At 38.8% G+C, this 251,944-nt stretch overlaps 1 protein-coding gene across 1 annotated transcript; it reads right to left on the reverse strand.

Moving 5' to 3' along the window:
- Positions 1-38,843: 38,843 nt before the first annotated feature.
- On the reverse strand, positions 38,844-237,868 carry COMMD10 (COMM domain containing 10). Its single transcript, XM_004759075.3, has 7 exons — positions 237,755-237,868; positions 236,303-236,393; positions 228,039-228,149; positions 225,850-226,005; positions 193,512-193,622; positions 40,085-40,144; positions 38,844-39,147 (listed from the first exon to the last, which is right to left on the reverse strand). The coding sequence occupies exons 1-7, from the start codon at positions 237,793-237,795 to the stop codon at positions 39,109-39,111; spliced, it is 609 nt and encodes a 202-aa protein (XP_004759132.1). The 5' UTR covers positions 237,796-237,868; the 3' UTR covers positions 38,844-39,108.
- Positions 237,869-251,944: the final 14,076 nt, after the last annotated feature.

Consider the following 251,944-nt stretch of genomic DNA (forward strand, 5'->3'; position numbering starts at 1 on the left):
GAGCCAATGCCACAGAACCAAAAAATGTTTGAGAGAAGAGAAAGGAGTCTCGGGAGATCCAGAGCTAGAACATGTCCTAAACTATGTTCTTTGGGAGACGAGGCCATATTTAGATATCTGGGAGGGAGGGAGAAAAAGAAACTATAAGCTAGACAGTGAAACAATATTCTTTACTGCCAGACCATTCTGACATTTTTATATAGTACTATTAATTACAGATCACTATGAGGAAGATAAGAAACGTGGCTTTAATGTTTTTTTAGCTTATTTGATCACAGGACTCTTCTCCTTCTGGAAGACCTACTTTTAATAAGGAAATTTGGGTATGAGTGGATGTATTTGTATTTTTGTCTTCATTCTTATGGATGAGATGTTTTATAGCTCCACATGCTTTATTTGGTAACAGTGCACAGAGCGATTGTGTGCATGTGTAGGGGGGGCGGTTACTGTACAGTAAGATGCAAGGTATTTATGTTTAAGATGTTGTAAAGCATAAAAGATTTTAATTTGTCAAAATGCCCTTTAAGTTGATTTAAAAAATACATGCATACATACATATAAAAAATTTATAAAATATAGGTGATCATCAAGAAGATCCTGAAAATCAGGGTGCCTAGGGGGCTCAGTCAGTTAAGCCTCTGACTCTTGGTCTCAGCTTGGGTCTTGATCCTGGGGTCGTGAGATCGAGCCCCAGGTGGGGCTCCACACTCAGCAGGGAGTCTGCTTGTAGATTTTCTCCCTCTCCTACCCACCACTCATGTGCACATGCTCTCTTGGTTCTCTGAAATAGATAAATAGATAGAGAGATGAAAGAAAGAAAGGAAGAAAGAAGAAAGAAAGAAAGAAAAAAAGAAAGAAAGAAAGTCCTGAAAATCATATGAAGAAGAGACTGCAATTCCAGGATACGGAATTATCCAGAAATAATCCTCTTAACATGGTGTGTATTTGTTCCTGTATTTGTATTTAAGCATGAGAATGTGTGCACATAGCTTTTAAGCAAAATTAGTGTTATAACATATATGATGCTTTACATCTTTTCAATTTACAATATTTTGAAGATGATATTTAAAATTTTTTTTCAAAACTTTATTTTTAAGGGCTATTCCTTCATTTGTAGGGTCGAACCAAATTTATTTCACCCTTTCCATTTCACTGAACATCTAGGCTATGTCTCATCTTTCACCATTCTAGATAACCCCATGTTAGCAGCACCTGGGTAGGTCAGTGGGTTAAAGATCCAAGTCTTGATTTCAGCTCAAGTCATGATCTCAGACTTGTGAGATTGAGCCCCATGGTGGGCTCCGTGCTCAGCGCAGTCTGCTTGAGATGCTCTCTCTTCCCCTCCCTCTGCCCCTCCCACCACTTTGTGCATGTGCCCTCTCTCTCAAAATATAAATAAAATCTTTTTAAAAATAAATAACACCATGATGAACATCTTGTATATAAACCTTTGTTTTCACCTCTGCTTCATTTTTTCAGGATAAATAGCCAAAACTGTAATTGTTATGTTAAAGAAAAAAAAAAAAATCCTTGTTATGTATTACCACAGCACTTTAGAGAAAGATATAGAATACTTATTGGAGGGATCTCATTTCACCTTAGGACATAAAGGATGCTCTCATCTATTTTAATAGCGGCTTGGCATTCCACTGTATGAAATGTACTACAGTTTTTTATTTTTATTTTATTTTTTTATTTTTATTTATTATTATTTTTTAAAGATTTTATTTATTTATTTGACAGAGAGAAATCACAAGTAGATGGAGAGGCAGGCAGAGAGAGAGAGAGGGAAGCAGGCTCTCTGCTGAGCAGAGAGCCCGATGCGGGACTCGATCCCAGGACTCTGAGATCATGACCTGAGCTGAAGGCAGCAGCTTAACCCACTGAGCCACCCAGGCGCCCGGTACTACAGTTTTTTAAATTGATGGACATATGTGCTATTACAAAAGAAAAAAGAAAAGAACATAGCATTTCACATGTGTGCAGAAATATCTAGGCCATGCTCCTAGAAGTTGAACTGTTGCTTTGAAAAGTGAGTGCAATCAATAAATTTGCCCAGATATCAACAAAATTCCACGTACAAGCTCTGTGGCTTTACGTTCAGAACAATGATAGTGTGAGAGGGACTATTTTCCCTGTTTATCTTAAGCGCAGGCCTTGTTAAAAACAGAATGCTCTGGCATTCTGGGTCGGTAAATATTAAAAACTGGCCTTCTGGGAAGAAAAGAAACTTGGGTTTAGCTCTCTCCCCGCTCCTTCCTTCCTTCCATCCATTTTAAAGAAGACTCCACGCTCATCGGGGCTTTAACAGGAGGCTGAAATCAAGCATTGCAGGCCCTACCCCCCCCCTGCATTTTAATGATGTCATTTGACTGTATTCTTCAGAAGTCTGTCACATTTAGCTTTATTTCTCCAGATGTAAAGCATTATTTTTATGCCTTCTAGCCTTCACTTATTCCTTCTCCAATGTTCTTTCTTTCTTTATATAAATTCAAGTTTCTAACCTGTATCATTTTCCTTCTCTCTGAAGAAGTTATTTTAACATTGCTGGCAAAGTGGATCCATGGCCAACCAATTCCCTCAGTTTTTGTTTGTCTGAGAAAGTCTTTATTTCTTCTCTTTTGAAAACACTTTCACAGGACACAGAATTCTAAATTGGTGTGTTGTCTTGTTTTGTTTTCTCTCTCAACACTTGAAATATTTCACTGCACTCTCTTGCTTGTGTGGCTTCTAAGGATAAGGTGGGTGCAGTCCTTATCTTTATTCCTCTTTAGGTAATGTTCCCCCGCCTCAATCGTTCTTTTAAGTTTTTTTTTTTTATTAGTTTTTTAAAAATTCTACAGTTTGAACATTCCATGCATAGGCATAGTTTTTCATTTTTGATGTGTTTTTGTTTTTTATTTTTGCATTTCTCCTGTTGGTGTCCTGTGAGCTTTGGATCTGTGGCTTGCTGTCTGACATTGATTTGGAGGGCATTTGCAATCATTATCGCTTCAAATATTGCTTTTTCCTTTTAATTATATCCCACAGTGCTTGGATACTCTGCTCCATTTTTTTATAGTCTTCATTTTGCCTTGGTTTTTCAGTTTTAAAGTTTCTATCTGCACATCCTGAAGCTCAGAGATTCTTTGTTCAGCTGTGTCCTGTCTACTAATGAGCCCATGAAAGGCATTCTTCGTTTCTGTTACAGTGTTTTTGAATTCCAGCATTTTGATTCTTAGAATTTCTATCTCACCGCTTATACTCCCCATCTGTTCTTGCATGTTATCTATTTCTTCCATTAGAGCCTTTAGCCTATTAATCAGAGTTGTTTTAAATTTCCGGTCTGATAATTGCAACTCCTCCGCCATGTCTCTCAGTCTAGCTCTTTTTTTATTATTAATTTAAATTCAATTAGTCAACATAAAGTAAATCATTAGTTTTTGATGTAGTGTTCAATGACTCATTAGTTACATATAACGCCCAGTGCTCATCACATCATGTGCCTTCTTAATGACCATCATGCAGTTACACCATCTACCCACCCGCCTCCCTTTCCACATCCCTCGGTTTGTTTCCCAGAGTTAGGAATCTCTGATTTTTCTCTCTTTCTGATGACTTCCCATTCAGTTTTCCCTCTTTTCCCCTACGATCCTCTGTGCTGTTATTTATATCCTACATATAAGTGAGACCATATGATAATTGTTCTCCTCTGACTTATTTCACACAGCATAATACCCTCCAGTTCCATCCACATCGATGTAAATGGTAAGTACTCATCCTTTCTGATAGCTGAGTAATTATTCCACTGTGTATATATACCACATCTTCTTTATCCATTCATCTGTTGATGGACATCTGGGCCCTTTCCATAGTTTAGCTATTTTGGACATTGTGGCTATGAACATTGGGGTGAAGATGTGGTAATGAACATTGGGGTGAAGGTGCCTCTTTGGATTACTACATTTGTATCCTGGGGTAACTATCTAGTTGTGCAATTACTGGGTCATAGGGTAGCCCTACTATTAACTTCTGGAGGAACTTCCATACCATTTTCCAGAATGGCTGTACCAGTGTCTATTCCCACCAACAGTGTTAAGAGGGTTCCCATTTCTCACATCTTTGCCAACATTTGTTGTTTCCTGTCGTGTTCATTTTAGCCATTCTGACTGGTGTGAGGTGGTATCTCATTATGGTTTTAATTTGTATTTCCCTGATGCTTAGTGATGTGGAACATTTTCTAATGTGTCTGTTGGCCATGCATATGTCTTCTTTGCTGAAGTCTCTATTCATGTCTTCTGGATCATTTATTTATTTATTTATTTATTTATTTGGGTGTTGAGTTTGAGGAGTTCTTTATAGATCTTGGATATTAGTCCTTTATCTGATATGTCATTTGCAAATAAATATCTTCTCCCATTTTGTAGGTTGCCTTTTAGTTTTGATGACTGTTTCCTTTGCTGTGCAGAAGCTTTTGTCTTGATGAAGTCCCAATAGTTCATTTTTGCTTTTGTCTCCCTTGCCTTTAGAGATAAGTCTAACAAGAAGTTGCTGTGGTCAAGGTCGAAGAGGTTGTTACCTGTGTCCTTCTCTAGGATTTTGATGAATTCTGGTCCCACATTTAGGTCTTTTATCCATTTTGAGTCTATTTTTGTGTGTGGTGTAAGAAGGTGGTCCAGTTTCATTCTTCTACATGTGGCTGTCCAATTTTTCCAGCACCATTTATTAAAGAGATTGTCCTTTTTCCACTGGACATTCTTTCCTGCTTTGTTGAAGATTGGTTGACCATAGAGTTGAGGGTCCATATCTGGGCTCTTTATTCTGTTCCATTGATCTATGTGTCTGTTTTTGTGCCAGTACCATACTGTCTGGATGATTACAACATTGTAATACAGCTTGAAGTCTGGCATTATGACGCCACTAGCTTTTTCTTTTTCAGAATTCCTCTGGCAATTTGGGGTCTCAGTCTGATTCTACTGCTTGCTTTGCCCCTAAACAATGTTTTGCCTTTTCATGCCTTATAACTTTTGGTGAAAGTCTCACCTTCTGTATTGGGTAAAAGAAATGGTAAATAGGCATTTAGTTATATGGTGGTAGAGCATGAGGAAGAGGAAAGCATTCTGTTCTACAATTGGGTTTCAGTCTTTTAGTGAAGCCTGTGACTCTGAACTATGAACTTCACAAGGGCTTCTCATTGTTTTCGCCTCTTAGGTGGGCCATGATGGCTAGAAGGGACTGAAGTTAGGTATTTTCCCTTCCCCAAGTTGGCTAGGCCCCAGGAAAACCCCAACAGATTAGGCTCTGACAACATAGTTTCTTCCTAAGTGCAAGCCTTGTTAAGAACAGAATGCTCTGGCATATTTCTAAAAGGTTAACGTTTCCCCTCCTCATACTATAGAAGCATGAAAGGATTTTTTCTCCAATATTCATCATGAGAACGTCGTAGGGTTCCTAGTGGTAAATCCTAACTGAAGTGTGGAGGGTCCTCTCTGACTAGTCCCCTCTGGAGTTTTTAACTCCTCTACTTGTCTACATTGAGCCTCCAGCAATTTGTCATTTACAGTTCAGGTTTTCTACCTGGTAGTGGTTCCCACAGAACATTTTGCTCATGGATTTCTGCTCCAGTATTTTGTGATTTTGTGAACTTGCCTGCCTCTCCAATGAGGGGGACAGTGGTTTTGCCCTAAGACTTCACGTCTCTGAGACATCTAAGAAAAGTTGTTGATATTTCAATGTGTCCAGCTTCTTACTTGTTAGGATGGATTGATGAGTTCCAAATTCCTTACATACCAACCAGAAGCCTGGGTATTTTTTAAGATCTTCCCTTTGTCACTGGTTTTCAGCAATTTGCTTATGATATGCCTAGGTGTATTTTTTGGTTGTTTCTTCTGTTTGAAGTTCACTGAGTTTCTTGGATCTATGGGTTTTATGTTTTGTCAAAATTTGATAAAACTTAGTGGCTGTTTCTTCAAATACTCTTTTCTGCCTCCTCCTACTTCTTCTGGGATTATAATCACACATATATTTGACTGGTTAATATTGTCACATAGCTCACAGATGTTCTGTTTATATATTTTTTTAATTTTTTGTCTTTGTTTCACTTTTGGATAAACTTTTCTGTATTTGGATTTATATTCTATATTGCCAAGCCCGCTGATCTTCCCTTCAACAGTGTCTGATCTGCTCAAAACTCATTCAGTGAAGTTTTCATTTCAGGTATTGTACTTTTCATCATCTGAAGTTCTATTTGATTCTTTTTTTAAAAAGATTTTTGTTTATTTATTTGACAGACAGAGATCACAAGTAGGCAGAGAGGCAGGTAGAGAGAGAAGGAGGGGAAGTAGACTCCCTGCAGAGCAGAGAGCCCAACGCAGGGCTTGATCCCAGGACCCTGGGATCATGACCCGAGAGGAAGGCAGAGGCTTCAACCCACTGAGCCACCAGGTGCCCCTATTTGATTCTTCTTTATTTCTTCCATTTCCTTCTTCATTATGTCAAGGTTTCTCTTTAATTATTGAATAAACAGATCATATTTATAATAGATATTTTAATATCTTGCAAATTTTTTTTTAAGGTTTTATGTATTTGACACATAGAGAGAGATCACAAGTAGGCAGAGAGGTAGGCAGAGAGAAGGGGGGAAGCAGGCTCCCTGCTAAGCAGAGAGCCCGCCTCGGGGCCTGATCCCAGGACCCTGGGATCATGACCTGAGCCGAAGGCAGAGGCTTAACCTACTGAGTCACCCAAGCGCACCACGTCTTGCTAATTTAATTATCTCTATCATTTTGGGTTTATCTTTATTGATTTTCCTACCAGTTTGGATTGCATTGTCCCAGCTCTTTTTAAGTATAGTAATTTTTATTGGTCGCCCTGACATTGTCAATTTAACACTATTGAGTGTTCAATTTTGTATTCCTTTAAGTAGTGTTCCATATTTTCTGGCAGGTAGTTGAGTTACTTTCACATTAAATTTGACCCCTTTGAAATGTTTTTTAAAATTTCTATATAAAAAGAGCCCTTATTCCCCACTTCTAAGACTTGTCTTTCTGAGATCTTTACTGTGAATGTTCTTCAATTTAAGTGTCTCTTTACTGTGGCTGTGTATTAGTCAAATAGTCCCCAGTCCTGTGCGAGCTCTGGGAACTATTTATTTATAGTATTCCTGTAAGTATTTTACATTGGAAGTTGGTCTTGTCCAACTTTGTGGGGTGTTTTCCACTTTCAGACTCATTATATTCATGTTTCCCTTTAATTCATTGCATATAGAGAGCAGGCTCAGATTGGCAACAACCAAAGACTCAACAGACGCCTAAGAGCACTTCTATAGCAGTTAATCCTTCATGGACAGAAGGAGAAACAGTTTATCTATGTTTATTGGGGATGGAGAGGGAGATGCAGAAATGCTATACCATGTTCTTGTCCTCAAATTCACATTCCCAAAGACTGAAGGGACCAAAAGTTTTTTGATAAATGTTGTCCAAAATATTTATGTCTTAAATATTTAGACCCTATTATTAACAATAAGCCATTTGGGACCATATCTAAGTTACCTTACAGCATCAGCTCTCTGGCCTTTGCTGTACATAAAGCAGGAAATACATGGTGAAGGGTATTAGTACTCGAGTATAATGAATGACCCAACTTTTTAAATATATGTAAAATCTATTGTTCACTCTCTGCCTTTGTGAATACAGCTAAGACTTTAACCTCTATAATGAAGCTGTGTCAATTCCCACCATCCCTTGACACTGAACAAAACAACAATGCCCATTCCCTCTCCTTGACTCCTATCACTTTGAACAGAAATACTCACGGGGGATACAAAATAAAAAATACTCACGGGGGATACAAAGACCTCTGCCCATATCTCCTGGGCTATCAATGTTTCCTGGGCTATCCAACCTTTCTCATGTCAACAACCCAACACCATACTCTTCTCTGACCTGCTCGCAGCTCTGGCTGGAACATATCAGGATTTTGGAAAGAGAATCCACTGCCGGAGAGACCTGAGCAGCAATTCTTAAAGCTGTTTCATCCAATAAATGGCCCAGAGCTATATTCTGATAGTATACCCAGTCCTGATCTCCTTTCTGCTGAAGAGAGAAAAATTGGGAAAATAGTATTTTCTAAGATGAAATAGTGGAAAGGAAATAGATTATACATAATCACTTTAAATGTTGGTATCAGCAAAGCTGGAAAAATCCCCTGGCTAAATCCCATGGTGAAAATCCCCTAATTTTGAGGGGTTTAAATCAACTGAATAATTTTGGATGGGCAGACGATGGAAGTAACCATATTGCCAGTTAAACTACTCCAGGGAAGGAAACTTAATTTTAAGTCTCTGGCAATAATTGCAAGTAGAATTTGGTATTTTTAAAGCTACACAACTGGGACTATTTCTTATGATACAATTTACATTTCTATAATCTCTGCATGCCAGGACGGTTAACATTTTCTTCAAATACAAATTCATAGTTTAACTATTACTGCCTAGAGACCATTAGATAGTAATCTCCCCATTTACCTTATCAAAAAAGGACCCAGGCCTGATTGGATCTGGTTGATAAAATAATCCCTACAAAGATTTTCCTTTCCCATTTTCAACACAGTGGCAGAGCTCCGAGAATGGCATCACTGTGTTTAGCAAAGGATAGTGGACTAGGGGGTCAGATTCAAGCTATGAGAAGCACAAAACTTTCTCATGTCTTTTGCTTACAACTTTCTGCCTGGTTGGCATTAATTGGAGAGATACAAAGTTGGCAGAAGATACAGGCAGGAAGGAGAAACAAAGGGCATCTCATTGAGCACATTACTAAAGCTTGTCCCTTAGCAACTGCTAGCTAGGCCCTCAAACATGCATGAAAAGCGGTGACAAGGCAGTGGGAGCTCCCCCAGGGCAGAGATTCATGCTTCATTTTACCCCTGTTCTCAGTGCCTGATGTACTGCTGGACAGAGCAGAGGCTCAGCACACGTGACGCATCATCAGTGGTGGAACCCTGGGGAGCCCCTCTCTGAGATGAATGTGCCTCTCCCCCTTTCCTTGCTAAAATGGTGGTCAAGAGAAGCAAAATGGACCCAGATAGGGCTCATTCCTCCTTTTCCCAGATGGATTCATCCTTTACCTTTATGACCAAAATATAAAGTCTTATTGTTTTTACCCATCCTTGTATCTTGTTTATGAATTAGGGTCTTTCCAGCAGAGGAAAAGCATGTGCTAATGTGGGGGGGGAGCATGAGACTGTACAGTATGCTTGTGAAACTCTTCCCTCTCTTTTTCTCTTCGTGTTTTCTTTCTTGTTCTGGCTGTTGGGAGTACAGAAGTTAGAGTGAATCATATTCCTTCGTTCATGGAATATTATCATAACTGGTCTGTTCAGATTTCTCTTGTTTTATTTATAGGTCTATTATGTTTTCCTATGACTGGCTTCTGGCTTGTGACATCCTAAGCCTCCCACTGATAACAGCTAAGCCCTGTAACAAAAAGCCACACCATTTTCCTTTTTAGAAATCATTTGTATAAAAACACCTGAGGGGATAACGGGCCAAAATTCTGGAAAGAAACTGAAGAGAACTGAACTGATCCTCTGTGGCTGCTTTTTCTCTGTAGGCATTTGTTGACTTGAGCCAAGAAGCAGAATGAGAGAAGCCAGAAGAATTTCTGAGCCATCTCACAGGGCTGGAAATCTGACTGGACTCAGTACACCTCCAGTTTTTCCCTAAAGATGCTTTACAAATTCTGAAGCTACACTGATTGTAACCCTAAAAAGCTAAGTAGAAAACCTATGAAAAGCAAGATGGACTCTGGGGTAGTCTCACAATGATGAGAAAACAAAGACTGGAGTTTGGGACTTACCAAGATGGGTATAACCAATGACCACATCAGGACAGATATGGAGGACTATACCCTAGAGCAGGGATGAACCAGAGATAGACTGAGACTTACAAAAACTGCAGCTAAGCATTTCTCAGTTCAGTCCCTGACTTAGTTATCAGTACCACACCGTAGGCCTCATAAAGGAGAGGCAGAATCTACTCTGGTGAAAGATAACATAATTTGAAGCCTCTAAAAAGTTTAAAATCCACACTGTCCAGTATACAACAAAATAAAACTAAAGTTAAGAAGCAGAAAAGTGACTAATCATCAAGAGAGAAAGCAGTTAATAAAAGCAGACTGAGAAATGAACCAGACATGTCTGAGGACAAGATCGTCAAAATAAATCAGATTAATAGAAAAAGAAAACAGAAAAATGGAACAGAACTACTGGATGGAAAAGTGAATCATTACAACAAAGAATTTGAATCTGTATTTAAAACGAGTCAAACTGACATCGTGAAACTGCAAAGTAAGTATCTTAGGGGCTCTGCTTTTAGTTTAGAAGGAGTGAGCTCCTAAGAAACCTATAGTCCTTCAAGTAACAGGTATTACCCCCGAAAAACTACAAAACAAGGGGAAAAAATTATCTGAAGGCTCTGGAGATAGAAACACACAGGCTAATTATGGAAGGGAGTTGAAATTTAGAAAGTGGCTGGCATAGAATGAATTTCTTTGTTCAGTCACTTTACCCTGAAGGCAGTCACAGATGTGGGAACACCAGTGCCAGGTCACTGAAACTTCTATAGGAAAATCCACCAACATATGGTCCACAGGAAGCAGAGAAAGAACCATGGCACAACCACAGCCATCTAAGAAGGAATGTTGGAAAAGAGAGAGGCAGAGGAAATCACACCTTAATTCTGTGTGTAAACTTAGTTCAAGTCTAGAACTGATTAAAGCCTCATGCCCTCTGGGGAGAGCTAGAAGGAGCTTGTAGCTAAACCTTTGACAACTAAATTCAAAACCAAGCCACCACCCACCATAGGCATAACGGTATGCAGTTTGAGTTTAATTATTAAGTAGTATGATCCTCCATGTTTCAGCTCTTAAGGTCAGAATGTGCTCAGAATCATGCCTCAAGTGGGGCAGGCTCTCAGGATTATCACAGGGTCTGATCATTAGCAGGTGTCCATTGGCACTTTTTACGGCTTTAGCTGCCAACATTTGTGGAAAGAGGGTTCAGGAATATAGTTTTGGTCATTACTTTATCCATAATTTCTCAAACCCCCAATATGTTTCACAACCACCTCACTCTCTGTACTCAGGAACAAGCTAATCTCTTACCTTAGCAATACATATATGTGCAATAGAGATCTGGCCTGGGCTCCCAGAAAAAAAAAAAAAAATTGCGTTTCAGTTCCTGGACCGTGTGAGGGAAATATCCCACTAAGTCTTGGGGACAGGCACCATGCTTTGTGTCCTGCCAGATCTTCAGTAGCAAACACAGTGTCTGAACCAGATAAGTGCTTGCTTAATAAATGCTTGCTGAGTTGAACTGAATTTATTTGAGACCTTTGGAGAAAAATGCAGTGACTTTACCCCAATTCTCCAAGGATATATTTTTCCTGCTATCTGTCACCTGTAATGGGTAAAACTGCTAATTCTTGTCTGGGAGTCCCTGAGGCTTAGGTATGTATATAGATGGTGGCTATGACCTTCATATACTTTATACGTGTCAAGTAGGAGCTCCAATTTTTTTCAGTCCTTGTGCAAATTCCTGATGGAATCAGCATAGGCTGTGTTCCTGGGCTCAGCCACATCTGCTTTCCAACAAATGGACAACAATATGTTCTGATCAAGAAGTTCCACCTCCTGGGAAGATTCTCCTGCCTTTCCATCTTTCAACATACCTTGAGTGGGGCTGTTATACTGTAGCTGACCTTTCCAATATTTGTAGCTGCCAAACATTTAATGCAAACCCACCTGTAATTAGGCCTGAATTTTAATTTTTCCCCTTCAGGTAGTTGGTCACAAGGAACTTTCCATGAGTCCTGATGGATGTGACAGGCCCTGGTCTCATGAACATCACTTCTGGCCAATAATGAAATACTTCTTAGCCTGTTCATCATTACAGAAAGGGAGAACAGATAGCATTCATGTTGGGGGTTGGTTTGGATCACAGGGTCACTTACGGGCCCATGTCCAAAATTCACCAGAGTCCAGTAAAGAGCCAGGAGTAATGTCTAAAAGGAGAACAGTTACCTGTCCGAAGAGCAAAGACTTTGCTTCAAAATCTTACAAGCCTCACCAGAGACTTGCTGTAATACTCCAAGTTGCTGCAGACACCGCAAGCTACAGATTTTTTGGAAATCTGCTGGGTCACTGGCACCATTGCCTAGACCCACTGGAGTGTCCTTTCTTTCCTTAAGACCTATTCAAGCCTCACAGCTTTTTAAAAAATCACATAGCAATGTGCCTGGGTGGCTCAGCTGGTTAAATGTCTGACTCTCGATTTTGGCTCAGATCATGTTCTCAGGGTTGTGGGATCAGCCCTGTGTTGCTGGACTCCACGCTCCGTGGACAGCCAGCTTGGGATTCTCTCCCCTGTTCCTCTGCCCTCCAATGCTCATCCTCTCTCTCTAAAATAAGTAAACATAAAAAATCTAAAAAAATAAATCACATGGCAAATGAAGGCTAGTTATTTTTTAAGCAGAATAAGTATCTGCTCAGGGGAGAGAGACAAAGAGAGGAAGAGAGGGATACTGATTGATTCACATTCAATAAATCTATTTAGATTTTTGAAATCTAAAAATCTAGAAAGATTTTTAATGTTAGCGAACATATGAATTCTGTCTTTCATAAACTAGAGATTTATTTTGGATTACTTAGGGCAGCAAAATATTTTCAGTATTTAGATAGAAAGATTTTTTTTTTAAAGATGCTATTTATTTATTTGTCAGTGAGAGACAGAGAGAGCATAAGCAGGAGAAGAGGCAGGCAGAGAGAGAGGGAGAAGCAGGCTCCCCCCTGAGCAAGGAGCCCTATTTGCGACTCAATCTCAGGACCCTGAGATTATGGCCTGAGCTGAAGGCAGCCGCCTAACCAACTGAGCCACCCAGGCATCCTGATCATATAAAGATCTTAATCAGGTAATTGCTGAATGGGCAGGGCTGCCACCCCAATGAGAAACAGTCTACTTGTAGAATCCAAATAAGACCATCAAGCATTATATCCTCTCTTTAATGGAACAGGACCTAAGGTTCAGCAACTGCTTGGTAGGTAGGTCCCTGACCACTAACCAGGTCACTGTGTATTTCACTGAGGTGGAAACTCCCTATATTACCATGAGTATAGCTCTTTCCCACTGACACAAACATCTTTTAAACTTTCTAAGCCACAAGTAGCCTAGTTGAGGGTTCAGAACTCTTCTATGATTTACTCCAATGTGCTAGACAAGTATTTTCTGTGCACAGCATCCTGTGAGAAAAAGTTTGAGAGGCACTGAGGTACGTAACCGATGCTAACAGTGATGCCTGGTAAGAAGAATTCTTAACATTTCCCCAGGGCCTATATCAACTTTTGCCCTAGCATGCTCTTCTCGGTGAAAACTACCTATTTCTAAAAACACATCCTGATTCTAGTTTTAAGTTTTCAGAAAATGCTTTATAAGAGCTTACCTAATTATTAAGAAAAGTCTGAGCTTTGAGCCCGTTGTCCACTACAAGTACCAATACTCACCTGGGGATAGTCGTCAGTTCGAAAGCACGCAAATGGCTCATCAGGTTTTGGAAAGCTTGTCCCTGTAACATGAAGGTTTTAACGATAAAGAATGTCACTTAAGTGGGCGCCTGGGTGGCTCAGTGGGTTAAGCCGCTGCCTTCGGCTCAGGTCATGATCTCAGGGTCCTGGGATCGAGTCCCGAATCGGGCTCTCTGCTCAGCAGGGAGCCTGCTTCCCTCTCTCTCTCTCTGCCTGCCTCTCCATCTACTTGTGATTTCTCTCTGTCAAATAAATAAATAAAATCTTAAAAAAAAAAGATTTAAAAAGAATGTCACTTAAGTGGAAAGGAAATCTTAATCATACTCCCTAAAACCTCTAGCCATTCAGCTCTGTGGCTTGGACCCAAAGTCACTTGCCATTTGACCGTGAGAAGTAAGAAGTTAGGGAGGGTCATTTTATCTCAGAACCACTAGGACAGTACCTACAGCCACAATGTTTACAGAATCCTTGCTCCAGTCCTAAGCAGACTTTTGGCCTTTTTGTCCTGGGATTCACAACCAGGTCTCTAAGGAGGTGGCTCAGCTTAGAGCGATCTCATCAGCATCGACACAGTAAAAGGTTTTTTTATTATTATTTTTTTTCTTTGAGCCTTTTCAAATGCAAAGAATTATGGTGTATGTGGGGGCTAAGATCACAATGAGAGTCACAGTAAAGCAAAACAGCCAAATAAGTGGCTGCGGACATTCCTCTTTAAAACTTGACCCCTTGGGTTTGGAGGAAGACAGTCACGAGGGCCTTTCCACCCTTCGGTGTGATTCCCACAATGCAGTGGGGCCTGGTGACCTCATAAAGGTCAGAGAAAGACGACACCAGAGTGCTATCTTCGGTTCCATTTCTTTCTCTGGGTTTCCCTCACTGGAGGGGGCTGGGAAGGTGTTATGATGAGCAATTGCTCCTAAAGTGGTAACTTTTCAAACCCCAGACAGCGTCAAGTGTTAACAGGGAGCTCACTGGTAAATATGCCATGGTCGATGGGGGAGGAATAGAAGAGTCAATAGAATTCATGCCACCTGAAAACAAAGAAAAGGGAATGGAGAAAAAGAAAAAAAAAAGAACCAGAAAACACATCGAGGAGCTGTAGGACACTATCAAATGGACTAATGTGCAAAAGAAGAATTCACTTCTTCAAGTAAATATTTGAAGAAACAGTGGCTGAGATTTTCCCAAAATTAAGACACCAGACACCAAACTCAGATGCAAGAAACTCGGAGAACATCAAGGAGGATTAAAACAAAAACAAAAACAAAGCAAAAACCTAGGTGGACATATCATAGTCCAAGAGCTGAAAACCAAAGACAAGAGAAAATCTTGAAGGCAGCCAGAAAAACAAATAAGCAGACATATTATCAATAAGAGAACACACATAAAAATTAGAGTCAATGGCTTATCAGTAGCCAGCCAAGCAAGAAGACAATGAAGAGAGATCTGAAATGGGCTTGAAGAAAAATCTGTCAACCCAGAACACTAAACGAAATAAAAATATCCTTTAAAAAAATTATTGTGTTATGTTACTCACCATACAGTACTTCATTAATTTTTGATGTAATATCCTTTTAAATGGAGGAGAAATAGATATTTTCTCTGATGGAAAAAACTAGGACATGGGAGAATTCCAATTCACTGCCAGCAGACCTACTCTACAAAAAAACGTTAACTGAAGTTCTTCAGGCAAAATGAAGAGGACATAGGCCAGAGATTTAAATCTATAAAAATAATGAAGAGATTGCAAAAGAAAGAAAATGAAGATAAAGTGAAGTATTTTACCTTTCTTATTTTTAACTGCTCTAAAAGACAACTAATAGTCTAAAGCAAAGTAAGAACAATGTATTATGCATTTATATCTTATCAAGAACTAAAACATGTAGCAACATTAGCACAAATGATGAGTAGAAGGTATTGACAATATCTTGTAAGGTCCTTAAGCTACACATAAATAAGTATATTATATGCATGTAGATTCAGACTACTTTAAAAATGTATATTGTAAACCCACGGAAAGTCACTACAATTATGAAGTATAAATAGAGCAGGTAAAATGGGATAATAAAAAATACTCAAGTAAATACAGAGGAAACAGGAAAAGAGTTAAAAATAAAGAACAAGTGGATTTTAATCCAACAACAATAATGATCACAATAAATCTGAGTTATCTAAAAACATTAGCTAAATGATGGAGAATATCAGATGTGAGGGTGTGGGGAAAAAGTCATCAGCAAGAAACCCACTATAAATGTAAAGACATATATAAGTCAGAAGTAAAGAGTGGACAAAGATATATAATGTATGCTACACAACAACAAAAAAATGGATTTGCTATTTCAATTTCAGATGAAGTAGACTTTGGAGGGGTTTTACATCCAAGATGACACAATAATCCTAAATGTTTATGTGTTTAACCTCAGAGTTTCAAGACAAATAAGGCAAAACCTGAGAGACCTAAAGGGAGAGATATACAAATCCACAATTACAGTTGGAGATTTTAACACTCCTCTCTCAGTAATTGATAGGATAAATAGGCAAGAATATCTGATCTGAACAACACTATCAACCAACTTGACCTACATGAGATTTATAGGACATTCCATCCAATAATGTCAAAATGCACATTCTTCTTAAATGCAATAGAATATTCTCCAAGATAGCCAACTGTGTGGCCCATCAAATTTTTTAATAATTATGAAAGAAAAGAAATCACCCAAAGTATATTGTTAGCCCACCAGAATTCAGCTGATAAAAAATAAAAGCAATTTTGGAAAACCCCCAAATAATGAAAAATTAAACAATATACTCCTGGACAAAATTTAAATTGAATGAAATTCAAAACAAAATGTGTCAAATTTGTGAGATGCAGCTAAGGCAGTGCTTACAGAGAAATATATAATATATTTTTAAAAGATTTTATGTATTTGATAGACAGAAATCACAAGCAGGCAGAGAGGCAGGCAGAGAGAGAGGGGGAAGCAGGCTCTCCGCTGAGCAGAGAGCCCGATGCGGGACCTGATCCCAGGACCCTGAGATCATGACCTGAGCTGAAGGCAGAGGCTTTAGCCCCCTGAGCCACCCAGGTGCCCTGAGAAATATATAATATTAAATGAAGATTAGAATAAGATCTACAAGGATTAATGTAAACTTTTATCTTAAGGAGTAAGAGAAAAAGAAATTAAATCCAAAGAGGCAGAAAAAAGAAAAACACTAATAAAGATTAGTGTAGAAATCAATGAGATTGAAAACAGAGAAACAACAGAGATATCTATTAATCTAAAAGCTAAGTTTTTAAAAAAGATCTATAAAATGATAAGCTTTCATCTGAATTATCAAGAAAAAGAGAAGATGCAAATTACCAATATTAGAAACAAAAGATGAATATCATCACAGACTCTACAGATATTGAAAAGCTGCCAAGGAATCATTATGAATAACATCATGGCCATAACTTTGAGAATTTGGAGGAAACGGATACTTCCTTTCAAGAAACAAATGATCAAAGTTGACTCAAAGATAATTCAAAAATATAAAGAAAATAACTGTGTCACTAAATCATTTGCCACAAATAAAACTCATGAGGCTTTATGGTCTAGCCTATTAACTTAAAAAAAAGTACTAATCCTACACAACACAGTGACAAATTTGGATTGAATCCCAGGAACAGACATGTGGTTGAATATTCAAAAATCAATGTATTTTATCATATTAATAGAATAAAGGAGAAATAAAAACACTTTGCTCTTCTTGTAAGTGCAGCAAAAACACCCGTCGAACTAATTCATGATAAAAATTCTCAGCAGTCTAAGAACTCTCAGTCTCATGAGTGACATACACCAAAAACTTAGAATTAACATGGTTTCAACACTGGCTTTCCAATCCATGGTTACCAGAGGTGGGGTTGGGAGGGGAATGGGTTAAATAGGTGATGGGGATTAGAGAGTGTACTTGTGATGAGCACCAGGTGTTATATGGAAATGCTGAATCACTGTATTGTATGCTACAAACCAATATTATCCTGTATGTTAGCTGACTGGAATTTAAATAAAAAGAAAGAATGAACGAAAGAAAGAAAGGGAAAGACAGACAGACAGACCTACCTTCCTGAGATAGGGAAGGAGGCAACGTTATTTGTTCTCATCCCTGGGGTCAGTGTTGGTGCACTATTTAATATTTAATCTTGTTTTGGGGTCATTGCTAGTGCAATAAGAAAAAATTGCATAAATATCAGAAGATGGGGTGCCTGGATGGCTCAGTTGGTTGGGTGTCTGCCTTCAGCTCAGGTCATGAAGTCCAGGTCCTGGGATCGAGCCCCACATTGGGCTCTCTGCTCAGCAGGGAGCCTGCTTCTCTTCTCCCTCTGCCTACTTGTGCTCACTCTATCAAATAAAGAAATAAAATCTTTAAAAAAATCAGAAAGAAGGGGCGCCTGGGTGGCTCAGTGGGTTAAGCCGCTGCCTTCGGCTCAGGTCATGATCTCAGAGTCCTGGGATCGAGTCCCGCATCGGGCTCTCTGCTCGGCGGAGAGCCTGCTTCCCTCTCTCTCTCTCTCTGGCTGCCTCTCTGTCTACTTGTGATTTCTCTCTGTCAAATTAATAAATAAAATCTTTAAAAAAAAAAAAAAAAATCAGAAAGAAGAAGGAAACTGTTGTTTCCCTCATACTGCATGATCACCTGTGCAGAAAATCCAAAGGAATATTCAAAAAGTTACCAGCACTAAGAAAGGAATGTATCAAGTTCACAGGAAGCAAGATTAAAAAAAGTATCAGTTGTATTTTTAGATCTTAGCAGTGAACAATTAGAAAGCTTAATTTAAAAAAATACCATTTAACATGGCATTAAAAAATGAAACCCTGAGAGATAAATTTAATAAAATGAGTAAAAGACTTGTGCACTGAAAACAAAACATTGCTGAAAGAAATTAAAGAACAAGTGGAAATTCACTACTGTTAAGATCTGAATTCTTTCCAAGTTGATTTATAGATTAAAGGCGGTTTCAGTCAAAATCCCATAGGTTTTTTTTTTTTCCTTTGTAGCAGTTGACAGGTTAATTGTAAAATTTAGAAAGTAACATAAAGGCTCTAGAATATCCTAATCAATCCTGAAAAATTATAATGAAGTTTTTTCATGAGTTACTATAGAGCTACAATTATCAAGTAGTGTGGGTTTGGTATAAGAATATGAGACCATGTAAAGAGTCCAAAAGAGACCCTCATAATCAATGGTCAATAGAGCTTGAAAAAGGTGTCAAGATAATTTGATGGGGAAAATGATACTCTTTTCAATAAATGATACTGGCAAACTGGATATTTATTTAGAAAAAAATGAACCTTGGCCTTTTACCTCATATCATTTATCACAATTACCTTAAAATATATTGTAATTTTAGCTTTTATGTTTAAAAGCAAGTACAGGAGAAAATGTTGTGAATTTGAAGGTGGCAAAGATTTCTTAGGACAGAGAAAGCATGAACATAACAGAAAATAATTGCCAAGAGCAGACTTTTTCAAAAGTAAACACTCTGCTTTTGGAAGGCAAGCCACCGACAAGGAGAAAATACATGTGGTAAATGTAACAGATAGTGGAGATATTTCCAGAAAATATAAAGAACTGTTATAAATCAACATTAAGAAGACAATCATCATGATTTAAAAAAAGCTATATATTTGAAAGGATGATTCTCAAAAGAAAATATATGAATGGCCAAGGAGCAGAAGAGAAATTACTCAATAGCATTAACCATCATGGAAATACAAATTAAAACCACTGCACCTCTAGAAAGGCTAAAGTTAGAAAGACTGATAACACCAAGTGTTGGTGAGGATGTGGATCAGTAAGAACCCAATGAATGGATGACGGGAGTGTAAAGTGGAACAACTGTTCTGGAAAAAATTTTGGCAATTTCTTATAAGTTAAACATTTTCCATACAACTCATTAGTTCTTAGGCATTTCCACAAGGAAAATCAAAACCAAAGACAGACACAAATGTTCATGGTGGCTTTACTCATAAGAAGCCCAAACTGGAAATAATCCAGGGTTCCATATCACGTGGTAAGAAGATAAAGATTTTGTGGCACATGCATTCAATGGAATATTCTTTGGCTATAAAAAGGAACAAACTTTACATACATATCACAACACAGATAAATCTTAAAAATATGCTGAACAAAAGAAGTGAGGTACAAAAGGGACATACTGTATACCTCCCATTGACATAAGATTCTTCTAGGATAGGCACAACTAATCTACAAAGGCAGAAAATAAATTAGTGGTTGCCTGGGGCCATGGGTGGAGGAGAGAGCACAAAGGAGCACAGGAAATCTTTCAGGAGGTGGAATGTTCTATACCTTGACTGTAACGGTGGTCATGGGAATCTATGTAGACATATGTCAAAACTTACTGAACGTATATATCTTGAGTTGCTATACATTATTGCATGTAAATGGAATCTCAACACATTTAAATAAAAATAAAAAATTTGACTTAGATTTGGGATTTTCTTTTTCTTTTTCTTCCTAGTGTCTTTTTTTTAATTAAATTTATTTATTTTCAGCATAACAGTATTCATTATTTTTGCACCACACCCAGTGCTCCATGCAATCTGTGCCCTCTATAATACCAACCACCTGGTACCCCAACCTCCCACCCCCCGCCACTTCAAACCCCTCAGATTGTTTTTCAGAGTCCATAGTCTCTCATGATTCACCTCCCCTTCCAATTTCACCCAACTCCCTTCTCCTCTCTAACTCCCCATGTCCTCCATGCTATTTGTTATGCTCCACAAATAAGTGAAACCATATGATAATTGACTCTCTCTGCTGGGATTTTATTTTTCTTTTAATATTCAGTTGTCAGACAGATAGCTGGATCTCAACATCCAGGGAGATGCATTGCCAGTACAAGGCCTGAGACGTACCCAGCTACTGGACTACAGTCGACTGTTTTCCTTCAAACATAGGAGCAGCCCAGCTCTAGAAGTCCACTATTCTGAACGTCTCTATTTACAGAACCCTCTCCTAGGTGTTAGGAGAGAGTGATGAAGTCTTGGCTATCAAGGAGGTCGGTCCCATCAGGAGCTGTTGTACTCCCAGAGCACAGTGTCTCTCGGATGAAAGAATAAGACAAGGGAAAGAAGCATATTTCCAGGGGAAACCTCAGATCTCTAAAAATAGTACAAATGCAAACATTAAGACCAGAGTGGTTTGAGAGAAAGCAAAGTAGTGACTTCAAAGACAACCAGCAGGCTAGGAAGTGCCCCAGTACTGGCTCTTAGAGCAAGCCTAGCCATGAAGTACACAGCCCAAGCATTTGCCAATCTTGGCAGTGTTCTTCACTGATTTTGCTGGGCCAGGTAAAGAGAACAATCCTCATGAAAGCAGATTCCCCAGTGAGAGGTATTTTATTTCCCATGCACCCACAACTCTCAACAAGATGCCTCTCCAGTCTAGGCCAGCCTGCAAAGTGTAATGCTCCTTTCACTGGGGAGCATCTGGCCCCTCCCAGGCCACTCCCAGGCAGGTCTATTTTCTCTGCACCCACGTGTCTCTTGTTTCCCACCACAGAAGTGTAAGCACATCCCAAATCAATTAATCAGCATGGACTGCTTCCCAGTGACATCCAACAAAGACATTCTAAACATGGCTTGACTTAGTTCACACAGCTCTTGCTGCATCCATACTCCTTGGCTCACGTGTGACCCATCTGTTGGTGCGAAATTAATGATATGCAGGATGTCACATATGCCCATACGTTCATTGTAGGATTCAAGCTAGAAGTCATGCTTTTGAGGAAGCTTCAGAGAAGTGTGTGGAACATGTTCTGTTGGCCCTCCTCCACTATGTAAGACCCAGGCCTTGGCTCCCTGGAAAACATCTGATTGGAAATAGCAAAATATCCTGCTAAGTAAACCAACATGATAAAGGAAAATCATTAGCACAACTGAGCCAGAGATATTATAAAGGAGTGATGGAGAGGCTTTATGTGAAGTATCAAACCACGTCAGAGAAGCCAGTGATACTTTGTGGAGGGTAGGACAGGGAATATTTTGCTTCGCCCCACAAACTTGGGATGCTGGGAGTTAACAGGTGGCTAATTACCTTAATGAGTGACAAACCCTGAATTCAACATATTTGACAGACTGCTAGTCGCTTTCCCAAAGGTAATAATAGCATTGGCAGGGGGATTTCTTGGAATTTCCAAAGAGATTCTTTTGAACTACTTGGTAAGAGATAACCATTTTGGGTATTTATTTTATTTTATTTTATTTTATTTTTTAAAGATTTTATTTATTTATCAGAGGGAGAGAGGGGGAGAGAGCGAGCACAGGCAGACAGAATGGCAGGCAGAGGCAGGGGGAGAAGCAGGCTCCATGCTGAGCAAGGAGCCCGATGTGGGACTCGATCCCAGGGCGCCGGGATCATGACCTGAGCCGAAGGCAGCTGCTTAACCAACTGAGCCACCCAGGCGTCCCCCAATTTGGGTATTTAGATGGCAGTTTCTATCACCGCTTTGCATCCCACTGGAAGAAGCAATACAATGTCACTCATGGTTAAGGATTCAAACTTAAGGATCATGAGAATTGCTTTCTGTTCCAGGAACTGCCCACAAGAGGCCAAACAGCCTTAGATATGTCACTTGTCTTCTCTGAACCTCACAAGTGGTTAGACCATACTTGGTATTTCCCTAGTTCTTTTGGGTCTTTCCATGTTCTTTCCAGAATGTTCCTTTAAATTGTCTTCTAGTAACCACCATTTACTTGGTCTCCCAGTTGAGGGGCCATGCTGCTGCTTCCAATGGCATTTGATCAACTTTACCACAACAAGATGATCTAACTATTGCAAATATTTATGCATCCAACATGGGAGCACCCAAATATATAAAACAATTAATAACAAACATAAAGGAACCCATTGGTAACAATACAATAGTAGAGGACTTTAAGACATCACTTACATCAATGGAAAATCATCTAAACAGAAAATCAACAAAGATAAACTTTTCTGAGCAAATGAATGAACAGAAACACACATAAATTCCTGACTCCATCCTGCATGGTGGCTCTCTGTGGGCTGCGACTGCTTCCAGTCAGATAGGAGTGCTAAAATTAAATTCCATTATGCTTGGTTCATCAGTCCTTATTCAGTGTGTCAGGTAAAAGTAGGCAGATGCTTGCACTGGTCAAAGATACCTGCCCTTAAGGAACTCTACTTCCTTTTCTGTGACGCCACACCAACTGTTAGCGAGTCTACCAGTCAGGGTCCAATCAGGAGACAGAAACTATACAGTGATTTAAATAAGGGCAGTTTCACAAAAAGAATTATTAAGCAATGACAAAACATTAACTGTAAAAGAGAACTCTATAGGGAACCATAGGCTGAGGGAGAGTACTCAAAGAATGACCTTGGAACAGCATCCCCCTCTTCAAGGCTAAGGTTCATCCTGGTGGGAGGAAGTAGAGTTGAAGCCTGTTGTTTAGAAGAGAAGTTTGTTGCCTTTCCCAAGTCAGAGCTGGTCCACAGTCCCTGGGAGAGCAGGAAGCAACCCTCTGGGAAGCAGGTAAGCCTCAGCCAGTGACCAGATGAGTACAGGTGCACAGGGAGTGCCACTGTTTGTAGGAGGCTTGGCACACCTGGTGTCCGTATCAGGAGGGCAAACCTGAAGGGGAAGGGGTACATGAACAGAGGGAATCGTGGTTGGTGCAGGTGAGTTGGCCATAGAGGGGGCTGGAAGGTGTTGCTCTGGGCAGGAACACTAGAGTATGTGGTGTCTGTGTTGGGAGGACCATGGGAAAGTGTTCACCAGACTAGGCCAGGCACGCAAGGTCACCCAAGGAGTGAGTGCTCTGGATCTGTGGCTGAGGCGGAGCATGACCAGGTGTCCTCATACCCACACAAATGACAGACAGGGCAGCTGGCAGAACCCACAGGAGAAACCTCTTCTTCCTATCTTGTTCCTCTAGCGCCTTCCACTGAAAGACGGTAACACGGTGATCACTGTAAAGAAGAGCTTCAGGGGATTCCAATCATGATCTCAGAGTAGGTTCTGAAAGGGACATTTGGAGCCAAGTGGCCAAACCTGATCTCAAAGAGCCCCAAGCTAGGGGTTAGAAATTCCGAGTGCACTTGTGACTTGAACGTCTCAGCCTCAGCTCATTCACTTGGCGCAATGGAAACAGCACCTGTTTAATGCACTGAACAACTCCCACGAGGATCCCATGAGTGTGACAGGGCTTTGTAAAGCGTGAGGTGCTGCACATCTGCAGCGGGTCATTACTGTGTTAGCAGTGCTCAGTGCTACACTTGCTGCCCCCATCAAACTGGGTGACATTCCATCTGGCCTTAAGGCCTCAGAGGTGAGATTCTGTCTTATTTATTGTGAATGGCTGGTACCTAGTGCGTTAGTTAGGTGACAAAGCAGGCTGTCGATAAGTCTGTTACCAGAACTGCGCTATTTTACTCATTCATTAAGAGTCTCATTAACTGAGGAGCTGAAGCTGAACGTAACGCTGAATCTGACCAGTGACGGACCCGCTGTAGCTCACAGGGACACTTCCCTACCTTTCCCTACCACAAGAAAGCTGCTGGAGGCATCCCTGAGGGGAGCCTCTTTACCCCTGGTCAGCCTCTTCCTGGGGACCCCTGGAAATGCCTTTGTTGCAGATCCTGATACCCAAGCAGAACAAGAGAATGAGTAGGACCCCACTTGCTGACCTATTAAATAGTTGGTGGATAAACATATAAAGGAAAGAATGAATAAGCAGAGCAACCGAGCTAACATCCTCCCCAGCATCCTATTTGAGTATGATCATCATAAGGCTACCCACATCAACCACTGCTTAAACACATCCCTTTAAAAAGCACACAAAAGTCTCTGTCAGGGGCGCCTGGGTGGCTCAGTGGGTTAAAGCCTCTACCTTCAGCTCAGGTCATGGTCCCAGGGTCCTGGGATCAAGCCCCGCAGCAGAGAGCCTGCTTTCTCTTCTCTCTCTGCCTGCTTGTGATCTGTCAAATAAATAAAATCTTAAAAAAAAACAAAAAACAAACAAAAAAACCCAAAACTCTGTCAATTCCTTTCTCTCTTACTCTTTCCCCTTTTAAAAAAAATAAGTAAATGAAGAAATACGGGTATTATGCAAAGCAACTGCTGATTTCTTCATTTGCTTTTTGGATTTCTGCAGCACAAAGCCCACAGAATATAGCAGGGTTCTCTCTGGGCATTGTAGGTACTGCTCTCTGAGGTCGGAAGAGTCTCTCTCTGTGTGTGTAAAGGGTCAGTTCCTGGGGGTCTTCTCCTCCCACTCTGCTGGTCCTGACACTATTGCTGATTTAGGTAGGGAGAAACCTGGGAGCCAGCTGTGGCTAGAGGGGGCAAAACTTTGCAGACATGTGGATCAGTCTAGGAGAGAAGCCTCCTGCCATCTGGCCCTCCTCCCCCACCAATGGTAGTCCTGAAGGAGAAGTAGAAAAAGGCTAGCAAGTTTAATTAGTCCCAAACACATCCTGGGACATTTCAGAGGCCCGTGCAGGGAACTGAAGCATCTCATGCTCTTTAAAGCTTAACATCACCAATGCAATGAGAATATTTTTTGTCGTGCCAGTGACACGTTTTGTGGTTTAAGGTGACCGATGAGCACATATAGAGGTATCAGCATGGCCCTGATTAACGGTCAGAGGCAGAAACAACTAGCTGTGGCAGAATCCGTTTGCACTGCTTTTGATACACACAGATATGGGTTAAATAGCTCTGAGGGAAATTAACATATGGAAGAAGTATTTAATTCAATTCATTCATTTCCCTGCCTGAGGCAAATCCTGTGGGTTTCATAGGATGTGAATCAGACCTACTTGCAGATAGCCAAGCAATTAGAAAAGGAGGCACAAAGGTAGTCCTGAAGCGTATTGGTCATCTGTCCCTGTACCACAGAAGGGGAACTTGGTCAGTTGGTGAGTATCTCCTGGGCTTTTTTGCTCAGTTTCCTACTTGGCTGTGTTGCACTGCAAACACTGGGTCTGGAATGAGAGGAGCATGGATTTCGATGGTTCTCGTCCTTCCACAAATTCAGCAAAAGGCCCGAAGACAGAATCATTTCAGGCTATTCCTCCTTAGCTTCCTATGGAAATGGAGGGAGAGGTTGAAGTTCAAGTTCTCAGAAACAGAGGGAGGTGAGGGTGTAGTCAGTTTCTGCCCTGCATGGAACTGGTCTCACTGCTCTGCTGGGGTGGGTGCTCCAACAATGAGCCTTTGAAACGGACTCAGAAATGTCTCCTGTTTTCAGAGAAGGGGGTATTTTGTTTATTTAGAACAGAGGGCTGCAAGTGTCAAGCTGGTCTTTTTCAGTGAGAGTCAGTCATTGATTTTAAAAGGCCTCATCTCTTACTCAGTGTCTACTTGAGAATTGAAAGGTTTAAATGATGCCTTAGATATTTTTTGTCCACAGCCCTCTAACATGCTTACCACCAAAAAATTAAGATCTGCTAAGAAAAGCTGAAAGGGACAGAGAGAAAACTATGATGGCATTCAATGGCACTTGACTAGAGAACCACCACGTACCCAAATCTTGTCCTGTCAATCACTCCTCATCTTTTGACATTCCCGAGAGAGCTGCATACAGAAAAACTGACAGCAAATGGAAAACAAAGTGACATTTTATTACTACCTTCCAGAGCTTGATAAAGCTCGCTTAGAGCACATGGTTCACTCTTAAGGCTTAAGAATGACCCTCCCACCCTCTTCCCTATAAATACCTCTGCTTCAGCCCTGATTTTGGAGTATCACTGGATCCTGCCAACTAGACAGCATGGAACTAAAACAATAACATTTTTATAAGGTGGAGAAAGATGGCTAAACCCAGAAGGATCCCTGGTTCCACTAGCAGCCCATCCCATGGAGTGAAAGCAGGGAATGCAAGAGAGGATGGCTGTGTACAAACACGGTTTTTCCCCCAGTACTCTGTCCATTGGTAAACATAGCCAGCAAGATTGCATTCTATTCATTTTTAGAAAAAAAAACTGACTTGAGTACAGTTGACACGACTTTACATCAGTTTCACACGTACAACATAATGGTTCCACTTCTCTATACATTATGCTGTGCTCACAAGTGTCGCCACCGTCTGTCACCATACAACGCTATTCCCATACCACTGACCGTGTTTTCTGTGCTGTGCCTTTTATCACCACGATTTACTCCTTCCATAACTGCAAGCCTGTATCTCCCACTCTCCTTTGCTCATTCTGCCCATTGCCCACCCACCCAATGTCCTGGCAACCATTAGTTTGCTCTCTGTATTTATAGGTCTGATTTTTTTTGCTTCTTTTTTCTTCTTAGATGCCACATATGAATGGAATCATCTGGTATTTGTCTTTCTCAGTCCAACATATTTAATTAGCACAACACCCTCTAGATCCTTCCATGCTATCACAAATGGCAACATTTCATTCTTTTTAATGCTGAGCAATATTCCATTGTTCCGCATCTTTACCCATTCATCATTGGCTGCTTCCCTATCTTGGCTGTTGTAAAAAATACTGCAATAAACATGGGGGGGGGCCCAGTATGTTTTTCAATTAGTCTTTTCTCACCCCTTTGGGGTAAATACCCAGTAGTGGAATTACTGGATCATATGGTATTTCTAATTTTGGGGGGAACCTCCATACTCTTCCACAGTGGCTGCACCAATTCATATTCTCACAAATAGTGAACAAGTGTTCCTTTTTCTTCAAATCCTCACCAACCCTTGTTATTTCTTGTCTTTTTTATTTTAGCCATTCTGACAGGTGTAAGGTGATATTTCATTGCGGTTTTGTGCATTTAATGTTTGCATTCGCCTGGTGATGAGTGATGTTGAGCATCTTCTCATCTGTCTGTTGGTCATCTGGATGTCTTTGGGAAAATGTCTATCCAGGTCCCCTGCTCATTTTTTTAACCAGACTGTGTTTTTGGTGTTTAGCTGTATAAGTTCTTTATATATTTTAGATAATCCCTTATCAGAAATATCATTTACAAATATCTTCTCCCATTTAGTAGGTTGCCTTTTTGTTTTCTTGATGGTTATCCTTCATATGAAAGCTTTTTATTTTGATGTCGTCTCAGTAGTTTATTTTTGCCTTTGTTTCCCTTGCTTGAGGAGATATTTTAATAACGAGAAATGAAGAAAACAGTTCCATTTACAACTGTACCAAAAATAACAAGATACCTAGGAATAAACATAACCAAAGAGGTGAAAGGCTTGTACTCTGAAAACTGTAAAATATTTATGAAAGAATTGGAGATGACACAAAGAAATGGAAAGACATTGCATGCTCACGGATGAGAACAAATATTGTTAAAATGTCTAGACTACCCAAAGCAGTCCAAACATTTAATGCAATCTGTACCAAATTCCACCTGCATTTTCACACAACCAGAACAAACAACCCTAAAATTTGTATGGAACAACAAAAGACCCCAAATAGCCAAAGGAATCTTGAAAAAGAAAAGAAAAACTGGAAGCATCATAATTCCAGACTTCAAGCTGTATTACAAAGCTGTAGTCATCAAAATACTATGGTGCTGGCACAAAAATGGATACAGATCAATGGAACAGAAAAGAAAACCCAGAAATAACCCCCCAACTCTATGGTCAATTAATACTCAGCACAGCAGGAAAGAATATCCAATGGGAAAAAGACAGTCTCTTCAACAAATGGTGTTGCAAAACCGGACAGCCACATGCAAAAGAATGAAACTGGACCACCTTTGTACACCATATATGAAAAATAAACACAAAATGGATTAAAGATCTAAATATGAAACTTGAGGGCTGCCTGGGTGGCTCAGTGTTGGACTTGGGTTTTAGGTTCAGGTCATCATCACAGTGTCAAGGGACAGAGCTCTGCACTGGGTTCCTTGCTCAGCGGGGAGTCTGCTTAGAGATTCTCTCCCCCACCCTCCCCGGACTCACATATGTGTGTGCCTTCTCTCTAAAATAAATTTATTAACTTTAAACAAAAAATAAGTATGAGACCTGAAGCCATAAGAGTCCTAGAAGAGGGCACAGGCAGTAAGGTCTCTGATATCAGCTGTAGCAGCATTTTTCTAGATAGGTCTCTTGAGGCAAGGGAAACAAAAGCAAAAATAACTATTGAGACTACATTCAAATAAATAGCTTCTGCACAGTAAAGGAAACAACCAATGAAACTAAAAGGCAACTTAGGGAATGGGAGAAGATTTGCAAATGCAATAACTGATAAAGGGTTAGTATCCAAAATCTATAAAGAACATATAAAACTCAACACCCAAAAAGCAAATAATCCAATTAAAAAATGGGCAGGAGACATGAATAGACATATCTCCAAAGAAGACATACAAATGGGTAATAGACATGTGAAAAGATGCTCAACATCAGTCACCATCAGGGAAATGCACATCAAAACCACAATGAGATATCATCTCATACCTGTCAGAATGGCTAAAATAAAAAACACAAGAAACAACAGGTGTTGGCCAGGATGTGGGTGGGAATGCAAATTGGTGCAGTCACTCTGGAAAACAGCATGCAGGTTACTCAGAAAGTTAAAAACAGAACCACCCTACGATCCAGGAATCACACTATTGGGTATTTACCCTCAAAAATACAAAAACTCTAGTTCAAAGGGATACATACATGTCTATGTTTCTGCAGCATTGTTTACAATAGCCAAATTATGGAAGTAGGCTGAGTGTCCATCGTTAGATGAGTGGTAAAGAAGACGTGGCATATATATTCAATGGAGTATTATTCAGCCATAATAAAGAATGACATCTTGCCATTTGTATGTCATGGATGGAGTAAGAGAGTATAATCCTAAACGAAATAAATTGGTTGAAGAAAGACACATATCATATGATTTCACTTATGTGTGGAATTTAAGAAACAAAACAAATGAGCAAAGGAAAAAAAAGAGAGAGACAGAGACAAACCAAGAAACAAACCCTTAACACCAGAGAACAAATGATGGTCACCAGAATGGACATGGGTAGGGGGGATGGAGGCAACCAGTGACGGGGACTAAGGAGGGCACTTGCTGTGATGAGCACTGGGTGATGTATGGATGTATTGAGTTAACTACTGTACACTTGAAATGAGCATTAAGCTCTGTACGGTAACTTTACTGGAACTAAAATAAAAAAAATTAAGTCATATATAAAATTGCATAGAAGGCCGAAGGAGGGCAGAAAAAGGGCTAAAGCGGAATGACATTAGCATTTAAGAATGCTTACACTTTCTGTTTTAACATAAACCCTGTTGAAGATTTTGATCAAAAAAAAAAAAAAAAAGAAAAGAGAAGAAAAGAAAAATGTCTTTCAGATTGTAAATTTAATTGAAAGTAACCTAGAGAAAAGGGATCCAAACGTATAAATGTATTTAAGGGAACAGAATTAACCCAAGGAAAATGGTCCAGGAAACAGAGCTGGGAGGAGTGTTTCCTGGAAGCCAGTAGAGCAGAACCCTAGCGGTGTTAAGATCGGTACATTTGGGCAGATTCCCACAGAGTGGGAATAACCCCTCAGATGGTGGTTACACTCTCCTGGCCTGTTTGCTCAGGGCACCTGTCAACACAATTCATTACACTTGCCTGGAAGAACTGAGCACGATCACAGACCCAAACATACAGGGGAGTTCAACAGTGTACCTAGCAAAGGTGGCCATTCCCAGAGTCCTCCAAGCCTGCGTGGTGAGGTGTGCCTGTGCTGGGACCAGAAAGGAGACACATCCAAACTTGCTGACTTCTGATTACTGCTCTGATCACTCTGGATCACACATACTCTGCAGGAAGGAACACCAGAACACCTTTTCTACCACAAGGGAGAAAAGCTGGATGTTCTCAGTCATCGGTCTGTCAAGAAGAAACTGATCCCTCACATCTGACTCTACATCTAAAGTAGGAAGTTTTGGCCCCACGTTGGCTGGGATCAACGCTAGGGCAAGGGGAGGTGAGGCTTCCTTTGGGAGTGTCCTAGGTCAAAATAAGGAAAAGCGATGGGGTGGAGGAGGGTGTGTCAAGGTTTGACATCAAGGTCAACAGTTGGTTGCCTTGGGAAATTTTTAATTAAGATGTTGCTGCAAGCTTTCTGTGTGGCTCTGGGCATCTCACTTGCGTTCCGTGTGATCTGGATGAACATTTTCGGGTTTTTGCCCAGACTGTGTATTGGTGATGAACAATGTGGGCCACGTAAGGGGAGACCTCTCTAAAACGGTATCAATGAACTGCCCCACTTCAGTGAGGAAAGGATATACATGTCTGAAGTCAAGAAACACTCTTCCGCAGGAGATGAAAATCTGGGTGGTGAGCTCACAAAATCTACACACACTTATCATTGATCTCTAGGTAAGAAGGTTGCTGATATCTCCCCAGAGCACCTCACTGGCCCCCAGTACGTAAATCATCTTTGAATTTGGGAGGAACGTCATCGCTTTCCAGTCTTCAGAGCACTGGCACCAAATGCCATGTCTAGGTCAACTTCATGAGCATCTTCAATCTCACAGCAGTGGGAGAACTGGCTCTCACATTCTGGATGGGAGAGAGCTGGGTCCCTAGCAGGTTCACGGGCTGTTATTCTCTCCATGAACATCTCCTGCTTGGTGACTCTCAGGAGCTTCTCCCCAGAACAGATGTAGCTCTTCCCCTGTGGGAGTCCCCCATGCATTGCTAAATCAGTTTGAAAAGTACTTTTGTAAATCCGAGATTTACGACGGTTCTCTTTGTTTTTAAGAATTCAGACGGTACTGTGCAAATAAGAGAGGCATGGGGAGAAAAACTAGTTAATTCACTCAGCCAATATTTCCTAAGGACCCCGATGCTCACAGAATTACTGACATCGGCATGTAACAGAGCGAGAAGCTGGACTGCCAAGTAGAGCACGTGGCAGGGGATCACTTGGAAAATTACCGTGGTCTGCTGCCAGAGCATAACTACATTTCTGGACAGGAAGGGGTGCGGAAGCTTCCAAGGTGGGAGGGAGACAGCAGCCTGTTTCTGGGGACGGCTTTTTGCTTTGTTCCTAAGGAGTCTGGAAGAAGAATCTGAAATGACCCTGCAGGAAGAACAAGAGATGTGGACTGGAAACAGGGCACAGAGGAAATCTAGCAGGATCAGAGGCAAGGAGGGATGGGGGGAGACCTCGAGACATCACCGAGCTCCACGCCTCGCAGCACATCTACATTTATTACAGATGAGAAGAACCTTATTATCGACTTTTCCTTAAACAATTCAGGTGGGATGTATTGTCTTCTTTAAAACTCAGTTCCAGAAATAAGTACTACTGTTCCATTTGCTATTAACTGCTTTCCCCTTCTGTCCTTTACCTAGATTCCTTTGAAGAAAAGACAGTTTAGAAACCCAAGTCATTTAGAAAATGGGATTCTCGGATTCTCATTAAAAGAAGCTAAAAATGACTGAACTCTGGTTTTTATGAAGGGAACCTTATTATATATTCATGATTTTTCCTGCCAGTTTCCCTAATCCTGTAGCATCCTCTTCCTTACAGATTGTTAGACTGGACCAGCTTCAACGGTCTTGTCTTTGCAGACTATTTCTTTTGAAAAACTAGTTAACTTTTCATTTCAAACACAACAAGCAAAGCGGACTGTGAAAACTGCCATCGCTTGGATTTAAATCGTAGGCCTTCAATAAGCTAGTACAACCTTACACCTCAGAGAAAAGCAAAAGACTATTAAAAGCTTCAAAAGTATGTGTGTGGGGAGGGGGGAGGCAGAGAAGAAATAATAAAATCCTTGAAATTCTCTAGAATTATAAATGCCATTAAGCTTTACTATAAAATCCTTCAAATTAATGTGTTCCTAATTTTAGCATTAAATGAGGCTGGTGTATTGAGTAAAACTATTTGCATAATGATGACAAAAATCAAAGTTTCAGGGAAGCAAAATGGACTCATCTGCAACTTAAATTCTAATTCCTGAGCAGCTTCTGACTAATGAGCCTGAACAAGTCAGAATTGTCCTGGCCCTCTTCCTCAACAGCGGAAAAAGGATTCTGCAAAGACATTGCGGGGAAAATGACGATAAACACCCACCGCTTTTCAAACTTCTTCCAAGGAGCCATGCTGAGGGAGGGGAGAGCCCGAAGTTGCAGGTTGCAAGCAAAAGATTTTTAAACACTTCCCATTTTCTCCTTAACATGTATGTGTATCCTGAACTCCATGCCATAAAACATTCATGTCTCTTTAAAAATATAAATGTTCTAAATAACTGGCTAATTAAAATCATGTTACCCCCATATTAGGCTCTGGGCTAAGCTGTCCGATTAAACAGATCCCAAACAGAGCTGCTCACACAACACACTGAATTCCTCATGTGATGGTCTAGAGACAGCAGCTTGTCAAGTGTCTAACAGCAGCCCTGCTCCACAGGACATTTGGGCACCCAACTTCCTGCCATCTTCTTGCTCCCTACCCCTCACGGCAATATCCTTGTCTGCTTAGTCAAAGCTGACCCAGCTCCAGATCTATGTTTTAGCCCTAGGAAGGGGAAAGAAAACTGAAGAGGAGTGTCCACTCACATTTCACTGGTAAGACCTAGTCACATGGCTGCAGGAGCTGCAGAGGATGGAAAATATAATTTCCGGGGCACCTGGGTGGCTCAGCTGGTTACGCACCTGCCTTTGGCTCAGGTCATGATCCCAGCGTCCTGGGATCGAGTCCCACGTCGGGCTCCCTGCTCAGTGGGGAGCCTGCTTCTCCCTCTCCCTCTGCCACTTCCCTACTTGTGCTCTCTTGCTTTCTCTCTCTCTCTGGCAATAAATAAATAAAATCTTAACAACAACAACAAACCTGAAAGAAAACAGAATTTCCAGTTGATTGCCGTGTGACTGGCAAAAATTAAAGGGCTGCTAAAGAAAGATACACCACTCCTACCTTACAGATTTCTGTATCCCTTGCCAACCACTCTATCCTCTAGGGAGGCCCCAGGGAAGCATGGTCAAAGGCATCTGTCTGCAAATTTTTCCTCTCAAGAGCCACGTGCTCTTTCAGGGTCACATACTCTCTGTGGCAACTACTCATGTCTGCTGTCCTAGTGCAAAAGAGTCACAGACTATATGTAAACAAAAGAGCATGGCTGTTGTTTTAGGCATCCATTACAGTCTAACAAATTACTATGCTATACAGTGTGACAAATTATTACTGTACTATAACAAATCAACATGCATTTATTATCTCACAGTTAGCATGGGTCAGGGGGCTGAGTCCTTCCTGTGGAATCTCACAAGGCTGCAATCATGTTCAGTTGTGACTGTGTTCTCAACTGCAGGCTTGACTGGGGAAGAGTATACTTCCTAACTCGCTTGGGTTGTTTGTAGATTTATTTCCTGTGGCTGTGGGACTGCTGACCTGGGGCCTCAGCTTTGTGCTGGTCATCCTCAGCTCCTAGAGATCACCCACAGTTCCTCATCATGTAGTTCTGCCCACAGCCCCTCTCACAACATGGTCGCTTGCTTCTTCCAAGCCAAGAAGGGAAAAAAATCTCTAGAGTTTGGTAGCACAACAGAATTTTACATAACGCAACAACCAGGGGAGTGACATTCCATTTCCTTTACCATATTTGAGTGCTTAGAAGCATGTAACAGGTGGTGCCCACAGCTGAGGGCAGAGGATTGTACTGAGATGTGAATACCCAAAGGCAGGGATGACTGGGAGCCTTTGTTCCCTAACATAGCTGTATTCCAATAAAAACTTCATAAAAATAAAGGGTGGGAGGCTGGACATAGTTTGCTGACCCCTGGAATAATGAATGAGGTGTAGAAAACATTGTTTAAGGTAAGAGACAGAAATTCATAGACTAGAGAGAGAGAGCAAAGGATTGGTCAGAACCAGGGGAGCTATGTAGAAAGAGAATCCTAGAAAAGCAATTTCAAATTCTGAGCCTATTCTATAATATACAGATTATCTTACCTTATTAATAAAAAATTAAAGGTGAGATAGATTGGCATTACATTTGAATCCAGTGGTCATGGGACAGAGTTGTTATTGGAAATCCAGTAAATTTAAAGGGAATGGGCTTCATAGCAGGGTTTCTGCAATTCTGACTTTAATTCAAACCTACCTGGAACAATTTCAATAGAAACCCTGGTCATTTTCTTAATGATTATGAAAATGACAGCCCACATTTATTATGTGATTATCACAAATTAGGAATTATGCTGTTAACCATGAATTCTCTCATTTAATCTATACAAGCACTCCCATGTTATGTAGATTATTTTTATTCCCATTACAAAGATAAGGAAACTGAGCTTGGATTAAATGGAGCACCACAAAAAGTAGTGGAACTAGGACATGACTCTCTATCCTGAGGGTCCAGACACTTAAATTGTGTTTCTAGGGTAAGAGGACCCCTTTGCAGGGTTCTAAGCAGAGAGATGGTGTAATTACTGTAACTGATGTTTCAGAAACATCAGCCCTGTGTGAAGAGTGGATTGAAGTGGGGTAAAGTGGAGGCAAGAAGTCCAGGGCAAAGACGGTGGAATAGCCTGCGAAAGGCAGTGCCCTGGAGATATGTTTGCAAGCCATTTTGGTAGTAGAAATGACAAGACATGTGACCAGAGTGTTGTGGATCTTCTTTGGTTCCCGAAAGGTGCTAATAAGCCTTTTCCAATCTCTGGGATGCTGGATGGGCCATTCTCTGTGTCCAGAATGCTTTTCACTCTTGTCTTCCATTATTTACTCTCTTCTTCAATTGCTTTGTTCTATCTTCAAGTGGACTCACTTCAAGTATCACTTCCTCAGAGAATCTTTCCTTGATGCCCAATCTAAACTTGGTCGTATCTCTGATTTTTCTTTTAACAGAAGCCAATTGTTTTACATCCCATACTTGTTCACAATTTATTACATTTTCTTGATTTTTAAAAATTGAATGTTTAAAATATTATGTTTTAAGAAGCCAGGCACCATATTTATTTTCTTCAACATTGTTAACACGGTGCTAGCATATGAAGTTCCTAGAATCATAGGCACTCACTGAGTATTTGTTGAGGAAATGAATGTCTGACTTCAGTGTCCTTACACTAAAATACTGTGCTAGTGCCTCTCCCATTTGCTGATTATAGAAGAGATTTCTTTGATTCTTCTAGAGTTATCAGCATGAAAAACCCAAGTAATTAGTGATGTTTCAGTGTCCAATTCTCTCTCACCCAATGCTGTTCCCAAAACCTGGTCCCAGGTTAAGGAGAATGTGGAGAATGAAATGCGCAGTAGGAGAAAAGGGTGATGAAGTTGTCCTGAGGCAGGTGAATTTTCCTTTACCGTTGGAGATGGTATAAATGAATATGGGCTATGAGTTCAAGCCCCATGTTGGGCTCCATGTTGGGTATGGAGCCTACTTAAAAATAAATAAACACATAAATAAATAAAGGCAAGTATAAACATACACAAAAAGGTGTGTGTGCATGTGTATTTGCATAAGACATCTGAAAAGATACAAACCAAAATTTCCAAGTAGTTGGGTGAGCACTTCTGGGAAGTGGAGTGAGACTGGCAAAACAGGAACTTTCTTTTTTTAAACTAAGGGCAACTATGATTTTTATAATAAAATACCATTAAAGATAAAAATGGAAAATAAATCTTCATACTTCTTATATAATCCCACCTCTAGTAATTTGTAGTAATAAAATAATGACAGATGTGGTCTAGGGGTTATAGATATAATGATATGCCACCAGTGAGTTCTGTAGTATGTTAAAAAATGAAAATAGTCTAAATATCCAACAACAGACTGGATAACTACATAAAGTGTAGCTCATGCACATGGTGGGTTATTTAATATATACTGAAATTATGTTTTAGGTAGTAAGGACAGGAAAAAATGCTCATGTATAATGTTACACAAAGCAAAGTATGAATCTGTATTTATGGCATTATTCCAATGTGTTAGGAAAAGAAAAAAGAACGAGAGGGACACCTGGGTGGCTCAGTTGGTTGGGCATCTGCCTTCAGCTCAGGTCATGGTCTTGGGGTCCTGGGATCGAGTCCCACATCAGGCTTTCTTTCTTTTTTTCTTTTTTTTTTTTTTTTTAAAGATTTTATTTATTTATTTGACAGGCAGAGATTACAAGTAGTCAGAGAGGCAGGCAGAGAGAGAGAGGAGGAAACAGGCTCCCTGCCGAGCAGAGAGCCTAATGCGGGGCTCGATCCCAGGACTCTGGGATCGTGACCTGAGCCAAAGGCAGAGGCTTTAACCCACTGAGCCACCCAGGCACCCCCACATCAGGCTTTCTGCTGGGTGGGGGGTCTGCTTCTCCCTCTCCCTCTGCCTGCTGCTCTGCCTACTTGTGCCCTCTGCTCTCTTTTGTGTTTTCTCTCTCTAAATAAATAAAATCTTAAAAAAAGAAAAAAAAAAAAAGAACGAGATATGGGCAGGGAAAAAACCACTTCAGTAAAATCTACCAAAATGTCATTAAATGGCTGTTTTGGATGATAAGAGTGTACTTTAAGGTTACTTCTTTGTGATTTTTGGGTTTTCCTCATTAAAAAGAAGCACAAATTACTACTGGAACATTGCAGGTAATACTTCTAGTAGGGGTAAAATAGTACAATAATTCCTTTCTAGCAAGTAAGTCTATTTGTGTTCAAGCCTCACGCCAGGCACTCAAGTAAGAGTGCTGAGAGAGGAGCTTCTAGCACTTGCCTCCCCAAGTCCCTTATTTCTATGAAAAAGTCACAGGTATTCGGCACTGTTTGGGAATGTTATTTTCTTTGACCTGTGTATCAGAGCAATAGTGGTGCCTTAAGGAATGAAATGATCTGCAATTAAATATATTTCAAGAATAGTTATATCCTTAATTGGAATTAGACCTTCTATTAGGCCTTTTTTCAATGCCTTTGGTCAGACTTTCTTGAACTAGACTCATGGAGAGGAAACTATTTACTACATTTTTGCACAGTTTTAGATAATACTCCTAGAGAGTATAAAACCAGGTCTTTTAGGGAGCATAAAACAAGCTACTAATTGAGAATTTCATTTTGGACTGTCACGTTTAGTTTAGATACCTACATGGGAGTTAAATTGGCCATTAAACCAATGAAAACTTCCACCTATCCATATGGTCACCGTCAGAAGGGTCTAACAAATTTAACTTGAGATGATGTATGTGTTTTTGTATATAAGAAGTCTGAAGGAATAGTTACCAAAATGTTTAAGTAGTCAGGTAGCTCCCTCTGGAACTGGCAGAACAGAGTGTAACAAAATAAGACAGCTCCCATAAGCTACATATGGAAATAAATGCCGCTGTACTATAAACAAGTCTTCCAGATAGCGTATCAATGGACATTAAAGAAACTTTTCAAATTAATCAACTACAGACAGCAACTATAATATTACTTTCTGAAATCATCCAAACTCCCAACTGTTCTCATCAACGGCATAAACCACACATACAAAGAAAGGCACAAATTCCATACAGTGAACATTTACTTGAGGGACCATCAATGCAGATCATCTCACAGAAGGAATGTGATTTAATTTCAGTGGCTGGCTGTTAACCATAGGACATTTCTGAGATCAAATACCTTCATATGAAGTCACGTTTGACTCAAATCAATGTCTACGACTCCCTCAATTTCTCCCCTCCCATCTCCCCACTCCCACCTGCTCTGTCTCTGTGGAAACAACAAAGAAAAAATATTTTATTCATAAAAAATTCAACTGGTAATGTTTTTATAGGCAACCATACTCACGTTTATATACAATTACAGTATAAGATACTGTGTACTTCAGTTCACCTAATTCTAAAACATAAAAATTTTATTGACTTAAATTAATTAATATATTTATAGAAAAAAATATAAAAGGTATCTGTTTTTGGAATTTTAAGGATAACTATTTAGCACTCATGACAATTATTTTTATTTATGATCAGAATCTCTCCCTTACAATGAAGTGAATCATTATTAATTTGCAGTACAAAGGAAAGCACACAGAAACCTGGACTATTATTAGATCATTACACTCAGACCAAAAAAATTAAAGTGCACATAGAAGCTCACATTGGAATTAACTGGTTCACTACCACTAGCTCTATTTCAGATTTTGTTCCTATGTTATTTCCCAAGCAAAACATCATTATATTCAAGGAAAAACGAAGTATCTGATTGCACTTCCTTGCTTTCTTGCTTTAATGAGGTAATGACTTGAGTTTCGTATTCTAAGGTACACAGTATCCCTTGTCTCTGTGGACTCTCCTTGATACATAAAGGTGTCATCTAACATGTAAAAAATGAGCAGGTCAGGCAATAAAGCAAAAACAAGACGGTAATAACAATATGGTATTTACTGTTTCCTTCCAATTGAATGCATTCTTAACAATTGTTTGCCGTTGGCTCACAGGAGGAGAGAATGGGTATTAGAAGCTCTTGAGACAATGATTTCCCTTGACTGTTATTACTCTAAGAAGCGGTAAGCCCTGTTGTTTACAAGAGGAAAGCTACCGAATTCTTCAGAAAACAGAACCTGGCAGCCCATCTTCGGGGCAGAATGATGAGGTGCAGGAGTGTGATGGAGAAGCCAGTCTTCGGGAACAATCACGTGAGGGAATCCAGCTGCGCTTGTATGGTCTCCAGCTATTTAGACAGAGGAAACGAGAGAAAAGTTGCTGAAAGGCGAGAAATGCCTATGAAGGGCTGCTCAGAAACTTGCCGAGGGGAGGGACAGATCGGCAGCAGCAACCACGCATGTTACATCCATTCGCACAGCAACAGATTCACCACGTAGGAAAGTTTTCTTTTCATAAGAAGATATTAGAATTCATGGCTGTGGTCTACGTTTTCCAATGAGTCAAGGAAGATTTCTAAATTTGACTCTTTGAAATACCCCCGGCTGCTTTAATATAAATGTTCACTACAGGGAGCGCCTGGGTGGCTCAGTGGGTTGGGCTGCTGCCTTCAGCTTAGGTCAGGGATCGAGTCTCGCATCGGGCTCTCTGCTCGGCAGGGAGCCTGCTTCTCTCTCTCTCTCTCTCTGTCTGCCTCTCTGCCTACTCGTGATCTCTCTCTGTCAAATAAATAAATAAAATCTTTAAAAATAAAAAAAAAAATAAATGTTCACTACATAAGACTTTTGAAGGGGGAGTTGAGGGGGGAGTGCATCTTCCTGGCTCACAAAGTCAGGATTTGGAAAGAAACAAGGACATTCACTCAAAGATAAAACTTCACAGGCCTGGCACCTCCCTTTCCTTTTGGGCCCGGAAATTAAAATATTTAATGTTAAATATACCTAAAGTGCCAGTGTGGCTAGGTATCACATAGTTCATTACTGAATGCTTTGCTTTAAAGTAACAATCCTATTGCTTTAATTAAAACCATTTCCACTTTCTTCCTGATTTAGTATGTCAGATTCTCTTCGTCTCGGCAATGCTTCCTGCCGTGAAACATACGGTGTTTACAAGGGATGTTTAAAGAACTTCGCTCCGTAATAGGTCATTTAAAAATAAGAATTCATAAAAAGAAGGCAACATTATGTAAAACCCCACATAGCAGAAATTATTTTAAAAATACAGACCTTGTTATAGAAATCAAACAACTCCTTGTGACTGAATTCCACAAGAACTTTCTCCATGCTCTGTATGGAAGAAGAAGAAAGAAGAATGAATTTAGTTGTATCCAATGTTCACTCCAGTTTTTTCTTTCTGGATAGCCCCAGAATATGCCCTATTATTTTGTGAGTAGTTTAAAAAAAAATACTTGCCTGCTTCACTCAACCCCACTGTTCTAGAACTCACAGACGCGCTTAATGACACTCCACTTTAGCAAAAGGTTTCAACTCTACAGGAACATCTGTTCTTTAAGTTGCCTCCACAAAGGTTAATAAAATAGAAGCCAGTAAGAGAACAATTTCATTCTCTATTTTTTTTCAAGATAGAGATAATATCTTTCTCAGCAGTCCATTTGGAATCTAGCAAATATCATTACGCAAAGACACTGGAGGCGGCCTATCTGATTGAACTCATCCAGCCATTAATGCCTCCCGTCAGCACAGCTGCTGCCTCCACGCATTAATCTAGCAGTTATGATCTTAACATGCTGAGATGGTTACCTTTTTTAAGGTACAGACTCAGCAAAAGTTCACAATTAACATGACAGCTTCAAAGCGAAGACTTAACCAAGCTCCTTCTTTCCCTCAGATGTGACAGGGGAACCTTCGTGGGAGCTGTGGGTGCTGAGGGACACTGGGCACATCTGCATGATGGCGCAGCAGCGTGCAATGAGGGTCTGGCCCCTTGCAACCTGCTTTGGAATGACCTTGTAAACTAAGGGAACACTCGAAGTAGCTCCTGAAGATTGGTCAAATGTGTTTGTTTTATTCAAGGTACTTCTGGCAAGTGCAAGTTAATGAGGAGAGAGAATGCCAAGAATGGGCAACACTGTTGTGCTCACAGGACATCAAACGGGCACCATGAACTGAAGAGTGGACAAAGGTTGAAAACAGACATGAATTCATGTACTTCATTGCTTGTGGTCATTTCCAACATTCTCTTAATTCTACTTCTGTTTCTATGGCTACTTTTTTCTTTGCTTTATCTGTTTTAATGGTTTCCATTTCTACTTACAAAGCCAACATTTCCAAAACAAAATATCTCCAGCTAACTGAGGAGAGTCAGTGGGGCTGTGTTTAGATGTGGCACCTCCCTTCTCAAGAAGCCAAGGCATAGAGGATTAAATTCACACTTTTTCTTTGCTCTTGTAACACCTACCTAAGTAGTTAAGCTTTAAAATGAATCAAGAAGCAGATCTGCCTTAAAGCCTGTTCCTTTAGGAAGGAGAAAAAAGTAGCAGGCTAACTGACACACATCGTTGAACCTTCAAAGGTTGAAATCAGCATTATCTAGCAGTGCTATATTTCCTCCCAGCAGTTAAAGGGAAAAGACAGGCCTCAGTTTACCCTGTGGAAAAGCAAGGCAAGTTCATTACTCTCTCACCAATCCAACGGTGGGGTGGGTGGGAGAGAATAAAGAACTGAATCAGTTTGTGAACAACTTGATTTGCTGTACAAACACCCGGGGGTCGTTGCCAAGCTGGGTTCTTGGATCCTGAATTCTGCTTTGTTTCAAGTTAGTATTTTCTAAAAGGCGGCACTGAGGAAAGGGAAGGAAGGTGACTTTGAAAACATACTTCCTAAAATATCAACAGCTGAAATAATGTATGCCAATGTGCACCTGCGTGTGTGTGTGTGTGTGCGTGTGTGTGTGTTTATACGGCAGAGCTATGTATATAAATTCAGTGTCTTGCTTTACTGAAATACTTAGCCCCAAGAAGGGAAAATGTTGATACCCGAGATAAAATATGCAAAGAACTAATGCCAATGTCTGGCAGGTATAATCACTGATAGCTATTATCATGATCTTTTCCCATTCAACCCGCAGTGACTTAGGAAGACCGTGAAAATATGGGAGAATACAGAAATGGCTTTAAGTGTTCCATGTCATGTGTACAGAGATTATTCTTAGAATTTAAGAATCTACGTTTACCCAAGGGGTGGGCAAGGGCAGTTGTTTAAGGAGGGTAACGATGGAACTTAGACAGATATGTAGGACAAAAAGGAAGGGGGGACTGGTTAAGAGCCAAGTCCTTACATTGTCACACTCTGACATGACACCCCAGAGAGCCCAAGAATTCTAAATCCAAATCTCGCCCGCCAGGACATTACTTAAGGTGTATTATCAAGAAAGCAGTATAGGTTGCACTTACTCAGTAGTTTGGTAACTTTATTTATGACTTTACATTTAGATATATGGCCCAAGGCCTCCATATTTACTCCTGTTTTAGGTCCCATAAATATTAGGAATGGGTGTGATCAAAATCCTTCCTTGGACCATGACATTTTTAAGAGGAAAACACACTCTGAGCCTTCTTTGAGAATTTAACTAGAAAGTCACAAATCTGCTTTATCAAACCACAGTCAACTCTCTAGCTTCATTTCTCTTCAGAAAATGTATGGAAGGTTCAGTTCACTAAGGAGGCTTGTTTTCGAAAAACTCTTCAGTTTTATGTCTGGACACAAATCAGTGGCCGTCTAGACCCAACAAGGATGTAAGTGCATTAAGTTTAATAAGAGTCCAATTATTAGTATTTCAGGGGTGCCTGGCCTTGGATTGTCTAGCTCTAACACTCTGGGCCTCTGACTCAACTCATAGTTCATTAGTATCTTTGTTAAGGGAAGAAGAGAAAATAAAACTGATATTCAAACCAGTGACATCTCAACTATCAGTCCCAACTCTAACAACAAGCTTTCAGGAGGAAGATGCAAAAAATCCTGGCTATAGTTTTATAGGCTATATTTGACGATGGGCTTAATTATCCATGTGCTGTCTATCACTGTCAATAGATGATGAGACTTGACTATTTGGTCCTGTTTTTTTTTTTTTTTCCTCCCAAAGAGTCAAAAAGATAAGTCTGGACAATAAACAATAAACTGTAGCCTACTATGTCATACTAAATAAGAAGAGAAATATCTTAGTGACAAAAAATGATAGTTGCAAGTAATCAAAATGCACTGTCATTTTGTCAATCATATGTCAAAAGTATTTTCAACTTGGACTACAGACCTCTAATCACTTGGTGAAAGAAAATAATACATGTATTTTTTTTTTTTTTTATTTTTATTTTTTTTTTAATTTTTTATTTTTTATAAACATATATTTTTATCCCCAGGGGTACAGGTCTGTGAATCACCAGGTTTACACACTTCACAGCACTCACCAAATCACATACCCTCCCCAATGTCCATAATCCCACCCCCTTCTCCCAAACCCCCTCCCCCCGGCAACCCTCAGTTTGTTTTGTGAGATTAAGAGTCACTTATGGTTTATCTCCCTCCCAATCCCATCTTGTTTCATTTATTCTTCTACCCACTTAAGCCTCCATGTTGCATCACCACTTCCTCATATCAGGGAGATCATATGATAGTTGTCTTTCTCTGCTTGACTTATTTCGCTAAGCATGATACGCTCTAGTTCCATCCATGTTGTTGCAAATGGCAAGATTTCATTTCTTTTGATGGCTGCATAGTATTCCATTGTGTATATATACCACATCTTCTTGATCCATTCATCTGTTGATGGACATCTAGGTTCTTTCCATAGTTTGGCTATTGTGGACATTGCTGCTATAAACATTCGGGTGCATGTGTCCCTTTGGATCACTACTATTTTTTTATGTACAGGTATATATAGATATATCTTAGGTAGTACTGTATTTCACTTTTTACAAAGTCAAATGTTTAGGGAAAAAGTTTATGGGAATATTACATCCCCATTCTTCCAGGAATCAGATACAAGCAATATTTTTATACAAGGCAAATTGCATTTTAAGTTGAAAGAATTTTTTTTTTTAAAGGTAATTCTAACAGAGAGTTTATACTGTCTTCCAAGGGAATATAATGACTAGGCAAGTACTAAAAATTATTTCTGGGAGGGCTGTTCACTGCATGTGTGTTTAAAGGAATATCAATGGATACTACTGGCTATTATCCAAAACTCATGGGTAACACTTCATAGATCTGATAAAGAAGGAAGAAAAAGTAAACTCAGACATAAAGGAAGAAAATGAGAGTAATATAATAATAGTAGGGGTTTCAGCACCCCAATGACTTCAATGGATAGATCATTCAGACAGAAAATCAATGAGGAAACAGTAGCCTTAGCTGACACATAGGACCACATGGACTTAACAGACATATACAGAACATTCCATCCAAGAGCAGAATACATATTCTTCTCAAGTGCACATGGAACATGCTGCAGGAAAGGTTACATGTTAGGTCACAAAACAAGTCTTAATAAATTTAAGAAGATGGAAATCATATCAAGCATCGTTTGCTACCCTAGAGGTATGAAAATAAAATCAATCACAAGAAGAAAGCTGGAAAAACTGAAAACATGTGGAGGCTAAACAATATGCTAATAAATAAATAATGGGTCAACAGAAAAAAAAAATACCTCGAGACAAATAAAAATGGGAACACAACAGTTCAAAATCTATGGGATATAGCAAAAATACACCTAAGAGGGAAGTTTATGGCACTACAGAGCCACCTTAAGAAAAAAAAAAAAACCAACTCAGACAACCTAACTTTACACATAAAGGAATGAGAAAAAGAATAAGTAAAACCAAAGTTAGTAGAAGAAAGGAAATAATAAAGGTAAGAGTGGATATAAGTGAAACAGAGACAAAAAAAAATCAATGAAACTAAGAGCTAGTTCTTTGAAAATATAAACAAAAGTGCTAAACCTTTAGCCAGACCTGTCAAGGAAAAAAAAAAAGAAAGAGAGAGGGCCCAAATAAAATCAGAAATGGGAGAAGAGAAATTATAACCAATACTATAGAAATACAAAGGATCATAAGGCAGTACTACAAAAAAAATTACATGCCAACAAATGGGATAACCTAGAAGAAATGAATAAATTCCTATAAACACACAATCTTTCAAGACTGAGTCCAGAAGATACAGAAAATCTGAACACAATGATGACTAGTAATGAAGTTCAATCAGTAATAAAAAAAAAAAAATCCCAACAAACAAATCTTAGACCATCCTCACAGGTATATTCATAAAAGATTTCAACTGGAGTTAATACCTATCCTTCTCAAACTATCCCAAAAGACTGAAGAAGAAGGAATGCTTCCAGACTCATCCTATGAGGCCAGAATTACCCAGATACCAAAAGCAGAGAAAGTGACCATAAAAAAAGAAAACTGCAGGAGAATATCTTCAAGGAAGATTGATGCAAAAATCCTCAACAAAATATGAGCAAACTGAACTCAACCACACATTAAAAGGATTGATCATACACTACAATCAGGTAGAACATATTCCAAAAATGCAAAGACAGTTCAACACCCACAAATTCATCAATGTGATACATCAAACTAACAGAAAGGATTAAAATGATACGATCATCTCAACAGATGCAGAATTTTATCAAATGCAATACACGGTTATGATAAAAACTCTCGACAGCGTGGATATAGAAGGAATGTACCTAAGACAGACCCACAGCTAACATCCTACTCGGTGGTGGAAGGCTGACAGCTTTCTTTTCCTCTAAGGTCAGTACAAAGACAAGGATGCCACTCTCACCACTTTTTATTCAACATAGTTCTGGAAGTCTTAGCCATAGTAACTGCATAAGAGAAAGAAACAAAAGGCACTCAAATTGGAAAGGAAGATGTAAAAGTGTGCAGATGACATGATACTAGATACAGAGAACCTTAAAGACTCCGCCAAAAAACTATTAGAACTAAAAAATTCCATAAAGTTGAAGGATACAAAGTTAAAATACACAAATCTGTGACACTTCTATGCAATTACAACAAATTATCAGAAAGAGAAATTTTAAAAACAATATTACTCACAGTTGCATCAAAAAGAATAAAATATGTAGGAATAAATTTAACCAAGGAGGTAAAAGACCTCTACTCAAAAAACTACAAGACATTGATGAAAGAAACTGAGATGACACAAACAAATGAAAGATATTCTGTGCTCAAGGATTAGAACTAATATTGTTAAAATGCTAGTATCACCCCAAACAGTCACAGATTCAATGCAATCCCCACTGAAAACCAATAGCATCTTTCACAGAAATAGAACAAACAATCCTAAAGTTCGTATAGAATCAAAATAATTTAAAGGAATCTTGAAAAAGAATAACAAAACTGGAGGTATGACAATCCCAGATATCAAGATGTAATACAAAGCTGTTGTCATCAAAACAGTATAGTACTGGTGCATACACACACACACACACACACACGCGCACGCGCGCGAGCACGCGCACACTAGAAATCAACAGAACAGAGAGGCCAGAAATAAACCTATGCTTATATAGTCAATCCATCTTCAAAAAAAGGAGGCAAGAACATACTGTTGGGTCCATGGTCAAAGGAGCGAGACTGATACAAAGCGAAGGTCAAGCAAGGCTTTATTTCGCACTAAGCATTGAGAATCAAACTGTCTGGCCAGGGCCGTCTCTTGCAAAGAGGCAACCTCTCTCTGTCTTACAGACTAGCTTTTAAGGGCAAAGGCCATGTTGTGGGCCTGGCCATGCACAGGTGGCCAATGAGATTTTAACACAGAGAAAGTGCACAGTGCTGCTAGGTCACACATAAGTGACCAATTGAATTACAATTTACCCTTGTAGATACTTGAATTAGCCTATCACCTTGGTCAGAATAGGCACCCAAAGGGTGGTGCCCATACTCCTTGGTAGCTAGGGAGACAGTATGCGCCCCCCCCCACTGACTGAATACCTCCACCCCGCCTGACCCACCCTTGTACTTGGGCTTTGTTACCTGGGACTGGTTTCGGGGACTTGTTCTTAAGTAAGTTCTGTGGGCTGGGCGGGGTGGGGGTGGGTGGGGGTGGTGCAGCAGGGTCAGGATGGAGCTGCTCTGGCTAAATAGGCCCTTACACATACCATGGGAAAAAGTTTCTTCAATAAATGTAGCTGGACAGCTACATGTGAAAGAATAAAACTGGACCACTTTCTTTCACTGTATACAAACATACACTCAAAACCAACTAAAGACTTAAGTTTAAGAACAGAAACCCTGAAACTACTGGAAGAAAACACGGGCAATAAGCTTTCTGATGTCAGTCTGAACAAGACTGTTTTGGATCTGTCTCCCCAGGAAAGGGCAATAAAAGCAGAAGTAAACAAATGAGACTACATCAAATTAAAAAGCTTTCGTATGGTAAAGGAAGCCATCAACAAAACAAAAAAGCAAATTACTGAAGGAAAGAAGATATTTGTAAATGATACAACTGATAGTGAGTTAATTACCAAAATATATAAAAAATTTCACACAACTCAATAGGAAAAAACCCCAAACAACATGAATAGGAAACAAGCAGAGGAACGGAACAGACATTTCTCCAGAGACTTACAGAAGGCCAACAGACAGACATATGAAAAGGTGCCCAACATCACTCATCATCAGGAAAATGCAAAACCAAACCACAGTGACGTATCATCTCACGACTTGTCAGAATGGCTGTTAACAAAAGGACAAGAAATAACAAGTGCTGGCAAGAATGGAGAGAAAAGGGAACTCCCCTGCGCTGTTGGTGGAAATATAAATTGGTGCAGCCATTATGGAAAACAGTAGGAAGGTTCTTCAAAAAATTAAAATAGGACTACCATATGTTTCAGCAATTCGATCTCTGGGTATTTATGAAAACAAAAACAAAACAAAAAACAACCAACAAATCACCAATCTGAAGAGATACATGCGCACCTATGTCCACTGCAGCATTATCTGTAATAGCCAAGATATGGAAGCAACCTAAATGTCCATCAATGGATGAATGGATAGAGAAGATATGGTATATATAAATATAATGGAATATTAATCATAAAAGAGAATGAAACCTTGCTATTCGTGACAACATGGTATATGTAGAGGGTATTATGCTAAGTCAAGTAAGTCAAACAGAGAAAGACAAGTACTGTATATTTTCCCTTATAAGGGGAATACAGAAAACAAATGAACCAACAAAACAAAGCAGAAACAGACTCATAGATAACAGGGAACAATCTGGCGGTGGCCAGAGGGGAAAGGGGTGGGGGGACAAGTGAAACAGGGAAAAAGGATTAAAAGGTATAAACTTCCATTTATAAAATAAGTAAGAAATAGGAATACTATGTACAGCACAGGGAATATAGTTAATAATATTTAACAATTATATATGGTCACAGTTGGTAGCTAGTTTATCACAGTGATCACCTTGTAATGCACATAAATGCACTTGTACATCTGAAGCTAAAGTTGACCCTTGAACAACATGGGACTTAGGGCAGCAGGCCCCCATATAATTGAAAATCCACATGTAACATTTAACTCTGACCAAACTTAACTACTAATAGCCCACTGATGACCAGAAGCCTTACAGATAACATAATTAATACATATTCTGTTGATTAATACATATTGATCAATTGATTAATACATACTGATTGATTAATACATATTCTCTGTAAGTTGATTAATACATATTCTGTAAGTTACATGAATTAGATACTGTTTTTACTTTATATACTGTTTATACTTATCATAAAGTAAGCTACAAAAAAGAAAATATCATTAAGAAAATCATAAGGAAGAGAAAATGCATTTACAGTGCTGTATTAATGGAAAAAAAAAATCCATGTATAAGTGGACCCGTCTGGTTCAAACCCAGACTGTCCAAGGGTTACCTGTAGTATAATATTGCACACCACATATACTTTAAGAAAAAGTAAAGAAAAAGAAAATTCACCCTAGGGCTTTAGCTGTAATGGATAACTCCTAGGAAAACTCTTTTAGATGTGGATCACACAGGTCTCACAAAAATTGTAAGGTTATTTGTGTTTATATCATTCCTTCTTCCTATAAATGTAAACAACATGAAATTCCATAAGTGTGCTTTTATTTATTATATTTTTTTCCCAAAAGATTTTATTTATTTATTTGATAGATAGAGAGAGCAGGAGAGGAGAGAGATCAGTGGGAGAAGCAGACTCCCTGCTGAGCAGGGAGCCTGACAGAGAATTGGATCCTGGAATTCCAGGACTGTGACCTGAGCCGAAAGCAGTGGCTCAACCAACGGAGCCACCCAGGCAACCCCATAACTATGCTTTTAAATAAAAGCATTATAGTTGTTTTTCACACACACACACACAAAATAGGGTCACAAAGTAGGGAAAGAGCCCAAATGTCCACAGACTGATGAATGGGTAAAGAAGTTGCTATATGTATATATATGATGGAATATTACTCAGCCATCAGAAAGAATGAAATCTTGCCATTTGCAAGGACATGGATTATAAGGACCTATTTTAGCCAGAACACTTCCATCCAGGTTAAACAATAACCTTGTTGTTTAACCCTTCAACTGTCCCTGCCCCGCTTTCCCCAGGGGACTTACTCAAAAACAAGTCCCGGAAACCAGCCCCAGGTAACAAAGCCCAAATACAAGAGTGGGTCAGGCCAGGTGGAGACATCCAATCAGATGTGGGGGGCGGCGCATAATGTCTCCCTAGTTACCAAGGAGTATGGGCCCTGCCCTTTGGGAGCCTTTTGGGCACCAATTCTGATGAAGGTGATAGGCTGGTTCAAATATCTACTAGGGTAAATTATAATTCAATTGGTCACTTACGTATGACCTAACATGACTGTGCAGCTTTCTCTGTGTGTTACAATCTCTTGGCCACCTGTGCATGGCCAGGCCCAACCACATGGCCTTTGCCCTTAAAAGCTAGTCTGTGAAGCAGAGAAAGGTCGCCCTCTCTGTAAGAGGCGCGGCCCTGGCTGGTCAGTCTGATTCTTGATGCTTGGCGTGAAATAAAGCTTTGATTCATCTTTGCTTTGTATCAGTCTCGCTCCTTTAATCACGGACCCATTATTGGGGGACCTAACAAGATGAAGCTAGAGGGTATTATCCTAAGCAAAATACATCAGTCAGAGAAAGACAAATACCGCATGATTTCACTCATATGCAAAATTGAAGAAAGAAGACAGTTGAACTATATGTGAAGGGGGAAAAGAAAAGGAGAGAGGGTAACAAGCCGTAAGAGACTCATGACAATAGAGAACAAACTGAGGGGAGATGGAGGGAGCTGGGTGGGGGATGGGCTAGACGGCAGATGGGTAGTAAGAAGGGTACTTGTTCTGATGATCCCTGGGTGTTATATGTAAGTGATGAGTCACTGAATTCTACTCCAGAAACCAATATTGTACTGTATGTTAACTAAAATTTCAATTAAAAAAGAAAGAAAGAAAGAAAGAAAGAAAGAAAGAAAGAATTACTCAATTAGAAAAGTAAAAAATAAAGAATAGGCTCATATGATTTTATGTATTCTGGAAGTCCTGCCACTGGTAATCACTTATATTACCTGACACAGATATCACCTACAAAACCTCAGATTAATTTTAAAACAGTCCAAGGAGGTAGGCATGCCATAAAATATTTGTCTTTAACAGATGAGCACATGGAGGCACACTGTGGTAAGAAAACCACCTAAGGAAAACAACCATGTAACAATGGACAATGAACTAGAAGGGTCAGAGCAGGAAATTAAGGGTTATCCAGAACTGTATGTGAGATAAAGTACGGATAGCTTTCAGTAGGTAAATGTTACTAGAGAAAAAAGGAAGTAATTTAACAATACCCAACCACGTCAAGATACTACTATACACTCTCTTCCAAGTAAATGAAGACTTTCTTAAACATTAAAAGGGAAGTCAGTAAGAAAGATAGTTTTTTGGTGTTATTTTGCTTTGTTGTTATTGTGTGGCTGGGGGTGAGGAGTGTGGGTCATGTGTCCTGAGTCATCCACACTACTGCATGCCCTTTTTGGAGACAAAAGTGCTCGTACCCCAACGTGCTTTGGACACTACTATAAGTGATACCTGCTCATGTGAGAACAGACCAGAATAATATTTTTCTTAGTTTGACACAATCTTCTCTAATCTAACTTAAAAAGTTTTAATTCCCCTAAGACTCTTCCCACCAAAAAACAAAAAAAAACAAAAACAAAAACAAAACCCAAACCTCTCTGTACTCCAACCAAACTGTTGTACTCATTATTTCCCAAATATCCCACACTTTCCTGCCAGTTTTTATTCATCTCCTTCCAGATGGAGTGTAATTCTAAGTGGTAAGATAAAATGAAAAAGCTAAAAGAAAATATACTTGAATTTCTCCATAACCCTGGAGTATATAAAGACTCCCTTAAAATGACAAGAAAATACGCTAACCATATAACCTTTAGTTGGCAAAGAAGCTGCTAGTAAATTAACTATAAAGAAAATGACTGATAAGTGAGAATATATTAAAATCTAGAACTTCCACTCATCAAGTCACATCATCAAAAGACTAAAAGGAAAGCTAGAGACTCATAGCCAGAATACACAAAAATGCCCACAAATCAATAAAAAAGAGCAAAACGGAGATGAAAAAGGGATAAGAACATATACACAGTCATTGCATTGTACACCTAAAACTAATACCATGTTGTGTCAATTACACTTCATGAAAAGACAAAAAGAAAGCCACATGAGTGGTGGTGTTTGGCTGGTGTGAAGGAGCAAACTATCAGGAGACTCACATGATGTTAGATGGGATTGTGAAGAGGGGATCCAGCTAATGTGTTGATCTCCAAGCCTGCCTCTGGTGGAATACAAGTGGGAAAGAACCTAAAAATTATGGACAGCCCTCCTCTTGGTGGATTTCCTAGCAGTTTCCCCAGGAGAGAGGGGGTACTCCAGGTTGATCAGGATCACTCTGGCATGACAGCCTTGCTCTGATTTAGAAAAAGAAAAAGGAAAAAAAAAATAAATAAAGAAGACAAGAGACTTGAATAGTCATTTTACAAAAGATGCCCAACAGCCAAAATGAATTGAAAATATATTAGCAACCATACTGCTGCAAGGCATGAAAACCTGTGTAACTACTCTGAAAACTCGTCTGGTATTATTTACTAAAGCTGAAAACATGAATGCCTTTTGACCCCAAATTCACTCCTAAGTATTAGTATCATGTTCAACTGAAATATACACATTTGGACACCAGGAGACAAGAATATTGAGAACACCAATATTCCAAAAAACCAAAAAATGGAAGTAACCATTCTTTCAGTGGAAGAATACATAAATTATAGTATGGGAATACAATGGATGGTTATACAGACATGAAAATAAGCTATAGCTAAATATGACATAATGCATGACTCCCAAATATCTAAATGTCAGAGAAAGGCACAGAAGACACATATTGATTGGGTTCATTTATATCGGGATTTAAAAAACAACAGTTTTAAAAAGGTTTTAGAGGGGCGCCTGGGTGGTGGTGTTTGGCTGGTGTGAAGGAGGGTTAAAGCCTCTGCCTTCGGCTCAGGTCATGATCCTAGGGTCCTGGGATCGAGCCCCGCATCGGGCTCTCTGCTCAGTGGGGAGCCTGCTTTCTCCCCATCTCTGCCTGCCTCTCTGCCCACTTGTGAGCTCTGTCAAATAAATAAATAAAACCTTAAAAAAAAAAAAAGAAGATGGCACTGCTAGGTGTTAAATTCATTCTTTCATTTTTATTCAATACATACAGATTAAATACCTACAAGTCTTGGTCTAGACAGTAGTCTACATACACTTAAGGAGAGACGGAGACAAAAATGCCCCTCCCTCTAGTTAATAAGAGCGACAACAAACAAGATTTGTAACAATAACACCACCAACAATAACAACCCACATAATACGTGTGGAATGTCTGTTGGTGTTTGGTGTTAGGAAGAAATAATAAAGCAGGGAAAGGGGATGTTTGTCTGGAGGTGGGTAAGTGGAGATTCAGGGGTAGATGGCCAGGAAAGATCTCACAGAGATGGTGATATCTCAGTTAAAATTTACAAGAAGTGAGAGAGGAAAAAGACAACCCATAGGACGGAAGAAAATACTTGCAAATCATTACCTAATAAGCATATAAAACCCGAAGATATAAAGAACTCCTATAATTCAACAACAAAAAGACAAGGCCAATTAAAAAAAAAGAAAGGCAAAGAACAGAACGAAGAAGATACACAAATGGTTAGGTAAGCACATGAAAGGAAAATCAACATCAGTCATTAGGGAAATGCAAATCAAAACTGCAATGAGATAACTCTTCATGCTTAGTAAGAAGGATATAATTGTGGGGGTAAGGACGAGAAAACCCAAGGTGAGGATATTATGAAATTGGATCCATATACATTGCTAGCAGGAATGGAAAATGGTGCAGTGGCTGTGGAAAATAGCATGGAATTCCTAAAAAAGTTAAATAAAGAATTACTGTATGACCTAGCAATTCCACTCCTGAATATATACCCAAAAGAAATGATGACAGGGACTGAAACAGATACCTATAAAAGTGTTTCTAGTATCTTCTCAACAGCTATGTAAGGCAATACGTAGACCTAACAGCAGTTAAGATTTTGACGAAAAGATGATAGCTGATGCAAAACCATAAGGAACATGGAAATGTTACTCAGAGTAGTGCATTTTACACATGTTTACTCCTCCCTCAACCATTAGTTTAGGCCCTGTTGTGGGCTGAGTTGTGTCTCCCCAAAATTCACTTTGAAATCCTAACCCCTGGTATGTCAAAATGTAATTGTATATAGCATTAAGGTCTTAGAGAGGTAATTAAGGTAAAAGAGTCATAGATGGGTCCAAGGCCAACATGACAGGTTTCCTTATAAAAAGAGGAGCTTAGCACCCAGAAGGAAGACCATGGGAAGACACTGGGAAACTATGGCCATCCATAAGCCAAGAAGAGGTCTTAGAAGAAACCAATCCTGTTGACATCTTGATCTCAAACTACAAACCTCCAGACTATGAGTAAGTAATTTTCTGTTACAAATGACCCGGTCTGATGTGCTCTGTTAGGGCAGCCCTAGCAAACTCGATAGGCCCCATCTTTCGGGATGGGCAGAAGAGAAGAGCTTTTTTCTAAGATCTATGGAAAGCCATTGGAGAGTTTTAAGTATAAGGATGATATAATTACATCTGCATATTAACAACTGCCCTTGGCTTTTATTTGTAAATCGAGTTGGCCAAACTGGATGCATTAGTCCGGGCCAGACACTGATCTGACCTAATGTGATGGCCATAGTGATAAAGTAGAAAGATATAAGATATGATTTAGAGGTGGTTAGAGATAGCACTTGGTGACAGACTGGAGTGAGGGTGTGTGTGCAGGAATAGAAGTAGTCAGAATGACTCTCAGCTCTCTGGCAAAAGAAACTGGATGGAGGAAGCAGAGGTAAGGAAATGCTAGAGAAGATCCAAAAAAGGAGCAAAACCAAGGGGGCAGTTTCAGACACAAGGAGCTCGATTATGTGAGATTTCTGAAAATACGTGTCTAAAAAGCCAAACAAGAGAAACATACTTGATATTTTGTTATGATATATTAATATTTAAAACAGTAAGAGTGGGGCACCTGGGTGACTCAGTCATTTAAGCTTCTGGCTCTTGATTTCAGCTCAGGTCATGACCTCAGCGTTGTGGGACCGAGTGCCCCTTTGGGCTCTGCACTCAGTGGGGAGTTGGCTTGAGGATTCTCTCCCTCTGCCCCTTCCCCTGCTCATGCTCCTTCCCTAAAATAAGTAAATATTTATTTATTAAGTAACTTAAATACAAAATTATCTCTGAAATAAATAAATCTCGAGCGCAGAGCTACTTAATATTCTCTCTAGGGCTGCCTGGATGGCGTAGTTGGTTAAGCAGCCAGCTTGATTGTGGCTCAGCTCATGATCTGGGGTCCTGGGATTGAGCCCTATGTGGGGCTCCATGCTCAGCAGAGAGTCTGCCTGAGAATTCTCTCCCTTTGTCCCTCCCCCCGCTTGTGCTCTCTCTCTAAACAGTCTTAAACAAAACAAAACAAAACAAAACAGAAAACTGCAGAGTGGATAGGATTGCCCAGGAAAAGAATGCAGTATGAGAAGAGAGGGAAGCCTGGGGCTGAGCCCCATGAAACTCCAGGATCTAGGGTAGGTGAGTGTTCCCTAAATGACAAGTACCACCAGGTTCACAAATTACGTTCAGAGAAATTAAGTGAAGAGCACCGACAGCTGCATGGTACTTGGAAATGTAGGGTGGGCATTTATTACATGGATCAAAATAATTTAGTGAGTTAGTATACAGGCAATAAAACTAGGCAGCTTATTTTCAAATATGTCTTCAATCTTCCATTTTCCAGTAAAACACATTAAAGTCACTAATATTATTAGGTAAACATATACAGACTAGAAGATTTACTCTCTTTCTTCTGTCTTCTACATATAAGATTACAACCAAGAACCCATTTAGGAAATTCATTACTTACATTGCCTAAGCTGGTCTCCTACACTAAAATCCAACTTAGACTTTCTGCATCCTTTCTGAACACACTGCAAAGTGAAAATGAGAATACGAGATTAAAATTCTACCAACTTCTTAAAAGATAAGAAAGATGTATTTGTTCTGCCATTCCTTTTCATTTTTAATTTGTAGTCCCGTCTACAAGCACCTGGATGGGTATTAGCAAAATTCCCATGGAAATAAAAGCCAGTAAGGCCTTCAGAGAGGTCTAACTTGATGAAAGCTGACAGTAAAAATATCCTCTGCTTTCCCATTAGTTGGGAATTAGGAATACATACACATTTTCCAAGAGAGAAATGCATTAGCCCCTGCACAAATCACCCAAGTAAAAACAGCCTCTAAATAACACAAATATCAACTAGCTAAGAGTTAAACCAAATTTACACTGCTTAGTTGGGCTATCGGAATTAGAAATGATACAATTAGCTTTTCAACTAGGAAATCAGGAGGGAAGGATTCCAGTAAAAGAAAACGACCAATCTCATGTTCTGATTGAATCTAAAAATGCTTTGCTAGATACTCAAAGAGGAAGTTTTCTCCTTTTCAGTTACAGAAACGAAGGGCAAAGATAGTATGTAAATAATATTTCAAGCTCTACTGAATGCTGAATGGGCTTATAATACAAAAATCATTAGGCACCGTTTATTTAATAAATACACCTACAGATTATGTTCCCTCTAAGTATATGCAGGAAAAGGTAATTGTAAATACAGTCCAGTATCTCTATTTACTATTATTGCTCAAAAAAACCCCCCAAAAACAAAAAACAAAAATACTAGGGATGAAATTTAAGCTCTCACCACAGACTGGAAAAAAAAAAAGCCCCATGAAATTCTACTGTTACATACAAGCATTAGCCATTTTTGTCGCCCATAAAATCTCATCAGTCAAGAAACATTACAGACTGCCAATACAATGACAAACAGAGAGGTGTATACCCTTGACCAAAGGTGGTCCTTCTCTAGGTAGGCTGGTTGCCCTTTACAGCTACACCCCCAACGACAGGAAGAAGGTACATGGGACAAAAGGGAGGAAGGGATCCGCTGCCGTCTGTCAGATCAGTGGGATCAATCCTGGCACCCAAAGGGGTGACAGATGTTACAACCAGCTCTGTTCATAGGATGCCAGCTTGGGAAGATGCGAGCACAAGCACCGTAGGTAGAGGGGAAGCAAATTTCCACTTTTCTCTGGAGCAGCTTGACTACATGACCTCCCGAGGTCCTTTTCCATTCAAGGTCTTGAAGATGTGGAAAGGCAAACCCATGCAAGCAGACTACACTGGTGAAGGGAGGTCGTGAAGAGAACCACAAAATGTCAGTAAGAGCGAGCTTTGGCAATAATCTAGTTCGACCCTTTTATTCAAAAGATGAGGCAGCTGGTCCCAGAGAGATGAACCAACAGGAAGTGTATAACGGGGAGACAAATCATTGTTCTTTCCACTGCAGTGTTACTAGGAGCTCTCAAGATAAAACAGTGCTCTCACCTGCAGATCAAGCTGATTTACAGAAAAAGTTCTCTCCATGAACTTGCACATTTACATCCCCTCTCTGAGTCTACACAGAAATACATAAAAGCGATGCTGAGGGTAAATATTTTGAGAAATAAGGCTGAGGAGACACGAACATGTCTTAAGTAATGGAGAAATAATGTGGAGTTAAAGTCTTCAAACCTCAAAATTTTTCCAAAAAAAAAAAAAAAAGCTTATCTGTTTTAATTAAAAAAAAAAAAAAGAGCCACTAGGAGTATTTCACAAAAGTAAACATTGCCATGTTTAAAATTCTAATTCCAAACAAACAAAAATATATCAGCCCAATGAATACAGTGCATCACAGAGACAGAGACAATCACTTGCACCTGACCATGAAGCTTATTTCTTTTTTTTTTCTTCTTCTTTTCTTTTTTTTCAAATATTTTATTTATTTATTTGACAGAGACAGAGATCACAAGTAGGCAGAGAGGCAAGCAGAGAGAGAAGAGGAAGCAGGCTCCCCGCTGAGCAGAGAGCCCGATGCGGGACTCGATCCCAGGACCCTGAGATCATGACTTGAGCCGAAGGCAGAGGCTTAACCCACTGAGCCACCCAGGCACCCCATGAAGCTTATTTCGATCACTCCACCAAACCCAGTGATTCCAAAAGCTCTTTCTGAAAATAACTGCCTGGTCCAGTAGGTCCCAACATCTCCTGGGCATGGAGCGCCCTACTGCTGGAGGAGGGGAGAAGGCAAACTGGAAACCTGAGCTGATACAAGGTGTGACAAAAGCTACAAAAGGACAATGGCAACAAAGAGATGTATAAGCCACAAAAGGCATTTTCCTCCAAATTATACATTTTCTTTTTTAAGTCTTTGAAAAATAGACAAAATGCTTGTCTATTTAAGAATGTAGGCAGTATATACAAAGCAAAACCAAATGTCATGCTTATTAGCAGAGCATTCAAGACTTTTGAAAATCTGGCCCCTGACTCCTCCTATAGCCTTGAATTCTAGCCTCCTGTCCTCTCAATGCACCGTATGCACCAGCAGTACCAGCAAGCACTGCACACTGTCCTTTGGGTCTTTGTTCAAGCTGTTCTGTGTTGTCTTAGCAGCGCTCCCAATGGCTCTACCCATGCCTTCGCGTGTGTATGTGCATTTGGCTAGACCCCTTAATTCTCAACTCAGTTGATGTAACAGCCCCCCATGCATATCTAAATCACTGCCTTTCCTTACTACATGGGATGGAATGACCCATCTTTGTACGATAGATGGTAGGCTCTTCAAGGGCCGGGGGCTCTGCCTTCTTTAGGTAGACCAATAGCTAAGTACAGTACTGATCATAGTACTTAGTGACATACATGTTTATTGAGCTCAATTTTTTAAATTAATCAATCAATCAATTAATTAATTAATTTCTGAGAGACAGCTCCTGCATGTGAGCAGGGGTGGGTGGGGCAGGAGAGGGAGAGAGAGAATCTCAAGCAGGCTGCATGCCTAGGGTAGACCCTGAGATAGGGCTTAATCTTATGACCCTGAGATCATTACCTGAGCTGAAACCAAGAGCTGGATGCTCAATGGACTGAGCCCCCAACATGGGCCTTAACTAAGCTCAGTGTTAAGGTGGTTGCGGGGTACCTGGGTGGCTCAGTGGGTTAAGCCTCTGCCTTCGCCTCAGGTCATGATCCCAGGGTCTTGGGATCGAGCCTCGCATCGGGCTCTCTGCTCAGCAGGAAGCTTTCTTCCTCCTCTCTCTCTGCATGCCGCTCTGCCTACTTGTGATCTCTGTCAAATAAATAAATAAAATCTTAAAAAAAAAAAAAAAAGAGAAGATAGGTGCTAAATTTAAATATGCCTTTTTTCTTTTAGTGAGAGTAATGATAGAGAGTATCAGAGTAATTTGATTTTGTCTAAATGGTAACAATATTTTCCAATCATACTATATAGTATTTGCCCCACTAATGGGGGGGTCTCATAAGTCTTGTTTATTCAGTATATATGCGGATTACAAAGTACAGTTATTTATCTATAGATTTCTACTTAGCTTGAAAATTGGCTTTTCACACTTGAATGTCCCTGTCTAAGCTGGTGAAATCAGAATTTCAGGTTTTGCACATATTTAGCTAAAAACACGAGTTTACACCATCACGAGAACAACAAACCATCTTTAACCAGAAACCTTTACTCAATATAAAAATTGTCAAACTGTGCATGACACAGTGTCACAAAATGCTCCATCAGAGGTATCTACTTCGTCTGCTAGGACATTTAACCCGTTATCTGTATGTGCCCTTTTCATTCTGGCTAAAATATTACTTTGTTCTTGCAGAGACAAAACGGTATGTTTGGCAGGCATACCGTCAACGTACTTTCTGTCTTCTTAAAAATTACAGCGTGCTGTGCATGAGCAGATCACAAACTTGGAGCCAATCAACGTGCACTTCCTACAGTATTCATTAGCTGTAATTTATTATGTGTATGCTGATATGTCATTATGATTTTCAGCTCTGCTACTGAAATATTTAGCTATGGTTGCTGAATATAATCAGCAAGATAAGAGGTTTTGAATATGATTACAAGAAGCTCCTTCAATGTAGTGAGAAATTATGTTAAGAGCACTGACAGCTACAAAATGGAGCAGTTTTTCTGTAATAAATATTATAGGTGACGCTATCTTTTTCTGGAAATTACTCTTTATTCTAATTTTAAGTACTTATCTGATTACTGAAGCATTATCATTACAGATTTTGAATGGCTGTATGACTTTACTTCTCAAAGCATGTGTTAGTATCCCAGCTGAGGGATTCGGGTAAACTAGAGACTAAATAGAATTCCTGTTCCCTGTACATGGTTTTAAAGACTATGAGCTCAATGCCCAAACTAGGATTTCTGTCTTATTTGTAAAATCACTTTATTATATTCAGAGACAGAAATTTGGATGATGTGTGTGGACTTTCCACAGCTACCATGGATTTTGCATCCTAAATTAAATAACCTCATGCAATTTGCAGTGTTAAGAAAAAGGTAATTAAAAACATATGTTGGTTTAATTTTCTTCTTTCTGGTGTTGTCATGTTAGTCTTCAAGGGAAAGAGGATTAACAATTGTACCTAAATGAGTATTAATTTCACAATTTAGTTACAATTTATACTTCTTATTGGCTAATTGGAGGCTCTGTTTCTGGGAAACAAAAATGGGTAAATTCAGCATTTGCTTCCTGCTCTGAAGGGCACTGAATTCATCACGTAAGGGACACCTGAAAACGCACTCTTTGCAAACCTGCAATCATACAATCATAAGACACCCCCACCCCATTCTATTCTCAACACTTAATGGACCCAAAGTCCTAAAGACAGGCAGGGACAATAACTAATCTGATTATGGGATTAATTTAATGCAGTAATTGTCTAGAAGAAATTGTTATCTTGTAATCACGTTGTTCCATTACAAATTTTTAACTTGTAATGGTGACAGATGAAGACTGAGCTCATTTTTCCATCCACATTAGTTCCCTGCTAACCTAATTATCTGATTACAAGTCACACAATCCTCTCAGAATCATGAAATTAACAGTGCATATTCCAAAAATGAAATGGTTCTAACAAGTTGGCACTTTTCCCTAATCCTGAGTGTATATGGAGCTCGTGAATAAGGGTTATATTTTACATTTAAAATATAGTATCTGCTTATACATACTAGTTTTTCAAAAAAGTTCATGCTTTTTGACTCCGTAATAATACTCTTTCAAGAAATCCAGTCTAAGAAATAAAAAAGTTCAAAGAGGATTAATGTCAAAGAAATTCATCACCATTCAATGGAACATTATACAGTCAGTAATAATAGTGTGTTTCAAAGTGATGTACTGGTATGGACAAATGTAGCTACTATAACTAATATATATATATATATATAAATGGTGTATACTACTGTGTCTGGCACATACTACAATGAACTCAACATGGATAAACTTGCAGATAGTTCACTCAGGATTATGGTATTTGAGGAAAGGGTGGAAATGGGTTTTATTTTTAATCTGGGGGAATATAACATTGGAGAAGTTAACACTAACAATTTTTTAAAAAGAATTTATTTATTTATTTGACAGAAAGAGAGTGAGAGAGTACACACATGAGTGAGCCCAAGCTGGGGGGAGAAGCAGAGGGAGAGGGAGAGAATCTCCAGCACATTCCCTGCTGAGGATAGAGGATAGAGTCTGACATGGGCCCAACGTGGGGTTTGCTCTCGTGACCCTGATATCACAACCTAAGTGGAAACAAGAGTCAGATGCTTAACCGAGTCACCCAAATGCCCCATTAGCTCATAATTTTTTAACAGCTTTACGGAGATAATAATACACCACACAACTCACCTATTTAAAGTGCATAATTCAGTGGTTTTTTTAATATATTCAGTTATAAAACTATCACCACAATTAATTTTAAAGCATTTTTATCACCCTCAAAAGAAACCCCATGCCATAGAGATATAATCTAACCACCTTCCTAACCCCAGACCTACGCACCTAGAAAACTATTTTCTGTGCCTATAGATATGCCTATTCTGGAAACAATATAAATTTTAAACAGATCCCTAATGCACACCAATATTTAAAGGATGGTATAAACAAGTAGAACTTTGCAAACACACAAAAAATGAAGAATGCCTTGAGAGGTAGGATAAAAACTGGGAAACCAGAAAAAAAGCAGAAAAGGATTATCATGGACCCAAAGGAAAGAGTTTTAAGAATGAAAGTGTGTTTCAAGTGTCAAAGGCTCCCACGAACCAACTGAGACAAGGACTGGTAAGTTTTATTTCAGATTCCAAGACCAAGAAAGTGTTAGTGACATTGACCCAAGTATTTTCAGTGGCTCAGTGGGGAGAAGCTAATCCCTGCTGATTAGAGGGACGAGTACAGAGTAAGGAAGTCAAATGTAGACCAGGGGTGACTAAACTCTAGTCCAAGGCCAAATCATACTTGCCATCAGTTTCTAGAAATAAGTTTATTGGAACTCAGCTACACTCACTTGTTTAGGTATTGTCTATGGCTGCTTTTGTGTTATGAGAGCAGAGTTATATAGCCTGCAATCTTAAAATATTTACTATTTGGCCATTTGCAGAACAAAGTCTGCCAATCCCTACGGTAGACAAATGTCTCAACTTATTAGTTCTGTTGACCAAAAATGACCCAATCACTATCCATAACCCATGTTATTTTAGGTTCAGAGTTTAAAAGGTCCAGTTGTTTATATGTAAGGAGAGGTAAGTAAAATTAGCTGTCCTGAACACAGTGTAATTATTACTCATCTCAAGATTGAAAACTTCCGGCTGATAGGCCCAGAGGCTATTAGATCCTATCTTCTGATTATGTAGAATAAATACATTACTTATCAGCTTATATTTATATAACTTTGCAAACATTAGTAAAGTCTTATGCACAAGTAAGAGAATACAAGTGTGATTTAAAAATTGGTAATTTTTAAAAAAGCAATTATTGGCTTAAGTTTTCTCTCTTTTCTAAAGTTTATTGCTAATAAATGCTTTTCTGAATGATTAGTTCCAAGGGTTTTATTTTAATGAGTCATATACTCCTATGAAATCCATAAAAAAATTTGTCTGGGTGTCAGTTCTAAAACTCCAGTTTATCTACAAAAGGAAGTAAGAAACCAAAGATTTGGATCAGAAATATTAAAACTAAATTGTTCAGCTTTTGTTTGTCCTATGTGGTCTCTGCCTGGAATGACTCATAACATAATAAAGCTATATAATTTGGTTTAATGCTTTGTATCTGTTGATGATTAGAGAGCCTTAATGCCTCTCTAGTCTAAGTCATTAATATTAATGAGTTTTGTGACCTAGGCCAAGTTAATAAAAATAAAACCTTAAATATCCTATTAAGAAGTTCTCAATAATTTTGAAGTTGAAATTACTTTACAGAATTTTTTTTATAGTGCTAGAAAATAAACAAGGGTTTCAAAGGCATTTCCTATTCTGGATGGGGGAAAATAGTGACAGAATGGTAAAAGCATCTATCAAACACTGCTTTTTGATTCCAGGTCACATAGGGCTGCTTCAAAATCACGGATTAATGGAATAGAGAATTTGGGCGTATATTATTCCAAAGATGACTGGAATACAATATTGGAAGAGGTTAGATCTGTTTCACCCCAAAGTGATTACAGGTAATTTTTACTTTCAAGTCAGATCTGAGTTAACAAATGTAGAGTTGATAAGGTTGGCGGGATTTACCCAAATAACTGTGAAAAAACTACTCACTTCTGTCACAGAATTTGGAAAAAGTCAGTGATTTTTAAAAAAACACAGAGTATTTGTGTGGAGCAATGCTATTTAAGGTGGGGTGAAATAATGGTGCAAGGATTTCTCTTTTAGATGTTTACAAAGAGACTGGCTTCAATAAAAGTTTGCAGAAACTTGCAGAAGCAGCCAAAGACTATGTTGCCATTCAGAGTTCTGCCAACAGACACAGGCTCCATGCAGACGGGCCAGACTAATTAGAAATCTGTATTGTTGGTAACAGAGCTAACTGAGCCATTTCTCAGATGATCTTCCACATGGGTGACCAAATCACAGGTCATAATCTCAGTTTGGTCTTGCTTTGAAAATGTTCACCCAGTTCAGAGACAGAGCTTATGTTCAAGCAGTTAACAACTAGATCTGAGATAGGTACTATACAAAATGCGTTAAGCAGAATTGGTACTACATTCTCACTCTCCTGGAATGCTTACCAAAAGTGATGATATAAAGAAGCAGTATTCCTTCCTCTTCCCTCTCTATTCTCGATGCCAACACCTGGTCAAAGAACTTATTTATCAAAAACCAGAATGCTGAATTTGCTTCAATTCTGTTTCTTCAGTATTGTCATTCTCTAGACCATTCTAAATACAGGGGCCAAATTCAGCTTTGTAAAGCATGGCTTTCATTAGGCTGTCCTCCAGTAAGAGTGGTCAGTATCTCTACCAGGACCCCCCGTTAAAGTTCTACCTCTTCTGCCTTACGGGACAAAACTTTCAATAAACTGATCACAGTCTATCTTTTCCTTTGTAGTTACAAAATATTTAAAATATTAAAATTACAGAGATGAATATGGCAGATATTCATGTATTATTCCAACACCCATATCTATCTCATATTACCATTCTGCCTTTAGAAAGAGTAGATAAAGAATACACTTAAAGTCAGCCACCACTCATCCTACATGCTTCCCTTGAGGAAGATGAAGACTTAGTGGAGATAAAAATGTAAAGCAGGAAATCAGAGACAATGAATAAAAGACTTAAAAATGTAAAACAGAATTATTAACTACATCGAGGTAAGAAGAATTATTTTTTAAATGTTATCCATTTATTAATCTTAGACTGGAAAGCTGAAAATGAGAAGGGAACAATAAAATAGCAATTAATACCTCTTTCACCTTCCTTTCAAACTTGCGCTAGAGATGAGATCAGATCTGGTGTTTGGAGATGCGATTTGAATATGCAGAAACGGGTTAAGAGAATTCATTAACTATCCCACCTCCATCCCTCTTCTTCTACCAAAAAGTAGAAAACTAAGACCGGCAAGGCATAGATCAGAGGAGTAAGGAGACAGTTACTTTCTCTAAAAATCTGTATGTACGCAAACCAAGATGGCCTGCAATCCAAGGAAACAAAATAATTGGCAAAAATTATTTCTCAGCACATAGCCATATTCATGAAAAATATGGGGGATGCTTAAGGGGCTACAGTATCTGAAAAGAGTAAGTGTGGTATTTAAAACATGTTTTTAAAAAAGATGAAGATTAACCCCAAATTAAAAATATATAGTTTATTATATAAAAAAATTACAAAAGTAACATGAAAATGCCTGATAAGACATCAGGCAAAAGTACAGCTCAGACTAATCCAATTTTTTCTAAGATGAGCAGAGTAAGATTTTTTTTTATTTACTGCCTGAAATCCAAAGGTCAGTATACCCTACGAAGTAAGATGTGAAATTCGTAAGGAGGAATCACAGACTGCGTAATGATTTCAGCATAACTTGGTTCATAAACTAGGTTGGGAAATCACAGGTTTGGTAGGTGACTTGCTATTTCTCCAAGTATATCAGCTTTCTGCTGGCAGGCTTGGTAGGAAATCCCCCTCTAGAAACACTGTGTTCCAAGAACACTATTTCAGTACTTGGAAGAAAGGGACTCAGGGCCCTCACATGACAGTAAACATGAAATTTTGTTGTGAGTGCAATTCTCTTTCAGGTTATACTTTAAATACTGGCAAATTGCAGGAAGAAATTTAAATTAAAAAGTGTAGTAAGAGTCGTTCTTTAGAAGATAGGTTTATTTTTGCTGCATCAACACAGACCTATTAGTTCAGCTACAGATAAGTGTCTTTTAAGATTAGAAGTAAACCAACATTGAAACCTGTAAAATATTTTACAACATCTTTCTAAGAAAGCAATGCAAATCCTCAGCCCTTTGGCCAGATGCTAGTTTGGATAACTTTTTCCCACTGAACTAGTCTCCAACATTTAAAGAAGAAAAATGTAGCAATTCAATTTTAAAAGAATCTATAATTTGGATCTATAACTTACTAACACCTCAAAAATGAAATAAAGTTTCCAATTTCAACTAAAATCACGTGTATTATATTCAATGATCTGTGTAAGCACAAAGATTTTTCTTTTCTGCATAGTCAAACTAACTTTGTCCGCCCTAGTTTTCATGGAGGTACAGAGGTAAAATATATTTTAAATATGTAATGCAATTCCTAAATATGCTCTCTGTCCAAGTTTCAAAAAATCTCAGGGCCATTCTTCTCTTCCCGCTTCAACCCATCAAACTCTGATCACGGACTTCTTTTTCTGGAGTTGTAGATCTTTTGAAGACTCTTCATTATTGGCAAAAGTCCAAATTCCCTAGGCTGCCACTTCAATCCTTCCACAATTCAAGTTGAATTATCTTCTTCCTATTACCTCCCCAAGGTTGCTAATTACTACCCTGGAACACTCGTGTTTTCTAAGAACAATGCTTGTGTTCCCATTGCCTTCAATGAGAATGTACCCCTCTAAATAACTTCCATGTGCCCAAATCCCATCATTCCTCTGGGTTCAGCTCAAACACCTCTTCCATGAGGCTCTCCCCATCTCCCAAAAGGAATGCATCTCTCCCTCTGAGCCTCAATACCTTTCAGACTTGAGGTGGCAGCACTGGACACATTCTACCTGGTGTTGCATTTCCCCCCACAATACAGCATCACTGTTCTAGTAGGATAAAAGCTTTCTGAGGGTAGGATCTTGTCTTTGCTTTCACATATCTATACCTATATCTATACCTATACACATATAGATACAAATATATCTATACATATATCACCATGGTTAAGAGTGTGGCCCATGGCGTCACACTGCTTGTTTTTTATTTTTTTTAAATTTTAAAGATTTTATTTATTTATTTGACAGAGAGAGAGAGAGCACAGAAGGGAGAACAGCAGGCAGAGGGAGAGGGAGAAGCAGGCTCACTGAGCAGGGAGCCTGATGTGGGGCTCAAACCCAGGACCCGGAGATCATGATCTGAGTCGAAGGCAGATGCTTAACGTTTGAGCCACCCAGGCTCACTGTGACTGCTTGTGTTTTAAACCAGTCTTTATAAATCACTGTCTTGAGCAAATTATGAGGTATTCTATGCTTCAGCTTCCTTATTTGCAATACGTGATAAGGGCACCCACCTGAAAAGAACTGAAGATTATGCACGTGTTTTACATAGAGGCACGTGGGCCAGGGACCTGGTCTGCTATTCAGGGAACAGAAATGATTGCAAGTGTTTGGAATCACAGTCATCACCATCCTCCTCGTTCATGCTCCACGTGTACCCAGCCCAGAGCCTTGACTAGAACAGATGTTTAATATATGCTTTCTAAGTTGAATATTTTCTGGTCTTTTAAATCAAATGGAAAATAAAGCCACATATAAAATACTGACTAGAGAAAAGTAAACAAAAAACTCTCTCAAATGTAACATTTTATTTATTTTTTTAAAAAGATTTTATTTACTTATTTGACAGAGAGAGATCACAAACAGGCAGAGAGGCAGGCAGAGAGAGAGGAGGAAGCAGGCTCCCCGCTGAGCAGAGAGCCCGATGCGGGGCTCGATCCCAGGACCCTGGGATCATGACCTGAGCCGAAGGCAGCGGCTTTAACCCACTGAGCCACCCAGGCGCCCCACAAATGTAACATTTTAAGTAAGCAATAAGTAATCAAAGACATAGAGTGATATAAATTTCCAAATACATTAACTTTTTGGAAAGGGTGAAATAGCACTGCGTGGACATAATCTGAATATGGGGATATAATCTGAATACAGTTACAATTCTGAAAGTTGCTTTCATACCCACAGGTTGTCTGAGAGATTCTTCCCATGTAAAATGAAGGTCAGTTCTAGTAGCATTATCAGAAATGCACAGAAGATCCTGAATCTGGGCAGGGAATGAAAAACAGCCAGTATTTAGAATATCATGTTCTAGGCAGAGAGCATGGGGAAGACTGACTTCTTTTTCCTTCTAGCTAATAATAGCTAGAAGTTGCAATTTTAATATGAAGCATATATTGGGGTACCTGGGTGGCTTCGTGGGTTAAAGCCTCTGCCTTCAGCTCAGGTCATGATCCCAGGGTCCTGGGATCGAGCCCCACATTGGGCTCTCTGCTCAGTGCCCTTCCTCTCTCTTTGCCTGCCTCTCTGCCTACCTGTGATCTGTCACATAAATAAATAAATCTTTAAAAAAATAATATGAAGCATATTAAAGCTTCATATTAAAACTGCAACTTCTAGCTATTTTTAGGTGAAATGTCTCTTGAACACAGACCACCAAACAATGCAAAACTACATTACCATTTTGTGAAGTAGACAAAATGACTTTAATAGGCTGAGTCTACAGAGTTCATATTCACTGGTGACCTAATCCAGAGATGAAGCTGTAATAATGGTATGAGAAATATTTTCACTACTCTTTTTCATGAATACGTGAAACAAAATGAAATGCCAACTGCTCCAAATATAGTCAGTATCAGGCTTTTAGGACATGAACTTATTAGTGGCTGAGTACTATATAGCCATATATACAGTACAAATCTGTTTCAAAGAAGTGAGTATTATACTTAAAGGCAAGGCAAGTAATCAAATGATGTCTCACACTAAAAGATCAGGCCACGTTTTGGATTTAGAGGATACCTACCTTTCAAAGAGGCTGAGATAGTTTGCAAAAAGTGACCGAAACAGTATCTCTCTCCACCAAGCTCTTAATTTGGAAAAATACATGCTAAGACAGGCAAGCAAGACATTAGCAATGTAACACAGGGCTCAGACCCTACGGTCACAATGGAAATCACAATGCTGTTTGTGTTTTGTCCATAAGGAGGCCTCAAAACTGCATGCTTCTATTTTTAGATTAGACCTTGATTTGGGTTTTCTTTCTGTTTTTAAAAGATTTTTATGCATTTACTTGACAGAGAGAGCAAGAGAGAGAGAGAGAGGGAGAGAGAGAGCACAGGCAGAGGGAGAGGGAGAAGCAGACTCCCTGCTGAGGAGGACCCTGGGATCATGACCTGAGCCAAAGGCATCTGAGCCACCCAGGCGTCCCTTAATTTGTGTTTTAGAGTGTAGTGTGGTTAATGTCCTTCTATCTTCAGATAAGAGAAGAAATTAAGACTCGCAGAAAATCGAGCCTTTGCAGGTAAGTGCTGCTGTGGGGATAATGGGATGGGTAGGTACTGTGACATGTTGCAAAATGGCAGAGCCAGATTTTAGGGAAGGGATATCCTGAGTAGTTGAACTTACATGAAGCAGTGCATTTTCTGACTCCTGAAGGGAATGAACTAGAATACAAACAGTAGTATGGCTTCATACCCACATTGAAAATTTGACCTGAATTACCACTGAGCAACTGTGGCAAGATAACCAACCATTCCCTCCCGACCCCCATGGGCCACTATGTCCTGCACTTTGATCACTAGGCGTTCTCTCAGAAAATGTACACCCGAGAAAGCAGAGCCAGATGCACCCTGTACGGCAACAGGCAGGAAGTACATGGAACAGCCTGGCTTGATTTAGGGGCAACGCTATTAGTAAAAGGTTTATCAAGTACCAGGTTCACACTCTGGAAGAAGTCCGGCTCTTTTTAATTCTTAATCTTCCAGGGAAGTATGGTTTGCTGTGTTTAAAATACATTTTAGCATTTAATACTTGTTCAAATGAAGTCCTCAAAGAGCAAAGTATGAACTATTCATTTTCTAAAAAGCATGTGTGTGTATAAATAAAACTTGCTTATATATTAGCAAAGGACTTCTGTAAAACCGCAGACATGTTCAGTCATGACAACCAAATATCAAACCTCATTCCAGGTTTTCTTCCTTTGCTACACAAACTGTTTCTACTATAGAGACTGAAGAGACAATTTCCAAAGCAATGTTTTCAAATTTTATTCACAAAGGAAATAACGGTGCCTGATAATACGTGGGCCATTTTACAGCAAGAGCATAGATTTCTGTGACAGAGAAATATTGCCAAATATTGGACAAGCTGCCTAACTTGTACCTCAGATTATTCTAGAAATGAAGAACAAAGCCCCCCAAATTATATTTGTTGCGCAAGTACAAAAAGTAAAGTGTCAGAATAAAAGACATGGAAACACACAGACTTGGACCTGACAACCCATACTTATTAGGCAAGAATCCATTTCTAACGAGTAGTCGTACATTTCCAAATAATTAATACTGAAAAAACTGGCCCTACGTTCACTCTTCACTCTAAGAAAATCATACCTTAATCTCAAATGATAAAACATGAGCATTATAATGTCTTGTTATGGTACTGGTAATTAAGAAATAAAGATTTACCGATAAAGTAAAAACATGTATGTACGTCACATATAAATCCTCTTAAGCTTAACTTTGAACCTAGTAATGACTGTTCTCTTTAAATTTATTTATTGAGATTTTATTTATTTATGTGACAGAGAGACACACAGCGAGAGAGGTAACACAAGCAGGGGGAGTGGGAGAAGGAGAGCAGGCTTCCCGCGGAGCAGGGAGCCCAACGCACAGCTCAATCCCAGGACCCTAGGATCATGACCTGAGCCAAAGGCAGACGCTTAATGACTGAGCTACACAAGAGCCCCTGTTCTTCCTAAATTTAATTACAAAGGGCAACAAAAAGAAATCTGTCCATAACATGTATTAAACTTCCACTTTGTTGAAAATTACATCAACTGATACTTAGACAGTTTTGAGGGATATAAAAATGTTTAACATAATAGGTAAGTGGGGGCCAAAAGACAACATGAAAACATAGACTCAAACAGAAAAAGATGAGAGAAGTTAAAAGTCACGGCTCTGGAGTCAGACTGCCCGTGTGTGAATCCTTGGTCTACCAATTACTAAGATGTTGGGCTTCAGAGAAAGTAATTAATCTCTCTGTGCCTCACACTTCTTATCTGAGAGTAACTTCACTCAGGTTTATCATGAAGATCTTATGACATGTAACGTCTTGGAATAGCAAATGACACAAAGTAAGTGCTCAATAAACATTAGCTAGTATTATTAAAAACTAAGAGAAACATAGTTATTTCTGAAGCTCAAACGCTAAAATGGCTGGCTTATAATGCCAGGCACTGAGGAGAGATTCGGAAGATACAGAACAGGAGCATGGCATCTGCTGGTACATCTTAAACAAGAACAACTGAAGTTGGTAACTGATGATAAAAGTTAAGAAACTAAAACTCAGCTCCAGTTGATAGGAATGAACAAGCCAGAGATCTATATATATGCCAAAGGCTGTAAAGTAACAGTGAAACAAAGGATGAAAGAGAACAAAGAAAAAAAGAGGCAGGAGTCAGGTGTTTTGGTCGCTAGTAACCAGAAAGATGTGAAATAAATGCACTGAAATGAAAACTTCTAGACATGGTAACATATTTTTGGAAGTACCTAGCTGCAGGCTGGACTGATCAATTTGATGAAAGAACTTTAGTAACATGTGAAAATAATACACTTGAACATCACTCTAACGTTTATACTAAAAAATAAAAATAAACACCATCACCTCCCTCCACCCTCCTACCCCCGCAAAAAGATCCAAAAGATCTTCCAAATACTTGCAGAAGAGCTACTTAGTATTACCCTGGCAACACTGGCCAAACCTTAAAAGGAAATAGCAACTGTCGCATCAGAATTTTCAGATTCAGTATCTCCATGGGTACACCTCTGATTTCTGATTGCAGCCAGCTTTTCTGTTCAATAAACAGTTTTGAACATTATAATCAACTTCTTTTTAATCAAAACTAGTCATATTGGCAAATTAGGTAGTACTGAGAAATGTAATTCATTATGGCAGTTTTCTTTCTAAGTACGTTTTTAATCAGTTTTGGATGCAGGTGCACTTTTAAAAGAAAAGCAACAAATTTCCATGGGCTACTGATGTCTCTGAAAAAGATACTGGTTTTGTTAGAAATAGTAAAAGTGAAGTCAAAATTTTTAAGTCTCCATGAGGCAGTTCATGCACAAAACTACTCTGAACTGATTTGTTATTTTCTAACTTTCACTACGAGGACATGTTGCCTCATGCATTCCTATTTTTGAAGAGTTTAATGAAAAAGCAAATAATACAATTCCATAAATAAATCAGTACCATGTAAATGAAAAACTTGCTTATTCTTTTCTAAATACCTATTAGCAAACTTTGTTCTAAAATACAATTAAGAAAAATATGACAAATTCAAACCTGAGGTCTAATTTTAAATTACATTCATTTTCCAAAAATATAATTAAAATGAGGTTATAAAGAAAGCCTGGTGGTGGGTATTAAGGAGGGCATGTATTGCATGGAGTACTAGATGTGGTGCATAAACAATGAATCCTGGAACAATGAAAAAATAAAGTAAAATTAAAAAAAATAGAAGATAAAAAAGTAAAAAAATCAATTCTGCCCATTTTAGAAGAAAATTTACTTGCTCAGATTAGCTATTGCTTTGCATTACTATTAATACATGATTTTCTCTTTATATCGAGTCTTGTCTAGAATAAGGTAGTGACATTCTTTCATAATGCCCACTAAGGTATCTGTTTACTTCTTTTAATACTGATAGTTAAAATGTACTGATCAAAATGTTGATATGCCATGCTATTTTGAAAACAACATACCTACTTAATAAAATGGGTCAAATGAATACTGAATATATCAAAATACTCCACATTACTCTGGATAAAAATACCACTTCAGCAAGTTCTTCTTAGATAGGATAACTAACTATACACAATACCCAAGAACTGGGGGAAGAAAATGAACCCACCAAAAAGGTTAACACTAAATAAACAGCTTTTACAGACTCATTAAGCAGTATAAACATTCACAGCATTTTCCTCCGGTTAAAGTATATTGATAAGCCTCCATTAAATGGTCTCATCATTTTCCTAGCTTCTCTTAATTTCAAATCTGTACTTCCTTACAACTTTCCTTTAAAAGAAAATGGATCATGATAGCAAATGAGGACACATTTATCTCTTCCCCTTCCCCTCAAATTCTCAATAGACTCTATTGTTTAAGAATAGAAACACCAGTAATTCAGGAAAACAAGAAATAATACCATCACAGAACAGAAAATTAGAGGAAGTTCTATAAGCTAAAAATCAGAGGAGGTTTTGTTTTCTTTTATGCTTTTTTTAGAGAGAGAATGCAAGGGGGTACAGAATAGGGGAGAGACAGGATCCCAAGTAGGCCCCATGTTCAGCTCAGAGCCCAATGCAGGGCTTGATCCCACAACCTTGAGATTATGACCTGAGCCCAAATCAAGAGTCGGATGCTTAACTGAATGAGCCACCCAGAGGCCCCAAAAATCGGAGATTTGGTTAAAGGGAAAAAAAATCAAATCAGAGAAAACTGGACTAAAAACAAGCAAAGGAGAAGCTGCTATATATAAGCTCAGAAAAACAAAGCTCAGATCGGTAAATATTAAAGGGGGAGCATATTTTCTCAAATGTGCTTTCTGACCATGCAGAGTCCCAGAGCGAAGAGTGGGATCAGAGGAACAAAGCAAGGTTTCAGGTCACGTATGAGAAGGAAGTCCTAAACCCAGACGACAAATTCCTGCAACAAGGAATACCCTGCCTAGCCACACTCTCTCATTTTGCCCTGTACATCACTGGATGAAGACATTTTTTTTTTAATTTATTTTTTTTAAGGTTTTATTTATTTGACAGAGAGAGAGAGACAGAGATCACAAGCAGGCAGAGAGGCAGGCAGAGGCAGAGAGAGAAGCAGGCTCCCCACTGAGCAAGGAGCCCGATTCGGGGCTCGATCCCAGGACCCTGATCATGACCTGAGCTGAAGGCAGCGGCTTAACCCACTGAGCCACCCAGGCGCCCCTGGATGAAGACTTCTTAATATGTATCTTATTAACCCCAAGAAATAAAGAAGAATGGATTCTCATTTGGATTGGGGAGTAAATACTGTACAACCGTGAAAACTGCTCGACCTAGAGTTTCAACTATATGTACAAACAACCAACAATCACCAATCATTTAGGGAAACGTTAGCAAGAAAGTCATCACATTTAAACTGAAGTAATAACACACCAGCAGAGCAAAATATAATTAACACTCTCAGTGAAATGAAAAAAATAGCACATCAACAACAACAACAAAAGGAATAGGCAATTGATATTTTGATAGGGATCACATTAAATCTGTAGATTGCTTTGGGTAGTATAGACATTTTAACAATATTAATTCTTCCAATCCATGAGCATGGTATATCTTTGTGTTTTTTGGTGTCATCTTCAATTTTTTTCCACCAGTATCTTATAATTTCCAGAGTTCAGGTCTGTCACCCTTTTGATTAAATTTACTCCTAGGTATTTTATTCTTTTTGAGGCAATTGCAAATGGGATTGCTTTCTTAACTTCCCTTACTGCTACTTCATTATTAATGTATAGCAATGCAATAGAAATGCAAAGTATTTTAATTTTGCATCCTGCAACTTTACTGAATTCATTCATTAGTTCTAATAATTTTTAGGGTTGTCTTTAGTATTTTCTATATATATAAAAAATATATATATATATTTAAATATATTTATTTATATATTATATATATACAAAAAACATTCATATACCATATATAATTGGTATCAGGTCATCTCCAAATACTGGCATCTTTACTTCTTTCTTACCAATTTGGATGCTTTTTATATTTCTTTTCTTTGTCTGATTGCTGTGGCTAGGACTTCTAGTACTATGTTGAATGAAAGTGGCAAGAGGGGCATCCTTATCTTGTTCCTGATCATGAAGGTATAGCTTTCAGTTTTCCCCCACTGAGTATGCTATTAGCTGTGGGTCTCTCCTATATGTTCTTTATTATATTGAGCACATTCCCTCTATATCCACTCTGTTGAGTTTTTAATAATATGCAGATGTTGAATTTTGTCAAATGCTTCTGCATCTACTGAGAAGATCACATTTTATCCTTCATTTTGTTAATGTGGTAGAGCACGCGAATTGATTTGCAGATTCTGAATCATCGTTGCATTCCTGTAACAAATGCCATTTAAAGTTGGTGAACAATTCTTTTAATGTATTGTTGAATTAGGTGAAAGGGATTGAGAGGTACGGACTTCCAGTTAAAAAATAAGTAAGTCGCGGGGATTAAAAGTACAGCATAGGGAAGACCGTCAATAATATTTTAATAACTTTGTATGGACAGATGGTAACTATACCTTTTGTGGTAAGCACCATATAATGTACAGAACTGTTGAATCACAATGTTGTACCTGTAAAACTAATAGAATACTGGATGTCAACTACACTTCATATTAAAAAAGGCTATTTTGAAAAAGATTTCCACAAAATTAAAAATATGCCTGATAAAGACAAAAAAAGCCTAACAAAATGGACTGAACATAAAGGACCCATCTAAAGATCAAATCATTGAGCCCAGACAAAAAGGACAAGCGATTGATTCTCCACAATCTACTGCAAAATGAGAAAAAACATAAAGTAAGAGAAATGGAAGGCAGATTTAGAAGTTCCAGCAGCTACCTAACAGAAGGATAAAACAGAAGAGGGTGAAAAAGTAATCACAGAAATATAAGAAGAAAATTTTCCTTGGGTAAAAACAGATTCAGGCTTTCAGACAAAAGTAGGTGGAGGCACCTAAAGGAGAACACTAATAATAAAAACAGATACTTAATCACATGTTGGTATAATACAAGAACTCTGTGAACACAAATTTCAAAATCTTCTGGGGGGGTGTGGGGTTGAGGAGAAGAAAAGACCAAAGGAGAAAGGGAGTCATCTACAAAGATAGGAAAATCACATTGACATCAGAATTCTTTTTGACAAAATCAGATAATGAAAGTCACTAGAGCAATCTCTTCAAAACTCGAATGTACACTTATTTAAATGGAGAATTCTGTCAAGTCTAATAAGCAATCAAGCAAGAGATTAAATGTACACGTTCAGTCATGTAAAGACTCAGGCTAGTTTATACCTTCAGATACAATCTAAAAGAATAACTAAGTGGTCAAGTCTACTAAAACAAAACAAAATAAATCAATAAGGAGGATGGACAATGAAACTGTGATGCCAAAAGGCAGTAAAACTCAATTCAGTAAATTAAGTTTAGTAAAACTAAAATCAATTACTGATACATAATGTTAAAAAGAAATAACAATCTAAAATTAAGGCACAGAACATTTTAAAATAAAACCAGGGAAGAAATAATACACATATACTAAAAAGTTCTAGATATTATTTGGAAAGAATACCAACATTCGGTGAATGCAACGTTTTCGGGTGTTCTCAAAATATTCTTTTTATTCGGTTATACAAAGAAATGCCCAAAAAAGAAAAAAAAAAGAGACTCATTTCTGTGCATTTATATTTAATATAAGCTTGCTTGTCTCCAGATATACCCCTATTTAAAAATCAATTAAATCCTTACTAGTATACAAATATCACCATAATACTGCTCCTGGAGCTACTGAGCCCTCTTTAAAACTAATTAGACAATAATAATAATATATGGCATTGAATGTCCTATATGGATTGGAACCAAACAATGAAATCAAGTCTATGAAATTATGGACTCAGAAAGGTTCAGTATTAATTCTTGGAAAACACATCCTCCAAAATTCAGATGACCACAGAATTTTTTTTTAGGTTTCATACATTTTATTTTTTTCAAGTTTTAATTTAGATTCCAGTTAGTTAACATACAGTGCAATATGCGTTTCAGGCATACAATACAGTGATTCAACACCTGTACACACAAGAGCCAGTGCTCATCACAACAAATGCTCTCCTTAATCCCCATCACCCATATAACCCAACCTACCAACCAACCCCCCTCTGGTAACCATCAGTTTGTCCTCTATAGTTAAGATTTTTTCTTGGTTTGCCTCTGTCTCTTTTATTCTCTTTGCTCATTGGTTTCATTTCTTAAATTCCGCATGTGAATGAAATCATATGGTACCTTTCTCCAATTGACTTATTTCGCTTAGCATAATACCCTCTAGCTCAGTCCATGCTGTTGGAAACGGCAAGATGTCATTCTTTTTTATGGCTGAGTAATATGCCATTACATATTTTAATATATGTAACACAAGTATGTATACATACACACACCACATCCTCCTTATCCATCCATCAGTTGATGGCTGTTAAGCTATCCGTAATTTGGCTATTGTAGATAATGCTGCTATTAACATCGGGGTGCATGTATCCCTTGAATTAGTATATTTGTGTTGTTAGGGTAAATATCTAGTACTGCAACTGCTGCATAACAAGGTAAGTCTATTTTTAACCTTTTGAGGATCCTCCATACTGTTTTCCAGAGTGGCTGCAGCAGTCTGCATTCTCACCAGTGTTAAGAGGGTTCCCCTTTCTCCACAACCTCGCTAACAACTGTTGATTCTCGCTAACATCATGTTGTTGATTTTAGCCATTCTGACAGGTGAGGTGACAGCTCATTGTAATTTTGATTTGTATTTCCCTGATGGTGAGTGATATTGAGCATCTTTTCATGTATCTATTGGCCATCTGTATGTCTTCTTTGGAAAAATGTCTGTGCATGTCTTCTGCCCATTTTTTAAATTGGATTGTTTTTTGGGTGTTGAATTTTATAAGTTCTTCATAGATATTGGATATTAATCCCTTATCAGGTAGGTCATTTGCAGACATCTTCTCCCATTCTATAGGCTGCCTTAGTACTGTTGGTTCATTCACTGTGCAGAAGCTTTTAATTTTGATGAATCCCAATAGTTCTTTTTTTTTTTTTTCCCCTTTTGTTTCCCTTGCCTCTGGAAACATTTCTAGAAAAAAGTTGCTATGGCCAATGTCAAAGAAGTTGCTCCTGTGTACTCTTCAAGGATTTTTATGGTTTCAGGTCTCACATTTAGGTCTTTAATCCACTCTGAATTTCTTTTTGTGTTTGTTTTAAGAAGGTGATCTACTTTCATTCTTTTGCATGTTGCTGTCCAGTTTCCCCAACACTATTTGTTGAAGAGAGCTTTTCCCACTGGACATTCTTTCCTGCTTTGTTGAAGATTAACTGAACATACTGCTATGAGTTCATTTCTGGGTTTTATATTCTGTTCCATTGATCTATGTGTCTATTTTTGTGTCAGTACCATGCTGCTTTCATCACTGCAGCTTTCTAATAGAACTCGAAGTCCGGAATTATGATGCTTCCAGCTTTGCTTTTGTTTTTCAAGATTGCTTTGGCTATTCAGAGTCTTTTGTGGTTCCATACAAATTTTAGGATTGTTTGTTCTAGCTCTGCGAAAAACGCTACTGGTACTTTGACAGGGATTACACTAAAAAATGTGTAAACTGCTTTGACTACTACAGGCATTTTAATAATATTTGTTCTTTCCAATCCATAAGCATGCAATGTCTTCCCATTTCTTTGTGTCGGCTTCAATTTCTTACATCAGTGTTTTACAGTTTTCATAATACAGGTCTTTTACCTCTTTGGCTAGGTTTATTCCTAGGTATTTTATGGGTTTTGATGCAATTATAAATAGGATTGATTTTTAAATGTCTCTTCAGGCTGCTTCATTACTGGTGTAAAGAAATGCAACTAGATTTCTGTAGAATGATTTTGTATCCTGTGATTTTACCGAATTTGTTTCGGTCTTAGCAGTTTCATGGTGGAGTCTTTTGGGTTTTCTATAAAGAGTATCATGTCATCCACATAAAGTGAACGTTTTACTTCTTCCTTACTGATTTCTATGCCTTTTTATTTCTTTTTGTTTTTTGACTGCTGTGGCTAGGGCTTCCACTATTATGTTAAATAACAGTGTTGAGAGTGGACATCCCTGTCTTGTTCCTGACTGTAAAGGAAAAGCTCTCTGTTTTTCTCTGTTTAGGATGATATTAGCTGTGGGTTTTTCATATATGGCATTTATTATGTTGAGGTATGTTCCCTCTAAACCTACTTTGTTGAAGGTTTTTATGAAATGATGTTGAATTTGTCAAATACTTTTTCTGCATTTATCAAAATGATCATATGGTTCTATCTTTTTATTAAAGTGGTGTATTACATTGCCTAATTTCCGAATATTGAGCCACCCTTGCAATCCAAGAATAAATCTTACTTGATTGTAGGGAATGATTTTTTAATGTGTTGATGGGTTTGGCTTGCTAGTATTTTATTGAGAATTTTTGCCTCTGTTGCTCACCAGGGATATTGGCCCATAATTCCCTTTCTTAGTGGTGTCTTTATCTAGCTTTGGTATCAAGGTATGATGCTGGCCTCATAGAATAAATTCGGAAGATTCCCTTCCTCTTCTATTCTCCAGAATAGTTTGAGAATAGGTATTAACTCTTCCTTAAATATTTGGTAGACTTTTCCCATGAAGCCATCTGGTTCTGGACTTTGTTGGGTGTTTTTGGGAGTTTGTTGGGAGTTTTTTGATTACTGATTCAAACTCTTTGCTGCTTATTAGTCTTCAAGTTTTCTACTTCTTCTTGTTCAGTTCTGGTAGTTTGATATGTTTCTAGGAATTTATCCATTTCTTCTAGGTTGTTCAATTTGTTGGCATATAAGCTTTCATAATATCCTCTTATAACTGTTATACTTCTGTGGTATTGTTATTTCTCCTCTCTCATTTGTGATTCTATTTATTTGGGTACTTTCTCTTTTCTTTTTGATAAGCCTGGCTAGAGATTCATCTCTTTTATTTATTTTTCCAAGGAACCAGATCCTGGTTTCATTGGTCTGTTCTGTTTTTTTTTTTTTTTTTTTAATTTCTCTATCACTTATTTCTGCTCTAATCTTTATTATTTCCCTCCTCTTGCTGACTTTAGGCTTTGCTTGTTTCTTTTTCTATCTCCTTTAGGTGTGAGGTCAAGTTGTTTATTTGGGATTTTTCTTACTTTTTGAGGTGGGCCTGTATTGCTATAAATTTCCCTCTTAGGATGGCTTTTGCTGCATCACAAAGGTTTTGGACCATTGTGCTTTCATTTTCATTTGTTTCCATGTACTTAAAAAAAATTCTTCTTTATTTCTTTGTTGACCCATTCATTTCTTAGTAGCATGTTGCTTAATCTCCACATACCTGACGTCTTTCCAAATTTTTTTCTTGTGGTTGAGTTTAGTTTCAAAGCATTGTGGTCAGAATAGGTGCATGGTATGACTTAAAAATTTTTTTATTTGTCGAGGCGGGTTTTGTGACCTATTATGTGATCTTTCTGGAGACTATTCCACGTGCACTTGAAAAGAATTCTATTCTTTTCAATTCTTACAGAATTCTGTATTAGGATGGAATGTTCTGAATATATTTGTCAAGTCCCTCTGGTCCAGTGAGCCACTCAAAGACATTGTTACTGGGACGCCTGGGTAGCTCAATTGGCTAAGCAGCTGCCTTCGGTTCAGGTCATGTTCCCAGTGTCCTGGAATCGAGTCCCACATCGGGCTCCTTGCTCGGCGAGGAACCTGCTTTTCCCTCTGTCTCTGCTGCCACTCGGCCTGCCTGTGCTCACTCTCTCTCTCTGGCAAATAAATAAATAAAATCTTAAAAAAAAAAAAAAGACATTGTTACCTTGTTTATCTTCTATTTAGATGATGTCTCCATTTGATGTAGGCAGGGTGTTAATGTCCCCTATTTAATTAGTTTATTACTATAATACAAATGTTGTTACATTTGATGGAATCACTGAATTCCCTAAGTTTGTTCTCATGTTCCATTAATTCTCCTTTCTTTCATTCAGCTTCATTATTTTCCATTATTTTGACTTCTAGATCACTAATTCATTCCACCGCTTCTTCCAGCCTGCTTCCATGTTCATGGAAACATCAAGCCTATTTCCAATCTCATTCACTGCACTCTTCATCTCTGATGGATTCTTTCAAAACTCTTCTATCTCTGTGGTAAGAGTCTCACTTATGTTTTCAATTCTTTTCTCAAGCCCAGTGAGTATCTTTATGATTGTTGCTTTAAATTCTCTAGCAGGCATGCTATTTATATCTGTTTTGCTTAGATCTCTGGCCATGGCCTTATCCTTTTCTTTCATTTGGGATAAATTTCTCTGTCTTGGCATTTTTGTCTAAGTCTGCCTCGTCTCTGTGCTAAAAAAGCCACTATGTCTCCTGGTTTCTTTGATGTGGCCTCTTCTCTCTCCTTAGTTGTGGAGTTTGTTCTATCAGTCTTCAGGTCAATATCTGGGGTATTTATGATGACTGAATTACCTCATTGTGTTTTGGGGATGAGGAGAACCTAGGGTCCTTCTATTCTGTGACCATCTTCCTCTCTTGACCATAGAATCTTGATCATGGAGTTATACTGCATAAAAGCAGTCCATACATACGAATCTTCAAATTATCTATAGCTAATGTTCCAATTAAAATTGACTGGAACCTACCAAAATGGCCTTCCTTTTGTTCAGTGAACAAGTTTGGTGTTTTCCTTTTCTTTCTAAGAAATGTACATAATTTTGAAAAGAATTGGTATTTACTAAAAAGAATAGCAAGTCTTAAGCTAGCACCATGACTTTAGGTAGAGGGCCCATTCCCTCCTGCCTATGAAAATCTTTGTGCTGCTCTTTGGAGCTCCTTTCTATCTGCTAGATGGGATGCTGCCTGATTCATAAATGGTTGGGGGAAAAATGCTAGTAAAATCTTTCAAATTTACTTAAATTCTATTTGTTGTTGTTTTAATACTACTGAGTAAACAACAAACTGTATACTTTAAGTATCTATAAAGGGTCTTTATAAGAATCAGATGACTTTTTTTTTTTTTAAACAGAGAGCAAGGAGAGAAAATCTTAAGCAGATTCAGCACTGAGAGGGGAGCCTGTCACAGAGTTCAATCTCATGACCCTGAGATCATCTGAGCTGAAGTCAAGAGTCAGACGGTTAACTGACTGAGCCACCCAGATGCCCCAGATGTTTTTGTACCTTGTTTCAAATGTCAATATGAGGGGCCTGGGTGGCTCAGTCGGTTGAGTGCCTGACTCCTGGTTTCTGCTTGGGTCATGATCTCAAGGTCCTGGGATCAAGCCCTACCTCAGGCTACACACTCAGTGGGGAATCTCCATGAGGATTCTCTCCATCTGCCCCTCCCCCCTCTAAAATAAATAAACAAAACTTAAAACACAAAACAAATGTCAATATGACACAGAGGGGAGAAGCTGCTCATCTTCTAACTTCTTAAAACGTAAATCCAAGGACCATTAACCAACACTCTTCAGATTTTAACTGTCATATAGATACATGGAACTGGTAATTTCTGTAGCACCCAAATGTAAAATGTAAAAGTCTATTACAGATTTAAAATAATACCCAAATTATATTTCAGCATAATCTTACCCATGCTTACTGACCTTTAGGAATAGGTATAACAATGTTCTTCATGTATTTAGTAGCTCCAAAATGAACAGAAGTTGCAAACTGTACCATGAGAAGTTTCCCCAAGTCCCCTAGTTCAGTCTCATTCAGCGATACAAGATCATCTTGGACTTTACAACAGTATGGTCAACTTTCATTACATTTTAGATTCTTTTCTTCTGATCATATCTATCCAGAAGCCAGCCACAGCATTTTAATATGGTAAAATATTGTGGACTTGTCACCCTTGGGATATTTTTCAAATGCTTTTGGAAATTTTTATAGAAGGTAATTTCAGTCATGCATATTTGGGCTAATTTATTTAGCTGAGAATGAATACAAAAATAGCTCCATATGCATATCCATGAAAATTTAAGAAAATGAGAAAAATTAAGATTGGCTCTAACTGCAATGTTTCTGTACACTGCAACTCAATAAACATTGGTAAATGTTTCAAAGACAAGAAATATGTTTTTCTCTCCCACTTAATGAGATCAACATTTTCCAATATTTTAATAAAGCATTTTGTATCTCCTACAGGCAAAAAGATACAGTTCAAGAGTCTAAATAAATTTGAATTTGCAGTTAGCATATATGTACACTATTAAATATTAGTGTTGGCTTACACTATCATTAAATTCAAACTAAAATCATGAAACGTAAAGACTAATTGTTCCTAAATTATATCCCATCAATAGATGACCAAATGAAAACATCTTCAGAGGAAAAATGTAGTTTTTGGTAGATTCCTAAGATTGAGCCACCAATAGTGAATTACTCTTGAAAAGAAGGTCTGCTTCAATTTGTGAAAAATCTGTAAAATGGGGAATAGTGAATGAACAATAAATATGAAAATAACGTAACACAAAATTGAGCATTTGTAATGATATGAGGGCTTCAGGAACAATGGACAGGCATTATAATGACAACAGGTCTCCCTGATTGGCAGCATTAAATAGGAGTTCTGTGCACACGGGTGCACCTGGACATAGGCAAGCTCCATGTTAGGCATGAGCTGTAGTGAGTACATAAGAAGCCGTCTCCCAGGCTCAAAGGCCAGAATAATGCAGGTCTATTTGTGCAGTGCCAAGAAGCACAACAGAAACCTTACCCCTTCCTCTATGGCTTGCTCCCTTTCTTTGGAAATGAGGCTCTGGTTCCTGACCTGGGGATGTAGATGACGGGCAGGGAAGTCTATCATCCTGATTTCATGTACAGACCTGTAATGAATCTTCCTGCTTTTCAGTTCTACATCTTCTTCCTGCCCTTGCTCACACTCGCAGATTTTCAGCACAGAGGCTCTTTCTGGTTCAGCCAGGTGGACGAGTGTACTCTCACCTCTGGGCCCCCCTAGGGCTTGTTTCATTCGACAGCTCACTCCCCTCTTTCCTTCTCCCACTAACTTCTTGAAAACCTACAAGTGCTAGTGAGTCTCTTGGGTTTTCTGTGCTGCACGGATCTCCTTTAGGCGCACCTATGTGTCTATTTGCATGAAGTGTCAAGAGGGACAGGAAGTCTACCTGTCTAGTCAGGCCTCCATCTTGCACCAGCTGGGGCTACTTTTCAAAAATCCGAATCAGACTTCTTCCAGCTAGTGCCTGTAATTGTGTATAAAAGTCTTCTCTGCTAACCTTTCTCAGCTCTAAATAAATTTTAAAACTCCACAGCATTTCAATTTAATATAAATTGATGAGAAATCAGCAGTGATTTTCATACCTGAGTGCTAACAAATTACCACTGCTACACCCAAAGCTTACTTAAGAAAACCTAATCCCTCTAGTGAATCTTAAGAAGATTCATTTTCTGTTTTGAGTTCAAGGGTTACCTTACAAACTAAAAGATCAAATGCGTTTTTTTCCAGTTAACTCAGGAATTATCAGCAAGATAATGAAAAAAATCTTGCTTTTTTTTCCCCTCAAGAAGGCAATGAGTCAAAAGGATCAATGATGATAGTGTATGGAATTTTGGGGAAATACAGTTTGCCATTATTCATAAAATCAAATTAAAAAAAATAGCAATAATATAATCTTTAAAAATTCTAGGAACAGATACTAACTTTATGACAAACAACACGGAATAACAAATATGATTGTTAAGTGACAATATGAATCACAATTAATTGAATCATTATGTTGATTTATTACTTCACTGCCATTGTCTCATTGCTGGTCATAAAATCAGATATGGAACTGATCTCTAGCCAAGAATTCCCAAAGAAACAGAAGCATAACAAGAAGCACAAGTCATATAAAGGCAGCTTAAATCTGTACCATATTATACTCTATTTTTAAGATTTTAATAAACTCTAGAAAAACATTCTGAAAAATTACAAAATAGTATAGTTTACGTGATCTAAACCCACAGAACATCTCTGCCATGCTAGTAACATCCTATAATTTTTTAGAATTCAAATTTAACCTAGCGGAAGAGGAGCACCGTGGTAGAGGTGGGAAAAGGGAATACGCTGACCTCCACAATGTCTTCTCATTTCTAAATCCTCTAGTTAATTTCACAGTCTCAGTTCTTTACTTATTAATGCTTCAGTACCATCAGAAATAAAAGTTACTTTTCATTTAATATCACAGGAATTTCAAAATCCTACATGAGACGAATGTGTTTGGAATTGAGATCCTATGTTAAGACAAATGAGCACTACAAAATCAGACTTTGTGATCTGTCGCAGCCAGGTCATTTAATTTATCCAGATGTCTGACAGATGAAAGATCCAAATGCTGAACCACAATAATTACTGGAATAATGTTTGGGAACCTACTAACTATTGGCATAAAACAAAAAGTAAAGGATTTTTCAATAAAAAATACTTACTTTTAATCATTTATATATTTGAAATAGCCCCAACTATTAAGAGTCTTAAATAGACAAAAGTAAATAGAGCATGTGGTAAAATTTTGACTTTACAGGAAGAATATGCTGGTAACTAGGTTTTGAAGTGAACTAATAACATAGTTTAATACTTTTTTTTCTCTCACTAGAAACAGTAAAAATTGCTAAAGACAAATATTACTAACATTTAATATAGCATAAAATTATAATAATGTATATTGAGCTATTTTTTGATTTCTACTTTAGTATTGTTTTTAAAGACTGGTGGGAAAGTAAAGAAAAGTAAGATTATCTGCACAGCCAGGCCACAGTGGTTTTCAACTCTGGTTCTAACAGAACCAACAGGGACTACTATTAAAAATTTTCTATGCTCAGGACCACTCTCAAAGATCCTGCAAATCTTTAGACCAGGACAGATGCATTAAAACAAAACAAAATTACATCAAAAGCCCTAAAACTGCATAGGCTGTTCTAATGCCTACTTAGGGTCTGGAACACCTGGCATAGACCAGCTTATGTTCTCATGTCTTCCTCGACCTTTCCATGTCTTTGGCGTAAAACTCTTTATTCTTCCTCTTTCATTCAGTTTACCTCTGTAAGCTTTCTTTCTTTCTTGGTTTCCTTTTCTTTTCTTTCTTTCTTTTCTTTTTTTGATTTTTAAGTTTTGACTTTCATGTGAGTTAGTTGACAGTGCTATGTTAGTTTCAGGTGTACAATATAGTGACTCAACACTTCCTCCCACACATCAACCAGTGCTCATCACAAGTGCACTCCTTAATCCCCATCACTTTTCCTGACTTTGACATTGTGCTTTCTCTAATTATTCCTTACAGGGTTGCCCTGTAGTTCATCTGTATTAGAAGTAAAAATCCAGTGTTGCCCAAAAGCTACAGTGAAGTCAACTTATGCATTCTAAAATTTTATTTAAGGGGAATTCAAGGTCACAGAGGGATGACTGTTTCATGAATATTCTGATGTGAGCACACAGTAGTATGGTATAAGGGAAAATACACAGGTTTTGATCCCTTATGCAGTTAAGAAAAGCAATACATGACAGAGCACGAGTTTCTGGTGAAAAGTAGTGCAGGTGAACTCAACGATCTATCCTGGCAGATTCCAGTGGTATGGAACTCAGCAATGTGAAGATGGTATGGAACTCAGCAATGCGAAGGGAAAAACTTTGATAATCTTTCAGTCAAAACCATCTCTCAGTGATAAGAATATCTTCATCAGTCATTACAGGGGATCTATTGTAGTGACTGACTTCATCATACCCCTCTTTTGGATTTAAACAGATGATGTGGCCTAGAAATGGTCAGATGGATTGTGGTCTGGTTTGAAATTTATATCCTGCAATCTCTTACATTTTTGGAAAATGTTTATAATTTTTTATAGTGGATTTTATTCTGCCTTAATAATCTCATCATCATCTTCTTCTTCTTCTCTTTTTTTTTTTAAGTAGACTCCATGCCCAGTGTGGAGCCCAATGTGTGGCTTGAACTCATGACCCTGAGTTCAAGACCTGTGATGTGATCGAGTTGTATGGTAAACCAACAGAGCTATCCCGGCACACCTCTACCTTAATAATTTCCAATTTCTTACTTAGTAAGCTTATATGAATAAAATAATAATACTGATCCTTTGAGTTAACGTACGTAATTTACCAACCTTCAGACTACATATACACACTAATGAAACACACATACTTCAGAAGGTTCCCTGAGTACAATGAGTTCTGTGACACCAGCCTTTATTTTTACTCTTTATATCCAACCTTACAACGTCTTACTCTAGCCCAAATGCTTTAAAATTTCATTCATCAGAATTCAGATCTTCTGATAACTATGTTGTCACCTCTAAAAACTACATAGTGGAGGTTACTGGAAAACCAGATGCTTAAATAATTCCAGGAAATCTATTTCCTTCTTGATTGTTTTGAAACTTAATTAATACTAAGATATTCTTTAAATTGTTTTTCTTTTGACCTTATACTGACATAGACACTAAGAAAAAGTCATAGGATTTTATTTTTGATGGAAGGGAGTACTCGAACATTAAAACAATAATAACTTAAAAGTCAGAAATAATCACTATTTTCTACTTTTTTTGGGGGGGGTAAAGATCCCAAATTAAGTTTTCCAGGATATGAATAGATTAGAAGGTCAAATAAACAGACAAATCTGAGGGGGTTTTTTTTGAGTTGAGAGAAGAGTTATTTTAAAATATGTGAATTGCTGCAGAAAACAGATAATATAAATGTGCTTTTTTATTCCAAAACACCATCTGTAAAAGGTTTAACTTTGGGACTTCTGATCTCCCATATAAGAAGCTTTCTCAGCAAAGAAAGAGCCGGAGGACATGTATTGGGCTTAGTGACTGAAGTCCTCATAATCCACAAATTTATGTGTGGGAAGACAGAACAATTCTTTAAAATACATAAGTCTTTACTCAGATATTTAAAAACAAAAAAAAAGAAAGAAAGAAAAAGGGAAAAAAACCCTGCCATTTTCCCCCTTAATATTTCATTGTTAGTTTGTCTTTAGTCTATCCAAGAAAATCTTACAGACATAAGAAAATCTTTTGACAAATGTATGATGTGAGGAGCTGTTTGGTGACTCATTTCAAGATTTAAAGTAGGGAAATAAAAAAATTAAATCTGCATTTTGGAAAGAATCAAGTATTTGCTGAGGGCCTGTCATGTGCCTACTTTGAGACTATGGCAGTTCTTAAATTATGACTTGTAAAAATCTGGGGGAATAACTCTTACCTTATAGAATATTTCCTCAAAGTGGTATTCAGTGAATTTGCAAATAAAACTTTCTGGCTGGATTGTCAAGGAGTGAAATTTCCTACTTGAAAGTGTATTTTCATTTACTTACTCATATATTTTGAAGATTTAATTGGTTTTATTAAGTGACTCATGAATTGGGCCATATCCCATCCAGAAAGTACAGGGGAGCTCCCTCCTACATGACAGTTTAAATAACTTACTTGACAATATTATTTGAATCTAGAAAGTTTGACATAATGTATGGTGTGTATAAATCAGGCAATGCATAATATAATATACCGAGACGAGGAAGTAAAGACATATATGTATTTACTTTCTATTTTCAGGTTTTTAATGTAAAAATGAGTACACTGCACACATATAATAAATATTAATAAATTATATGTAGAATGTGTATATCCTTTAATTTTCATTAATAAGGTATACAATCAAGGAAGGTTGGAGTAAAAAACCAAAATTTTCTAAGAATAACACTGAAGAAAATTTCATGACATTAGAGTGGAGTTATTTCTTAAATAGGACACAGAATGCAGAAGGTTGAGAAACAGTTGAGAAATAAATGAGATAAATTGTATCATATTACAATTAAAAATTTTTTTCCTCAAAAGACACTAAGACAGTTTACAAACAAGCCACAGAGTAGAAAAAGAGAACTTCAGCATATACAATCCACAAAAAGCCTGTTATCTAGACTATCTACAAATCAGTACTAAAAATAAAGCCACTTGATAGATAAATGGACAAGGGATGTGAAAAGGCACTTTATATAAGTGTTTATCTATGTAGTCAATGCACGCATTCAACACCCGACTGGCTGATAAGTAAGGAAATGCAAACTACAAGTTCCATGTGACAGCTGTCTACAAACTCACCAGAAATTACAAACACAACAATACCAAGGGTTTTTTTTTTTTTTTTTTTTTTCTCAATACCAAGTTTTGAAGATGTGTAGCAACCTCAGCTCTCACACACAGCTGGTGGGAAGCAAACTGGTAGAGTCACTCTGGAAAACTTGACTCAGGGCCGTTGACTGTCTACTAAAATTGAACCTGTGATCCAACAATTCATGTCTAAGTACATACTCAACAGAAATGCATGTACACATGCTCCAATCATGGTATGGACTCAAATTCCCATTAGTATGGAAAATGGTTAAATCCACTCTGGTACAGCCCTATGGTGAAATACTACTATGCAGCCAGGGACAAAAGTAAAGGCATACAAAATACGGAGGGCTCTCACACAAACTTGGGCGAAAGGACTCAGAGACAAAACAGTACTTTCTGACTGATTCAATGTATGTGACATTTAACAAACATTCAAATCTAATCCAGCATATTAGAATAGTAGGATAAGTGGTTAACTTTGGGAGCAAGAAGGGGTAGTGGTTAGGAATCAGTAATAGGACTTGTGGGGACGCAGATGTTTTCCTTCTTTAGTGGGTGGTGGTTACACAGGAATATTCATTTCGTAGTAACTCACTGAGCTGTAGGTATGCTATACTTCACTAAAACATATGGAGACCAAAGGCTATCTTTAGGAACTTCAGTCTCAAGATAAAATCTATTATTTTCTTAAACAATGGGCAAAGTCTTCTTCTGACTTCATAAAACCCAAATGAGGGGGGAAAGATAAAAGTATTTTAGTATAATTGCTAAAATGTTCTCATTTTTTAAAAAAAATCATCATTAGGAAGTGTGTTCTTAAATTTTTATAGAACTGTCACTGGAAACTTTAAAGTCTTCAGAGAAACCAATACAGAAGTAATAACAGGTGAACATGAATACTGGGGCAATTATTTCAGTATAATTCAGAAACGAGCAGAGAAAGCGGATAGAATGAAATGTTTTTCACATAAAAGAAGAGTCAAGGCGTATTTAAAGAACTGCTTAAGATACGTATGAAAACAACTACTTCTGAACTGAACAACACTACTTCACACTCCCTCCAGAGCAGAGAATTTATCTAAATTAGTTGTGCTCAACGGTGTCAAGCTCAAGAGCCACTTCATACTGAGCTGAATTTTTCTATGGGAGCTGGAGAGCCACAGACTTCACTGCCACATTCTGAAGGGTTTGTCCCTAATGTCATGTCAGGATTGCATACTGTAATTATTTTAGAAGTCTGGGATATAGTTACATGTTTGTTTTGTTACCAGCAGCATGTCAGCTGCCTTTTGTGAATAACCCACTGGCATAATGGTTTGAACCTAACTGGGCTGAACCAAAGCAGGTCTGATCAGAAATGGAAGGTTTCAAACATGTTACAAGGTACAGGTCTGCAAGTGGGTTTATGGAACATCGTTGGGACATACGAGCTAAATCTCTCTGTCCTAAAGGAAGTTTTTTTGTACTGAAGTGTCAAAATCATCCTAAGAAAACAAAGATAAAACAAAATGAGTTAGAACAGAATTCAATCCACAGTGTCACGACCAGTACTCTGGGCTAAAGAACCTTAGCATAAATGTTCACAAATAAAAACCCTTGGAAAATCTGAAAAAAGAAAAAAAGAAAGAAAAAAGACAAACACAAATTTGATAATGTAGAATATTTTCTTAGACATAAGATGATAAAAGTATATATGCCAGGGGCACCTGGGTGGCTCAGTGGTTTAAATCCTCTGCCTTCAGCTCAGGTCATGATCTCAGGGTCCTGGGATCGAGCCCCGCATCAGGGCTCTCTGCTCAGCAGGGAGCCTGCCTCCTCCTCTCTCTCTGCCTGCCTCTCTGCCTACTTGTGATTTCTGTCTGTCAAATAAATAAATTTTAAAAAAAAGTATATATGCCAGACACTATTAAAATTGCTTTATACATGTTAACTCCATCCTCAAGTAACCCATGAGATAAGGTGTGAGACATAGGGATGTTAAGTACTTGTACAAGGTCATAGGAATAGTATTGGAACCCAAGTAACTGGATCGTAATTCCATGCTCATGCTGGAAGACTGGCTGATGCTACCAAAAATGTACACCCATATGAATTATGGAACAGCAGCAATTATTATATTCATTCATTCAGAAAACATTTATTTATGATGGGTCAGGCACTATTCTAGGTTGCTTAGAACATAACAGTTTATAAAACTAAAGCTCCCCACTCTCACAGAGTATGTGTTCCAGGGGAGGCTAACAGACAATAAATATGTAATTTATCTAATAAAATACACAGCTTGAATGAAGTTATGGGGCACGGGGTAAGCTAAAAATATGGTGAATTATTAGTTCCTGAGGTAGACCAGGAAGGTCTCACTGGTAAGGTGACATTTGAATAAAGATTCAACAGAAGTGAAGGAATAAATCATAGGATTATCTGGGAGTAACACATTCTGGACAAAGAAAAGAGTCCCTGAGGAGAAAGGATGTATGTTGTCCTTAAGCAACGACGAAGAGACATTATGGCTGGAACACGGTAAGCAAGAGGGAAATTAATGGATGACTGATTAAGAGAGATAGTAGTGGGGCACATTATAAAAGGCCACTGTTAGGATCATGGCAATTGTTTTAAGATGGGAAGCCATTTGGGAGATTTGTGCAGAAAACCAAAATGCAAAATTATTTGGGGTTATAAGAGCTTTGTACAAATCCGCAGTAACTACAAAACTGAGGTTTTACATTAACAGAACACGGGAAGAATAACAAACAAAAATAGGGGGATGGTAATAAGTAAAGCGAACATGTCCCAAGGTCCAGGGTCCCTTTTGGCAGTAAGAAAGGACTCGAGAAGAGGGTAAATTCTCAGTGGCTCTGTGGCTGGGAAGATGGGACTGATTCAAAATCTGCTGTGGACACCAAGTTGACAGTGGAGGCAGAAATAAGGGGAATGCAGAGTCAGCAGCACCAGAGTAATGTAATGAATTCCTTACAGAGATATTCCCAGGGAAAGATGGAGAACATCATTTGGACAACTTTGCTAACTAACAGACACTCTTAAGTAAGGCACTGGAAAGACGGCCTGTTCTAAAAACAAACAAAAAAGTACTGGATAGCACTGAAAGGGAAAACCACTTCAATTTTGTAACAATCATTAAAATAATAAGGTCATGAAAACAGGAAAATACTTCACATATAAATTCTCATGATAGCAATAATCTAATGCATATGGCTTTGAAGATGGGCAAAACTGCTACTTTAATACAATAAAATGGATGAATAAGGAATGACACAGACTGCTTAGGCAAACATATTTGAAATGAAGTAAAACTCAGTGTTCAATGAATAAACTATTGAAGGGTCCAGTAATGATGCATTTAAATAGGGCAATTTGGCTGGAGCTGTACTCATCTGTAAATAATTTAAACACAGATCGAGTTATGAACTAGCTAAAAAATCATATGAGTTCTAAAAACATACCCAATAGGATAATTTTGTCTTTAAGGTTAAAAGAGCTGGTTTTAAAAGGGTCTCAGAGCCCTTTTTGTGATGAGATCCCTTAAAGTATAAATGGTTGGCAGACCACAGGAAGCAGCTGACGTGGAGCCTTGGGGGTACTGGGTGAAAAGGGCAACAGCTCTCCTAACCGGCCATTCAGAGAAGAGTCGGGTCACAGCAGTCTCTGACTTTTCATCTTGCTTAGAAAATCCTCACTCCATCTATCCAGCTGTCTATACCCTACCAGTGAACTTCAACCCCGAAGGTACTATTTCTAAGAGGACACACACATCAATCATTTTGTGTGATAGAACTTCAGATCTGTGTTTTTTCTTAAGTATTTTATGTACAATAAACATTACTGTCTATTTTCTTCACCTGTGAAATGTGCCAGAATCTAGTTATCTACTTATTTTTTTAAACAAAAAACACTGATAGAGTTAAGAAGAGACAGTGCGGGCTGATAAGCAGCAGCTCATCATTCAGAAACATATTAAATGGAGATAGTAAATACTTTTTAATCCCTTAGAGGGGACTCTCTGGCCCTGCAGGATTCTAAATTGTAAAAGCTGTAATTCCCTGTGGCTGCTAATTGTGGGAATGTTGCTTGTTTCTTAGAGGGTGAGCATCAATCTGACTCAGTTGCCTTCTCAGACACCTGTAAAGCTGTCACGTACGTATTTCAGGTGTTTTACTTTCCTATTACACTCCTGGGCCTAGCTTCACTGCTCCCTGGCTCTCATCTCTTCATCTTTGGAGATGCAACTTTCAGAGTTTTTGCACGTCCAAGTTATCTTTGTGTTCATACTTCATGGATAGTTTGGCTGGGTATATATACACGTCTAGTTTCAAAACCAGTCCTATATAGAGCCATAATGACCTTTCCTCCTTATGCCACAGAATTCAGGGTTGCTGATGACTTTAACAGTTTGATTCATGTTCTTTTGTTGGTAACCTCTTTTTTTGCTGCTTTGGAATCTCTTAAGATTTTCTTCTTTACCTTTGGCGAACTGAAGCTCTTAAGAGCATTTTATTCATTTATTCTCCTGACACTTGCTTAGCCCTTCCACCTGAAGATTAATCATTTTCTTCAGGTCTTGGGATTTTGTAAAAGTGTTTTACTTCACTTCCTATCTGTAGTGCACATACATTATTTGTGTATATCCATTATCTTTGAATAGCCTTCTGCGTTTTATTTGACACCTTATGTTCTTAAAAAATAAAAATATTACACAGTATGTTGGAAAGCAATAGACGGTAAAGTAGAAGGTCCTGGCATGTTTGAGGAACAGTAAAAAGGCTAGCGTGGCTGAAGTGAACTGAGTGAGGGGGAGAGAAAAGTGGAAAATATAATGAGAAAAGAAACCTCGAGGGCACCACATCATTTAGGATTTTGTAGGCTAATACACAGACTTCTCAGTTTGAGTGAAATGGCCAGTCTTTGCAGGGTAAAAAGCACAGTTAAATTGTGCATTTCCTCTTTCACCAGTATTCTTAAAAAGGATTTAATACTCCAGTTATAAAAACTACGTGATTTATTTTTAATTTATTTCTATTGTAAGCCCAGAAATTTTGAAAAAGAACAATACCACACTATGCTTTTATTCTAAATTGTAGTGATGCCAAAAAAATTATATGCAAGACTTATAAGCTGAAGTACTCTTAGAAAATTTTTCTTTTTTTTTAAAGATTTTATTTATTTATTTGAGAAGGAATGAGAGGTCATAGAGGGAGAGGGAGAAGCAGACTCCCTCTGAGCCTGGAGCCCGATACTGTGAGATCATGATCTAAGCCGAAGGCAGACACGTAACCAACTGAGCCACCCATGTGCTTTTCTCTTTCTCTCTCTTTTTTTTTTTCTAAAGAGAGATAGAGTTTGCATGCCTGTGCCCAGCACAGAGTCCAAGCGAGGCTCGATCTCAAGACCCTGAGATCATGACCTAACATCAAGAGTCAGATGCTTAATGAATGAGTCATACAGGTGCCCCAGAAAATATTTCAATCATGTAAGTAGCTATATATATAATTTGCTTTTGATTATATGGTCAAATTATTACTTAGTAAGGTTCAGTTGATTATATTCACTTCTTAAAATGCAATAAATACATACTGCAAGTCAACACTATTGTTAAATCGTTTGTCTCCTCATTTGTACTAATACTATCAGTTCCTACTGAGAAGAGTGAGGTTAATAGTCGAATCCTTGGTTGTGATTAAATGACAGCAAAGGTAAGGGGTGTGAATATAATCTCATTGGTATTTCAAAGTAATTTTCTTAGTTGTAATCCAAATAAATTTAATAAGACTAAAAATGATCTGATCCTAGCATGTGACAATCTCCTGTTCTGAATAAATTCATATCATCTAAAAATCAATATGGCTCATGTTGCACACAAACAAGGCCTGTAAATAGTAATACCCCAGAGTTCCAACAGGATGCAATATCCTTGAAGTTTTTAGACCAATAAGAAAGGCTCCTTCCTGGAAGAAATGATGCTTCTAAGCAAGACACTTCTTAAAATACTATTTCCAGAATGGCGTGCAACCACCATAGTAAAACATTTTCAGGAAATTGTCAGCCCGATTGTTTACAGCATTGGTGACATAGAAAAACTGCCCAAATTTTCTGGAGCATATGATAATTAAGAACAGAACATTTTCATGATTAATAGCTTAAAGGCAGGAGTTTTCAATGAATCTAGATCGGGCAACTTTGACATCTTTGATGATTGTCCTGACCACTTTCAACTGGTTTAATGTAACTTTAAAATGTTTCCCTAAATGTTACATCTGTTAACAGTTAGAAACCAGCTTAAATTCCCATTAAGTTTTATTCAACAAACCTCAAGGCTCTGAGAACCCCATAAACAAGTATCCTGGTATGCTGTAACAGGATTAAAAAAACTTCTTAGGGGCACCTGGGTGGCTCACTTGTTAAGCGTTTGCGGGTCATGATCCCAGGGTTCTGGGATCAAGCCCTGCATCAGGCTCCCTGCTCAGCGGGAAACATACTTCTTCCTCTTCCTCTCCCACTCCCCCTGCTTGTGTTCCTTCTCTCACTCACTGTATCTCTCTCTGTCAAACAATAAATAAAATCTTAAAAAAAAAAAAACTTTTTAATGTGTACATTTCCTAGGAGTTCACAGTCAAGTGAGCAATATCGATTCTACATAAGGTATAAAACCCCATTTCTACTGGCAAAGATATGAAAACCCAAACCCATACCCCTTATGGGTTAATCAACCAGGGAGAGGGCTGAACAAAGCACAGAACCAAGACTGTGATGGAGACTTACCTCTGACAAGGTAATACTGGGTATTACTTAATACTGGTAATACTTAATCCAGTAATCATTTCTGTCATTTTCAAATATGGATCTGTTTAATGCCTTCAGTTGTTTGGAGTAACCATTTGGATGATCCCAAACTGCTCTGAAGCCTTTGCATTTAGCTGTCCCACGTTTTGGTTTTGGTTTTGCTTTAAGTTTAAAGTTAATTCATGGCATCCTAGAGCAACATACTGCATCAACAAGTTGAATTTAAAAAATAAATGTCTCCCACTGAAGAGATCAATATTCTTAACTGTTTCTCTTTAGTTAAAGAAAAGGGAACAGCAAAGCGTATTTCTAATGTCGGTCACAGATCTGTACTCTATTTACATCATGTCTCTCCGCCAAAAGTCTATACTGACGTAACTTTTCACACAAGGATCATTGTGAATTTTGCCTACTCTTAGGTTAATTAACAATCATCACAATACTTATTAAAGTTAATAACAAATATTTTAAAAAATGAACCTCTATTTTACCTACCCAAAACTCTTATTTCCCTTCAACTCTGTCACATAAAAGTGAACACAGGACAGGCAGATAAGAAGAGAACAACACCGGGTTTGTCCCGGTATGTCCTTTTTTAGCTTCAGTAAAGGGAAGACAGAAAAGCTCATGAAGGAGATACGAAGGTAACATCGAGAAAGGAAGTGAATACAGAACGCAAAGGTACCATGGGAAAAGGTAGATAAATGGAGAAAGAAATATGGGAAGAGAAAGGAGAACTCAGGAGGACAAACAGAAAACAGAATGGAGAGACAAGAATGGAAAGCCTTAGAAAAGGAAGTACATTTGAGGTGGACTTGGACAAATGGATAAAATTCTGATGAAGTTGAAAGAACTTATCTGGTGCCACATTAATAAAACAACTTGAGTTTTCAAATGCAAATTTTTTAAAGACTTATTTATTTGAGAGAGCAAGAGAGAGAGAAGCACGGTGGGGAGGAGGAGGGAGAGAGAGAATCTCAAGATTCCCTTCTAAGCGCCAGGCTGATACAGGGCTCAATCCCACAACCCTGAGATCATGACCTGAGCCAAAACCAAGAGCTGGACCCTCAACCAACTGAGCCACTTAGGTGCCCCAAAGATGTTTATTTTTAAAATGTTTCCTATAATCTCGTTTTTATGTTTAAAAAATAATGTTCTCGACAGCAATTTAGGGCACCGCTTGAAGTGACTGTGATGTCCCAGAAGTGCCACTAATGGGAACAAAGAAAAAAATGGCCATACCGTTCAATTCCAGTAAGTACTGACCAATTCTGGTAAGCACTGACCACACCATGAATACAGAAAAGTATGACTATAGCTACTACTGCAACATGTTTAAGTAAGTAATACAATATAATACAGTCTACCAAAATGAAACTATAGGACATTGAAGAGCTCTGCGATGAAAAACTGCAACACCAAAACTTGCGGTGAATAATCAGTAAGTTTACTAACTGGATTAATGATTGTATTTCATGTCAATGTCATTGAGTCAAACAACAGCACTAATACCTACTACCAATAGACTATGGCATCAACTCTACCTTATTTTAGACTTTGAGAGGCTCTAAGAGTAGGGAAAACCATTTTGAAGAGTATGGAGTGGTAAGGAGCAAAGTGTATTTATTCTGAATTTGAACCACTCCAAGCCACCAACTTATGGAGCAAAAAACCAAATAACTAGATTAAAAAATAGATAAAGGAATTGAATAACTTCCCAAAGACATACAAACGGCCAACTGTATATGAAAAGATGCTTAACATCACTAACTATCAGGGAAATGTAAATCAAAACCACAATAAGATATCACCTCACACCTGTTAGGGAAGCTTTATTTTTTGTCATCAAAAAAACAAAAACAAAAACAAAAAAGAAAAGAAAACATGAGATAATAAGTGTTGGCGAAGATGTGGAAAACCTGGAACTGTCGTATCCTGTTGGGGGAAATGTAAAATGGTGCAAGTTCTGTGGAAAGCAGTATGGATGTTCCTCAAAAATAAGCAAACAGACAAATAAATAAAAATTAAAGAAAAACATTAAAAATAAAATACCATATGACCCAACAATTACATTTCTAGGTCTTTATCCAAAAGAACTGAAATCAGGATCTTGAAGAGATATTTTGCACTAATGTTCACTGCAGCATTATTCACAATAGCCAAGATGTCAAAACAACCTCAAATGTCCATCAACAGATGAATGGATAAAAAAAATGTGGTATATGGAATGGAACGCAATATTTTTCAGCCTTACCAGCCCCCCACCCAAAAAAAATCCTGCAAAATGCAACAACACAGCTGAACTTCAAGGACATTATGCTAGGTGCAATGAGCTAGTCAAAGAAAGGATATTATTCCACTTATGTGAGGTCTCTACAATAGTCAGACACACAGAAGCAGAGAGAAGAATGGCAGCTGCCACAGGCTGGGGGAAGGGAAAATGGGAAGTTGCTAAACACTTAAGTATCAAGTTTTAGTTAACGCAAGATGTTTAAGTTTTAAAGATCTGCGGTGCTGGGGTGCCTGGGTGACTCAGTAGGTTAAGCATCTGCCTTCACCTCAGGTCATGATCCCGGGGTCCTGGGATCAAGTCCCATATCAGGCTCCCTGCTCAGGGGGAGTCGGCTTTTCCCTCTCCCTCTGCCCCTCCACCTACTCATGTTTTCTCTCTTGCTCTCTCTCCCTCTCTCTCAAATAAAAAAATCTTAAAAAAAAATGTGCATATGACACTGCATCTGTCTACAGCCAACAATACTGTATTAAAACTTAAAAATCTGTTCAAAGATCACATGTCAGTTGTTCTTATCACAGTACTAGTAGTAATAATAATAATAACGATAAGTCTCCTAGACCATGAACACTCAGCCAGCAATGAAGAAAAATAATAATAAAAAAAACAGGAAGTAGTGAGGCTGCTCAGCTGCACAGCCTCCTTCCTAAAAGCTAAGCAGAGGACTACGCTCTTCAAGGGGAACTTTCTAATGAACACAATTCAGAATACCTGGATATTGGAAAAATAAACTATATTTAGAATACAGAGTCTTACTGAGTGAATCTTTAGGATATTAAAGGAAAAGAACTAACACTGGATAAAACCTATCGAGGTTTATATTCGATGGACTGAGCCAGAAAAAGGGAGGAAAGTGTTCTTGAATTTACTGACTATCTCATGTACCTAATCCTGTGTCTAACTGGTGTTGGGGTTGGGCTCAACAACATTTTATTTTATTTTATTTATTTATTTTTTTAATTTATTTGACAGACAGAGATCACAAGCAGGCAGAGAGGCAGGCAGAGAGAGAGAGGAGGAAGCAGGCTTCCTGCTGAGCAGAGAGCCCCGATGTGGGGCTAGAGAGCCCGATGTGGGGCTCTATCCCAGAACCTTGAGATCATGACCCAAGCCGAAGGCAGAGGCTTAACCCACTGAGCCACCCAGGCGCCCCTGGCTCAACAACATTTTAAATAAACATCTTTTAAAGTACCTTTTCCCCCCCTTTAAAATAATGAAAAATCTCCAATAACCCAGGCTATGATACCCCACATCACCACACAGAGTTTTACATGATACAAATCTATCTTTTCACTTGCCAAACAGCTGTGCCTGTCTTCTGGCACACCAACACACCCACACTGGATTATATATCGTCGTGTTTGGTTCTCCAGCTGTTTCATCCACGAATTGTTTGTCTCTCATATTAGATGATCAACTTCTTTGGGCCAAACCAGGCTGCCTTCTCCTTTTGTATCTTACAGCCGCTAACAAAGCACTGGGCTACAGAACTACTCCACGAATGCTTGTGGAATCGAACGGGACCCTTAATCATTGTCATTTCTGTTCTCTGAAGTACAGTTGAACAGATTTAATGCTGTGGTGCTGTCAGCTTTTATACTCTGTCCTGCTTCTGTGACCAGCATGCTAGAAGAAGGCAAATTCAATCTTTGCCTTTATTCAATCAAGCTGCTCCTGCCAGGATTATCCATGACAATGATAATCAATGCCAGTTCCAGTAGTGCGCTTTATTACAAAGGAGGACCTGTCAGCTGGAGCCCAAACCCAAAATACATGCGCACCAGACTCGTCATTGTTAGTCTCTGCCTGACCCAAAACAAATGATCAATCCTATATATAAATTCATTGCCTGGACCTTTCATTTTATAAATGGGAATTTAAAAAATAGTTAAAAAGGGATATAATAAGAATAAGTGGCATGTGCTCTACGTACTGGCAATATTTATGTCTATATGTGAAGGTCATGTTAATTGTAATGCCTATAGGCAGATATGTATTTTACACTACTTTATAAAGAGATGAAATAATCAACCTTAATCCTATCACAAGCTGGGAGTCAAAATCAAAATCACAATTTTCATAGGAAGTTAATCTTCCAAATAATATAAGACTATGTCCCAATGCCTATTTGTTTACAGCGAATAAATTTTTCTTTGCCAATGCAGAAAGATTAAACTGAGCTATGGAGTAGTTAAAGCCTGTTTATAATCAGGGTTAAGTTATAACATGAAACTAATTGAGGAGATAGTCACAGTGGTCCCAAAAGGTCCTATTTTAATAAGCTTGAGAGGAAAAGGATCGGAATCCAGGCTTAATTGTTATCTACAATCCTACAACTCAAGATAAATCACAATCTAGGCAGCCACGAAAACATTCACCTAAAGTCATAGCAGGATTATATCATCTCTTCAGATTTAATTGAAACTGAAGAGAAAAAAAAGCAGTAGCCTATTAATGGTTCTTTGACAAATCTATTTCATTATACCTTCTATATCTCTAATTCTTACTTGAAATAAGAAAAAATTACTATTTATGAACATGATAAATGTGTTATTTCCTTAACTTTGATTACTTTGCCTAAATTAATTAAAATTAAAATTAACATCTAGTTCGTGTCATGCAAAATCAACAATCATGAATAAAATTGCGTTTTATTTTTCCAATTTTAAAACTCTGGCCTAGAATATAAATGATGTTAGTATCAAAATGGTGGTTTTGTGGCTCACACTACACTAGATTTTACTTCTCCTAACCTACTTTTTAAAGGTGAATTCAGAGTATTCTTTTTAAATCAAGCCACTATAATGCCTATTACCTACTTAGCTGAAAATCTACTATCTGTACCAACTTCCATTGGCAAATTTGAGATTTTTTCCCCCTAATTTAAGGAAAGCAGGAATGAGGCCAAAATGAACACCTGAGAGTCGCAGTGACAGTAACTGCATTCACATTTACCGCTATAATGAAAAGAAAAACCCTTCCTAATCCTGATTCCTAGAAAAGATTTCAAGCTCCATTGAAATATAAGCACATGTGCATTATTCCAATGACATTTTATTCCCTCCCTTGCCCTGTTGACATTTCTAAGGTGACCCAGTTCAGCTAAAATTACCATAGTGAAAAAGTAGCTGCATTGTGGTAAGTGATTTTACCTAGACATGCTGTCTGGTTCCCACTGGTATACACACACTGACATCCCTGGGTGAGAGAGGCTAATTCCTTCTACTTGTCTTTTTCATGATAAAAGGCATCGATAGTGACTTTTTAAAATTCCTTGCTTCTAAACTGAGAAACTGAAAAGCAGTGAATGCTTGGCATCATCAATCAAGTTGGAAAACGAAGCCCTGTAATAACAAGCTTAAAAAAACCCCACAAAAACCCAAGGCACTACCTTGGGAAATGAAGATAACAGGAATGAAACCACGTAAGTGGGTGGTCTTAGTATTTCTGGCGCTGTTCCTTGCTCCCCACAGGGAACAGTGGACTGGCGCTGGGAGGCATCTGAGACAAAACATAAATGCGGAATTTCAAGGACAGAACTATTCCATGTTAAATTATCAGGAAGTGTGAAAAGAATAAGAAGTCTCCGCGGGGAGCACCAGATTACTGACGTAAAATCAAGGAGTCTTTCAAAGATACCGTGAAAGATAGAAAAAGGAAAGTAGAAGAGTACCCCAAATGAGCTGCTGGAGAAGAAAGGATGGGTGGGTAAGCATAACCGATTTACCACCAAGTTATTAAAATTCCTGGTAGGAACAATCCTGCCTGCTGGAGGAAACCCACGTCCTGTCAATTGAAAATGCGAAGCTCCATCAAGGAGGGAACTAGGGAAGAGGCTCAGGGCCCTGAAATAAGGAAAAATAAAGAGAAAAGGATTTCTGTCCATGGCCTGAATCCAATCGTTAAGGGATGATGCTTCTTAAAGGATCGATTCTAACTTGTGCCAAGGATAATGAGCCTGGAGTACCGATAGAAATGGGTCCCGCTTACCCCCTTGTGAGCCAGAAAGGCAGGAGAGAGTGAGCCAGGCAGGCAGAGTGTGCAAGACAGGTAGATTTACCAACACTCTGGGCTTCGGGCACAGAAATGATGTGAATCTGTGCAAAATGAAGGACCAGTTAGACAAAGTCTGACAGTGAATGCTTACTGTTTTAAATGGTCAAGATCAGCAATTTGTCTATATGAAAAACTCCTAATAGTATATTAGGGGTTATAATAAAGTGTAAATGTGATTTTTATGGCTAAATACAGAATTTCGGTGCAGTTGAAGTCATGCTGGGACTCAGAGGTCCCTGGATGCCTGCTAGGGGGCGGTGCGGGAGAGAAGGCGCATCCACTAGTGTGCGCCTGATGTGATCAGCATAAGGGAACAGACATCTAACAAGCACTCGGCTTGTGGCAAGGAGGCGTAAGGGAGTAAAGGCCTAGGCTGGGCTCATACAAAAGGGGCCTGTGGATAAAAGTTGTTTTCAGGAAGGATTCTCTTAGACCTGGAGTCCAAGTACAGTGGCAAAGATTAGAGTGAACACAATGCCATTTTGGAAGCTCTGAAATTGGCATCTGTAAGAGCATCAAGAGACAGCATCTTGGGGAACCTGGGTGGCTCAGTGGGTTAAAGCCTCTGCTTTCGGCTCAGGTCATGGTCCCAGGGTCCTGGGATCGAGCCCTGTGTCGGGCTCTCTGCTCAGCAGGGAGCCTGCTTCCCTTCCTCTCTCTGCCCGCCTCTCTGCCTACTTGTGATCTGTCAAATAAATAAATAAAATCTTAAAAAAAAAAAAAAGAGAGACAGCATCTCTAATGACAAAGAGCTTCCCAAGGCATGCACTGAAGAGGCGGGGGCGTGGATCTACCCTCCTGCGAATGCATGACGAGACAAGAGCAGAGGTACACACAGAGCTTATGTGCACTAGTGAAAGAGCCCTGGTGACTACCGGAATAAACTGGGGAACACATTACAGGGAGGTGACAGGTAGGACATGAACCAATATCAAAGAGATATTACCATTAACATGACTGCACGTGAACCCCCAGAATGGTGTGCCTTGAGTCTCTGAGAATGTTCTATTCCGACAGATGTGATAAGGGAGAGCGAAAAAATTTAGCAAAGGGTAGAGATTAGGGGAAGAGCACATCCTCTAGAATAGACTTCTCATTCTATTATGCTTAGAAAAGGATGCTTCTCCCTAGTGACATTCTTTAGGACATCTCTAATGGTGTTCTTGAGGGGAGGAGGAGGGTATTGGTGCTTTTCTTATGCCTGAGGATGATGACCACAACGAATGGTATTTGTCTAGTGTCACCTATCATGCAAAAACACTTTACTGTTTGTTAACTCACTGAATTCTCAAAATAATGTTAAAAGGAAGGTACTGCTATGAACCTCGCATGAAGAATGGAACTGAGCTTAGACTTTATCCAAGATCCCATGGAAGGTAACCGACAGCAGCTAGGGACGTTTGGGCAAGACCTCCGCTTCAAAAGCATTCTTTCTGAAAGCTTTACTGAGAGCGCACAGCATGGAAACCCAAGAGTATCATTAGTCAAGGCCAGAAGCAGGGATAGGACAGTGGTGATGAACCATGTCCTCAGTCTCTACCTTGAGGCTCACCAGGACAGGAATGGAGTTCAGGTATTCTGAGTCATATTCTGTGTGGTACTTTAAGTGTTTCTGCAATGTGCTGGAATTCCCCCAGGGTTCCCTCCATATCAAGGAAAGTCACAGCTCCTCAGCTGAAGGGCAGAAGATAAATTTCCTCCAGTTCAAGTGGCTTGGAGTGACGCCAGGAAATGAAGATGACTTTAGTCAGGCTGACCTCAGGTTGCCCTCAAACTTTGGGGAGTCAGCATTCCCCAGTTTAAGAATGGGAATGTGGATTCCATAACTTGAATCCTGTCCACAACCTAACCAATGTCTTCCTCCACTCCAGACCCAACCGCCACTCGGCTTCACAAAAGTGCATGTTGGAAAATATTTACCACTTGAATTATAAAAACTCTCTGAATGCACTCCATAGGAAATGGACTATAAGAAATTCTTCAAAATAAGCAATAAATGATAAGCATACATGGCACAAAATGTCACAAATGAGAAGGCCAAATACAAAACGGTCATGCTAGTTTATGTATGATCATTTAAAAATGATAAATCTTCAAGCAAGACATAATTTCAGTTGATAAGTAGTCTGGAACACCAGCACTTAAATTTTTAAGACACATTTACAGTCTAATGTTACATACTGAATGCTATATTTAATAGCAGCAAAATAAATTTATGGCCACATTTAAAATGCAAGATTAGATAAAATCAATTACCTTTTACAGGTTCTTTTTTTCTCCCTACAGACTCACTAGCTTAAGTTAAATGACATGTCTAAAAAACTCTAACTTTCATTCAAACAGTTGGTAAAAATTGAATACCTATTATGGACTAGGCAGTGTATTCAGGATCTCTTACCCTCCTGAAATTTACACCTCAGAAGGAAGAAAATGCAAGAAAACAGGCAAAAGAACTGCAAGCTGTAAAAACAGGTGAAAAAGAAATTCACCGAGATAGGACAGACGTGGTGCTCATGGCATACCTCCCCAAGGACATATGTGTGAGTTAAGAAAGTGAGAAGGAGCTAGCTATGTGCAAAGCTGGAACAAGAGGTCCAAGTGGATGAAAAAGTATGGCAAATAAACTGCAGCAGGAAATGACTGCCCTGTGAGGAATGACAAGGACATCAGTGTGACTGTGGTCAATGAACGAGATCAGGTGGGAGAGCCAAAGAGTTGGGCCCAATGGACTAGGTAGTAGAAGCCACAGAAAAGAGTCTGGATGTTATGCTAAGTGCAGTGGACAGTTGCTGACAAAGTGTTTTAAGCAAGGGGTGATATGATCCAAATAACACTTTAAGAAGGTCAACTTTAAACTGTATAAAAATGGATTAGAGAGGCTGCAGTGGGAGCCAGGAAAAAGTCAAAGGACAATGACACTTTGGAACAGGTGGCAATAGATATAGGAGAGGAAGCAGATACAGTTTTTTAAAAGATTTATTTATTTATTATAGAGAGAGAGCATGTGTTAGCAGTTGGAAGTCAGGGGCAGACAGAGAGGGAGAGAGAAAATCCTCAATAAGATTCCACTGATGTGGGGCTAAATGCCAGGACCCTGAGATTATGACCTGGGCCAAAATCAAGAGTTGGCTGATTCACTGACTGAACCACCCAGGTGTGCCTTGAGATACCATCTGAAGAGCGAAACAATATGACTAAGAAATGGTGGGGGAATGAGAGAAAGGAATTAAGGGCTCAGTCCTAAGTTTCTGCCTTGAGTAAATTTAAGGTAACATTACACCAAACTGTAACTCTTCAAAACAAACATCCAAGTCCCAGTGCACTCAAAGGGCCTTTTAGAAAAAGAGCTATGCAGCCGCAGCAAACTTCTTACTAGACACGTCTCCAAATGCTAGGGAAATAAGAGCAAAAATGAACTACTGGGACTTCATAAAGATTAAAAGCTTCTGCACAGCAAAGGAAGCAATTAACAAAACAAAAAGGCAACCCAAGGAATGGGAGAAGATATTTGCAGAGGACATATCTGATAAAGGGTTAGTATCCAAAATGTACAAAGAACTTATCAAAACTCAATACGCACAAGACCAATAACCCAGTTAAGAAATGGGCAAAAGACATGAATAGACAACTCTTCCAAAAAAGACATCCAGATGGCTCACAGACACATGAAAAGATGCACAACATCATCACCAGGGAAACAGAAATCAAAACCACAAAGAGATACCACCTCACATGTCAGAATGGCTAAACTGAACAACGCTAGAAACAACAGATATTGGCGAGGATGCAGAGAAAGAGGAACCCTATTGCACTGTTGGTGGGAATGCAAACTGGTGCAGTCACTCTGGAGAACAGCATGGAGGTTCTTCAAAATGTTAAAAATAGAGCTCTCCTACAATCCAGCAATTGCACTGTTAGGTGTTTGCCCAAAGGATACAAAAATACAGATTCTAAGGGATATATGTACCCTGATATTTAGAGCAGCATTATCAACAGAAGCCAAACTATGGAGACTGACTGACGAATGGATAAAAAAAAGATGTGGTATATATAAACAATGAAATGTAACTCAGCCATCAAAAAGAATGAATGACAACATGGATGGAGCTAGAGTGATTATGCTAAGTGAAGTAAGTCAGGAAAGACAAATACCTGATGATCTCAGTCATATGTGGAATTTGAGAAAGAAAAGAAGTGAATATATGGGAAAGGTGACAAGAAAGGACAGGGAAAGAAGTCACAAGAGACTCTTACAGAGAACAAATTGAGGGTTGCTGGAGAGAGGTGCCTGGAGGATGGGCTGGATGGGAGATGGGGAGTAAGGAGGGCACTTGTGATGAGCACTGGATGACATCCGTCAGGGATGAACCACTGAATTCTACTCCAGAAACCAAGACTGCACTTCATGTTAACTACCTAAAATTTAAATTAAAAAAAAAAAAAGAAAAAAGAACTATGATTTAGAACAGGACGAGGTAAAGAAGGAAGGAAGACTAGGAGGAAGGAAGAAGGAAGGAGAGAAGGGAGGGAAGTGGGCAGGTGGAGAGAGCAGGAATCCCTGCCATTATCTGGAGGCATTCCAATATCCTTACTTTATATTACAACACTAAATAAGGTATACAATGTACCTAGGCTGAGTGTTATTATTTATCTCCCCATCTCCATATTTATTTTCTATTTAATAGATAATTTGCATAAAATAAGCACACACTATAATTAAAACTCATGCCGGAACCAAGTTCTTCTCCACTTCTCTATCTTAGAAAAAATTTCCTATCTTAGAAAAACCACATCTAAATAGTGATGTTTCATTCCAAGTAAAATTTTAAGGTAAGTTTTTTGCAGCTTCAGATACTCTGAAAGCTTGGGGCGCCTGGGTGGCTCAGTGGGTTGAGCCTCTCTGCCTTCGGCTCGGGTCATGATCTCAGGGTCCTGGGATAGAGCCCCACATTGGGCTCTCTGCTCAGCGGGGAGCCTGCTTCCCCCCTCTCCCTCTGCCTCCTTCTCTGCCTGCTTGTGATCTGTCAAATAAATAAATAAAATCTTAAAAAAAAAAAAGATACTCCGAAAACTTAACAAAAGAAGCTGTATGTGTTAATCAAATCTAGATATACAGAGTAAGAGAACTTTATAACTTGGGGATGGGATGGTTTTTTCTTTCTTTCTTTTCTTTTTTTTTTTTCTTCTTTTACATTTTGACACTTTGACTTCCATCCCCCAATGCAGGGCTTAAACTCACAACCCTGAGATCAAGACTTGAGCTGAGATTAAGACTCAGATGCTCAACAGACTGAGCCACCCAGGTCCTTCTGAGATGGTTTCCTGAAAGGGACATAAAAGCTTCTTAACAGTGAAATCATTGTCACTGTTAAGGGAGTAGAATTAGGTATAGGAGAGTAGATGACACAGCGAGGTTCAAGAACTTGTTCTGATAGGACATATTAATATTTAACCAAGTACAGTAGTTTACCTTATTGTACTCTAGTTTTGTCATCAATAAAGTAAGTTAGTACTAATCATGTTTCTCTTCCAGCTGTAAAACTCAATAGTTTCATGAAACTATATTAAAATAACTAATAACAGAGGTAATATGTTAGAAAAGCTGGAGGACAAAAACTCTAGTCTCCTTAGAGAAAACATTTCCACATCAAATACAAAGGACAATAACCTGTTTACTGATTTAACCTGGGAACCATCAATAAATTCTGAGTGCATAGTAGGTACAGTACTTGTCACTGCAGAAAACATAAAAATGGGTTGGTTAGTTTACAACAGAACAAAGCATTCAACAACACAGTAGAACATAAAATTTTCCTTTGAGAATAAAAAAATATGTGCACTGCCTTTTATGAGACTGACGCGCTGCCTACTGCGCTAAGGAGGGAGGTGTGCACGGCCTTTTAATACCAAGTTCCCCAAAAACCACCAAGTCCAGTATCAAATTATTTCCAACCAAATGCCTAGAAATCTGACAGAGGTGAGAATGAACAGTGAATTGAACTGCACTATTGAACACACATAGATACAAATTACAGAAACTGAAGACAGCCCATCAGCTAAAACAAAAATTTGCTGTCCCTTTAAAAAAAAAAGTATAAACTATCAACACGGAACTGGGAAAGCCGAGGTATGAGTTAATACCTAAAAATTTCATTCAGATTTTATTGAATGTTTAGAGGGTTTTTAAAAATATATGTACTATTAAAATCAATAGGATGAGTAAGTTCAACTTATGGTCATGACTGATGTGGTCCCACAAAATGCCAAGGACAACTATAATAACCTACAAAAATTAGTACAAACAGACTACCTAAATATCCTGCAGTCACTTCTGTTCATCAATGTAAGGGTAGATAAGGTAAGAAAGAAAAACTGAAAGCAAACATATTTGAAAACAAGTAAAATGTTTGCATTCTCAGACATGATCCTATATAGAGAGAAACCTGAGAAATCCACCTCCTCCAAAAACTACTGGAACTAATAAACACATTGAGGTAAATCACAGCTACAAGACCAAAAGTAAAAGTTAACTTATATCTTTCTATACTACGAATAATTCAAAAGTGAAATTGAGAAAACAATCCTACTCATAAGAGCTTTTTTTTTAAAAAAAGATTTTATTTATTTATTTGACACAGAGAGAGAGATCACAAGTAGGCAGAGAGGCAGGCAGAGAGAGGGAGGGACGCAGGCTTCCCGCTGAGCAGAGAGCTGGATGTGGGGCTCGATCCCAGGACCCTGAGATCATGACCTGAGCTAAAGGCAGAGGCTTAACCCACTGAGCCACCCAGGTGCCTCTCTACTCATAAGAGCTTTTAAAAAAATAAAATCACTAGCAATAAATTCAGCAACAAAAACAAACTATTCACTAAAAGCTGCCAAACTGATCTTAACATACAGAATTTATATACAGAAATGCAAGGAATGTAAAGTGGGCAAAATAATTTTGAGGAAGAAAGGAAGGTAGAAGAAATTTTATAACCCAGCTTTAAAAACCCTCTATAAAGCTACAGTAATTAAGATGATGTGGTATTGGTCTAAAAACAGACATTTACCTCAGTGCAGCACAACAGAGTCCAGAGATAAACCCTTCCATTTACGATAAATTGATTTCAGACAAAGGTACGACCAGGGAATTATTTGAAGGAAAGAACAGACCACATGGCTATCTAATTGTCCCAGCACCCCTTGCTCTTTCCTGTATAAAACTATAAACCTTCTGGAAGAAAATATAGGAGAAAATTGGTTTTGACGTTGGACTAGACCAAGATTTCCCACATATGACACCAAAAACATAATCAGTGAAAGAAAAATTTGATTAAGTGGACCACAACATTAAAAAGGTCTGCTCCTGGGGCTCCTGGGTGGCTCAGTGGGTTAAGCTGCTGCCTTCGGATCAGGTCATGATCTCAGGGTCCTGGGATTGAGCCCTGCAGCGGGCTCTCTGCTCAGCGGGGAGCCTGCTTCCCCATCTCTCTCTGCCTGCCTCTCTGCCTGTTTGTGATCTTTCTCTGTCAAATAAATAAATAAAATATAAAAAAAAAAATAAAAGTTCTGCTCCTGAAAAGATATCACTAAGAAAATGAAGACACACCACAAAGTGGGAGCACTCGTATCCAGGACATACAAAAATTTCAATAACTCATAATAAGAAGACAACACAGGAAAGATGGGCAAAAGATTTTAATAGACATTCCACAACAGAAGATGTAAGATGACTAACACGCACATGAAACTACAGCCAACGTCATTAGTCTTTAAGGAAATGCAAATTGAAAACCACAATTAGATACCACTACACATCTGACAGAATGGCTATTGTCTTCGAGGCTGACATTATCAACTGTTACTGAGGAAGAAAAACTGAAATCAGCACCTCACTAGGCTGGTGGAAATGTAAAACAGTACAGCCACTTTAGAAGAGTCCAGCAATTTCTTAAACAGTTAAACATAAACCTACCATTTATGAGTCACCAACTCTACTCCTAGATATTAGCCTAAGAGAAAAGAAAGCATGTGTCCATATAAAGACCTTCACGTGAGTGAAAGAAGCATTATTCATAACAGTCCTAAACTGGAAAAAATTCAACTGTCCACCCGCTGTGGAATGCAGAAAAAAATCTGATGTATTTATACAATGAAATACTATTAAAAATAAAAAGTGACAAACCACCAATATATTCCACAACATCAAGGAACCCTGAAAACATGACGTTAAGTGAAAGAATTCTGACACAAAAGACCACATATTTATGAAACCCCAGAAAAAAAAAATCTATATACACGGATAGCACATCACTAACTGTCTAGGGCTGGGTACAAGGAATGATCACAAAGGTCCCTAAGGGAAATTTTAGACTGAAGCAAATATTCTAAGACTGGACCATGGTGATGGTTGTACAATTCTATGAATTGGTGAAAAATTATTAAATTTTAAACTTACAGGTAAATCTTATAGCATATTAATGTGTTTGGGTTTTTTTTTTTAAAGTTTAAGACTAGTAAAACTTAGTCTCCCTACAAATGAAAACGTGATAGTTTACAACATGTAACTGCTTTGTGTGATTCCCAATACAACTAAAGTATAAAACTTCATGAAAAATACAATTCTTATTCATTTTATTCTACAATGAATTTCTTCTTAATATCACCCTCACAATGACTTCAACAAGAGCCTCATAAGCTGAAGATTCACATACCAATTCTTATGTGATATATAAAATGTTAAAATAATATTCTCTATCTTATGTTTAAATTTAAAAGAAAATGACTCAAGTCATACTGTAGCACTTTATCCAACTTAGGCCTAGATTTTTATCACAGAACCATGGAACTATAAGACACTGAGCGGGCATTAAAACGAAAATAAAATTTCGTACTCCTTCAATCAGCAAATATTTATAGAGCACTGATGATAGACCAGGAAATGGCTGGGCACTGCGAGATATGATGAGTAAAACAGAGGTGGTTCCTATCTACATCCTTCCAATTCTACTGAACAAACATAAAGTAAGTTCCCTACCCAAGTCCTCATACAGATCAATGACTTACTTGAGCAGCAAGACTTGTGGAGTATTTCTCAGTGAAAAAATATATGAGTTCAATGTGCAAAAAAAAGGGGTGTGTGTGGTTCAGTTAAACTTCCAAACTCAGTTTCCTTAGAGGACTTGGATTTAAGAACCAAAAGGCACATCATAAGTGAAGAGACCTGGAGATGGAAGCTCAAAATGCTTTGTTCTTAAAATGTTCCACAGCAAAAACCTAGATTAATAGTAAAACCACTTCCAAAGACTTACAACAGTACTTCTAATACATGCTTCCCTTAGAAAAAAAATGTACAATGAGTTCGCCTCTCAGAAACATAGTAAAAATGCTTGAAGCGCAATACCTTCAATCTTAAGGCTCCACTGAGTACTTAATTTTAATCAGATGATTTCAAGTGTTGCTTTTTGAATCATTCCGGCCTGGCTTTGCCTCCTATCACTGCCCGCATGCCAGTGATCATAAACTTAACTTTAAGAGTTCCCTGCGATATATCATTGTCTCTTCAGAGTTTTTGAACATCCTATTCCCACTGCCTACTACCGTCTCTCCAAACCCCTTCTCTCTGTCTCTCTCTGGCTCTGATTTAACCATACAGTTTCAGTTCATGTCTCAGCTTAGATCTTTCCTGAGGTTCCCTGGTCTAGGTTAAGGCTCCCTGCGCTGTGCTATGAACGTACCATGAGTTTCTCCTTCCTAGAACTCCTAAAATTTCTAATTTTAAATGAAATATCTGATTCACCAATATTTGCAAATACATTCCCAGAGCGTAAGAAAGTCACTAGAATCTAGTTTGGAACTCAATAAATATTTGTTGAATAAATATCATGCAGGTAAAATATGGATAAGTATACTCATTATTTCTTGTTTCACATATTATTTTGTAGAGAAATCTCTTTTCCTTGGTATATAAATTTAACTTATTTTGCACTCCTCAATCCTAAGTAGAAATGCACTGACATTTCCAAAGTATTTCCTAGACTTCATTTCCTCCTGTTTCTTTTTCTTTTCTTTTTTTTTTTTTTTACTTTAAAAAAAATCAGTTGGAGCGCCTGGGTGACTCAGTCATTAAGCATCTGACTTCCGCTCAGGGTCATGATCCTGGGGTCCTGGGATCAAGCCCTGCATCGGGCTCCCTGCTAGACGGGAAGCCTGCTTCTCTCTTTCCCACTTCCCCTGCTCGTATTCCCTCTCACGCTGTGCCTCTCTCTGTCAAACAAACAAAATCTTTAAAAAAATCATTTAATATAGAATACATCTGATTCCTATAAAGACCTGTAACATATAATTTATAGGCAGACAGCAGAAATACAGTGAAAAGTGTCAAATTGAAAGGATAACAGGCACAGACAAAACTAAAATAACACAAAATACTGTTAAATATCTCATATAGTCTAATTCACAGCAATCTGCAGATACCAATCAACTAAAAAAATTGTAATGTAAAAAAATGTTGTGTTCTTTTGAATTCTAGTTACTTTTGTGGGAAAAAAAATGGTCAGAATGAATAACTGAGATAATTTCTTTAAGGTTATCTTTCTGTCCAACCTCATGTTCCTGAATAGAACATTAAATTTGCTCATAAAGCACTGTGTCAACTTTATGACTACAAGGAGACTATTCTACTTTGAACAGCATACTCCCATTTAACTAGATGACTCAATGAGTCCATTTAAAATCCTTTAGGGGGCGCCTGGGTGGCTCAGTGGGTTAAGTCTCTGCCTTCAGCTCAGGTCATGATCTCAGGGTCCTGGGATCGAGTCCCGCACCAAGCTCTCTGCTCAGCGGGCAGCTTGCCTCTCTCTCTCTCTCTCTCTACCTGCTTGTGATCTCTCTCTGTCTCTGTGTCAAATTAAAAAAATAGTAATAATATAAATAAATAAATAAATAAATAAAGTGAAAGGTAAAATGAAGCGTCAAGAAAAAATATAAGAGAATATCTTTATAAAAAAAAAAGATAAAATAAAATCCGTTGGAATATAAGAGGTTGAGAATCTAATGGGTATGGAAACCATAAATGTTAACTGAAATAATTCTAACCTGTATTACAGGTTTCCATGTTTTTACCAACAGAGATTTCAGGATAAGTAGATTTCTAAATTAAACTATTAAAATTTAATTCCAACTGTCAGAACTAACCTTTCTTAAGATCCACATAAACTGCCTTACTATTTATTCCTTTCTACTTCAGGAACATTTTCACAAAAATAGAATAACAGGCTTAAAGTGAACTTAATTATCCCTAGACAGACACCACAATTTCTTCTTAATTGTACTCTGTGTCTTCCCCCCAACTCCTTAATACCCCAGGGAGCATTAACAAGTTTTCATCCCTTGATCACACATCTATTTGGAACACAGTTACAGAGTCGATGCTGGCTGTCCACCAGGCATCCCCACGCCCATATGGTCACTGAAGGATGCACACCTTTCACAGGAGCCAGAACAGTACATCTTCTCACAAACCTGCTATGCAGATTTTTTTTTTAAAGATTTTATTTATTTATTTGACAGACAGAGATCACAAGTAGGCAGAGAGGCAGGCAGAAAGAGAGAGGAGGAAGCAGGCTCCTCACTGAGCAGAGAGCCCAACGCGGGGCTCCCTCCCAGTACCCTGGGATCATGACCTGAGCCAAAGGCAGAGGCGCCAACCCACTGAGCCACCCAGGCACCCCCATGCTATGCAGATTTGATTTTGTTTTTGTTTTCTGGTTGAACTGACTGTCTGTCTTCCCATCTGTTTATCTATCTAGTTATTTTTCCTCTGGTCAGGAAAAAAAAAATCTCAAAAAATAAAGGATTCCAAAAATCTACCCTGAGAACTAAAACATAACATCTGAAACCATGAGCAGAGCCACCTCAAGCACAGCTTTAAATTGAAAAGTACATAACATTTTTTAAATGTTTAAATTTAATGCTTAAATTTAACATTTTTAATGTTTAATGTTAAATTTAAAAATGTTTAAATTTAAGAACAATTTTTTAAGACTTTTTGTTAATTTATTTGATAGACACAAGTAGGCAGAGAGGCATGCAGAGAGAAAGAGGAAGGGAAGCAGGCTCCCTGCCGAGCAGAGAGCCTGACACGGGACTTGATCCTGGGACCCTGAGATCATGACCTGAGCTGAAGGCAGAGGCTTAACCCACTGAGCCACCCAGGCACCCAAATGTATCCCTTCTTAAAAGGACACTAGCCGTATTGGATTAGGGACGCACTCTTAAGACCTCATTTAACTATAATTACCTCTTTAAGGGACCTATCTCTAAATATGATCACATCAGGGGCTAGGGCTTCAGCATATGAATTATGGAGAAACAAGTGAGTCCATAACACTCTCCAAGAAGGTTCATGTCAGGGAACAGTCAAAGCCCTTAATCAAGGCTAAATTGTCCTCATGACAAAAAACTGAATGCAAGTTTTTTTTTCAACCCTTATTACTCTACAACCCACCCTGGCCCCGAAGGGTTCTCCCAGTGTCTATTGTTTGTTCTACCCTGTCTCATAAGGGACTGCTTCCTATGCCTCCACTTTCTCTGCTTCCAGAATACATACACCAAACCCGCATCAGGGAAACTCCCACTGCCAGCCCATGTACTGTCCTTACCGTCCAAATAAAGACCTGCTAATTTCAATTACTAAGTTGGGTCAGTTTACCTAGAAAATTGTGTGTTTTCATTAGTAAGTATGCTTCGAAACTGTGCAAGGCAAAAGTGTTTTTACCAGTGTAAACTTGTAAACAACCGAAATCTATGCAGTCATGAGTATCTGAAAGGAGTTTACGGTTCAGAGCGGTTGATTTGGGGTGGTAGAATTGGGGAGATTTTCGTTCCTTCTTTATACTCGTCAGCATTTTCTAAATCTTCTATAAGGTCATCTATGACTTTCAGAATTAAAAAACCCTTTCGTAAAAATATATGTCATTGTTTGTTTCTTTTTTTTAAAGATTTTATTGATTTATTTGACAGAGATCACAAGTAGGCAGAGGGGCAGACAGAGCGGGGTGGGGGGAGGCAGGCTCCCCGCCGAGCAGGGAACTCTAGTGGGGCTCGATCCCAGGACCCTGAGATCGTGACCTGAGCTGAAGACAGAGGCTTTAACCCACTGAGCCACACAGGCACCCCTATATCGTTTCTTGATGGCTAATGAATGTGTGTAGGTCAAAAGTATGTTTAAAAGGATTTATTAAAATCTATCCCTCCCCAAATCTTTGTGGATCTTACAAACCTACTTTAAGTTTTTACCTTTTTGTACTTCAGCTTATAACACAGGAATTATAAAAGATAATGAAAACTTCAACAAAATTACAATTCAGAACTGGTTATGTTTAATTTATATCCACTTTAGAAAGTTCCATGCTAGACATGCACAAAATGTACTGGTGATTAATTATGCTGTTTATAATAATTTTGGTGAAAATATGGGTCTTCAATAAATATATTACCTAATGCTCTAAAAACTATTTCTATGATAGGGCGCCTGGGTGGCTCCGTCAGTTAAGCAGCTCACTCTTGGTTTCAGCTCAGGTCATGATCTCAGAGTCCTGGGATCAAGCCCCAAATACAGCTCCCTGTTCAGCAGGGAGTCTGCTTGAGATTCTGTCTCTTTCTCTCCCCCTTCCCCACTCCTGTGCACACAATGCGCATGCTCTCTCTCTCTCAAATAAATCTTAAAAAATATAAACTTAGTGCATCATACTGAATGCTCTTAGAAGACTGCATATGTATCTTTTTTATTTCTGTAAACTTCGCAATGACTAGGAAGTACCTTTTACAAAGCAGGGATTTAATAAATATGCTACTGAATGACTATGGAGATAAAATATTTTATTTTTTTATCAGTTTGTTATTTTTTATAAGCCTGCTTTCTTTTAGAGAATAATCATGATATAACTTGTTGAGGAGCCTTAGGATATATGAAAGCAGAGTGAAGCCTTTTTATTATGAGAAATTCAGAGACCTTCAGAATACCTTAATGATTACCACTAAAGCACTTCCTCATAATTATTCAGCTAATGATGAGCTATAAAGCAGCCAGCATCAAACTGAGATGGGAATGCCAGGCTCCTCCACTAACTAGGTGACTCACTACTTCACATCGGCCTTCCAGCTTTATTTTAGTGTGACCTAACTGAGTACCCCAGCAAAATGACAAAAGACCACATGCCCTGGACCTTTGGGTCACCATGCAAACAGCCAGTGAATATCAGGTGTGTGTGTAAGGGTATAGGTTCTCTGTTCAGAAGGTCTGTGAAGCTCCTAAAATTGTTGGCTACATTTTCTGTCCATATGCATACATACTTCTTTTTTTTCTGAGAAGAGGTCTGTAGCATTTATGAGTACTGTTAAGTCTATAAACTCACAAAGGTTAAGGACCAGTGGATTCATAACCCCTTCGGAGGTGTGCCATCCCTTTTTTTCTATAGATAGCACATACCTCAGGAGGGATGAAGATACTATGTAAGTTTTTTGATCAGTTTCATTTTAATTTTGCAGTCCAGAAAATGTGTAGCCTTTTGTAATATGTTGGTATTTCTTTTTTTTAATGTGAATTCGTATTTTAATGCAAGTGCAGTGTCAATGAATGTGATTGATAAAATATGAACCATGTTTTATGTAGTTCTACTGTGTATCAGCATTATATAAAGATGTTAAGTACACAAAGAAAGTTTATTTACATTAAAGAAAATAACCTTCAAATAAATATTTTCAGTGTTACTGATGCATTATGGCCAAGTTCAAAAGACAATGGTGAAGATTATATTCAATATTTTGTTAATGCAGGCATAGCATTTAGCTTAAAAATAAATGGCTTTTTCTCTTATTCTCATTTGTTTATAATCCGTATTTTTTGTAGATCATTTGTAGATCAATTCAGAGCTTTTTTTTTTTTAATTAAACATTTCCTTTGTGAGGAAAATTTTGGTTTAAATATTGGAAGAAAAACAGTGCCTGGAAGAAAAACAGCTTTTTCCTTCTTACTATCGAGATTAGAATAGAAAAGTAGCTCTTGAGGTTGCCTATGAGAAAGGAAAAGCTTTAACATTTAAAGAATTTAATATCAATGGGAGAGTTGTTCTTCAGATCTCCCTATACCACAGATAATTTTCTGCATTTAGACAGATTAGAGGTTTAATCCTAAAAGAACACAGTGTCCAATATTTTTGGATACAATGTTTTTAAACACAACAGAAGCATTTTAACCTTAAGGAAATCCTTCTTCCTTCAATATGTATTTTCAACCATTACAGTTTTTATTACTGGAAAAAGAATAGATAGCAAACTGATCAGATTTCACATTGAGCAAAAAATTTGAATTTTTAGAGTTTTTATTTGTAATACTGCCTGTTGTGTTTGTTAATTCAGAAGATTATTTTATTAACTTCTCAAGTATCTGCATTACCAAAATGAGGAAAAGCTGATCACATAAAATACATGTAGTGTATATGTGTGTATGATGTTTACATGGATGAGAAAGGGTTTTTCCAGTGGTTTCAGTGGAAACATAAGACAAAGATGTTCTCACAGATGAGAACATAAGATGTTCTCATAGAAACAGGTTTTGTTGTTGTTGTTGTTGTTTTTTAAGATTTATTTTTATTCAAGAGACAGAGAGTGATTGTGAGTGGTCTCTTGACCCTGAGACCATGACCTGAGTGGAAGTCAGTATCAGATGCTTGGAGCGCCTGGGTGGCTCAGTGGGTTAAAGCCTCTGCTTTCAGCTCAGGTCATGATCCCAGGGTCCTGGGATCAAGCCCCGCATCAGGCTCTCTGAGCAGAGAGCCTGCTTCCTCCTCTCTCTCTGCCTGCCTCTCGGCCTACTTGTAATCTCTGTCTGTCAAATAAATAAATAAAATATTAAAAAAAATATGTATCAGATGCTTAACAGACTGAGCCACCCAGGCGCCCCACACTTAACTTTATTTCTAAAAATACTGACCACAAAGAACTACATGGCTAAAGTTTTATTATGGATACCCTAAAACAATTAGTCAGAAATATCAGATATATTTTCAGTATTCTTCAATTTCTATAATCATTAAAGTTCTAACATGGGTTTGCTGACAAATGGCCTTCACTGTTTGTACTAACTTATGTCACATGAAGACAAACCATTAGAAATCCAGTTAGTTCTCTTAAACAAGGTTGAGGAATTCATTATCTAATTTCAGCAAAATGCCAAGAGTGATTTCTTCAAATAGTGTATAGTTGGCATGTTTGGTATTGGTTTCTATTTATTTATTTATTTATTATTTTTTATTATGTTAGTCACCATACAGCATGTCATTAGTATTTGATATAGTGTGCCATGACTCATTGTTTGTGTATAACACTCAGTGTTCATTGCAGTACGTGCCTTCCTTAATACCCATCACCAGGCTCACCCTTTCCCCTATAACCGTCCCCTCTAAAACCCTTGGTTTGTTTCCCAGAGTCCACAGTCCTTCATGGTTCATCTCCTGCTCTGATTCCCGCCCCCTTCATTCTTCCCTTCCTTTTCCTAATGTCCTCCATGCTATTCCCTATGCTCCACAAGTAAATGAAACCATACGATAATTGACTTTCTCTGCTTGACTTATTTCACTCAGCACAATCTCCTCCAGTCCCATCCATGTTGATGCAAATGGTAGGTATTCGTCCTTTCTGATGGCTGACCAATAGTCCATTGTATTTATGGACCACATCTTCTTTATCCATTCATCTGTTGATGGACATCTAGGCTCTTTCCACAGTTTGGCTATTGTAGACACATTGCTGCTATGAACATTGCGGTGCAGGTGCCCCTTTATCTCACTACATCTGTATCTTTGGAGTAAACACCCAGTAGTGCAATTTCTGGATTCTAGGGTAGCTCTATTTTCAACTTTTTGAGGAACCTGCACACTGTTTTCTTAAGTGGCTGTACCAACTTGCATTCCCACCAACAGTGTAAGAGGGTTTCCCTTCTCTACATCCTCTCCAACATTTTTACTGTTTCCTGTCTTGTTAATTTTTGCTATTCTCACTGGTGTAAGGTGGTATCTCAATGTGAGTTTTGTGGGTTTTTTTTCCAATCACAACTTCTATTATACCCATCACCCCTGCCCTATACTTTACACTCTCCTTTATGCATCTTCCCCGAGAGCACGTGCGTGCTGTTTCAGAACCTCCCTAACAAGGGAACCTCATTTCCTATCTTCAATCTCCTTGCTAGCACCCTGTGAAAGCTCTGGCCCCAGGTAACCAGAGCCACCACCACTGGCTTAGGTGTGTGGGTTTATTCACTCCTACTCCTCAAAAGGTAGAAGGGTGCCTGCAGAGATGACTCCTGCTTCTATTCTTAGGACTTTATGAGGGGAGTAGTTTCTGGATCCTCATCGGAACTCTGACCGTCTTTCTTCATCAAACCACTGCTATTGATGGCTGCCCTACTCCAGGCACTATTTATATGACTCTGAGTGACATTAGGGATCAAGTCAACTTTTGAAAGCTGGAACCGAAATCCAAATGGTATTTATCAGATGATTTTTCAGGAGAAAGACGTTAGAATTAATACTCTGATGGTTTACTGAGTATGCCAGGTAGGAGGCCCTGTACTGAGGTGGTGTACAAATATTCTCATTTAATCAACACAACAAAATAGGAATTATCACTATTTAGCAAGTTGTATGAAAACCACAGAAAGGGGTTGATTTGCCAGGGTTGCACAAAGGCAGTTCTATCTGATCCGTGTGTGTTCGCTAAGCTGCTACACTACACATCACTGTCTTCTGCATTTATTTCAAGTTTTAAATACTGCTGTATAATACAATGTTTTGAGTATCACTGTATAATTATTTTATGAGTTGTCGATAGTGTGTTTAAAATGTAGTTTTTTTAAAAAAAGATTTATTTTAGAGAGAGCAGGCAAGTGAGAGCGGGGGGTGGGGGAGTGGTGTGGGGAGGAGCAGAGGGACAATCTCAAGCGGACTTCCTGCTATGTGCAGAGCCCGACATGGGGCTTGGGGCTCGATCTCACTACCCTAAGAACATGACCTGAGCCAAAATCAAGAGTTAGATGCTTAACTGATTGAGCCACGCCCTTAAAATGTAGTTTAAAACAGGGATACGTTGAACCTTTTTTGATCTTCAAAATCTATGTATTTAAAATTTTACATATATTTGAAAAAGCAACCAAAAAATGATCTATATGTGATTTGAAGCTTACTAGAAATTCCTTACACAAACTTATATGAATTACTAATGAGTAAAACCAGTAAGCAAAATAATAATTACCAAATTCTTATATTTAACATTATCTCCTGATAATATATCAGGCAATAAACTGAAATTTTGTTAAGTTAATGGCAATGTCAAATAACATTAACTTTTAAACTTTGCTTTTCTTCCCCCAAATCTCTAGCCAAATATTTGCAGAAGAAAGGAACCTATACTGTATTATTTTCTCTGTAGAGATACTTAATGAGCTATGAGAACAGTATCAGATTTGCTATTTTATTACATTTTAAAAAAGTATACAATTGATTTTTTTCAAAATTTTACAAAATTGGGATGCCTGGGAGGCTTAGTCAGTTCAGCATTCAACTCCTGATCTGGGATCAGGTCAGGATTTCAGGGTCATGAGATCAAGCCCCTAGTCGGGCTCTGTGCTCAACAGGCAGTCTGCTTGAGGATTCTCTCTCCCCCTTTGCCTCCCCCTAACCCCGACATGCTCTCTCTCTCTCTTTTTCTCAAACAAATAAATAAATATTTTTAAAAAAAATAAATACAACAACTTTATGAAACGGTTACCAAACTGTATATCTCATTTTGTAAGTTGCTTTAAAAAAAAAATCAGCACTGCTTTTTGAAATTTATCCATATTGGCAATATAGAAGTCAAATTTTTGCATTTTGACTGTTCCATCTCAGGGTACTCAAGGTACAAAGAAACCTCTTTAATCTTTTGCTTAGAAGAGGCCATCATATTGCTTCACTTTGTCACTATTACAAATATAATGCCATACACACACACACACACACACACACACACACACTGCTTTCTGGTGTTGATATATGGAGGCATGAACTTCAAGGTCATAGGGTTGTACATCTCTAAAATTACTAGGTGTTAGATAACTGCTTTTTAAACTTCCTATATCATACCAATTTACTTTGACACCAGAAATGTATAAAGAGCTCTCACTTCCCTACATAAATACTTGGCAGTATCAGACCTTCCCATTTTTGCCAATTTGATGAGTAAGCCAAATGCTATCTCATCCATGTTTGTTACCTGATACTCCACTGGTTCATCAATGAAATTTATCTCTGATATAAAAATTTATTTTTCTTAATGCTGACACTGTACTGTGATGTTATTTACATACTTTAATGGTAATTTTCAAGTTGCTATAACTTAAAACATTTAAAAAATTGAGATTTTAAGTCTGGAAATATAATTTCTCCCTCTTGTTCTAGTTTTGCCACTAGTTAGGACAGTATCTGTTAAAAAGTCCTCAGCCTATTCGACGTAAACTTACCTGGTTTTGAGGATTCTGTTAATTAAAAAGAAAAGTACTTTTAAGTTTTATGCTATAAAAATATTTGGCACTTATGACAAAGGGCAATATTAAAGACATTAAAAGTACTTACAATGTCATCTTTTCATATGCACCTCAATAAAATCAGTAGTTCCATCCCTGCATACTGAAAGCACTTTATACATCATTTATTTTAATCAGCCTAATGCTGGTTGCTCCTTATATTAAGTTAGTTCTTCTAAGGCTAGGATCGTTGTGTTGTAATATCTTTAAATATAAAACGTATCTTTAAGGTACAAAATGTTAGAGCACCCTAGAACTTTCTCTTCTTTCCCCCCCTCCAGTGCTGTGTGTTCAAGGGTCAAGACTACCCTGATATTAACAACACAGACTTGAACTTTACATAAGTAAAATTATACAACGTGTTCTTTTGCCTTTGGCTTCTTCCATTCAACACTTTACTTATGTGATTCACCTAGTGTTAAATACAGCTGTAGCCTTATACTCCCACTGATGTACAGTATCTCATTGTATCACCATACTACAATACATTTATCCATTCTACTGTTCTTGTGCATTAGGTTAGCTTCTCTCTTGGGCCTCTCATGAACAGCAGTGGTATGAACAGCACTGTTCATGCCTTTTGGGGAACGTATAACTATATGTCCATTGGGTATATACCTAGAAATGGGATTTCTGGGTTACAAGGCACATGGATTTCTCAATTTTACAAGACAAGGACAAATAGTTTTGCAAAGTGGACTACCAAAGTCTAATTTCTGCATTCACTCACTCATGCATTCATTCCTTTCTTAATTTTGAAAAATGTATCAAGCAAAAATGTGTTAAGGTACTACACCTGACCCTGGTGAATACGGTCAACATCAAATTCCTATATCTACACAGCAATCATTCCTTCCTACATTCATTTTCCTGAATACCTAAGGCAGGACAGGCATTGTGGCACTGTTCTACATTTGGAGACCATCAGAGTAATAAGAAGGGCAGACTCCTCGCCCTGGTGGTACTTACATTCTAATGAGACAAACAATAAAACATAGATAATAATAAAATTTTAAAAAGATGTAATAGCAAAAAGGAGCACATGCTAGTGAAAAAAAATTAAGTAGAATAAAGAGGGAAGAATGTGGGAGTATTTTAGATACCATGCACAGGGAAAATGTCTTCAAGAAGGTGAAATAAGGTTCTGAAATAAGGAAGCAGTGATAAAGATAGTGAGAAGTAGTTACATTTAGCATCTACATATTCTGGAAGTAGAGATAAAATGATTTGTGATGCGTTGGATACAGGGTGTGAATACACTGATTATGATAGACTATTCATAAATAGTTTGCCTGGATGAATAACAATATCTAATAACAAGTTTGGAGAATGATCTATTACCTGTCAACAGAAGCACACTAATTTATTAGGCAGTCTTCAAAGAACTGAGTATGTCCTCTATAATAACACTTAGATTGTATTTCAAATCTTCCTCTGTTGTCATCCCAACAATCAGTCGACAGTAACTTCGTAAACAAAGAATTATTATTCTTCCAGAAAAAAGATTTATAAATGGAACAGACATGAATACATTTGTATATGTGTGTGTGTATATATATATATATATATAATCTTAATATCAAATGCTTGAACTTAACAAAGCAAGTAACTATATAAAATGTTATTTTCTAATTAATATGTCACCATTTTTTTAAAAGGATTTTATTTATTTATTTGACAGAGAGATCACAAGTAGGCAGAGAGGCAGGCAGAGAGAGAGAGAGGAGGAAACAAGCTCCCCAGTGAGCAGAGAGCCCGATGCGGGGCTTGATCCCAGGACCCTGGGATCATGACCCGAGCTGAAGGCAGAGGCTTTAACCCACTGAGCCACCAGGCACCCATATGTCACCATTTTGATACAACATGAGTACTAGCAATGTCTTAAAGAAGACTGCCAAATCTGCCAACTAAGTTTTTTGTTTGTTTTTTTTTAAGTACATAAAAACAAATCTTTTAAAGGGCAGTTGATGGTTCAGGTCATGATCCCAGAGTCTTAGGATTGAACCTTGTGTCTGGCACCCCGTTCAGCAGGAAGCCTGCTTCTCCCTCTTTCTCCCTGTCCCCGTACCCCTACCCCACCCCCAAACCCAGGGCTCTCTTTCTCCCTATCAAATAAATTAAAAAAAAAAAAAATCCTTTAAAAAGTGCCTTGAGGATGTTAACTTTACACCCTGTGCTGTTATCAATTCTATTGCATTTCTAAGTGTTGACATTTTTCTTAGTGTTTTTTTTTTTTTAATTAATTAATTATTTATTTATTTATTCATAAGGGACAGAGAGAGAGGCAGAGGTAGAGGGCAAAGCAGGTTCCCCCATACGGAGCAGGGAGCCCAATGTGGGACTCAATCCCAGAACCCTGGGATCATGACCTGAGCCAAAGGCAGACGCTTAACCAACTGAGCCACCTAGGTGCCCTCTTAATGTTTCGATTTTAATTTATGACAACTCAACAAGGAGGCAGGTAACCTGGGTTTTAGTTTAGTAATACCACCACATACCAGCCAATACCACTAGCAATATGAATGCACAAATAACAAGTCTTTCTTTTCTACAAAATAAGAATAACAATACTTTAATGTTACTTATTTAAAACTAAAAATCATATAGAGTACTCTATAGCTTTGGTTTTATTATGCCAAGGAACACTATCTAGAAAATCAGTCTTTTTTTTAATTTAATTTTTTAAAAAATTTTATTTATTTATTTGACAGAGATCACAAGTAGGCATAGAGAGAGGAAGGGAAGCAGGCTCCCTGCGACCCGGGGCTCAATCCCAGGACCCTGGGGTCATGACCTGGGCTGAAGGCAGAGGCTTAACCCACTGAGCCACCCAGGTGCCCCTAGAAAATCAGTCTTAACTGACAGATTTGGTGCACCAAAATGGCAGCCTATGGGATAAGCAGTCAGTTAAGACAACTTTTCTCTTGTAAAACAATGAGAATCTGAAATGCCCAGTTTACAAAGCCTTAGTATATACGTATCCAGAAAGTATTATACTTGAACCTTGTTTCTGTAAAGAAAGTATGGAGTGGGGAATGAAAATGTAAAATTTCTACACAGAATTAGAAGAAAGAAGAGTATCTATTAGTCTAATTGGAGAGCTCTGAAAGGCTTTAAAGTAAGACAGAAAAAAGTAGAATGGCTGTGGGAAAGGAATCAAAGTTGAGTATGTTAATAACTCAGCAAAGAGAGTTAATAATCTAGCAGAAAAATCAAAAAGCAAAATGGAAGTAAAAATTTAGAAAATTGCCATTCACAATAAAAAACATTCCCAAAGTTTAATCTAACAAATGAGCTACAATGGAGAGACAGTACCTGGATCCCACAAATACAGTTAGAACTGCAAACGCTTTACGAATGTAAAAGGCAAGTCGTTTTACAAAAGGTTCAACACAAACTGGTATGCCTCTGCATCTGAAGCGTAAGATAATAGGACAGATCTGACAGCCCTGTTTGTTCTAGGCCACATAAACAGCCTGGTGAGAAAACATTCATGCTTACTTCCACTGAAAAGGAAAGTTGTTTTTTCTTTTTTCCATTCTGAAATGCCTACCACACAGATTGCTATGGTCTCTTCTCTTCTAAGGACTTATAGTAATAGACGAATAAAATAGAACTGAAAAGACACCACGCAGTCTTTCTCAATAAATAAACGAGCAATCCCCATTAGCAACAGGGTACAAGCAACATTACACAGTGTGCGGCAGGGACTCATGGGTGTCGCTTGTACACCAGTGTCCAGCCAGGAGACGTTAAGTGAGGAGCTCTTTGAAAGAAAAAAGGAAACGTAAGCAGAGTATATGCCAAACATTATAGCAGAGCTGGGAAAAGGCTCCCAAAATGAAATAAAATGATTATAAGCTGAATAAAGCTGATCGAGTCACTTCTGTAACAGGGTTAGAGAGAGCTGACACGCACTCTTTCCTAACACCAGTGCTGAATGTTTGGTATGCGTTCTACACATGTTATCTCCTTTAATATAGAGTGATTACATTCATTTTAGCAGTAAGAAAATGGAAACAAATGATTAAGGGACTTGTCCAATCACCAGGAAGTGGTGTGACCAAGAGTAAAACCAAAGCAGTGTAACTTAAGAGTCTGTGTTCTTATGAGTCATCTCTACTAAATGGTAACTTCATGATGGCAACAACTACTAGGTCACTTATTGCTAGAGCTTTGTACAATGTCAGGCCAATGCAGGCACCTGTTAAATAAGAGGCGAAAAGAAGGAATGAAAAGCAATGCAAGGGGTGGTGAGTGTGATTAAAAAAAAAAAAAAAGTCATGATTTTCCTCCTCTCTGATAAGGCAGTGATCTGAAACCAACAGAGAAAACCTGACGAATAAGACAAAACACATACATTACCTTTACGCCATCTCTTGAGGGTCCCATAAGAAGAATCCAGGATTTCTGGACTGAAATCTCTAAGCCTGTTATTGTACAACACATTATTCACTTTACTGGGTGGAGACTTGGATAGATAGCTTCATCTAAACTACTAGTAACAAAACATAATGAAATCATATCAGGTCGAAACACAGCTATTAGATGTTTGTAAGACCTGAAAATTAAATGTTTATTTCAAGATTATAGGAATAAAAAGACCAAATATTCTAGGTTGCCTATAATGTATTGCACATAGTAATGCATTAATTATATTAATAGAGAAGTCTATCCAATTCAATTCAATTAGATCCAAAGTGTTCTAATAAAAGTACTTTCAGGGGCGCCTGGGTGGCTCAGTGGGTTAAGCCTCTGCCTTCGGCTCAGGTCATGATCCCAGGGTCCTGGGATCGAGCCCCAAGTTGGGCTCTCTGCTTGGTAGGGAGCCTGCTTCTCTCTCTCAACCTCTGCCTGCCTCTCTGCCTACTTATGATCTCCATCAAATAAATACCAAAAAAAAAAAAAAAAGTACTTCCAATTCTCTCTTCAAGTTCACAAACAATCCGTAAAAAATAAAAAGGCTTACTAATATAGGAGAAGAAAAAAACTATATTGTATCCTTGCCGTTATTTGGACACAACATTTCTATTTATAATATCTGGGGAGGAAGGGAGAGGAGAAGAGCTGATTGCTTCCTTATGCCTGTCAGCCAAACACCATGGGGTGTCCCTGCTTCTCAAAGGAAAGTCAGAAAGAAGACTCTGCCTTGGCTGGAATGTATCTCTGACTCAAACATCTGCCAAAGAGGTTTGCTTCTGGCAGTTTATCTCCATAAAGTCAGTATGAATTTTAACTTCTATTTCACCAATCCTATTTCACCACTCCCTCAAAATATCCAACCTCCTTTAACTATAAGTGAGCAAATTCATCTAACGGCTACATTTTTCCAGTGCTGGAAATCAGTGATAAATGTGTACATGGGTTCACCTACCCATAAGGGAAGTGAAAACTGCTGTTTCAACTCGAACACCACTCAGCGGAACAAATGGATTAGGAAGTTTAAAAGTTCAGTTGGCCAAAACTTCACGGTAAACTTGTAGAATTGTCCTTCATGAATTTTGCATGCTACACCATCATACGCTGCAACTGTAAACTAATTACCAAGCACCTAGTAGCTGATATCTGGAATGCTTGACTTGAAGACAATTCAGCAAAGAGCTAATAATTTCAGCCGACAGTTTTCAGAAACAAGAATGATGAAATTTTCTTCGACTTCGTTTCTAAATTGCCTTTTTATTTTCAAATAGTAGCAAATCAGTAACGTACATAAACTAACAAAGGAGGGAAGAGAATGCATGGAGGTAGAATTCAAAGAGTTTTAGGCGAGTAAGAAATACTGAGAATAACAGGAAGCAAATATGTAACTGAGAGTATCAGGAAAACAAAGTAAAGACCAAACAGATGCTTAAAAAAATGTCTAGGGGGTGCCTGGGTGGTTCATTTGGTTAAGCGTCTGCCTTCGGTTCAGATGGGATCCCAGGGTCCTGGGATCGAGGCCCCACATTGGGCTCCCTGCTCAGCAGGTGGTCTGCTTCTCCCTCTCTCTCCTTTCCCTCCTACCCCGCTCTGCTCATGCTCTCTCACACATGCAGTTTCTCTATATCTCTTTTTCTCTAATAAATAAAATCTTCTTTTTTAAAAAAAGCCTAAACCAAATTAATAATCCTCAACTTTTCCCAATATCTGTGCTGTGAAGGTACTTAAGAAGGCGACATAACTTAGTTTCTTAAAAATAAGCCGTCACCATCTTATTTTCTTGGCTGCTATTTCACACTTTGCTGAAGCGTAAAACAGGATATTATTTAGAAAGGAACATGCATATATACACATGAACGTACAACACACACGTGTGTATATGAACACATGTGTGTGCATGGGCAGGCATATGGGTATGTATGCATATTTTTGAAACAAGTCATGTAACTGAACATGTAATTTTTGTTCAACAAGTCATGCAACTGAAAGAGATGAGGAAGATTACCTAATGAGACAGAACAATGGAACCTTTTCCTCCAGGTTAGGAATGATGACTGCACTGCTTCTTGATGCGGGCAAAAACTCAGTAACACCAGCTGCTGCCATAGGTAGTATGGCTAATTAAGATTTAATGTACTTTTCTGCTTCAACAATTAAATGGGAGGGACTGCAGGGAACCGTTTCATATTGCCAGGCAAATTATATGATGGTCAGAAAAGTGAAAATAAACTCGTGCAAGATATTCCTGTCTTGCATTTGTGGAAAGTATATGTGCGCTTCTGAGGAAGCCCCCTTCTCCTTTTCGTTTGGAGTTTAAAATGTACCTCGTAGACTTTAGCATTTCCGGAGTTAGGTTTGAGATACACCAGATGTATGACTATCGAGAAAATCGATGTTTAATGGAATAAGAAGAGTTCCTGGAGCCTGGAAGCCATTTTATTACTGTGTGATTTAGCAGCATCTAACAGAGATGGCAGGTTTTATCATGCACCTTTAGCTACTAAATTCACAGAACAAACAGAAGGTTTACCAGGGGAGGGAGAAAGTGATCAGACTCTATCCTCTAGTTCCTCTTCCCCTAGAACAGCATGTGTTGTCTAAAATTGCTATGGGAACCTGGGAGCTCATAAGGCAAATCAAGTTCTAGCCGAATGTCTTCTTTAATATCCTATACTACGACCTCCCCAGTAAATAAAAAGTTTGCATGCAGACATCCATTATATGGAAGATCAAATATTCATATTAAAATGAAGTACAATGAGGTTATACTTGGCGATTTAATTATCGTGCTGAATTCTTATTAAGCACATAAGTAGTCTGACTGCATGACTTTTGTTTGCATATTACAATTGATTTTAACATATTCCATAAATTCCAATGAGGAAGAGGAAAGACAGATTTGTCCTCCAGTTCTCCTTCTGCCTATAATTTAAAGAAACGGTTACATTATTAGACATTATTTTCTCCTCGAAATGGTATAAATACCTGCTGTTTATAGCTAACTATTCAGCCAACGAACCAGATCCAAAAGGAAAATTAATAAAGAAGGTACCGAGAAGTAGGGAGGAAAAGAAAATACTTAAATGAGTATGAGATCAGAAATAATAATTTAAGCCCCAGTGTAACATTTCCCTATAGGAACCATTGCCATTCCTTTTCAGAAAAGCGGAATTTAGTGCAGGAGAAAGAAAATTTGATCGACAGTGCAAATAGTTAGATTCTAGTCCCACCTCTGTCATTTACAGACTAATGTAACTTTGGATAAATCAAAAACCTTCCAGGGATTTGCCTTACAGACTTCAAACCAAACAGCAACTTCTTATTCCCTACAGCTGATGCAGTAAAGTCGGGGTGAAGGGTGGGGGAGGGAGGGTAGGCAGCTGATGATATTCCCATGATTTCCACAGCAACCAAACTGATGTCAGTCCAGTATGAGGAATCCTTTGTAGTATCAGGGCAAGTAAAGAGACTGGCTATGACAGGTGGACATCTACTAAAAAGCATGCATCTCTGCTACATAGCAAGGTGGAAAGCAAAATGCACTTGAAAAATTCAACTGCTCCTTCGAGGCTTCCTCTTCTTTCTCCAATTGGGACTAACACTAAAGTCTTTCCCTTTAAGGGAAGCAGCGGACATTTCCAAGGATAACTTGACTTAAGGCTTCAGCTTTTCAAAAGCTAATCAAAACTGTTGTGAGGGTGGGGGGTGTGTGTGTGTACAGGTGGTAGAAAAAAATTATAAAACATCTCCGAGATGATGTCTATGAAGGGGGAGTGGAGGGCAGTGGAGGGGACGGGGACACAACGGGAGGCAACTCTCTTTACAAATCTTTGGTTGTCAAGCCTTCCATGTGATAAATACAGGGAAAGAAAGCGTCCATGGCTCTGGCATGGGGCTGAACTGACTTGAGAATCAGGGCTGGTATACTTCAAGCCTACCTCCACTACTAACTCAATATTTAATGTTGGCAAGTCACGTAACATGCTTCCCGTGCTTCTGTATCTGTACTGGATTCTATTCACAGGATAACTGGCCACTTCCATGGGGGCCTCTATGGGAATCTATACTTCACTGCACTTTCAGAAAGGTAGCAAATGGAGGAGTTCTTCCAGAGGTTCTGTTGTGCAAAAATAAAATTCTGTCCTCAACTGGACTTCTTATTGACAAAAAGGAGAAAAAACAAACTGTTTACGCAAAAGACAACAGCATTTTAGAAAGTCAACTGTGTTACCGAAGGTGTTAATTTCTTATTATGCCTCCAAAGCAATTACCATCAAATGGACGGAGGAATGAATGAAATGACCTTTACGGTCTCTTCCAAAACGGAAGACCCCATCCTCGTGAACCACACTAAGTGAAGTACAGAAGGCAACCCCACATTAAAAAATGCCAGAAGTGTTTACAGCAGAAAAGAAAAAAAAGGATGGATACTTGATCTGGCAGAGACGATTATCCTTTCTTGATTATATACTTCTGTATAATATATAAGTTACTAACAATCTATAAAGGGAAAACATTTATCCAGATGTTATTTGTGTACATATTGGAAGACAGGAAGACAGGTACAGCAACGCTGCCAAGCTTTATTTAGAAAATCATCTGTCACATAAAACAATATCCATTATTGGTTAGGTTTTTAGCGTCTTCTTGATAAATTTGAACATTAATAACATGCTACCCATACACATAATTCAGAATATACTATATTAGCTATTTCTCCAAACATTATATTAGACTGGGATGAGCCATTCATACATGCACACGTATTTCTGTGACTAGTAACAGCATGAGGGAGGTTTGAAAACAGCATGAAATACACAATTTATAGCCATAAATAGTGAACTCTCTTTCTTAAAGTAAGCCAGTACAGTAACAACTCTGTAACTATGACCCCTTAACATCCTGGGACAATCACCTACATGAACCAAAACAGGCATGGGAGTAGTAAGAGATTTTTCTGTTTAAGTTTTTTATACTAGAAATTCATCCTTACAGCTCTGTTTATCCACCAATTTATTATCATTGACGACAAAGCAAGTGGAAAGTGGAAAATATTTTTGCAAATATGCAGAAGTACAATTCCTCTAAATTCTCTGAATACAGAGAGCCTAGAAAAATAACCATCTGCACTGTATATTACTGATAAAACCAGGAACAAGAGATCCGCTTGACCATCCACTATGTGGCCTGTGCATTTATCCTGGCCTATCTGTGTAGCTTTCGTTGAGATCAGGGTTCATAATAATACACAGTCTCTAATTCAGGAGAATTCTTTGCCTGCTTACCGTAACCACATTTCCTCATATTGAGTCAATCAGCCCACCACCATAAAGGGCCACAAGTTAGGACAAAGCTTTTCAAGTGAAATGTTAAACATATGAATACACAACCAAAATGAACAAGCTTGAAATTTCATTTGTAGCTTAATTAAGGCTCCAAGTTAAGCGGCCCCCAAAACAAGCCACATGACTGTAATACAAGTTCATACAGAGCAGTTAGAAGCCTCTGTGCATATACTTTATTCTAGAATTTATGAAGCAGATTCTGAACCTGACTTGACTGCCTGCCCCTCATAGAAGGTACAACTAGATATAACTGAAAAACACAGCAAATAGAGGCCAACTCCATCGAAGAAAGAGTTCATATTACAAAAATGTATTTTCTTCAAGTTGAAAAAAAATTTCTCCATAGAATCAATGTCAGGAACAGCAGTTAGACTTCCTCTTTTGTAAAATTTGATGTGAGCCCTGATGTAGTGGAATTATGGAACCACTGTGAACTCTTCATTCTAGGTAGTTGGGGACCACCTAGAAACAGGGGTGGCAAAAGCCAAGTGTTTATTATTACTGTTGTAGTGGGAATAATATTAGCTCTCACTTACTGAGCAACCACTGTGTGCTCAGCATTGTGATTCAAAGCCACACCATGAGATAGGTTATTATTTTCATCTTACAGATTTTTTAAAAAATCAAGCTTTGAAAAATGAAATGACTTGCCTAAAGTCATACAGCTGGGAAGTGGAAAAGTCATATCCAGATCCACATGGCCTCCAAGGTCCCTGCGGTCTGCCACACCGTGACATAGCCACACTTCAAAATACAGACTTTCCTTCCCACAGCCCCAGTCCCCAATCCTTCCATACAGGTGATACATGAAAGAAACTATGCAATCTAATGTACACGGAACTTAAGTAACTAAACCCTATCAGAAGCAGTGTTTTCACCTTTTTAAAAGGAGGTAACTTAACTGACTTCAAGGATGGCACAGTAGATAGGGAAATAAAAGCAAGAAGGGCAGCTTGCCATGGGCAGTAGACCAGCCTTCCAGAAGAGGACACGTATACTTTCTTCCTGGTATCTGTTTTTTGGGGTTTTGGTTTTGGTTTGTTTTGTTTTCTTGTAAGTATCACTCCTCCAACCCACCAGTATACTATCAATCATGTGGCCTCCCCGCCCCCCAATCCCGGTGGCCCAGGAGAACCAAGGAGGGCCAGTATTTCACATTCCCTGGAGATTTTCAATTGTCCCTTGGGCAAAAAGTCATTCACGCTGATGTGAAATCTGGGACTGTGAGAATGAGATACCCCTGGGCGAGAGCAGCCCATGAACAGCACCTGCCTGAGAATAAAGCCCACAAGAGGAAGGCAGCCCTGAAGGGTGCAGAGACAGAGCTGTGGTGATGTTACAGGAAGCCCTGAATCCTGCCCTGACTGAGGCTAGAGATTCACCTCTTTTTTCATAGTTGCTACCTGAGCTACTAAGTTGTGACTCCGTTAATTTGGGTTAGATCTCCGACCCTAGCGCCCAAAAGAAGGCTGACAAAGATTTTCAAGAGTCTTGAGGCCATCCTCTATCAGCATGTTCATTAGTTCTTTGCTTTCTACCCTCCATTTCCCAATGAGGGAAAGTAATTTCAATTTCAGCTCCAGAATGATGACTGAAGGGTAAATACAGGCATACGGAATGGGACTGGAACGGTTAAAGGCAGTGTTAGTAGATACATTTTCCTACTTAGGGTATCTATGTACAAAATCTGGAAGAAGCGGGACTCTCAGCCATGAAGTCCTATTTTCAGTCATGATGTCTCACAGAAAACCACAATGTTACAATGTCAAAACTGTAGAAAGTAATATAATAAGGCAACAAGACAGTATAAGAGGTAGGGAAATGTTTATGACAAATCAAATATAATCCAGCAAATGTGTGTAATTATGTTTGCTTAATGTGATTTGTTAAAGTACACATTTTACATGACTGACATAGTCTTTGTAAGTTTTCATTTCCCACCTTACATTTTACAGATTTAAATCATATAGAAAGTAAAAATGCAGCCACTTCAGTTTTACAGAATTTAAGGTTTGGATTTTCATGCTCATCTCCTTCTGGATTGGTATGCCACTTTCGAGTATTAGCTGCTTTTCCTTATTAATATTTCAGATCCAAATTTTTATATAATTCAGATATAAATAAAAAGTTGTGAAGTATAGTAGCAATGTATCATGACACCAATTCAAGATGATTTAGCATTCCCATTGCAAAGAAACTACAACTCTTGATTGCCAATGACAGAAAAGCTAACCCAACTGGCAAAGGCAAAAAGGTAATCTATTGTCTCGTAGGATTGTAAGTATAGAAATAGGGATCGCTTTAGGCCTCACTGGGTTTAGGCCTCAAAATATATCATCAGGACTCAGTTTCTCTCTGACCACCCTGTAGTTCTACTTTGTGGCACGTTGGCCTCCTTCTCCTTGCTCAAAGATCCTGCAGCCATCTTTCAAAGTATACTGATAGGTACTTAAGCAATCTGGACCAATGAGCATGTCCAAGGAAGTGCAATGTGTTGACCGCTGATTGACGGAGCTCACACCCACTGTCTGAGACAGTGGGTGGCTTCGGCCTGACCCTCAGAACGGGAAGGCGATGGATTCCTCAAAGGAAAACCAAAAGGATGTTTTTCGGAATGTCAGGAATACATGCCCAATACAAATAATGTCTTTTCATAATAGAAATGATGTGTGGGGCAGCTGGGTGGCTCAGTCGTTAAGCATCTAACTTTGGCTCAGGTCATGATCCCTGGTCCCTGGGACTGAGCTCTGCATTGGGCTCCCTGATCGGCAGGAAGTCTGCTTTTCCCTCTCCCACTCCCCCTGCTTGTGTTCCCTCTCTCTCTGTGTCTCTCTCTGTCAAATAAAAAAATCTTTTTAAAAAATGATGTGAACAGTAACACCTGACAAAAAAATGCCTTAAGTTTTTTAGCGTGCTAAAAACTAGGAACATTTTCTTGAAAATAGTATTCATTAGGCTTTCACTGCTGTTTCCTTCTGATATCACGACTTAAAGCATTAAAACTTCTATTTTCCATTCCTCAAATTCCCTTTTACACTGTACACTAAAATCCAGGTTTTTGACAGCTGTGGATATTTTAAAAAAGAAAAAAATGGATCTATTTACAAATAGAGATTGAGACCAACTTTTGCCAAAAATAATTGTACCAATCAGGTTCTTAGTTGCAGAGAACTTAGGCAGAAAAGGATACAAAACGATAAAGCTGAAGAAACAGGCTTGGGAACAAGCTGGACCTGAATGACATGAAGAAGCCAAAATCATGGTGAAGGACAGGTTGGCCTCGGAAGCCTCTGCTGAAAATGCTAGAACCATCACTGCTGACCATCGGTGCCCCAACTGTGGGCGATGAAGGCCTCAGCACTTAGAGTAGACCCTAACCTAGATTAAGCCCTTAATAAATGTAATTTATTATTCTCCTAAAAGCAGAATTTAAGTAATTATGCAGCAAGTTTTTTCATCGTGGTCCACTATGACTGATAGATCATCATTAAAAAGGAATACAACAAAGACAATTTCCCAAATCATACAATTATTGGTAGAAAGTAAGCAAAACGGATTATTCTGAATCAACTCTTTGGCTCTAATTCCAGCAGAAAGAATTCCTTAAAAATAAACTCCACCTCCTCCCCTGGAGGTACCCTGCCTGTGCAACATGCTTTATTTAAGTCAAGTGGGCTTAATAATACAATCGATAAACCTGGAAGACAATCAAAGTTTGACTTCTGGGGTAGGTTACGGCAGGTCATAAACAAGTCATGTCTTTCCCCACCATGAGTACATCTGGTCAAGTAGTCAGTCACTTACTGCAACATGTGCATCTAAGTTGATTTCCAGTATGGCTGCTGGAAACTGATGGAGTCAATATTCTGCCGTCAGTGACAGGAGAGTGTGTTAGCTCAAACCTACAGATTCCTGTCCAGACTATGGATCTGTATACTCGGCGGAAAAAAGCTGTCACCTGGCTCCTACACTACCAAACTACTTTTGTGGTTCGAGGATAAAATCTATTATTATTCTCTTAGAAATCTACCCCAAACACAGAGCTATAATTTAAAGAAAATGAAGTATAAGATGTAAAGGAAGCATTTAAGAGGAAAATTTGGCTTACAATATACAGTTGTTTTTATTAAAGTACAAGTAATTGCAAGCCAGCAATTTTATTTATAAAAAAGTTTTGTTTAAAAAAAAAAGAATTTAATTACTACAGTATGTTTTCTCAGCTCAGTTAAATCCAAACTACAGTCATTTCTACATCTCTGTTGTTGAGCTTGAATTAGAATATGCTAGGAACATATTTACATGTAAATGTTAATATATGAAGTAATTAAGAGATATGCAATCTACTTTGTAGAGGCAGCCCAAATCTTATCACTATTCTTTGTCATACTTGTATCTAGATAGGTTGATGGGGGAATATATATATTTTTTATATCAATGAAGTAGTTGTGCCAATAATATAAAGGTTACTTTTAAACACTAAACTAACTTCTACTCTAATGCTATTTACTAATCCATAAAATATGGCAGAAATCTCTGCATATAGATGTAACATTTGATAGTATTTAAATACACACACTGTCATTTGTTTGTAAATGAGAATTCCACAAAACAAATACACTGTCACTGCTATCTGCTCCTACAGATATTCACTAATTTATGTTCTATTTTTAGCTGTAATTTTAGCTGTCAGTTCTTAATTATAAAGGTTTTGTAACATTTAATGGACAAGACCAGGAGAAGCTGAGGAAAGTCTGATACGTTTAGAAAAAAAGAGAATTTTTAGGGTCTCTTCTGGAGATATGTATTTCTAAACTGTTTCTGAAGTGTATATTTTGGTTTTTGGAAATTTGAGTCATTTATCTCTATCTTAACTTCTCATTTGGCCATAGACTGAATAGTACTCAATGAATGTGACTTAATTAAAAATGCCAAAAGAGAGGTATCCCGGTGGTTCAGTTGGCTATAGTGAGAGACTCTTGATTTGGGCTTGGGTCACAATCTCAGGGTCGAGGGACCGAGCCCCAAGTCAGGTTCTATGCTCAACGTGGATTCTGCCTGTCCCTCACCCTCTGCTGCTCTCTCCTGCTTATGCTCTTTCTTTCTCCCTCTCTCTCAAATAAATAAATACAATTTTTAAAAATAAAAAAAAATAAAAATGCCACAAGAAACAAAATACTCAACTTTCTAATAAAAGTTTGAAATTTTTACATATTTCTAGTTTTTTTTTTTTTTTTTAAAGGCAGAAGGCAGAAGACCATAAGGATAAAGTATGTATACCGTGCAGCCATTACGCACTACCCGAGTTCGTGGCACTACTGGCTCAGTCAATTCCAGTAGAGAAACTAGTGGTTTCACTTCCACTTAAAACTTACTATCCTGCCAAGGAAAACAAGGTCTCACAAGGTCAAAGACATACTGATCTACTGAGCCATGGAGAGATTATGTTGTTCCTTTACTCAGTCACTTCTTAACCAAATATTTCTTGGGCTCCTTAGGAGTGACGGGTCCCCTGACTAATGAGATCCCTGTTCTCTAGAAGCCACATTAAAAGACATGGGAAGAAAGACACTAAATGAATGATCATGAATATGACAAGGGATATGAGGAGGGTGTAAAAATGAAGCAGGAAGACAAAACCAGGTCAGGCTGGATCAGGGGAAAATCTCTCTCAGGAGATGACACTGGACAACTGAATAGTAAGCCTGAGCAGAACTATTTTCCAGACAGAAGGACCCTAATCTGTAAAAACCCAGAGAGGAAGGACAAAGCGTGCACGACTGGAAAGGAGGAGCAGAATGTCAGGTGAGGGATAGGAGACTCCCTCGCATGCTAATAAGAAGCTGCTAAACATTATTAATCAGGAAAGCAAAACAAATTTGCAAAAACCGTTTTGGTTATAAGAGCAGAAACTATGCAGATCATGAAAATGAACCTGTTTTAAATAAAAGTTTGTGAGATGAGAGTGAGGCTATGGCTCAAACAGTGGACACATCTTACTTCCATGTGATGCTTGGATTCATTTGAGCAGGGTTACATGTTGTCCGTAAGAGGCCAAGAGAGAGGAAGACGAAGGATGGAGCCCAGGGAGGCCACTCAGATACCCAGAAGGCATGGCAGCCAGAGCTCAGGATATTACAAGCAGCTCACCCGCCCAATGTGCTACTTCCTTTACAGCACTGGATGGCAGAGGGAAGTCAGATGGATTCGCCCAGAGTCAGAGTTCTTGCAGTTGGGTGCGGGCAAGAGCAGTGGGGAAAGAGCTTTAGAACTCTGAAGAGAGAGTCAAGTGATGGTCAGAGTCCAAGATGGATAAAGAAGAAAAGGAAAATAAGAAGAGGCAGCAGTGAGGAGGAAGGAATCAGAAGCAAGATGTGTGAACAGTGTTTGTACGTCAAAGTTAGGACGTCTGAGAATGGCTGGACACGTGTCTCTCTCTATGTGGATGATCCCCTGTGCAGGTAAAGAGGTCAAGAACTGTTCCACCAGGAATCCCCTCTTTGCACAGGACCCCTGTCATCTTGTGATGCTTTGTTGGCTGAGAACTCTACCAAAAAAACAGCCGGGAAAATTCCTACCTCCACCCCCTCTCCCTGTGCCACCCATTCCCACAAACTTGAAAAGGCCTAGGTGGAGTGAGACCTGAGAGAGAGGGAAGGCGAGAAACAGACTGCATGAGCCTGCTTTTGGTTTTTCAAACTTTCTTGAAAAACACAGACCTTTGTGCTCAATCAGTATCTTTCTTCCATGAAAATACAAAAGGCAAAATTGAAAAGTTTAGCTGCTCTGCTAGAAAGGAGGACCTGGGGCCTGTGAAACTACCCCTGCTCAAGCTCCTCCCTCCCAGATCCTTGCGTCTAGCCGCCACCTACCATCCCAGAGCACAAAGTCACCTTCTGTTCAAGGCAAACAAAAATACAAAAATTCCACACCCTTTTATTTTTTTTTTTTAAAGATTTTATTTTTTGAGAGGCAGAGATCACAAGTAGGCAGAGAAGCAGGCAGGAGAGAGGGAGGAAGCAGGCTCCCCGCTGAGAAGTAAGCCCGATGTGGGGCTCGATCCCAGGACCCTGGGATCATGACCTGAGCTGAAGGCAGAGGCTTTAACCCACTGAGCCACCCAGGCGCCCCTCCACGCCCTTTTAAAACACACATCCTTCTTGGGATCATTTAGGATGAGACAATATAGAGGCCTATGGGCACAGAGCTCTTGGAAATCATGGAGAAACTTTTTAAAAATCTCCCTTTCCTTATTTAGCAATAAACTATTTGTCTTTGGGGGAAAATGGAGATGTTCTCCCCCATCTCTGGTGTGTCAAGTGCTTCATCTGGCATATCTGGCATTTTCTGGATGTAACTGCATTCAATTCTCTTTAAATTCTTTTCAGGAAATCATATCATTTCCATTTTGCAAAACAGGAGGCTGAGGCCTGGAGAGGTCAAATTAACTTGCCCACAGTTACAAAGCTATTAACTGAAGGGGGTTGGGATTTGAAGCACCTGATCCCAAAGCCCCAAAGTCCATTCATATCACCTTGCCTCCAACTTCATAAATGTTACACTGTTCCTCTATTACCATTTATATATAAAATTCCCAGCTATAAGCCCAGAGAATGCTTTCTCATACATAACATTAAAAACAGCTCAACCCTTGAGAATTTCTCATATAACTGTTTCTCAGTCCTAGCACAGAACACAGCCACGCAAACAGACCTTCACTCAATCATGGGTTTTTTTTTTTGGTAAATAATGGTGCTCCCCACTGCTGCCAGAGTGAAAGGCGATGTTGTTTCTTCAGTCTTCATTATGTCCTAATCCTACATGCCCATGACTGATGAGGTTCTATCCTAGGGGTTAGGGTAAACCAATACGATTCTCCAGAAAGGCTGGTGGAGAAGAAACTGCAACCACTGAAATGTGTCTGTGTAAAAGGGACAGAGGTCATGGAAATTGATATTTGAGAAGATAAACACCAAATTACAGGATTGTGACAAAGAGAGCCCAAGTCAATTCAAATTACTTTAGAGGGAAGTTGATTTTATTTTGATTTTTAAGAAGATTTTATTTATTTATTTGTCAGAGAGATAAAGTGAGAGAGAAAAAGCAAGAGAGCGTGCACAAGCAGGGGGAGAGGCAGGCAGAAGGAGGAGCAGGCTCTCTGCTGACCAAGGACCCCAGCCCTGCAACCATTCAGGACTTGATCCCAGACCTTGGGATCACGACCTGAGCCCACTTAACACTTAACTGACCTGACACTTAACTGCCTGAGCCACCCAGGCATCCTGGGAAGTTGATTTTAATCAAGAGCTTCAGAAAAGAGAAGAAGAGGGAAGGGAAGAGAAGGGAAGGAAAGGGAAGAGGGGAGAAGAGGAAATGAAATGAAATGAGAAAAGGAAAGAGAAGAAAAAAAGAAAAGGAAGAAAGGAAGGAAGGTAGGTCAGATACATAGTTAGGGAAACTAAAGTATGGATACAAAATTAGGGAGTGAATACAGAAAAACTGATCTGCTGGCTAAAAAACTACATTGACTATGGAGAAGATAGAGAGGTCTGTCACTTTTCTGCATGTGATTACAATACTAAGTACATCTACTGGACTTCCAGAGATAAATCCAAGTCAAATGAGGTCCTGGGCTACCTCATCTGTCATCCATAAAACTTTTTTCAATAGTCCTTGACAGTATTTGTTCTCAAAAGCATCATGAACTCAATCCTTTAGTATGTGGAATTTAAGAACAACATGGTCAACCACAAATTATTAACTTTAAAGAAGAGAATGATCAAAATAACTAAAGTCCACAAAACGTCTAAGAGGAAATTAAAATGGCTTAAATTAACGCCAGTATTCTCTGTAAAGCCTGGGAAGAGAGAATCTTCGAGATGTTCTCCCCCATCTCTGACGATCAGCACTATCACTACTGACGTCCAGCCTCACCCGGTACTGACAGCAGTAATGGTAGAGCCAGCGCCTCAGGCCCCACAGATGAAAGATTATCATCTTTCCAAAAACCCCTTAAACTGACAGCAAAACTTCTATTCATTCACCAAGTATTTACTAAAAGCCTCCTATGCGTCTGGCACTGTGCTCAGTGTGATGAACATCCTGGTGAACAGAACAGACATGGTCTATTTCTCTCTAATGTAAAAGACCAGCGTTCCCAAAGGATGAAGCTTTCTTTTGCAAGAAAGTCACAAGTTGAAACCAACTGCTACTCTGGAAGTCTTTACTCTTATTAATTTCAAGGAGGCCTATCATTCACTCCTGTAAGGATATGGATTATTTAAGTCCTTCTAAATAAGGACATAAAGCACTGAGAAATATCACATTAAAAATAAAAACAAGATTGACTCTCATTTTAATGAGTTCATATTCTATATAGTCATTGAAATTCATAGCCATGAGCTGGCTAAACCCAGATTTTTAAAACTACTTAGGCATTTAAAGTTTATTCTCAAGGAGTTTGCTAAAATCTTTAGGTTTTAGATCCTCTAGAAACTTCTTTTCTGGCATCATCCCTTTAGCATCCCTCATGAATATTAACATTTCATATATTAACAATAATGTCAGGTGTTCTGTGTCTATCATAATTATTTTCTGTATTATCTGATGAGCCAATGGCCCCTCTCACCAACAATCTCTTGATGATTACGTATTTTAATTTATTATGTTCACTTACTTTCCAGACAATCTACCTTTTTCCACTTGGCTTGAATTATAATACCTTTTTACTTGACTTTCTAACTTTTTAATTTTTGTGGGGGTCAAAGTACTTTAAATCCCCCAAACAGATAGCTTTTTCTAAATCCTTAATAGCCCTGGTGCGTCCCTAGAATACTGCTTATTAGGCTCCCTAAATTTTATTTATTTTTATTTTTAAAAGATTTTTATTTATTTATTTGACAGACAGAGATCACAAGTAGGCAGAGAGGCAGGCAGAGAGAGGAAGGGAAGCAGGCTCCCCACTGAGCAGAGAGCTGGATGCGGATGCGGGACTTGATCCCAGCACCCTGGGATCATGACCTGAGCTGAAGGCAGAGGCTTTAACCCACTGAGCCACCCAGGTGCCCCCTAAATTTTATTAACATTTGAGAGATATCCTGAGCTTCTTAGTAATAATTAAAGTTTCCTCTCCATGTAATTTTACCTTAATGTAGTCACCTTAATGTAATCACCTCCACTGACCACTTCTTAACCAAACTCTCTCAAAACAGAGCTGAACTCCAACCCTAAACCCACAAGTCTCCCCATTTTCATACACAACACTATCACTCGCGCATTTACAAAAGCCAGAAAGCTAAGGATTGCCCTTAATTTCCCTCCTGCTCCTTGCCCCCCACCTCCTGGCTCCCAAACCCAAATACATAAGCAGGCTAGTCTACGTCCAATTATTAGAATAAAGAATTTTAATCTTGCCTCATACACACTGAATTGTCCCTATAAAAGGGTCCCTATAAAAGACCCTTCTAAAGACCTGGCTCCTCTTTTTTGGGTTTCAACTTCAATCTCATCCATTTCACCGTAGCTAATATAGCTTACTTTCTGATCTTTGCAATCTTCTTTCTCTTATGTGTGCCCCTCATCTGACAACAGCATGCAGGAACCATGTAATTTGCTTGCATACCTGTTAGTGTCTCTCTGTGGCCCCCAGGAGAATGTGAGTCCCATGAAGGCAGGAACCACCTCTGTCTTCCTTTTTACCTCCTGCTCTAAACATGCCTGCCTTGTATTAAATGTTTAGTAGATATTTATTGAATAAATTAATAAATATGTTTAGATGAAGAAATGCTGAGATGCTGGTCAGTTCTGTAATACATACAACTGTGGTAAACAAGACCACAGATACCAGAGATTAAAAATAACTTTCTTGCATTAGAGAATCCTCATGCACATTCTCAACTTAATGACTTCAAATGGGTCTTCCCTGGACCAGCATTCCAGGATCACGGTGCTTTTTCCAAAGGATGGGTTTCCAACAATGCTGAGTTCAAATGAACAGACTCCCTGTTTCCTTATTTCTTTATGTGGATTTTCATGATAAAGCATGCTTGATGCTCTTTAACTCTGTGACTACGTAGGTTTAAACTACTCTGATTTCTACTAATTTCTTACACATTACTTACAAATCATTCGCTTGGTTTAATTTACTTTATATTGCTATTTCATATACTTGCAGAAGATGACAGATACAATGCATAACCATGGTCTGTAATAAGGACACTGATAAATAAACATCACAGCATAAAAGTCAGCTTTTAGAAGTCACAAATACAACAGCCAAACACCGGACTTCCACATACTACAACATTTTCAAAGATCTCACTTTATTCAATAGACAAGTACTCTTGAGAAATAAAATGTGACTAAAATAGATGCATGGCAAGAATAATAAAGATTTATTAACAAACATTTCTCAATTTTCTCCCCAAAATGAAAGCAAAAAAAAAAAAAAAAGTCTTTCGTTTGACAAGAATAAAAATGTAGTCAAGAGCTCACAGGATACTCTAATATATGTAATTTCGCTAAATGTCCTTGAATGAAAAGAACTGATTTTAAGAAAACAGTTTTAAAAATTCATTTTTTCAACCAGGACGTTTCCCCCGTTTTTTTCATTTTTTAAAAAAATTTAGATTCAATTTCGCAACATCTAGTACATAATTAGTTTCAGATGTATAATTCAATAATTTATCAGTTGCATATAGCACTTAGCACTCATCTTTTTTTAATTTAGTTTTATTAAATTTGTTTTTCAAACAAACTTTTAGATGAGAGGCCACAAACAGATAAAAGCTAATGATTTCCCAAACGTTTATGAATTAATTGCTAATAGAAAATGTCACAATAGACTGTACTCTCATTTAGACAAGTATTATTACAACTGTGAGGCACCACTAGCATGTTGTATGAACAAGTAAATCCATTATTCAAAAAATAATACAGGAAAAAAACTGAACTGGAAAAAATGCCCATTTCTTACATTTTCCTCTATCTTAGTGACCTAGGATCTAAACAAAAGGTAAATGAATAACTTAATCGGAGATGGGACCTGGTGAACATGTTAACAATGTGTTCTAGGCAAAAGAGCAATGACAATGACATATGAGGTGTACTATTGCTATGAGATTTAAAGCATATTCATAATGGGTTTTTTCCCAAAGACTGACTTATTTATTTGAGAGAGAGAAAGGGTGCACGCACAAGTGAGGAGAGGGGCAGAGGGAGACAATCTCAGGGAGACTCCCTGCTAGGCGTGGAGCCTGATGTGAGGCTCCATCCCATAACCCCTGAGATCATGAACTGAGCTGAAATCAGGAATGGGATGCTCAACCGACTGAGCCACCCAGACGGCCCCATAGTCATTTTCATAAACTCAAATATAAGTAGCCTTCCATTCAAAATTTTTTGTCCATATAACTGAGAAATGTACAGAGAACACCTAATGGTCTCTAAAGGTACACAGCAGGTAAACTACTCATTAACCTTAAATTAAAATGCAAAAACTTCATTATTGGCTGTCCAAAGATATGGCAAACTCTCAAATGAAAACCTAAAATCCTATTTTAGGTTAAATGTTAATACACTTACAGTAAGCCTTCATTAGCACTCAGTATGTAATCCTTTTAATATCAAGAACAACAGGAAAAGCTTCCTTAGTCCTTATTCTTTGAGTTGGGGTGTATTTAATTCTATTTCAAAGCTGACTCACCACTGCACAATGTACGTTAAAACATGCATGAAGTTAAACAACATTATAACTCTATTACAATAGCTGCTTTACCCAAAACCCGCCTTTCAGATGCTCCCTGTTAGTTTCTCTTCCTGCTCTTCAGAGACACTGTCATTTCTTTATTCTTTGTAGATCCTATGGTCCTATTTATCTTGTAAGTTTATTGAATGTACCTGGGTGTCAAGCACTGATAGCAGAATGTTAGCTAAGCATTCTACTGCCTTGATTCAATGCTTGCAGTACTCCCCACTAAAGATCTAGGTACTATAACTACTGCATTTTACAAAGGAGAAAAACCAAGTCTTGAAAAAAGATGACTGATCCAATGGAACAAAGCTAACCGGAGATAGAAGATGGGCTTCACTCTATGTCTATGTGGGACCAAAGTCTGTAACTTTGCTCACCACTGCTCACCAGCTCCTCTACTTTTCCCTCCCCCTACGTTGTAGGTAACATCTCCGACTTCTTCTTCACTCTTATTTCTTTAGTGTGCTCCTATCTCCTGACATTTCCAACACAATCATATAGACAAGATCCTAAAATCTCTCTTCTTGCCCTTTCACTTCAATGCTCTATTCCCAAATCCCAAATCCATTCAGTTAAATGACCTCATATTGTCCCCAAACTCAGCATAGATGATTTCCAAAACCCTTTACAACTTAATTTTAATTTATTTTGTTTAGGATTTTATTTATTTATTTGACAGACAGAGATCACAAGTAGGCAGAGAAGCAGGCAGAGAGGAGGGAGAAGCGGGCTCTCTGCTCAGCAGAGAGCCCGACATGGGGCAAAATCCCAGGACCCCAGGACCATGACCTGAGCCGAAGGCAGAGGCTTTAACCCACTAAGCCACCCAGGTGCCCCATACAACTTAATTTTAATTTTTACACAAAAAACTCAATACACATTAGTCCTTATTCAAGTTATTTTACTTCTGTCCATGGAAATACCATTCTTCTACACTCTTCGACCCTTTACTCTCTTTAGAAAACTATAATCTAGGGCTATTGTTTTCCCCTCCTAGAAGTGCCTTGTGGGTTTGAATTTTCTGCTTCATTCCTACTGCCACAACCTGATACCCCAGCTTACCCTGTCTTCCTGTCCTTTGAATTCTCTTACTTCCATCCTTCCTGTTCACCACATGGACTGATCTTCCCCAAACAAAATTTTTACCAAGTCTTTCCATTTGAGAAATCCATGAAAGTACCCCAGTGCCCACAATGTAAAAATCTACCTGGTCTGAAAGGGCTCCTTAATCCAACCCCAGGTTACCAACAATCTCTACTCTGTGCCTTCTACTCTCATAAGGCTGTTCCCTTCTTCGCTCTTCCCTGGGTCTTCCAGTGTCACTCCATCATGGAACATCCTCTCTTCTGTCCACAACCAAACCCTACCCTTCAAGGACTCACTTCTTCTTTGGTCTTGTACCAATCCAACCCATACAGATTCATGGCTGCTTAGGAACAGAAAGGACTACAAAAAGCCTCTGGTCAGGGAACGTTGGTTCTACTTCTGTTTCTGACATTAACCAGTCTGGTGACCTGGGGTACGTTTCTGAGGTAACACCTACTCTAGACTTCTGTTTCCTCATTAATATAATGAGAAACTGAATTAGATTATTTCTAAAATCTCCTTTGGTTTGAAAATTCTTTAAACTCCTACAATATTTACTGCCTTAATCCTTCAACACTTAATCATGCATTAAAGTTTTCACCTATATTTAATCTTCTTTACTAGGTTATAAACTTTCTCAAGATAAAAGTTATGTATTAGATGCTTTTGCGAACTCAACAAGACATAGCACAAGAGGATCCTTAATAAATACACAGGACCGATTACCTTTGACAACTCTTCTATTTACATCAAGCAATGTAAATAAAGCAATACCTTTTTAAGTCATAAAGCCTTAGAATATCTATGTCATAATTTTCAAAATCATGAAATTAGGATATGGGAGGCAGTTTGTTTTGATTTTTAAAATTTCCCTTCCTTTTGTTTTCCTCAATTAATGTGTGTGGCAAATGACAAAGCAGGAACTTAGAATTTCTTTTTAGGAAGCCTGTAAAAATACTTTTGCTAATACTTAGCTATAATCAGTATTTCAGAAAATTATTCTGTGGCAAGAGTGGCAAACTCTAACTTAGCTCATTCAGCAACTTCTATAGCAAAATACTGCTTTTTTTCATATTGATTCCCTTTCAGCTATTTTATTTTAGTTATGGGATCATGAAATTACATGAATAAACAAGGCCCAGAAAGCATGATGAATTACATTTAAAAACATGCTTACTTTGTTACAAAGAGTATCTGGACTTCCAGGCGCATTACAAAATAACTTAGTAGAATATTAAATACAGAATAACACAACTGAGTGATTAAGGCATACTATATTATTTTTTCAAACTCTAGGGAATGGAAGATAGTTTCTATGAGTATATTCTAGCGGAGTTTTCACAGCTAACTGCTCTTGAGGATATGTCAGGGTATCAAATTTTTGTTACAATCTTATCTAACCAATTTTCCTTAAGGCTACTCAGAAGAGCAGAGGCAACTGCAAAAGGCCTTATCTAGGCTAGAAAACAAACTTGGCCAAAGAGGCCTGATTTCCTGGTACTAAAAATGTACATGTTCCCTAAGAATTAGCATCGTACAATTTTTTCAGATACAGGAACTCAAAACAGGGGCATCACCATCTGTATTATATTTATGAGCAAATTTTTAAAATTTTTAAAATTTTATGAGCCAATTTTAGAAATTATAGCTACACATATGTGTTTGTGGGTAAATATGTGCATGTGCAGACATAAAAAGATACATTTTTTAGTATCCTCAAGGAATGCAGCAGTGCTCTGTGTATTATATATCCATACTGTGTTTTATTTAATGTGGTAATTTTACAATAGAGTAATAAATATTTAACAAAACCACACACATTAGGAAAATATTTAAATAAGTTTTGTTTAAAGCTTAAATCTCACCAAGTAATCACAGAATCTGAGATGTGGAAGAGTACCTAGTCATAGGTCTAATACAATTTACATAAAAGGGGCTCAATAAGTAAGTATCTGTCGGCTTGATTTTTAAGACTAGTAAGTTGAAGGAAGATAATCTAAAGAAAACTGGTGTCTAACTTCAACCCCATCATTCATCTACCCAACTGGCTTTTGCCTCATCTTCCTTAATTCTACCGAGCTCTACCCATCACATAGCAGTATATATTTAAGCATTAGGAAAACAGAAGTATAGAAATTAAGGTATTATTTCTTACGCAAGTATAAACACACAGAACCCCAATAATTCTAAATCACAATGTACATTCTTCTGAAGTCTATTTTTCCCAGTTATGGCAGATGATCATGTTATTTGAGTAAAAAAACTACTGGAAGCCAAGTACGCATGGAGACAGGTCATTCGTTCGCCTACTGAACATCTAAGGCCTACTATGGGCCGTGTGCTACATGAAGCACCAAGATGGAAAGACGAGCAGGCTGCGATAGCCTGAATGTTTGTGTGTCTCCCCTCGCCCCCAACCCCACGTTGTGACGGTCAGTAGATGGGGCCTTAGGAAGTATATTATAAGTCGTGAGGATGGAAGCCTCATGAATGGGATTAATGCCTAACAAAAGAGGCTCCAGAGAGATCCCCGTCCACCATGCAATGATACAATGAGAAGTCTCACAATCAGAAGAGGGCCCCCCCAATCATGCTGACACCTTGACCTTGGACTTTACCCTCCAGACGGTGAGCAATACATTTCTGCTGTTCATAAGCCATCCAGTCTGTAGTTTTGTTAGAGAAGCCTGAACAGACTACGACATAAGGTTAAAAAAAGAACATCTCAGTTCCATTGCAGGATGAGATATACATCAACAAAGAGAAATAGGTTAAAAGTAAAGTGGTTACCTTGCACTGAAAAAAACTTGGGCAAAGTGGGACAGAATAGGTGACATGTAAGATTTCAAGGATGAGTAGGTTTTTTTCCAGATGGCAAGGTAAGGGACAACAGAGGAGACAAAATATGCAGGGAAGAAAATGATGTCTGGAGATCTCAGAGAAATTCAATAAAGTGTCTAAGGTGGGCCTAGTAGAGGGCAGAGGTGTAACGAACAGGGCCTCATAATGCCACCAAAGGAGTCTGGAGTCATTCAGCAGCGGGGACGGAGGTGGGGGGGGGGTCATTAAGGAATGATAAACAACAAAACGTCATGTCAGATCCTTACGTATGTATTTATTTATTAAAGATTAATTTATTTATTTGAGAGAAAGAGAGAGACAGTATGCAAGCAAGGGGGAGTGGCAGGGGGGTAGAGAGAATCTCAAGCAGACTCCCTGCTCAGCTGCGAACCTGATTTGGGGCTTGATCCCACAACCCTGAGATCGTGACCTGAGCTGAAATCAAGAGTTGATCATTTAACTGACTGAGACACCTAGGCACCCCTCTTTATTTATTTTTGATGATACTAGATTGGAAAAGGAAGATTCCTGAGTACAGGATGGTAAATTAGGAGATTAATGCAGTCCCCTGGGATGGAGATGATGAAAGCCCAAGCTAACACAATGAGGACGGGAGGAAGATATTAATAAAAGTAGCATTTATAGTACTTGTATATATTTTAAATATATGAGGACCTCGAGAGAGAGAGAGAGAAATCAAGCTTTCTCGTGAATCTCTTCCTTTTCTCTCTCACACCTCATTCCACATGCCCCAGCTTCTTTTTGCTCCACCCACTACCAGCGACTCCTTCCATATTCCCTGTCTCCCTCTCTCCTCTATCTTTTAGCTGTGACCTAAAGACCTAAATGACCCCATTGCTGTGGCCTACATCCAGCCTCATGCTACCAGTGGCTCCCCGACTACTTCTGCATGTCCACCCACCAGCCTCAGCTGGACTGTGCCCCACAGGGTCGTGTCCTGCTTGCCCAGTGCCTAGGGACCAACTCTGGCCCCGGCAACCCAGCAAACGTGTCCACACTCCAGGAAGCTGCAATCATGTCTTCTGTAGAAAGGTCTAAACTCCAGCTCTGGGGCGTGGGTCCCCTCTTCAGAGGCTTTCCTTCCCTGAATAATCTCTGCCAGCCCTAGGGTGTCGATCAGCATTCTCTTTATAATTTATAGTTACTCATCTATTGTGGCTGAATAGCTCTATATTAAGCTTCTCTTGTTTAAATCACTTTGTGATTTCTGTCTCCTGATTGGACCTGGAAAGCTCTCCTAACAATAATAAAAATAAGTAACTTATCATGTGACAATAAAGAAAGTGAGAACTAACAACGAGGAATTTTTTTCATAAATAATGAGAATATGAAAGTAAACCATCTATGAAGAGTACAACCGGATAGGACCTAAACATCAGAAAACAGAATTTAAAGCTTTAGAATAAGAATGTGAGAGACACCATAACACTTTTCAAACTACAGAAAATAATCATAAAACATTTGAGTTCAAGCACCTAGAAATGAGGAAACACAAAATGCTTCAAGTCCTCAGAATAAGACTGGTAAGACCCTGATTTGGTGCATACTTCAGGTTCTGTTGGTTAAAGCCTAGACCTGAACCATGAACAAGTAGAGGAAGCTGAGGTCAAAGTGAAATTCAAACTCATAATAGCCTGCTTTCAGGCCCGTTTTTCTATTTTTTTTTTAACTGTAGTAAAATGTGCATAGCACAAAATTCACCATCTTAACCACCCTGAAGTGTACACTGCGCGGCACTGTACATTCACATAATTGTGTGACTGTCAGTACCACCCATCTCCAGGGTGTTTTCATCCTCTCCGACTGAAACCCTAGAGCCGCTGAACACTACACACTGCCTTCCCACCCTGCCCTCCCCGCAGCCCCTGGCCGCGGCCCTTCTGCTTTCTGTCTCCATGAATCTGACAATTCCAGGTGTTCCTGCAAGTGCAATCATAGAGTGTTTGTCCTTTTGTGACTGCTGTATTTTGTTTAGCAAAATATCTCCAAGGCTCATCCATGTCTTAGCAAGTGTCACAATTTCACTCCTTCTTAAGACTCAGTAATATCCCGTTTTATGTATATTTACTATGTTGTTATCTATTCGTCTGTCAATGAGCATTTGGGTTGCCCCACCTTTCAGCTACTGTGAATGATGCTGATACAAACACGGGTGAATAAACACATTTATGTTCCTGCTTTCACACCTGGGCACATACGCAGAAGTGGAATCGCTGGGTCACAGGGTAATTGTAGACTTAATTCTCTGAGACATTGCAATACGATTTTCCACGGTGGCTGCACTATTTTACACTCTCCCTAGCAATGCACGAGGTTGGCCATTTTTCTTTTCATGCTGCCATTTGATAAACACCAATTCTGCACCACACTGTGCTGTGTTTGTACCTAAGGACACCCACGTAAAACTATTCATTCATTCAACACATTACAGTCATTTACTGAGTACCTACTACATGTTGAATACCGTTCTAGACCCTGGGACAACAGAGGAAAAGAATGCTACTCCTCTTACAAAGTTTTTATTTTAGTGGGGTGACGCAGATATAAAAATAAGAAACAGGGCGCCTGGGTGGCTCAGTGGGTTAAGCCACTGCCTTCGGCTCAGGTCATGATCTCAGGGTCCGGGAATCGAGTCCTGAGTCAGGCTCTCTGCTCAGTGGGGAGCCTGCTTCCTCCCCTCTCTCTCTGCCTGCCTGTCTGCCTACTTGTGATCTCTCTGTGTCAAATAAATAAATAAAAACTTAAAAAAAATAAGAAACATATGACAGATGATGATAAATTCCATGGAGACAAACAGAACAAGGTGAGGTGACAGAAAGTAATAGGGCAGCGGTGAGAGAAGTCTTCTCGGAATGGTGTCATGGGAGAAGACTGAGGGGAGGAGAGGAAACTGCTCTGAGAGGCTACAAGAATAGATGTGCTCCCCAGCAAACTACTTCTCCACGTCTTCTCATCAGCAGGCTCTACTTTACCAGAGATGCCAGAAAATATAATTATTTAAAAGAAAAAAGATTACCTTCTATTTTTTTTATTATCCATACTTTATTTTTATATATTTTAAAATTTTTTATTAACATATAATATATTATTAGCCCCAGGGTTAACCTTCTATTTTAAATGGTCTAAAAGAATTTCAAAACTTTGGGGAAACATTAAGAATTTGACCATTCCCTTCTAGGAAAGTTAAAATGCAACACTTCAACAGACTGAAAGGAAGACAGCTAGTTTTGACAAATGTTAAGTCCCAGGGACTACTATTTGGGGGGGGGGGGAGGTTCACGAGAATGATGAGCAAAGGGTTTCTGTAAACACAGCAGTAGGCAACTAACTGAGAGTTTATCCAGGTGAACTCTGGAGTCAGTCTTAAGGACAGGACTCACTTTCTCTCACACATCATCTCTAACCAACCCTACCATCTTCACCTTCCAAGGATTCCAGAATCCCCCTTTCACCTCCTCTCGCACTGTCGTTCTGGTCTAACCCACTATCATCTCTTGACTGAATTACTATACTAATCTACTGTTTTGGAATACTATTCTGGGATGTATCCCTTCTGCCCCACATCCTCCACTCTGAGTAAAAGTTAAGGTTCTTTTAAACAAAGCCTATAAGGCATGACAGGATCCTATGTCCTCTCACCTCCATTTTTGCTGTTACCCATCTGGGAAACTCTCTTTTCCCCCTCACACTTCCTACTCTCGTCAGTAATTTCGTTGTTCTAGGAATCCTGCAAGCACATTTCCACCACAGGGCCTCTGCACTTGCTGTTCCTACTTAATGGATTGGTCTTCCTTGAGATACACACAACCTCATATGGGTTTCCAGTTAGCTATGACCTTATCAGAGAATATGGCCTTCCCTGACCACCCCATCCAAAACAGTACTCTATGTTCACTCTCTGTCTCCCTACTCCACTTAGATTTTCTTCACAGCATAAATGCTACGAATATACACTTACTCAATCTCTTTATGTTCCCTCTGTACCTTCTAGAATGAATATCTAAGAGGGACAGGGACTTTGCTTTGATTAACACTCTATCCCCAATACCTAGAAGCGCCTGGCACACAGAATGCTTTCAATACAATCTTGTTGGATGAATAAATGAATGAATTAATCCTTCTAACTAGTAATCTGATTGTCCTTACTGGGGAGATGAACAGGCGAAAAATACTTCAACAAGGAAATAAACACCCAATGCACTGGCTTCCTCGGATAGCACACACAATTCTATTTGCATTGTACAAATATATCTACAGAAGGTGGATAATTACTGAACTGCAACTACTGAAAACAAAAAAAAAATCTCACTGCAACTTTTGGAATGACTTCTGATCATAGTTACAAAGGTGAAAACTGAAAGCGACCAAAAGTGAAGGGCAAACAGCAAGTACTTCATTATCTACAATGCAAATTAGTCTTTTTTTTAAAAAAGCACTTCACAGTGTGATGGCTGAAAATAACCACGACCTCTTTGAATATAAATATATCTATACTATATAAATTAAATCACATGATCCAGCCCACCAAAGCAAAGTAAAAAGTTAAAATTTTAAAAGTGAGGAAATGCAACGTTTATTCTCCTATTGTTACTAACTTGCCTAATTTGGCTCATATGGCATTTGAAAGGTATAGATAACAAAAAAATTGAAAATTACTATATTCATAGAAATAATATTGAAATACAGTTGCTAGAGAAAGTATGACTTAGAAATTTCCTCATTTCTAAGAAAGGGGGTTTAAATGCCAAGGCTTTTTTCATTTGTAGATTACTTTAAAAATGAAGTAAGTAGGGAACATGAGACAGCTATTCGATGAATTAAGACTATCTGGCTTTGCCTTGACCTTATCTCATTTATTACGTAAACATTTTCATTCTATATTAAAAGAAAACAGGAGTAGGGCAGTCTGGGTGGCTCAGTTGGTTAAGCATCTGACTCTTGGTTTCAGCTCAGGTCATGATTTCAGGGTTGTAAGATCAAACCCCACGTCGGGCTCTGTGCTGAGTATGGAGCATATTTAAGATTCATTCTCTCTCTCTCCCTCTGCCCCTCCCACCCCTCCTCCCAGCACCTGCTCTTTCTCTCTCAAAAGGGAATAAAAAAAAAAAAGAATACAAAATAGAGGGTTACATGTATTAATTTACATTATTATAAACTTCAATGAGGACTACAATCTAACATAATTTAAATTTTACAAATTTATAAGAGCAAAAGACAAAGGTTGGATTATATTAAATAAAATGATTAAAGATGTCTTCTCACACTAACTCATCTATGTATTACTCAAATTTTTATAAGAATAATGTCACTGAAATCGTAAATGCTTTCTCAAAAAGTTAAAAAGTACAGAGAGTTCAAGCCCCAAAGCCTCACCACTTCAAATGAGTGACTTAATGAGGAAATAAGTCCTGTGCTTTAGTGGACTCAAAAAACTAAAGGTGCAATATGAGCTGGAATAGCAAATTTAGAGATAAAAGAATGCAATTAGCATCAGAACCGAATCTTTTTTTACGTAATCTCTCTTTCCCCCTTTTCTGACCACTCCCCCGCCTTAGCCCTTATGTAATGCACATAATATCCTTCCCCTCCTGTAATAATTCAAAGCTTTTCTCTACTTTCCTTCCCACCTCCTTCCAGCCTTGGATATTAACCAGCTGGTTTCCTTACTGCTTTTCAAACTTACCAATATGCAATATGTGAAGTGGCTGGGCTAAGAAATGTATTTTTCCAGTCTTGGGTTATTCTTCTGTAAGCTCTAGACATATCACTAAGTAGAACCTTTTATTTGGGGCACCAACCACTGGTAGCTGAGTTTAGACATAATTCACAAAACAAAGTGTTTACTGCACAAGGTACTATACATAGGACCTTCTGGGACTTTCCCCAGAGTACCTGCCCACATGCAATTATAATCATTCTGGGGGACATGGAAATGTTTGGCCACTCAGAATCCTAAGCATGGAATTAGAAGATTTGGGTTCAACTCCTTAAGCTTTGCAAGTAACACTGAATGCCTTTATAAAAAATTTTTTAAAAAAGAAACTAATCCTTGCATCTCACTTTATGGCTTTTCCATATGGGATGAAGAATAGCTCTCCAAGAGAAAGAACCACAAGCTTAGACAGTCTCCTACAGCAGGACACTCACAGTGTGCAAGTCCTTCAGACTTAATTTGATCAAAAAAAGTATAGAGGGGGCACCTCTCAGAGGCACATACACAATATCCAAGTGTTATGACTGAACCTTTGAGCTCCCCCAAACTCACACACGGCTGTACTTGGATAGGGCCACTAAGGAAATCATGAAGGTCAAAGGAGGCTACAAGGGCAGAGCCCTGCTAGGACAGAATGAGCGTTCTCATAAGGAGAGACGTCAGAGGCCAACACTGAGGAAAGAGGACACTGAGGACAGAGGGAGAAAGCCAGGAAGTGAGCCCTCACCAGAAAATGCATTTGCTGGCACCTTGATCTTGAAGTGCGTAGCTTCTGGAACTGTGAGAATGGTCACTGTTTCAGTCATCCAGTCTGTACTATTTTGCTATGGCAGCTCGAGCAAACTAATACATTATGGACGTAAGAGCTATGAGAGTGGCTAATTATCACTTTACATAAAGAAAGCACAATTACTAAAAATATGACATGGTCAACTGTATTCCTTAACTGAACTGTGCCTGAAGCCAAAAAACAAAACCAGGGGAGCTTAAAGGGTGTGATGTTTTAACAGCCTGAAATATCCTTCTCAAGGAGACACCCCCTTAACAAGAGAACCACATTATTCAGATGTTTCTGAGTTAAATCTGCTTTCTTTATACATTGCCAATAATGATTCTTGGAGGCTCTCTTTGGCCTTCCAACAGCACAAGGCCACATTAGCAACTTCAAAGGGACACATACTTTCTTTAGATATGTTAATAAACTAGAGCAGCTATACCCTACGACTGAGATAAATACTGGCCTTATCAGCGACTTTCTGTATCTTGGCCATGAATCATTCTATATAGGACAAGATAATTATCAGAGGGCAAAGCTTTTCTTCACTTCCAAGTCTTTAGGTGTGCTTTACTCAAGCCTCCAAGGGCTTTTTTTTTTTTATTTTTAAGATTTTATTTGGGACGCCTGGGTGGCTCAGTTGGTTAAGCAGCTGCCTTCGGCTCAGGTTGTGATCCCAGTGTCCTGGGATCGAGTCCCACATCAGGCTTCTTGCTCAGCAGGGAGCCTGCTTCTCCCTCTGCTTCTGCCTGCCATTCTGTCTGCCTGTGCTCGCTCTCTCCCCCCCTCTCTCTCTGATAAATAAATAAAATCTTAAAAAAAAAAAAGATTTTATTTATTTATTTGACAGATAGAGATCACAAATAGGCAGAGAGGCAGGCAGAGAGAGAGAGGAAAGCAGGCTCCCCACTGATCAGAGAGCCTGATGCAGGGCTTGATCCCAGGACCCTGGGATCATGACCTGAGCTGAAGGCAGAGGTTTTAATCCACTGAGCCACCCAGGCGCCCGAAACCTCCAAGGACTTTAAACAGGTTCTTAAGGCTCAGACTACAACCACTGTTCGTTCTATTTTGCCAAGAGCACATTACAGCTTCTTAAGTGACTGCATATAAAATAATTTGATCCGTACAACAAAATCTCTTAAGAAATGTATAAACTTTCCCCCCCAAATTATGAAACTGAGTCTTAGAAAGTGGTAAAGCCCACAGAACAATCTTCTTTTTACAACTCTGTATTTTCTGAGTAAATAAATGAAGGAACCTGTAAGCTTCTTTGAAATGAAGATACATGTGGAAGGGCTGGTCCAAGATGGCAGCACGGGAAGATCCTAAACTTTCCTCCTCCCAAACATCTACCCAGTCTACAACTACACATGGAACAACTCCCTCTGAAAAATCTAAACTAGCTGAACAGGTTTTTCACAACAAATGGTAAAAGAGCCACATCATGATAGGTAGGAGAGGCAGAGACACAGTCCTGCCCAAAATCCCACCCCTGAAATGGTGACCAACAATCAGGAGGGATCTTACAATTCTGGAGCTTCTTCACGAAGGCTGAGGAGTCCATGCCCCACATGAGACACCTCAACCCTTGGGACCTACAATAAAGAAATAACCCCCCAAGCAGCAGGCTTTAAAAACCAATGGGCTGGGGCGCCTGGGTGGCTCAGTGGGTTAAAGCCTCTGCCTTCGGCTCAGGTCATGATCCCAGGGTTCGGGGATCGAGCCCCACATCGGGCTCTCTGCTCAACAGGGAGCCTGCTTCCTCCTCTCTCTCTGTCTGCTTCTCTGCCTACTTGTGATCTCCGTCTGTCAAATAAATAAATAAAATCTTTAAAACAACAACAACAAAAACAAAAAACCAATGGGCTTGGGCGCCTGGGTGGCTCAGTGGGTTAAGCCGCTGCCTTCGGCTCAGGTCATGATCTCAGGGTCCTGAGATCGAGCAGAGAGCCTGCTTCCCTCTCTCTCTCTCTCTCTCTGCCTGCCTCTCCATCTACTTGTGATTTCTCTCTGTCAAATAAATAAATAAAATCTTTAAAAAAAAAAAAAAAAAAAAAAAAAAACCAATGGGCTTATATCCAGAAGACCCAAAGGGCTGTAGGGAACTAAGATACCTCTCTTAAAGGGCTCGCGGACAGACTCACTCACCCCAGGAACCAGCACAAAAGCAGCTGTTTCAAAAGCACCTAGACTCTATGTGGAGATTCGTTAGCTAATCCTAAAGCATCTGCTTGGGGGGAGGGGCCTGTTACGCCTCTCTCTGGGTATGGAGGTGCTGGCAGGTGCCATTTTTGTGCTCTCCCTCTACCCTGACAGCACTGGGGGATCACCCTAGCCCTGTGTTCCCCTGCAGCCTGCCTGAAAACCTGGCAGTGTGCTGTGGCCCCGTGCTCTTCTGCTGCCCCATGAAAGCCGGTGGGCACACCCTGACCCTGCATTGTCCCAGTGCCTTAATAAAGCCTGTGGGAGCATGCAGTCCACTCAGGGGATACTCTTTGATCACGTGTCTCTGGTGGCCAGAAAGCTTGGATTCCTGGACCCCACATCATTGTAACAATCACAGAGACTGTTCCTGACAGGCTATCACTCCAGAGCACTACACGGACAGCAGAGGGAAACATCCCCACTCTTTCCATGAATAAGGTCTATTTATCTGACCTCAGGGTCAGACTTCAGGCTTGCCACACATCTAGAGGCTACAAAGGCGCTCTTAGGTCATGCAGGACAGGGGACGCCTTCTTCACGCTCTTCCTTGGTCTTGCTACAACTTCCGTACTTCCCCAAAAGGAGCTTTTATATTCATCTAAAGCCCCAATTTTTCGCAATTGTTCCCAAGAGGACACTTCCAGATTGCCGGGCCTGCAGACCCACAGAGATTACGATTACAGGACCACTGGACTATATGTATTTACATACTTTAAAAGCAGTGCCTGAGAGTCTAGCTTCCAATCAGTCCAAAACCAGAGCTGACTTAAATCTTTCACTCTGGAACACTGACAGGTCTTGGCACATACTCAACAACTGGACCTATCAAGAATGAAATCAGGCTGCTTAGATAGCCTAAATCACAAAGGTTTGAGAGACAACCAAGAGCTAAGGCAAGGCTGAAAGATAAGGCTTACTTCCTAAACAAGTCCTCTCCTTCAAGATTGGGAGACATAGTAGTTTCTCCAAATACATAGGAAAAAACCCAAAGAGTCAAGCAAAATGAGAGAAAAAAAAAATGCTCCAAATCAAAGAACAACATAAAACCTCTTAGAAGAAGACTTCAAAGAAACAGAGACAAATAATTTACCTGCTAGAGAGCTCAAAGTAATAAAGATGGTCACCAAAACTGGGGGAAGAACGGATGGCCACAGTCAGAACTTTCCAACAAAGAGAGAAAAAATATAAGAAACTACCAAACAGAAGTACAGAGCTGAAGAATACAATAAATGAAATGAAATATATGGTAGAGAGATTCAATCACAGAGTAGATAAAACAGAAGAAAGGATTACCAAGCTAGAAGACAGGGTAATAGAACTTAATCAAACGGAATAGCACAAAGAAAAATGAATTTGAAAAACTTAAGATGGCTTAAGGGACCCATAGGGCATCAAGCAGATTAATGATTATATTATAGGGGGTCCCAGAAGAAGAAGGGGAAGAAAAAGAGGCAGAAAACTTATTTGAAAAAATAATGGCTAAAAACTTCTGCAATTTGGGGAAGGAAACAAACATCCAGATCCAGGATGCCCAGAGAGTTTCAAAAAAGATGAACCCTTAAGAGCCATATCACTATACATTATGACTAAAATGTCAAAAGTTAAAGATACAGAAAGAATCTCAGAAGAGCCAAAAAAAAAAAAAAAAAAAAAAAGAAGAAGAAAAAAAAAAGAACAACTTGTTACATACATGGAAATGCCCATAAGACTACAAGCAGATTTTTCAGCACAATAATGCAGGCCAGAAGGGAGTGGTAAAATACATTCAAAGTGTCTACAGATTTAATGTTAACCTCATCAAAGTCCCCTCCCATTTTTCTCCAAAATAGAACAATCCTGAAATTTGTATCGAACCACAAAAGGCCCCAAATAGCCAAAGCAACCTTGAGAAAGGAGAACAAACCTGGAGGTTTCATGTTCCCTATTTCTAAGCTGTAGTAATCAAAACAGTATGGTATTGACACAAAACCAGAAACACAGACCGATGGAAGAGAAGAGTCTAGAAATAAAGTCATTCACGAGAAAGGGTACAAGAATATAAAATTAGGAAATGACAGTCTCTTTAATAAATGTTGCTGGGAAAACTGAACAGACACATGCAGAAGAATGAAATTCGATTATTACACCATACACAAAAATTAATGCAAAATGGATTAAACACTTGAACGAAACCCTGAAACCATAAAACTCATAGAAGAAAAGAGGGTAAACTCTTTGACATCAGTCTTGGAGATGTCTTTTTGGATTTGACTCCAAAAGCAAAGGCAAGAAAAGCAAAAAATAAACAAGCAAGACGGCATCACTAAAAAGCTTCTGCACAGGAAAGGAAACTGTCAACAAAATGAAAAGAGAACCTACTGCATTAGAGAAAATATTTGCAAGCCATATACCCAATAAGAGGTAAGAGCCAAGATATACAAGGAACTCATACAGCTGAACATCAAAACAAAAACAAAACAAAACCAGAGAACAATCTGATTGAAAAATAGACATTTTTCCAAAGACAACACATAAATGGCCAACAGGTACAAGAAAAGGTATTAGTAATCTGCATTAGTAATCATCAGGGAAATGCAAATCAGACCTATTGTGGTCTTACTGTAAATACCACTTCACACCTGATTATCAAAAAGATAAGAAATAACACTGCTGGCAAGGATGTAGGGAAAAGGGAACTCTCCTGCACTGCTGGTGGGAAAGTAAATTGGTGCAGCCACTATGAAAACAGAACAGAGGGTCCTCAAAACATTAAAAATATTTTTAAACTTTTTAAAACTGTCTTTAAACTTTCAAACTTCCATATGTTCCAAGCAATTCCACTTACCTGGACTTACTGAAAGAAAATGAAAACGCCGAGCACCCCTATGCTCAATACAGCAGCATTTACAAGGACCAAGATATGGAAAAAACCTAAAGGTCCACTGAAGGATGAAAGGATAAAGAAGATGTAGTGCGGATATGTGTGTGCATGTGTATGTGGACACGTGTATGGACAGATACACACGCACACAACACAAATGGTATATACTCCGCCATTAAAAAAAAAGAAATCTTGCCATTTGCAGCAACATGGAAAGACCTTGAAGGTATTATGCTGAGAGATAAGTCAAAGAAAGACAAATGCCATACAATCTAACTTATATACGCAATCTAGAAAAAAAACAAAACAAAACAAAACTCATGGATACAGAGGACAGTGTGGCTGTCGCTGGACAGGGGGTTGGGAGGTGGAAAAAATGGTCACAGGGGTCAGGAGGTACACATTTCCAGTTGTAAAATGATCAGGTCATGGGGATGTGGTTCATCGTGTGGTGACAATGGTATTATGGTGCATATTTCCAGGTGCTGGGAGAGTAGATATTGAAAGCTCAGCTCATGCATTCTCTCTCTCACACAGACACTATACAGATATATAAAGTTTATAAATATATATATATAAAGATTATATGATGTATATATAAATGTAGACATATATATTTATTTTGTAACTTATGGTGATGGTGACTAGACTTATTGTGCTTATCTCCCAGTGTATACAAACGTCGAATCTTTATAACACACACCTAAAACTAATACAACTTTGTATGTCAATTATACCTCAATAAAAAAATAGAAATAAAAATATATATGTGGTCATGTGCACGATATGACAGTTAGCTTTTACAGTTCGTGTTTAAAAGCTAAACAGGTACCATTTTACCTTGACATTTTTATTTCATTAGGAACAGTAGGAAGATTTGACATAAAGTCATGCTCACTAGGAGGACTTAGTCCAAACTGATGAAAATTTTAAATTTCATCAGATCTATTCAAAAGAAGAAGAAAAAACCAACATCTCAATTTCTACTCAAGAAGAAAAAAACCAACATTTAAAAAGTAAATTTTTGTAAGATGCTTTAAAAAAGATCTACATAAGAGATACTAACAAATGTTTGATATTTTGATATTAACAGTATCTGTATACCTATTCAATTGATATATTTAAAAATTTCTCACTTAGGTAAATAATTATTTCCCTTTAGCTTATGCTTTTTACATGCAAGACTCCTCTTTTCCTATTTGAACTCCTAAAGAAGACAAGGAGCCCTCAAGGTGGTAGAGAGGTTTCCAGGAATCGGGGGGCAAGTATGTGCAGTAATAACTAACAATACCTGGTTGCCTTACTCCAGTTTACCCAACAAGAGTTGTCCCACGTTTGTTAAATACACAAACGCGCAAGCACACGCGCGCGCGCACACACACACACACACACACATTAAGACACACATTAAGACCAGGGCAGAATTGAGGGGGTGTGGGTCTGAGTATCTATTTAAAGACAAGCTCTTGCACCTAAAATAGCTGCAAACTTATTGCTCCAAAGTAGATCCTAGAAGGTAAGATCTCAAAGTAAGATGCTCTGTGTGATAATCAAACACTGATGGGGACATGTACCAGTGTCTCTTCCAAAAGACTTAATGTTTCTCAACTTCACCTCACAAAACTGGCAAGAGAGTAGAAACACTATTCTCTTACACAACAAGGTGCACATTTTTGCTACTCATTGTACTGTCGGGTTATCCATACCTTAAAGTCTTCAACCACAATTAGTTCAAAATTAACCAAATTCAATTATCAAGAATGATGAATAGACACAATCCACCCAGCTGGCCTGGGGCCTGGTCACCCGCCACCTCCAATATATACATTCTTCCTAACAGCAAAGAAATTTACCAAAACCTACTAGGTTAGATCAGAGCCTACCCTGGTATATGGGAACCTAATCATAGAGACAAGAACCCCAAAGGTTGTAACCTTCAAGAATTTAAAATTTTAAACACCTCCCCTTACACCCAAATATCATAAAAGAAACAGCTGACACTATATATAAAATATATAGATATATATATATACTACTATTATATATATATACTACTACTACTACTACTATTTTTATATATTTGTGATTTGTGTGTGTTTGATTTGATTTGTGTATGTTTGGTCCAGTTGAAATGCTTTACATGGAAACCTCTAGACGTTTAAAGCAATTTGAAAAAGGTTCTCTAAAATATGTAAATCCGAAAACCTTGGTTGCTCATAACCCTGGTATCTGGGACACCTATTCCAACTGTCTACACCAAGAAAGATTTCCTTTGGTTGATTTTATCCAACTGTCATGGCAACAATTGTTCTCACTGCAAATCAGGGCCAGGGAAGGAGTTTAGTGATTAGATATATTCTGTTTCAGAATGATAAGATCATTAACGTGACCTTGGGGAAATCAATCTCTCTCTTTATAAAACTGCCAATTTGTAAGAATAAGAATTAAAATGATTCATAGGAAGCAAAAGAGAAAAGTAAAATGCTAAAAATGCACTGGGTCCTCCTAAAGTTGTCTCTGTCACAAACAATAGCAACAGAAACAAAAGATAACTCTACGATCTGGTTCTGATTATCACTTACTGACCATGACAACAATGCTAGTCACTTAATCACTTTGCCTTCAGCCTTCTCTCATCTGTTATTATTAATATGAATATGCACAGTACAGAGTTAGAAGTATCAATGACATAGTATGTAAAAATATTTTAGAACAATAAGGAACACATATTTGAATTACCACCAATTATGGTTCTAAGCATAAATAATGAGATTGGGAAAACGTACTTTCAATACTTAACAAAATGACTTACTAATGTAAAAATGGTATTTTGTTCACTGTCTGATTTACTTTACTACAATACAATAAAATTTAAAACCTCAAATTTTCTCTAAATTTGATGTATTTTTCTTTGCTTTATATTTGTTCTCTTGGGTTTATATTCAAGTTAGATGGTAACTTTACCTGAAATTCCCTTCCACTCCCAATGACCTCTAAGAAGAAAGAAGAGAAGAAACTAAAAGTATTCTACACACCATCACGCTCTTGGCACGACACCCTTATACCCACATTATCACGATCAGTCGTCACACCAACTCTAGGAGACGGGCATTCACAACCCATTTTAGAGATGAGCAAGAGGAGCACCACATCAGAGAAAGAATTTGAACCAGGTTATTTTACTTGAATGTAGCTGACACACAAAGTTACATCTGTTCCCACAAATGGACTAACAGATCAGTGCAACACACACACACACACTGGTCGACCTCATGACATGGGCAACATTTTATTTTCTAAGAAATCACATATTTATTTAAAGCTCTACTATCGGGCGCCTGGGTGGCTCAGTGGGTTAAGCCGCTGCCTTCGGCTCAGGTCATGATCTCAGGGTCCTGGGATCGAGTCCCGCATCGGGCTCTCTGCTCAGCAGGGAGCCTGCTTCCTCCTCTCTCTCTCTCTGCCTGCCTCTCTGCCTACTTGTGACCTCTCTCTGTCAAATAAATAAATAAAATCTTTAAAAAAAAAAAAAAAAAGCTCTACTATCACCTAACATCAGCATCATTTTCTAATAAAAGGATAATGCCATGAAAAAGAACAGAAAGATATAATCACAAAGTAAGAAACAAACCCTTCCAAGAAGGAACAGTTATCAAGATTGTCAAACTGTTCTTTCTTTGAAGGGCTTGTTTCTTATTTCACAATTTTCACCACAGAACAGCACAGGACCTCCGGCTGGATGATGAGAAGAGCGAGCTGAAGCATGCTGTTTCCACTGACAGAAGTAAAACATGGAACCTGAAACACTATCCTACATACTCTTCCAATTTTCAGTACCAAGGTGGTAAGAAGGCATGTCGCCTTGACCAAGGCCATGGGTTTTCTTGAAGTTTTACAACTTCAAGAAGACCTTCAAGGGTCTGAGGACAAAGAAATGACCAGAAGCTTACAAAGAAGGTAAAGGAGCTTTGGCACCAACAAATGAACATTTTCTCTATTACTATGTATCTTCACAGACAGCAGTCCTTCTTGCTAAAATCTTTACACCTGATGCGATCGAAAGAACGGTTAAAAAGAATAAATCTGTTACCTCCTGCCTGGGAAACTCATCCATCTTCAGCTGCTTTCCTGTCTTTCCAGCCTTACCTATCACATTTAATTAAAAAGAGCAAGGACTGTGTCTTTCTCATGTTTGGATGCAGCATCTGACATGAGGATGCAGTTACTCTTTGAGGGTCAGTATATAATGAATTTATTAGCTCACTGCCAAGCCAGAAAAATATGTAAATAATAATGAATTTGAACCAAATTTTCAGAATAAATTTGTATTTTAATAAATTTATAGTTTGTCCTCCAAACAGGGACTGGTAGCAAAAGACAAGAATTCTGAGCACATACATCTAAATACTCACTACAGTTTCTTCCATATTTAAATAATAAACACAGGGAATTTCAGATTGTATACCATTGCTTCTCTGCTGGCATGAAAACTCCGAAAGTTTCTGGATATTTTAGCAGTCTAAACACCTTAACTATTCCCTGATAGTCTCACAGGCCACAGAACGGCTGATACTAAATGCTGACAGAACACTACCAACAATAAGAGTGTTTACCAAGGAAGAAGGAAAATCACTCTACAGGTTTGGTATCATTCAAAATGCAGATAAATGTGCTTCTCTGGTATTTCTCACTTAATCATTTATCCAATTAAAAAACAATTTTCTTAATTATTTGATTAAGCCAACTTAAATTATATCTTTGTCACTAATACAACCATTTCATAATAAATTATAAATACGTTTGGTAAAGTTTTCTATTTCTTTTTTTTTTTTTAAGATTTTATTTATTTATTTGACAGAGAGAGATCACAAGTAGGCAGAGAGGCAGGCAGAGAGAGGAGGAAGCAGGCTCCCCGCGGAGCAGAGAGCCTGATGCGGGGCTCGATCCCAGGACCCTGGGATCATGACCTGAGCCGAAGGCAGAGGCTTTAACCCACTGAGCCACCCAGGCGCCCCAACGTTTGGTAAAATTTCTAAAAGGAAATCTAGATACCTACCTTTTTCCAAGCACTGTATTTGTAATTTCCCTGACTTACTAGGCAGAGGACAGGATCGTGTCTAGGAAGGGAGGCACGTGGACAGAAAAACCACTGCTGTTTGCTGCCCAATTGCACCTGGAATTGACCTCTACAATTCATGACCATTTATAAGCATCCAGTGTCTCGGGTACCACGTGAGGAGGGGACGTTACTGCCTCCAGTCCCTGAACCATTACTATTTCATCCTCGTTTATTCTCAAAAGTCTTCAGAATGGAGCTTACCCACTCGATGAGCAAAGCTTCTAAATGGTTACTTGGAAATAAAGTTCCTGGTTTTATGAAATAATTGTTACAGGCCAACATAGCTGGGAAATTCTTTCCTTTAAGGATTAAACAGTATCCTGACGTACTATACTTTACATGGTGCAGTTAGGTTATGTAACTACATTGCACAAATATAAAAAAATTAAAATAAATACTCGATTTTGTCACTGACTCCCTTTAAGGTCATAATACGATGTTCTTAGAACAATCTACTCGCACTGTAAATAAAATGCTTTCTGTTTAAAGAAAAAAAAAAACACACACAGAGAAGGTGAATTAATTCAGAGAAGGTGAATATCCCGTATTTAGGATTCAATCTTACTAAATTTAGTCACTCATTGCATATCTTCTTCCCTTTACTAAGATTATCCGTTCCTTTGTTCACTCACTTTTTAAGGCCTAATTCAAACGTGTGCTCCCCTGTGGACTCTTCCCTAGGGATCTAGAAAAGATCAATCCCACACATCTAGGTGCTCATGCTGCACTTTGAATAAACCTCCACAACTCATTACCATTTAGAAGTATTAGCATACCAGGTACCATTTTAGGTGCTTAACAAATTTCCCAATTAACTGCACTGTTTCCAAGCCTTGCTCATATCACTGTCAGTCTGTCCCGAGGAGAAACCTTCATACCCCCTTTTCCCCCACACAGCACCACCTATCACATAATAGGTTTTGGCGGACTTTCATACTCTACTAACGCCATGCATTTTATAGAATATACAACTGTATTCACCCAAAATATAAGACATAATTTCACCAGCACCTTCAGGTTTTAGTATTCTAATGCAAAATTTGATTCTTGATTTTTCTTTTATGGTTGAAATGGCCATAAATAACCGCTCAGCGTCAATATATTTTTCCACACATCGTATTCTCATTTCTGACTCTTTTTCTACTTTTTCTATAGGAAATCAATTGTTGAAATAACTTGTCTCTGAATCGGGAGTCACTCACTGACTGCTTTATTATAATGAAGTCAGACAGACCTGTATTCAGATCTCAACCCAGTTACTTACCAGCTGTACGATCCTGCTCCATTTCTCTGCTTCTAGAATGGAGATGATAAACAGTCTCTAATTCACAGAACTACAGTGAAGAGTAAATTAGAGAATGTATTTTAAGCACTGGCACATACTAAACACCCAATACATGGACACTGTTGTCCCTGTGACACAGATCTGGTCCCATTCCAGCAATGGCTACATCTTACTTTAGACAGTGGGACTCAAAAAGAGGCGTCTAACAAAGAACACCAAAAAACACTTGGGTGACTATCCTGAGCTTTCTGATTGGTGGAAGACAAGAGAAGGTAGGTACAGACAAGGAGAAAACTACCCCTGATGACACTGAAATCACTATTTTAAAATATTACATTTATTAAACTTTTTAAGTCCATTCACAAACCCATTTATTAGCAAAATGTTGGATTTGTTAAAATGCCAAATTTGAATTCCCTACATCCCATTAAAACAGGCGTATTTTGTGGATGGAGCTGGAGTGTACTATGCTAAGTGAAAGAGTCAGAGGAACACAATTACCATACGATTTTACCCATATGTGGAATCTAAGAAACAAAACAGGTGAACATATGGGGAGGAGGGAAGAAAAAGAAAAGAGAGGGAAGTAAGGGTAAGAGACTCTAAAGGATGAGAACAAACAGGGTTGATGGTGGGAGGTGCATGGGGGATGGGCATTAAGGAGGGTACTTGTTGTGATGAGCACTGGGTGATGTACGAATGTGAAAGTGCTGAACCAGTGAATTCTACTCCCAAAACCAATACTGCAGTGTATGCTAACTAGCTAGAATTTAGATAAAAATCGGGGGGGGGGACATATTCTTGTCAACAAAATGTTTGCCTATTGAGACCCAGCCTCCTCAGCAATACATGCTTATTTAAAATAATCATACTGATCTTAAATTCTTATCAAGATGAAGATGTAGAAAAACTATTTCCCTCTATAATCAGTTCCTTATTGGAGGTTTGCTGGTTTTTAACATCAGAAAAACAATGCCCTAGTTATCCTTGTCAGTGAACGAAGAGAGATCTTTCACATTATCACCATGGCCTGATGTGCTCAGGGCTCAAAACTGCCCTTCTTCTGGGTCAGAGAGGTCTCCATTCTATCTGCTGGTAAAAGCCTCTGTGCCTTACTGTTGTCCAACTTAACAATTTAGCTCAGCCTTTTAAAACAGTCTGTACGTGTGAAATAAAAAAATACTGTGGTGGCTACAGATTCATTTATTAAAACTATAGTAATAACTGAAGACTACTGTGTGCCAGGCACTGTGGTAGGCATGTTCTTGCTCTCTGGGAGTTTACATTTCAGGATGGGGGAACAGTGTATAAACAAATACTAAGTACTAGGATGTTAGGGCATGACAGTTCTAGGAAGAAAAGGAGAGTAAGCGAAGGGAGAGGCAGAGTGACAGGAGGGCCACTGTAACTGTGTGTAACATGTTCCAGGAAGGCCCTTTTCTACTATGATATTTATGCAGAGACCTAACAGGGGTGGGGGGAAGAGCAATCCACATGGACATCAAGTGAAGAAGCATTCCAGAAGAGGAACGGACTGCAAAGGTCATGAGGCAGGAGCAGGTCGGAAGGGCTGTGGGAAAAACAAGGCGACTTCTGTGGTTAGAACAGAGTGAGCAGGGGGAAAGGGTAAGAGATGGACTTAGCGTGTAGATATCTCACAGAGGACCTTTCAGGCTATGTTAAGGCCTCTGGGTCATCACTTTGAGTAATAAGGGAAGCCCTCACAGTATACTGAGCAGAGAAATGACATAATTTGAGCTAGGCTTAAAAATTACGACTACTGGGTGAAAAATAAGCTTCAGAGAACAAAGGCAAAAGCAGGGAGATCAGAGGCACAGATGACATATGCTTGTCAAGGAGAAATAAAATTTCCTGGACTTAATTAATGAACATGGTGACCTAGGCCCCCTATTCCTGGTGACAAGATTTCAAAGGATGTTAGCACCTGTTACATGTCAAAGCACAACAAAACTGTTTGCCAACAAATTAGTCAGACCTGGGGATAAAGTAATTGTTTGCAAGGCAAATGACACTTTACTTACAAAGGTTTTTCCATAAGGTAGATTAATCCTTAAAGCTTTAGATGCACATGTCCAAATCCGTCAGATTCATGAAAGTCAAACTACAAATCTCCTTCCAGAATGGGAGATTAAGACCAACTCTCTCTCACCAAGGATTAAATAGAAAAATTTGACAAAAAAAGAATAATCAAGAACAAAAATTCAAAAACATTCCCTTGAAAGCACTGGATAGCTAACAACAAAGTGATGATTTTTTTGTTCAGGATCCTGAAGTAGCCCAGGGAAGTAAACCAGGCCCCTGGAGGTACTCCTCCCTTCCTTAAGAAAGAGAGGCAAACATTCAAATGGGCAATTTAAAAAAGGGGGTGGGGGTGGGCAAAGGCAAGCCATCTTATTAGCAACTTACAAAATAAATATGAAAACCACAATAAAGTAAAAGTGACATTCACCAAAGCGTCTAAAACTAAAAAGACTTATTACTGAGTTCCAGCGACAATGTTGAACAATGACTCCAACACACGGCTGGTGTGCATTCCATACAGCTACTTTAAAACCAAACATACACATACTTTAGCAGATTGGAACAATGACCCCAATTCTTTACCCCCTACTACAGACATCATCTCTGAAATGTGATTCTGTAGCATCTTCCATAAATCACCAGGGTCTATTTCCCTACTGTGGGCTTTACTTTGGCCAAGAGGATGTGAAGAAAACAACGGGGGACCCGTTCTGCACCTGGGCCTCAAGGAGCCCGGTGTCATTTCCTGTTCCCTCTGAAGCAAGTGAGCAAGCCCAGGCTAGCCGCTCAGTGATGAAAGATGTGAAGCCCAAGCACCCCAGTCACCGCAGAGAATAAAAGCCAGGCTGAACTGGCCTGCCCCAACCAACTGCGACACAAGAGCAAGGCCAGCAGGGATCGGCCCAGCCCCGAAAGCAAACAACCTTGCCCACTCTCAGACTCATGAACACTAAGAAATGGTTAGTGTTACAAACCACTGAATTTTGAAGTGGTTTGTTATAAAGTAATCGCTAACAGTACCCAAAGTGTAGTACTGCCATAATTATACCAATAGTTATATGTAATTATACATATATTATATATGTAATATTGGCTCTGGAACCAAACAGTGGCCTAAGGCTGGAAAAATGGTGAGCAAACTGTTAGCAAGAGCTGGAGAAGGGTAAGAAAATTCTCACTGGAGGCTGAAAAATCAAGGAGCCTGTGTGCGCAGTGAAAAAAAAATAGTAAGTGGCAAAACTGTGTTACCTATATAATATTCAGAAGGTGAAAAAGTTACTTAATGAACATAGGCAAATGTTCAGTCAGCTCACTGTTCGTAGCCCTGCATGATAAGGTAGTAATGGCAAGCAAAAGATGACCTGAAGAAAAAAGTGATCACTTTACAAGGGAAATTTAGGGGGAAGAAAGAGGGGCCAGGAATTGCTGGCTTGGAGAACACAAGTGCTTCTCATCTCCAGTCTCTCAGCTGGCAAACATTCTCCAAATACGATTAGAGACTCCAAATACAAAACCATAGCCCAAATCAAGGGAGGACACGTAAAACCCTTTGTTAATGCCCTAAATGGACCAGGGAGGGGCCTACCAGAGCCTCTCAGTTAAGTAAAAGCCTCCCAGTCTTCAAGGAGGCGTCTCACAGATGTCCGACATGCCCAAAGAAGGTCTACCGAAAGAGGCAGGTCTCAGAAAGAATTTTCAGTGTGGCCCTGGGCCCAACAGGAATGGTGACCATATGTAATAAGAGGCAACATACAAGACCATCCACAGCAACAGTATATGTATTAGCTAAAAACTGGAAACAACCCAAATGCATTTCAACATTACAAAGAGTAAGTAAAACGTGGTTTATTCATATAAAAAACCTCTATACAACAGTGAAAATGAACAGACTACAGCTCTGCATGACAAGGATAAGTATCAAGAACATAACGTCGAAGAAGCCAGGAACAAAAGAACACAATCAGCATGATTTACATGAAATGTGGTCAAAAATAAAACTATCAAAGCCAAACTGTGGTGTTCAGAGATCTATGAGCAGGGGATAAAAATACCCAGACAAACAGGAGGTTATCAAAGAAGGTAGAGTGCATGGGAGGGGAACGAGTGGGAACTTATTTGGAAGAAGTGAAGGAGAGGTCTGGCACGCTGGCAGTGTTTTATACCTTGTTCTGGGTGGCGCTTACACAGATGCTGGCTCTGTGATCAGCCGCACCTCTGTGTTTCATGCGTGCTTCTGGAGGCACACTGTTTGGCATGTGTGAGAGCTGTGAGTCGTGCTACAGGTCAGACTGCGGGAGCCGCACAACAAGGCAGCTGCCCAGGTTGGCGAGCACCACGGAAGAGAACTATGTTTTAAAAGGAGATGCTCTGCTGAGATTTTTATTCGAAACATATAATCCAAGCAATGCTGATTCACTGTCTGCCTGTTTAAGAGGAGGAGGGGTAGAAAGGACTGCCTGTGTCAGCGACAGCCTAACAGAATCTAGCAGGTGCTGTGCTGCGACCTGAGCCACAAGTGCGTCTCAACGGGAACGCACCTCACTTTCAATAATAGTTTGCTGAGATGTGTGTGACCCAGCAGTTCAGAAAGTCTGGGTGTATTAACATAGGATTCCCCCATCGTTTATCTAGTGGCTCTTCACAAGTTCCGTGTGGAGTTTTACGTGATGAGAAACCTTTGAGGAGAAGTCCCTCCTCGTGCCACGACAGCTGAAAGCGCAAGATCTTATGCAAGGGAAAGACCCGAGATGAGGAACCCTGCAAGACACGACCTCCCTCAAGGCTTCCATGCTGTAGCCCAGTGAACTATCAGTTTGACCTATGTGAGAAGAGATTTGGACAGCACGGAATAATAACATACTATACTACCTAGTTCCCATCAGAGCTTTCTCTTTACAAGAAAAAGGCACCTCTATGAAAGAAATGCAGAAAATTCACACCTGTCCAGTTCATAGTCTATTGCTGGACAGTTTTTGAAATATGTAACACAACTACAGAAGAGTTACAGACAGATTCAGTTAAGAGAATACTTTTCTTTAAAAATGATAAACTCGTTAACAAGAAAAAAAGAAAATTCGGCTGCAACTGGCACCTAGTAACTTTAATTGAATTTAGAATGCCCCATTTGGTTGATGTTAGCAGTGGATGTACTGTAGGACTAGTATAAACAAAACTTTACATTTTCCCGTGACTCCGTGATTGCAAAATGGGTAGAAGATTAGTACCATTTTATTTTAAAAGAGCATTACAAAGCAGACAAAATGCAATTTTAAAATAGAAGCCAACATGTTGAGGTCTGTGGGGGATGTAATTCTCCAAACACAGACACTATATTGCTTATCCCTCTCTTAAAATATAACTGTAAGATTTGTCCCATAGAGAAGTAGGGTCCAGACCCCTCCCCCTTGAACCTAGTAGATCTTTGTGATTGCTTCAACCAACAGAGGACAACAGAAATAATGCTATGTGTCTTGTGGGGCTGGGCAACAGACAAGCCGTGCACTTCTGAATTAGGATGCTCGCCTGTGGTATTTAGCAGCCTTGAAACCAGACGGAGAACACGAAAGCCGAAGGGCCAGACTGAGGAGAGGGTTAGCGGAAGGCTTGAAGACCTAGCGAGGGTTGAGGGGATCCTTGTTGTATTTTGGAAGGAAGTTTATAAATACTGTTGTGGGCACAACACTTGAAAAGAGGACATGTTCCTAATGAGCTCAACGACTTCAAGGGCCAGCAGGCTTCTTCTCACTGCATCTGCTGATAACATGTGAGAGGAAAGAGATGAGGTAAAGAAGACACCGTTAATTCTGTGTGCTGTTTAACCTGGTGCAAGGACGCACCAGGTTAAACAATAAAGCTCTGTGACGTAACCTCGAGGTGATAACGTGATTCTCGAAGAACGAAATAGCTTCCAGGTAAAAATCAAATCTAGAGTGGGACTGGAAGATCCTATGCTGAGACTTCAGAAGGATCTAACACAGAGCCCCAGAGGGCTCACAAGGTGTATTAGTTTTTTATTGCTATAGAACTACCAGAGACATAGGGACTTAAAAAAAGTATCCAGGGGCGCCTGCGTGGCTCAGTGGGTAAAGCCTCTGCTTTCAGCTCGGGTCATGATCCCAGGGTCCTGGGATCAAGCCCCGCATTGGGCTCTCTGCTCTGCAGGGAGTCTGTTTCTCTCTCCCCCCCTGCTTGTGCTATCTCCGTCTCAACGTATCTCTCTGATTTAAGAAATATTTTTTAAAAAGCATCCAATTGTTAGGTCATGGTTCTGTAGGTCATAATTTCAGACAGGCGTGGCTGGCCTCTCTGCTTTGGGTCGCACATAGGCATATACACCATCTGATGTCACTCAGGGAGGGCTCTGTCCAGATGTGCTCGGGAAGCACCACTTCCAAGCTCACTTGGGCTGGTGCAGAATCTAGTTCTTGCAGCTAACAATCTGCATTCCCCTGACATCCACCAGAGAACACTGTCTTCTAGGGGTTGCCCACATTCTGCCTCACCAATTCTCTATCTTCACATAGGCAACATGTGGAGTCCCTTGTGTCCTGTGAACCTTTTTTACTTCCTTTTCTGCTACCAGCCGGAGAAAACTTGCACATTTTAAACAGCATACCTGAGTGGGTTGGGTACCCCCCAATAATCTCCCTGTCTTGAGTCAACTGACTTGGGATTTTAAATAAAAATTTTTAAAAGGTAATTATCTGTTAAAACAAAAATCATATAGTGTGAGCTTTATGACATATGTAAAAAAAAATGTATGACAACAACAGCAAAAGGCCAGGAGTGGGGAAGCAATAGTATATACTACTCTTAAAGTACTTAGGAGTACTTTACTTTACTTGGAATCTGGGGCAAAAAATTCTGTGTGCCATGCACATACCTGAATGCATATTTTAAATGGTTAATATTTTTCCATAACATTAATTGAAAAACTGAAACTCGTAACATTTTAAGTTTAAATATTTTATATCAATAACGAATTTGTTACAACTTTACTTTCTTGGCTTTAATGAAAGAAAACTCACCAATAATATTTTTAAAATCTTCTTTGCTTACGGTTTTTAACTTAATTTAAATTTTATTTATTTACTTGGGAGAGAGAGCACAACAGGGGAAACAGCAGAGGGAGAGGGAGAAGCAGGGTCCCCACTTAGCAGGGAGTTCAATGCGGGGCTCGATCCCAGGACCCCAGGATCATGACCTGAGCCAAAGGCAGATGCTTAAGCAACTGAGCCACTCAGGCACCCCTACTTATGTCATTTTCAATTGAGGGAAATGCCAGGTGAAATAATTTCTCATAACGAAGTGCCAATCTTAAGTAACTTTAAATAAGCTTCAAATTGGGGCGCCTGGTAAAGCCTCTGCTTTCAGCTCAGGTCATGATCCCAAGGTCCTGGGATCGAGCCCCACATGGGCTCAGCTGGAAGCCTGCTTCTCTCTCCCCCATTCCCTGCCTGTGTTCCCTCTCTCACTGTGTCTCTATCAAATAAATAAATAAAATCTTAAAAAAAAAAAATTCTTGGGGATTAAGGAGTGCACTGCACTTATCATTATCAGCACAGGGTGATGATATATAAAAGTGTTGAATTACTGTATTATAAACTGAAACTAATCTAACAATGTCAGTGACTAACTGGCATTAGAGTAAAAAATTTTTAAAAGAAAGGGGGACACCTGGGTGGCTCAGTGGGTTAAGCCTCTGCTTTCGGCTCAGGTCATGATCTCAGGGTCCTGGGATCAAGCCCCGTGTCGGGCTCTCTGCTCAGCAGGGAGCCTGCTTCCCCCTCTCTCTCTGCCTGCCTCTCTGCCTACCTGTGATCTTTCTCTCTATCAAATAGATAAAAATAAAATCTTTTAAAAAATATTTAAAAAAAAAGGAAAAAATTCTCAGGGTCACATACATTTGGGTAAAATTGCACTCAGCAAATTTCATGAACCAGCTTTAGAAGATCCAAACACCATGCTGATTTTATATTACAATCATTAATTCTGCATGCTTCTACAACCATTTCAGATAAAACTTATATAGGACTTAGTCTAAATATTTAAGAACCAAGTCAGTGGCTTTTTTTTTAAAAGAAGTATTCATAGAAAACAACTTTTTCCTGGTTAGAAATTCAAAATTTGAAAAGACTTCATTTAACTTTTCATAACTTCATTACAAATGTGAAATTAGAATGTCTAGAATCTTCCTTTTATCTTTTATACATTTTTCCATAATAATTTATACTCTAATCTACTTCTAACTTCTTTTAACTTAAAACTGAGCAGGTATACTCAGTAACTCTTGCCAAAGTCCTGCATTCATCAAACATTCAAAGTACTATTCTCTCATTTATTGTAAACATAAGGATAAGCTTTCTCTTAAGCATGCAGCTTTTTAAATTTTTCCATTGTTGAATCTTACTGACTTATTCTACATAAAAGTTACACAAGTAACACGATAAGCCCAAATGATTACCCCAACACTAGTGATAAAAGATTTTGTAATCCTAACAGAAGATAACAAACCAAAGCATAAATTCGAACACCACAACTATAACTAATCTATTAATAATGTATTTAACAAATCAGTATATAAAATACTTGATAATTACCCAATACAGTCAGCTTAAGGCTACATGCATGCTAGATTATAATGAAATATCCAGAAATTTTTAGAAGATACCAACTATTATAGCCACAAATTCAAAAGACATTAAGATTGCCTACCAAATGAGGCACTAACCGAAAATGCTGGCAAATTTATCGGCTATACTATCTGCCTGTGTGAGTGAGCCATTTCCTCCAAAATGTTCTGATGGTACATATTCTTTGACCTTTTATTTCTAAATATATAACAAATCTCCTTTACATAGTCACAATATTGTGTATATTTTAGTAGTCCTAAATTTGACATTATCTCTAGAGATGTAAGGAGCTGTTAAGTGATTAGTCCAGAGTCATTCAAAAAGGAACTGAACTGGATCCTGCCTTTTGCATGAGTGTTTACCTAGTGTTCATTTCTGACTTAAGTTCAAAGGCACCAGGAAAAAGAAAAGAAGGCTACTAGCACCAAAGAAAAAAGTTCAGTAAGGTCTTGTGACAGACCTAGACGTCTCTTAAGTATTTTCTTCCAAATGCTGTCAAATAGCAATCTATCCTAAAGATATTAGAGGATATTTGCAAATTCAAAGAATTATCTACTTGCACAGCTAGTTCCACTTTTGGCAGAACTCAGTAATGGCCTTGTAAAGAGCAGGACATTTCAATTTTCCTGTCTTAACCTTATCTTTAAAGGATAAAGACACCCCTGAACTAAACTGTACTGTAATAGACACTTTTACATTTCATATCATATTTAATTCCCGGACAAACCTTGTTAGGTAGCTATTATTGTCCAAATTTTCAGATTAGAATTTGAGCCTCCAAGAGATAAGTCACCTGCTGGAGATCCTTCAGCTACTTCCTTCCTGAGAGGCAAATAGGGTGATTCTGAAACCTGAGTTGTTTTCACTGCATATCAATGCCACCTTCAGTTTGCCTTACTCTGCATTGTCTGTCAAATCTAATATGTATGGAGTTATTCATGAGCTGGATGGGAGAAACCATTTCATGCAAGCCCTTTAGTTTGGGCAGGAAAGCCTCAAGATCAAGGAAGTGAAATGCTTTGTCCCAGGACACACACCTAGGTGGGAACAAAGTCTGCAAGGATACTGACATGGGAAAACAAAACAAAAGAAAAAACAACCACAAATAGTAATCTTCAACCAGACCACTTAAAATACAGTAAATTAAACCTAACAGCTGTTTTCAAAATTTTCAGATCCTAATTTGTGAGGATAACTGACTTGCAGAATTCTTCTTACACTAATGAATGTGATATGTTTTAATGGCCTAGAATGAAGAAAAAAAACCCCAGGTGATTAATGTTGCTAATATAAATTAAGGCAAACCCCTACTGTACAAAGTGGCATAAGTTGAGGCTCCAAGAGTGGAAGCCATGGGAGACAGTCATATCCGAATCTAAATCCAATTAAAATTATTTGGCTGCTAGCAACAGAACCTAGCTCAATATATCTGGAGGGAAACAGAATCGTTTTAGAATTTGTATTCTTTAAACTGGTAGCTATTAGGTCAATATACTCACTCCTCCCTGTCAATTTAAAAATTAGCAGCTTACACCTTCACAATCTTACCCCTTCCCTTTTTCACTGGGCACACAGAATGTTTACCTGCAACATTCCCTAGGAATATATTCAGCTAAAAAAAAAATAACAGAATACCAGTGAGGTTCTATTTAAGAAACCTTTCTCTCTCCTAACAGGCTCTAATCCTATAAATCAGTAGGAGGTTGGTAATAGGCAGGAGACTTTCTTAATGAACACAGCAGTACTTTTAAATTCTAAGAAATAGGAGCCCGAAGACTGTGAAGCCATAAATACGTGAAACACATCTGAGAGACAAAGCGCATACAGCACAAGTCATCAGGTAATACAAGGAAGTGACATGATAGCAAATTTATGTGAATTCAATATTGTGATTCACTTACATGACTTCAACTCTACACTTTGCAAATAGAGAACTGAAACATGGGGGCAATTAGGCCCACCATTCCCCTGAATGAATGTAAGTCCCGGCGTGAGGTGGAAAAAGTCCATCTTTAGTACTTCAGTCAATGCGTGCTGAGGGCCCCTGTGGGCTGACAGTGGTTCAAGAGCTAAAACACATACGTGAACTCTCCATGTTCAACTGAAGAACTGGCAGACTGTTTAAGTCCTGAAGGGCAGTAACACAGGTGACAGGACTTACTCAGGAATGTGATGCTGGGATCCCATGTGGTGCATTCCTAAGGGACTCCCTCTGCCTGAGAATAGTCTGGTCTCTATGAGATCATCAGCACCTGCAAGGCGTTGGACTCTAAAACCTGCGTCTCCCTAAGATGAGGTACCATTGTACATGAGGGAAAAAAAAAAAAGTGGCCGTCTTAATTTTTAACATTAATGTGCAAAAAGAAGACTAAGAAGTTTTGTGGGAGAGGCTGGCAGAAATGAGACTGCAGGACTCATACCGGTGGTCTCTGAATCCACTCTGAAGTTGATTCGGGTCAACTTGCCATATGAACCACTTAATGTATGTTAATCAATGATAAACATACATTTATGAGTCATAAAGAAAAGTCTTACTGTGTCAAAGAATTTTTGCACCAGAGCTTCAAAAATTACCTAAAATGACTAGTATCCCAAACTTCCCCCAAAAGAATAACGGAGGCAAAAACAAGCACCCTCTGAAAACAGATCAAGTTTGCCCTCTGTTAATCCACACAATCAGTGAGGACACATACCAGTCAGGAAATGCTTCTACTTGTACGCAAGTCATACTGCTAACTTCTGAGATCACAATAATGAGCGACTAAATACAAGTTTCAAGGTCTAAATCCAACACACTCCCTCCCCTGGGGAACTAAGTAATAGGTGAGAGAGAATTAGGTTTAAAAAAAAAAAAAAAGTACAATTTCTACTTCTTTTCCACTTTGGAGCGGAATTATTTTTCCGGAGACTGGCTACCATCCTGGCATGGACCAAAAAAAATGGTATGTTCGTACTTTACAGTGTGGCGAGCCAGCAATTCAGCTTGAGGCTGGGTGACTGGCCAGGACGACCAGCTCCCCGTGGACACAGCCTTGCTGCCCAGGGCCCTACGGGCACAGTCGGTATCTCAGCTGACCTGTTAGCTACTTGCACTTCAGCGGAGGAGCTGTGCTCTAGAAAAATTCAGTACAGACTGTTTTCCTACCAGAAATTCTCTGATTCTCTGGTACTACATGTACTTTATCACCCAGACAGCCCTGCCAGAGAAGAACAGGACCAACTCTCAGTCTGATCTCTATCAAGGTCATTCTCTCACTCTGCACACTTGGCAAATGGAAATAAATCACCTACCCTCAGGAGATTTTCATGGCTTTCCAAACAAAATTTTAAGAGCACGATAAAACCATAAAGATTGTGAGAAGAGGCATTCGCCATGGGCCTCACTAAAGACAGGTGGCAAAGTAATCACTGGGGAAGCACGGTGGCTACTTTATTAAATTGTAAATTATTTTCAGTCCCCCTGGGCAAATAATAAAAAGTGACTCTACTGTTTATTAACTTCAAGGGTCCAACAAGACAAAGCAAAAAAGCACAAAGAATTATACCTGGCATATATTAAGTGGTCAATAAACGGTATCAATTACCATCATCTTCTTGATTGGCGGAACACGGTAGGGTCAGTGTAGCCGTTCCTGGTCTGTGCGCTGCAGATACTGAGACTGGGTTCTGATCAGCTCCCCCAACCCAGGCTGATGGAAATTCAACAAAAGACAATTGCAGAAGCAACAACTATGCAGCTCAGCTAAGATGTCACTTCAGCCTCCAAATGGGCCCTGACCCACATTAAACCTACATAAGGCAACTTAGGGGTTTGCTTCTTAACACAAACTAAATTTGTTTGTGAGTCATGTTGTGTATTTTTTTAGGAATTACTATTAAGAACGCCCCATTTTAAACTGTATTTTTAAGTTTGTTCTGTATCTTAACCTGTAGGATATCTCCCCATCTCCAAAGACCAAGAAAGAGCCAAAAGATACAGGATTAGGTAGTACTTTGCTCTTAAAACACATCACCAAAAAGAAGCATGAATACACTTACATGGCAGCAATATTATTAAATGGTCACTTCCATGCCAACCAAAAATAACTGAGGATGTGACTATTATGTGACTACATAGTGACTATTATAACTGACTACATAGTACTCGCTCTCAAAGCTAAGAAACGTATAGGGGCACCTGCCTGGTTGACTCAAGTCAGTGGGCGTCTGACTCTTGCTGATATCTGCATCAGGAGATGGAGCCCCATCTGGGACTCTGTGCCTAGCAAGGAGTCTGCTTGAGATTCTCTCTCCCTGACCTTCTGCACCTCCCCTGCTCTCTCTCTCACAAATGAATAAATAAATAAAATCTTTTAAAAAAGGAAATATGTAAATTATTCTACTCATCTGTCTAGAGCAAAAAGGCTGGATAAATTTACATAGTTGGATAAAACTACTTTGGATACATGCTTACAATTTTCTTATTTTCCTGTACTTTAGAAACAAAAGGAGTCAGTACACCTTACAACCAGTTGAAAAGTAGGAAAAAATGGCCAAATAAAAATGGGAATGAAAATCATGAGCATCATCTAATAAGGCAGAAAAACTTCTAGTTTCTCATTTTAAGACAAAACCATCCTATAACTAGCAATCTATTTTTTGCAGATGATTTCTTCTCTTATTACAGCATTAACAGTTAAAGGATACCATCCTCCTCCTCTCTTAATCCATAAGGATAATTACAGTATGCCACCTCAAAGGAGTGTTTTGAGGCTCAGTATTTGCAAAGAATTTTGAGCCCTGTAGTTGAAAGCTACTAAGTAAACACAAAATAATGTCACTGAGAATGGTCAAATAAATGCAAAGATGATTTAACATCACAGAAAATTACACTGATAATTGGCAGATTGCCATGCTACCCCTGTGGACTTGTTCTTTCAGAGCACATACTCTATGAAAGGTCACTGTGGGAGGAAAAAAAAAAAATCCCACAGGGAGTTCAAGTCGCCTACAAGGCAATATTAGCAATTACAGAAGCAGTATTCTTCCTCTATATTCATTTGAGAATCCTTTCTACTAATTAAGAGAAAAGGAGCAGTGGTTTGTTAAAAAAGATGGCTACAGACAATTCAATCTCAATGGTTACAAACTAGAATATGGTAATACTGAACAATATGAAATGAAACAAGATGAAACCAGAGAGGGAGACAAACCATAAGAGACTCTAATCTCAGGAAACAAACTGAGCCTTGCTGCGGGGAGGCGGTGGGGAGGAATGGGGTGTTGGGAGGGATGGGGTGGCTGGGTGATAGATACTGGGGAGGGTATGTGCTATGGTAAGCGCTGGGAATCATACAGGACTGAAGATTCACAGACCTGTACCCGTGAAGCAAATCATACATTATATGTTAATTAAAAAAAATAAAAGAACAAACTATTATACAAGTTATCACCCCAGTACTCAACTATTTTCCAAGATAATATATTCCTCAAAATATTTTCCAGAATTACTTATGTTCCTAACACAAGGTTAAACCATATCAATGCAAATTCAAATTCAATTAATATTAAGTACCTACTATGTGAGGCTCACTGGAACGGGCATTTCGCTGATGTTATCTCAATTCTTCAAAAATTTTGATCTGTATTACCAGCCACATTTTCAAATTTGGAAGTCTGTTGCAGAAAGATTCAGATTCTTGCCCCTATTCCAAGAATTTAAATTCAGTTTTGTCCCTTTCGATCCATGTCCCCTCTCCTATGTCAGACTAGGGTCTCATCTGACTGTGCCAATAATCTACTGAACTATCATTTAACCTCACTGGGCCTGAGTTTTCTCATCAATAAATGCAGAAGGTTGAAATATTCCCACTGTCAGGGGGCACCTGAGTGGCTCAGTTGGTTAAGCGTCCAACTACTAATTTTGACTCAGATCATGATATCAGGGTCAGGAGATCAAGGCCCCCCATTGGGCTCAGTGGAGAGTCTATTTGAGACCCTCTCTCTCTCCCCCAGCTCTCTTGCTCTGTCTCAAATAAATAAATTATTCTTTAAAAAATATATATTCCTAAAGTTGGTTTCCCTTATTCTCTTGATCTCTCTCTCAAATTTAGGGTTTTAATACAATTTGGTGGCTCCTAATGCATTCATGGAATTGTGCGACCATTACCACTATCTGATTCCAGAAGATATCATCACCCCAAAAACAAACTCAAAACCTTTAAGGTGTCACTCCTCCATTTTCCCTGCCCCCAGGCACTGGCAACTGCTATCTGCTTGCTGTTTCTATGGCTTTGCCTAATCTGGATATTTTATATAAATCGGATCACTTATGTGACCTGTTGTGTCTGGTTTCTTTTAGTAAGCAAAAGTCTTTGAGGTTTATCTACACTGTAGCAGGTATCAGTACCTCATTCCTTCTTACGGCTCATTAATATTCCAATGTATGTATAAACCACACACTGTTTATCCATTCATCCACTGATGGACATTTGGGACCTTTAGGCTATGGTGACTAGTACTGCTATCAACTTGCACATACACATGTGTACTTACTTGAGTCCTTACAGGTATATATCTATGACTGGAGTTGTGGAGTCATATGATGACTCTGTGTTTGAATTTCTGAGGAACTAACAAAATATTTCCCACAGTGGCTCAACCCCATCAGTAATCACAGTGGTCCTAACATCTCCCCATTCTAACTCCCACCTATGTTCTTCCTTTGTCCTCCTTCCTTCCTTTTCTCTTTGTAATTATAGCCAGCCCAGTGAGTAGAGTTTGGATTTGCATTTCCCTAATGACTAATGATGCGGAGTATCTTTTCATGAGCTTGGCGGCCATTTGTACAGCTTCTCTGGAGCTGTACATTTCTCTGGAGAAATGTCTATCAGTCCTTCACCCATTTTTATTTGAGTTGTCTTTTTGTTGTTGAGTTGCAGGAGTTCTTCAAATACTTTAGATACAAATCCCTTAGCAGATATATGATGTGCAAATATTTTCTCCCATTCTTTAGGTTATCTTTTCATTTTCTTCATAACATTCTTGATGCACAAAAGTTTCCAGTTATGATGAGTCCAATTTATCTTCTTTCTGTGCCATTTGCATTTCTGATGTCATATCTAACATTCCATTGCCAAATCCATCTAACATCTCTTTTTGCTGGAAAATCTCATGAGCCTTTACTCATTCCACAAATAAAGTTGTACCTGAATAACTCTCTCTGTTTAACTGCCGAGAATTACAAAAGGGTTATTTTGGAGTGTTTATTACATTGCCCTTATTAAGGAGGTGGCGACATTTTAAGTTTAGATAAAATTCCCCTGCTAAGATGGATGATTAGAACTCCTTGAGATAAAATGGGTTATCTCTGAAAGATACTACACTTCTCCACTATAAAGAAGAAAGGAAGGCGGGGGTGGGGGTGGGGGGGGTGGGGAAGAGAATATGAGAAAGAGAGGAAGAGAGGAAGGAAGGAACAAATTCTGTTTGAGAAATTCATGAATTAACAAAAACTACTGAGGATAACTCTGCTTCTCCAGCTCCTACCGCTACTGCTTCGTTCATCTAAAAGCCGGGGTAAGGACATGTTCCCACTGCTCACGAATTTCATTTCCCGTTATAAAGGTGACTTAACATGACTCCTCCCCATGCACTGACTGACTCGCAAACATGTCATCCAAAGACAGACCGAAAACAAAACTGGTGACGCCGAGTTGCTGCTACATACAAACAAGTAACCTGCCACAGACTCAGAGCGACACAGCATCTAGGGATGGCCATGTGTCCAGGTAAGAGGGCAGGTAACCCAAGATCTGAGGATATGATTAAAACCTTAAAGCCCTTTATATACAGACATGAGATTTAAAGATTACATAATGCTGGACGATAAGTATAAAAGACAGTTGAAAAGCTAAAAAAAATTAAAATAAAAATAAAAAGATTTTATATGTGAACATATTAGAAAAATCTTTATTTCCCAAATACCTCAAGAACAGTCAAAAGTACCCAATAATTTGCTCTGAGAGAAGTATCTTCTATAATAAAAATGACTCCTCTTCCTTATATGTTTAATTTCCTCTAAATGATTCTCATATAAAGAAAAAAATTGAAAGAAACACGATTTACATAATCCATTAAAGATATATTTAAGCATTCATATGGCAACCTCACACCAGAAGTGCTAAAATCTCATTTAAACTAGGCCAGGAAGGGTGGTTCAGTTGGTTAAGCATCTGCCTTCCTCTCAGGGCACGATCTCAGGGTCCTGGCATCGAGCCCCACGTCGAGCTCCTTACTCAGCAGGGAGCCTGCTTCTCTTCTCCCTCTGCCTCTTCCCCAGCTTGTATGCCTGCTCTCTCTCTCCTGCACTCTCTCTTTCAAATAAATAAATAAAACTTAAAAAAAAAAAGCTAGGCCAGGAAAGAAAAGTGTTTGTCAACTCCTTTTTGTGCCAAAATTATTACGACTGATTCAATATTCAACAATGTAATTTACTTATGAGAAAAACCTAATCTGGCCATCTTTACTGTGTCCTAAATCTAAAATTTATAATGCCAGGTGCCTGGGTTGCTCAGTGGGTTAAGTGTCTGCCTTCAGCTCAGGTCACGATCTCAGGGTCCTGGGATTGAGCCCCAAATCGGGCTCCTTGCCCAGCAGGGGGCCTGCTTCTCCCTCTTTCCTGCTTCTCCATCTGCCTGACTCTCCCCCTCCTTGTGCCCTCTCTCTGACAAATAAATAAAATCTTTGAAAAATATAAAAATAAAATTTATAATGCCATCCTAAAATTAAAATACTAGATTTAGAAAAGCAATTCAGAATATCACCAAAGATATTCAAAAACCAATAAATTCAATTGAGATATAAAACATTCACATTTTAATTGATTTCTAGCTATAGTATCATTGGTCTAAAGGGTTTGTTATGAATGACTCCAGTATTTTCCTACAGGTGCTGGGTATGTCATCAACCAGGAAAGCAACAGATCAAGGAGTAGCCACCCTACGACCTAGAGCAAATCTTTATATATTTAGACCACTTCAGTTTCCAAATGGATGCAAGGATAAAAGTTAAGACAAGAGCAGATATTAAGTCTTACTTTCATCTACTTTTCCCTCTTAAAGGATACAATATACACTAGCAAGCCACAGAAGTCTGAAGATTCAAATGAAAAAAAGCCCCGAGTGATCCTGGAACTAATATGTCCCTCTGGGAGTCCTCTGTACCACAAACTACTCTAGGGAGGCTATGGTCCAGGATTCCAGCTGTTTCCAGCCAGTTCCCCTCCATCACCCCACCCCCAACACATATCATAGCCTCACTTTCCACCTGACCCATTTAGAACCACTCACATGTGTATGTGTGTGTCTGCCATTCTTTCTCCCTTCTCCCCCTCATCTGATAACACCAGGCAAAGATGAAACCCTGCTTAAATCCAATTATCCATCTATTCTACCTCTAGACCAAAGCAACGAAAAATGGATCAAGAAAAATGTGCAACCTTCTAACAGTTCTCATTTTAAATCCATGGCCACAAATCTCAAATGGGCAATCAGCACTGTCCAACACAGCAAAGTAGACTAAAATAACTAGTTCATTCATTTTCCCCGTATACAAACTCTTTCATACTTTCTACTCTGTTCTCAAGCCTCCTAGACCTACCCATTCTCCCAACAAATGACTGCCTGGAGAAAACAGAAGCAATCAGAGACACAACTTCTTCTTCTAACACCCAAAACTACCTACCTCACCCACATTCTTCCTTACTTCCTATTACAACAAACGGTAGGTTCCCACTCCCATCACAGTCCAACCCTTCCATCTGGCTCTGGATCTTCTCACTTTCTCCAGGTAATTATAGCCCTCTCTATCCTACGTTATCCATTTCTCCCCTGACGGATCTGCAACATGCCAACCTCCTCTCCCTTCAGCACTCACTAAATCCACACCCCCGACACGGACTGTCCTATCTCTGTGCTTCTTGAAAGAGTTACTTAGATGAAGTCTTACACTTGGTGTCCCCAATTTAATCCCCAATTCTCTCAATTTAATCCAATCAGATTTCTTTTTTTTTTAAAAAAAGATTTTGTTTATTTATTTGACAGACAGAAATCACCAATAGGCAGAGAGGCAAGCAAAGAGAGAGGGGGAAGTAGGCTCCCCGCTGAGCAGAGAGCCCAATGCGGGGCTCGATCCCAGGACCCTGGGATCATAACCTGAGCTGAAGGCAGAGGCTTTAACCCACTGAGCCACCCACGCGCCCCTCCAATCAGATTTCTACTTCTTCTCAAATGTAACTGAGATTACAATTGTCAAAGTTATCAGAGAAGTCCAACCAATCAAATTGGTCACTCACTTATCTGATTCCTGATCCCTCAACAGCATTCCACACTGCCTTCCACTTAAACATCTCCTCCTGGCCCCAGACAGTGCTCACCAATAATCCCCATGTCACTAAATTCATTTTTTTTTTTTTTTACCACAGAATAGCTAATTATAAGTTCAGGTTATTAAGTGAGATGGACCTGGATTCAAATCTTGACTCTGTCAGTTTCTAGGACCCAACCTAGGTACTGAGATTTAACCACTGAGCAAACTAGGGGAAATATTAGCACCTAATTCATAGCTGTGAGGGGGAGATGAGATTATTTATTTATTTATTTCTCTTCTACCCCTTAGCGGCATGTGACATAATTCATTCTCCAAGAAATGTTCTTCCTTCAGTCTCTGGCTGTTCCTTTCCAATCACTGTCATAAGCTCTACTGGCCTTTTAAATTTAGGAGCTCATAAATTTCTATATTCTGTCCCTAAGTGATTGATCTCCTCCAGTCTCATGACTGAAACTATAATCTAAACCTTAACGATATCCAAATCTCAATTTCTAGTCTATAATTTCTCCCAAGCCCCAATGGCCAACCATCTCTACCTGGATATCAGAGCTATGTCATACTCCATACACTTAAAAGGTAAGTCTCTATCCTTTTTCATGTGCTTTTTTCCTCATTTGTAACTCCCCAACTTGTTACAGTCTGTAACTCCTTGCTGTCAGTTTCCAGAGCTCCATATATTTCCTTCTGTAGTAATCACTAAACTTCTATTTCCTGGCTTGCTAGAACAGAAGCTCCATGATGAAAAATAAAACTCTCCATCTCAGTAATACCTTGTCTAGTATTTCCTACACAGGCAATGTTTAATAAATATTTCTTGAATGGAATTTGAGCTATTTAAAGTGTTTTGATGTTAAGTGTCTGCCTTAAGTTTACTGCCTAAAGTTACTGTTTAATTTATGAAACTGCATTTTATTTGCTCAGCTTTCTAATTCATTATAAACACTTTTATTTCAAAATACTTAAACCACAGGTTTCCATTATTGTCATTTCTAATCCACAGAAATACATTAAACAAAATGTAAAGGTATTTCTAAATATGTTCTACTAGGTCTGTGAAATACTATAATTATCAATTGCCTCTGGATATAAAAAGTTAAAAAAAGCTTACAAGGATAGGAAAGACAAACAAGGGTGGTATTATTTGTTTCCCTACTTTGGAATCCCACAACATTTTTCAAAAGAATGTTAGTAAAAAGGTGGTATTTTAATTCTCAAATGTATGAACTTTCTGGAGTATTTTTAAAAAGGATTTTCTCCTCCAAGACTCTTTTATCACTTCCTCCACATGAATACTCAATTCTATCACACTCTAATTGTGTATCAATATTCTGCTTGTCTTTACCCATCAAAGATAGTGTCCAAAACAATATTTTTTTTAGCTTATAAAGTCTTACCATGGATAAATGCAGAGTTTCCATTAGGGAGCCTGAAATGTGAAAGTTTAACACACACACACTCACTCTCAGACACAAGGGGGTTCGCTATGATATCAAGGAGCTCTACATACATGATCAGAACACATCGAGGTACTTATATACATAAAGTCTTTTAGAAAGTCCCACTGACACAGAACTAAAAATATATATCTACTAAATTGAGGAAAAACATTTTGTATTGCTTTTATATAGAAAATACAACACCTGAAGGGCACTATCATTGAGAAATTGATTACAATGAAAAAGGACACAAAACAAAATTAAGAATCAGAAAACTAGAGCCACAAAGCTTTAGTGATACTTAAATAAATTCGATTCCAAAGAACCAGGCTTTCTTCCCAGAGTATCTGGGCAATTATCTCACAAATAAGGGTTGATTCTATTTTCCCTAACGGCCGGAGTATTTGATCAAATTGCTTCTGCATGTTCTATAATAAAATAAAACACGTATAATGAAAGCTTTTTAATTTGTACACTACTGGAATACAGAAATTATAAAATAGAGGGCTCTCTAAAATTACAGAAGTACCTGAGCTTTTCACTGGTCCCCTAAAATTATCCAAAGTAATTAACCAGTTATCAAAGAATCTGTATTTAAGATGGTAATGTTACACTCTTCTCTAAAAGCTCTTAAATTCTTTGGATACGACCTTTGAGTTTCTGTGTGTGTTTGCAAAAGAATTATGGAAAGCCATTTATGAAACTAAAAGGACCTTCTTTTAGGTTATGACCTTTCATCTACTAATTATACTCCTGGAGAACAACCTTTTATACCAAGGAGGCTTCCTTCATTCATTTAATTCATTCATCGATCATTCAGTACATGTTTGTTAAGCACCTACTCAATATACACAAAGATGTTTATCACAATAGGAAAATACTGGAAACAAACCCATTATCTGACAATAAAGGAACTGTCACAAAATCATAGTATGTCATAGCCAAAGCATGACAGAGTCATTTAAAATACATATATGGTAAGTTTGAAGCGATGTGGAAGAGGTTTTGCGTGATATGTGAAAAAAGCAGTTATACATAAAATCAAAGAATTCATATGATTCCACTCTCAAAATAAAGTATTTGGAGAATAAACACCAAAATAAAAGAGATCGAATAGACTGGCTACGTCCTGGGGGTCAATCTATGAGATTCTCTTTATATCTCTGGAATTTTCAAGTTTTCTATAATAAACATACATAACTTCAGTAATTAAGAAAATCCATAATTTTTTAAAAAGAAAGACAATCAATATTTATCAATCATTTGATTAGAGAAGAAAAACCACTGACATGTCTTCAAAATTTTTGGAACCCTAAATAACATCCCATATTGTACAAATGAGAATTAGTATCTTGATATGGAACTGCCAGAGGCAAAGCTCATTTTATAAAACTGCTCATCAAAATCAGTGAGTAAAAAGCCCAAGACTTTATAGACTGTTTCTTCAGATCACAGAGAGCATGTCATAGAAAAGGTAAAAACTGCTTCTTATCAAAATGGGAAAAAATTCCAACAAATGAGATTATCTTCTCATAACCATACCGAGTACTGAACAATAATAGTGAAACCTCAATTTCTGTGCTTCAACCAAATGTAATCACTATTTTTTAAAAAACCACTCAGAAGTTAAGAGTTCCATAGGAAAACAAAACAAAAACTGGAAGGTCCTAGAGCAAAACCAAACAAATGTTGTGGGTATTAGAACTATACCTTGTTTTAATCCACTTTTCCCCCTGTATTTTCCAAAAATGTCCATTATAAAAATACAGCTATGATACAAGAGAAAAATAAACAAAAATTATCAAGGGAACACGCTGAAATGTATTCACTGTGTAGATTAGATTTGTAGAAAGTACAATAGTTGTAAAATTCAGACCTGCTTATTAGAGTAGCTCAGAGAAATTTGAAGGTCCTTCAAAATCAGTCAGTACAAACATCACTTTAAAGGAAATCAAACTACTTTAAATTTCTACTACAAGAGTCCATAATTTGAACAATATACATATCTTCTTCTAAGATATCTGTCATAAACAGATCTAAGGATGTTTTCTTTTCAATGACATGGCCTACTTCCTTGTTCATGAGGTGCCAACACCAATGATGCCACGCAGCTGTGAGAGTGAAGAGTGCTGATAAATGGAGCCTCTGCTGAACGGAGGTAACATCCAAACACGCAACTTTACTTACTGTGTGAAAGTGTAAAATTCACTTAAAGTGTAAAATTACTTCAACTTAAACAAAGAAACAGAAACGGAAATTTAGAATACGCATACCTATCACTTTATGGAGAACAACAACCAACAACGATAAGACATTCTTTGCCTTGTCTTTCTTTCAGGGCACCTGCGTGGCATGGCAGGTTAAGGGTCTGACTCCAGGTTTCCACTCAGGTCGTGGTATCAGGGTCCTAGTATCGAGCCTCCAGCTGGGCTCCATGCTCAGCACAGAGTCTGCCTGGGATTGTCTCTCCCTATCCCTCTTCCTCTGCCCCCCCCTTTTCTCTCTCTTCCGCTCTCTCTGCCCCTCCTTTTCTCTCTCTCTCTCAAGTAAATTAATTAATTTTTTAAAAAGGAACAGCTTTCAGCACCCTCAAACATATATACTTCTCACAGGACCAACTACTAAATTATTAAACAAGCGAAAAGATATAGTATCTTAGCAATGAATAAAGCACAGGGCTCTGAAGTAAAATTGTCTGGTTTTAAATCCTAGTTCTACTGTTTTTCAGTTGTACAACCTGAGGGAATAATTTAAGGCATATTTGTTTCCATTTCTCAGCCTTTTTATAAAATACTGATAGTAATAAGAATTCACACCTCAAAGATGTAGTTTAATGGAGGAGAGATCATGCCTAGCAGAGGGTAAGCACTAAAACAGGGTTTTCCCTCCTTTTTCTTCATTCTAAATAGAATTTGCCATCCATTCTGGAGATAAGAATAAAGGTCTCTAACTCAAAAAACTGGTACTGAAAATCCTAAACTCAGCTGCAATCATAATTACCCATCCATAAAGTACCACGTGCAACCTAAACATAATCCAACTTAACATTAAGGTAAATAAATGACAGTTCCCTTTCAAGGTGATTTTCATCCCAGTTGTTTCAAAAGGAGAAAAGAATGAAACACAAAGATTCTTTATTAAAAGATGTACCAAAAAAATTCAGAACCACTGTACTAACAAAATATGATGTAATTGCAAAGTTATTGGGTAAAATGCAATAATGCACACTTAATAGCAAAATTTAAATATTTCAGTGTTTTTAAAATATTCAAAGTTAAAGTGTTTGGAATATTCACAATTATCAATGTTTCTTAAGTATAAAATTGCTATTCTCTATAAATAAAGAAACTCCAACTGTCTATAATTAGCCTGGAACTAGTTACACTATAAAACTTATTAGAGCCATTAGGGAATTATTTGGTTCTCTTTTCTCATAAAGAAATTAATTCAAGTGACAGAATGTAACAAAAATGTCAATACTGTTGAAGGCTTTTTAATAAATTGCATTTTGGCAAATAATCATAAAAAAATTAACAAACAATGAAGTCATAATGATTTCATTTATTTGTTCTGTACATATCTGATTAATAGGCATTAATTTTGTTGATGGAAACAAGAGAACTCTATTGTTATATACAGATTAGAAATGTGAACACTTAGCATTTCCCACAACTACTGACTTCACACATTATTTTGAATGTTATTTCAAATAACACTGTAAATGCCAGAGGTTAGGTAAGCAAAGAGCTCTACTGCCCTCTAATGAAAAAACAAAACAAAAAAAAAAACAAAAAACCTTCATTTTGAGGTATCTCAGAACAGAAAAATAATCTTACTTTGCTAAATACAGCAGAGAAACACTAAGACAATTAACTGCAAACAAGAAGAATATATATCAAAATACTGTAGGAAAAGCTACAATCACCCAGTTTTCATGATAAAATTAGTAGCAAAACAGGAAAGCCTTGAGACAAGAATGTTCCAAGAGAAACGAGACCAGTACAACAATGCTATCTAACGTGATAGCAATTAAAACTTCACTGCAGGCTACACTTCTCATGTGTACGTTGGAAGCGAATGAGAAGAAAGACTCTTAGAAACCACACACTTTGGTGAATTACAGGAAGTTTTCAGTTCAGCAGCTCAAAAGTAAACACCATCAAAAATAGTCTCTCTCATGATTTTTTACTGACTAATCCTCTCAGAATTATGTCAATGCATGTATATTTTCAGGATATATGCTCTGGGTCATACACACTTAAAAGAATTTTATTTGCTGCTTCCTGTTTCAAACAAATGCCAATTTCATCATATGGAAACTGTATTCTAAGACACTTTGCATCATAAATTAACCGGTGTTAGCTTTTCATGGTTCTTTGAATAAAAGCTCTGCCTTCTTTTAACAAACGTGGCTTTTAAAACATCTTCCATATTCCTGTCCCTTTCATCTAATATTCCAACAGCTCAAGAATTCCCAAACTCTCATTTAAGTACAAAGAATAGTGTACCAGATCATACAAAAGAGAATGAAAACAACAAAAACAAAAAGCACATTTCCCAGCAGCAGCTCAATGAAAGAACAGAGAGATAAAGCTGTCAACTGTTCCTTAGAGTTAGGACACACAGCACCTGGAAATGACAAGTGTCTGTCCAGGCTGACAGGGGGCAAGACACTTCATTTAGTGTCTTCTGTTTAGCAGATCAAAGAAACAGCAGCGAAATCCCCACAATGCTATAGGGAAGATGGGCAATATGGACAAAGAGGTTCACTTAAATCTGCATACAAAATGAAAATATCCTTTAATGCTTTTAAGCTTTATTTCAGAGAGAGCAAGACAGAGCACAGAGGGCGAGGGAGAAGCAGATTCCCCACTGAGCAAAGAGCCTGACATGGTATCCTTTGCTTTTGTGTGCCGCTGCTCTTCTTCCCAAGGGTCTGTTTGCCCATAAAAATGGTTCTCTAGGGGTGCCTGGGTGGCTCAGTGGGCTGGGCCTCTGCCTTCGGCTCGGGTCATGGTCTTGGGGTCCTGGGATGGAGTCCCGCATCGGGCTTTCTGCTCGGCGGAGAGCCTGCTTCCTCCTCTCTCTCTCTCTGCCTGCCTCTCTGCCTACCTTTTTGTCCAAAGCAAGTCATAAATCCATATTCAAGGGACCTGGACATAGACCCTGACTCCATGGGAAGAGTAAAGAACCAAGGCCATTTTTATGATCAACTATATGCATGCATACCTACAATTAAATGTTCTTCAGAATTACCTATGTCTCATAAGTTGCAGAATATAGAATGTTAGTTCATCATATATTTATCTCTACTTATAATATGACATCCTCTGTAAGTGGAATAATAAGATAGCAATTGCTATAGAAACATCAGAATCTCATTTGGGGTATTTACCCAATTAGCTATGGTACTTGTGATCTCTGTCAAATAATAAATAAAAATCTTTAAAAAAAAGAAAATGGTTTTCTAGCTCTACAAGTTGTTAAAGATAACCAAAGGTTCATTCAAAATTTCAAACTAGCAATGCACAGGAAAATCTAATGCACTCAGGCCTCTCTCGCCAATGAGTTGAATTTCACATCTGCCTAAAAATATAACTGACATACAAACATATTTTGAAGACATAATAAAGGAGCTGGGAGGACTCAGGCATCCCATAGTCAAGCATTGCCTAAACCGTAATACTTAGATTCTACCCAATATATGATCAAAATAGCATCCGTCCCACCTATAATTTGCATTTAGCTACTCAGACATAACATATGGTAGTCATGAGAAATACAACAGTCAAGGGGTACGGCCCCTTGGAGAATGTATGCATGTGTGTAAGAATGTACAATGTACCCAGGTACATACGTATGTTTTCACGCAGAATAGTCCTAGTCTACACCAAGGAGTTCCAGATTATTATGCTAAACCTAAGGGAATGCCTTCCCTGCCTAGTTCGTGAGAAGAAAAAAAGGACTTTCCAGGCTGTCCTTTGCCTCCCCAACTCCCAGTTAGCCTAAATATGAAAAACATAATCAAGAACTAAAACAGGGGAAGAAAGTAAAAAAAAGGGAAATTAATTCCATTAGTAAAAAAAAGTTTATTGTCAGCTTTAGTTTAAACAAAAATTTTTATTTATTCAGTGGCCAAAGAACATTTTATTGATGATGATAATGATGACGATGATGGTAGTGGCCTGCAATTTTTGAGCATCTACCTAGTATTAGGCATTGAACTAAGAACTACATACATTGGGTACCTATTCTTCACATAAACCCTGTGAGACAGGTAATATTACCCCCATTTTATAGGTGAAGAAACTGACACCCATAAAGATTATGAGTGTTGCCCCACTCAGAGATTAAGGTGTTGCCCCAAGCTACATTGCTACTAAATATATATACTAGTACCATAAATACTATATATACTAGATCATATATACTAGTCAGTGCAACTCTTAACCACTAAATTTATATTATTTTACATATTATTATCTGTATTATATTTACCAACTTAAAATGTGTGAAATGAAATACTTCGGCACACTGCAATGAATTAATTAATTATATGCAGTGAGACCCAATTCGATTGCCTAAAACTCTGTAGACATGGAACGTGGGCCAGGTTTGGTCTCACCCATATGGAAGACAAAAATGTGCATGATATAATACATCATAAAAGTTCCAACAAATAAGTATCCCATCTTTCAATGCCCATTATAAGCAATAACATTCTCCCCTCATTCTCTGATCACATCCAGACATAGTCATCTGTCCTTCCTCGGATCTTTCTACCTCATTATCACCTCTGTTTTGTCTTAAAATGAAGCAAAGTCTCCTTCATTTAGGGAGAAAAAGTTACCTCACTTTATCTATCTTAGAAACACAATTAATTACAATAAAAATACAATATCTTTTATCAATATCTTAAATATATATTTCTCTATATGCTATAGTAAAAAACAAACAAACAAACAAAAAACTCCATGACAACTCTTTAAACTTGGTAACGTGTTTAAACTTCCTGAAATTAACACTAAAGGAGAAATCATCAAGCAGTTTAAAAAAAGCAAAAACGAATCCCAAATTCTATCTTGCAAGAACTGGGATTTAAACACATGCACACAAGTGACATACACACACACACACACACACACACACACACAAATATACAATTCACGTTACATTCATAATCCAGGTGTTGATTAGGCAACAACATTCCCTCTACCATATATATGCAGCTTAAAACACCCAGAAATATCCACAAGTATCTGAATCATTAAAAATCTTACTTTTATCTGGCATTACCAAGTTTACCCTTTGCAGAATTTAAAAGGTGATACTATGAAATGCTCTTGCAAGAGAGGTACCTTGCAAGACAAGATACTTCTTCAAAGGAATAATAAAGCAATAAGCCAATGTGATATCAAAAACTGTCACAAATAAAGATCGGTCAATTCATTAATCCTTATTTAATTTAAATGTGTTTAAATTTTCAATCCAGAGGGCAAAGACCCTGCTAACAATAAAGTACAAGACCTAGTAAACAAAATACACCATTTCAGTGAGATACCATGTCTTACCTTGGAATCTTCATTGCTCACTCCTAGCTGTAATACAGCCTGAGGAGACTTCAGTTTCGCCTGAGCAGAGTGAGCCATCTGAAGGTTAAGCTGCCATCCGACGGTCTCGAGCTATAAAAGACAAGTGCAGACTGGAATCAGATGGTACAAAAGGAAGACAACAGTCAACTTGAAGCAAATCTCCCATCCATGGGAATGAACACAGATAGCGTAGACTTCGTGGAAAGTCAGTCCCGGGGCTCCTTCAACCTGCATATTCTGCAAATTCTCCCTTTGGGCTCATCACACTGGCCTTATGCCATGCCTGTCAAATTCAACAATGAAGCTCGGTCTTCAAATACACTGTATTCTAAAAATAGAGGTCTTAGACTAAGCAATGAAAGACTAAGCAATAAAAGAGTCAACGGCTTTTAAGTAGTAAATTAGTATTTTAAGGTAGTATATATTTAAAGCCAATGATTTCTAAATAGTTAGATTTTAGCTAGCACTTTAATGACCTCCCATTATTTTTCAAAACTGTATTAGGTAGAATACAGGGAAGACTTTTTGTTTAAATTTAGAAGAAAATTGAAGTACCCAGATGGTAAGAGGTTCACACATTTAGACACAGTTAGTGAGACTGGAAAAGAGCCAGACAAAGAATTGATATTTACTAGTGAGCAGGTGTTATCATACTTTCCAAAGTACTCTAACTTATGGTTCCCAGTTACGACAAAAACTAATTAGAACATTTCCTTTGAACTTATTAACACAACAGCAAAATTTAATCAGGTAAGGCAAAAATAGTAAAGACAGACTACAACAGTTTAAGTTTTCTTCTAAAATATTAAAACAGTACAAATGTCGCTTTATTGGCGTTTGGTTTCTCTAAACTCAAAACTAGAAGTATAATAAAGTTTCAGACTGAATTTCCAGTAAATCTCAATTATCAATATTTAGGGAGGGCTATGACATGCAATCGTTATATGCCTCTGACAAAAGGGGCCTAATAACTGATTTAGTAAAACTGCCCTAGCTACACTACTAAGAATGGCACCCTCGTGACAATTTTTACTTAACCAGAATACTAACTGCTAACTTGAAAGACTGTTCAACAGCTAGAATCACAGCAGTGAGTCAGAGCCAAACTGGAAAGACAGCAATGAAAGTATGATCTATTCAAGAGAGGATGTGATGAGAAAATAAAGATACAGTCCTGCTCTTTCTGGCACTGAACCTTTGAGGGGTAATGGTAAAAAGAGGGAAGATGTTGCACGGACAAAATCCACAATCCCGTAAGGAAAACATCAATTTAATGGTGCATATTAAGTAAGGATCCTGAATGTACTGATCTTACTCACAGATCACAGTAAGTGGGAGTCTCTAATCCCAGCCCAGCACTACTTTCAACACACATGTTTAAAAGACCCACCAATGAATCAAGAAAAAGCATGCTGTAACCACTCTCATATACCCAAGCATTTTGATATGTGTCACTGTCTTAAATCGAAAAGCACCTTACTCATATGCTACTATATGAACCTATGAGACACTGTCTTGATCTTATTTTACTGATCCTATCCCAGACCTTGAAACATTTAAAATACTAAGTGAATGAATTAAAACATACCCTCATTGTGGCCAGGAATTTGCATAAACTAATGCATCCTTAGTCACTGCATAAAGGGAGTACAGGAGAATTTACAAGAACCCTGAGCTTATACTTTGGTTCATGCTTCAGCTATCACTCACTGGGCCCAGGGTTAAGTCACAATCTTTCAAGACCTCAATTTCTTCATTTAAAATGGGAATAAATCTATCTGAACTATCTACCTTCCTGAGTTATCGGTAATAACAATTAAGAAAATGCATATTCAAAGATGTTTCGGAAACTTCAAAGTATTATAAATTTAAGTCATTTTAACTACTTGATTCTTCTTACGGTATCTTTTAAACATATCAGCCATTCTATATCTGTTGAATTGAATTAAATCAAAGAATACTCACAAGGAAAGGTAATTTTTTAAAAAAAGGTTTTATTTACTTATTTGACAGAGAGAGACCGCCAGAGAGGGAGAAGCAGGCTTCCTGCCAAGTGGGAAGACCCATGTGGGGTTTGATCCCAGGACCCTGGGATCATGACCTGAGCCAAAGCCCATAATGACAGAGCCACCCTGGCACCCCAAGGAAAGGTAATTTTTAAGAGTCATGACAAAATGAGCTGGTGGATTGGCTTCCTTAACTCTAGAGCCTTTTCTATGCAACCTTGTGATTTAAAAATATTTGTCCCATACCCATTTTAAAGAACAATTTAAGAAGTGAATAAGATTGCTAAGTTCATATGTATATAGATGCACATATGCACACCCACTCATAAAATCTCTCAGAAAATGATCAGTATTCAGCAACTTTAAATGAAGAGGGAATGCAGAAAGAACAAGAATTATAAAAGAATTCTGTACAACTACACAGAGTAAGAAAAAGAAAACAAATAAACCCTCTGAAGTGAAAGTAGGAGACAAAGAAAATCAATACTGCTTGAGACAGGGACTCATACTCATTTTACAGTTTAAATATGTAAAATGTAAACAATTGGCAAATTGGGAACAAAGAAGATAGAAAAGTTTCTTATATTAATATTGCAGTTTTTCTCTAAGTTTAAAATTACATAAAAATCAAAATAAAAACTTCTCTAAGAAATTAATTCAATTAAAAATCATCAGTGGATATACTAATGGATACTCAGTCCAGAAAAGTTTGGTTTGAAATGCAAAATCACAGAAGTCTCCACCCACTCCCGCTTGTCAGTTAGAAAAGAAAAACATCATTATGCAGTGAAGAAAACAAAGATCTTAACCAGAGGTCAAAATCAGTATCGTCCAAATGCGCAACACAAGATTCCGTGTCTCTGCCCATGATACCTTACAAAGACCACAACACCACTGATGTAGCTTTCTAGCCAAAAAATCATAACCTCCATTTGATTATGAAGAAACAAAAGAAAAAGAAAAATGGAGGAACATCAGGAAAAATAAGTGACACATACACTTCAAAAACATAAATGTCCTAAAAAAATAAACAAACAGAAACGCTAAGAAAGAAGTCATTCCTCACATTGTTTATAACATACCACTATATTGTTGGCTGTGTCTTTAACTGGCACTAATAATAGAAATAAGAGTAAGCAAAATCCCATTGCATAGGTGAAAACTGTATAGTATACTATTGAATCATTATTCCTTTGTGACTCACAACTAAGAAACAAATCCAATGGTCGTCAATATTTTAATTACATATAAAACAAGTAAATCTAGGGGCGCCTGGGTGGCTCAGTGGGTTAAAGCCTCTGCCTTTGGCTCAGGTCGTGATCCCAGGGTCCTGGGATGTAGCCCCGCAGGGGTCTCTTCTGTGCCCGCAGGGGCATAGGAGGGAGCTTGCTTCCTCCACTCTCTGCCTGCCTCTCTGCGTACTTGTGATCTCTGTCAAATAAATAAAAAAAAAATCTTAAAAAAAAGTCAATCTAGTATAGCATTTTTGACTTACATAAGCTCGACTATATTTGCTTCTATTTAAAATAAAATGTTGCCTTGTGTACAGCAGATAGTATATTAAAATACCAGGAACCATTTTAATATTTGTTTTCTTATTTCATACTCAGATTTAAATCTGAGAGTCCTTATATCTTAACCTCTTAGATTTAAATGTCATCAAAATAACATAAAACACAAGAAAAATAAGACACTGATATTTTTAATGTTTTTCAACCCAATCCAAACTGTTTAAGTGATAGTTCTTACCCATCTCACTAACATTACTTCTTACTTGATGTTACCAACATGTCAGTTCAAAATATAATGACTTAAAATAATCCATTATACATATGACTTCTTCATTCTATCTCATATTTCCATGTAATGATCTCAGCACAAGCCTAAATTCTCATAAGTGCTTTGTAAACCACAATTCCAAGCTCACACAAAATCATCCAAAATTATGATTATATTAACCCTTTTATTTTTATTTTTTAAAAATTTTTATTTATTTGACAGAGAGAAATCACAAGTAGGCAGCGCAGCAGGTGGGGCGGGGGCAGGGGGGGAGCAGGCTCCCCTAAGCAGAGAGCCGGATGTGGGTGGGGCTGGATCCCAGGACCCCGAGATCATGACCTGAGATGAAGGCAGAGGTTTAAACCCACTGAGCCACCCGGGCACCCCAATATTAACCCTTTTAAATGGAAAAAGAAAATGTAAAGTTTTACACCAGATTTTAACTAGTGAGGTGCTCTAAAGGAATAGTCACTGTTTGAACCATACAACACAGTAAAAAATACTTTCTATGTTGCAAACTGATATACACAACCTGAAGTTCCACAGAAATTTTTTTCCTGGAGCCATGTTCTTTAACAAGCTTTATTATGTTTCATTTTGAAAATGCTATTTGGAAACCCTCTAAACTGATTTCATTACCCACTAAACCACTAACATTTCAGGCTATCTATAGTTAGAAAAATACTACTCAGAAATACTGAACGAGTTTTAGGAACTATGTGCGTAGGTATTCATGAAACATTTTATTATTTATCATAATAAATCATGAAAACACATAAAATTAGGGCTGTAACTGTTAAAATAGAAAACACTATCTATATTCCATTGCTATAAGCCACCATTTACTTTATAACTAGAAAATACCATAAGCAAAAATTTCACTTCCGTATAGCTAATTACAGAAACTATACACCTCTATTTACTCTAATGAAATACAAAAATTAAGCAGCTGACTAAATGTTTCATATAAGAACATAAACCTATTTGTAAAGCTTAGCTAGATACTTGCTCCACAAATTTTTTCTTAACCACTTCTGACTGCTTAATTCTATGAAGTTGCCAATTTAAGAAAGTGACTTCTGGTATCAAGGACTATGCACCTAAAAAAAAAGAAAAACACCTTTCCACACACAATATGTACAAACTCTCAACAAAACACAAAGAACAACTATCTTAGGGCTCTGTATGAAAAAAAAAAAGCATATCGATTTTGGAGAATCAAAACATAACGCAATGTTAGCAGCCATGTATCAAAGAAGAAATCAAAGAGAACTAAAAAAAACTATTTCGCAACAAATTAAATTGAAAATACAGCATACCAAAATTTCTCGGATGCCACAAAAACAGTTCTAAGAATGATGTCATATCAATAAATGCCTGCACCGATAAACAAAAAAGATCTCAAACAACCCAACTTTCTTTACACCTCAGCTAGAAAAAGAACAAACAAAACCCAAAGTAAGCAGAAAGATGGAAAAAATAAATATTAGAAATAAATAAACAGAAACTAAAAATATTAATTTAAAAAGATCAAACTAAGAGCTAAGTGGTTTTTTCTTTAATTTTTTAAATTGTTATGTTAGTCACCATACAGTACCTCGTTAGTTTACATGTTTGTTTTTGTTTTTGTTTTTTTTTTAAGATTTTACTCATTTATCTGAGAGTGAGAGAGAACACAAGCAGGGGGAACAGCAGGCAGAGGGAGAAGCAGGCTTCCCATTGAGCAAGGAGCCTGATGTGGAGCCCGATCCTAGGACCCCAGGATCACGACCTAAGCCAGAGGCAGACACCCAACCAACTGAGCCACCCAGATGCCCCAAGTGTTACATGATTCACTGATTTGAGCTTTTTTTTGAAAAGATAAACAAAAATTAACAAACCTTTAGCTAGACTCACCAAAAAAAAAAAAAAGGGGGCAGGGGAGAAAACAATCAAATAAAATCAGAAATGAAAGAGGAGACATTACAACCAATACCACGGAAATAGAAAAGACCATAAAAGAATACTATGAACAATTACATGCCAACAAACTGGACACACTATAAGAAACAGATAAATTCCTAGAAACATACAACCTATCAAGGTTGAATCACAAATAAATAAATAAATAAACAAACAGAAAATCTGAACAGACAAATTCCTAATAAGGAGATTGAATCACTAATCAAAAACTTCCCAACAAACAAAAGTACAGGACCAGATGGCTTCACTGGTGAATTCTACCAAATATTTACAGAAGAATAAATACCAGTCCTTCCCAAATTCTTCCCCAAAACAAAAGATGTAATTCTTCCAAACTCATTTTACAAGGCCCATATTATCAATACAAAAACCAGACAAAGGAACCACAAGAAAAGAAAATTACAGGCCAATATCCTTGATAAACACTGATGCAGAAATCCTCAACAAAATATTACCAAAACAAATTCAACAATACATTAGAAGGACCATACACCATGATCAAGTGGCATTTATTCCAAGGATACAAGGATGGTTTAACACCCACATATCAATCTATGTGCTATATACCACATTAAGAAAATCAAAGATAAAAATCATATAATCATCTCAAAAGATACAGAAAAAACATCTGATAAAATTCAACATCCATTTATGATAAAAACAAAACAAAACAACTCTCAAAAGACTGGGTACAGGGAGAAGATACCTCAGCATAATAAAGGCTAGATATGTCAAGCCCACAGCTAACATCATACTCAATGGTGAAATGTTGATTATTTTTCCTCTAAGATCAAGAATAAGACAAGGATGGCCACTCTTGCCACTTTTACTCAACAAAATACTGGAAGTCCTAGCCAGAGTGATTAGGCCAGAAAAAAAAAAATAATTAGTATCCAGATCAGAAAGGAACATATAAAACTGCCAGTGCAAATGGTAAGATTTTATATACAGAAAATCCTAACAACTCCACCAAATAATCCTTGGAATTAATAAATGAATTCAAGAAAGGTGTGTGACACAAAATCAACATATAAAAATTTACTACAATTCTACACAATAATAATGAACTATCAGAAAGAAATTAAGAAGACAATCCCATTCACGATAGCATTAAAAGAATAAAATACCTAGAAATAAATTTAACCAAGGAGGTGAAAGACCTATACACTGAAAATCACAAGACACTGATGAAAGGAAATGAAGACATAAAAATATGGAAAAATAGTCCATGCTTGTGGATTAAAAGAATCAATATCACAGAATCAATACTCCATCCTACCCAAACAATCTATAAATTCACTTCAATGGTTTTTCGCAGAAATAAAACAAACAATCCTAAAATTTGTATGGAACCAGAGAAGACTCCAAATAGCCAAAGCAATCCTGAGAAAGAACAAAGCTGGAGGCAACATGCTTCCTGATTTCAAACTCCATCACAAAGTTATAGTAACTGAAACATGGTATTGGCATAGAAACAAACACGTAGATCGATGGAACACAAAGAAAGTCCAGAAACGAGTCCACATATATGTGGACCATATATACATGGTCGATTAGTTTACAATAAAGAAGCCAAAAATATACAACGGAGAAAGTCCAATCTCTTCAATAAACAAACAGTTGAGAAAACTGAACAGCCTATTCAAAAGAATGAAAGCAGAGCACTATCTTAACACCACACACAAAAACTAACTCAAAATAAAGACTTGAACATAAGACCTGAAACCTAGAAGAAAACATAAAGGTAAGCTCCTTGACATCACTCTTGGTGAGGAATTTTTGGATTTGACACCAAAAGCAAATGTAACACAAATAAAAATATACTAGTGGGAGTAAACCAAAAATCTTATGCACAGCAAAAGAAACCATCGACAAAATGAAAACACAACCCACCAAATGGGAGAAAATATTTGCAAATCATATATCTGATAAGGGGTTAGTATCCAAAATATATGTACAGGCATTCGACATCAGTAATCATCGGGGAAATACAAGTCAAAGCCACAGTGAGATGTCACCTCACACCTGTTGGAATGACTATCAAAAACACAAGAAATAACAAGTGTTGGGGAGGATGTGGAGAAAAGGGAACCTTTGTATACTGCTGATGAGAATGTAAACTGGTACAGCTGCTACGGAAAGCAATATGGAGTTCCTCAAAAAATTAAAAATAGAACTACATAGGATCCAGAAATCAGACTCAGTGATTATGAAAAAGTGGCTACTTATCTGAGACCTCTGACTCAAGAAGATACCCATAACCCCATGTCCACTGCAGCTATACTTACAATAGCCAAGTTGTGAAAACAACCTACATGTCCAAGAACAATGAATGGCTAAAGAAAATGAGATACATACACACAGAGGAATATTATTTCCACCACAAAAAAAGAAGAAAATCCTGACGTTGGCAACAACATGGGTAAACCCTGAGGGCATTATATAAATGAAATAAGTCAAACTCAAAAATACACACTGTATGACCTTACTTATATGCGGAATCTAAAAAACCAATCACCACCAAACGCACTGCTACAAAGAAAAGACTGGAGTTGCCAGATGTAGAGGGCCATGGGGGGGAGGCAGGTGGGTGAAATGAATGAAGGTTATCAAAAGGTACAAACTTGGTGGAGAAGTCAAGATGGCGGAGAAGTAGCAGGCTGAAACTACTTCAGCTAGCAGGAGATCAGCTAGATAGCTTATCTAAAGATTGCAAACACCTATATATCCAAGAGGAGATAAGAGAAGAAGAACAACAATTCTAGAAACAGAAAATCAACCACGTTCTGAAAGGTAAGAGTTGTGCAGAAGTGAATCCAAAGCGACGGGAAGATAGACCGTGGGGGGAGGGGCAGGCTCCCGGCAAGCTGCGGAGCAACAGAGCACAAAATCAGGACTTTTAAAAGTCTGTTCCGCTGAGGGACATCGCTCCAGAGGCTACACCGGGGTGAAGCCCACGCGGGGTCAGCGTGGCCTCAGGTCCCGCAGGGTCACAGAAGGATCAGGGGTGTCTGAGTGTCGCAGAGTTTGCAGGTATTAGAACGGGGAAGCCAGCTATACAGACAGAGCTGAGAAGTGAGCTCCCAGCTCGGGATTACCTTGAATCGTTCGCAGGCTGGGTGAGCTCGGAGCGTGGCCAGAGGCCAGGGAGACGGGAGTAATTGGGCACTGTTCTTTGAGGGTGCACTGAGGAGTGGGGCCCTGGGCTCTTGGCTCCTCCAGGCGGGAGACCGGGAGGCTACCATTTTCATTCCCGTCCTCTCTCCGGAAACCGCTCAGGGGACAAAAGCTCCCAAAAGCAAACCTGAGCAAATTACTCAGCCCGGCCCCTGGTAAGGGCGGTGCAATTCCACCTGGGGCAAAGACACATGAGAATCACTATAACAGGCCCCTCCCCCAGAAGATCAACAAGAAATCCAGCCAGGACCAAGTTCACCTACCAAGGAGTGCAGTTTCAATACCAAGGAGAGCAGCAGAATTCCAGAGGAGGAGAAAGTAAAGCACGGAACTCATGGCTTTCTCCCCATGATTCTTTAGTCTTGCAGTTAATTTAACTTTTTCTTCTTTTTCTATTTTTTTTCTCTTCTTCTCCTAAATTTTTTTAACTTTTACCCTTTTCTTTTTTTAACATTTAACTAGTTTATCTAATATATATATATATATATATATATATATTCCTTTTTTATATTTTTTCTTTATTCGCTTTCTTTTTTGTTTCTTTCTTTTCTTTTTTTTTTTCTTTCTGAACTTCTTTTTCCCCCTTTCTCCCCCCCTCACGATTTGGGATCTCTTCTGATTTGGTTAAACCATATTCTCCTGGAGTTGTTGCCACCCTCTTAGTATTTTACTTGCTCCTTCATATACTCTTATCTGGACAAAATGACAAGGCGGAAAAATTCAACACAAAAAAAGAACAAGAGGCAGTTCCAAAGGCTAGGGACCTAATCAACACAGACATTGGTAATATGTCAAATCTAGAGTTCAGAATGACAATTCTCAAGGTTCTAGCCGGGCTCGAAAAAGGCATGGAAGATATTAGGGAAACCCTCTGGGAGATATAAAAGCCCTTTCTGGAGAAATAAAAGAACTAAAATCTAACCGAGCTGAAATCAAAAAAGCTATTAATGAAGTGCAATCAAAAATGGAGGTTCTCACTGCTAGGATAAATGAGGCAGAAAGAAGAATTAGCAATATAGAAGACCAAATGACAGAGAATAAAGAAGCTGAGTAAAAGAGGGACAAACAGCTACTGGACCACGAGGGCAAATTCGAGAGATAAGTGACACCATAAGACGAAACAACATTAGAATAATTGGGATTCCAGAAGAAGAAGAAAGAGAGAGGGGAGCAGAAGGTATACTGAAGAGAATTATTGGAGAGAATTTCCCCAATATGGCAAAAGGAACAAGCATCAAAATCCAGGAGGTGCAGACAACCCCCCTCAAAATTCGTAAGAATAGGCCTAGACCCCGTCACCTAATAGTAAAATTTACAAGTCTTAGTGACAAAGAGAAAATCCTGAAAGCAGCCCAGGAAAAGAAGTCTGTAACATACAATGGTAAAAATATTAGATTGGCAGCAGACTTATCCACAGAGACCTGGCAGGCCAGAAAGAGCTGGCATGATATTTTCAGAGCACTAAACGAGAAAAACATGCAGCCAAGAATACTATATCCAGCTAGGCTATCATTGAAAATAGATGAAGAGATAAAAAGCTTCCAGGACAAACAAAAGCTGAAAGAAATTGCAAGCACCAAACCAGCTCTACAGGAAATACTGAAAGGGGTCCTCTAAGCAAACAGAAGCCTAAAAGTAGTAGATCAGAAAGGAACAGAGACAATATACAGTAACAGTCACCTTACAGGCAATACAATGGCACTAAATTCATATCTCTCAATAGTTACCCTGAATGTTAATGGACTAAATGCCCCAGTCAAAAGACACAGGGTATCAGAATGGATAAAAAAACAAAATCTATATGTTGCCTACAAGAAACTCATTTTAGACCCGAAGACACCTCCAGATTTAAAGTGAGGGGGTGGAAAACAACTTACCATGCTAATGGACATCAGAAGAAAGCTGGGGTGGCAATCCTTATATCAGATCAATTAGATTTTAAGCCAAAGACTATAATAAGAGATGAGGAAGGACACTATATCATACTCTAAGGGTCTGTCCACCATGAAGAACTAACAATTTTAAATATCTATACCCCTAACATGGGAGCAGCCAACTATATAAACCAATTAATAACAAAATCAAAGAAACACATTGACAACAATATAGTAACAGTAGGGGACTTTAACACTCCCCTCACTGAAATGGACAGATCATCCACGCAAAAGATCAACAAGGAAATAAAGGTCTTAAATGACACACTGGACCAGATGGACATCACAGATATATTCAGAACATTTCATCCCAAAGCAACAGAATACACATTCTTCTCTAGTGCACATGGAACATTCTCCAGAATAGATCACATCCCCGGTCCTAAATCAGGCCTCAAAGGGTATCAGAAGATTGGGATCATTCCCTGCATATTTTCAGACCACAATGCTCTGAAGCTAGAACCCAATCACAAGAGGAATTTGGAAAGAACCTAAATACATGGAGACTAAACAGCATCCTTCTAAAGAATGAATGGGTCAACCAGGAAATTAAAGAAGAATTGAAAAAATTCATGGAAACAAATGATAATGAAAACATAACGGTTCAAAATCTGTGGGACACAACAAAGGCAGTCCTGAGAGGAAAATATATACCGGTTCAAGCCTTCCTCAAGAAACAAGAAAGGTCTCAGGTACACAACCTAACCCTACACCTAAAGGAGCTGGAGAAAGAACAAGAAAGAAACCCTAAACCCAGAAGGAGAAGAGAAATCATAAAGATCAGAGCAGAAATCAATGAAATAGAAACCAAAAAAACAATAGAACAAATCAACGAAACTAGGAGCTGGTTCTTTGAAAGAATTAATAAGATTGATAAACCCCTGGCCAGACTTATCAAAAAGAAAAGAGAAAGGACCCAAATAAATAAAATCATGAATGGAAGAGGAGAGATCACAACTAACACTAAAGAAATACAAACAATGATAAGAACACACTATGAGCAACTCTATGCAAACAAATTTGACAATCTTTCTAGAGACATAAAGCAAATTTGACAGTCTTTCTAGAGACATAAAAACTACCACAACTGAAGCAGGAAGAAAGAGAAAACCTGAACAGACCCATAACCAGTAAGGAGATTGAAACACTCATCAAAAATCTCCAAACAAACAAAAAGTCCAGGGCCAGATGGCTTCCCAAGGGAATTCTACAAAACATTTAAAGAACTAATTCCTATTCTCCTGAAACTGTTCCAAAAAATAGAAATGGAAGGAAAACTTCCAAACTCATTTTATGAGGGCAGCATCAATCACCTTGATCCCAAAACCAGACAAGGATCCCATCAAAAAAGAGAACTACACACCAATATCCTTGATGAACACAGATGTGAAAATTCTCACTAAAATACTAGCCAATAGGATTCAACAGTACATTAAAAGGATTATTCACCAAGACCAAGTGGGATTTATTCCAGGGCTGCAAGGTTGGTTCAATATCCGCAAACCAATCAATGTGATACAACACATTAATAAAAGAAAGAACAAGAACCATAGGATACTCTCAATAGATGCTGAAAAAGCATGTGACATAGTACAGCATCCCTTCCTGATCAAAACTCTTCAAAGTGCAGGGATAGAGGGCACATACCTCAATATCATCAAAGCCATCTATGAAAAACCCATCGCAAATATCATTCTCAATGGAGAAAAACTGAAAGCTTTTCCGCTAAGGTCAGGAACATGGCAGGGATGTCCATTATCACCACTGATATTCAACATAGTACTAGAAGTCCTAGCCTCAGCAATCAGAAAACAAAAGGAAATTAAAGGCATCCAAATCGGCAAAGAAGAAGTCAAACTATCACTCTTTGCAGATGATATGATACTATATGTGGAAAACTCAAAAGACTCCACTCCAAAACTGCTAGAACTTGTACAGGAATTCAGTGTCAGAATATAAAATCAATGCACAGAAATCAGTTGCATTTCTCTACACCAACAACAAGACAGAAGAAAGAGAAATTAAGGAGTCCATCCCATTTACAATTGCACCCAAAACTATAAGATACCTAGGAATAAACCTAACCAAAGAGGCTAAGAATCTATACTCAGAAAACTATAAAGTACTCATGAAAGAAAGAGACGAAGACACAAAGAAATGAAAAAATGTTCCATGCTCCTGGATTGGAGGAATAAATATTGTGAAAATGGCTATGCTACCTAAAGCAATCTACACATTTAATGCAATTCCTATCAAAGTACCATCCATTTTCTTCAAAGAAATAGAACAAAAAAATTCTAAAATTTATATGGAACCAGAAAAGACTTCGAATAGTCAAAGGAATATTGTAAGAGAAAGCCAAAGTTGGTGGCATCACAATTCCGGACTTCAAGCTCTATTACAAAGCTGTCATCATCAAGACAGCATGGTACTGGCACAAAAACAGACATATAGATCAATGGAACAGAATAGAGAGCCCAGAAATAGACCCTCAACTCTATGGACAACTAATCTTTGACAAAGCAGGAAAGAATGTCCAATGGAAAAAGGAGTGCCTCTTCAATAAATGGTGTTGGGAAAATTGGACAGCCACATGCAGAAAAATGAAATTGGACCATTTCCTTACACGACACACGAAAATAGACTCAAAATGGATGAAAGACCTCAATGTGAGAAAGGAATCCATCAAAATCCTTGAAGATAACACAGGCAGCAACCTCTTCGACCTCAGCCGCAGCAACATCCTCCTAGGAACATCACCAAAAGCAAGGGAAGCAAGGGCAAAAATGAACTATTGGGATTTTATCAAGATCAAAAGCTTTTGCACAGCAAAGTAAAGTTAACAAAACCAAAAGACAACTGACAGAATGGGAGAAGATATTTGCAAACGACATATCAGATAAAGGGCTAGTGTCCAAAATCTATAAAGAACTTAGCAAACTCAACACCCAAAGAACAAAGAATCCAATCAAGAAATGGGCAGAAGACATGAACAGACATTTCTGCAAAGAAGACATCCAGATGGCCAACAGACACATGAAAAAGTGCTCCATATCACTAGGCATCAGGGAAATACAAATCAAAACCACAATGAGATATCACCTCACACCAGTCAGAATGGCTAAAATTAACAAGTCAGGAAATGACGGATGCTGGCGAGGATGCGGAGAAAGGGGAACCCTCCTACACTGTTGGTGGGAATGCAAGCTGGTGCAACCACTCTGGAAAATAGCTTGGAGGTTCCTCAAAATGTGAAAATAGAACTACCCTACGACCCAGCAATTGCACTACTGGGTATTTACCGTAAAGATACAAACGTAGTGATCCGAAGGGGCACATGCACCTGAATGTTTATAGCAGCAATGTCTACAATAGCCAAACCATGGAAAGAACCTAGATGTCCATCAACAGATGAATGGATAAAGAAGAGGTGGTATATATACACAATGGAATACTATGCAGCCATCAAAAGAAATGAAATCTTGCGATTTGCGACGACGTGGATGGAACTAGAGGGTATTGTGCTTAGCGAAATAAGTCAATCAGAGAAAGACAACTATCATATGATCTCCCTGATATGAGGAAGTGGAGATACAACATGGGGGGTTAAGGGGGTAGGAGAAGAATGAATGAAAGAAGATGGGATCGGGAGGGAGACAAACCATAAGTGACTCTTAATCTCACAAAACAAACTGAGGGTTGCTGGGGGGAGGGGGTTGGGGGGGGTTATGGACATTGGGGAGGGTATGTGCTATGGTGAGTGCTGTGAAGTATGTAAAATGGCGATTCACAGACCTGTACCCCTGGAGATAAAAATATATTATATGTTTATAAAAAATTTTTTTAAAAATCACATTCATCAAAAAAAAAAGGTACTTGCAGGAAACAAATAAATAGATCTTGTAGATATAATGTACAGCATGGTGACTACAGTTAATACTACTACATCATATTTGAAAGTAGCTAAGAAAGTGTATCTTAAAAGCTCTCATCACAGAAAAACAACTGCTAACTATGTGTGGTGATGGACATTAATTAGACTTACTCTAGTGATTACTTTATAAGATATATAAATACTGAGTCATTACACACCTGAAATGGATATAATGTTATAGGCCAATGTGATCTCAATTTTTAAAAATGACACAACTACACGCTGTCTTGGGAAAAACACTTTGAAGATACCGACATAGGCAGTTTGAAAGTTCAATGATGGAAAAAGATGTATCATGTAAACATTAATCAAAACAAAGCAGGGAAGGCTATAAAATTATCCAAGACAGGGAAGGACACTGAATAACAATAAAAGGACCAATACACCAAGACCTAACAATGCTAAAGGTCTTGGACCTGCAATATATGTCAAGCAAAAATTGATAGAACTAAAAGAACTAGACAAATCCAGAACTAAAGTTAGAGACTTCAAAACTTGTTTCTCAACAACTGATAGAATAACTTGACAGAAAATCAGCAAGCCTATAAAGAATTCAACAACATAATCAACCAAAACAATCTAACTCATATTTATAGAACACTTCACCAACAACAGCAGAATACATATTCTTTTCAAACACTCAAAAACGTATACCAAGATAGACCACATTGTGGCCCATAAAACATATGCCTTAACAAATAAAAATACTGAAATCATACAGGAAGTGTTTTCTGACCACAATAGTACTAAACTAGAAATCAGTAACAAAAAGAGGAAAATTTCCAAACACTTGGAAACTAAACATCACACTTGTAAATAATCACAGAGTCTCAAGGAAAACCCACTGAACTACTTGAAAATAAAAGCACAATGTATCAAAATTTGTGGGCTACAGCTGAAGCAATGCTGAGAAGAAAATTTAAAGCACCAAATACTTAAATGTGAAGAGGAAAAATCTTAAATCCATGATCTAAGACCTCAAGAACTACAGGCAAAATAATTAACCTCAACCAAGACACACATTATGTAAAAATTAATGCAAAAGGGATCATGGGGGCACCCGGGCAGCTCAGTCAGTTAAGTGTCTGTCTTCTGCTCACGCCATGGTGCCAGGGTCTTGGGAGTGAGTCCCACATCAGGCTCCCTATGCAGCGTGTAGTCTACATCTCTCCCTACCCTATCCCATGCTCATGCTGTCTCACTCTCTAACAAATATTAAATAAATAATATTTTTTTAAAAGGTGGGGGGGGGATCACTGACATAAATAAAAAATATAAAACTATAAACTTCTTGGGGGAAAGAAAATAGCTAAGCCAAGAGTGCTTAAATGGTCTAAGGCAGGTGAAAAAGTTCTGAGACATGACACTAAAAACAAAATCCATTCCAAGAAAAACTGATCATTTGGTCTTCAACAAAATGAAAAATGTTTGCTCTGCAATCGGCCCTATGAGAAGTCAAACTACAGACTAGTAGAAAACATTTGCAAACCACATAGCTGAAAGGATAAGTCTCTAAAATATAGAAACGACTTTCAAAACTTAATAGTTAAAAAAAAAAAAAGGAATCCAATTAGAAAATGTGCAAACAGCCTAGAGACATCTCCCTGAAGAGGATATACAGATGGAAAAATAAATACAAGAAAAAAACGTTCAACGTCATTAGTTATCCAAGAAATGCAAATTAAAGCCACAATGAGCTATCACTGCACACCTACCAAAACGATCACAATAAAAAACAGTGACAACTCCAAATGCTGGAAAGGATGCAGAGGAAGTGGATCCTTCATACACTGCTGATGAGAATGCAAAATGATATAGCACTCTGGAAAACTGTTTGAGAGTTTCTTATGAAACTAACCATATAACTACCATACCACCAGGAAACTGCACTCATGAGTATTTATGCTAGAGAAGTAATTACTTACGCTCATGCAAAAACCTAAACATAAATATCCACGGCAACTTCATTTTTAACCATAAAACTGAAAACAACTCATATCTTTCAAAAGCTATGTACTTAATTAATCTGTTTTTTATATATGCCAGGGAATACTACATAGCAATAAAAAGGAATGAACATTTAATACCTCTAACAACCAGAGGGGAGCTTGGGTGGTTCAAATGGTTAAGCACCTGACTTCTGATTTCAGCTCAGGTCATGATCTCAGGGTCTTGAGATCAAGCCCCGTGTTGAGCTCTGCGCTCAGGGAGGAGTTTGCTTGTGATTCTCTCTCCCCGCTCTCTTTCAGTCCCTCCCTCCACCTCTCTCTCTCAACAAAACAAACCTTCTAACAATCAGAATGAATACCCAGAGAATTATGGTAAATGGAAAAAAAAAGTCAAGCCCAGAACATTGCATACTGTATGATTCCATTTATATTACACTTCTTGAAATCACAGAAACTATAGAAATACCGAAGAAATTAATAATTGCCTAAATGGTGTGGGGTGGGCATAAGAGAAAAGTGGTATGGCCCTAAAAGGTAACATGAGACCAAAGGAAAAAAGAAAAAAGAAAAAGGTAACATGAGGGAACCTCGTGGTAATGAAAATATCCTGTATCTTGACTGTAGGAATGTTACTGTCCTGCTTGTGATGTTGCACTGTATTTAAGCAAGATGTTATCACTGGGGTGAACTGGGTGAAGGGTACATGGAATCTTTCTGTATTACTTCTTCCTACTGCATGTATATCTATCATTATCAAAAGGCTAGTTCACTAGCATGGAGAAGAGGAGAAAGATTATTAATAAATGTACATAATTATGGAAATTCTGCTAAATTCATATTTATACCTCATTCTTAGGTACAAGATTATGGCATTTAAAGAAAACCTACTGCTCTACAAGGTCTCTATAATTCTAAGTGGTTTTTCCATATTCTTTGTTTCCCAAAATTACATGGATAAAAATAAAGCATGAGATAAAGAACTTCTTCCACATCTTTCACACAGGGTAAAAGGGAATTTCTCAATTCAATGTAATATGTTTAATAAGGTTAGCTTCTTTGAAGCCTTTCTCATTATAAATATGTATCACCAAGAAAGCAATACCTGCTGGGAAAATCAATTTCTGAATATATAAAAGGTCATATTCATGATCCTTCAGTAATAGCATGGGTATATGTATGTATATGCAATTAATCTTTATTTAAAATGATAGAGCCAGAGTAATTTTTACATTTGTCTAAAACAGAGAAATTTCCACTTTTTCCATTATAATGTATGGAGATTTACCTCCTCAGGGAACACAGGCCAAAGGACAAAAAAATCCAAATTGACACTACCAATTAAGGAGTACATTTCACTGGAAATGTTCCATATACCATAAGAGTATACAGATTATTTTCCCTCAGTTAATTTACCTTCTTTGGAAAGAAAAATGCTAACAACTATGAAGAAGGTACTTATTATCAGCTCAAAAAGATTCATTAATCAAATTAGCAAAATGTTACACAGTCTACCATTTGGAGGCTCTCTAGGAAATTTCAAATTTTATTCCCCATTTTTAAGGTGGTTGTGGACAATTTACAATGTTGCATTCTTAAAACGTCCCTGTGGAACTCAGAATGAATTTGCAAGTAGATGAACATTATAAATGGTGATTAAATTACAAAGTAATTTAACAGAAGAAACACAAGTGGTTCCCTACTTTTGTCCTAACCAGAGGGAGTACCTAAAGCTCAAAACATAACAAAGTTAAGTCCTCTCATCTGATGGCTAATAACAAGCAATATTTTAGGATTAAGACAAATCTTCAATTTCCAGCGTTTTATCTATGTGGTTTTCTTTATTATGTACATATTTAGCAGCCTAAACACAAGCTTCAATTTGAGAAATAACTTGGTGCTTTCAGGATACTAATGATTCCATTAACTTTAAGAAACCACTTCTTATCAAGAGAATCTGACTTTCATCCTGGTTTTCTATTCATTTTTAAATAGCAATGGCAAAATGATAAAAAGACAGCTTGTGCAAATGGAAAAAAACAAAAACAAAACGTAGTTACCATGAACTGAGATGGAAAAACTACAGTAATAATTTCAAGAGGAAGATCCAAGGATCAGGTTATTTATTTTTTTAATGTTAAGTCTGAGATGCCTATTAGACATCCAATAAAATTATCAAGTAGGCAGGTCCAGGCTAGAGAAAAAAAATTTCATAAGCTAGCATTTAAACCCTGACAACTAGATGAAATGGCCAGGGAAGATGAAAGTGCCAGGGAAGTGAGTCCTGGCAATATGCAAAATTGTGCAAATGAGGAGAAAGTAGCAAATATGACTACAGAAGGCATCCAGAAAGAAGAAAAATCAGGAAGTATGGATCTGCCTTTTATACCATCTTAGGTTCTGGTGACAATCAAAAATGAGTAACTTATAAACTCCGTCCTCAAAATTCCAAGTCTAGTGATGAAGACAAATATGTACAAAAACAATTTTGATGTAACATGTCATTATGTATGTAGAAAATCTGAAGTAATCTACTAAAAAGCTCAGAAACTAGTTCATGATTTTAGGAAAGTTATGGCACACAAGATTATTGTAAAAAATCAACAGTATTTCAAGATAACAGAAACAACTAGAAAATATAAAAAAAATACAATCCCATTTGTATAGCAACCAAAATCATGCTAATGCATAGTGTCATGGTCTGTTCCAGCTGCTATGACAAAATACAACAGACTATATACCTTAATAATAATAAATACTTCTCACAGTTCTGGAGGCTGGAAGTCCAAGATCAGTGTGCCACCACGGTGGTTTGAGGGCTGCTGAATTCTCCATGTTCTCACATGGCAGAAGGAGATAAAGCAGCTCTCTCTGATTTATTTTATAAGGGCATTAATCCTAAATAGTAGGAATCTGGCCCATGAACTATCACCTCCCAAAGGCCCCACCTCCTAATATCATTGCCTTGAAGGTTAAATTTCAACTTATGAATTGTCAGAAGACACAAACATTCAGTCTACAGCACAGGGATACATTTTAACAAAATCTGTGTAAATCCTGGTCACTGAAAAACTACAAAAGTTACTGGAATAAATTAAAGAAAGTACCAGTATATGGAGATATACCATGTTCATGAATTGAAAGTCTTAATATTGTTAAAATGTCAGTTCCACCAAAAGTGATCTACAGATTTAGTGCAATCCAACACAATTCCCAGCAGGCACTTCCTATAGAAATTAACAAGCTGATTCTAAAATTTAAATGGAATGGAAATGACCTAAAAGAGGCAAAGCAGTTTTCTCTTTTTTTTAAATTTGGAAAAGCTACACTACCTAACTTCAAGATTTATTATAAAGAAACAGAAATAAAGATAATGCACTATTGGCAAAAGAACAGAAATACAGACATATCAATTGACTCTGACAAAGATGCCAAGGTAAATGAGCCTGGAACAACTAGCTATCTCAACAGAAAGAAAACATACAACAACCCCTTCCTAACAGCAACACAGAAATGAACTCAAAATGCATCACAGACCTAAATGTAAGTGCTGAAACCATCAAACTTCTAGAAAGAAAACACAAAAGAAAATCCTTGTCATCCTGGGATAGGCAAAGATATAAAATAGAACATTAAAAGCATTAATCATAGGGGTACCTGAGTGGCTCAGTGGGTTAAAGCCTCTGCCTTCGGCTCAGGTCATGATCTCAGGGTCCTGGGATTGAACCCCACATCAGGCTCTCTGCTCGGCAGGGAGCCTGCTTCCCCCTCTCTCTCTGCCTGTCAAATAAATACATAAAATCTTAAAAAAAAAAAAAAGCATTAATCATAAAAGAAAAAAAACTGTAAACTGGATTTTACCAAAATTAGAAATTCTGTTCTTCAAATGTCACCATTAAGAAAAAGGAAAGGCAAGCTACCAGGTGATAATATATTCATAATAAATACACCGACAAAGGACTTGTATCCAAACTGTATCAAGAATTCTTATCACTCAATATGAGTAAGACAAAGAAATCTATACGAAAAAAAAAAAAAAAGGGCAAAGATTTGAACAGATCATTCACAAAAGATACACAAATGGCCAAAAAACACATAAAAAGATACTCAACATCTTTAATGTTCACGATCCTTACACCTATTAGAAGGACTAAAATTTAAAAGATTGGAAATAACAAGTGTTGACCAATATGTGAAAAAAAATGACAGGTTGGAATGTAAACTAGTAAAATCGGTTTGGAAAACTGTTTGGTCATTATAGCTGCCCAATCAATCCACCACTAAGTATTCTTTCAAGACAAACGAAAAGATATGTCCGAGGCACCTGGGTGACTCAGTCGGTTAAGCGTCTGCCTTCAGCTCAGGTCACGATCTCACGGTCCTGGGATTGAGCCCCACATGGTGGGGGCGGGGAGTGGTAGTGTCTGCTTCTCCCTCTCCCACTCCCCCAGTCAGTGGGGAGTCGGCTTCTCCCTCTCCCACTCCCCTTGCTTATGTACTCTCTCTCTCAAATAAATAAATATCTTAAAAAGAAAAGATATGCCCATATAACAATGTAAACAGGAGTATTAACAGATTTATTCATAACAGCCAAAAACCAGAAACAGCCCAAACATCAGTGGTTTCCTCAAGCCAGGGTTAGGGGAGAGAGGGATGTCCAACAGGCTTGAGGGAACTCTAGAAGGTGATGAAAATGCTCTGTGTTTTGATGACGGGAGTGATCTCCGGAGTGCACATGTTATCAAAATTCCTCAAACTGTACAATTTAAAAGGAAGCAGTTTACACTATGTAAATGATAATGTAATAACATTATGTTTAAAAGATCCAGTGTACTAAAGGTTGTGACCAAAGAATGTGTACATGCAACGGGAGCACATGTCCAGCTGCCCATTCCCACCACTCTCTCTTTGTCATCCTCTAGTCATTGCAAGAACAGGGGACAATAAGCCTCGAGGACCAAACCATACAACCACTTGCGTCCTACAGAAAGAAGCCTCAGTTGTAACGTCTCTAAGTACATGAAGACAATGCCAGGACCTCAGAGATGACTATTAGACCATATGACACAAATATAAGTACACAACCACTTATCATAAAGATGCAGATAAATGTCCTGAATTAATACTGGAGTTACCCTGCACCTGGGTGATGGCCCACCTTGACAAAACACACTGCATAAATCATACTGCAAAGAGCTACATGTTAGGTGATCTTCAGAAGACATCAAAAATCTGAAAGTGACTAAACCAAAGCCCTTCTTTTAATGCTAATGCTACACCAAATCATAATAAGAGGTACAAATGCTTTATTACAAATATCCAACTTAGGGATACCCCCTAACCTATATCCTTAAGTTCAGATGCCACTAAAGTCAACCTCATCTCACTGCAAGGGTGGCATGGAACTTCGTTATATGCCTTGACTCTCCAACATGGCCAGAATACCTAATCATGGTCTTCATATCCAAGCTGGAAAGTGATGAGGGAAATCATCAGTGAACCATCCTTCAAACTGTTGGCCACCACTGCCTACTAAGAACATATGAAAATGACAGCACAAGTTTGAGGACACTGAAATGTCATTTGACTAATGCTCTCACAATTGGCAACACTCTGAAAGAGTACATCAACTCGATTTAACAATCTTTGAATACTATGCACATAATAAGACTAATTTTGCTAACAGCATAATTTCTGGCATTAGTAAAATCTTTATTTAATTTGTTAATGGTTCTGGTTTTAGGCAATTATCTATAAAGCAGAGAACACATTTCTGTTTCAAATAAGACTGATTAAGGGTCTCTTAGATCTAAAGCTATTTAAATTGATTGCTGTAATGCAGCTAATGACATCACCTTGTTTTCCTGGAGAATCTCCATTTCAAGCTAAAGCCATTCTTTCTCTATTTCCACTTTGAAAATGGAAAAAATTTAAATGGTTGAGTCAAGGATTCCAGCAAAATTCAAGAGTCATGAAAAAAAAATGAACCACAAAAGGTTTCACAAAGTGAAAACACAAGAGTACTGGGAGGGGTGCCCAGCTGACTCAGTCAAAAGAGCATACAACTCTTGATCTTGGGATCATGAGCTCAAGCCCCACGCTGGAGGTACAGATTACTTAAAATAAATAAATAAACTTTAAAAAAAAATAATACTGGGAAATAAGGGCTCCTGGGTGTGTCTGATTCCTGGTTTCAGCTCAGGTCATGATCTCAGGGTCCCGAGATTGAGCCCCACGCTCAGCGTGGATTCTGCTTGAGATTCTCTCTCTTCTTCTACCTCTGCCCCTTTCCCACCCATGCTCTCCCACTCTCTAAATAAATCAGCAAATCTTTAAAAAAAAAAAAGCAAACTAGGAAATAAAAAAGGTATAATCCACAATCTCTTCTTGTTTGTTCTTTCTCCTCCAATAAGTACAAATATCCTTCTTTATAAGAAAACCTAATAAACTGCACTTGAAAAGAGCACAATTTGTAAAGCAGACATATTGTGCAATTACTCATTCAACAACTATTTATTAAGAACCCACTATCTTCCAAGGGCTATTTAAAGTAATGGAAAAACAATAGTGAACAAATGCTCTTGCGGAGCTTAGGGCTCAGTAAGAGACAGAAAATTTAAAAAAATAAATAAAATATGTAACGTTCCAGATGGGAATGAATGTTATGTTAAAAAAAGTAAAGTAATGGGGTGCCTGGGTGGCTCAGTGGGTTAAAAAAAGTAAAGTAAGAAAGTACCATAGACCTGAGGGCCCTTTCCACTATGATGATCAGGGCAAGATTCAATGACAAATGTGACATTAGAACAAACAGCTGGAAAAGGAGAAGAGCTTCTGAAGTAAAGAGACTGGATGTGACCAAAGTCAGGCAGGTTTAGGACGTTAAGAGGTGAAGGTCAATGAGATAAGGTAGCAAACTGAGGGGGTTATAGATCATGAAGAACCTTAAAAGCAATCACAAGAAATTTAATTTCTATTGTAAAACTCATGGAAAGTCTTTGGTGGATTTGGAGCAAAGGAGGGATAGAATAAGATTTAGAATTATAAAAAATCACTTTTAGAGTTCTTAATCTGATAATGGTAGAAAGCCATTTATACCACATTACCCTCCTTACAAGTAAAAATTATAACCACTAGACAAAATATTTTATTTTTCTATTATTTTTTAGAGAATTGGGGAGAGGCAGAGGGCCAGAGAGAGAGAGAATCCTGCTGCTCAGCACAGAGCCCCATGTGGGGCTTGATCTACAACCCTGATATCAAGACCTGAGCCAAAATCAAGATCCAGACGCTTAACCAACTGGGACACCCACGCGCCTCTAGGCAAACTATCTTAAAAACAATGATTTGAAAGCACTGGAGGACAACTAACAGCAGCTAGAAGTTAAGGGAATTCAACTCATTTATGACAAGAACCACACAAGGCGACAGATTCACATTTATATATGTTTCCCCAATCCATGAAGATGGGTTGCTCAAAGAGAAAGCCTCAGATTTCTCTGGACAGGTCAGCAAACCCATTCTGTGGTACTGACCCAAGAAAAATTAAAATATATATCCACAAAGAGACTTGTACATAAATGTTCACAACAGCCTTATTCACAATAGCCAGAAACTGGAGACAACCCAAAGGTCCATCAACAGGAATATGAATAAACAGTGATATTTTTATAGGGTAAACTACTACTCAGTGACAAAAAAATAAAATAATAAATAAATAAAGGCTACAAGTAACATGAATGAATTCCAAACATTATGTTAGAAGATATGAGTCAGACACATTAGAGTCCATTTACACTGACTCGAAGAACAGACAAAACCAATCTATGGTGACAGAAAGTGAGGGCAAGAATGGAGGAATCGAAACTGGGCATTTTCCAGATAATGGTAATTTTCTTTAATTTGTTATGGATAGTGATAAAATGGGTGTATATAATTTCTGAACTCATAAACCGGACTCTTAAAATCTGGGCATTTTACTACAGGTAAATTGTATTTCAATAAAAAGCAGTAACTAACTCTAGCAGCTTTTAAACCTCACAAACATTCAGTCAATCCCAGCACATGGCAAAAATACGCCTTTCACTTGATTCATAACATGCTAACAACTAAAGTACCAATAGGCAGAAATTCAGCTCGTATGTGGACTATAATTACAATAAAATACCTTTCCTGTAAGTGCAGATGATAATGTTAAGAAGTATTTAAGCCTAGAAGTGTTCAAATACACGGTCACAGCCATACACTGTCTTTCAAGATTCAGCTTCATGAAGTATGCTTTTCCTGCCCTCTTTACATAAAGCTATTCATCCATTCATAGAATTCCAAAAGAAATGAAGTAATATGGATATTAAAGAAGATGCTCAAGCAAAATAATACAATAAATTTTATAAATATCAAATCCAAATGCCTACTTTCTTATACTCCATATAAAAAAACACATATTCAACAACACTTAACAATAAATTGGACTATAAAGGCTTAAGGGGAATACATTTTGAGGACTATTAGAGGAACATTATGATCTTAGAAACATTAGCTACCCATTTTTAAATGGAGATTTCTCAAGAACCTGTAAGAAGATATGATGAGATTTCACTGGAGTGTACGATGAAATAAGTAAATACTGTGAATAAGTTTGCCATGTAATTGGTAAAGTTAAGAACACTCTTAATAGGAGAAATTCACGTTAAACCTACTTCAAGCAAATTTAAGTGTCAAATATGTATTTAAAACCTCCCTAACAAACATATAAATGCATTTTTTAAAAAGGAGCAGGCTACTTGGAGAGCTTAAAATATGTCTCACATCTATTTCTCATCATCACATCTGTTACAGAGGAGCAGAGTAAATTTGGAATGTAAAATTATTTGGGGAGGAAAATTATATCATTAAATAAAAATATTCCATAATATCACAGGACACAGAAAAAAAATCACACAGCTAACACCTAGGTGTTACAGTTTAACGGCTTAGGAGTGTGAGTGTGATTAGTTGTGTCAAATCCCAGCTCCTGGCACATTAAGGTCTCAGAAAATAGACAAATTAAGTCAATAATATCTGAAATGTAAATTTTACATTTAGTAGAGTAGGAATATCTGTAAGAGAACTCTAAACAGAATGTCAGAGGAGTAAAATTGAATACAGGATTTAAGTTCTGTCCAAAGGGAAATTCACAATTTAATAAATGTCATCACAGAGGCATTATAACAAAAATGAAGAAAAAGCCGTCTTAGGAGGATGTAGGCAATGCTGATTAAAGAGAAGAAAACAAAACGCAAATAAGTGGTGGTGACATTTCAGTCTCGAGTCTCCAAAGAGATTAAGATAAAGTACATTAAAAAAAAAAGTGAGATGGGATAAAATTTTATAATCCCCTCGATCATATTGGGCAAAAAGCTGCCATTAAGATTAGTTTTCAACCAGCCTCCCACTTACTGGCCCTAAACAGCAAAAGATGAAAAGGGGTGTTTTTAAAAATGAAATTAAAAATAAACACCTAAGATTTTTAACGTATTACTTAATTGAATTTGACTCTTTGAATTTGGAATTATTACCCAGAAAGTCCTCTTGCAAGAACTGCATAGGGAGTTCAGGCGAGTGAGCCCCTAAATTACCCAAAACACAGTCGTTGTAAATACACCTTTGGTTCATTACCTAGGAAGTCTCTGCCATATATTTCTGTTGGAATTTGAATGATGGGCTCTATTTTGACATACAGCCTAAATAGTTATCAGAGTCAAAAAGGAACAGAGCACTCGAGCTGCTAGAGGCAGCATGACTGAAAAGGAACAAGGTTTCAGAAACAGATCTGATTCTCCTGTCAGTTTCACCACAGACCAACTGGGGGGAGGTGGTAAAGTTATATATATGTTGTTTTGTTTTGTTTTTTCCTTATTTTTTGTTTTATTTATTTATTTATTTTGCGAACCCTTGTGTCGAGGGCTGACTTTCAATAGATCTCAGTGAGGGAGCTGCTCTGCTACACAGAAACCCTGATAAAATTCTATTTTATAAGGGTTTATTTTCTTCCTTTTCAAGGATATCATACATGCACACAGAACTATGTAAACCACACCAGCACAGAAACATTGTGCCTGACATGGGAAAACTGTGGCAGCAAACACCTAGGTGGAAATATAGTATGATAGAGCAGGAGTATGACAACTGTGTCAAATCTCAGCTCCGCCACCTGCTCAGCTGCGTGACCCTGAACCAGTTATTTAATCCTTCCAAGCCTCAATTTTAGTTTCAACACAAACTCTAACTATTAAAAGGTTTGACAAGATGCAAAGCACTTAGTCGAGTATTTGGCCCACAATAAACAAAAGAAATGTTTGCTATGATCTTAAGAAAGAACAACAAAGCTGGAGGTATCACACTTCCAGATTTCAAGATATACTGCCAAGCTGTGGTAACCAAAACAGTATGGTACTGGCTAAAAACCAGACACAGAGATCAACAGAACAGAACAGAGAGCGCAGAAAGCAACCCACACATACGGTCAACGAACCTATGACAAAGGAGGCAAGAACAGACAATGGGGAATAGGCAGTGTCTTTGATACATGGCGCCAAGCAAGCTGGACAGCGACACGAGAAAGAATGAACCTGGACCACTTTCTCCGACTGTACACAAAAATAAACTCAAAATGCATTAAAGACCTCAATGTGAAACATATAATCAAAAAATTTTCAGAAGCCAGTAAATATATTTGACATCAGCCATAGCAACTTTTCTTTTTTATAGTTGTATCTCTTTAGGCAAGAGAAATAAAAACAAAAATAAACTACTGGGTTCCCTGTCCAGCGGGGAGTCTGCTCCTCTCTCTCTCTCTCCCCCTCTGCCCCTAATCCTGCTCATGCTCTCTCACTCACTCACTCTCTCTCTCAAAATAAAATAAATAAAATCCTTAAAAAAATTAACTAATTAATTAAATACTGGAAACATGGCAGGATGTTTAGGCTTGCAAGTTCTACTTAACATCATATTAAAAGACCTACTTAATGCAATAGGGTAAAAAAAAAAAAACAATAAAAAGCTGAACAAAACAAATAAAAGCTGAACAGACTGGAAAAGAAGAAATGAACTATCTCTATTCACGGACAACATAACTATAAAGAAAATCACAAGGAACCCACAAAAAAACTGCTCTAACTAATTAATGAGTTTATCAAGGTTACAGAATACAAGGTCAATATACAAAAATCAATTGTGTTTCTACATACTAGCAATAAACAACTAAAAACCAGAATCTTAAAAATACTACCATTTATAACAACTCCAAAAACAAGAACTACTTAGGCACAAGTCTAACAAAGTATGTGCAGGATCTGTACTCTGAAAAATGAACAAAACTGATATAAAAAATCAAAGAGAACCTAAATACATGGAGAGTTATACTCAATATGGCTAAGAAACCATTTTTCCCCAAAGTAATCTATACATTTAACATAATTTCCATCAAACTCCCAGCTGGATTTTTTTTTTTAAGATTTTATTTATTTATTTGACAGACAGAGATCACAGGTAGGCAGAGAGGCAGGCAGAGAGAGAGGGGGAAGCAGGCTCCCTGCTGAGCAGAGAGCCCGATGTGGGGCTCGATCCCAGAACCCTGGGATCATGACCTGAGCTGAAGGGAGAGGCTGTAACCCACTGAACCCAGGTTCCCCCCAGCTGGATTTCTTTGTAGATCTAGAAAACTTGCTTTTCAAATTTATATGAAAAGTCAAAGAAACTAGAATATGCAAAACAATTATGATAAAACCCAAAGTTAGCAGACTTACAGTTCCTGATGTGAAGGCTTACTACAAAGCTAGAGTAATTAAAGCAGTATGATATAGGCATAGACAAAGAGATCAATGGAACCAAACACAAAAGTCCAGAGAAAGACTAACACAAATACATCAAATAATTTTTGACAAAGGGGCCAAGGCAATTCAGTGACAAAAGGATGTTATCAATAAATTATGCTGCATGTGCATAAGTGAACATCTAAAATGAGCAACTATATGCAGAAAAAAGGAAATTTAATCTGCACGTTATACCAAATTAACTCAAAATGGATCTTATAGCTAAATGTAAAACATAAACCTATAAAAAAGAAGAAAACAAAGAGAAAATCTTTGTGACACTGCATTAGGCTACAAATTCTTAGATACAAAACCAAAAGCAGTAGTGATAAAAGAAAACTGAGAAGTCAAACTTCATCAAAATTAAAAGACTTTATTCTGCAAAAGCCACTGCTAAGAAAATGAAAACCTATGGACAAGGAGAAAGTATCTCCAAACCCGCTGGAGAAAGGAAACACACCCCGAATATATAAAAAACTCAAAAACTCAACGGAAAGAAAACAAACACCCTCCCCACATTTTAACAACCTAGAGCAAAAGCATTCCCATACATTCTGTGTGCTGGGATTTACACCTGACTGTCCTTTAAATTACTATCATGGAACTTCCTTATCTGTCACAGTGTGAAAATAACAAGCAAAAGATCTAAACAGACATTTTACCCATGAAGATATATGGAGACAAGCAAGCACATAAGAAGAACCCGAATTGCCAAGGAAATGATGAAAAAGAAAAACAAAGCTGGGGGCATCACGTTGCCTGATTTCAAGCTCTATTACAAAGCTGTGATCACCAAGACAGCATGGTACTGGCACAAAAACAGACACACAGATCAACTGAACAGAATAGAGAGCCCAGAAATGGACCCTCAAATCTAGGGTCAACTCATCTTCAACAAAGCAGGAAAAAATAATCAATAGAAAAAAAACAATCTCTTCAAAAAATGGTGCTGGGAAAATTGGACAGCCACATGGAGAAGAATGAAACTCGACCATTCTCTTACACCGTACACAAAGATAAACTCAAAATGGACGAAAGGCCTCAGTGTGAGATAAGAATCCATCAAAATCCTAGAGCAGAACACAGGCAGTAACCTCTTCAACATCAGCTACAGCAAGTTCTTTCAAGACACATCTCCAAAGGCAAGAGAAACAAAAGCAAAAATGAACTTTTGGGACTTCATCAAGATAAAAAGCCTCTGCACAGCAAAGGAAACAGTCAACAAAACGAAGAGGCAATCCACAGAATGGGAGAAAATATTTGCAAACGACACTATATACAAGGGGCTGATATCCAATATCTATAAAGAACTCCCCAAATTCAACATCCAAAAAACAATTAATCGAGTCAAACAATGGTCAGAAGACATGAACACTTCTCCAAAGAAGACATACAAATGGCTAACAGACACATGAAAAAAGGTTCATCATCATTAGCCATCAGGGAGATTCAAATCAAAACCACATGGAGATACTACCTTACATCAGTTAGAATGGCAAAAACTGACAAGGCAAGAAAACAACAGATGTTGGAGAAGTTGTGGACAAAGGGGAACCCTCTTACACTGTTGGTGGGAATGCAAGTTGGTGCAGCCACTTTGGAAAACGGTGTAGAGGTTTCAAAAAAATTAAAAATAGAGCTTCTCTCTGACTCAGCAATTGTACAACTGGGTATTTACCCCAAAGATACAGATGTAGTGAAAAGAAGGGCCATATGCAACCCAATGTTCATAGCAGCAATGTTCACGACAGCCCAAGTGTGCCCTTCAACAGACAAATGGATAAAGATGATGTGGTCCATATATACAACCATCAGAAAGGATGAATACGCAGCTTTTGCATCAACATGGATGAAACTGGAGGAGATTATGCTGAGTGAAGTAAGTCAAGCAGAGAAAGTCAATTACATGGTTTCACTTATCTGTGGAACATAAGGAATAGCATGGAGGACATTAGGAGAAGCAAGGGAAAAATGAAGGCGGGGGGGATTGGAGGGGGAGATGAACCATGAGAGACTACGGACTCCAGGAAACAAACTAAGGGTTTTAGAAGGGAAGGGGTAGGGGGATGGCTTGGCCTGGTGATCGGCATTAAGGAGGGCATGGATGGCATGGAACAATGGGTATTATACACTAGCCATAAATCATGGAGCACTACCTCTAAAATTAATGATGTACTACATGTATGTAATGATGTACTACTTTATGTTGGGTAAACATAATTAAGAAAAAAGATCATCCACTTAATTTGTTACTAGGAAAATACAAATTAAAAACACAAAATACCACTACAAACCTTAGTAGAATAGCTTTGATAAAAGCAACTGACAATACCAAGTAGTGACGGGTACAGGAACTCTCAGGGAACACGGGGAGAATACGCAGTAATACCCATCCTTCACAGGTCCTTACAGGAAATCAGAGAGGAGGGAGAACACTTCCCAGCTGGTTTTGCAATGCCATTTTTCCCTGATGCTGCCGAAGACATCACAAGGAAACCACAGACTAATCTCTTTTAAGAACACAGACAGAAAAATTTTTAACAAAATATTAGCAAGCCAAATAGCAACATATAAAAGGACGATACTCCACAGGCAAGTGAGATTGATCCCAGGAAGACAGAGTGGGATGTAAACCTGAAAATCAGTTATGTAATAGAACCTACTGGGAGAAAAAGGTCAAAATCTCTATGATCCTCTTAACCTCCGCTGAGTAAAGGTTACTGAAGAGCTCTGAAACACAGCTGTTGTGTTTGCCTCAAACCATTGACTTCGTTCCCTAATTGGTGCTCAACAAATACTGAATATATTCTGTGAGGCACTAACACAGACATACAGAAACAAACTAATTCTGCGATTCAGTTAAAATGCTGGAAGTCGTACACTAGGGTACGCAATTAAAAAGAAAAAACAAGGGGCGCCTGGGTGGCTCAGTGGGTTAAAGCCTCTACCTTCGGCTCAGGTCATGGTCTCAGGGTCCTGGGATGGAGCCCCACATTGGGCTCTCTGCTCGGAGGGGAGCCTGCTTCCCCCACCCTCTCTGCCTGACTCTCTGACTACTCACAAGTAGTCTCTGTCAAATAAATTAAATCTTAAAAAAAAAAAAAAGAAAGAAAAGAAAAAAGAAAAAACAACTCTGCCCCAGTACTCAGGGGGGAAAAAAGGAGAACTGTCTCATTCTTTTTTTTTTTTTTTAAGATTTTATTTATTTATTTGACAGAGAGAGACACAGAGAGAGAGGGAACACACGCAGGAGGAGTGGGAGAGGGAGACTGAGCAACCCAGGCATCCTGGACTGTCTCATTCCTATTCTGAAGTCACAGAGGCAAATTTTAAACTGGCAAGTAAAACTAAGTCATACTCTGGCAGCCAATATGTCTGGAAATAATTTTATAGGAATACATACTGTATATACTTTCTTTTTCCTAACTATCTCTCTATAAAACATTACTACCTTTAAAACCCTTAAGATACAACGATGTTTACATTCTTTTTTTTTTTTTTTTTAAGATTTTACTTATTTATTTGACATAGAGAGAGAGATCACAAGTAGGTGGAGAAGCAGGCAAACAGAGAGGGGGAAGTAGGCTCCCCGCTGAGCAGAGAGCCTAATGAAGGGTTTGATCCTGGGACCCTGAGACCATGACCTGAGCCAAAGGCAGAGGCTTAACCCACTGAGCCTCCCAGGCACCCCGACGTTTGTCATTCTTATTGGCATAGGAGAGTCCTCTACCTTGTGGGGAGCAAGAATCCTCTGCCTGAATTTTTCAATGGTCTCTTGACCCATAGAAGACCAAGCACTGCTGAATGCCTCTGCTTTGTCTTGTGTGAGATGAATGGCCTCTAACTGCTGCTGCAAAGCTGCTGGCTTCACGTTGTGATACACCGCCTATGCAAGAGGAAAAAAAAAAAAAATCATATATATCCCCAATATTCACACAGAGACCTCGGATTATAACCAAATACAAAATTATTTCTAAATGACTTAAATTAAAAGAATATTTCCTATTTTATTGTAGATCTTTTTTCTTGTTTTACCAATAATAATATACACAACTGGAAGATGCAGGGTTGAAAGGCCTAAACTATTCAGGCTACACTTCTCCACTTTTGCCTCTGTTTTAAGTAATCCTAATACCACTTAACGCAAAAACTTCTCTGCTTTAGCTGTGCAAATGGTACCCTAATTAAATTATCATTTCCTTATTTCACTTAACAATGTCAAAGAACTGTTTCAGGCTCAGTCGGTTAGGTATCTCCCTTGAGCTCAGGTCATGAACTCAGGGTTGTGGGATAGAGCCCCAAGCTGGGCTCCACATTCAGGAGGGAGTCTGCTTGCAATTCTCTCTCTCCCTCTGCTCGCCCTCCACCCCATTCATGCTCTCTCTCTCTCCCTCTCTCAAATAAATAAATCTTTAAAACAAACAAAAAACAAAGAAATGTACAACAACTAACAAAAATTTTTCCAAGAAGCACTTTCTCAAAACTACCTTCATGTGTCAACTTCCTAGGTACTACATAATAAAATATTATAAACATTTCTAATAACAACAGTTCTATTTCTTAATCTAATTCTGGAACAAATTTCTCTTCAACCCCATGTTTCTCTGTCCTTTACTATTAGTAAAAGCTCCCCAGGGTTAAGAACAGTAATCATCTTAGTATCTGTAATCTGTACAAGGCTGTATGAAGTAGATGCCTGGGAGCTTGTCTTCCTAAACAGTGTCTGTTCACTTAAAGGCTTATGAAACTACAGTACTATTTAAACTTTTGTTTTTTGAAGATTTTATTTATTTATTTGACAGAGAGAGAGAGCACAAGTAGGCAGAGAGGGAGGCGGGGGTGGGGGTAGCAGGCCTCCTGCTGAGCAAAGAGCCCGATGTGGGACTCGATCCCAAGACCCTGAGATCATGACTTGAGCCGAAGACAGAGGCTTAACCCACTGAGCCACCCAGGTGCCCCTATTTAAGCTTTAATTTCACAAATATTCTACCAAGTCAACCTTCAGGAATTTACAGAGACTCTAATTTAAGCCCAGCAATGTGCTTGGTTTATAGAAGATGAGCTAAAGATATGATAGGTCCCTCACAAATTCAAAAGCTAGAGAAGGCTGACACACAGGAAATGATGAAAGAATAATGATGTGCTCCACTCTGATGAGCCAAGGATAAAAGGAATCCGAAGTAGGGGATGAATGCCAAGTGTAAGGGTCATGGCAGCAGTGAGAAGAGATGGGACTTCAACAGAAGCTTAGTGCACTGAACACAGACAAAAGCAAGGGAAGCAAAATGGAAGCTCAGTAAGAAGAACTTGACAAAAGCCCTTTGACAACTACTTCTCTTCTAAATGTTTTATTTATCATCCTAGTTAAAGAAATCCCCCAAAATCATTGTTCTTAAATAAGAGGTGTTTGTTTCTCCAAGTTATCACACCAAGTAACAATGAATAAAAATGTTTTATACCTGTCTCAAGTCAATGAAGTCTTGAGTCATGCTGTCAAATACTTTACTTATGCTACCCAACATTCAGATTTTTGGAAGAACACAATACTGTAGAAAAAACCCATACATTCAATTTTTAGTTTTTAAGATTTTATTTATTTATTTGACAGACAGAGATCACAAGCAGGCAGAGAAGCAGGCAGGGAGAGAGAGGGGGAAGCAGGCTCCCTGCTGAGCAAAAAGCCCGATAGGGGGCTCGATCCCAGGACCCTGGGACCCTGAAGACAGAGGCTTTAACCCACTGAGCCACCCAGGTGCCCCCTCAATTTTTTCTTTTAATACATTAAAATTCTCAATTAGAATACATCCACAGCTCCCATCTGTACACTTTTTTTGAAGAAATAAAATGTTACAGCTACCAAAGTGGTTCAAATCTGCAGTAAACAAGCCATGGTTACAAAATTTGGGGCACTTGGAATACCTGTTCTAAAATGAACGAGATTGTTTCGAGAACCAGATGAAGATCTTGTTTCTCCAGAGAAAACGCAGCCTGAAGTTTTTCTTCTTCTTCTTCACTGAAACTGTTCTCAGCCTAGAACATAAAAAACAAGCTAGTAGCCCACATCAGGTATTCAAAACTTAAAACACTTGACAGAAGAGTCCCTGAAGATTCATATATTCATACATGGATGAGAAACTGAAAGGAGAAGTGTTTGTAAATTTCAGTATCTCAAAATCACAGTAGAATTGGAGAGTTGGATCACGCCAAATCAGGCTCATTTTGAATTTAAAAAAAGACATTAAGTTCTATGATTTACAGGAGATGGAAACTAACTGTAAATACCAAAAGAAATGGACATTTAGAAAAAATACTAGAACGTAAAACCCCAAAACGTTAATAACAATTAATAGGAATGTCCATCTTCCTCACGCATATATATTTACTGAGTATTTATTACGTGCTATAAAGTTCACGTCCTCAAGTATACAATACTCAAGTTAGAACGGCACATAAAAACAAATATTCAAGTAATTTTCATTTTGAGGAGTTCTGCAAAAATGTGGGTTATGACAAGAGCATCTATAAAGCAGGAAATTAAGTCTTTTTTAGAATTTTAATACATATTTTCCAAAATCTCTATATTATGCATTAACTTTATAACCAATATATCAAAGATAGTTAGCCACCTGAGTAGAATCTCTGCCTAGTCTCCTTTCTTTCATATCCAAAATAATCTCCTTGGTCTAAACACACTGGTCTAGTAAGTATGAAAAATGTACACTACTAGAACAACTTTAAAATAAAAAGAACTACTTCATCCACACATACTAAAAACACCTTTCCATGTAGCTGCCTCTCCCTAACAGCAACATGGAGAAATTTCAGAAGTTCCTCGAGTACTTGCCTGGACAGCTTGAATGAGGTACACTTAGACGGCTATTGAACAGAAGCAACACTGGAACTTGAAGCAAGCGTATTTTGGAAGGCCAGTCGCCAGAACTCCCAGCCCCTACTACCTGTTTTACAACTGAGAAAATAGTGAACTGAATTTGGCCAAAAGGCCCATCACTTATCTCAAAGCAATATTCTGACTTAAAAGTTTCAGCATTTCTGTGACTACCATATATCTTCGTGAAATAATGACCTATGGTACCAGATTTTAACAATATGTGAAATATAGCAATGATATTACATACATATAACCACTGAACCACATGTTGCATTAAATTCAATGGATATTTATAGTTTAACTTCCAAGTTAGTCCACTGGATTCCTTTTAACATACATCAAGTAAGCTGCTTTGACAAAATAGTATTAGTGATTGAGCAGGTAGAAAAATAAACTTCAGTGTCCCCAATATGTATAAGGAAGATAAAATATGTATAAAAGATACACCACTGGGTGGCTCAGTGGGTTAAAGCCTCTGCCTTCGGCTCAGGTCATGATCCCAGGATCCTGGGATCAAGCCCCGCATCAGGCTCTCTGCTCGGCGGGAGCCTGCTTCCTCCTCTCTCTCTGCCTGCCTCTCTGCTGCTTGTGGATCTCTGTCTGTCAAATAAATGAATAAAATCTTAAAAAAAAAAAAAAGATACACCAGGACGCCTGGGTGGCTCAGTGGGTTCAAGGCTCTGCCTTCGGCTCAGGTCATAATCTCAGGGTCCTGGGATCAAGTCCCGCATTGGGCTCTCTGCTCAGTGGGGAGACTGCTTCTCCCTCTCTCTCTGCCTGCCTCTCTGACTACTCGTGATCTCTGTCAAATAAATAAATAAAATCTTAAAAAAAAAATAAATAAATAAACAAAAATGAATTAAAAAGATATACCAAAAAAAAGAGAGAGAGAGACACTCTCAAGATTTTCAAGGACTTAATTAATAAAGTGGTGTGGAGTGAAGGGCTACGAGGAAATATTTATCTTCCCCCATCCACAAGGGGAACACAAGTCATGCAACCTTCAAATAAGGTGGAGCTTAAAATATGGGAGCTTAAGAGCAAACAGAGAATACAGCTATACACGAAGTTCAAACAGAGAGTCAACACCTTGCTCCAAAAACAACCTTGGGTAGATAAATATCAAACATTAAGTACCTCTATTTGTTTCCAAAACAGCAGCCATTTCACTTATCTCTCTACCAAAAACACCCCCCCATACCTAGGAGTAAAAGAGAAGGTAAAAGAGACACATTCTTTTTTATCCTCTCAATGCGAAAAAATTAAAGCCCAGGTTTATAAAATTAGAGAATGAGTGTCCAAGAAACTTAAATTTTAAAAATGGAAAGTGACTGCTAATTTTTTTCTACATGTTTAAAGAGAGTAGACCACACACACACACACACACACACACGCAGAAAGGAAAAACAACACATAAAGAATACAAGGTAGGGGCACCTGGGTGGCTCAGTGGGTTAAAGGCTCTGCCTTCGACTCAGGTCATGATCTCAGGGTCCTGGGATCAAGCCCCACATCGGGCTCTACGCTCAGCAGGGAGCCTGCTTCCTCCTCTCCTCCTCTCTCTCTGCCTGCCTCTCTGGGGCTTGTGATCTCTGTCTGTCAAATAAATGAATAAAATCTTTAAAAAAAAAAAAAAAAAGGGATGCCTGGGTGGCTCAGTAGGTTAAGCCGCTGCCTTCGGCTCAGGTCATGATCCCAGGGTCCTGGGATTGAGTCCCGCATCGAGCTCCTTGATCAGCAGGGAGCCTGCCTCTCTCTCCGCCTCTGCCTGCCTCTCTGCCTTCTTGTGTGCTTTCTCTCTCTCTCTTTCTGACAAAAAAAAAAATCTTTAAAAAAAAAAAAAAGAATGCAAGGTAGTACTATATAGATTCACATGAAACGATCTCTGATAAAAGTGGTAAGTGAAGAAGATACACAAAAACACACGAACTACACATTTCTAAGTGTATGCACTTGTATGTATGCATATGTGTATTTACTAACACATGGAAAAAGATCTGTAATAGAAACCAAATTGGTGAAGGCTACCCCTGGGAAGGAGTGGTGGTTTTATGATACCTGAAAATTCTTTAGCACTCCTCCCTTCAAAAGATGGAGCCTAATTTCTTTCCCTTGAATGTGATCCAGGCTTAGTGAATTACTCCTAACAAAAAGAATATGGGGTGCCTGGGTGGCTCAGTTGTTGAGCGTTGGCCTTCGGCTCAGGTCATGATCCTGGGTCCTGGGATCGACCCCAGCATCGGGCTCCCTGCTCAGTGGGGAACCTGCTTCTCCCTCTCCCACTTCCCCTGCTTGTGTTCCCTCTCTCACTTATGTCTCTCTCTGTCAAATTAAATCTTTTAAAAAAAACAATATAGTAAAAGTGAAGCTATGTGTTATCCCAGGCGAGTTCATAAAAAGGACACACCTCCCTCTTTTGGGTCACTGGTTCTGGATGAAGTCAACTTCCATGTCGAGAGGAAAGGCTTGTGTAGCAAGTAACTGAGGCCTCCCACCAGGCAGCCATAATGGAAAGAAATCCTCCAACGCCAGCCAAACCTTCAGTTACAGCAGCCCAAACAACATCTGACAGCACCCTCACCAGAACCCCGAGCCAGAATCACCCAGCCAAGCCACCCTAAATTCCTGACCTACAGGGACTGTGAGTATAATAAATGTTGATTGTTTATTTCAAGGTGCTAAGTTTTGAGTTAACTTGTAGTTCAGCAACAGATAACTAATACAGGGGAGAATTAAGATGGATTAGGAAGGCCAAAGTTAACTAAGGGGGCATTTCAGTTTGCCATACTACTTAAATTTCTTAAAAGAAACTTATTCCGAAACTACGGAATTTAAAACTTACTAAGATGCTTAAATTAAGCACTATGAGAATTTTGAACTAGAAGGGCACAAAAGAAGCAACTAAAAAATCCCTTTTTCCAACTTTTTGTTTTTTTTTTTTTTTTGAAGAATTCATTTTCTTAATATGTGTGATGAGAAAACTAACCTCAGTTGAAATCAGATCACATTCTTTAGAAAAGGAGAGCTGTCTTCTATTCTATGAACATAGGATATTATCTAAATAATTATGAAAGTAGTCAGCTTTTAAAAACTCAGAGCATGGATTCAGAGACAGAGCAGCCCACTGTCCAGAGCCCAAGCTCTGACTCACGTTCAAAGTCAAACATACACACAAAGACCTCCGTGAAAGAACACACGGTACTAGTATTCTGGAAATACCGTAATTGAAAGAGCATATATATTGTTCTTACCCAATAAACCAATTTGTAAGAAGCCTTTCATCTTACAGTAACTACAAAATAAATATATTTGCAGAGATTAAGTGCCCTTTACTTTTTGATCCACATAGGCAGGGCAAATGCTCCTTCGCGTAAGAATCTCCTACACACAAGACACATAAAGGCACAGGCATTAAATGCCCGCAGCACCCTCCATACGTTGTAACAGCCCAGAAAAATTCTGAGGCTGGAGTTCACATGTGTGATTGTCCTTTATTTAACATAATGAGAGATTTCATTGTGTCAAAATGGGGGGAAAAAGAGGTACTCACGAGTGAATCTATCAAGTAAAAGAACTTTTACTTTAAACTTCTGAAAGCAATCTTTCTGAAATGTACATACCCATTCTAGACTTTTGTAAACAAAGTATTTCACATTAAACTCATTTTTTACGATGACTCAGGTCACAATTATGAGCATCAGAATTCTGGGGTACAGTATCATAAAAAACTTTTAAGAGACATTGGTGATTTTTCACTTCAGGAAAAAAACCCTCAGATTTCTGGGCATTTCATTGTCTTGAGTCTAATTTGCATAATTCTCCCACTTCCTTCCATGATCAGCCGTCAATTCTTGGAACTGCCCCCATGCCCATCACTGGCCCTTCTTCATCCCCCGGTTGGCTGGGTCTAGTCTGCCATAGCCAGGAATTCAGCGAGCCAATCTCTCAGAATGAGACACACAGCACAGTTAGATCAACAGGCTTTGTGTATGACCTACAAGTCTCTCTAGCAGAGCAAAGTACAAGAGTCTTTCTAATTGCAGGAGTTATGAAAGCCATTTTTTTTTTTTAAACTCTGAGGCCATAAATTGTTATCTCTGAGTCCTCAGCTATGGAAGTTACTCTGACTTCTGTCAGTGTTCTCCAGTGCAGACTCTATTAGCATGCTGGACAGGGCAATTTGGGCAAGACCGTTCTGCACATTGCAAGACATTTAGTTCCTGGGCATTAAATGCCAATAGCACCCTCCACACGTTGTAAAAACAAACAAACAAACAAACAAACAAACAGAAAAACTAAAACACCCCAAAACTTCCCAAGTGTTTCTATATGCTAGGACAAGCCAAGAAGATGATCAGTTCAAAGACGACTTCCAGACCCAAGTTTAGACACACCCATATTCTATATCTCAGCTTACTTTTTCTATGTTTATTCTAATTAGGGAATTCAAGGAACCAGTCTGGACAAAAACAGAAAACCTCTGCCCGCAAGCAAATCAAAGTGTCAAGCTGATAACATTTAGAACAGCAACCCAATCTCTAAAACTCTTCACCGATCTACCCATGCCAGGTTTCACTGTTCGAAGAGCTCAGCTTGTCTCAAGGCAAACATCCACTTAACAGACCAAGAGTACATAAAAGAAAGCTGGCATATCCTGAATGTCAATGCAAACTTTATTCTATAAGAACTCTTATCACAGGGCGCCTGGGTGGCTCAGTGGGTTAAGCCGCTGCCTTCGGCTCAGGTCATGATCTCAGGGTCCTGGGATCGAGTCCCACATCGAGCTCTCTGCTCACCAGGGAGCCTGCTTCTCTCTCTCTCTCTCTCTCTCTGCCTGTCTCTCTACCTACCTGTGATCTCTCTCTGTCAAATAAATAAATAAAAATCTTTAAAAAAAAAAAAGAAAAGAAAAGAAAGAACTCTTATCACAAGAGGAGCCCCTCTAAGAAGAACATTCCCTGAAACTGCCCAGGAAAAAAAAAAATCTGCACCTTTCCTGACTTTCTTTCTTAGCAGGTGAATTATTAGCTACGTATGTTTTTGTTCTCAGTTGCTTCAGCTGCCAACAACCTCACCTTCTTGTGTCCAACCCCCCCCCCAACCACCGACAGCATAGCATTCAAACACCTCTGTGGAATTCTCTGGCCACCCACTTAATCTAAGATGGACACTAACTTACTTAGAACTCGATATGACTGAGAGGGTCAAAGACAAACTACTCACAGCTTTCCTGCTAATGTCCCAGCCTCCCTTGCTATAGAGAACAAAAGATATATCTAAGAGTTTTTTGTCCCATGTTTTCAATAAGTGTAAGAAGGCAGCCACCAGCTCAGGAAATTAAAGCAGACCTTCTATATTGATTGCCTACATCATTTACTTTTAGACTAATTTATATACTGTACTGTGCACTTTTCTTGAAGTGTACTGTAAGGGGTTAAAGGAATGGATTCTGGAACCAGGCTGCTTACTCACTAGCTGTGTGACCTTGGGCAAATTATTTAACTGGTCTCTATCTCAGTTTCTGTGTGGATAAAATAGGGATAACAATAGTAGCTACTTCCTAAAGTTGCTATAAGGATCAGATGAACTAATAACACAAAGCCATTAGAGCAGTAGCAGAGAGACTGATGTAACTGTGAATCACAAAACCACAGAATGTGGCTGCTCTTAGATTGTTGTGGTGATTCCTCCTTTCTCTCCATCTCTATCAGAGACTCCTTATAGCCAGGAATTTAGAGGGCCTGCATGGGTTTTGTGTTTCCCACGCAAGGCAAAGAATGAACTCCAAGAATGGCTCTTGGGTGCCAACTGCATCAGCACCAAGGTGTTAGGTATGGAAAATGTAAAGATGATTAAGACATGATACTCAAGGTATTCAAAGTCAGCAAAAGACCCTGTATCCTAAAACAACTACAATGCAGTACTGCAATGAGGTGCCAATGAAGCGAGTGTTTTAGAAGCACAGAAAACAAACTGCTGAGGGCAAGACGGCCAAATCCTTGACCTAGTTTCTTCACAACAGAAGGGAAGAAAGACATTTCAGATAAGGGAAAGAGTATACACACAGACATAAGAGTTGGAAAAGTTCGCAGTATTAGTCTCGTAAAAGAGTACAGCCCAGTGTGACTGAAGCACTTGCAAAGTGGGAATAATACGGCTTGTGGCCATTATTATACTGTCATTATAAGGTGATTTTAATATGATACAATGTGAAAGATTTTGAACTTTTTCCCATGGGGCAATGGAAAGTCAACGATGGCTTTAAACACTATACAGATATGATCAATTGGGGTTTTTTTCATTTTTTGTTTCTTAGGGAAAAAAAAAATTTTGGAGAGATGAATGGACCGGCATTATGAAGCAGCAATAGGAGGGAGAAAGCTTCCGGCAGAGACACCAGTTTGAAGGCAGTTACTGCAGTCCACGGCAGGGGTGTTAAGGATCTGAACTAGGACTATGAAGAAAACCTGGATTTGAGAGACGTCAGAGGAAGAAAGGGCTCAGAAGGGGGCCGGCTCCCAGGAAAAAGAAGAGGAAAGGGTCCAGGTTCTCCAGGTATGGTAAAGAAGTGTTGAGTCACTATATTGTACACCTGAAACTAGTGTTACACTGTACTAACTGGAATTTAAGTAAAAACTAAAAAAAAGTCCAGGTTCTCATTTAATGGTGGTACCTGACACCACCAGGCAGAGCAGTTACTAGTTACTAGGTGCACTGTAAACAGGTGTTGGATGGAATTAAATTTTTATAACCTGATACAGAAATTAACTAAGAACAGTGACCAAGCAGTGAATCAGTAAACGTCAATGTATCCAAAATGACCAAACCTTGAAATAAAAAGAAGAGGCACGTTAAATTAAATATTAAATACAGGGTGTTAACAAACGACATTATTTTTAGGAAAAGAATGAAATCAGAATTTTCCCAAAACATATTACACAGAACCTGAGTCTCCAAATATTTACCATGATACGACAGTTCCAAGGTCACACACGTTTGGAAAATCTTGCACACCATATTCACCCTTAAATATTTACTGTAAACATTACCATAAAATATATTCCAAAAAAATATATATAATATATGCACTCTGAAAAGTTCCATAATAAAGAAGATTACCTTTAATGAAAGAAGAGTGTCCCAAACTTATGACCATGGGACATCACAAAATTTCCTAGAGAGCCAAGGACACACTGGGGAACACTACACTTCGGAAAAAGTTTTTCAAGAAGAAACAAAGAGTTTCAGTGCAATCACAAGAAAATAGAAATTACAGAAATACAAAAATACAAACCTTCAGGTGAAGTTTTTGAAGAATTCGGGTGAGCAATCGTGGAAATCTTCCTATATCTATTGCATTTATCAGCGACACTGCTTTTTTCATGCTAAATAAATTTGTAAAACAAAATTTTAATATGAGTTTTAAAATGAGTGAACTGTTCCTGCCATAAGTACACTTGTCTACAATTGCTACTGTCTTGGAGTTTCCATTTCAACAACTCTGATTGCTATAAAGAAGTCCAAATGATGGCCCGCAAAGGAGGCAGGACGATTCCAAAAAGATGCCTCCCAAAAGTACTTGTCCATTTGGGAAGTTTCTCTTTCTTTGGGGGCAAGGCCCGCAACTAGAGGAAGCTTGCACCTTGGGGGGGGATGGCATTAACTCAGCAGTGAATATTTACTAACCTTAACCCACAGAGGAACTATGGAAAGAATGGAAGGAGGAAAGTGGGATTGACACCAAAATAAAAAAAAAAAAAAAAAAAAAAAAAAAGAATGCTGCATGGCAGGTAATGGAATAAATACATATAAGGCAAAGTCATTTGGGATAACGGTACACGGTTGTTTTAAAGCTGTGCCTCAACGGTAATAATCAACTTTAAATTATCATACAGGTTATGGCTTACTCATATGGTGGGTGTTAAACAGGACACTGAAGTGAGGGGAGGAACTGAACGTCAGGACTCAAGGAATCCAGAAATAAAGAAGAACTCTGAAATGACAGTTCTCTTCTTCAAGAAGATCCCTGTCCAATTCAGGGACATGGAAAGTACTTTCCAACACCTCAGCACTTTTTCCCGCATCCGCACACTACCTGCCCTAGTATTTATTTTTCATGAAATGGGAGTCATTTCTATTTAAGTAACTGCATTTTAACAGAGAACTTTATATCACCACTTTGGGCCCCCAACCTTACCTACCATAAGTAGAAATGAACTAGAAATTTAAAAAAAAAAAAAGAAAGAAAGAAAAGAAATCCAAACCCATGTTACCAAACTCTGGCTTGATACTGTTACCAGTCCCAAACTCCCAACCTGAGGACTATTCTCTCTTGATTGAAAAGGGACACTGACACCTGTTACGGATTCAAGACCGTCCAGCCCCACCGCGAGCGTTTCTCATACTCAGGCCTGAGAGCGAGCCGAAAACAGAAAAAGGGCATAGCTTTGCACGTGATTCAGCACTACTCCAGGCGGGCGTGGGCACTTTAGACCCCACACTCTGGGAACGGTGACACACACCACACACTGCCCTACTGACCCCAGCTGCCAGGCACTGGAGCCCCACGGAGGTGAACCACCGAGAGGGTGAGACGCCCACAGCCCCCGGCACTCCCGCGGGGCCGCACCGCGCCTTCGCCAGCTCCGCGCCCACCCCCCACCGCCGGGCCCAGCCTCGGAGCCAAGGCGACAGCCAGCTGGAGCGTCCTGGCGGCGCCCGGTCCGTGCCACCCCTGGGCGGCTACCTGGGGCTCTCCGGCAGGATCAGCGCCGTGGCGGCCGCCATCCTTGAAGCTCCCTCGCCTGCCTCCGCCTGTCAGCTGCCTCCAGCCCAGCCAATGACCGCAGGCCTACGGAAGGCCGGAAGGCCCAAGCCGTGCCGCCTCCGCCTCCGCCTTCGCCTCTGGACGCTTGAGCGAATTCCGTGCGTGGGTCTTTCAGGGAAGAGGGACCCTCCTCATTGTCTTCCGCCGCTGTCCCTGTTCTGCCTCAAGCCTGTTCGCCTATGAATTTATTTATATTTACCTATTTGCCTATTATCCATGCACAGCGGACCCTTGAACAACGAGCGGCTAAGGTTGCCCACCCTGCCTCAAGTCAAAAATCCACATGGAACTTTTGAATCCCCCCCCAAAACCTAAGTATGAACACCCACCTGTTGGCTGGACGCCTTGCCTTACCGGTAACAGTCGGTATGTGTATTGTGCATGCTGTATTTAGTATATACTCCATTATTACAATAACATAAGCGGAAGAAAGCTGGAGAAGAGACGATGTTATTGAGAAAACCTAAGGAAAATACATGACGGTGCTGTAGTCCATTTATCAAAAGAACCCGAGCATGAGTGAGCCTGCACAGCTCACACCTGTGTTGTGCCAGGGTCAGCTGTGCACATACCTGGATATGGGCATGTATTTTTACGGCGTTGGCACGTATGAGCATCTATTTAGGTGCGTGTACATACACATAATTTTTTTTTTTTTTTAAACAGAGGAACTTTAAGCACCCACCATAGCTAGTGTCTAGCCTGCGCTGCAGAGGGGAAGGCCGTGAAACGCTCTCCCTGAAAGCAGCCTGGATGTCCCACACCCACCCACTGGAGAGGTCCTGCCACCAGCTCCAGCCTCGGCGCTTTCTGTATCAGTATCCCTGTATTCATTGAGCACCTACTGTATACCAGATACTGCGCTAGGCACTGGGGACCGAAAAGACCAAAATTCCTGCCCTCCGGGTTTGCTCGCAGTTCAAACGGACGTTTCATTGCGCCGCTCCGCGGTGCGGTGCTGAGCTAGGTACTGCTTCGTAGGGGGACATTCAGCCCCGCAGAGAATGCCATTTAGAACCTCACAGTAGAGCAGGGATGCAACGTGGGTTCACAAATACGTTTGCCCGCCTCAGAGAAAAACACGAAGGGCCCTCCAGGGATTCAGGGATGGGAAGAGTGGCGAGCCCGAGGGATAGGTTCGGGAAAATTTCCTGTTGCAGGTGGCTTGAGGTCTTGAAGGAAAGATTAGGGCATGTGCTCTGGAGCTTAGTGAGAAATGGGGAGTCATTAATGTTTTTTCTTTTAAGATTTTATTCATTTATTGGACAGAGAGAGAGAGCACAAGCAGGGAGAGGGAGATGCAGGTTCTCGGCTGAGCAGGGAGCCCCATGCAGGGGTGGGGAAGGGGGAGGGCTCGATTCCAGAACCCTGGGATCATGACCTGAGCACCCTTAACCGACTGAGCCAATCTGGCGCCCCCATTAATGTTTTCAAGCAGAGAAATTTTTGTGATGAGAGCTGCCGTCTTTTTGTTGGTCTTCTTTTTGGTTTTTGTCTTTTGAAAATTACTGTCAGTGGAATGATGATTGGATTGGCAAGAGGTAAGCAGAAAGTCAAACAGGGAACTATTGCAATAATCTATGGAAAGCAGTAAAATCCCATGGTAGTAAAATAGCTTTGGAGAGTGAAAAAATATAGCGAGTGAGTTAGTGTTACATTTCAGCTGTAGAATCTTTGGGAGCTGGCAAAAGATTGAATTTAATTTTCCTACCTAATTATGTTTTACTTAAATTATTATTTAAATTAGTTGGCATTCCTAGAGCAGCCCCAAAAACATCCTAACTGAAAGGAGAAGCCAGATTGCAAATTAAAAGTGAATAATCCCCACATGGATAATTGAGTCAATTATACAGTGTGTTGAACACATACAAATACATTTAATTCCACAACACTCCACACACTCCCCAATTTGTGCAGTGTCTGAAAAAGATGTATGCGAATCTACATAAATTATAGGTCTCTGATACAAACACAGATTACTATACCTGGCATAATTTTAGAAGGACCCCAGTTTCCCTCGACTTCTGAATAAGTTTCCTTTAGTCTTCATTCATTGCCTGAAGCAGGGCTACCACCCTTCTAAAACCATTTGGAATCACTAGTGAAATTTACCTCCTCAGTTCCTTCACAACCACAGCTGGGATTTTGAGGGAAATAGCATCAAGATGGTTGGAGCCCTGAATCCATGTAACTTGGAACAGAGCACTTTTCCTACCTTAAATTTCTTATTCATGTCTTATAATGTCTGTGTTGGCTTCCCTGGGCTGTGGTAAGAATTAAACAGTGTCACATGTGTATGGGAGAAGCACTCTCCCCTCCTCATAACTCAAAGCACAGACTTCCAAGGTTTGGGGGGAAAAAAAAGTCTCCAGGATTGTTCTTGGTTTTACTGATGGGGATTATCACTTTTTATTGGTACTTGTTGCTATAAAGGCTTGAGGCAGAGAATAATTTCACCCCTTAAGTGAGACCCTCAGCCAAAATATTTCTGTGGTCTCTGGCGTATATGCATACGGATCTATGAAGAAGTCCTTCGTAGTTGTCTACCTGTGACCACCTGCTAGAGACAGGATACGTACCTCCTCAAAACATGGTTCTATAGTACACTGTACCCCTAACCCTCAAACCTGTCAACCCATCTTGATGATTGATCTATAGACCAGATCAGCTGCCCCTGATCGGTTAGGACTATGACACATACTGAATGCCCCCCAATTTCTTCCATATCTTTGCCTTCGTTGCAACTTTTGCCAAATCCAACTTTTTTTTTTTTTTTTTTTGTTCTGTGTTAGCCTGCGTTCTCTAGAAAACAGCCTGAATTACCTGCTAGGGCATCCCTGGGGACAGTCATTGCAGGGAATTAGGAGTGTGCGTGCAAAAGGGAAGGAAGAAAAAGGAGGGAAGAAAATACAAGGTGGCGTGTTATCTAGCTGGTTACAGATTGAAAACCTTGTGTATTTCTCAGTACTGTCATATTTCCAGAAACACTATTTCGAGGTACTGTGTCTTAGAACAGCCAGGAGGTGAGAAGGAGCAAATTTGTCTATAGACTCTTTCCAGTGTTCTGTCTCTTGTTGATCAAAATTTGTCCCATGGCTCAGACCTCCTCTGGACTCCTGAGGTATGTCCCCTGACACCTGTAGGCATTCACTGGAAAACCCAGAGTAGGATCTGATTCCCAAACCTATAGCAGAGGTGAGCTCAGGGCTCAATCCCTCCTCTTCCCTCCCTCCAGATGTCTCCTCTCCTACCCACCCCTCACCAGCCAAGGGTGGGAGCAAGTGGCAGGGGCCCTAAAACAGTTCTAAGTTCCCAGGGCCCATTTATTGGGAAATTTGAACAAGGCACTGCCTGAGACACAGGGAGGCTGAGCATATCTGGAGAGGTACATCACTCAGAGATGGTTTTACTCCTCAGGTGGAATGTCAACCAAGGAATTAGTTCCTTGAGCCTTGAATGCTTTAGCTCTTTGGTGATGCAACCTATTTAGTTCACCTATGCCTGGTGGTTTAACCAAAGTCTACAGCAGCACGGTTGGAGTGAGGTCCACTGTGTACTGGAAGCTAACATTGCCTTCTGGATGTGACCTTTGTCCTGTTTGGAGCCCCTCCCTTTGGGTGAGTTCTTTCTCAAGGGCCCCAAGGCCATTTTCTGCAATACAGTCTGTACCCACTCTCTCCTCCACTGGGCGTGATTTATATCTTTGACACTCAGTGAAGTAAATACAAGATCTGAGCCTTCCCCCATCCAAAGTCTCCACCAAACCTTAAGTAAACCGTGAGTACACCCAAAAGCCCAGCCCAAATTCATGCAAATGGTTATCTTTGGAGAAAGGGTAACACTATTCACCCAACACACTAGTCTCTGAGCTCCAGGAACCCAGTCCAGTAGGGATGACCTTGCAAGTAAGCTCTTGATAAATAGAGTCAAACTGGAGGTATAGACATTTTATTATGCACCTAGAATATTCTGGCAGTGGATTAAATAAGCATCTGGCCCAGGTCCTTAATGCTGTGAAGGTCTGTCATCCTACAACTCATCCTGAGTTTTTTGGGTGAACTATCAAAGGTAGTTTATAGTCACATAAGGGCAGAAGGCCAGAACTACCCACTACTCACTGCCCTATGCCCCAGATGACTATCAAACACAAAATTCACATTCAGCTGCTTTGTTGCATTCGCTTGCAGAAGCCATCGGCCCAGTTTTTCTCCTCCTCAACACCACACAGAACACACACCTCCCCCTCTCCACACCACCCCTCGGTCACAGTTGTGAGGTCTGTTTTTAGCTCTCTAGTCAGCACTTGCCTCATAGGTGTGAGAGAATCATTCGGCGTGGAACCTAAAGAACACCGTTCTAGATGAGACACATGTAATTGTTCCGTCCACATTTTCTCCGTCAATTCTCGGGGGAACGAAGTTTCAAAATTGCCTATTTTTATTTATGAGGCAGTTATGTGACTGTTCCTGTCTGATGTGAGATACATCAGGAATAAAGAAGGCACGAGCATCACCTGTCCTCTGAGTATTTGCACACCAGGCTGTGATGTGGAAAGGAGGTGAGAAGCTTAGAAGGAAAGGAAAAGAGAAAAGAAAAGAAAAAGAAAAGAAGGAATAGTATCGAAGCCACATTTGCCCATAACAAAGAGTATTAACCAAATGGAGGGTAGGCAAGGGCACGGGAGAGAAACATTTATTAAAATGTGACAAATATCTACTCCGTGGATACATGAACAGATCCCTTTCTGATCTATTCCTACAGTTGAAACCCATCTCAAATTATCACCCCTCTATTTTAATTTGCACCTAGTTTCCTCCATTCTTCTTCCCCGAGGCCTGTGTCATTAACGGGACTGATATTTACACATAAGACGCGTGAAGGATCACGTGTGAAGGATTAAACGGTTTCTTCAGTAATTTCCACCAGCGAACACAGCTGGAAAATAAGTTGGTGGCGCTTTCCACACGTATAGCATGGGTGCCTTGTACCCAGTGACTAGCAAAGAAATAAAAGTAGTAGACACCACAAACATGCAACAGAAAAAGAAAAACCCGGTCATCAACAGCGAACGAGAAAAGCCTAACTTAATCACACATTTGCAGAAGTGTCGGCCAGGAAAAGAAACCAAGCATCTGCCCTGCTTAAGACGGACTCTAAAGGTGATTTCCCCTGCCTGCTAAAACAGGGCTAGAAAAAGAAGGCACCCACAAAGCCACGAGAATTCCCCACTTTACATATTCCCCCATTTAGAGAGGAGCAGAATGGGAGGTAACTAGCCAAGGGGAAGGTGTGGGAAATCCCTGAAGGCTTGAAGTCTGTGAAGTCCCGATAAGGGACCCAGTGGAGAAATCACTCTTCCGTTGTCTCTGGGCAAGGGGAAAAATGGAGCAGTCAGGCAGGAACAACAAAACTATATCTCGTATTCCAAGCGAGAAGTAAGGAGTTGGAAATTTGAAAAGAGAAAGTAAGAAGGAAGTCAGTGGGAACAGTTACATTGGAGCTGCTGTGAAAACAGACGCCCCTCAACAACCCTCCCCCTGCCCTGTTAACAATGGCTGAAATCCGTGGGCACCCGAGTCCCTCCCCTATACAAAGTGGAAATCCAAAGAATGAAATAGGGAAGTGAGGGGCACCTGGGTGGCTCGGTAGATTAAGAGTCTGACTCAGGATCTTGGCTCAGGTCATGATCTCAGGGTCCTGAGGTCGAGCCCCAGGTGGGGGCTCCATGCTGAGTGTGGATCCTGCTAAAGGTTCTCGCTCCTTCTCCCTCTGCCCCTGCCCCAATCATCAAAAAAGGGGGCAAGTCTTACGGAATAGGGAAGCAGAACCTCAGGTCTGGCTCAGGAGGACTCAGAGGCTCTGTGGTGCCACCGTTAATGAAGGATTGATCTAAAAAGCCTAGGGCATCCTTGCTCGGGGACCGAACATGCCCCTAAAAGTGGAGTAATTCCGGATACAGGACAGTGAATAAAATCTCAGAGTTGAGAAGCTGAAAATTAAATCCACGAAAAAAAAAAAAAATGCTACCCTCAGCTCCAACATCCCCTTAAGTTTTGGGAAAGAAATAGATGGAAGGCAATAATGAGCCATCAAGCTGGCATCCTGGATGGAAAAACACACAGCTCTCACAGCAGCAGGCAAAAGAACTAGAAAACTCTGGCACCACATCAGAGGTCTGGGCAGAGCTGTCCACGCTCCGCACAAATAGGATGAGAAAAAGGGACACGGCAACTCTGCAGTCATCCTAAAAATATACAAAAAAGAGAGATACAGTATGAAAAAAAAAAAAACCCAAACACAAAAACAGATAAAAAGTGCACTCTGGAATAAAATATAGCCTAAGAGACAGAAGAAAATCCCATGTGAATGCTCAAGATAGCACTTAGTAAGAAAATTAATTCAGGGGAACAAGAGCTAAAAGATAACTTGGAAAAAAAACATAAAAATTAGACGTAGAAGGCATTGTGAAACCAAAGAGATTGAGGACTAAAAACCCACCATCTCCTAACTAATACATAAACCAGAAATGGAGAGAAACAGACGAAACACAATAGCAAATTGAGTTTTTAACAGAAAGGAAGGACTAATCACAGCAAAGGAAAGAGACAAACACAAAGTAGATACTGAGAACACAGAAAGGCCAACCCAAAGATAACTATGTCCCCAAGGCAAAGAACCCAACAAATAGACACAAAAATACATTCAAATGTTGTGGTAAGGAGTCTGACTCCGCTTTTGATGTTTGAGGGCTCAAAGCTTTCAAGCTCTGGTCGCCCCTTCCCCCGTGCTGCCCCACATCCAGGCAGACTAATCAGGAAACCTGGGACTCTCTCTTTTTGCATTGACAAGAAGTTCCAAACATAAAAACTTATGATCTGCACGGGGTAATCTTCGTGCTGGAGCCCTGTCCCTAAACACCCTGAAACCCCATGCCAAGAGCCCTTCTGCCTTCTCCCAAGCCATTTTTAGACCTGCTTGGAGACCTGCCCTGCTCCTCCCAGAAAGCCTCACTATTTCAGTAATAAACCTTTTCAGACCTTCTCAGTGTGTGTGTGTGTGTGTACCTTCATCAGCCTCCACACCAAACCCAGTTCCAGTTGGTAGGGGTCGAGTCCGCCTCATTTCTATGGGATATACGCCAGAAGAAATTTCTCCATAATACTGGAAAAATTGTTTGTGTAGTTTGTTGGAAGAGCATATTGTGTTCCAAAGAACCTAATATAAAAGAGTGATCCTGGGACACGTTCTGGTCAAGTTATCAAACTCCAAGGATAAAGAGAAAATTCTCTGGGCAGCCAAATGAGAAAAGTAAGAAGAAAAAAGAACCCACCAGACTTCTTTATGACAAAGGCTACAAAGTTTTGAGGGGGAAAAAAAAAAAAGCTTATCTTTTTTTTAGACTTTTTTTTTTAAAGATTTTATTTATTTATTTGACAGAGATCACAAGTAGACAGAGAGGCAGACAGAGAGAGAGAGGAGGAAGCAGGGTCCCCACTGAGCAGAGAGCCCGATGCAGGGCTGGATCCCAGGACCCTGAGATCATGACCCGAGCTGAAGGCAGAGACTTTAACCCACTGAGCCACTCAGGTGCCCCCCAAAAAAGCTTATCTTGAGCCAAAATGCTATTCAACTATTAAGCAATAGTTACATATTCTCAACCAGGATTGCATCCATAGTTTTTATGAGTTCCTTTTCGGAAAACTGACATGAAAACAAGTCAACTGAGAGATTAATGAAAATAAAGAAATCAGGAAGGGGGGGTGCATTAGTATTTAGTGAATATTAAATCCATTTAGAACCAAGGTTTCATTAAAATGGAAATTAGGTTTATGAAATGAAATATAAGTATTTTAATGTTTGATAATATAAAACTAACGTATTGCTAAGAAACTAGTTTCAGAATGGACAAAACAGGGGCAATCAAGTTTTAAGAGTACTAATTTCTAAATCTTTCACACTGTCTTAAATGAAATATATCGCTTACGCAATAAATTCACTATAATTTCTTAGTCTTTTCTTAATCTCTGCAAGGGTAACAAATTGGAGAACTGTGGTCTGAATAAGGTCCATCAATATTCCTGTGGAAATATTTTGCTCATTTTGTTTGATCCACTGGATGATGACAGATGCAATATAATAAGAGAGGTTTTTATTTTAAAAACAATATGAAAGTGACCTGGCTTCATGAATCATATTCTACTCCTGAAGGCACTTGAGTTTGAGATCCCTGCTTTAGAGCAATATTTTAGGAACATACACACCTTTGTTAAAGAAAATCAATCTAGAGGCACGGGGTGGCTCAGTGGGTTAAGCCTCTGCCTTCGGCTCAGGTCATGATCTTAGGGTCCTGGGATCGAGCCCCACATCGGGCTCTCTGCTCAGCGGGGAGCCTGCTTCCTCCTCTCTCTCTGCCTGCCTCTCTGCCTACTTGTGATCTCTGTCTGTCAAATAAATAAATAAAAGTTTTAAGAAAGAAAAAAAATCCAAAATAATTTCTTTGGTTTCTTTTCCTTCTCTTATCCACTCCCACTAAAATCATTTCTGTATATCACATACAGGTAGAGATCAAGACATAAATATGCATATAAGGAAAACTGGAGTTCAGTTTAGCAAATGTTCACAGTTCCTGGTTAGTAAGATTTTTCTATAATTTTTCACCCTCTACTTTGTACTTCTCTGTCTTGCTGGAATCTCCGTTAATAAGAATATATTGTTTGCACAGAAACAGTAAAGTCATCATTCAAAACATAATGAAACAAAGTGAATTACTTATGTGCCCAGGTTTTGTTTTCTTTTTTTAACATTAGGTGCTAAAAGAGATTATACATCAATAACATTACTTTGAGTGACCCCAAATATTAACATCATTTCTCGTGGTAATTTGTAAATAATAGTAATTCATTAATCATCATCAGAATTCACTTAAGGTCTTTCCAGTGTTAAAGAAAGGTTCAAAGTAAATTATTAATACTACTCCATTTGGAAAGAACGAGAACACTTTTCTCTTCAGCGTAGCTGCCCATCTTTCATTTACACAGGATTTGAAGAGGTTTTCCTTTTAGTGTTTAGTGTTGTTTAGCTTAGTGAATTGATGAGAGGGGTGTGGTTACTTTTCTTCATAATCAGTCAGCATAGCATTACTGAAGCTAAGGTGATCCTTCCCTCAAGTCAAATATCCAGAGAGGTACTACCTGGTCTCATGAGAACCCCAGGTAACTCCTAGGATTTGTCTGACATTTCACCCAATTTCCTTGTTGTTCCAACAAACACACCAGCCCATTCTCAGCTCTGTGTCTAGACTGGAGTCATTTCTCCCTCGTGATAAGCTCTCAAACAGAAAAAAGACATTGGGTGAAAGCTAATACATCTGAATAAAGTATGAATTTGAGTTAATAGCAATGCATCCGTATTGCTTTATTAATGGTAATAAATATGCCATATTAACCTAAGATCTGGTATTTAAAGAACACAGTCCTTCCCTTCAAAGAACTTACAAACTCAGCCGAAATTAAAAAATAAAATAAAATAAAGACAATACAAAGTAGAAAAGAGTGCCACGATTGATGTGAACACGGGTCACTGTGGATACTCTGAATATAACGTGGTACAATCTTTATCAAGCTATTCTGACCGTGTGCCGAGCACGGTTGTAAGCACTTCACAAACATTATTTCACTGGATCTCACAACAGCCCTATGGGCAGGTCCACCTGCCTAGATAACGAAACTCACGAAGAGAATTTGCATGACTTTCTCATGGTCACTCAATGGTGGTGGGTGCGAGCCAGGACCTGAACCCCATGGACTAACTCAAGACCCGGCTCTTACCCACTATCCAGCTGACAGTTCCAGAAGGCAACAAGGAGCATGACCTTTAAGAAGGCTCTCAGCGGAAACTTTTGATGAATGCACAGCAGAAGGCTGAGTTTTTCTAAGAAAGGGGAAATCTAAGCATGGAGGTACCTGGGTGTTGAGCTGACCTGCCTCGCTTCTCTCCCACTCAGTTTTGCAGCAGGACCTGACATAGAGTATCCCTCTTCTCCTACTCCACGCTTGAAAACATGAGACTTGAAAACATGAGTGACAAAATGGTCACCAGGACAAAATGTCACCAGGACAAAAATGGTCAGAGCTGATTCATCCCAACAACGATGTGGAATCTGGCTCCAGGTTAAACACCTCTGTGTAATTTTTCAGCCTAACCATACTGAAGCCTTCCCTGGCACCCCTCAGGAGGAAAGTTGCCCGCCCTGTGCCCAATGGGGTGCACAGCCTGGGCACTGAGAGTGAGGGGAGTTAACCATCAAGGACTAAGCCCCTTCGGCTTGTGTTCTCAACACACCAGCATTTCTCACCAGGTGCCTTCATTCCTTGACGTCTTTATCCAAGTCTTTGGGCACAGGTCTTCCTCTGGCACTTCTGCTGGGGGTGTGGGGGTGGGGAGGAGGGAATCTTCGGGGGAAGGAGGGAATCTGAGACACCTTTCCCCACCCTGACTCAGTAGCCAGTACCCTTCCACTCCTAGACCTTACTCAACTTGTCTCCCCCAACAGAACTTCAGGACACTTTTGTCTGGGGCTCCCTCAGCAGTGTTTACACAGATACACTTGAACCTGCACCAGGAGGAAGTTGGAACGGAGGGAGCCCTGCCCTGTCTGGTTGTAGCACCCCTCTTATGCCATGACCGTGAATGAAGGCTTGGGTCTTCTGCTTTGGCTCATTCGTTGCTTTAATCAGCTACTCTACAACCCATATCAGTCCACACAACCAGCTGGGTATCTTCACCTCGGACAGCTTGAGAAAGACACATAGTGGGAGTTACACTTTTTACCTGAAATATTTTTTTTTAAAGATTTTATTTGACAGAGAGAGATTACAAGCAGGCAGAGAAGCAGACGGGAGGGGGGGGGGGCAGCTCCCTGCCAAGCAGAGAGCCTGATGTGGGACTCGATCCCAAGACCCTGAGATCATGACCTGCCGAAGGCAGAGGCTTTCACACACTGAGCCACCCGGGTACCCCTACCTGAAATATTTTCTAAACTCTTCTTCTGCTAAATGGATCATTTTCAGTTATAGTTCTGAAGCCAAAAAAAAAGTACCAAAATAAAAATATATTTAGCAAACCTAAAGGTCTGTTGTAGATTTGGAAATGTTAAACTAAAATGTTGGGTTAAATTTTGAGGGGGAAAAACCCCAAATCTGTTTAGGGAATGGCATATTGGTTTTGTTCTCTGGGTAAAATTTAAAGTACCCAAGCATGGCCAGCAGAGGGAGCCAAAACCACGCGTGTCACCTTTTCTCGGTCTACAAAGCTTTCAGGAACATGGATTAAAAACTGCAAAATGCAAATGAGCTTCATCTTCCCAAAATATATGCAAAAATCATAGAAATCATATAACTTCATGCTACTCTGCTGCCAAGTGCTGTATAGAAAATCTCAAGGCTGGAAGGAGAATTCTGAATTTCAAGTAGTTCTAAAAATCTTGCTTGTTCTCCCCCCTCTTCCCTCTCTGGCACTGGTGCACAAGAACTCCTGAAAAGTAGGTGGTTTATATTCTATTTCAGGTGACACATTCTGAGTCGTATAACAACGCTTTTTGAGTTGTCACTGTGGGGAGCATCTTGGTTCACACTGGAAACAGGTGTGTTGAGAAGAAGTCATATTGCCTCTAACTCAGACCTCTGAAATCAGGCTTCCGATACCTTAGGAAAGAAAAAGGAACACACACTCCTCATGAAAGTTTGTTGAGAAGGGATTTTCTGCAAGTATAAATGTCTCTCCGTTTTCTGGGTGGTACCTGCATTAGTCAGGGTGTTTCCTTTTTTGGCCATGTAAGAGGGTGAAAGGAATTTATTGAAAGGATACAGTTGGCACTGTAAACTATTAAAAAAGAATAATTTTAGGCAATCTGTGAAGATGAAAAAGAATATTCCAAATACAGGATTAAAGTAGAGATGGTGAGAAAGAAACACAGTGTAAAGCTGCTTGGCTAGATTGTAACTGTGGGCGATTCAATCCTGAATAACCTGAAAACTGACTCTGCTGTAGTAGACACCATGGAGAAGGATGGCAAAGAAATAAGATACAAGGATTCTCTTAGCGCCTGGGTGACTCAGTCAGCTAAGCGTCTGCTTTCAGCTCAGGCATGACCCCAGGGTCCTGGGATCGAACCCTGCCACGTCAAGCTCCTTCCTCAGCAGGCTATCTGCTTTTCTCTCTTCCTCTGCCCCTTCCTCACCTTGTATGCACTCTCTCTCTCTCTCAAATAAATAAAATCTAAAAAAAAAGATATAAGGATTCTCTGTGCATTATTTTATACAAGGATATGAGGTCATCAATGCTTCACATGTACCAAATACTGATAAATCCTAGACAATCAAGAAATCCCTGCATCGAGCTGGCGAGGATGCGGAGAAAGGGGAACCCTCCTACACTGTTGGTGGGAATGCAAGCTGGTGCAACCACTCTGGAAAACAGCATGGAGGTTCCTCAAAATGTTGAAAATAGAACTTCCCTATGACCCAGCAATTGCACTACTGGGTATTTACCCTAAAGATACAAACGTAGTGATCCGAAGGGGCACGTGCACCCAAATGTTTATAGCTGCAATGTCCACAATAGCCAAACTATGGAAAGAACCTAGATGTCCATCAACAGATGAATGGATAAAGGAGATGTGGTATATATACACAATGGAATACTATGCAGCCATCAAAAGAAATGAAATCTTGCCATTTGCGACAACATGGATGGAACTAGAGCATATCATGCTTAGTGAAATAAGTCAAGTGGAGAAAGACAGCTATCATATGATCTCCCTGATATGAGGAAATGGAGATGCAACATGGGGGCTTAAGTGGGTAGGAGAAGAATAAATGAAACAAAATGGGTTTGGGAGGGAGACAAACCATAAGTGACCCTTAATCTCACAAAACAAACTGAGGGTTGCTGGGGGAAGGGGGGTTGGGAGAAGGGGGGTGGGGTTATGGACATTGGGGAGGGTATGTGCTTTGGTGAGTGCTGTGAAGTGTGTAAACCTGGCGATTCACAGACCTGTTCCCCTGGGGATAAAAATATATGTTTATAAAAAATAAAAAATTTTTTAAAAAAAAAGAAAAAAGAAATCCCTGCATCGAATGACGCCTGCTCGAGGGGTCACTTTGCTGAACAACTGTAGGGGGCGTTGTTCACAGTATCATCCCTACAAAAGGCACCCCCTGGGCACACAGCTAATATCCTAGCTGGCCAACACTGCAGACCAGCTCAAATACATGTTTCAGTTTCCAAGGCATTACAGAATGACACCCTGATATCTACGATTTCTATACATATTCATGAAGATGCACCACCAGGACTGAAAGAGGGCCAAGCAGAGAAAGGAACATCCTGTTCTACGGATAAGACAATTTCCTTGGTTAATGTCCTCAGACAGTACAGCTATACTCCTCGTTAATGTGAATTTCGTTCAAATCACTGAAGAGCTGTATTCATTTTGTGACAAAATGAGACACTTGCAAAATAAGATTCCGACAATTCACATAAATTTATCTGTGCCCCAATCATTTAGTGTGGGAGCCTTTTTAGAAATGCATAGACTTGGCATTAGATTCAGACGAAATCATGCAATCTCTTAAAAAATGCCCCTCCATCAAGTGTTTCGCTAGGGGTTCCTAAAAGCAGTATGAGGTGTCTGCTCCTTAATCATGCAATTTTTTACTTCATGTTTTGCGTTACTTGGAAAAATTACCAGCACCATTTGCCAGCACACTTTCTAAACGAGTCCATTTTAAATCAGATGATCCCATCTCCTGTTTAAGACTAAAAGATGAGGGGCGCCTGGGTGGCTCAGTGGGTTAAAAGCCTCCGCCTTCGGCTCAGGTCATGATCCCAGGGTCCTGGGATCAAGCCCCACGTCGGGCTTTCTGCCCTGCAGGGAGCCTGCTTCCTCCTCTCTCTCTCTGCCTGCCTCTCTGCCTACTTGTGATCTCTGTCTGTCAAATAAATAAATAAATCTTTAAAAAAAAAACAACAACTAAAAGATGAGACGAGACAAAAGGGAAAGATCCTTGAAGGTTCATCTGCCTCAGATTAATTTTCTTAAATATGAGG

Source organism: Mustela putorius, unplaced genomic scaffold (genome assembly GCF_011764305.1).
Source record: "Mustela putorius furo isolate JIRA1106 unplaced genomic scaffold, ASM1176430v1.1 tig00003923_pilon_pilon_pilon, whole genome shotgun sequence".
Taxonomy (NCBI): domain Eukaryota; kingdom Metazoa; phylum Chordata; class Mammalia; order Carnivora; family Mustelidae; genus Mustela; species Mustela putorius.

What these genes read in the sequence shown, in the direction of transcription:
- COMMD10 (XM_004759075.3), bottom strand. Translation starts at nt 237,795, where the DNA reads ATGGCGGCCGCCACGGCGCTGATCCTGCCGGAGAGCCCCAG. An exon ending in TTCAAAAACTTCACCTGAAG is followed by an intron (nt 228,150 to 236,302) that starts GTTTGTATTTTT and finishes TTTATGTTCTAG; the next exon opens with GCTGAGAACAGTTTCAGTGA. An exon ending in TCTCGTTCATTTTAGAACAG is followed by an intron (nt 226,006 to 228,038) that starts GTATTCCAAGTG and finishes CCTCTTGCATAG; the next exon opens with GCGGTGTATCACAACGTGAA.